Source organism: Kogia breviceps, chromosome 18 (genome assembly GCF_026419965.1).
Source record: "Kogia breviceps isolate mKogBre1 chromosome 18, mKogBre1 haplotype 1, whole genome shotgun sequence".
NCBI lineage: Eukaryota > Metazoa > Chordata > Mammalia > Artiodactyla > Physeteridae > Kogia > Kogia breviceps.
Window position 1 is genome coordinate 38195133 of NC_081327.1, and position 281832 is coordinate 38476964.

The window sequence follows — 281832 nt, forward strand, 5'->3', positions numbered from 1 at the left end:
CGTATTTGCTCCCTACCACTAATCATTCCATACAGAGTTGCCAAGGTGAGAACATTTGATTGCAAGTCAAGGCATATAGTCTTTTGGTTTAGAGCTTGTATTTGAAATCACGGTTTGTTTGCTGTTTTCATAGCACATAGTATGAAGGGATTTTCTCTTCCATTTGGCTGCCCTGGAGCATCTCGTATCTCAGTGTCCACAACTCAGGAATGCCACCCAGTAGGAATTTTTGCTTTGACAAATCGTTTATATTTTATTTTATACCTTACAAAATATACCCTTCCAATTGCCAGCATGCTGATAAGAGTATTTGTGAAATGTGGTAACAGTAAATCATAAATGCAATTTTATTTATATAGACGCTGTCTTAAACCTTGAGCATATGATCCCAAGCAAAGATGGTCCAGCAACTGCCCTCTTGCAGCTTAAAATCGACAAGGGAAGACAAAATGTTATGTGAGAAATCATAGGAAAGTGTGATGAGTGTTAAAATAGGGGAAGAATAGAGGAACATGCAAATATATAGCAGAGACCTAACTCCATTTAGGGGTCAGTGACATTTATATAAATATTTATGAGTGTGTCATTTTTAGCAGTTCAAAGGCAGATATGGGCTTATGCAAGGAAGCAGTGGGGACTGGGAAAAGAGTACTCTAGTTATAATAACAAGTTGGCATTTTAAATCTGGCTCCTAAGCGTAAAGGTTAATACCAGATGCCAAGGTTCAGATCATATCTCTATAACTTACTGTGTGACTCTGGGCAAGTTATGTAACCTTATGGTGCCTCAGTTTCCACATTTGTAAATGTTAAAATACAATGCCCGATCTTGTAGTATTATTTTGATACTCTGATAAGTTCACACATAACAAACTCTTAGAAGAGTGGATAGCTCATAGCAAAAGCTATGCAAATGACAGCAATTACGATCATGAGTATAGCCATGATCATTACTGTTATTATTGTTGGCTATGTAATTTCAAAAGAGGCAAATAAACACCCAGAGCCTCAAGTTCCTCATACATAAAACGGTAATACAAGTACCTTCACTGCAGGAGGATTATTAACTGAAATGATAAATGCAAAGCATGTGTATCTTCTAGGCATCCCATAGGTGTTCAGTTCATACCACCTGGTGTTCATAGCAATAGCCCAAACTTCATGGAATGCCTTGGCCTTGAGCTTGGCCCTGGCTGCTGTTTTATAGGCTATGTTCATGTGTACATACTGACAGGTCTTCCTCCTCTTGGTTTGCCTGAGGTAACAAAGCTCGTGTAGAGGTCAAGTCAGTTGTACCACCCTCACCCAGACATAAAGTTTGGCCACACTTCATAAGTCTTCCTTGCTTGTTAGTGACCCTAGCACTACCTGATGACTACATGTTTCCTTTATAAGTTTTTTAATGATGGTGCTTCCGACATCCCTGACCCCGGACAATTTTCCTTGTCTCTTGCCCTGCGTGTCGCATTCAGTGGGGGAAAGGACGGCAAGAAAGAGGAGGTAGATACAGCTAGGAAACTCTTGTGCCAACACCTGTCAAAGAGAGATGCAGTGATCTTTCAGTGGCTCCCCTTGGACTCTCCTCAATGCAAATATGGGAGGCAGAAGACTGGGCTGCTCTCTGCAAAAAGGATCCATCACCCAGCCATTTTCCCAGGTCCCATTAAAATGCTGACACCATTAATCTGCACTACTTTACTTCTCATTATGCAGAAATGTGCTCTTGATCAAAAGTCCCCTTGAGTAGCAGCCTGATTCATCACCAGTAGCTGTGGGCCACACACCAGAAATTCATAATCAACTGACATTATCCACCCAAATCATTCCCAGGATCTGAACAACTCAGAACATGTCCGTCATTGGGAAGAGGCTGCCACACAGGATGCAATATGCAAATAGGCCTGATAGTTAATCCATCAGATTTAACAGGTTTAAATTAAGGAATGAACTGCTGTCTCCCTTTTGTGTATAGTTGACCCTTGAACAACATGGGTTTGAACCGCATGGGTCCACTTATATGTGGATTTTTTTCAATAATTACATATATGTGGTATAAATGTATTTCTCTTCTTTATGATTTTCTTAATAACATTTTTCCCTAGCTTACTTCACTGTAAGAATATAGTATGTAACACATATAACTTACAAAATATGTGTTAATTGACTGCTTATATTATTATAAGTCTTCCAGTCAACAGCAGGCTATTAGTGGTTAAGGTTGGGGGGAGTCAAAAGTTATATGCAGATTTGAAAATCTGCATAAATCTGCATATAACCCCTAACATCCACATTGTTCAAGGGTCAACTGTATTCAGGTCACCTATTTTCAGAGAACTCATCTACATTTACCCCACATGGGAACTAACCAGCCTGGAATTCGGAGACAAAGGGGACCTAGGCTAGGGAGACACAGCATCAGTGACACAAAGCCACTTGTAAAGGACAGAGACATTTCTACCACTCCAAGCTTACGTGCTTCTGAGTTCCGTGCCCTTTCTCCAACACCCAGGTTTGCCAAGGGTGTGTGATCTTGGTCCGATCACTTGCATCCCATCCTCACTTCCTTTTTCTATCTCTGTCTCACCAAGGAGCGACCTGGGTTAAGTAAAACACTGCAAGTGGGTGACTGTGTTAAGACTCTGTGTCTGTTCTCTGGACAGTAACCCCTAGGTTGACTACCAAATGTGGGTTAAGAAATGGGGTCCTAATCAAGCTTGTTAATAAAACTAATAGCTGCCTGATTCCCTCTGAGATGATTAGGTACCAAATACCGCGTGTGTGCTTTGCAAGCATCATAGCAGTTATTTGTACAAACTGCCATAAACTCATAGGGTTGTTATGGAAATGTTAAAACATTAATACATATAAAATGCTTAAAATATAGAAAGCACTCAATAAATGATATCCATTAGCATTATGATCTTTGCTAAACATTACATATATAGGGTTGTTTGGCCTCTGTGTGAACATCTGACAAGAGAGTCACTTCCTCCTGGAGGCCTCTATCCCAGTTCTAAACACTTCTGGCCATTGGGTTGATCTGCCATAACTTGGGCTAGCATCTGAATCTTCTCATTTCCAAACCACCATTTCTACATTCGCCCCCTACATAGAACAAGTCCAATTCTTTCTATTAGGAGAAATCCCTGGAATAATTTAAAGAGATTAATCCCAATCTTGTCAAGTCTTCTATTTTCTAGGCTAAAAAAAGTCATTTCTTTTAGTTGGCTCTTGTATGACTTGACTTGAACTTCACTTCCTAACTTATTTAAAACTGAGAAATTTCCTCATCTCTGTACTCACACTGAGTAACAGTGGTGGACCAGCCAAACAACTTCTCCAATAAAGCAAGAGAGGGAATAGGCAATAATCAGACGCCCAGGTACTTTCCTCAAAGATTAAACAGATGCTATCATTTTGCCATATTTGCTTCCATTTTCTTTTAAATAATAAATAATACAGTACGGCTTCACCTCCCTTCCCCTCTCCAGAGGGGAAGTCAATATCTGGAAGTTGATATGTAACTTTTTCATGCATGTATTTATATGTGGATGTTTCCACATACTGTGCATATCATTTCATGTCTTAATGTCTGCATCCATATTATATTTGTGTTGATTTATCTATGTTGATATACACATTTAATTCATTTTAATTGTATAGCAATTCACTGAGTGAGTTAACTGTACTTTATTTACTCAATTCTACTATAAAGGCCACTTACCTGTAGGTTAATTCCAATGTTTTAAAAATTTCATTGCAGTATAGTTGATTTACAATGTTGTGTTAGCTTACAGCAAAGTGATTCAGTTATACATACATACATACAAATACACACACACACACACACACACACACACACACATTCTTTTTTCAGATTCTTTTCCCATTTCCCATTTAGGTTAATACAGAATGTTGAGTAGAGTTCCCTGTGCTATACAGTAGGTCCTTGTTGGTTATCTATTTTATAAATAGTAGGATGTGTCTGTTAATCCCAAGCTCCTAACTTACCCCTCACCCTGACATTTCCCCTTTGATAACCATAAGTTTGTTTTCAAAATCTGTGAGTCTATTTCTGTTTTGTAAATAAGTTCACTTATATCACTTTTTAAATTAGATTCCATGTATGAGTGATATCATGATATTTGTATTTCTGCGTCTGACTAACTGCACTTAGTATGATAATCTCTAGCTCCATCCATGTTGCTGCAAAGGGCATTATTTTATTCTTTTTTATGGCTGGGTGACATTCCATTGTATATATATACCACATCTTCTTATCCATTCCTCTGTTGATGGACACTTAGATTGCTTCCATGTCTGGGCTCTTGTAAATAGTGCTGCAATGAACATTGGGGTTCACATATCTTTTGGAAGTATGGTTTTGTCTGGATACATGCCCAGGAGTGGGATTGCTGGATCATATGTTAGTTCTATTTTTAGTTTTGTAGGAACCTCCATACTATTCTCCATAGTGGTTGTACCAATTTACATTCCCATGCAACAATGTAAGATGGTTCCCTTTTCTCCACATCTCCTCCAAACATTTATTGTTTGTAGACTTTTTGGTGATGGCCATTTTAACCGGTGTGAGGTGATACATCATTGTAGTTTTGTTTTGCATTTTTCTGATGATTAGTGATGTTGATCATCTTTTCATGTGCTTTTCAGCCATCTGTATGTCTCCTTTGGAGAAATGTCTATTTAGAGATTCTGCCCATATTTTTATTGGGTTGTTTGTTTTTTTGACATAGAGCTGCATGAGCTGTTTGTGTATTTTGGAGATTAAGCCCTTGTCAGTTGCTTCATTTGAAAATATTATTCCAATTTTTTTGAAATTAAGGTTTTATCTATATATGCATGCACATATATACATATATACATACAATCTCTTCTCCGTATATGTGTGTGCAAACATGTAGACACACATATACATAAGAAGACATTGTATATAAGTATGTTTCATATAAATCTGTAAGTGAAATGGTTGTGTCACAGAATACACACATCTACAGCATTATTGGACATTGACAAATTGTTCTCCCAAATCACTATGCTAATTTATTATCACCATCAATATATGAAATTACATACTTGATCTCAACGGAAATTAATAAAATTAAGAGATTATAAAAGAAACGAAATTGAGTTATTTGTAGTGAGGTGGCTGGACCTAGAGTCTGTTATACAGTGTGAAGTGAGTCAGAAAGAGAAAAACAAATATCATATGCTAACACATATATATGGAATCTAAAAAAAAAAAAAAAAAAAAAGGTTCTGATGAACCTAGGGGCAGGACAGGAATAAAGACGCAGATGTAGAGAGTGGACTTGAGGACACAGGGAGGGGAAAGGGTAAGCTGGGACCAACTGAGAGAGTGGCATGGACATCTATACACTTCCAACTGTAAAACTGATAGCTAGTGGGAAGCAGCCGCATAGCACAGGGAGATCAGCTTGGTGCCTTGAGACCACCTAGAGGGGTGGAATAGGGAGGGTGGGAGGGAGATGCAAGAGGGAGGAGATATGGGTATATATGTATATGTATGGCTGATTCACACTCTGTTATAAAGCAGAAACTAACACACCATTGTAGAGCAACTATACTCCAATAAAGATGTTAAAAAAAAGAAGAGATTATAAAATTCACATTCCTTAATCAAAATCTAATAAAATAAGAAAGCAAATAAATAAAGCAAAAATAATAAATAATTAATAAATAAATAATAAATAAATAAATAATAAATAAAATTAAAATAATAAATAAATTAATAAAAAATAAATAAATAAAGCAAATAAATAAATAAGCAAAATCAAAATTACTTGAAAATTAAGAAAAATACTCCCAAATAATTGAATTATAAACCTAGAAATCAGTGAAGAGGTAAATACTCACATACCAAAACCTACGGAAGTTAAAAAAAACTGTACTCAGTAACAACATATTTTTCAATAAGCTTTATTTTCACTCTATGAGAGAGTGTGCAGAAAATAGCTATTCAACTTCTTGGAACAATAGTACTGTAAAAATATATATAAATCAAAAATGCCCCAAATTTTCTCCTTATAATTGAACAATCATGTCCTACCTAACTTTCAGAGAATTAGGAGAGTTAACAGAATAATGCAAAATTGAGCACTAGTCACTAAGAATATAAGGTTCACAAGGGGAAAAGCTAGCCCAACTGTCTCAACAATATTATAGTCTCCCATCTTTGGAGGGTAGAAATGCTTTACATTTATTGTGTATATGTTGTTACTAGAAATGGTATTTATTTAACTATAATTTAATGATATAGCTAGCAAAACAGACTAGAGGCACAGCAAGATTATGACTAATTCAGATTCTTGCAAAGCAACAATTATATTAATAATAATTACTAATAGATAGCTTGAGTGTTAGGTAATTGCTACTGATGTCAGTAACTGATAAAAGACTTGATGTTCACATGAAAGTACACAACTCTATTTTACTTGGCTTGATGAAAGTGCTAAGCCAACAGTCTAGGCAAAGCAGAAAAGAGAAAAACTGAAAAAAAGATGTGTTTGCTAATTTCTTTAACATCATTTAGGGATAGAGTTAGATATTAAACTTGAAGATAGTGTTAGTAAAAAGACAGCAATACTTTTACTGAATGTTGTTCCATTCCCCAAATTTCCATAATTCTCAATTTTTTTTTACAAAAACTGTACTCGGGGGAAAAGGTATAGCTACAAATTAAATTTGTAAATTAAATGCATTCATTTCAGAATTTAAAAATAAGGAAAAACTGAGAAATGTAATAACCTTAATCAGACGAAAGAAACAAAAAAGAATTTTATAAATTCTGTCATTAATAAAAGTTTAAAAGTAGCAATGAAATCCAACAACTGTTTCCTTGGAAAGACCAATAAAATAGACAAATCAGGAGTTTTGTTACAGAGAGAGAGAGAGAAATATGCAAGATTATGAGAAAGAAGACATGATTGCAAATAGAAAGGAGATTAAAAGAATTAAGGGGAAATCATATCTACAACTTTATGGAATCAATTGGCAAACTTAGAAGAAATAGATAATTTCCTAGAAAGATTGACTCAAGAAGGGAAAAAATAGAATACTATATTACCCTAGATAATATTAGAAACATAATTTAAAATTTATCACTGACAAAGGCAATAAGACAGACTAGTTCAAAGTTGACTTTCATCCATCATTTATAATACACAATCAAATGTTGTATAAGTTCAGATCATAGGAAAAAAATAGAAAACTAGCCAATTTAATATGCAGCCAGCAAAATACCAAAACCGAATGAAGATAGTATAAAACTGCAGAGAACTTTCACTTATGAATGTGTAATCACAAGTATTAAATGTTAGCAAGTTGAACCAGTAATATACCAAAGACTAAGACCTATGAGAAGCAGCAAAGCTGGCAAAGATTCATTTCAATCCACTGGAAAAGAGTGGATTATTTCAAAATGGTTTTGGCACAACTGGCTATCCATCTGAAAAAAACCAATGTCCAAGACCATATACAAGAATATTTATAAATATTAAAGTCTTAAATGTAAAAATAAAATCCTACATAAAAATGAAGAAATATACATATGATATATAGGGATAGGGGACACTGTAGATCAAATCTGAGAACCCAGAAACTTTAAAAGAAAATTTGGATACATTAACTCAAGTCAAAATTGAAAAAAAATTTTATAACACAATATAGTACACACAAAGTTAATATGAAAATAGTACTTCTCAAATGTCTTTGCATTGCATATGACCCTGGTTTTATAATATTTAAAGTAACCTTACATACTGACAAAGAAAAGAAACTTCACAGGAAAAATGGCAAGGTTATGAATAAACACACACAGGAAAGCAAATCAAAATGGATCACAAGGGTTTAAATACGTCCAAATTCAGAGTTAGAGGCATGAAAGTTAAACTAACAGTCAAATAATAATTTACACCTGTGACTGGTAATTTTTTAATTTATTGAAGCATGGTTGATTTACAATGTGTTAATTTCTACTGTACAGCAAAGTGATTCAGTTATACATACATATACATTCTTTTTCATATTCTTTTCTATTATGGTTTATCACAGGATATTGAATATTGTTCCTTGTGCTATACAGTAGGACTTTTTCCTTTATCCATTCCATATATAATAGTTTGCATCTGGTAATCCCAAACTACCAATCCATCCCTCCTACACAACCCCTGTCTCTTGGCAACCACAAGTCTGTTCTCTATATCTGTGAGTCTGTTTCTGTTTCGTAGCTAAGTTCATTTGTGTCATATTTTAGATTCCACATGTAAGTGTTATCATATGGTTTTTGTCGTTCACTTTCTGATTTACTTCACTTTGTATGATAATCCCTAGGTCTATCCATGTTGCTGCAAATAGCATTATATCATTCTTCTTTATGGCTGAGTAGTATTCCATTGTGTGTGTGTGTGTGTGTATATGCATACACACACACACACACACACACACACACCACATTTTCTTTATCCATTCATCTGTTGATGGACATTTAGGTTGTTTACATGTCTTGGCTATTGTGAGTAGTGCTGCTATGAACATAGGGGTGCATGTATTTTTTTGAATTATAGTTTTGTCTGGATATATGGCCAGGAGTGGGATTGCTGGATCATATGGCAACTGTATTTTTAGTTTTTTGAGGAATCCCTATGCTGTTTTGCAAGGTTGCTGCACCAATTTACATTCCCACCAACAGTGTAGGAGGGTTCCTTTTTCTCCACACCCTCTCCAGCATTTGTTATTTGAAGATTTGTTAATGATGACCATTATGATCAGTGTGAGGTGGACCTCATTGTAATTTTGATCTGCATTTCTCTAATAATTAGTGATATTGAGCATCATTTCATGTGCCTGTTGGCCATCTGTATGTCATCTTTGGAGAAATGTCTATTTAGGTCTTCTGCCCATTTTTCGATTGGGTTGTTTTGTTTTGTTGTTGTTGAGTTGTATGAGCCATTTGTATATTTTGGACATTAAGCCCTTGTCAGTCGCATCATTTGCAAATATTTTCTCCCATTCTGTAGGTTGTCTTTTTGTTTTGTTTATGGCTTCCTTTGCTGTGCAAAAGCTTGTAAGTTTAATTAGGTCCCATTTGTTTATTTTTCCTTTTATTTCTATTGCTTTGGGAGACTGACCTAAGAAAATATTGGTATGATTTATGTCAGAGAATGTTTTGCCTATGTTCTCTTCTAGGAGTTTTATGGTGTCCTGTATTATATTTGTCTTTAAGCCATTTTGAGTTTATTTCTGTGTATGGTGTGAGGGTGTGTTCTAGCTTCATCGATTTGAAGGTGGTGGTCCAACTTTCCCAACAACACTCACTAAAGAGATTGTCTTTTTTCCATTGTATATTCTTGCTTCCTTTGTTGAAGATTAATTGACAGTAGGTATGTGGGTTTATTTCTGGGATTTCTCTTCTGTTCATTGATCCATATGTCTGTTTTTGTGCCAATATCACAGTGTTTTGATTACTATAGCTTTGTAGTATTGTCTGAAGACTGAGAGGGCTATGCCTCCTGTTTAGTTCTTTTTCCTCAGGATTGCTCTGGCAATTCTGGGTCATTTAAAAAAAAATTTATTGAAATATAGTTGATTTACAATGTTGTGTTAATTTCTGCTGTACAGCAAAGTCTGTATGTATATTACAGACTAACAACTCTTATGAATATAGATGGAAAAATCCTCAGCAAAATACTGGCACACCACACCTAGCAACATATATAAAGAATTATACACCAAGGCCGAGTGAGATTTATCCAAAAAAGACAAATTTGACATAACATCCAAAAATCAGTGAATGCAATACATTATATTAATAGAATAAAGGATAAAAACCATATGATCATCTCAGTAGATGCAGGAGGAGCATTTGACAAAATCAACACTCTTTCATGATTTTTTAAAAAAGTCAACAAACTAGGAATAGAAGATAATTTCCTTAACCTGTTAAAAAGGATGGCTATGAAAAACCCACAGCTAAAACTTAGTGGAGAAAAGCAGGATGCTTTCTCCCCTAAAATGAGAAAGAAGACAAGGATGACTGCCTTCATCACTTGTATTCAACATCATACCAGAGATTCTAGGAAGGCCATGTAGATAAGAAAAGGAAATAAAGAGCATTCAGATTGGATAGGAAAATAAAACTATATTTGAAGGTAACAGGATCTTCTTATACATAGAAGATCCTGAGGAATTCACTAATATTAAAACCTATTAGAAATGATAAATGAGTTTAACAAGGTTCCAGGATACAAGAGCAATATACTAAAGATTAATTGTATTTCTATACACTGGGAATGAAATATCTGAAAATGAAATTAAGAGCTTAATAATAAAACACCCAATTTTAAAAATTGGGCAAAGGGTATGAATATGTATTTCTCCAAAGAAGATATACACAAATGGTCAATAATCACATGAAAATTGTTCCTATCATTAGCCATTGAGGAAATACAAATCAAAACCACAGTAAGATACCACTTCATACCCAGTAGGATAGTTATAATGGAACGGATAATAGCAAGTGTTGGCAAAGATGTGAAGAAATGGGAACTTTTATACAATGCCAGTGGGAATGTAAAATGATGCAGCCACTTTAGAAAATAGTTTGGCAGTCCCTTAAACATTTAAACACAGAGTTGTCATGTGAGCCAGCGATTCCACTACTAGGTAGATACATAGATACATATATCCAGACAAAAGTTTGTACATGAATGTTCAGAGCAGCATTGTTCACAAAGCCAAAAAGTGGAAACAACTCAAATGTTCAACAGAAAATGAATGGATGAATAAAACATGCATTACTCATAAGATAAAAAGGAATGAAGTTCTGGTACATGCTATAATCTGGATAAACCTTGAAAACATTATGCCAGTGTAAAGTCAGAAAAGACCACATATTGTATGATTCCATTTATATGAAATGTCCAGAATAGGTGAATCCATAGGGACAAGAAGTAGATTAATGGTTGTCCTAGATTTGCGGAGATAACAGAGAGAGACTGCTAATGGGTATGGGGTTTCTTTTCTGGGGTGATAAATACGTTCTGTAATTAAGACTGTGGTGATGTTTGCACAATTTCATTCTAATAACTCTTGAATTGTGCACTTTAAATGGGTGAACTATATTATATGTAAATTATATCTAAATAAACCATTTTTTTAATTTAAAAAAAGGGATAATGGATTGAAAGTTCAAAGATGAATAAGACTGGCCCACATTTGGGGCCTGGTATTATGAAAATGTTTCTTTTCACCTGTGAGACTCCAGGCTCTTTTCCTATTCCAGTGTTCATTTTTAAATGAAATAAAGACAAACCTTTTATTCTTCCATGGAAATTTCTATTACATGTAAATCACCATTCTGCTCTAGAATATAGGGAACTATCTCATAAATGGTATGTCTGTTCCCAAACTCATAGCTCAAAACAGCCAAAAAGCATGTTTTGAAATTTTAGAAATAATTAAGTTAATGGAAAGACCTATTTATAACATCAACAACCTTTATGCCCAAATGAGAAAATTAATTGTAAAGTGATTTGCAGGGCTGGATCAATGAAATAATTTTAAAACTATATAGATATATATTGGATTGACCAAAAAGTCCATTTGGGATTTTCCATAACATCTTACAGAATATATATATTATATATATATATATATATATATATATATATAACATATATATTCACTATTAATTAGCTTCTTTATATAGAAAACTACAAACTGTTATCTTGAAATGTGCTAGTTACAAAAATGAATGTTAACTGAGTGACTTCCTTCATAGAGCTCAACTTTGAATGTGATTTTTTTCTTTAGTATTCATTTGGGAATGAATTGTTGACTCAGACTTAACGCATATAGACCTTTTCTAGAAGTGTTCTAGGAAATTAACTAATAATCAAGTATGACACACTGAAAAAGGAAAAAAGCATGTATCAGGGCTGATTCACAAGTAAGATCCTTCTGGAGCACCTGATGGTCGATGTGTAGTCACCTGGAGTCTTTGCAGCCACCACAAAACTTGTGGTTACCATCTTCTGACCTTTTTAAATGAGCCCCGCAGGCCAGCTCCAGATTACACTGGGATCTCATAAAAGGCCACTACAGTGTCTTGCTTTTGAAGTTTCTCCACACCATCTCCTATCAGCATGATACTCTTCCCCAGCTTTTCTAAGTTAAATGCCCCTATTCCAGTGCCATGCCTTAGCCTCTTGGCTTCATGTTGATTTGAGACTCCAGACCCCATCCATCCATTTCTACCATTATATGATATGCCTGGAAACTGTCAATGAATGATATCTACACCCCAGCACCTTCACCCTTCTCACTGGATGGACGTAATGAGTCAGTAGTATTAAGCACAAAATATAAATTGAGACTGACATAGGTGCTTTATATAGATTAACTTTCAATCTTCATGGCCATTCTCTCTCTTGGGATTTCAGTAGAAATGCTCTAAATGTTGTAGGACCTTGCATACAATTACTCAACTAATATGGGCAGAATTCGAGTACTTCACTCCTGCACCAGTGTTTCTCTCAGCCTGGACAAAGAACGCCTATAAGATCAGCTATAACGTCACACACAGATTCTCTGGCCCCAGCCCAGACCAACTGAATCAGATCAGGTGAATGGGAGGGTAGTATCCAGAATCTTAGTACTTCACAATATCCACTGGTGATTCGGATACACACCAATTTAAACAACACTGCATTATTCTTCCTTGAGCATTTAGTACAGCATTTCAGCAATTTCCTAAAAAGATTCAAATCCCTTAATGGCCAAAATGCACCTTGCCAGCATCATATTCACAATGGATGGGGGAAGATGTTCTTATACTTCTCTTTCCAATCCTTATTTGTTATTTGTTCATGATACATTATGTTCCAGAAAATCCAAAAGGAAAAAAAACAATCTAGCAACAAATTACTCAGTGTGTCTGCAGCACCACTTGACTAAGAGGATGAGCTCGAGAATCTGATTTTTACTAATCATTATTCACACATACATAGAGGACCCTCATCCCAACAACTCGAATGGTTAAGCTGCAGGCTTGTTCTAGATCCACTAAACCCTCTTGCTGATGAATTGCAGTTGGGTTTACAATCATGGTCATTGTGCTCCTATTTTAGACACAGAGATCCATAGGCATGGAGAGATGTTGATAGTCTTCATACTCTTGAGAACAAGACTCCTCAAAATGGGAAGGGGTTGTTGTGTTGTTGTTGAGTTGTACAAGTTCTTTATATGTTCAATAGTTTGGATATTAACTCCTTATGGGATATATGATTTGCAAATATCTCCTCTGATTCAGTAGGTTGTCTTTTCATTTTGTTGGTGGTTTCCTTTGCCGTGCAGAAGCATTTAGTTTGATGTAGACCCATTTGTTTATTTTTGCTTTTGTTGCCATTGCCTGAGGAGATATATCGAGAAAGATATTGCTAAGATCTATGTCAAAAAGCCTACAGCCTTGGGGCTTCCCTGGTGGCGCAGTGGTTGAGAGTCCGCCTGCCGATGCAGGGGACGTGGGTTCGTGCCCCGGTCTGGGAAGATCCCACATGCCGCGGAGCGGCTGGGCCCGTGAGCCATGGCCGCTGAGCCTGCGCGTCCGGAGCCTGCGCTCCGCAACGGGAGAGGACACAACAGCGAGAGGCCTGCGTACCACAAAAAAAAAAAAAAAAAAAAGCCTACAGCCTATGTTTTCTTCTAGTTGTATGGTTTCAAGTCTTACATTCAAGTCTTTAATCGATTTTGAGTTGATTTTTGTGTATGATGTGAGATAGTGGTATAGTTTCATTCTTTTCCCTGTGGTGGCAACAGTTGGAAACTAAATTTTTGGTGATGAACATGCTCTATACACAGAAGCTGAAATATGATGTTGTACACATAAAACATATAATGTTATAAACCACTGTCGCCTCAATTAAAAATTAATTTTAAAAAAGAAAATTAAAAGGAGACATGTGCACAAAAAATGGGAAGGGGGAAAAGTTTTATTGGGTGCTTGGTAGAAAGGGCATATTTAGGATTTAGCTCATTAGTTGTATGTACTGTCCCCAAATTTAATCTTCACCAACACCCAGCACAATGCCTTGCTAATGGTAAGTTTCTTCATAAATATTTGCCAGGTGAATGAGTCAAGATACTAATCGGTCTTGTGTGAATATAAGAAGTAGAAGAGACCTTTGAGAGACTTGATTCAAACATCTCCATCTCCTTTTACAGTTGAGGAAACATGATCACTGGTCAGAACTCAACTCCTTTCCCCAAAAGGATGAGGTCACTCCCATTTCTTTCTCCCCATTTCAGAGCACTTAGCTGAGGATGTTTCCCCACCTGAGTTAAGGTCTCTATGAGTCTCTGACTTTTTATAGATTTCTCAGTTGTAACATTGTTTCCACACATCACTGTGGCTTCCGGCAGTGCTGTTTCTCCTCTCACCCTTTCCTTGATACTGATAACTGCCATATTCCTGAGAAAGAAAAATTAAAAGCACACTTATTGAGAGAATGAAAGGAGACAGAGCTCACTGAAAGACAAGTGGAGAGAAGAGAAAGGTGCAGAAGATAATTTCAAGAAAACAAAACCACATTGAGCTAAAAGTGTGAAGCCTTAGAACACCCCCGCTCAGGGTAGAGTTTCATTCTCACTGATATGACAAAGATTTTTCCCAACAGAAGAAGTTTAGCACATTATATAAATACCCCAATATGCATATGCAGTGGTAGTAATAATTAGTTTTCGCCCCCTTTCATCTCCACTGTTCCTACCCACACATGTTTCCTACTTTGAGCTTTGGTGTAACAAATGCATCTTTCAAACGGGAAACCCACGCCTTGTTTGCACAAACACAGGTCTCTTTATCGCCCCGTGCAGTCCCTCCATCTCGCGGAACTGAACAATGAGGCATTTTCTTCTCTCCCCGGCCCCAGAGCTCTAACAAAATTCATTTAATTTCCATGGAAAATGTAATCTTCAGATAATAGTAGGTCACTCACGGCAATATCATTCCACTCTCCCAGATCACCCGTTGTTGTGCTAATTGTGGGATAATGTAATAGACAGCTAAGGCTTGCAGATGGAATTAGACGGGGCATTTTGTTTTTGCCATGCTATGAAGAAGGATATAAGAGAAAGTGTCAGCAAATGCCATGGACCTTGTCCCCCTTTTGTAAAATGACTCAAGCAACAAAGGGAAGTCTCCTCATATACAGGGCATCTTCGATATTCTTGGTGTCACCTGCAAAATCCACAGGATTCTGGTGTTTCACTGGGCATCTTTGGACCACTTCAATGCTCTACCTTACCTGATGAAGCAAGTTCTTCAGAAGCTGAGAGCAGCCAAATAATTGCTTTGGCAGGTAATAATCACCCACTAATCCATCATTCTTGCTTTGAAATATTTTAAAAATATCGATCACCTCTTAGAGTCTTCCTTCTAAGAGAAGCAGAGGCCCTTTCTATGTAGAATGACTTTCCTCAGTGTAGAAACCTACACTTGCCCACGCCTGCTTACGTTCTTTGTCTCTCTTTTTTTTTTTTTTTTTTGCGGTACGCGGGCCTCTCACTGTTATGGTCTCTCCCGTTGCGGAGCACAGGCTCCGGACACACAGGCTCAGCCGCCATGGCTCACGGGCCCAGCCGCTCCGCGGCATGTGGGATCCTCCCGGACCGGGGCACAAACCCGTGTCCCCTGCATCGGCAGGCGGACTCGCAACCACTGCGCCACCAGGGAAGCCCCTGTGTCTCTTTTTTTTTATTGATTATAATTGACATGTAACATTCTTTTGTTTTTGAGTTGGCAAAGTCAGGAACTATCATGGAATCATGAAAAGTGGGCCCAAAGATGACTAAGCTCAACACTCTAATTTATTTCATGACTCTTTTCTTCTAACAAAGATCATTCATGGTCATTGTACATTGTTTGAAAGGGTGAAGAAAGCAGAAACAAGCCTATCCTCCAACGAATTCCTAAGTGCAGACAATAAAGGTGAAGGAAATTATTCTTCTCAAAGGGACAGAGAAGGGGTGGGAGGGTGTGTTTACAATGAGATTTGGGAAGCAGATACTTGAAAAGTGTGTGTGTGTGTGTATGTGTGTGTGTGTGTGTGTGTGTGTGTCCCCCTCAGCCATCTGCATCACTGATGCGCTGTGTCTGACCCACATGTGCTGCCCACTGCACGATGCAGAGGCAGGACAGCTCAGGCGCAGCCCCCCAACTCCTCTCCTGCCAAAAAAACAGAGAGGCCTGCTGGGTCAGCTCGAAGCTTGGCCAGCTCCAGGGCTTGAGGCCAGATTGTCAGGCTCTGATGAGGAAAAGAGCTGGCCCATTCCCTGCTCTCATTCTCCAGCCTGGTTTTGGTATGTGAGCATGGAAAATATCCCCACAACCTGGGGATAGAGAGAGAAAGATGGAGAAGTTCAGAGATCCTAGGAGACAGGACAAGAGAGAGTGAGCCCCAGGAAGAAAGAGAAGCAACTGGAGAGAGCAGACAGAGCTAAGAAAAAGGCAGAGAAGGAGAAAAACAGAGTGATGGGAGGGAGAGGGGGATGGGGAGAGAGGAGCAAGACAGGGACAGAGAACGAGGGGCGCAGAGGGAGGGGGTGAAAAGAAAAGAAACACAGCAAGGAGGGTTGAAAGAGACAGAGAGACCCAGAGTGAGACAGAAAGTAGAAACCAACAGGAGTGCTGTGAGGCTCTGAGGAGAGAGGAGCCTGTAAAACAGACCGAGCCTGAGGCTGGAGGTCAGTGTGTGCATGAGGCTGTATGTGTCTGTGATGGATGGAGGTGTAGGAGAGTATGCATGTGCATGTAATGGATGCAGTGTGGATGTGTGGAAGGGGCCTTGGACAGGCACAGGATTTGAACGCTTTCTCTAACTTACGCTATGCCCTCTGCCACATCTACCCCTAAATACCTCAAGCACCTCTGTAAGTTTCAAAAAGATCTTTTATCTTCATTCTTCCTCTCTTCCTTAAAAACCATTAGTTTTTCCCCCCATTTCAGTCATTTTCTCAGCAGCTCAGTGACTCTCTGGTTTATAACTCTGCACACTGAGACGTAGCAGGGGGTCATTCTGAAGAGGAGTCCTGCAGGACTGAAAGTGGTGTGAGGGGAGGGAGCTCAGGTCCATCGCAGGGGTCAGACTCAGCTTCCACAGGGCACTGAGGGCTAAGTTGGATCTCTAGCTCTAAGGTCACTGATAGAAGAAGGGTCAGTCCTGAACAGTCAGATGGGTTAGGGTTAGTTATATCCACACACACATATGGACTCAGAATATGTTCCCCATCATGGAGGACAGCCTCTGGTCCATGAGCAGAGTATAGCAGCACTAGGATGGAGGGACACTGGATCCTGGGCACAAAGACCAGGAGAAAATTCTAGGAGTCGATTTGGGGTGGGGAAGGGTGGTGAATAGATAGTTATGTGTATGGGCAAGGCAGCCTAGGGACATAGGACTCTGAGAATGAAGGCAAGTGTGGGAGATCCAAGATGGAAAAATGGGGCTCCCCAGCAGACGTAGCTGGGCTTCTCCACCCCAGCTCACTGTGAGTGACTTCATTCAAAGTCTCACAAGACAGAGCTGGAGCCTCCTGCCTGTGAAAGTTGTCTCAAGCCCTGGACGATGGTGGACCCAATTGTAAGGAATGGAGAGAATATAGTCCAGTGTGGTCCCTGGCCTGTACATAGAAGACAAAGGCAAACGCGCACATACATGCATATACACACATTCACATGCATAAAGGCACATGCACTCTTGCTCGCTCACGCTCTCCACACACACACACACACACACACACACACACACACACACCCCTCTAAGGAATGATTAACTTTACATCTTTGATGCTCAAAGTGTGGTCCATGCACTCTCTTGCTCCTTGCTCGCTCACGCTCTACACACACACACACACACACACACACACACACACACACACACACACACACACACACACACACACACACACACACACACACACACACACACACACACACACACACACACCTCTAAGGAATGATTAACTTTACATCTTTGATGCTCAAAGTGTGGTCCGTGGCCCAGCAGCATCACCTGTATGCTTGTTACAAATTCAGACTCTCAGACCTCATCACAGACATACAGATCAGGATCGGTGCTTTAGCAAGAGCACTTTAAAGTCTGAGAAGCAGTACTCCACATGGCGGGAGACCAGGTAAGGCTTCTCAGAGGTGTAGTAATTTCATGAGTTGGGCATTACTTTCTTTGTCTTGTACATCAGGGCGATGAAGTTTGAAAGATTCTGTATTAGTAGCCCAAGGTGGCATAACTATTAAGTGACAAAGGCTGGTCTCAAACTCAGGTGTAAGGACTCAAAATTAAACTTGGTAAGCCAAGACTACCACTTACTCACAGCTACTATGTGCTAAGCCCAGAGCTGAGCACTTGATTATATCTATTAACTATCTGGATTCGCACAGCAACCAGATATGATATATTTTCACCAGTCCACAGAGAAAGAAACAATAGTCTCAGGGAGGTCAATATTTGTTCCCAATGCCACACAGCTGGCAGGAAGCAGAGCTGGGATTCAAATCCACAACTGTCTCACCCCTGACCCTAGGCTTTATTTTTGATTCTGCTCTATATTGCCCAGCGGTTGGCCACTATACCTTTCTGCTTCATTTTCTAAAGATGTAAAATCTGTTCTAGTCTCAACTGCCATCCTGTCCTGCTTTTGGTCACAGTCAGCCTATAGGAGCCAGGCCTGTACCAGCAAGGCAAGATCGCTGAAGCCACATGTCAAGGGCAGGTGGCAGACAGATCTGGGCACGTTTGATCAATAGCACTGGAAATAAGGACTCCTGATCAGCCCAGCATTTGGAACCCAACGGTGGGGTCAGAACTAGAAATTTGTGTTCTTTATGCCTGAGACACACGGATAATGCCTTCCCATGGCCACAGGCTGGATCCCCTGGAGCTGCCAGCCTGGGAAAAGTTCAAGGAAATCAGGTTCCCAGAATGTCTCCAGGTTTCCTGGTAGCAAAATGTCTAGAGGACAGTCTGCTCGACTGTTTCTCTCATTATAACAAGATGTTTTTCAAGTCCCCGCCCCCTCCCTGCTCAGTGTTTACCCGCCCAGCCCCCACCGCCAAACCGTGTGCAAATTCCAGGTAGCATTTCCCGTCCTTACAAGCTCTTGCCTCAGATGCAGGCAGCCAAGAGTCCCTGCCCTTCTTGGCTGACCTGCAAAGAGCTGACAAAAAGAATGCAGGTGACTTCTCAAGACTTTGTTATCTGAGTTCCAAACTCCCCTAGCCTGTGTGAGTGCACCTGCCTGCAGGAAGGAGTGCCCCCAAATGCAAACCACATGTGCCTAGATCCAGAAAGCTTATTGGATTATGCCATTAAATAAAGACTAGCAAAGCCCCCAAGTCAAATCAAATTTCAGAGGTGACTCTGAAAATATCCATGGATCGTAACATCTCCCTCAGGGACACAACCATTCAGAAGTCTCTGAGTCTCAGTTCTGATTTTCTGAACTGACTGAGTCATTCCTCTCCTGGGTTCAGCTTGCCCTCAGGCAGGCTGGAGGCCCAGGGCTCTGCACAGGTGGCGCTGCTGAGTGGAGCAGGTTCCTGATAAGGCAGGTGTCAGCCCAGGGAGAAGACATCATTAATGATTGTTTGTGAAGGAGGAGAGGCTGCGCGCAGGGTGAGCTGGGAAGGGAGATGGCCGTCCGCCGGAGGGCTTGGTGGTGGGGATGCAAGGTCCTTGTGCCCCAGCGCGGCTGATAGGGATTCAGCGAGCAGGAGCACGCCGCTTCTGTCCCTGTGTTGGAGAGCAACAACTCAGGACAACAAGCCACCCTGCTACGAGGTTCGGGATCACCTACAGGTACAGAAATATTTAAGGAAAGCGGGGCCTGTTTGGCTGCAATCACTGTAAAAGTACAACGAGGCAGGCTTGATGATTGCGGGAAAGTTACCCCGGGAATGAAAACACGGCTTTCAGCTCTACAAATGCTTTTGAGATTAGAGGAGCCTCTTGGTGGCTGTGACTTTAAGTGGAGCTTGTTCTCTTGAGACAAATCAGCCTCAAATTTTCGAGAGCTCAGGGGCATAAGGAAGGAAATTGTTCCAGCAGGGAGGCTTTCATCAAAGAGCCTGGGGTAGAGTCAGAAGTGGAGAAAGGCACTGAATAGTCAGTGGGGTGGGCCGCTGGAAGCCCTACGGCAGAGAGAGGGCCGAGGGTTCTCTGGCGCCAAGCCAAAGGTCACCCCTTCCCAAGGTGAGGGCTTCTCAGGGGACTGTAGGCATAAAAGGACAGGCATGGGGCTTCCCTGGTGGCGCAGTGGTTGAGAATCCGCCTGCCGATGCAGGGGATACAGGTTCGTGCCCCGGTCCGGGAAGATCCCACATGCCGCGGAGCGGCTGGGCCCGTGAGCCATGGCCGCCGAGCCTGCGCGTCCGGAGCCTGTGCTCCGCAACGGGAGAGGCCACAACAGTGAGAGGCCCGCGTACCACAAAAAAAAAAAAAAAAAAAAAAAAAAAAAAAAAAAAAAAAAGGACAGGCACGGAACTTCAAATGGAGACTCCTGGCCTGGAGAACCAGGATTGTCCCAGCTTCTGCCTTAACCAGTCTTGTCCCAGAAGGAGAAACATTGTTTTGGTTTTTAGTTTTTCTAACTGAATTATTTTCATACAAGAGATTTTTGAGAAGGTGCAGCTGATTGCATTTTGCAAATGCATCACTTCTGTAGCCACCATCCCGATTAAAATACAGAATATTTCCAGCACCCCAAATGGTTACCCTGCCCCTTTCAGCCAATACTCGCCCCACCTCCCTTGCAGGGGCAAACACCATCGTGATTTCTGTCACCACAAGGTGAGTTTTGCTTGCCCTAGAGCTTCCTATAAATGGAATCATACAATATTATTTTAGGTCTGGCTTCTTTCACCCAAAAGAATGTTTTCAAGATTTGTCTCTGCTGTTGTGTGCAGTAAAAATTGGTTCCATTTTATTGCTGAATAGTATTCCATTATAAGAATATATCGGGCTTCCCTGGTGGCGCAGTGGTTGAGAATCCGCCTGCCGATGCAGGAGACACGGGTTCGTGCCCTGGTCCGGGAAGATCCCACATGCCGCGGAGCGGGTGGGCCCGTGAGCCATGGCCGCTGAGCCTGCGCGTCCGGAGCCTGTGCTTCGCAACGGGAGAGGCCACAACAGTGAGAGGCCCGCGTACCACAAAAAAAAAAAAAAAAAAAAAAAAAAAAGAATATATCACAGTTTATCCATTTACCTGTAGATGGATATGGGGGTTGATAACAGTTTTGGCTATTACAAGTAAAGCTATGAACATTCTTGTACAGCTGTTTGTGGAAATATGCATTCATTTCACTTAGATAAATAAGACAGAGATTTCTGAATCATAGGGTGGCTGGATTTTTATTTTTATAAGCATCTACCAAGTTATTTCTCAACATAGTTGAACCATTTTACATTCCCATCAAGTTCCAGGATATTCTGCATCCTTACCAGCCCTTGGTATTGTCAGTCTTTCTAATTTTAGCCATTCTGATGTCTGTCAGAATGATATCTGTCAGAGTGATATCATGGTGGTTTTGATTTGCACTTCCCTAATGACTGATTGTGTGGTACATCTTCTCATATGCTTATTGGCTAGATGCATATCTTATTTTGCAAGTCATCTGTCCATTTTCTTATTGGGTTATTGTTTTATTATTGAACTGCATGAATTCTTTGTATATTCTGGATAAAATTTCTATGCAAATATATTTCCCAGTCTGATTTTTTTTTCAAGAGCAGATTTTAATTTTTCTAAAGTTTATTATGTTTTTCTTTTTGTGATTAGTATTGAATCCTATCTAAGAAATTTTCATCTACGTTAAGGCATGAAGATATTCTTTTATGTTTCTCCTAGAAGTTATCTAGTTTTAGCTTTATGCTTAGGTATACGAGCTATCTCATATTAACTTCTGTGAAAGGTATGAGGTAAGGATTGAAATTCCCCGTTTTTTTCCATACAAGCATCTAGTTGATCCAACACTGTTTCTCTTTTTGTTTTTTTGTAAGTGTTGTTAGAAACATCTTCCAATACTATCTCTTGAAGACCTTCCTTTCCCCATTGAGTTGCCTTGACATCTATAGATATGAGTTTATTTATAGACTCTCCATTTTGTTCCAATCGATTGATTTGTCTATCCTTACAATACAACCACACAATCTTCATTATTGAAATTTTTTGTTAAGTGTTAAAAAGTCCTCCATCTTCTTTATCAAGATATTTTGGCTATTGTAGAGCCTTTGCCTTTACATAAAAATTTTAGACTCCCCTTATCAATTAGTACAAATAGCCTTGCTAGAATTTTAATTAGAAAGACATTAATTTTTTTTAACATCTTTATTGGAGTATAATTGTTTTACACTGGTGTGTTAGTTTCTGCTGTATAACAAAGTGAATCAGCTATACATATACGTATATCCCCATATCTCCTCCCTCTTGCATCTCCCTCCCACCCTCCCTATCCCATCCCTCTAGGTAGACAAAAAGCACCAAGCTGATCTCCCTGTGCTATGTATCTGCTTCCCACTAGCTATCTGTTTTACATTTGGTAGTGTAGATATGTCCATGCCACTCTCTCACTTGGTCCCAGCTTACCCTTCCCCCTCCCCATGTCCTCAAGTGCATTCTCTACATCTGCATCATTATTCCTGTCCTGCCCCTAGGTTCTTCAGAACCATTTTTTTTTAGATGCCATATATATGTGTTAGCATACGGTATTTGTTTCTCTCTTTCTGACTTACTTCAGTCTGTATGACAGTCTCTAGGTCCATCCACCTCACTACAAATAACTCAATTCGTTTCTTTTTCTGGCTGAGTAATATTCCATTGTATATATGTGCCACATCTTCTTTATCCATTCATCTGTCGATGGACACATAGGTTGCTTCCATGTCCTGGCTATTGTAAATAGAGCTGCAATGAACATTGTGGCACATGACTCTTTTTTTTTTTTTTTTTTTTCCGTACGTGGGCCTCTCATGGTTGTGGCCTCTCCTGTTGCAGAACACAGGCTCTGGACGCACAGGTTCAGCAGCCATGGCTCACAGGCCTAGCCGCTCTGCGGCATGTGAGATCTTCCCAGACCGGGGCACAAACCCGTGTCCCCTGCATCAGCAGGCAGACTCTCAACCACTGCGCCACCAGGGAAGCCCCCCGTGACTCTTTTTGAATTATGGTTTTCTCAGGGTATATGCCCAGTAGTGGGATTGCTGGCTCATATGGTAGTTCTATTTTTAGTTTTTAAAGGAAACTCCATACTGTTCTCCATAGTGGCTGTATCAATTTATATTCCCACCAACAGTGCAAGAGGGTTTCCTTTTCTCCACACCCTCTCCAGCATTTATTGTTTGTAGATTTTTAGATGATAGCCATTCTGACTGGTGTGAGGTGATACCTCATTGCAGTTTTGATTTGCATTTCTCTAATGATTAGTGATATTGAGCATTTTTTCATGTGTTTGTTGGCAATCTGTATATCTTCTTTGGAGAAATGTCTGTTTAGGTCTTCTGCCCATTTTTGGATTTGGTTGTTTTGGTTGTTTGTTTTTTTGATATTGAGCTGCATGAGCTGCTTGTATATTTTGGAGAGTAATCCTTTTGTCAGTTGCTTCATTTGCAAATATTTTCCCCCATTCTGAGGGTTGTCCTTTCGTCTTGTTTATGGTTTTCTTAGCTGTGTGAAGGCTTTTAAGTTTCATTTGGTCCCATTTGTTAATTTTTGTTTTTATTTCCATTTCTCTAGGAGGCGGGTCAAAAAGTATCTTGCTGTGATTTATGTCATAGAGTGTTCTGCCTATGTTTTCCTCTAAGAGTTTTATAGTGTCTGGCCTTACATTTAGGTCTTTAATCCATTTTGAGGTTATTTTTGTGTGTAGTATTAGGGAGTGTTCTAAATTCATTCTTTCACATGTAGCTGTCCAGTTTTCCCAGCACCACTTATTGAAGAGTCTGAGAAAGACATTAATATTTATAGAACAATTTTTGGGAAAAAAGACATCTTAACAGTATTGAATCTTCCAATCCATGAACATGGTGGATCTTTTATTTAGTTCTTTTAAATTTTTTCTCAACTGTGTTTTGTAGTTTTCAGCATAAAGTCCTGGCGTACATTATTTTAAAAAGTGTATCCTCAAATATTTTCTTCATGTTTGTTAATGTTGTAGATGGTATTACTTTATATTTCATTTTCAAACCAGTATATTAGTTATCAATTGCTGTATAGTAAACCACTCAACAAGGCTCAAAATAACAGCAATCATTTATTAGCCCTCATAGTCTGTATTGTTTAGAAATTTGGAGTCAGTTAGATGGGGAGTTTCAACTCAGGGTCTCTCCTAATTTACAGTAAAAAGTAAAATAGGGCTGCGGTGATCTCAAGGCTTGACCAGAACTAGATGATCCCATCACAAATAAGCTCACTCATATGGTTGGCGATTTGATGCTGATCACTTTCCATATGTGAGACTCCCATCGGGTTGCTTGACTATCTTCACATCAGGGTAGCTGGCTTCCTCTACAGTAAGTGATCCAAAAGACCAAGACAAAAGGTGCAATGCCTTTGGTGACCTAGCCTCAGAAATCACACATTGTTACTTGATTCAATGTCTGTGGAGACTAGACAGGGAATAAAATAGTGGGAGGCAAGGGTCACTGAGGACCATTTTAGAGAATAGATACCAATCCAGTCTATAGAAATAGAATGATTTCTATATGTTGATTTGTATTCTGTGACCTTGCTAAGTTGACATTAATTTTAGTAAGTTTTTTAGATGCCTTAGGATCTTCTATGTAAACAATTATGTCATCTGTGAATAAAGATATCCTTTCTTTTTAATGCATGCCTTCTATTTTCCTTGCTTTAGTGCACCGGCTAAAATATGGAGCACAATGTTGAACAGAAGTGTTATGAATAGAAATACCTGTCTTTTCCCCAGTCTTAGGTAGAACACATCCAGTATTTCACCTAAAGTACAATGTTGGCTATAGGTTTATCATGGATGTTCTTTATTAGCTTGAAAAAGTTTCTTTCTATTCCTAGATTGCTGAGAGGTCTTTTTCCACCGTCATGGGGATTGAATTTTGTTCAATGCTTCTTCTGCATCTATTAAGGCAATCATATAGTTTTTCTTCTTTATTTTGCTAATGTGGTAAATTATATTGATTTAGTATGCCCAGATCAGTCAATCTTGCATACCTGGAATAAATCCCAGTGATGCATTACCCCTTTTATATATTTCTGGATTAATTTTTCTAGCATACTTTTAAGGAGTTTTGCATTTATAATCATGAGGGATATTGGACTATAATTTTATTTATTAATAATATGTTTGTCAAGTTTTGGTATCAGAGTAATGTTGACCTTATGAAACAGGTCAGATGTGTTCCCTAATCCTCTGTTTTCCTAAAGAGTCTGTGTGAGATTTGTGATATTTCTTCCTAAAATATTTTGCAGAATTTATGAGTGACTATATGGGTCTGGAATTTTTTTTGTCAGTACATTGTTTTCCTAATTTGATTTCTTTAAAAGATATATTACTATTCAAAATTTTTCTTGCATTTGCTTTGGTATGTTGTCACTACCAAGAAATTTGCCATTTTGTTTCAGTTGACAAATAAATTGACACAAAGTTGTTAGTTTTGTAATATTTATGTGATCTGTTGTTATTTCTCCTCTCATTCTATTAGCATGAAATTGTCAATTCTGTAATATTTGTAGGGTATCTAATCATGCAGAGAAGAGTTAACACAGCAGGTCTGACTGCTATTATTTGAAAGAAATGATTTCAAGATTGGCCCTTGGGTGGCATCTAGAAACTTAGATTTGGGGAGGGTCCTCACTGTCCTTATCTGATAAGAGGAGTACACTGTACCTAAACTATACAAACAATATGGTGTGTGCTAAATATGTGCTTTCCTTCTGGAATTTTGTTATATGCTGAACAGAGGCTGCATACATGACCAGCCCCCCCTCCATCCATGGACACCAAGTCTCTAATAAGCTCATTAGACATTTCACATATGTTGTCTTAAGTCATTTTGGGGAACGTAAGCATATCTTATGTGACTTCACTGACAGCAGACTCTTGAAAGCTTGCACCTGGTTTCCTCTAAACTTCACTCCGTGATCCTTTTCCCTTTGTTGATTCTGTTTTGTATCCCTTTGCTGTTAAAAAAAAAAAAAATTCTCAGCCATGAGTATGTCTATATGCTGAGTCTTTGAATCCTCCTAGCAAACCTGGGTAGCCTGGGGACCACCAATACAGTAGTTACTTCTCCTCTATAATGCCAATATTAGTCATTTATATTTTCTCCTTTTGTACTTAGTTGGTCTGGGAATCCTTTTAGAGAACAAACTTGGGCCTTGTGGACTTGATGGCTCAACGTTGGTCACGGCTGGTCATGATTTCTAACCTCATCTTCATTATTTCCTGATTTTTACTTTGCGATTAATTTGTACTTTTATTTGCTTCATACAGTGGAAGCTTAGATCACTGATTTTTAAGTCTATCTCCTTTTCTCATGTAAGCACTTAAAACTTACACATTCATTTCTAAGTATTTCTTTACTTCTTGCCCACAAATTTTGATTTGTTGTGCTTTCATTACAATTTATTTCAAAATATTTTTAACCCCACCTTGTGATTTCTACTAATTTCCAAATATTTTAGAATTTTCCAGATATCATACTGTTATTGATTTCAAATGATATTCTACTCTTGGCAAAGAATATACTCTGTATGATTCCAACCAGTGGATGGTTATTGAGACTTCTTTAAGGGCCAGCATATGGTCTATCTTTATGAATGCACCATATGCACTATCTTTTTGCTTTCAACTCATCCATGTGTTTATACTTAAAGTATATCTCCTAAAAACAACATGTACTTGGTTCTTCCTTTATGTCTGGTATGACAATCTCTTCCTTTATTTTTTTAAAAATAAATAAATTTTTTTTTTTTATTTTTGGCTGCATTGGGTCTTCGTTGCTGTGCCTGGGCTTTCCCTAATTGCAGTGATGGGGGGCTACTCTTCATTGTGGTGTGAGGGCTTCTCATTGTGGTGGCTTTCTTGTTGCAGAGCATGGGCTCTAGGTGCACGGGCTTCAGTAGTAGTGGCATGCGGGCTGTAGAGTGCAGGCTCAGTAGTTGTGGTACATAGGCTTAGTTGCTCTGCGGCATGTGGGATCTTCCCGGACCAGGGCTCGAACCTGTGTCCCCTGCATTGGCAGGCGGATTCTTAACCACTCTGCCACCAGGGAAGCCCTCTTCCTTTAAATTGGTATGTGTAGTTCATTTGCATTTGATGTAAATATCAATGTAGTTTGGATTAGTTATGCCAGCATGCTATTTATTGTTTATTTGTACTCTCAGTTTTTGTTCTTTTGTTCCTCCTTTGCTATCTTCTTTTGGGCTATTCAAGCTTTTCAAATTTTTTAACCTGTCTCCTTTATTGGCATTTTCATTCTTATTTAGTTTTTAAAATTGTTATTCTGATAACAATAAGCATCCTTAGCTTATCTGAACCTAATTTGAATTAACTTTATATCATTTCACATATAATGTAAGAGTCTAAAATAGTATGTTCCCACCCTGTCTTAGTGGTGTCATCACATATTTTACCACTACTTTATCAGCCTCAACTTTGTTATTAATTTTGCTCTAAACAGTTCATTACATAGTAGAAAATTTGAGAAAAGAAAATATAGCTTTTCATATTTACTATTTGTAGTGCTCTTCCTTCCTTCCTTCCTTCCTTCCTTCAGATTTATGATTCATTTGGTATTATTCACATTCAACCTGAATAACTTCCTATAGCATTTCTTGTAGCGTGAGTCAGTATATTTTCTCAGGTTTCATTTACCTAAAAAATTTCTTTATTTTTTCCTTCATTTTTAAAAAGATATTTTCACACTTGTTGGAGCAATCTATGTAATAGTCCCTCGCTACACATCACCCCCTGACACTTTAAGATGTCATTCCTTTATCTTCTGGTCTCCATGCTTTTTCTGTCTGTCTTTTTAAATAATAAATCTGCTGTCATTCTTCTCTGGGTTCTCCTGTATTCATCTCCCCACCTTCCATTCCCCCAAGCTTGTAAGGTTTTTCCGCTTACCATGTTTGACAGCAGTTTAACTGTAATGGGCCCAGGTGTGATTTCCTTTGTATTTGTTCTGCCTGAGGTTTTCTGGCTTTACTGGATCTGCGGGTTGATGATTTTGCTCAAACTTTGAAAAAGTTTGGACAACATTTCTTCCAATATACACTTTTTCCCCCTAATTCTCACTTTCCTCTCTTCTTGGACACAGTTACAGATTGGGTTTTTTTGTTTGTTTTTTGGAGTTTTTTCCAATTTTTCTTCTTCTTTCCTCTGTTCTTAGTCTGGGTAATTACTATTAATGTATCTTTAAATTTATAAATACTTTCTTTTGTTGGATCCAATCTTCTGTTGATCCCATCCAATGATTCATCTTTTAAATTTTAGCTATTGTATTTGTCTATTTAAGATCTCTATTTGATTCCTTTCTTTTTTAAGTTTTTATATCTCTTTTGAAATTATCCATTTCTTTATTATCATTATCTCTAACATTTTCTTTTTTTTTTAACATTTTCATATTGGTTATTTTTTAATGAAGTGCAAATGCTTCCCCCCCCCCCAGTTTTATTGAGATATAATTGACAAGGTAAGCTTGTGTCAGTTTAAGGTGTATAATACCTTGATTTGATACATTTACTAATTGTAATATGATTACAACCATAGTATTAGCTACCCACCTCTATCAGTCACATAGTTACTGTTTCTTTTTTATACTGAGAAAATTTAAGATCTACTTTCTTGGCAAAATTCAAGTATATGACACAGTATTATTAGCTATACTCACCATGCTCTACATTAGATCCCCAAACTTGTTAATCTTAGAACTTCAAGTTTGTATCCTTTGAGCAGTATCTGCCCATTATACCCAACCCCCAACTTCTGAGAACCACCACTCTACTCTCTGTTTCTCTGAGTTTGTCCTTTTTAGATAACACATATAAGTGATATCATTCAGTATTTTTGTCTTTCTCTCTCTGACTTATCCACTTAGCAGAATGCTATCAAGGTCACCCAAGTGGTTGCAAACTCCAAGATTTATTTCTTTCTCGTGGCTGAATAATATTCCTCTCTGCATATGTTTAAATAATCACATAATTTTTTATCCATCCATCAGTTGTGGACACAGGTTGTTTCCATGTCTTGGCTATTGTGAGTAATGCTGCAGTGAAAATGGAAGTGCAGATATCTATAGAAGATGCTGATTTAATTTCTTTGGGCATACACTCAGAAATGGGATACCTGGATTATATGGTAGTAATGTTAATTTTTTTTTTTTTTTTTTTGAGGAACTTCCATGCTGTTTTCCACACTGGCTGTACCAATTGCATTCCTAGCAACAGTGCACAAGAGTTCCCTTTTCCCCACACCTTCACCAACAGTTACCTTTTACCTGTTTGTTTGTTTGTTTATTGCTGTGTTGTGTCTTTGTTGCTGAGCACAGGCTTTCTCTAGTTGCAATGAGCAGGGGCTACTCTTTGTTGCAGTACGTGGGCTTCTCATTTTGGTGGCTTCTCTTGTTGCGGAGCGTGGGCTCTAGGTGCCCGGGTTTCAGTAGTTGTGGCTCACGGGCTCTAGAGCGCAGGCTCAATAGTTGTGGCACACGGGCTTAGTTGCTCCATGGCTTGTGGGATCTTCCCTGACCAGGGCTCAAACCTGTGTCCCCTGCATTGGCAGGCAGATTCTTTTTTTTTTTTTTTTTTTGGCTGTGTTGGGTCTTTGTTGTTGCGCACAGGCTTTCTCTAGTTGTGGCGAGCGGGGACTGCTTTTCGTTCTGGTGTGCGGACTTCTCACTGAGGTGGTATCTCTTGTGGAGCATGGGCTCTAGGCCTGCGGGCTTCAGTAGTTGTAGCTCGTGGGCTCTAAAGCGCAGGCTCCGTAGTTGTGGCACATGGGCTTAGTTGCTCTGTGGCATGTGGGATCTTCCCGGACCAGGGCTCAAATCCATGTCCCCTGCATTAACCACTGTGCCACCAGGGAAGTCTCCCTCTTGTCTTTTTGATGGTAGCCATTCTAACTGGTGTGAGGTGATATCTCATTGTGGTTTTGATTTGCATTTCCCTGATGATTTATGATGTTGAGCATCATTTTGTGTTCCTGTGGGCCATATGTATGACTTCTTTTGAAGACTTTCTATTAAGTTCCTCCCATTTCTTAATCATCTATTAGGTTTTTTTTGCTATTGAGTTGTATTGAGATATTTATATATTTTTGATATTAACCCCTTATCAGATACATGATTTGCAGATATTTTCTCTCATTCCTTAGGTTCCATTTACATTTTGTTGTTTTTCTTTTGCTGTGCAGAAGCTTTTTAGTTTGATGTAGTCCCACTTATTTATTTTTGCTTTTGTTGCTTGTGCTTTTGTTATTACATCCAGAAAATCACTGCTGAGACCAATGTCAAGGAGCTTGTTTCCTATTTTATTTATAATTGTTTTATGGATTCAGGTCTTAAATTTAAGTCTTTAATTCATTTCAATTTCAGTTTTGTCAGTGTGTAAGATAGAGGTCCAGTTTCATTATTCTGCATGTTACACACTTTTCCAGTCACCATTTATTGAAGATATCCTTTCCTCATTGAGTATTCTTGGCACTCTTGTTGAATATTAGTTGCCCATATATGTGGAAGTTTATTTCTAGGCTCTAAATTCTGTTTCATGGGTCTATTTTTCTATTTTTATGTCAGTACCATACTCTTTTGAATACTATATCTTTATAGTATAGCTTGAAATAAGGAAATGTGATGCTTCTAGCTTTGTTCTTTCTCAAGATTTCTTTGGCTATTTGAGGTCCTTTGTTGCTCCATAAGAATTTCAGCATGGATTTTTTTCTATTTCTGTGACAAATGCCATTGGAATTTTGATAGGAATTACACTGAATCTATAAATGACTTTGGGTAATATGGACATTTTTAACAATATCCTTCCAATCCATGAACATGCGGTATCTTTCCATTTGTTTGTCTTCAATTTCTTTTATCAAAGTCTTATAGTTTTTAGTGAATAGATCTTTCACCTCCTTGGTTAAGTTTATTTCAAAGTATTTTATTGCTTTTAATGCTATTGTGAACAAGATTGTTTTCATATATTTTGCCGTTAGCATACAAAACTGAAAGTTTTCTGTATGTAGATTTTGTATCCTGCATTCTTACTGAATTCATTGATTAGTTGTTTTTTGGTCGAAAATATATGTATATATATATATATATGTATATATAATCATATCATCTGCAAACAAAGACAATTCTACCTCTTCCTTTCCTATGCTGATGCCTTTTATTTCTTTTTCTTGCCTAATTGCTCTGGCTAGAATTTCCTGTACTATGTTGAATAGGAATGGTGAAAGTGGGCACCCTTGTCTTGTTCCTGCTCTTAGAAAAAATTTTTCAAACTTTCACCATTGAGAATGATGTTGGCTTTGGGTTGTCATATATGGCCTTTATTGTGTTGAGGTATGTTCCTTCTATACCCAATATGTTGAGCATTTTTATCATGAAAGGATGTTGTACCTTGTCAAATGCTTTTTCTGCATCTATCGAGATGATCATGATTTTTGTTTTTCATTCTATTAATGTGCTGTATCACATTTACTAATTTGCATAAATTGAACCATCCTTGCATCCTAGAGATAAATCCCACTTGATCATAGTGAATGATGCTTTTCAACCTGTTGTTGAATTCAGTTTGCTAATATCTTGTTGAGACTTTTTTGCATCAATATTCATCAGGAATACTTGTCTGTAGTTTTCTTTTCTTGTATCCTTATCTGGCTTTGGTGTCAGAGTGAGGCTAGCCTCATAAAATGAGTTTAGGAGTGTTCTCTCCTCTTGAATTTTTGTAGGGGTTAGTGGATGACATTAATTTTTCTTTAAATGTTTTATAGAATTCACCAGTGAATCAATCTGATCCTGGGCTTTTCTGTTTGGGGAGGTTTTTGATTGCTGATACTATCTTCTTCCTTAATATTTGCCTGTTCAGATTTCCTATTACTTTATGATTCATTCTTGGTAGGTTGTATGTTTCTAGGAATGTATCTATTCTAGGTTGTCCAGTTTATTGGCATATAATTGTTCATAGTAGTCTCTCATGATCTTTTGTATTTCTATAGTAACAGTTGTAATGTCTCCTTTCTCATTTTATTTTTTCAGTCCTCTCTCTTTTTTTCCTAAGTTAGTCTAGCTAAAAGTTTGTCAATTTTGTTTATCTTTTTCAAAAACCATCAATCACACAGCTGCAAAGGCCTGGGCTGGCTGTGAGCATAGCTCCTGGGCTCTGGTGGAGAGGGAGGACCCAAGTGGCTGATGTTTTACATTTGCACTACCACAAACACCTTGGATGGCTACCAGTGTGGGTGCAAGCCCTAGCAAGGTGTGGGGGTATGAAGGGAGAAGGGAAGGACTGAGGCATAATTGATATTAGTGAACATAAAAACCTGTAGGGCAGCTGGCAAGATCTGCATACCCAGCCCATGACTTGGTCTATGGTGGGAGCTGCCAAATTTGTCTGCAGGGAAGGTCTCCCTGAACCACAATCACTCCCACTGTGTGTTTGCTAATAATAGCCTCTGCTTTTCTTTCTTTTTCCCTATCCAGCTCTCTTTGCTTATCTAGGCAGGATAAAACTTAGCTAGACCTTCACACTGTGCTGGGAAAGGCTAAAGAAGCTAGTCACTCACCCCTGTCTTCCTTTCCTGGTGAGAGGAACTTTCACTAGCTGGGAAGTTCTTTCTTGGAGCTGAACGATGCCAGCTTGGGTCATGGGATGAGGCAGGCAAAATGAAGCTGCCTTCTTTTTCTTTTTGTGCATTTATCCTCATATTTTGTCCCACGGTATTCCTAAAATGTCCTAAGTGGAATCTAAAGGTCTCCTGGAGCTGTGTTTGTTTGTGGGTAGCTGTCTTGTCATTGAATTTTGTGGGAGGACAGGGAAGCTGGGATCTCTTACATTGCCATTTCCCTGAATGCCTTGGTTATTTTAAAGTGATTGCCTGCTAATTCCAGCTTCTGAACATTTCAGACCTACTTTTATTGACTGTTTTCTCCATGACTAAGAGTTACATTGTCCTGTTTTTTCACACATCTAGTAATTTTTTAAATTGTTGGGCATCATTATTGTACTGTACAGACTCTAAATTGTGCTAGCTCATTTGGAGCAATGTTGCTTTTCTGTTCTCGCAGTTGAGTAGTTATTCACAGATCACCTTGATCCTACAGCAGCTTAGTTTTAGACTTTGTCAGGGTGGTGCTATGTTGGCTTTGCCCTTAGTCCTAAAGTCTCTTAGTTCTCAGAGTCTTTACTTCTAAGTTACAGCCTCTCTTCAACTTCTATGCAAAGCAAAAGATATTTACCAAGCCCCTCTCATGTAGAGGGATTCTAACTAACTCCATGCTCTTATACCTCTTTGGTGGGCAGTAGATTAAATCTCTGCTTAGCTATCTTATCCTTCAGCTGTTAATATTGCCTCTGGGCTCCACAGAGCCTCATTCCAGCATTCATAGTTAAGTATTTAGGCTAAGATTAGAGAAGGATTCATATGTGGGTTTTTGGAGCTTCTCTTCTGTGATTTTATTCTCAGAATTTTCCTCCTCAATGTCCCAGGATCTCTGGAAAGAAATCCTAGGGTCTCTTTTTATTCAAGGATCAAATCTTTACTGGCTTATGTCTACTTTGGGGCACTCTTTGATTCCTCTAATTTTTTTTTCCTTTTCTTATGTTGTATCCATATTTTGGGGTTTTTTTCTGGAATGATTAGTTCAGTGCAAGCTTCACTGATATCTACATTGGAATGTCTTCAGTAGTCTTTATTCATTTATTTGACAAGCGTTTATTGAACCCCTCCATGTGCCTTGTACTGGGTTAGACATTGGAGATAAAATGGTAAAATTAAAAACATAAAGGGAGTGAAAGAATATAAAAAGGTTATAATTTCCATCTTTGTGAAACCTACAGTCTACTAAAAGAGACACAAGGAAATAACGAAGTAAATGTAAAATGAGAGCATGTGGTTATGAGAGCCTATAATAGAGCAATTTGAACTGATCAAGGAGAATCCAGGAATATGTCCCTGGGGAAGTAATAATGGAGCTGCCATCTAAATCTGCTGGCACCTGGGAAGTAGTCATGCGGTTATAGAAGCAGAGTCCCCTTTACTTGCTGAGACCATGGCCACCACCTTGAAATCAGTTGAGCAGTAAACCATGCACTGCTGTGTCAGACCCAGCAAAGGAATCCAGTGATGTTGGATACCATGGTGCAAGGCTGTATCCTGGATATAAGCCATTTGGGAAAGCATCCTCTATGATAGAGCCCTGGACCAGGGGAGCTATGATTGGAGTTGGGAGGGAGAAAGGGGGTACCACCAAACACACCACTCCATGCAGGGACATGTGTGAAAGTAAATGGCCACTTCTAGCACTTTTAAATAATTGTGAACTGATTTAAATGATATAGATGGGATAGACTCTGAGAACTGCTTTTTCTGCTGAATTATAAAAAGAAACAGGAGAAGAAGAAAAAAATTTTCCTAAATAGATTAAAAATTCTGTTGGCAACAGCAGAACTGTGAGACATGCAGGATTTTGTTTCCGCAGTGGAACCCTCTGAGTCCACCAGCAGGGGTTCATGTTGAGATCACCTGGGGAGTGGGAGACAGGAGGCCATGGAGTGAGGCTTGGGGAGCAGGAAGTGAGCACTGCCCCCCGCAAACCTTGGAAAGGTGAGGGCACTTGTTCACTCCTTCAGTCTTGTCATGGCAACTGCTTAATGCTCTTTTATGAGGATTTATTCTGAGTCCTGTCAGCCTTATGGTAACGTTTTCTCAACTTACTTTATAATTATTGCATAATTATACATGGGTGACACAGATACTTAGTCCCTATTTTTCTTTCCATGCAGTGGTAGATATTCTGCTTGAAATTCCTGGTCTGATTAGCCAACCCTGGAATTAACTTGCCTTTGCTAAATCTTCCTAGTCTAGTGGGAACATGAAAAATGTCTCTAAGAAGGCATTCATTCTTTTAGTATCAATTATATTTTAGTTAACAGAGGTTCTTACTCCATGAAGAATATTTAAGAAAACAGAATAGTAGGGGGGAAAACATAAAGTATGCATAGCCTATTACCTAAAGCTCACTGCTGCTAACATCCAAGGTCAAGTGCTTAGTACCTGTTAACAGAAGCGTCTGGACAGAAATCAGGACTGACTGTGGGTCCCAGCATGGCTGGGTAGATAAGGCAAGAAAAGAGAGGTGGAGAGGTTTGTTGTGGTCAAATCACATATAGCCTTTTACGGCACATGAAAGATTTTAGAACTTGTTCTTAAATGAAAAGCCATTGAAGATTTTTAAACAAGGAATATTCTATAATCATATTCACATCTTAAAAATTGCTCTGACTGCACTGTAGAGAATGCATCTGAATGTGGTAAGGGTGCATGGGGAGAGGCTGTCAGGAGGCTATTGATGTCATCCTGATGATATTTAACAATGGCTAGGAGGAAGATGGTAGTTACGGACAAGGAGAGAAGTTCACAGGCTCAGGAGATATTTAGGAAGAGCAACTGAATGTGCGTGGTGATTGACTGGACACGGGATTTGTTCCAGGCTTTTCTTTCTTACGTATAGGTTTCTTCTTATCTTAGTAGTATTATCTTCTTTACACAAATACTATATCCTGATTATTTTTACTTAACTTTATTATTATATGCTGTTACTGAATGCCATGTGATAATTCATTGAGCTTATGCACCATCACTTAATCCCCTGCTCCCCATTGTGAATGCTGAGGTTGTTCTCTGGGTTTTGCTAATGCATGTAATTTTGTGATTGATATCTTTGGGCATAAAGGACTTTCTTTATTTCTGTGATTGATATCTTTGGGCATAAAGGACTTTCTTTATATCTGATTATTTATTAAGAATAAATTCCGGGCTTCCCTGGTGGCATAGTGGTTAAGAATCTGCCTGCCAATGCAGGGGACACTGGCTCGAGCCCTGGTCTGGGAAGATCCCACATGCCGCGGAGCAAGTAAGCCCGTGAGCCACAACTACTGAGACTACGTGTCTGGAGCCTGTGCTCTGCAACGGGAGAGGCGCGACAGTGAGAGGCCCGTGCACCGCCATGAAGAGTGGCCCCCACTCGCCGCAACTGGAGAAAGCCCTTGTGTAGAAACGAAGACCCAACACAGCCAAAAATAAATATAAATAAATAAATAAAATTTTTAAAAAAGAAAAATTTCCACCAAAGGATTCATCAGGCTAAGATATATGATCATATTACAATTCGTATGGCCATAATTACATCATTTCTTTGGGGAAACCCTCTCATGTTAGGTTGATTACACTGAAGATCCTTTCATCATGGAATGGATAGTGGTTTGTCTTCCCTGCAGTAGATACAATTTCTGGATATAGATTTGTCTTTCTTGCCCACAGTGTACTGTCAGAACCACCATCCATGGACTAACAGAACATTTTATTTGCTGTCATGGAAGAGTACACAACATTGCTTATGAACACAGAACTCATTTTATAGCAAAAGAGCTTACACTCATGGAATTCAGTGTTCTTATGTGTCCCATTCTCCCCAAAGCATCCAGTATTCTAGAATGGTGGAATGGTGTACTGAAGAGTCAGTTATAGTTGCCTAATAGGAAACAACACCCTGAAAGCTTGGGGTTATATCTTAAAATATGTGGTATATGCTTTCAATAAGCAACTGATATACAATTATTTCTCCCACAGCCAGAATGTATGTGTCTGAGAATCAAAAGTGGGAACAACTCCTCTCATTATTATACCCATTCACAGAATATTTGCTCCCTGTCCCCTTTGAGCTCTTCTGATTTGAACGTTTTAGTCCCCAATGGAGAAATACTTATGCAAGGGGACACGGCGTTCCACTGAATCAGCAGTCTCGATGGCCATCTGCCCATTTCAGTCTTGTTCCACCACTAAACCAACAGGGAAAAGTTACTGTGCTGTCCTAAGTACATGTTAGTTCCTGATCATCAAGAGGAAATGTGAGTTGCTGCTACATAATGGGTCAGAAAGCACTATGTCTAGAACCTTGAGGATTCTCTTGGGCAAGTTTTAGTATCCCCGTGTGCAGTACTAGAAGCTAATAGAAAACTGCAGCAACCAAAAAAGGTGAAACAACTGAAGATTTAGACCATACAGGAATGAAGATTGGGTTATCCACCTGCTAAAGAATGATGATTAGTGTAGATAACCGATAAGGGGAAAGTTGTCAACAGCAACCATGGCCTTATGACCAGCTACAGAAATAAAGATGAGCATGCATACACACACACACACACACACACACACACACACACACACACACACACACACACAGAGCTTTTTAATTGAAGTATAGTTGATTTACAATGTTATGTTAATTTCTAATGTATAGCAAAGTGATTCAGTTATACATGTATATACATTATTTTTCATATTCTTTTCCATTATCGTTTATCACAGGATATTGAATATAGTTCCCTGTGCTATACAGTAGGACTCTGTTCTTTATCCATTCCATATATAAAAGTTCGCATCTGCTAATCTCAAACTCCCATTCCATCATGCCCCACCCCCTCCCCAGGCGACCACAAGTCTATTCTCTGTGTCCATGATTCTGTTTCTGTTTTGTGGATAGGTTTATTTGTGTCATATTTTAGATTCCACGTATAAGTGGTATCATATGGTATTTGTCTTTCTCTTTCTGACTTCACTTAGTATGATAATCTCTATATCCACTCAAATGGCATTATTTCATTTTTTATGAATCAGTACTATTCCACTGTATATGTGTACCACATCTTCTTTATCCATTCATCTGCCAGTGGACATTTAGGTTGTTTCCATGTCTTGGCTATTGTCAGTAGTGCTGCTATGAACATAGAGGTACATGTATCTTTTTGAATTATAGTTTTGTCCAGATATATACCCAGGAATGGGATTGCAGGATCATATCGCAACTCTATTTGTAGTTTTTTAGGAACCTCCATACTGTTCTCCATAGTGGCTGTACCAATTTACATTCCCACCAACAGTGTAGGAGGGTTCCCTTTTCTCCAAACCATCTCCAGCATTTGTTATTTGTAGATTTTTTAATGATGGCCATTCTGACTGGACATACTCCCTTTTATTCTTTTTCATTTATCCTCCTCCTTTCTGCTTATTTTATATAAGTCAAATTGGCCATGGTCAAGAGCATAAGTGGTATCCAGTATGGTTGTTATGTTTTAAAAAAAATGTTCTTAAATGGTTTCATCATGTGTACCAGGGCAAAATGAACGAAATGGAAAATTTTAGGTAGTATGTGGGCAGAACCTAAGGAGATACACTGCATCCTTGAAGGACTGGCACAGACAGAAGGAGATGCTTGTCCTTAATGACCTATGGATTTCAGATTAACATAAGAAAGAAGTTTTTAATAGCACTACATGGGAAGGAAATGGCCCCATTGTCAATGTAATAAGTTCCCTGTCACTGGGAGCCTCAATGATACTTGACAGTGCATTAAATGCAAGATTGTGAAACCAAATAGGGTATTGTTGTTGTTTTACATTTAAGAAAAATAATTGTGGGAGAGTTGATGCACCTTGCCTATCATCACACAGCTAACAGTCCATCTAATACCATTTTGCTGGTAACACAACAGGATCATGGAGAAAGTTATTAGATTTTTTTTCTCCTTCTCTCTGAGAGTTTTGGCTCTTCTTGGGAGCCAAAGAGATCTTTCTGGATATCAGGCAGCTTATGTGGGCCTTACTTTAATATGTATTCAAAAGGCATTATTAACTGAATAGTTAAACCAATTATTTACCCCCTTAATCTCTAAAAATTTATAGCAAACTGGCACATCATTAACACAACCCAAAGTCAATTACTGTCAGTATATTTGTGATGCTCCCCTTAACTTACCACTCTCAGCCCCACACAGCATCTCACACTCGCTCGCTCACACTCCAGTTATTTTTCATAAGTATGTGTGTTTGATCTGTAGAAGTGTCTCATTGTGCCTACTGATATAATTTTTAAAGTGGGAGCTGGCTACATTGTTTAGATACTTAGGTGTTTTTGTACAAACCAATGTTTTTTTCTTCCACTTTTATTGAGATATAATTGATGTACAGTACTGTGTAAGTTCAAGATGTATAGCATAATGACCTGATTTATATATAATGCATAATGATTAAAACAATAAGTTTAGTTAATATCCTCATCTCATACAGACATAAAAAAAAGCAATTTTACCCTTGTGATAAGGACTTTAAGGATCTACCCTCTTAGCAACCTTCAACTATACCACCAGCAGTATAAACCAAAGTCACAAAGTAGCACACTGTATCTCCAGTACTTATTATTCATAAAAATAATGAATTTTGTTGAAGTTTGTGCCTTTTGAGTAACTTCATCCAATTCCCCTACCCCTACCCCTTTGCCTCTAGTAACAACAAGGCTGATCTCTTTTTCAGTGAGTTTGTTGTTGGGTGGGCTTTTTGTTTGCTTGTGTTTAAATTCCACATATAAGTGAGATTAGTATTTTTCTTTCTCTGACTTAATTAACTTAGCATGATGCCCTCAGTGTAATCTGTGTTGTTGCAGATGACAGAATTTCCTTTTTTTATTGCCAAATAGTATTTTATTTTATTTTTTCAAATAGTATTTTATTGTGGGCGTATATATGTGTACGTGAGTGTGTGTATACATACGTATACACAAACATATATGTGTATAGTATATGTATGTATACACACTACATTTTCTTTATCCATTTGTCCATCAGTGAACACTCAGGTTGTTCCCATGTCTTGGCTGTTGTAAAAATGCTGCAGTGAAGATGGGGGTGCAGATGACTCTTCCACATAGTGATTTCATTGCTAGATCATATGGTAGTTTGCTTTTTAATTGTGGAGAAACCTCCATATTAGTTTCCACAGTGACCGTAGCAATTTATGTTCCCACCAGTAGTGCACAAGGATTTTCTTTTCTTCACATCCTTGCCAGCATGTTAGCTCTTGTTTTTTTGATGATAGCCATTCTAACAGGTATGAGGTGATGTCTCATTGTAGTTTTTATAAGCATTTCCCTAATAATTAGTGATGCAGAGCACCTTTTCAGGTGCCTCTTACCCATTTGAATATCTTCTTTGGAAAAACGTCTATTCAAGTCGGTTGCCTATTTTTAATTGGATTATTTAATTTTTGCTATGAGTTCTGTGACTTAATATATTTGGGATATTAAACCTTTATCACATGTGTGATTTGCAGATATTTTTTCCCATTCCACAGGTTGTCTTTTTATTTTGTTGATCATTTATTTTGCTGTATAGAAGCTATTTAGTTTGATGTAGTCCCACTTGTTTATTTTTTATTTTGCTGCTTATGCTTTAGCTATCATATACAAAAATTCATTGCCAAGATCCATCCCAAAGATCTTTTTTCTATGTTTCTTCTAGGAGTTTTATGGTTTCAGGTCTTACATTTAAGTTTTTAATCCATTTCAAGTTGATTTTTGTGAGTAGTGTAAGATGGGTCTAGTTTCATTCTTTCACATGTCAATGTCCCTTTCCCAGCACCATTTATTGAAGAGACTGTCTTTTGTCCATTGAGTGTTCTTGGCTCCCTGGTCAATATTAGTTGACCATACATATATGTGGAGTTTTTTCTGGTCTCTCAATTCTGTTCTGTTGGTCTGTATGTCTGTTTTTATGCCAGTATCATAAAATACTATCTTATGGTTTTAGATATAATACTGTTATATTTTATTAAATTACTGTTTAGATTACTGTTTAGAATACTATAGCGTTATAACATAGCTTGAAATCAGGAAATGTGATTCCTCCAGCTTTGTTCATCTTTCTCGAAATTGCTCTGGCTATTCAGGGTCTTTTGTGATTCCATATGCATTTTAGAATCCTTTTCTACTTTGGTTAAAAAAAAAAAAGTGCCATTGGAAACTTGATAGGGATTGCATTGAATCCATAGATATCTTTGGGTAAAATGAGTATTTTAACAATATATTATTTAAATCCTGAATACAGGATTTCTTTCCTTTTTTGTGTGTCATCTTCAGTTGCTTTCATCAGAGTCTTGTAGTTTTCAGTACGGAAATCTTTCACCTCCTTGCTAAAAATTTATTCCTAAGTATAATATTGCTTTTGATACTACTGTAAATGGGATCATTTTCTTTATTCATCTTTCAGAAAATTAGTTGTTTGTGTAGAGAAAAGCTACTTTTTATCCTGAAAAAGTAATGAATTTGATCTAACAGATTAGATATAACAGATTTTTATGATGAAATCTTGAGGATTTTCTTTATATAAAATTAAGTCATCTGCAAACAGAGACACTCTTCTTTCCAATTCTGTTGCCTTTTATTTCTCTTTTTGCATGATTGCTCTGACTGTGTATGTTAAGTAGGATTGGTGAGAGTGGGCACCCTTTTCTTTGTCATGATCTTATTAGAAAATTTTCAGTCTTTCACCACTGAGTACATTATCTGTGGGCTTGTTGTACATTGCCTTTGTTACATTGAGGTATGTTCCTTCTATACTTAATTTAAGAGTTTTGTTTTGTTTTGTTTTGTTTTGTTTTTTGTGGTATGCGGGCCTCTCACTGTTGTGGCCTCTCCCATTGCGGAGCACAGGCTCCGGATGCACAGGCTCAGCGGCCATGGCTCACGGGCCCAGCCGCTCCGCGGCATGTGGGATCTTCCTGGACCACGGCATGAACCCGTGTCCCCTGCATCAGCAGGCAGACTCTCAACCACTGCACCACCAGGGAAGCCCCTCTTTTTACCATTTTTAACTTAAATTCTATTTTGTCTTATATAGTTATAACTACCCCTGCTTTTTATTGGTTACTATATTTACTTGAAATATTTTGTTTTACCTTATCACTCTCAGTCTATGTGTGTCTTTACAGCTAACGTGAATCTTGCAGATGTATTGTTGAATCTGGATTTTTTAATCCATTCAGCCATTCTGTATCTTTTGATTGAAGAATTCAGTCCATTTACATTTCAAGTAATTATTTATCAGTAAGGACTTACTATTGCATTTTGTTAACTGTTTTCTGTTTTGTAGATCCACTGTTTATTCTGATCCTTCTGTCTTCTTTGTGTGATTTAATGTCTTATGGTATCAGTATGATTTGACATCTTTATCATGTTCTTTATCATGTTCTTGTGCATAGTTACTACTGAGTGATCTCTTGTGGTTACTATGAGGCTTATATAAAATATCTTAAAATTAGAACATCCTATTTTAACACCCTTTTAAAAACTGATAACAATTTGATATCATTTCTAAACTTTATACTTTTAGTTTTTCTCCCCCTCACATATTAGGTTATTGATATTACAGTTTACATATTTTTATCTTATGTATCCAGTAACAGATTATTATATTAATGCTTTTTTAACTTGTTTTTTTAACTTTTTAACTAGAGCTATAATTTAATTACACAGCAACATTACCATATTACAGAATCTAACTTTGATTACATCTTTCTCATTATCAGTGAGTTTGATGTAACCATCATATGTTTTTATGATGTTAATTAGCATCCTGAAAATTAGCTTTCCTCCATTGAAAGAAGGGAGGCCTAGTGGTAATGAGCTCCCTTAGTTTTGTTTGTTCAGGAAAGTCATTACCTGGCCTTCATTTCAGAAGTACAGCTTTGCTGGGTATAGAATACTTGGTTGACAGTTTTTCCACTTTCAATGTTTTGAATATATCATCCTATTCTCTCCTGGCATGCCTAGTTTCTGTTGAGAACTGTGCCTAATGTCTTATCAGGTTTTCTTGTATGTAATCTATCCCTTTTTGCCTGGTGCCTTCAAAAAACATTTTTTTGTCTTTGACTTTTAAATTTTTAATTAAAATGAGTCTCAGTGTAGTTCTATTCAGGTTTAACCTATGTAGAATCCTTTGGGCCTCATGGATGTGGATGTCCATTTCTCTCTCTGGGTTTGGGAAGTTTTTAGCCATTATTGCTTTAAATATACTTTCTGTCTCTTTTTCTTTCTCTTCCCCTTTTGGGATTTCTGTAATATAGATATTTTTTCTGTTGAGGTTGTCACATATGTTCAGTAGGCTTTTTAAAAATTCTTTTAAAAATTATTTTTGCTTTTTGTTACTCTGGATAACTTCAAATGTCCTGTCTTCTAGTTGAATGATAGGGTCAAGACTCCTGTTCAGAAGTGACAGAGTGGCATGGACATATATACGCTACCAAATGTAAAATAGATAGCTAGTGGGAAGCAGATACATAGCACAGGGAGATCAGCTCAGTGCTTTGTGTACACCTAGATGGGTGGGATAGGGAGGGTGGGAGGGAGACACAAGAGGGAGGAGATATGGGGATATATGTATATGTATAGCTGATTCACTTTGTTATACATCAGAGACTAACACACCATTATAAAGCAATTATACTCCAATAAAGATGTTTAAAGAAAAAAAAAGACTCCTGTTCAAACTGTATTGAATATTCAGTTCAACCATTTGTATTCTTCAGCTCTAGGATTTGCATTTTGGGGGAGGGTGGGTTCTATTTCTTTAAACTACTCATTTTTCTTCATGCATTGTTTTCCTAGTTTTGTTGAGTTGTCTTTGTGTTCTTGAAGTTAACTAAATTTCTTTATGAGGATTATTCTGAAGTCTTTGACAGTTCATAAATCTCTGTTTCTTTAGGGTTAGTTATTGCAGCTATTAGTTTCCTCTGGTGGTGTCATGTTAACCTGATTTTTTATGATCCTTGATTCCTTACATTGGCTTCTCTGCATTTGAGTAAGTGGTCTTGACTTCCAGACTTTACAGATTCACTTTATTTATTTATTTATTTATTTATTTATTTATTTCCCTAGGTGTTTTTTTTTTTTTTTAACATCTTTATTGGAGTATAATTGCTTTACAATGGTGTGTTAGTTTCTGCTTTACAACAAAGTGAATCACTTATACATATACATATATTCCCATATCTCTTCCCTCTTGCATCTTCCTCCCTCCCACCCTCCCTATCCCAACCCTCTAGGTGGTCACAAACCACCTAGCTGATCTCCCTGTGCCATGCAGCTGCTTCCCACTAGCTATCCACCCTGCATTTGGTAGTGTATATATGTCCATGCCACTCTCTCACTTCATCACAGCTTACCCTTCCCCCTCCCCTTATCCTCAAGTCCAAGCTCTAGTAGGTCTTTTTAAAATTCCCATCCTACCCTAGTCTTTTCATGACACTTTTTTTTTCTTAGATTCCATATATATTTGTTAGTATACGGTATTTGTTTTTCTCCTTCTGACTTATTTCACTCTGTATGACAGACTCCAGGTCTATCTACCTCACTACAAATAACTCAGTTTCATTTCTTTTTTTTTTTCTTTTTTAACATATTTATTGGAGTATAACTGTTTTACAATGGTGTGTTAGTTTCTGCTTTACAACAAAGTGAATCAGTTATACATATACATATGTTCCCATATCTCTTCCCTCTTGCGTCTCCCTCCTTAGGTGATCACAAACCACTGAGCTGATCTCCCTGTGCTATGCAGCTGCTTCCCACTAGCTATCTGTTTTACATTTGGTAGTGTATATATATCCATGCCACTCTCTCACTTCGTCACAGCTTACCCTTCCCCCTCCCCATATCCTCAAGTCCATGTGCTAGTAGGTCTGTGTTTTATTCCCATCCTGCCCCTAGGCTCTTCATGACATTTTTTTTCTTAGATTCCATATATATGTGTTAGCATATGGTATTTGTTTTTCTCCTTGACTTACTTCACTCTGTATGACAGACTCCAGGTCTATCCACTTCATTACAAATAACTCAGTTTCATTTCTTTTTATGGCTGAGTAATAGTCCATTGTATATATGTGCCACATCTTCTTTATCCATTCATCTGTTGATGGACACTTAGGTTGCTTCCATATCCTGGCTATCGTAAATAGAGCTGCAATAAACATTTTGGTACATGACTCTTTTTGAATTATGGTTTTCTCAGGGTATATGCCCATTAGTGGATTGCTGGGTCATATGGTAGTTCTATTTGTAGTTTTTTAAGGAACCTCCATACTGTTCTCCATAGTGGCTGTATCAATTTACATTCCCACCAGCAGTGCAAGAGGGTTCCCTTTTCTCCACACCCTCTCCAGCATTTATTGTTTCTAGAGTTTTTGATGATGGCCAATCTGACCGGTGTGAGATGATATCTCATTGTAGTTTTGATTTGCATTTCTCTAATGATTAATGAGGTTGAGCATTCTTTCATGTGTTTGTTGGCAATCTGTATATCTTCTTTGGAGAAATGTCTATTTAGTTCTTCTGCCCATTTTTGGATTGGGTTGTTTGTTTTTTTGTTATTGAGCTGCCTGAGTTGCTTATAAATTTTGGATATTAATCCTTTGTCAGTTGCTTCATTTGCAAATATTTTCTCCCATTCTGAGGGTTGTCTTTTGGTCTTGTTTATGGTATCCTTTGCTGTGCAAAAGCTCTTAAGTTTCATTAGATCCCATTTGTTTATTTTTGTTTTTATTTCCATTTCTCTAGGAGATGGGTCAAAAAGGATCTTGCTGTGATTTATGTCATAGAGTGTTCTGCCTATGTTTTCCTCTAAGAGTTTGATAGTGTCTGGCCTTACATTTAGGTCTTTAACCCATTTTGAGTTTATTTTTGTGTGTGTTGTTAGGGAGTGTTCTAATTTCATACTTTTACAGGTAGCTGTCCAGTTTTCCCAGCACCATTTATTGAAGAGGCTGTCTTTTCTCCACTGTATATCCTTCCCTCCTTTATCAAAGATAAGGTGACCATATGTGTGTGGGTTTATCTCTGGGCTTTCTATCCTGTTCCATTGATCTATATTTCTGTTTTTGTGCCAGTACCATACTGTCTTGATTACTGTGGCCTTGTAGTATAGTCTGAAGTCAGGGAGCCTGATTCCTCCAGCTCCATTTTTTGTTCTCAAGATTGCTTTGGCTATTTGGGGTCTTTTGTGTTTCCATACAAATTGTGAAATTTTTTGTTTTAGTTCTGTAAAAAATGCCAGTGGTAATTTGATAGGGATTGCATTGAATGTGTAGATTGCTTTGGGTAGTAGAGTCATTTTCACAATGTTGATTCTTCCAATCCAAGAACATGGTATGTTTCTCCACCTATTTGTATCATCTTTAACTTCTTTCATCAGTGTCTTATAGTTTTCTGCATACAAGTCTTTTGTCTCCTTAGGTAGGTTTATTCCTAGATATTTTATTCTTTTTGTTGCAGTGGTAAATGGGAGTGTTTTCTTCATTTCACTCTCAGATTTTTCATCATTAGTGTATAAGAATGCCAGAGATTTCTGTGCGTTAATTTTGTATCCTGCTACTTTACCAAATTCATTGATTAGTTCTAGTAGTTTTCTGGTAGCATCCTTAGTATTCTCTATGTATAGTATCATGTCATCTGCAAACAGTGACAGCTTTACTTCTTCTTTTCCTATTTGGATTCCTTTTATTTCTTTTTTTTCTCTGATTGCTGTGACTAGAACTTCCAAAACTAGGTTGAAAAAGAGTGGTGAGAGTGGGCAACCTTGTCTTGTTCCTGATCTTAGTGGAAATGGTTTCAGTTTTTCACCATTGAGAACAATGCTGGCTGTGGGTTTGTCATATATGGCCTTCATTATGTTGAGGAAAGTTCCCTCTATGCTTACTTTCTGCAGGGTTTTTATCATAAATGGGTATTGAATTTTGTCAAAAGCTTTCTCTGCATCTATTGAGATGATCATATGGTATTTCTCCTTCAGTTTGTTGATATGATATATCACGTTGATTGATTGGTGTATATTGAAGAATCCTTGCATTCCTGGAATAAACCCCACTTGATCATGGTGTGTGATCCTACAGATTCACTTTAGCAGAGACAGTCCTTCACCAGTAAACTCGCTTGGATTTCTAGACATGTTGGGTGATAACATCCTTGGGCAGGTGGGTCTTGCTATCAGGGTCTGTTTCAGTGCAAGGCCACTACCCAAGTTCTGAGGTGGTAGGGTATTGTCACTGGCTGAGAACGGTTGGATCAGTTGGATAGGACTGCTGGCTTTGTTCCCTGCAAAAGCAAGGCTGTAGTGTGGACTCCATGGTTGCCTGGGTTCTCTGGTCAGGCTTTGAGATGGTCTGGATTGGGTACTATACTCAGCAGTAGGTGGGGCTATGAATTAGCTTCCATGCCCTGTTGGGACAGCAGAAAGGTCCCAAGCCCTACAGAGCTCATAGGTTTGGGGACCCAAAACCAAGCCAGACTGTGCACTGAATAACCTGGTCAGATGGGCCCACTGGTTTTGCTGTGCAGGTGGAGAAAGCCATTGACTGTGCTCTCTGTTCAAGCACACTGCAAGCAACGCTATATGATGGGCCCTAAAGCTTCCCATGTGTTCTAGTTATGTTCCCTGTTTGGGTGGGCCAAAGGCTGTATTCAGCCATAAGTAGGGCTATGAATCAGTGTCCCTGCCCAGGCCAGGCTCCAAGGCTGACAAAGCTTCTATTTGGGTGTCAAATTAGGTAGAACTATGTACCAGTTCCCTAGCCTGATTGGCCACCATCTTAGCTCTGCAGATAGATAGGGCCACCCACCTGGCTCTACTCTAGTGCCATTGTAATCTGAGTTTCAGGATGAGCTGTACAGATCCTCAGGGGCTCTGGTTAGATTCCTCTTTTGGCCAGGTTGAAAGCTATATTAAATAGTGAGAGTAGCTATAAATTAGCTTCTGTGCCTGGCTAGGGCTGCTGAACAGGCCCCCAAGGCTGACAGGCTCTTTGTTTGGGGGATCAAATCAGACAGAAACGTGTGCTAAGCCCTCTGGACAGATGAGGCCACTGTCTTGGTTTTGCAGACACTGAGTCACTGGCCAGGCTCTCTATTCAAGTGCTGCTGTAGTTGAGGCTGCAGGGTAGGCTACCAAGATCCCTAGGATCTCTGATGAGGTTTCCTGGTTGGTAGAGTTGGAGGCTGTGTTCAGCAGTGGGTGGGGATATGGATTACCTACACTGTTGCAGGTCGGGAGCTGCAGAGCTGACCCCAAGGTTGGTAAGACTCTAGTTTGGGGAGTGAATCAGGCAGAACTACATACCAAGATCTCAGGCCAGATTGGGTTACTAGCTGGTTCTGCACGTGGGCAGACCTGCTGGCTGAGCTCACAGCTGAAGTGTTGCTGAGCCTAACAGTTCCCCAGATCAGACTTCCTGGTCAGGTGGGCTCAGGAGCTACACTCAGCAGTGGGCAAGACTAGGAATTAACTCCCCAGTCTGTGTAGAGCAGCGGAACCTGCTCCAAGGCTGGCAATGCTTTGTGTTTGGGGTCTTGACTCAAGCCAAACTGCACCCCAAGTTCCCTGGCCAAATAAGGCCACTGGCTTTGATCTACAGATGGTCAGTGCTGCTGGCCAGGCTCTTACCTCCAGTGTTGCTGGGCTAAGTAGCTTCTTGGTTGCTCCAGCCAGGTTTCCTGGTTGGGACCAGCCAGCAGCTATACTCAGCAGTGGGCAAGGCTATGACTTAGCTCCCCTGCCCAGGCAGAGAGGCAGACCAGGCTCCAGAGATGGCAAGACTCTTTTTCTGAAGTGCCAAATCAGGAGACGTGTGCCCCCACCAAATTCCCTGATCAGACTGTGCCACCATCTTGGCTCTGCAGATGAGCAAAGCCACTGATTGGGACTTCTACTTGGGTACTGGAAATAGGAACTTAGTCTGCCAAGATCCAAATGCTGGTTCCTGCAAGACTCTCCCCTCTTCTCCATCACAATCCAGTGGTTAAGTCCTGCAGATTCCCCCACCATCCCCATGGGGCAGGACCCTAGTGGGCCTCCCCAGAAGCAACTCACAATGTTGGGGGAGCAGGATGTCTACCAGGGCCCTCATTTTCCCCCTGGGGAAACTATTGGATCAGGGAAGTTCTCTTATCCTTCTAATGCAATCTATCTCGGTGTCTGTGGTGCAGGGGGTATACTTCTGCCTCACCCCTACGTTCTAGGGTTTTCACAGTGGTGTCTTTTTCATAAATAGTTGTTAGTTGTTCTTCTTGTGAGGGGGAGCAAAGTCAGGAAGGACCTGTGTCACCACCTTGGTTACATCACTCCTCCCACACCAATGTTTCTAGTTCTTTTATCTATCCAAGGACATGGAAGGATTATACTGCCCTGTACCTTTGAAGTTCACCATAGCCATGTGACTCACTTTATCTAATGAAATGTGACTATGAGTTATCTGAGTCACCCTGAAGCCCGGTATACTGAGATGTTGATGTCATAAGATGGTAGCATCTCCATAAGATTGGATCCTTGTGGGACTGCAGAGAGCAGAGCCCCCCTCTCAAACTCAACTGGACATGCAGCTTGCACAGGAAACAGTCCTTTGTTGTTTTAAGCCACTGAGAAGCAGGATTTGAATGTTAATGCAGCAGAACCTAATCTATCCTTATGGATACACATGCCTGCCAAGCCCTATATTAGAGATTGAATCTGCAAAAATCTCTGTGAGATAGACCTGATTATTTCCATTTCATAAGTGAGAAAACTGAGGTTCAGTCACTAACATGCCCTAAATCACACAGTGACTTAGGGTTAAAGGGGTTGAAAGAGGCAGTGATCCATGTTTCTGAGGAAGATAAAGCTTTGGGTTTGACACTGGACAGAGTCATGGTTTCTCCAAAGGAAAACCTTTTCATAGGCTTTGGTCCCTTTCCTTAGCAGCCTTAATCTCTAGAAAAGACATCTCCAAGATTGAGTTCTCAGCTGAGGTCAAATGAGAATGAGGACGGTGGAGGCAGAGGGCTGTGAAGGAAATTGTCTTTTAAAATAAGAAACTCTACATACAAAAGAAAGGTTTTCTCTGGAAAGCGAGGCCCACAGAAGGCTGCAAATATATCCCAGTGGACTGCAGCTGCCTGAAACAATAGCTGTTTGAATTGCAGGTGATAAAACAGCATCATAGTAGTGGATGAGGTCATGTGGATAAGTGTGCAACAGGAGAAAATAAAAGACAAAGGAAAAGGAAGGAATTCAAGGTATCAATTCAATTCTGGTGAATAAGGTGTGGAAAAGCCACATCATACTATTGTAGGTTACAACCAAGGTGTTACTGCACATCATCTAAATTGTCCAATGCAAAATCCATGGAGGAATGACAAATTTTTTATTTTTTTTTTGCTGTACACGGGCCTCTCACTGTTGTGGCCTCCCCCGTTCCGGAGCACAGGCTCCGGATGCGCAGGCTCAGCAGACGTGGCTCACAGGCCCAGCCGCTCTGCGGCATGTGGGATCTTCCCGGATCGGGGCACGAACCCGTGTCCCCTGCATCGGCAGGCGGACTCTCAACCACTGCGCCAACAGGGAAGCCCGACAAATTTTTTATTGTAGTAAGTTTATAAGCTTTCAAAATGACTGGCCTGTTAAAACCGTTTCCTTACTTGACCTGCTGTGGTTGACACAAGATGATGGAAGTGCTTGCTTCTATACATAGAAAGCGAGAAAGGGAAGATGTCCAAGTGCATCATCTAAAAATGCTGTCCCATCTCTAAAAGCAAACCAACAAACCAATTATCACTTTACCTGGAATGTTCAACAGATGATGGAGACGTATGGTCCCTAAACACGATCACTGTCTAAAAGTGAACTATATAAACCTGTTGTTTTATGCATTAGAAAGACATTAACATTTTAAAGGAGGCAAAATGATGCGCTTGGGGTCAAAGCTTGAGGTGGGGCAGAACAAGGAAGCCCTCCGCTCCCCCTTGACCTGCAGATACTCACTGCAATGGTCTTGTCTGATGTGCAACATTCAAGTACTCAGATGCCCTCTTTTTCTCTTTCCTTAACTTCCTAGATCTGCATGCTGACCATTGTTTTTTACTTCACTGCAACAGCCCCCAAACTGGTCTCCAATAGATGACTGAATGACTTTTCAAAATAATAATTAGATCACATCAGTAGTGCCCTGCTTTTAAGGTCTTCCATGGTTCCCTATAACCCTCAAGTGAAATCAAAACACCTCTTAGCTGAGAAGGCCCTTCCCAATCAGGCATCTCTCTACCTATTTTTGTCTTATTCCCTAGAATGTGCTCCTAAACACCCTTCCCTTCCACTCTGTGGAGCCAGGTGGAGTTTCCTTGTTCTGTATTCTCACTCACCCTTTGTTTCCTTCCAAACTCCCATTTATGCTTCAAAATCCAAACTAGGCATTTCTTTCTCCAAGAAGCCTCCCTAGATATGAGCCCCCCTTAGCTTTTTTGAGGTGCATTTGATACTTTGTTTCAATTCTCTCTTGATTTTGACCTTCACCACCAATAAATTTCGAAGTCACTGAGATCAGGAAATCAGTCTCATTCATTTTTTATCATGAGACATAGTATATGCCAATCATGTCACTATAGGAAGGGAGGGAGGGAGGAAAAAAAGGGAGGGAGGAAGGAAGGAACAAAAAAGGGAAGAAAAAAGAAAAAAATGCACCAACTCCCATGTTCCCTTTTCTCTTGGTCCAGTCTTTTCTCCCATTTTATGGCTGTTTTGGCAATATCTATAAATAAAATGTGACCATGTAGATATTTTGATAATAAAAATTATATTCCTATATCATTTTCTTCCAGTTCAAGAAGAATAGTTAATATAGAAGTAATAGAATTTCTACAGTGAGGAGTTCTTGCAGAAGTATTGCAGTTTCAAAACCTGGTGTTTGAGGTTGGGCACTGAAACAAGATAACCATAAAAAGATGACCATAAGGTAGTTTGTTATAGAGTTATACAATCTTTAAATAGCACCGATGGGTACTATCTTACCTGGTATTCAGAAATACTCAGAATGCTTGCTAGGCAGATATTACTGTTTCCATCCTACAGAAGAGGAAGTGGGAGAGACAATATGATTCTTCAAGGTCACCTTGCAAGTCATCGGCAGAGCAGGAGACTGTATGCAAACCTCTGAACTTCACATCATTAAACTTCACTTTCCACACAGCCTGCTGAGTCACTTTGCTTTAAATAAAAAGGCAAGGATATTTCCTTGCCTTAACTGCTGCCCTGGGTTTGACTGCCTTTTGTTTGGGGTTTTATATTCAGCTTTCTATGCCAAGTTGTTACAACTCAGCACTTACCCACTAATTTTCTCCAAGGGAAAGAATAACAATCGTTTCCTTGGGCTTATACTCTTTTTCCTAAGATCTCAAAATTACTATTTCCCAAAGATTTTCCCTGAAGTTTAGAGGGTATAAAACAAGAATGTATAAAAGAGAAAAAAAAAAGCCATTGGTCCTAAGAAGCCAAGGACTCTTTATAACCCAAAACCAACTTCAAATGAAGATTTGATCCCTAACTTAAATTTATGGAGGAATTTTTGCATTAGTATGGGGAATTTATGCTAAAATATTTATTTCTCTAAGTGTCCCCTGGGCCTTTTTTCTTTCATTTGTTCAGTCAGTCATTTAACGAACATTAAGCTCCCCCCACTGTACCAGGCATTTTTTGTACATAAGGACTTGTTTGTTATTTCTAAGCTTAAAATCCCAGATCTGGGGAGCACCTTAAATCTAGTCGAATCTCTCTTCCCTCTTCTTTGTGAATTTCATTCTCGAATTTTCTCTACATTTCCATGCCAAGAGACTTCTGCCCAGGTTAGAATTGCTCTGCTGATGAGAATCTCATTACTTGTAGAGCTTCCTGAAGTTCAATAGGTTGCTACTTCCACTTGGTCAATTTTCCAAGTAGACAATTCTCTCACCGTCAGGAACGGACAGAAACACAGAGAAGCCATCTCATTTGGAGACTTTGTACAGCTTCCCTACGGTATTGCACTGGACTAGCAGACTCCAGCCTGTTTTAAGACAAAAGAGACCCAACTGTAATTAAATAGTCACAGAAATTCCTTGTGGGTTTCTGCCTTTGCACATTCAGAAGGACACTAATTAGGTGGGGAACCCTTTTGTATGCAAGCTCCTCAGGCACAGAGGGGGGCTGCTTGGGGAGGATTCTTCTCTGACCAGCAGTAGTGTTTGGACCCCTCATTGACTCTCTGAATTGTGTTTGCCCCATTAATAAAGCTCTAATGGTGGGGGCCGGCAGACCGCCTGCCCTTCTCCATCCAGGGGACTCTGCTGTCCCCCAGTGTGGTCTGCTGAGCATGAATGATCCCTTTGTCTTCATCTCAAATGTTTTGGCAGTGCTTCTGAAAACAGTGGTGAATGATAAACCACATGGTTCTAATGATTTTCTCTGGGGTCAGGGATCAACACTGTCCTTAGGCTTCCAGCTAATACCCCGAATTGTGAATTTTTTTTTTGAGAAGTGCCGACATATACACAATTTTTTTTCAGGGAGAATACCTTCTCTACCCAAGTTTAGTTATCAGCCAGGTGAAAACAACAGGGTGTGACTTCCTTTCCAATTAAAAGGTACACTGTGGTTGAGTAGCTAAGATCCCATGTGCCTCTCAGCCGAAAAACAAAAGATAAAACAGAAGCAGTGTTGTAACAAATTCAATAAAGACTTAAAAAATAAAATAAATAAGTAAATAAAGGTACACTGAGCCAAGACAAGCCACCTGTTTATATCAAGGAAGCTACAGAAACCTTCGGAAGAGGGTTGCCATTTCTTGAATGAAGGAACAAATGAGTGACAACAACTGAATGTAGAAGAAAGGAAGGGGAGAGGGTGGAGGAAAGTGTTCATGACGAGACTGTGCTGATATGACTGGATGTTTATTCGGCCCCTGTAACTGGGTCAGGGTATCTCAGCTACTGACATTTGAGGCTGGATAATTCTCTGTGCTACGTGCTGTTCTGTGCATCTCTGCCTCTACCTACGAGATGCCAGTAGGAGCCCCACACCCCCAGTTGTGACAATCCAATATGTCTCAGATCTTGTCAAATGTCCACTGGGTGGGCGGGCTAAGAAGCACAAAACTCATCCCCGGTTGAAAAATCACTGAATTAGATGAATCAAAAGGATAAGAGTTGCAGAAACGTCAAATGAGAGTGGGCTCTAGAGTTTGGCAGCTGGATAAGAATCCCAGCTTTGTCTGTTCTTAACTCTTGTGCGTCCTTCCTGAACCTGCCTTATAAAGTCATGAGGATTAAATGAGAAACTACACATAAGGTGCTCAGCACAATGTCAGGTACACAGTGAACGCGCGATAAATATTGACTGGTGTCAATATCCTCACGATTATTTCCGCCATTCACAGGATGACAGTCCTCTTTGCCTGAGAGTAAGACGCTCTATTTCTGTATCTGCTGGGCTCATTTACAGCTCTTCATGTCAACCGTCAATTCTGGAGTTTCCTGCCTTCCTATTTCAGACTTAGGAACAGCAGGGAGTGAGGACTCTGGTATCACCCATGACCCCTTGGCCCCCTCCTGGGGTCTGCACAAGCCAGGGGCTGAGAAAGAAAGATATTTCCCACGGAAGAGACGGCTGCTGACATTTTAACAAGCACACTTGGCAGGCCTTAGGACCAGCCAGGGTCATAGGTCAGATTCCCGGTTCTCACAGTTTCCTTCCTCCAAAAGGAAAAGCCCCATGGCGCTAATGGGATGCCGTCAGCCTCTGGTTACAGCCTGAGAAGGATGAGGTGTCCCAGCAGCCTGGTTGCCACAAAGATCCCCACACATCACACAGATGCTCCCACCAACAATCCCAGCCTCAGCATGGCCCAAACTCTGCTCCCCAGACCTGCCTCCTCTCCAGCCCTCAGCTGCTCTGTCTCCTTTCTCTGGGCTTCTCACCGTCCTCACCTTGTGTTCTAGAAAGTCTCTCTGCTGCTTCCGAGACTGGAGATCTGCAGCAGCCTCCTCAGCATCCCCCACCTCCAGGGCATCCTGCAAACCACCAACCAGTATGCAACTATGATCGTCACCCCATCCTTAAAAATCTCCCATGGCTCTGCATTTATTTTGGACTGAAGTCCTCAGCTTGAAATATAAGCTCCTGAATGTCCTTGCCCTTGCCCACCTCCCCTCATCTTTCAAGAAGTATCCACCCTCGCCACCCCCACTCACCGTCTGCTCCCTGGGCAAACAATGCCATGCGAGTCCCTGAAAATGTCCCACTCCTTTTCAGAACTGGTTCATCCTCTTAGGCCTATATACAGGGTGCTTAGGGCCAGTGATATCAAGAGCCTGCAAAAGGGTTTGAGGTCTGGAAAATATAGATGCATTAGATTATATATATGAAAAAGAAAACAAATCAAAATGAATAAACATTTAATTAAACGTCCACAAAACAATACATTGTAACTAGTCAAATATAACTCAACTTACACAATTCTGTATAAATATAACAGATGAAATTACATAAATAATCTTCTTTCACCAAAAGTGAAAATTGAAAGCACAATGTGAGCTGTGTGGGTGTATTTATGTTTGATAAAAATTAGGTGGGGCTCCCATCATCAGGAGAGACATGAATGTGAAAAGGTGTAAAAATGTCTCTTTGAACCCTAGATCTTTGCATGTATTTTCTTTTTTCCCCCCAGGATTATTGAGATATAACTGACATGCAAGGGGGTGTAAGTTTAAGGTGTACAGCAAAATGACTTGACATGTACATATTGTGAAATGATTACCAGAGTAAGTTTAGTTAACGTTCATCACTTTATATAGTTACAAATTTCTCTCCTTGTGATGAGAACTTTTAGGATTTACTCTTAATAACTTTCAAATATACCATACAGCACTGTCAACTATATTCATCGTATTGTATATTACATCACCAGCATTTATAAATGGAAGTTTGTATGTTTTGAATACCTTCACCCAATTCCCCCTGCCTCTGGAAACTACAAATCTGATCTCATTCTATTAATTTGAGATTGTTTTTAGATTCTACACATGAGTGAGATAATACAGTATTTGTCTTTCTCTGACTTATGTCACTCAGCATAATGCCCTGAAGGTCCAACCATGTTGTCACAAATGGCAAGATTTCCTTCTTTTTATGGAAATAAATAGTATTTTGTTGTACGTACGTACATATGTGTGTATGTATGTGTATATACATATGCATACACATCTCATATACTTTATCCACTCATCTGTGGGTTGACACTTAGGATGTTTCCAAGCTTTGGCTATTGTAAATGATGCTGCAATGAACATAGAGGTGCAGATATCTTTGACATAGTTATTTCATTTTCTTTGGACATATCCCAGAAGTGGGATTGCTAGGTCATACAGCATTTCTATTTTTAATTTTTTGAAGAACCTCATACAGTTTTCCATAGAGGCATTGCCAATTCACATCCCCACTTACAGTGCACAAGGGTTCCCTTTTCTCCACAACCTTACCAGCATTTGTTATCTCTTGTATTTTTGCTTGTTTGTTTGTTTGTTTGTTTTGTTTTCTGTATGCGAGCCTCTCACTGTTGTGGCGTCTCCCGTTGCGGAGCACAGGTTCCGGACGCGCAGGCTCGGCGGCCATGGCTCACGGGCCCAGCCGCTCCGCGGCATGTGGGATCTTCCCGGACTGGGGCACGAACCCACGTCCCCTGCATCGGCAGGCGGACTCTCAACCACTGCGCCACCAGGGAAGCCCTATCTCTTGTATTTTTGATGGAAGCCATTCTAACAGGCATGAAGTGATGTCTCATTGTGGTTCTGATTCACATTTCCCTGATGATTGTGATGTTGATCCCCTTTTTATGTATCTGTTAGCCATTTGAATATTTTCCTTGGAAAAATGTTTCCATTTTTAAATTGGATTGTTTGGGTATATATATATATATTTTTTTGCTGTTGAGTTATTTTGAGTTTCATATCTATTTTGAACACTAAGCTGTTATCAGATATATTATTTCCAAATATTTTCTCCTTTTCTTTAGGTTGCCTTTTCATCTTGTTGATCATTTCTTTCGCTGTGCGGGAGCTTTTTAGTTCCATATAAAATCAACTCGTTTTTTATGTTGCTGCTTGCACTTGAGGTATCATATGCTAAAATCATTGCCAGGATCCATGTCAATAAGTTTTTCCCCTATGTTTTCTTCTAGCAGTATTATGGTTTTATGTCTTACATTTAAGTCTTTAATCCATTCTGAGTTAATTTTTGTGAGTGGTGGAAGATAGGGTTCTAGTTTCATTCTTTTACATGTGAATATCCAATTTTTTCCCAGTACTATTTATTGAAGAGACTGCCTTTTCTCCATTGAGTAAAGTAATTAGTAGTCAATAGTAATTAACTGTATGTGCATGTGTTTATTTCTAGGTTCTTGATTCTGTTCCATTGGTCTAAGTGTCTATTTTTTATGCCAGTACCATTCCATTTTGATAGTGTTATAAGGTAGCATGAAATCAGAAAGTGTGATGCCTCTAGCATTGACTTCTAATGATTGATGTGGCTATGTGGGGTCTTTTATGGATCCGTATTTTTTCTACTTCTGTAAAAATTGCCATCAGAACATTAATAGGATTTGCATTGAATCAATAGAGGGCTTTGAATAGTATGGATATTTTAACAATATTAATTTTTCCAGCCCATAAACACACAATATCACTTATTTGTGTTAACTTCAATTTCTTTCATCAGTGTCTTGTAGTTTTCATTGTAGAGATATTTCATCTTCTTAAATGTATCCCTAAGTATTTTATTGTTTTAGATGCTATTGTGAATGGGATTGTTTTCTTTATTTCTCTTTTGGGTAATTCATTGTTAATGTATAGAAATGCTACTGATTTCTGTAAGTTGATAGTGTGTCCTGCAACTTTACTGATTTTGTTGATTAGATCTAATGGTGTTTTGGTAGTCTTTAGGATTTTCTGCATGTAGGATTTTCTATATATAAAATCAAGGATCTGCAACTAGAGACAATTTTACTTCTTCCTTCTCAATTCTATGCCTTCCTTCCTTCCTTCCCTCCTTCTTTTCCTTCCTTCCTTTGCCTGATTGCTCTGGCTAGGACTTCCACTACTATGGTGAATAGGAGGGGTGATAGTAGGCACCTTTGTCTTGTTTCTGATCTTAGAGGAAAAGTTTTCAGCCTTTCACCATTGAGTATGATGTTACCTGTGGGCTTGTCATATATGACCTTTACTACATTGAAGAACATTCCTTCTATACCTAATTTGTTGAAAGTTTTCATCATAAAAGTTGTTGTATTTTGTCAAATGCTTTTTATGAGTCTATTTAGGTGATCAGGTGATTTTTATCTTTCATTCTATCAGTGTGATGTATCACATATTCATTTGTGTATGTTGAACCACCCTCGTATCTCAGGTTTGAATCCCACTTGATCATGGTATATGATCCTTTTAAATGTGCTGCTGAATTTGGTTTGCTAGTATTTGGTTGAATTTTTGCATCTATGTTCATCAGAGATATTGCTCTTAGTTTTTTTGTAGTGTCCTCCTCTAGCTTTAGTATCAGGGTAACACTGGCCTTGTAAACTGAGTTTGGGAGTGTTCCTTTCTCTTTAACTTTTTGGAAGATTTTGAGAAGGATTGGTATTAATTCTTCTTTAAATGTTTAGTAAAATTCATCAGTGAAGCCACCTAGCCCTGGGCTTTTATTTATTGACAGTAGTTTTTGTTTGTTTGCTTTGTTTTGTTTTGTTTTTGTTACTGATCCAATCTCCTCACTAGTAATTGATCTGTTTAGACTTGCTGTTTTTCCTGATTCAGTCTTGGTAGACTCTAATTTCTAGAAATGTATCTAGCTTTTCTAGGTTGTCTAGTAGGTTGGCATACATATGTTCATAGTAGCCTCTTATGATCCTTTCTATTTCTGAGGTATCAGTTGTAATGTCTCCTCTTTCATTTATAATTCTGTAAATTTTGGTTCTCTCTCCTTTTTCCTCATAAGTCTTATCTAAAGATTTGCCAATTTTGTGTATCTTCTCAAGGAACCAACTCTTAGTTTTTAAAATCTTTTCTATTCCTTTCCAGTTCTCTAGTTTATTTCTGTTCTAATCTTTATTATTCCCTTCCTTCTGCTAACTTTGGGCTCACTTTGTTCTTTTTCTAGTTCTTTGAGGTATAAAGTTAGGTTCTTTATTTGATATCTTTCTATTTAGTTCATATATGCATTTATAGGTATAAATGTCTCTTAGAACTATTATTTATGCATCCCATGGGTTTTGATTTTTTTCCATTTTTGTTTCTCTTAAGATACTTTTAAATTTCCCTTTTATTTTAATGTTTGATCCATAGGTTGTTCAGGAAGAGTGCTGTTTAATTTGCATGTATTTGTAAATTCTCCAGTTTTCCTCCTGTTACTGATTTCTAGTTTCATATGGTTATGGTCAGAGAAGACACTCAGTATGATTTCTGTATTATTCAATTTGCTAAGGCTTGTCTTGTTGTCTAACATATGATCTATCCTAGAAAATGTTTTCTGTAGGTTTGAGAAAACTGTGTATTCTTCTGATGTTAGATAGAATGTTTTTTATGTGTCTGTTAGAACCATTTTGTCTATAGTATTGTTCAAATCTGTTTCCTTATTGATTCTGTCTGGATGATGTATCCATTGTTGAGAGTTGAGTATTAATATCCATAACTGTTATTGTTGTTTGTTCTTTAAGTTTTGTTAGTATAGCTTGATATATTTTGGTGCTCCAATGTTGGGTCCATAAATATTTACAATTACTATATCTTCTTGATGGTTTGACCCCTTTATCATTATGTAATGACCTGCTTTGCATTTTTTTAACATTATTAGCTTAAAGTCTATTTTGTCTGATATAAGCATAGCTACTCCTGCTTTTTTGGTTGTTGTTACCATTTGCTTGACATACCTTTTTTGACTCCTTCACTTTCAGTCTAGGTATGTGTTTGAAGCTAGAGAAAGTCTCTTGTGGACAACATATTTTTGCATCTTGGTTTTAATTCATTCAGTCATTCTATGTCTTTTGATTGGAGAATTTAATCAATTTATATTTAAAGTAATTATTCATACATAAGGACTTACTACTGCCATTTTGTTAAACATTTTCTGTTTTTAGTTCCTTTATTCCCTTTTACCCTGCTGTTGTCTTTTGTAAGTTGATGACTTTTTTTTCTTTTTTTTGCTATGCTTTGATTTCTTTATCATGATCTTTTGTGCAACTACTACAGGCTTTTACTTTGTGGTTACCATGAGGCTTACATATAATATCTTAAATTTTAACACCTTATTTTAAACTGATAAAAACTTAACTTCAATAGCACTTCTAAACTTTACATTTTTACTTCCCCCTCCCATTTTAGTTGATTGATATTACAATTTACATACTTTATATTGTATATCCAATAACAGATTATTGTAGTCCTGGCTATATTTAATACATTTGTATTTTCACTTTTAAAGTAGAGTTGTAAGTGAATTACATACCACTATTTCCATATTAGAGAATCTGATTTGACTATATACTTACCATTACCAGTGAGTTTGACACTACCTTCATATATATATTTTTTATAATGTTAATGAGCATCTTTTTACTTGCACTCAAAGAACTCCCTTTAGCATGTCTTTTATGGCCAGTATGATTGTGATGAACTCCTTCAGGTTTTGTTTGTTAGAGAAAATTGTTATCTGTCTTTTATTTCTGAAGAACAGCTTTGATGGGTATATAATTCTTGGTTGACAACTTTTTTTCTTTCAATATTTTGATTATATCATCCCATTCTCTCCTAGCCTGAAAAGTTCCTGTTGAGAAATATGCTGATAATTTTACAGGGTTTCCTTATATGTAACTTGTTTCATTTCACTTGCTGCTTTCAAAATTATTTTTTTTACTTTGACTTTTGACAGTTTAATCTAATGTGTAGTGCTACCCTATTCATTTTTAACCTATTCGGGGTCCTTTGGGCCTCATGGATCTGGATATCTGTTCTTCTCCACATGTGTGGGAAATTTTCAGATCTTGCTTTAAGTATACTATGTCTCTTTCTCTTTCTCTTCTCCTTCTGGGAGTCCCATGATGCATTTATTGTTTCTTTTGATGTTTTCCCATAAGTCTTATAGGCGTTCTTCAGTCTTTTTTATCCTTTTTCCTTTATGCTTCTCTGACTGGATAATTCCAAACGTTCTGAGTTCTAGATCACTGATTATTTCTTCTCCATGATTAAGTCTACTGTTGAAGCTCTCTTGCGAATTCTTCAGTTCATCCTTTGTATTCTTCATCTCTAGGATTTATGTTTGGTTTTTTTTTTTTTTTTAATGTTTTATATCTCTTTGTTGAACTTCTTGTTTTGTTCATGCATTTTTTCCCCAATTTCTTTTTGTTGTCTGTCTGGTGTTCTTGTAGTCCTTAAACATCTTTAAGAGGATTATTCTGAAATTTGTGTCTAAGAGTTCATAGATATTCATTTCTTTAGGGTCAATTATTGGAGCTTTATTGGTTTCCTTTGGTGGTGTCTTGTTAACCTACCTGATTTTTTGTGATCCTTGATTCTTTACATTGGTATCTGTGCATTCAAGTAAGTTGTCCCTTCTTCCAGACTTTGCATTTTCACTTTGGCAGAGACAGTTCTTTATAGTCAGCTTAGCTTGGCGTTCTGGACATGTCAGCTGGTAGCATCCATAGGCAGTGGGGCTTGCTGTCTGGGTCTACTTGGGGGCAAGGCCACTGCCCAAGCTCTAAAGTTGGGTGGGGGTGTGCTACTGGCCAAGAACATTTGGATAAGACTGTTGGCTTGGTTCCCTGAACTAGTGCAGCTGTAGGATAGGCTCTGTAGTGGCCTAGATTCTCTGGTCAGGCTTTCTAGATGGTCAGAACTGGATACTATACTCAGCAGCAGGTAGGGCTATGAATTAGCTTCTCTGCCCAAGTGGAGTAACAGAACAGGCACCGAGATCGGCACAGCTGGTTGTTAAATAACCCAGTGTAAGGCAGGACTGCACACTGAATTCTCCAGTCAGAAGGTGCCACTGGCTTTACTCTGCAGACAGAGAGAGGCACTGGCTGTGCTGTCTGTTCAAGTGCTGCTGTATGGAGAGCCATAGGATGGGCTACACAGCTTCCTATGTGCTCTGGTTAGGTTCCCTGGTCAAGTGGGCTGAAGGCTATTTTCAGCAGTGTCAGGCTTTCAATTAGTTTTCCTACCTGTGCAGGACCACCATACAGCCCCAAGGCTGTAGGGTCTTTGTTTGGGAACCAAATTAGGCAGAACTATGCACCATGTTCCCTGGCCTGACTGGCTACTGCCCTGACTATGCAGATAGGCAAAACCACTAGCTGGATTCCACTGTAATCAGGGTTACAGGATGAGCTACAGATTCCCAGTAACTCTGGTTAAGCTTCCTGGTTATTCAGGCTGGAGGATGTATTCAACAGTGGGTAAGGCTGTAAATTAGATTCCCTGCCCAGATGGGGCCATAGAATAGACCCAAGGGCTGGCAAGTCTCTTTGTTTGGGGAGCAAATCAGGCAGAACTGTGTACCAAGACCAGATGGGGCCACTGCCCTGGCTCTATAGATGGACAGAGCCACTGGCCATACTCTCCACTAAAGTGCTGCTGGGCTAAGCAGCTTTCCATGTGCTCCACTCAGGCTTCCTGGTCAGGTTGGAATGGGAGCTACACTTAGCAGTAGGAGAGGCTATGAATCAGCTTCCCTGCTCAAGGGGAGTGGCTGAACTGGCTTCAAGGCCAACATAGCTTCTTATTTGGGTTCTTGAATCAGGCAGACCAACTCCCAGATGAATTCCCTGCTGAAACTGGGCCACCATTGGCTCTGCAGATGAGCAGTGCCTCTGGGATATACACGGCTACTGTCTCAGTAGGCACTTGGTCTGTCAAGATCAAGCACTGGTTGCTGTAAGCCTCATTCTCCTCCATCACTACCTGATCGCCAGTGTTCAAGTTTCACAGATTCCCTCACAATCCATATGAAGTGAGACACGAGTGGGCCTCCTGAGAAGCATCCCACAATGCTGGGGGAGCTGGATGTCCACCTTGGGCTCTTTCACCACTAGAGGAACTGTAGGCTTGGGGTAGGGTGCCCTCTCTTTTTTTTTTGTGGTACACAGGCCTCTCACTGTTGTGGCCTCTCCCATCGCGGAGCACAGGCTCCAGATGCACAGGCTCAGCGGCCATGGCTCACGGGCCCAGCCGCTCCGCGGCATGTGGGATCTTCCCGGACCAGGGCACGAACCCGTGTCCCCTGCATCGGCAGGCGGATTCTCAACCGCTGCACCACCGGGGAAGCCCTGGGGTGCCCTCTTGGTGTGGTGCTACACCAGTCTGGAGGAAGGGCAAGGCCCTCAAAGTGTAGCTGCACTTCTTACTCTTCTAACGTGGCCCATCTTATTCTCTGTTGTACAGGGCATACTTCAGCCTCACCTCCATGTTCTAGGATTTTTACAGTACTCTCTTGTCCATAGATAGTCGTCAGTTGGTCTTCTCATAGATTTTCCAAAGTTCAGAACAACCTACATCACCATCTTAATTATGTCACTCTGCATCTGTTCTTCAGAACATGCTCTCTAGTCTCTCTATTTGGAACATTGTTTCTTTTTCTTCAAGGCTCAACTTAGATGGTGTCTCATCTAGGAAGCTACCCTGAGGTCTCTCACAGCCAGCTTTCCCTCGGGGCTCCCTGTGTTCTCTCTCAGAACTTCTCATACTCTCTGTGAGTCTGTGTCTCTCACCAGACTGTAGGGTGGAGCGGGGTTAATGAGCAAGAGGGGGGATTAATGTATTTTGTTCATGTTTAAGCAGTCCCCTAGTACCTGTGCCTGGAACTTACTATACCATGACAGTAATGACAACAATGATAGTTATCCAGGTGCACTCAACTGGTAGACACAGAACCCTGAGTTCTGCTCTTTCTTCTGTCTCTGTGGACACATCAGGACACACTATGCTCTGAGTATGGGTCACGTCACAACCGGTAGCCATTAGCTGGACAGGTTGGTCACCCTCATCAGTATGACAGGGTTTCTCTCTCCAGACGATGTGGTAATAAATGAAACAGGCCTGTCTCAAATACTGTTCCTCTAGATCACTAGTACCTCCAGGACCTGGCATGTCCCCTTTGCTTCAAGTAAGATCCTGAGGGGATTTCTCAGGCTTCGAACAAGGGACCAGCTATGCTGGGGCAGTGGTGGCAATGAATGGCTTTTGTGGCTGAGGAAATGTGGAAGGTGAGATTCTGAGCAATCCAGGCATTGTGGCTGCAGTCCCTAAGGATATGGTAGAAATTGCACAAGACACTGTTTCTTTTTCCCCTTTCAGGGGTTGGGATGGGAGGGAAGGGAGCAGGAAGAGCCATGTTCTTGGTTCATGAAACAGATGCTTTGTGTTTTTTTTTGTGGGGTTTTTTTGTTGTTGTTTTTTAATCATTGCTGAGAAAAACTGGGAAAAACAAGAAGTACCCTTGGGTGGTAGAAAAGAAGTGGCTTTTGGTGTGAGTTGGGCTTGGGTTTGAATCCCAGCTCTGCCACTTACAGTCTATGTGATTGGGGGAAGATCACATAACTCCAACAAGCCTTGATTTCTTCCTTTGTGAACTGGGCATAACACATACTTTGAGTATTTGGTGTGAGTTCTGGAGTTTATGCTTTCATGGTTCGTGTTCAGTGATGGTGCTGTTGTAGAGTTTACATGCTGGGTGAGACTGATCCCAGCTCCACCACCATACCCCTCATTCCTTCACTTAAAATGGATTTTCCATATTTAGGAACAAAATCATAAAAGAGAAAAAGGCTTTCCTGAGGAATCCTGCTTTCAAGGACTCTACTTTAAAGCAAGCCTTGGCAATGAACCATGCTGCCAATGTTGGGATTTGATTTCATTCTGAGTCTTCCTCCAGTTGACTGAAGACAACAATGACTCATGTGAGAGAGTCTCCCAGAGACATCAGAGAAAGCTCTGAAGTGGGAGTTTGGACATCTAAGCTAATGCCTTGGGGAAAAAGTAGCCACAATGAGTCTGTACAGTTTCTGAGAATAACACTGACAAAGTGCTTTGCAAACACACAAAGTTAGTTTCACAGATGTGGCACTTCTTTTATGCACTGGGAGGTATACCAGTTGTACTGGCCTATGCTATTTCACTTTATCTTTTCAGTGTTTCTAAAAGGAGTATCTTCACCTATAATTATCGTGATTAATACAAGGGTTTTCACTTCAGTGAGGTGAAGTGAAAAGTTACAGCCAATAAGTGACTGAATGAGGATTTGAACCCCCAGATCTGTCTGATTCCAAAACTACCACTGGGTAGAGTTCCCTGGACCTTAGGAATGGAGTTATCAGATATAACAAACAAAAATATATGATACCCAGTTAAATTTGCATTCCATATAAACAACCCATTTTTTTTAGTATAAGCATATCCAAAGTATTTTAGTATAAGTGTATCCCAGTATTACTTATACTTAAAAATATTTGTTATTTATGTTAAATGCAAGTTTAGCTGCATATCTTGTATTTTATTTGGCAACCCTCCTTAAGAGGCTCATGTCATATGAGCAGGTGAGAAGTGGTGTATCAGAGCCTTTCCTAGGCATGTAAGGTTGTTCTGAAGGGCACAAAAATGTGCCCTTCAGAAATAGAAAACACTGTCTCCCATGACAGAAGTTCTAAGAATTTTATAAAAATATAGGGGAAGAAAATCTCCAGAGGTGATTTAGGATGTGTTTTCTAGACAAGCTTGATAGGGGTCTAGATACTCCAAAGGTGTGCAGAGCAAGAATTCCAAATCACAATTGACATATACAATGGGCAGATCACTTGGCTGGGTAAGCTCAGGTTCACCCAGCAGCTCTCACTCTGAACTTGTGTAGCTCTCACTTGGAAGCCATGGCAAGGACCTGACCTGGAAGCCAATACTTACTGAAACCCACCATTGGCCCTTTATCTACAGCATCTCATTTAGAATCATGGCAGTGCTTTGAGGTGTGATAACCCCATTTGCTAACTGATATACTGAGATAGAAGAGTCAAAGTCACAGCTCATGAGTGGTAGAGCTGAATTTGATGTAGATCTGTCTGAACCCTACACCAGCATCATGCTGTATAGTTCTTGGGAAGTCAGGTGGGATACAACCCAAAGACTGAGGTTTTACAGATATCTTTTGAGTAGTCCCATGTAACAGAGTTTAAACTGTTCTTTTTATAGTCATGCTACCTGAATGTTCTCCTATCTGTTCATCTGTACCTATCTTGACTCATCCTTCAAGGCCTATCTCAAATCCTGTGTCTTTCATGAATGCTGATGTTTTCAATGGGATGTGGCCCCTCCTTTGCACCCCAAAGTTTTCCCTGGCTTGGTTTCCAATGGCCTACAGATTTGGCCTCTAACTGTAGGAACTGGACACTTCCTTGTACTCTACAAGTGGTCTTCCACAACTACTAGAGAAGGCACATAGCATAGTGGTTAAGAATACAGACTATGGAGTCCCACTACTGGGTACCACTTATCAGCTGTCAGGCCTTGGACAAACTGCATAACATCTCCATGCCTCAGTTACCTCAAGTTTACAATAGAAGATGATAATAAAAATACCTACCTCAAGGGGCTGTCATGAGGACCAAATGAGTTGATGTGCATAAATCACTTAGAACAATGCCTGGCACATAGTAAGTGTTCAATACATATTATGTTATTACTACTACTACTGTGATATCTATCATGATTGGAACTTTTAGTAGGTGCCAGGCCCAGAGCTGAGCAGCACACATGCATCATGTCATCTTATTCTCACAACCACCTTACAGGCAGGTACCATTCTCATTCAGCTAGTAAATCAAGGAGTGAGGAGCCAAACCCTGGCTGACTGTGGAGCCTATACTTTCATTTCCAATCCTTTTACTCTCATATGTTTTCTCTTTCTTATAGCTTCTTGGAGGTACTTCAACATGCTAGTTGACTTAAACTACATTATTCTCTCTATTAACTAACCCATGAAGAGATATAAACATTGTCCGCCTTCACAGAATTGAATGCTACCAAATGAAAACCATCTTTGTGTATATGCGCAAGTAGAAGAATGTGTATGGCAGGGGTTAGATGAGGTCATTTAAGTGTGGGTGTAAGAGTTAGGCTGATCTAGCTTTCTGTCTGTGAGCTGCCTTTCATGTACAATGACATGACTGCTCCAGGCCTCAGATTTCTCCTTGGGTCATGAGGGTATCAGTATAAATTAATTAGTTTGGGGAGCATCATATATATTCAAATACCTTATCTGCCCTTATTCCTTGTTACAGTCATTTTTAAGTTAGCACCTTGCTAACCTCAAGCTGGGATGGAATAGGGGGCAAAATCAAAGAAAGTCTTCACGGTATGGATCATGCAAAACAATACCCATTAATACCCAAATCTCTCAGAACACACTGTACCAAGCAAATCATTATCTTGAGCAAACCATTCCTCACCTGATTGTGTAATCATCAGAGCCGTCTACCTCCATCCCTAGCCTACAAAAGACCCTAGACAGTCAACTTTGCCAATAGAAAGGAGTCTTTTTTAAAAGCCCCGAGCAAGATTTGTCTCAGTCGTAGGTGAACAAATGAAATGAAACACTCCAGTCTGAGACCTACATTGGTAGCTTCAGAAAGACACCTAATCTTCACAGACCAGCAAAGAGATCAAAATTTATGAAAAATTTCATGTGGCATTAAAAGACACCACATGAGAGATAGCATTCCATCTTGGGAAATATCCAGGGATACCATGTCTTCACTCTTTGGCCATGGGCAAGTTTCTCAAATTCTCTGAGCCCCACCTTCTACATCTATGAATTAGTGAAAATCATCCTGCTCAGAATTGAGATAGGTACAAAATGAACTCACAGATATCAAAGTGCCAGATATGACTGCTTTCTACCGATCATGTTATTTTGTTAGGAAACCTGTTTTCCCAAGTATCAATCTTACCCCTTCATAGCACACATCTTTCTGATTTGGGGAAGTAAGGATTCTTTTATCAATCTGGTAATTCCTGTGGCCATTGAAATTCAAAGACTCTCATCTTTCGCTATTTAATGGCATTGATTGGCTGGATTTTCCCTTCTCACCCACTCATAGTTCAGTTATCTGAGCGAAAAGACGAAGATAAGCTATAAAAATATGATTGCATTGCTGTTGCAACTTCTCAGACTCAGATGGTTATAACCTGATGCAGGACATTCCAATTTTAACTATCTACTGCTGTTTTTATTTCATAAAGCCACTTAAAACATCCTGTACTGCTTTTATATACATCACTACTTTTATGGCTTTTGTGTCATAATGAAAGGCAGTTTGTTGGAAGCTGAGGGGTTTTTTTTTCCCAGCAGAAGAATAGCCAACTTGGAATAAGACATTTCTGTCTTGTTTCTCTGCCTTCTAACTCTGTTCCATGTAATAAGTCCACGTTCCTCCAGGCTGCCAGATTATTCTCCCCAAAAAGCTATTTATAAGGCATTACCCTGCTCAGCCTTTAAAGGCTCCCCATTACATTGATTGGAAGGCCCTATGTCCTTAGCCTGGCTTTTAAAGATATCTATTGTCTGGCCTCATAACTCACCCATATAAAACAAAACACCTAGATTACTCTTCACCTTTTTCAGTACTCATGATTTCATACATAATGTGCCTTCTCCACCATTTCTGGGAAGCCCTTCTGCCTTGCTTCTTTTTTTTTTCCCTCTATTTTTTAAAAACTGAAGTATAGTTGATTTACAATGTTGTGTTTAATTTCTGCTGTACGGCAAAGTGAATTAGTTATACACATATATATGAATTATTTTTTAATATTCTTTTCCATTATGGTTTATCCCAGTAGATTGGACATAGTTCCCTGTGCTATACAGTAGGACCTTGTTGTTTATCCATTCTAAATGTAATAGTTTGCATCTACTAACCCCAAACTCCCACCCTATCACTCTCCCACCCCCAACCTTGGCAACCATAAGTCTGTCCTCTATGTCTGTGAGTCTGTTTGTTTTGTAGATAGGTTCATTTGTGCCATATTTTAGATTCCACATATAAGTGACCTCATATGGTATCTGTCATTCTCTTTCTGACTTACTTCACTTAGTATGATAATCTGTAGTTGCATCTGTGTTGCTGCAAATGGCATTATTTCATTATTTTTATGGCTGAGTAATAGTCCATTGTATATATGTACCACATCTTCTTTATCCATTCATCTGTTGATGGACATTTAGGTTGTTTCCATGTCTTGCTTATTGTCAATATGAATATAGGAGTGTATATCTTTTTGAATTATACTTTTGTCCAAGTATCTGCCCAAGAGTGGGATTGCTGGATCATATGGCAGTTCTGTTTTTAGTTTTCTGAGGAACCTCCATACTGTTCTCCATAGTGGCTGTATCAATTTACATTCCCACCAACAGTGTAGGAGGGTTCCCTTTTCTCCACACCCTCTCCAGAATCTGTTATTTGTAGACTTTTTAATGATGGCCATTTTGCCTGGTGTGAGGTGGTACCTCATTGTGGTTTTGATTTGCATTTCTCTAATAATCAGTGATGATGAGCATCTTTTCATGTGTGTATTGCCCATGTGTATGTCTTTTTGGAGAAATGTCTATTAAGGTCTTCTGCCCAGTTTTTGATTGGGTTGTTTATTTGTTGTTAAGTTGTATGAGCTGTTTGTATATTTTGTAGATTAAGCCCTTGTCGGTCACATTATTTGCAAATATTTTCTCCCATTCTGTAGGTTGTCTTTTCACTTTGTTTATGGTTTCCTTTGCTGTGCAAAGCTTGTAAGTTTGACTAGGTCCCATTTGTTTATTTTTATTTCTATTGCCTTGGGAGACTGACCAAAGAAAACACTGGTACAATTTATGTCAGAATGTTATGCCTGTGCTCTCTTCTAGGAGTCTTATGGTGTCGTGTCTTATGTTTAAGTCGCCTGTGAAGCCATCTGGTCTTTGACTTTTGTTTGTAGGGAGTTTTAAAATTACAGATTCTATTTCACTTCTAGTGATCAGTCCGTTCAAATTATCTATTTCTTCTTGATTCAGTTTGGTGGGCTGTATGTTTCTAGAAAGTTGTCCATTTCTTCTAGGTTGTCAAATTTGTTGGCATATAATTATTCATAGTATTCTCTTATGATTTTTTTGTATTCTGTGGTATTGGTTGAAATTTCTCCTTTTTCATTTCTTATTTTGTTTATTTGGGTTCTCTCTCTTTTCTTCTTGGTGATCCTGGCCAGAGGTTTATCAATTTTGTTTACCCCTTCAAAGAACCAGCTATTGGTTTTATTGATTTTTACTATTGTTTTTAAAATCTCTACTTATTTCCTCCCTGACCTTTATTATCTCCTTCCTTCTGCTGACTTTAGGGTTTTTTTGTTCTTATTTTTATAATTCTAGGTGGTATGTTAGGTTATTTATTTGAGATTTTTCTTGGTTTTTGTGCAAGTCCTGTATCACTATGAACTTTCCTCTAAGAACTGCTTTTGCTGCATCCCATAGATTTTGTATGGTTGTGTTTTCATTGTCATTTGTCTCAAGGTATTTATTTAATTCCTTTTTGATTTCCTTGTTGACCCATTGGTTTTTTACTAGCAGGTTGTTTAGTCTCTGTGTGATTGTTTTTTTCTCATTTCTTTTCCTGTGGTTGATTTCTAGTTTCATGCTGTTGTGGTCAGAGAAGATGCTTGAAATAATTTCTGTACTCTTAAATTTGTTGCAGTTAGTTTTGTGCCCTAGTATGTGGTCAATCCTAGAGAATGTTCCATGTGCACTGGAAAAGAATGTGTATTCTGTTTTGGGGGTGGTGGTGGTTGCATGTAATGTCCTGAAAATATCAATTTAGTCTAACTGTTCTATTGTATCATTTAGGATCTCTGTTGCCTTACTGATTTTCTGTCTAGAAGATCTGTCCATTGATGGGAGTGGGGTGTTAAAGTCTACTATTATTGCATTCCCATCAATTTGTCCCTTTATGTCTGTTAGTATTTGTTTTATGTATGCAGGTGCTCCTATATTAGATGCATATGTATTGATGAGTGTAAAATCCTCTTCTTGCATTGATCCTTTACGATTATATAGTGTCCTTCTTTATCTTTCTTTATGGTCTTTGTTTTAAAGTCTATTTTGTCTGATATGAGTATTGCAACTCCTGCTTTCTTGTCATTTCCATTTGCATGAAATATCATTTTCCATCCCCTCACTTTCAATCTATGTGTGTCCTTTGCCTTAAGGTCAGTCGCTTGTAGGCAACATACTGTAGGCTCTTGTTTTTTCTCCAGTCTGCCACTCTGTCTTGATGGGAGCACTCGATCCATTGATATTTAAGGTAATTATTGATACATTGTATTTATTGTCATTTTAAACCTTGTTTTCCAGTTGATTCTATGTTTCTTCTTTGTTCCTTTCTTTTTCCTTTTGTGGCTTGATGATTTTATTGTATGCTTGTGTTCTCTTCTTTCTGGTTTTTGTGAATCTATTGTATGTTTTTGATTTGTGGTTGCCCTGTTTTTCAAGTATGTTAACCCTTTCCTGTATCTGCTTGCTTTAGACTGATAGGCATATAGGCTCAAATACATTCTAAAAAAAAAGAATCTACATTTTTTTACCCTCCTTCCCCATATTTTATGATTTTGATGTCCTTTTTACATCTTCATGTTTATCCTTTTGCTATTCCTTGTGTACATCATTGCTTTCACAAATAGTTTTTTTTTTTTTCTTTTTGATCTGTATACTGGCTAATTTAAGTGATTTACTTTCCAATTGTGATTTCCTCCTTCCTATATCTTCTTCTTTTCTATTTAGAGAAGACCTTTCAGTGTTTCTTTTAGGGTGGGTTTAGTATTGCTGTAATCCTTTAGTTTTTGCTTGTCTGAAATTCTTTATCATTTAGAATAGGAGGAGAAAGAATTTTGCTGGGTAGAGCATTCTATGTCGCAGATCTTTCCCTTTCAAGATTTTGAATATATTTTTGCCACTCCCTCTGGCCTGCAGCATTTCTGTAGAGAAATCAGCTAATAGCCTTATGGCAGTTCCCTTAAGGGAAAGTTAAAAGAGTAATTAACTCTTTTTTTTTTCCTCTCTTGCTGCCCTTAGAATCCTCTTTAACTTCTGCTATTTTTATTATAATATGTCTTGGTGTAGGGCTGTTTGGGTTCATCTCGTTTGGGACCCTCTGTGCTTCCTGTATCTGGATATCTGTTTCCTTCTTTAGGTTTGGGAAGTTTACAGCCATAATTTCTTCAAAAACATTTTCAATCCCCTTTTCTTTCTCTCCTTCTGGAATCCCTGTAGATTGGCATGCTTTATATTATCCCATAGGTCTGTTATATTGCTTTCATGTTTTTTTATTTGGTTTTCTGTCCACTGTTTTGATTGGGTAATTTCCATTATTCTATCTTCCAGATCACTTATTCTGTCTTCTGCTATTATTATTATTCCTTCCGCTATTCATTGCCTTTAGCTCAGCTTTCATCTAGGCAAATGAATTGTCTAATTTTTCTTGGCTCATCCTTATAGTTTCTAGTTCCTTTTCACACTAATCTGCATTTCTGGCAATAGCCTTTATTAACTCCTTCAGTATTTTCATTACCTCCTTTTTGAACTTGGTGTCTATTAGACTGAAGAGGTCTGTTTCATTGTTTGTTCCTTCAGGGGAATTCTCTTGGTCTTTCAACTGGAAGTGGTTCCTCTGCCTCTTCATTTTGCTTATATTTCTCTTACTCTGTGAATTTAGGAGAAGCAATTATCTATTGTAGTCTTGGAGGGCTATTTATATGTGGGAGCATCCCTGCATAACTTATGTGGATTTAATATTTTTTTGGCATGGGGGCTCTTTTTGATTTGGATGCTTGCCTTGTCTTTACTCAGTGTGTGCTTGCCATTATCCCCTAGATAGGGGGTGTGCAGGTATGCAGCCCAGGTGCATTCCCGGGAAGGTGGGGGCAGTGGTTGGTGCCCAGACATGGGACCCTTGGAGGTGGTGGGCTGCACACGCTCCCGAGGAGATGGGGACTGTGGTTGATGCCCAGTTGTGGGACCCTTGGAGGCAGCAGGAGTCTGCGCCTGCCTCTGGAGTCTTGGATGGCAGCAGTGGCTCACACCTGCCCTTGGAGTGCAAGTAGGTGGTACCCTGCCACCTGAGACCACATGCCCGGATAAAGAAGCTCCTATGGTGGTCCTGCCCCTATCCTCACATATCCCCAAACAATGGCACCTTGCCTCTCTGGCGGGCCCGGGCTTCTTCCTAGACTCCCTTGGTTGTGGTGCACCACACCCTAGCCCCCTCAAGCTGTCTCCATGCAGCCAACCCCAGTCCTCTCCCTGGGTCTGACCTCTGAAGCCCAAGCCTCAGCACCCAGTCCCTGCCTGCCCCAGCAGGGGAGCATCTCAGGCTGGGGAGTGCCAGGCAGCGGCACGGACTGTCTGTGCAGGTCTCTCTCCGCTTTGCCCTCTGCAAACTGTTTGCTGCCCTCTCCTCCAAGTCTGTGAAGCTCCTCCTCTGTCCTGGCTGATCTCCCCACCAGTGAGGGGGCTTTCCAGGGTGTGGAAGCCTTTCCTCTTTCACAGCTCCCTCCCAGGGGCGCAGGGGCGCAGGGCCTGTGGATTCCTTTCTTTCTTTTTTTTTTTTTCACCTTTTTTCTTTTGTCCTACCCAACTATGTGGAGACATTCAGTAGATGTTCTGTGAGAATCTCATTTCACATGTAGATGTATTCTTGATGTATTTTTGGGAGAAGGTAAGCTCCACGTCCTACTCTTCTGCCATCTTGATCCGATTCCTCCTTGCTTCTCTCCATCAGCTGAATTCTTATCAATAAAAACCCAGCTCTCTATCCAGCTTTTCCATGAATTCCTCCCTGGGATTTCTCCCTCTCCTAACCCTTAGCAGAACTTACTGCTCCCTCTTTTCTTTCAACACAACCATATTCTGCCCAGTCATGTGGCTTTGGTTGTTGCCTTATGTTATCACTTGTGTGACTCTCCAAATCGAAATCCAAAATTCCCTTAGATTAGGAAACAGGTGTTACATCTTTAGCCTGCACTATGCCTGTACTGCACATTGTGTAATGATATATTAGAAAAGGGAAAGACTCTAGGAGGAAACTCAGCAGATGCCTCCTTTTACAGAGATTAAGTGACTTGGCCCTGGTCACATGAAAGTTTATAGCAGATCACTTGAAGCCCACTATAGTCACTTTCCAGGAATGGGGAAGAGAGGGATGTATAGATAGATAGATGCATGTATGCATTGTAAGTAGGTATCTGTCAAACTCTTGATTCAAGGGTGTGGGGAAAACCTGATAATAGAGAAATGACAACTAATCTGTCTAGTTGATAGAGATGGAAGTTCCGCTCTAGTTCCACCAGACTCACAAAAGGTAACCCCCCAAGACCTTGGCAGAGCAGCCAACAGGTCCTGGGGGGGAAGACATTAATTAGGTTTCTGGGCAACATTATAACTGATTGTTCTAATGGTACATTTTTAATCAAAGACCTGGCCTCCCCTACTATGTCCTCCTCCCCATTCAGAGCTCTCTGTCGCACTTCAGGGTCTTTGCCATTCAAATCCCAAGCCCACTTCACTAAGGCAACTGACTCCAAGGACTGATATATGATTAGTGATTTATATTATAATGTGTCCACCATAGTGGACTATGTTTATACCACTGTGGCATCTTAGAAAATTGCGTATCAGGGCATCTCTCACATGGACAGATCCCCTGACAGGTGACTATCCAGACTCTGATAATAAGCATCTAGTGACAGAATTGATAACCAGCCCAGGAAGTCCTTATACTTTTCAGACAGTTCTGACTCCTATAAAGTCCCTTGTTGAATAAGTTTAATCACTTTGTTCAGCTTGTCAACAAACAGTTGTTAATATTGGATGGTGTGGTTGACACAATGTGACACATGGAGATTATGGCATAGACATGGCCCCTTGTCTTAAGGCACATTCGGTCTAGGTAAAATCTCTTTCTCCGTAATTCCCCCCTCCCATTAATTCTTGGATCAAATAGAACATTTTGATTATCATTGAATAACCAGCCTAGAGGAATATGAAAAACAAATCTTTCCTTCCTTACGAGCATCTCTCCTCCTAATTAACCATCTCAGTGCCCTTCAATTCTTGATAATATGCCATTACCTGATTTTCTCTACATTCTTGGTCACACCGTCTTTGACTGTCTATCACTGTTGGGAGCATTAGAGTTACAAACAAAAGAGCCATGTATGTGATTTCAGCCCTTGATACTGATAGAAACTCTCTAGTCCAACAGTCCCTTATTATAAACCATAAAGTAGGTTAGGTGAATTCAGACCAAAGACAGATCAGTAATCCCCAGCACTGGAACATCAAAGTCATCACTAACCTAGAAACCATGAAATCTCACTTTCATAGTAGGTGGCTATCCATCTCCAAGATAGCCTGTAGTGAGAGGGCTAACTTCAGGTGTTAATGACCTAAATATCTAAGGTCCCCCAAACGCATCCTCAGCATGGGTTTCACGGATGCTCACCTGGCCTGGCCTCTTCAGAAAATTCCCACTGTGCCCCATGATGTCCCTGATATAGTAGAACCTTCTGGAGGGGATCTCATTTTGGTCCAAATACAGGTTCTTCCTTAACCACATACCTCAAGTGATGGTGTTCCTGTAATAGGTGACTATAACTTTTAATGAGAAAATATAATACGTGTTAACCTCACATTCATTTTCTTGCCTTCTGTACATGTAATACATAAATGGTGCTTTACAGGAGATTAAAATAAGACAAAGGCTGGAGCACAGTGTGTGTGAGCTTACCTATTATCAGTATTAGGAGTCAGAATGATTCATATATCCAACAGATTCTACTGTATCTGGCTCTGAGCTTGGTTATGTAGTACCAAGATGAATAAGGTGCATTCTGTCAGATATGATCTAGTAAGAGTGTTAAGGTAGCTTTCTGCTTCATCCCCCACCCCCATGTTTAAGAAAATCCATGGTATTTTATTTTGATGTTGGCACCAGTGAGGAAATATCTAGGAAAGTCTGACCTCACCTTGGGGTTTCTTATGCCAATGCTTCTGTCACCATCATATTGACCCCTAGAAGTCCTATGATATCACCAGTGTGGATACTGGCTTCTTTTCATGTGGTACCAATAAAACACAGATGAATCATTAAGGTGAAATTTTATTAAAGGTTCGTAATTAACAAGAAGGAAATCGTCACATTAGAACTTGAGCTCTGCAGTCAGATCTGAGATGTGAATTTTGGCTTGGTCAGCTTTTATTTCTTTGATCTTAGACACATCATTTAGCTTTCTTGTATCAAACCACCTTCATATTAAAATTAAGGATTGTAGTATTGACCACATTGGGCTGTTGTAAGGGTTTACTGAGAACAATAGAAGATGCCAGGTACCAAAAGAATTGGCTACAATTAAACACAGGATAACAGTTATCTGGCTTACATGGAAGGTCTGCTCTCCAGATTTCCCCATAATTGTTAGTCTACTTTTATACTGTAGGTAACAACCAAGCACCAAACTTTCAAGAACATACCTCAAAATCCAGACCCAAAAAAGAATGACACCCTTGCCCTTCTCATCTCTTAAAATGCAAACTTTATTTGCTTCACATTTTCTCTCCAAAGTATTAAACATATGGTATTTCATCTGTCTCCATAAAATTTTAAAGCAGATACAGATGTTCTTCTCTACTAAGTGTTGAATTTAGAGTCAAAAGACCCGGTTGTGAATTCTGCCTCATCCATTTATTAACAGTGGGCTCTGAATCAGCTGGCTTCCTCTCTCTGAGCCTTGGTGTCCCCATCTGCAAAGGAGAAACAATGATGTGATGATGGTGGCACTGATGATAAGACAACGATGCCTCACAAACTTGTTAGAGTTAGATAAACTATTGAGTGATAATGGTTGCAATGCTTAAATTGTAAATTCCCCATTTGTCTTATTTATGAACAGGGGAACCAAAGCTCATGGCATAGAGAAGAGGCTCAAGGTCAGACTGTGCCCATGAATGTCAAATTGGGACACTCCCAATGGAATGACTGCCTGTACAACCTCTGGAGTTTGTTAACCTTCGGCCCGAATCTGGTTCACCTTCAAGATGAAGTTTCCATTTGCCTCCTGGACCCAATCCGAGATGCCATCAACTACAGTGTGATTCCACACTGGCTCTGTGAGGATACAACAGTGAGTAAGACAGTGGCAGGGCCCTCATGGCTTATAGCATATTACAGTCTAATAGAAGTAGAATGACCTTAAGAGAAGTAGAATGACCTTAATGATAGTCTAGTTTTAAGGCTTCCTTAAAATCATGAGGCTGCTGAGACTTGTAGTGACTACATAGCTTGTCACACCTCATCCAGGGAAAGGGGAAAGGTAGAATGTGAGCTCAAATTTTCCAGACCCCCAGGCTAATGCTGAGTCTCATGTAACTCTGACATAAATAAGTCACACCACTAATTCTTTTCTATTTCAAATAGGATTGCCCTGTGACTTCGTAAGATAGTTTGCTTAGGGTATTAGGCATTAAAGAATTAATCCACCTTCTTCATTCCCCCTTTGGTAGAATACCCATGGGCAAGAGGAGGTCCAGCATCTTCACATCTGGATGGTTTTAATGTGCTGGACAGACATCCCTCTGCAAAAGGACGGTATGTAAGCTTTTAACTTAATTAACACCCTATCTTAAATAAGGCACCTTTGGCTAGCTGAAGTAAATTGGGGGATTTACTGAAAAGGTCCTAGGGTATCTTGTGAAACTGATACAACAGCTGAACTTGGCAAAGGATATAACCAAAGAGGCTCTGGGGATTCCTTAGTAGAAGCTGAAGGCCATAAAAGTGGCCTCTAGAGGTGTGCTGTCCAATACAATAGACACTAGCTATTAAATTTAAATGTAAATTTAAGTAAAATTTAAAAGTCAGTTCCTCAGTAACAGTAGCCACATTTCAGTTGCTTGATATCCACATGTGGCTACTGTATTGGACAGTGCAAGCTATAGAACATTTCCATCACTGAGAAAGTTCTACAGCAGAGCATTGCTCTAGACTGATGCATTCAAGCGGTGCATTCCTAAGACTCCCAGACTCGGTATCACCTTATTCCAATTTTCTGATTTTCTGGAGAGAGAACTTAGCCAGGTTTACACTGTGTCTACCAACCAGCTACAACCGGGGAGGACAGGGTCATTTAATACAGACCTTGCTTGGCTCTGGCTGGCTGCCTCCACTGGGATGGGGCCTGTAAGAGATCCTTCCCCAAAAATGGTATGGTCACGTCACCTCCTACACTCTCCAAACCTGGTCTTTTTTTTTTTAAAGGAAGTATAGTTGATTTACAATGTTGTGTTACTTATTGCTGTACTGAAAAGTGATTCAATTATACATATATATGTTCTTTTTTCATATTCTTTTCCATAATGGCTTAAGATATCGAATATAGTTCCCTGTGCTATATACAGTAGGACCTTGTTGTTTATCCATCCTATATATAATAGCTTACATCTGCTAACCCCGGCATCCCACTCCATCCCTCTGCCAACCCCCTTCCCCTTGGCAACCACTAGTCTGTTTTCTATGTCTGTGATTCTGTTTCCTAGATAGGTTCATTTGTGTCATATTTTAGATTCCACATGTAAGTGATATCATATGGTATTTGTCTTTCTCTTTCTGACTTCACTTAGTATGATAATCTCTAGGTCCATCCATGTTGTTGCAAATGGCATTATTTCATTCTTTTTTATGGCTGAGAAGTATTTCATTGTATATACACCATATCTTTTTTCTTTATGACTTTTCATCATTTAAAAAAACTGCAGTATAGTTGATTTACAATGTTGTGTTAGTTTCAGGTGTTCAACAAAGTGATTCAGTTTATATATACACACACACACACACACTCACATATATTTCAGATTATTTTCCCTTACAGATTATTACAAAATATTGAGCATAGTTCCCTGTGCTATACAGTAGGTCCCTGTTGGTTATCTATTTTATATATAGTAGTGAGGGTTTTTTTAAAATAGATCTTTATTGGAGTATTACTGCTTCACAATACTATCTTAGTTTCTGTTGTACAACAAAGTGAATAAGCTATATGTATACATATATCCCCACATCCCCTCCCTCTTGAGCTGCCCTCCCACCCTTCCTATCCGACCCCTCTAGGTCGTCTCAAAACACTGAGCTGATCTCCCTGTTCTATGCTGCTGCTTCCCACTAGCTACCTATTTTACATTTGGGAGTGTATGTCGATGCTAGTCTCATTTTGCCCCAGCTTCCCCCTCCCTGCTACTGTGTCCTCAAGTCCATTCTCTATGTCTAGGTCTTTATCCTGCCCTGCCACTAGGTTAATCAGTACCAGTTTTTTAAACTCCATATATATGCATTAGCAAACGTTATTTGTTTTTCCTGCTGACTTACTTCACTCTGTCTGACAGACTCTAGGTCCATCCACCTCACTACAAATAATTTCGTTTCTTTTTATGGCTGAGTAATATTCCATTGTATATATGTGCCACATCTTCTTTATCTATTCATCTGTCAATGGACATTTAGGTTGCTTGCATGTCCTGGCTATTGTAAATAGTGCTGCAGTGAACATTTTGGTACATGTCTCTTTTTGAATTATGGTTTTCTCAGGGTATATGCCCAGTAGTGGGATTGCTGGGTTGTATGGTAGTTCTATTTGTAGTTTTTTAAGGAACCTCCATACTGTTCTCCATAGTGGCTGTATCAATTTACATTCCCACCAACAGTGCAGGAGGGTTCCCTTTTCACCACACCCTTTCCAGCATTTATTGTTTGTAGATTTTTTGATGATGGCCATTCTGACCGGTTTGAGGTGATACAGCATTGTTGTTTTGATTTGTATTTCTCTAATAATTAGTGATGTTGAGCATCTTTTCATGTGCCTCTTGGCCATCTGTATGTCTTCATTGGTGAAATGTTTATTTAGGTCTTCTGCCCATTTTTTAATTGGATTTGATTTTTTGCTATTGAGCTTCATGAGCTGTCTGTATATTTTGGAGATTAATCCTTTTGTCCATTGTTTCATGTGCAATATTTTCTCCCATTCTGAGGGTTATCCTTTTGTCTTGTTTATGGTTTCCTTTGCTGTGCAAAAGCTTTTAAGTTTAACTGGGTCCCATTTGATTAATTTTTTTTATTTTCATTACTTTAGGAGGTGGGTCAAAAAAGATCTTGTTGTGGTTTATGTCAAAGAGTGTTTTTCCTATGGTTTCCTCTAAGAGTTTTATAGTGTTTGGCCTTCGATTTAGGTCTTTAATCTATCTGGAGTTTATTTTTGTGTATGGTGTTAGGGAGTGTTCTAATTTCATTCCTTTACATGTAGCTGTCCAGTTTTCCCAGCACCACTTACTGAAGAGGCTATCTTTTCCCCATTGTATATTCTTGCCTCCTTTGTCATAAATTAGGTGACCATATGTGCGTGGGTTTATCTCTGGGCATTCTGTCCTGTTGCGTTGATCTATATTTCTGTTTTTGTGCCAGTACCATACTGTCTTGATTACTGTAATTTTGTGGTATAATTTGAGGCTGGGGAGCCTGATTCCTCCAGCTCCATCTTTCGTTCTCAAGATTGCTTTGGCTATTCGGGGCCTTTTGTGTTTCCGTACAAATTGTAAAATTCTTTTGTTCTAATTCTGTGAAGAATGCCAGTGGTAATTTGATAGGGATTGCATTGAATCTGTACACTGCTTTGGGTAGTGTAGTCATTTTCACAATATTGATTCTTCCAAGAACATGGTTTTTTTGTTTTTTGGTTTTTTTTTTTTGGCGGTACGTGGGCCTCTCACTGTTGTGGGCCTCTCACTGTTGTGGCCTCTCCTGTGGTGGAGCACAGGCTCCGGACGTGCAGGCTCAGCGGCCATGGCTCACAGGCCCAGCCGCTCCGCGGCATGTGGGATCCTCCCGGACCGGGGCACAAACCCGTGTCCCCTGCATCAGCAGGCAGACTCTCAACCACTGCGCCACCAGGGAAGCCCGAACATGGTATTTTTATCCATCTGTTTATGTCATCTTTTATTTCTTTCGTCATTGTTTTATAGTTTTCTGAGTACAAGTCTTTTGCCTCCTTAGTGGAGGTTTATTCCTAGGTATTTTATTCTTTCTGTTACAATGGTAAATGGGATTGTTTCTTTAATTTCTCTTTCTGATTTTTCGTTGTTACTATATAGGAATGCCAGAGATTTCTGTGCATTAGTTTTATATCCTGCAGCCTTACCAAATTCATTGATTAGTTCTCGTAGTTTTCTGGTGGCATTTTTAGGATTCTCTCTGTATATTATCATGTCATATGCAAACAGTGACAGTGTTACTTCTTTTCCAATTTGTATTCCTTTTATTCCTTCTCTGATTGTCATGGCTAGGACTTCCAAAACTATGTTGAATAAGGGTGGCAAGAGTGGACATCCTTATCTTTTTCCTGATCTTAGTGGAAATGCTATCAGTTTTTCACCATTGAGTATGATGCTTGCTGTGGGTTTGTCATATATGGCCTTTATTATGTTGAGGTAGGTTCCCTCTATGCCCATTTTCTGGACAGTTTTTTATCATAAATGGGTGTTGAATTTTATCAGAAGCTTTTTCTGCATCTATTGAGATGATCATATGATTTTTATTCCTTACTTTGTTAATATGGTGTATCACATTGATTGATTTGTGTATACTGAAGAATCCTTGCATCCCTGAGATAAATCCCACTTGATCATGGTGTATGATCCTTTTAATATGTTGTTGGATTCTGTTTGCTAGTATTTTGTTCAGGATTTTTGCATCTATATTCATCAGTGATATTGGCCTATAATTTTCTTTTTTTGTGATATCTTTTTCTGGTTTGGGTATTAGGTTGATGGTGGCTTCATAGAATGGATTTGGGAGTGTTTCTCCCTCTGCAATTTTTGGAAGAGTTTGAGATCGGTGTTAGCTTTTCTCAAAATGTTTGATAGAATTCGCCTGTGAAGCCATCTGGTCCTGGACTTCTGTTTGTTGGAAGATTTTAAATTACAGTTTCAATTTCATTACTTATGATGGGTCTGTTTATATTTTCTATAACTTCCTGGTTCAGTCTTGGAAAATTGTACCTTTCCAAGATTTGTCCATTTCTTTGTGGTTGTCCATTTTATTGGCATAGAGTTGTTTGTAGTAGTCTCTTATAACTTTGTATTTCTGCAGTGTCAGTTGTGATTTCTCCTTTTTCACTTCTAATTCTATTGATTTGAGTCTTCTCTGTTTTTTTCTTGATGAGTCTGGCTGATGGTTTATCTATTTTGTTTATCTTCTCGAAGAACCAGCTTTTAGTTTTATTGATCTTTGCTATTGTTTTCTTTGTTTCTATTTCATTTATTTCTGCTCTGGTCTTTATGATTTCTTTCCTTCTGCTGACTTTGGGTTTTCTTTGTTCTTCTTTCTCTAGTTGCTTTTAAGTGTAGGGATAGATTGTCTGAGATTTTTCTTGTTTCTTGAGGTGAGATTGTATTGTTATGAGCTTCCCTCTTAGAACTGCTTTTGCTGTGTCCCATAGGTTTTGGGCCATTGTGTTTTCATTGTCATTTGTTTTTATGTATTTTTTATTTCTTCTTTGATTTCTTCAGTGATCTCTTGGTTATTTAGTAGTGCACTGTTTAGCCTCCATGTATTTGTGCTTTTTACAGTTTTTTTTTTTTCCTGTAATTGATTTCCAGTGCCATAGTGTTGTGGTCAGAAAAGATGCTTGATACAATTTCAATTTTTGTAAATTTTCCTTGGCTTGATTTGTGACCCAAGATGTGATCTATCCTGGAAAATGGTTCTGTGTGCACTTGAGAAGAAAGTGTATTCTGCCACTTTCAGGTGGAATGGTCAGTAAATATCAATGAAATCTATCTGGTCTATTGTGTCATTAAAAGCTTGTGTTTCCTTATTTATTTTCTCTTTGGATGATCTGTCCATTGCTGTGAGTAGGGTGTTAAAGTCTCCTACTATTATTGTGTTACTGTTGATTTCTCCTTTCATGGTTGTTAGCATTTGCCTCATGTATTGAGGTGGTCCTATGTTGGGTGCATAAACATTTATAATTGTTACATCTTCTTCTTGGATTGATCCTTTGATCATCATGTAGTGTCCCTCCTTATCTCTTGTAACAGTCTTTACTTTAAAGTCTATTTTATCTGATATGAGTATTGCTACTCCAGCTTTCTTTTGATTTCCACTTGCATGGAATATCTTTTTCCATTGCTTCACCTTCAGTCTGTATGTGTCCCTAGGTCTGAAGTGGGTCTCTTGTAGACAGCATATAGTGGGTCTTGTTTTTGTATCCATTCAGCCAGTCTGTGTCTTTTGGTTCTTTTGGTTGGGGCATTTAATCCATTTACATTCAAGGTTATTATTAATATGGACCTGTAGGAGACCTCACTCAGGTGAATATTCCCTGGGGTCTGAGGGTCTCTGTTGGTCCCTGTTAGTCCAGTGGTTTGGACTCAGAGCTCCCACTGCAGGAGCTTCTGCCTGACCCCTAGCTTGTGAACCAAGATCCTGCAAGCTGTGCAGGGGGATGTGGGTGTGTGGTGGGGAGAAAGTGGAAAAGGCCTTGGCTATGGAGGGCAGGGCCTATGCTTAGGACCCAGAGGGCTGGAAAAGGCCCTGGGGGTGTGGGGCTTATAGAACAGAAGGGACCCAGGCATGCCTCTGGTCTCGGAGGGTGGAGGGGGGGGGTCCCCACCTGGTAGCCCAGCAGGCTTCCTGGGTCTGAGTGGGCGGGACCAATGCCCTTGCTCCTCTCCTGCTCTTCAGGTCCTGGAGTGCCCCTCCCAGCTCCCTCTTCTGTACTCCCCCAGCCTCCATCCTATGCCCCCAGGACCCACGTGGCCCAGAGAGGGCTTTGTAGGGCAGGGGACTGGGCTGAGACCTCAGTAGGTTTCCCAGGCTCGAGTAGGTGGGGCCAACACCCTCACCACATCATCTTTATCCATTCATCTGTTGATGGACATTTAGGTTGTCTCCATGTCTTGGCTATTGTCAGTAGTGCTGCTGTGAACATAGAGGAACATGTATCTTTTTGAATTAGCATTTTGTCTGGATATATGCCCAGGAGTGGAATTGCTAGATCATATGGTAATTCTGTTTTTAGTCAAACGTGGTATCTTAACACTATTCTGCATAATGCCTCCCAGAACTTCCTGTTCATCCCTATAGCATCCTGAGATGATGAAATGGAGAATCTGGGAGGTAGATTCAGGGTAACAACCCACTTCCTGCATCTTGTTACATTCATAATGCCTTCTTTCACATTCCTCTTTTAAAAATCTAATTTATTAGGAATGGTATTTATATTCATGTTCTTGTTCATTTTAGAGAGCATTCTTGAAAACATCCTAATAAACATCAACCCTCTTTTAAGAAGTCTCACTGGGCGTGTTAATAGGAACAAAAAACAAAACAAGACACCACCTGTTTATGTCTCTTCATCTCAAGGTATATAACCCAATGTATACAGAGCTGTGTACACCAAAGGGATGATTTATTTTAAATCTAGTGAACCCTCTGAATGCATTTTTTTAGAACACAAGTTCAGAGCAATGACATAAAAGCCAGAGAGTTTTCATTTGTCCCTTCTATGAAAAGCATCTGCACTAATAACAAACTGAAAGCACAAAGCAAATTATTGGAGTCACTTTTAATTAACCTGGCCAGCTAATGTAATCCCTGGAACATTTGTTTATCCATAGGAGTTTTATCTTCAGGACGAAATCATCATTGGTTTTTGTACTCATTGGATCTGTATGGATTGAACATCATCAAATCCTTGTATTGAGCGGATGTGTTTGCAGATCTAGGTCGGTAAGTGGCCTGAGGGATTTAGTTTCCCCCACTGCTTACGGTTTCTCCTTGAGTTTGTCTCCCCATAGACTTCCTTTTTTAGGTCTCCCACAGAACCCTCAGGTCTTGTGTCTTATGGTGTCTCAACTCTGCATACCCTGGCTCAGAGCTGCCCTGAGCTGCAGTGTATCACCTGTCCCCACACCTGAAAACCTTCCAGGCTGGCAGTTCTCAGCCTTGACTGCACATTAGAATTGCCTGAGGAGCTTTCAAAAAGACCCAGTATAGCTGTACTCCAGACCAATTAAATCAGAACATCGAAGGGAGGGACCAGCATCAGTGATTTTTACAGCTTCCCGGGTTACTGCAAAGATGCTGCTAACCACTTACTTGAGTGGCAAGTAAGTGGTCAGCAGCGTGAGTGCCACCTGGGTTTGTTAGAAATGCAGGTTCTCTGACACCTCCCCTGACCTACTGAACAAGAATCTGCATTCTAAGGTATCCTAGGTCTGTTCGGATGCATATTCAAGATCAATAAAGAAGCACTGCCCCACTAGTAGCTCTCAAGCTGGAGCATGCATCAGAAGCCCCTGGAGGGCCTGTTACAATGTAGAGTGCTGGGTCCCCACTCTGATTCTAGGTCTAGGGTGAGGCTGTGCATTTCTGACAATGATGTAATACAAGTGATGCTCCTACCATGCAGGGACCATCTAAGGCATACTTTACCCCCAGTTCATTTATTCTCCCAATATTTGGGAGGAGCACAACAATAAGATTCTGAGGCACCGGGGCTACTGTAGTGAATAAGGAGTTAAATTCTAGAGGAAGTCCAGACAATAAATAAGCAGACAAACAACTAAATTACTGAAAAATTGCAGATCATGTTAAGTCTTTACGAAAAAAAATAAAGTGGTCAGGTAAGGCCTCTCTGAAGGACTGCCATTTGAGCAAAGACCTGATGGATGAAGGTCTGAAAAGCACAACCAAGAAAAGAACAGGAGAAACTGGGTCCTAGGCAGAAGGAAATGTAAACGCCCTGACCGAAGGTAGGCTTCATAAACTCCAAGTAGGATGGGAGGGCCCAGGGAAGAGCCACAACCTACTGGCTGAATGATTAGGGGAATCCTACCTTTCCTTTTGTGGCCCGTTTACTCATCAAGCTTCCCTCGTAGCATTCTTTGGAAGATTAAAATTTTATCAAGAATTTAATTCACGCTCACTTGCCTGCTGGCATGAGGTCTCCAAGGGGGAAAGAGAACTTTCCAACAGCAGTGGGTGAGCCATCCATCTCTACTGTACCTTGTAATAGAGACACATGAAGGATGCAGTGATTTCACTGCCATCAGGAAACCCTGAGAGGCAGGAGGAAATAGAGAAGGCTGCACAGGTATGAATTACAGGGTGGGAGTGATGCCATCAAGATGGCGCCATGGGGAGTTACTGATTTCATTCCCCCTCACAGAACAACAACTATTCCTGGACAAGACACCACACAAGAAGGTGCAGCACCACCCCGGGGAGGGCTCCTAGAGAAGGCTGCACAGGTATGAATTACAGGGTGGGAGTGATGCCATCAAGATGGCGCCATGGGGAGTTACTGATTTCATTCCCCCTCACAGAACAACAACTATTCCTGGACAAGACACCACACAAGAAGGTGCAGCACCACCCCGGGGAGGGCTCCTCCAGTGAGAAAATAAGACCCAGGGTGGACATCCAGCTGCCCCAGCAATGTGAGTAACTTCTTGGGAGTCCCCATTCAGAATCAGATTGTGATGGAGAAGAGGGGAGGGGTTTGAACAACCAACAAACATTGGATCTTGGCCAACTGAGTTCCTACCTGCAGTACCCAAGTAGAAGTCTTAACCACTAGCTTCACTCATCTGCTGAGCTGAGGTGGTGGGAACTCAAAGGGGTACAGGTCTGCCTGATTTGGGGCCTCAGATGAAAATCAGCCTGGCCCCTATACCCCTAAGCATGGGAGCTAACTCATGGCCCTGCTCAACCGGGAAGCCACAGCACCTGAGCAGGGAGGCTGGCCAGTGGCTCTGCCCATCTGGTGTCACTGGCTGGTCTCTGCAAAGAGTTTGACAGACAGGACTGCCTCCTTAGTTCCCAAATGAGTCTTATCAGCCTTGAGGCCTTTTCTCTGGCTCCCCTGCCCCCCTGTGCAGAGAAACAAAGCTGTAGCCCTGCCCACTGCTGCATACAGCCTCTAACCAAAACTCTAACCAGCATTCCTGGGAATCTTGGTAGCATACCCTGCAGCCCTGATTACAGTGGTATTTGACTAGCGGCTTTGTGTCTACAGAGTCAAGATGGTGACCCATCTTCGCCAGGGAACTTAGCATACAGGTCTGTCTTATTTGATTCCCAAACAAAGCCCTTGCTGGGCCTGGGGCCTATTCTGCAGCTTGACTGGGCAGGGAAGCTAACGTACAGCCCCACCCAACATGGAACCCTAACCAGAGTTCCCAGGAATCTGTGTAGCCCATCTTGCACCTCCAGTTACACTGCCACCAAGAACCTGGTCGGTGGTCCTACCCATCTGCAGAACTGGGACAGTGGCTACTGAGGCCAGGGAACTTGGTCCCAAGTTCTGCCTAAATTGACCTCCAAATAAGAGCCTTGCCAGCCTTAGAGCCTACAAAGGGCCCTGTCTGGGCAGAAAAACTAATTTGCAGGAACTCACTTCTGACTACATCCTGCCAACCAGGGGACCCAAACAGAGCACAGAGGAAGCTATGGAGCCCATTTTACAGCCTTGCTTACAGTGACAGTGAACAGAAAGCAAATCCTAGGGTTATCCCCATCTGCAGCACAAAATGGTGGCCCTGTCAGGCAAGGAAATTCAGTGCATAGTCAGTCTTGCCTAGTTCAGTTCCCCAATGAGTCATCCAGACCTTGATGCCTTTTTCTGCTGCCCCATCAGGACGGGGATGCTAATTCATAGCCCTCTCTACTGCTGAGTATAATTTATACCCAGTCCCAATTAGAAAGCCTGACCAGAGAACCCGGGAAATAGCTGAGCCCATCGTACAGCCTCATTTGGGCAGGGAGCAAAATCAAGAGTGGCAACATCTCAGAGCTTGGGCAAAACCTTGCCTAAATAGACCCTGACAGCAAGCCCCACCTGCCAAGGATGTCACAGACTGACACATGCAGAAAACCAATTAAGTGGTCTGGTAAAGTCTGGAAGAGGAGACTACTTACTCGAGCATGTAGATACCAACATAAGAAATCAAGGATCACAAAAAATGGTAAATATGACACCACCAAAGGAAACTAATAAAGCTCTTATAACTCACTGTACTATGAACTGTCAGACAAAGAATTTGGAATAAACCTCTTTTAAAAAGTTTAGTGAACTACAAGCACACAAAGACAACTAAATGAAATTAGGAAAACAATTGATGATCAAAAGTGGAACCAACAAATCCCAAAGGAAAAATACATTGGGTAAACTACAGTAGAATTCAATAGAGAGCTTGAACAGTAGATTCATCCATGCAGAAGAACCAGTTATCTAGAAGTCAGGGCATTTGGAATTACCCAGTCAGAGGAGCAAGAAAAAAGAATGAAAAAGAGTGAAGAAAAGTGGGAAAAATTAAAAGAAAAAACATCCATGTTATGGGAATCCCAGAAGGAAAAGAAAAAAGGAAAGTATATTTAAAGCAATAATGGTTGGAAATTTCCCAAACCTGGAGAGAGAAATGGACATCCAGATCCATGAGGCCTAAAGGATCCAAAATAGGTTGAGCCCCAAAAGGATTACACTGGGACACATAATTAAATTGTCAAAGACAAAGAATTTTGAAAGCAGCAAGGGAAGAGAGGGAAGTTACATAAACAGGAACCTCCATAAGACAATAGGTGCACTTTTCAATAGCAGCATTCAGGCCAGGAGAGGGTGGGATGATACATTAAAAACACTGAAAGGAAAACACTGTTAACCAAGAATTATTCAAAAATGAAAGATAATAACTTTCCTGAACAAACAAAAGATGAGCACGTTCATCACCTCTAGACCTGCCTTACAAGAAGTGCTAAGGGGAGTTCTAGTGGAAGTAAAAGAACACTAATTGACATCATATAAACATAAGGTATGTCATAAAACTTACTGGTAATGGTAAATTTATAATCACAGCTTTTCCAATATGGTAATGGGGGGATGTTTCATGTACAACTCTAGTTTAAAAACTATAAACAAATGTAGTAAAAATAACCATACCTATAACCTGTTATGGCTGTGATATTAAAAATGTGTAAATTGTAACATCAAAATAGGATGTTCTAATTTTAAGATACTTTATGTAAGCCTCATGGTAACCACAAGGATAAAAACTGTAGTAATTACCCAAAAGAACATAATAATCAGGTTAAAGCATACTAATACCAAAAGGCTTCAAAACACACATGCAAAAGAACAGGTTAAGCAGCAATGAACAGTGTATCTACAAGCCAGTCAGAAAACAATTATGGCAATAGTAAGTCCTTACCTATCAATAATTACTTTAAAAGTAAATGAATTAAATTGTCTAATCAAAAGATACAGCATGGCTGAATACATTTTAAAAAAATCAAGATCCAACAATATGCTGCCTACAAGACTCACTTTAGCTCTAAAGATATGCATAGAGAGTAAAGGAATGAAAAAAAAGATATTTCAAGCAAACAGTCATAAAAAGCAAGGAGTATCTATACTTATAATAGGTAAAATAAACTTTAAAAATATTAAAAGAGACAAAGACATTATATAATGATAGAGGCATCAATCCTTCAAGAAGATCTAACAATTATAATATTCACAATTACCCTATATCAGAGCACCTCAATATATAAACCAAAAACAGAACTAAAAGGAGAAATAAACAGCAATACAATAATAGTTGGGGACTTTAATATCCCACTCTCAATAATGGATAGATTATCCAGAGCATCAATAAGGAAACAGTGGATTTGTACAACATTAAAGACTAGATGGACTTATACAGAACATTTTATTCAACAGCAGAATACACATTCAAGTGCACATGGAGTGTTTTCTAGGATAGATGGTATATTAGGCAACAAAAGTCTTAGAAACTTTAAGAAGATAGAAATCATGCTGAGTATCTCTGACCAAAATGGCATGAACCTAAAAATCAATAACAGTAGAGAACTGGATAACTCTTGAACACAGAAATCAAACAACTCTCTCCTGAACCACCCATGGATCAAAGAAGAAATTAAATAGAAAAGTACCTTGAGACAAATGAAACCGGACACACAACATACCAAAACTTATGGGATACAGCAAATCCAGTTCTAAGAGGGAATTTCATAATAATAAAGGCCTACATTAAGAAACAGAACGATATCAAATAAGCAAGCTAACTATGCTTCAAAGGACTAGAAAAAGTAAAATAAGCCCAAAGTTAGCAGAAAGAAGGAAATAATATTAAAGCAGAAATAGAGGACAGGAAAACAATACAAAAGATTAAAAAACTAAGAGGTGGTTCTTTGAAAAGATAAATAGACAAGCCTTTAACTAGACTAATAAAGAAAAAGAGACATTACATCTGGTACTACAGAAACACAAAGCATCCTAAGAGGCTACTATGAACAACTATATACCAACAAACTGGACATCCTAGAAGAAATGGAAAAATTCTTAGAAATATATTACCTACCAACACCAAATTAGGAGGAAACAGAATATCTGAACAGATCAATTACTAGTAAGGATATTGAATCCCATGCTCTTGGATTGGAAGAATTAATGTTATTAAAATGGCCATACTACCCCAAAGCAATCTACAGATTTAATGTAATCCCCATCAAATTACCCATGACATTTTTCACAGAACTAGAATAATCCTAAAATTTATATGGAACCATAAAAGACCCAGAATTGCCAAAGCAATCCTGACGAAAAAGAATAAAGCAGAACGCATAACCTCCCAGACTTCAGACAATACTACAAAGCTACAGTAATCAAAAACAGCATGGTACTGGCACAAAAACAGACATATGGATCAATGGAATAGAAGAGAGTGAGCCCAGAAATAAATCCACACACCTATGGACAACTAATCTTGGACAAAGGAGGCAAGAATATAAAATGAGAAAAAGACAGTCTCTTCAGCAGGTGGTGCTGGAAAAGTTGGACAGTTGTATGTAAATCAGTGATGTTAGAACACACCCTCCCACCATACACAAAAACAAACTCAAAATGACTTAAAAACTTAAATATAAGACACGATACCATAAAACTCCTAGAAGAGAACACAGGCAAAACATTCTTTGACACAAATCGTACTGACGTTTTCTTAGGTCAATCTAACCAGGAAATAGAAATAAATACAAAAATAAACAAATGGGACCTAATCAAACTTATAAGCTTGTGCACAGAAAACACAACCATAAACAAAATGAAAAGACAACCTATGGACTGGGAGAAATTATTTGCAAATGATGCAACCAACAAGAATTTAATTTCCAAAATATACAAACAGCTCATACAATAACAAAAAAACCCCAAAGCAACCCAATCAAAAAATGGGCACAAGACCTGAATAGACATTTCTCCGAAGAAGACATACAGTTGGCCAAAAGGCACATGAAAAGATGCTCAACATTGTTAATTATTAGAAAAATTCAAATCAAAACTACAATGAGGTACCACCTCACACCAGTCAGAATGGCCTTCATTAAAAAGTCTACAAGTAAGAAACGCTGGAGAGGGTGTGGAGAAAAGGGTGTCACACACATGACGAGGAGAAAGCAGTTTGAGCAGTGTGAGATGGGATGGTGGCCGGGATGTATACCCTCAAACTGAACTAACCTTTGGCCAAATACATGGATCTGACTGCTTAGTACAGACTTGTGTCTACTGAGATGATAGTTTGGGCCTGACACCACAGTGCTTTAATAATGCTGTTAGATTGTGTGAAATGCACAATTACAAGGTTGGGACAGTAGCCTGTGCCCTGTGAGTACTTAGTATATGAATTGGTGAATTATGAAAAATATTAAAATTGCTCTATAATATTAAGAACAGTTAAACAGTGTAGGTTCCTCCTACACTGTTGGTGGAAATGTAAATTGGTGCAGCCACTGTAGAGAACAGTATGGAAGTTCCTCAAAAAACTAAAAAGAGTTGCCATATGATCCAGCAATCCCTCTCCTGGGACAAAACTATAATTTGAAAAGATACATGCACCTCTGTGATCACAGCAGCCCTATTTACAGTAGCCAAGACATGGAAACAACCTAAATGTCCATCAGCAGATGAATGGATAAAGAAGATGTGGTATATACATACATACAGTGGAATACTACTCAGTCATAAAAGTGGATGGACCGAGAGATTATCATACTAAGTGAAGTAAGTCTGAAAGAGAGAGAAAGACAAATACCATATGATATCACTTATATGTGGAATCTAAAATATGGCATAAATGAACATATCTACGAAATAGAAACAGACTCACAGACATAGAGAACAGACTTGTGGGTTCCAAGGTAGAGTGGGGGTAGAGGAGGGCTGGATTGGGAGTTTGGGACTAGCAGCTGCAAACTATTGTATATACAGTGGATAAACAACAAGGTCCTACTGTATAGCACTGGGAACTATATTCAATATCCTGTAATAAACCATAATGGAAAAGAATACGAAGAATATATATACACACACATACATATGTATGTATAACTGAAAAAAATAAACGAGTAAGGATATTGAATTAGTAATTTTAAAAAATCTTCTAACAAAGAAAAGTCCAGGACCAGATGGCTTCACTGATGAATTTTACCAAACACTTGAAAAAGAATTAATGCCAAACCTTCTACTCTTCAAAAGAATCAAATAAGAGGGAATAGTCCCAATCTCATTTTACAAGGCCAACATTACCTTGATACTAAAGCCAGAAAAGATACAAGAAAACTGTAGGTTGATATCCTTCATGAATATAGATATAAAAATGCTCAATAAAATACTAGCAAACCAAATTCAACAGCACATTTAAAGGATCACTCACCATCATCAAGTGAGATTTACCCCTAGAATGCAAGGCTGATTCAGCATATGTAAATTAGTTACATCACACAAATAGAATGAAAGCAAAAAAATTATGTGATCATCTCAATAGATATAGAAAAATTTGCATTTGACAAAATTCAACATCCATTCATGATGAAACTCTTAATAAATTGGGCATAGAAGGAATATACCTCAACATTATAAAAGCCATATATGACAGGTCCACAGTTAACATCATACTCCATGGTGAAAGGTTGAAAATTTTTCCTCTAACATCAGGAACAAGACAAGTGTGCCCACTCTCACCACTCCTATTCACCATAGTACTGGAAGTCCTAGCCAGAGCAATCAAGAAGGCAAAACAAAAAAAAAGTAAAGGCATCAGAATTGGAAAGAAAGAAGTAAAATTGTCTCTGTTTGCAGATGACATGACTTTATATATAGAAAATCCTAAATATTCCACCAAAAAATTACTAGATCTAATCAACATCAGTAAAGTTGCAGGGTACAAAGTTAATATGCAAAAATTAGTTACTGTTTCTATTCATTAACAACAAATTATCTGAAAAATTAATTTTTCTCATTTACAATTCCATCTAAAACAATAAAATACTTGGAAATACATTTAACCAAGGAGGTGAAAGATCTCTACACTGAAAAGTACAAAACACGGATGAAAGAAATTGAAGAAAACACAAATAAATGGAAAGTTGTCCTGTGTTCATGCATTAGAAGAATTAATATTGTTAAAATGTTCAAACTACCCACAGGCATCTGTAGAAGCAACACAATCCCTATCAAGATTCCAATGGCCTTTTTTACAGAAGTAGAAAAAACAATCCTAAAATATATGGAACCACCAAAGACCCCAAATAGCCAAAGCAATTCTGAGAAAGAAGAAAGTCAGAGGCATCACACTTTGATTTTAAACTGCATTATAAAGCCAGACTAATTGAAACAGTACACTACAGGCATTAAAACAAACACATAGAACAATGGAACAGAATTGAGAACACAGAAATAAACCCAAGCATATATGGTCAACTAAAATTGACCAGGGACCCAAGAACGCTCAATGGAGAAATTGAAGAATGCTTGAATAAACGGTGCTAGGAAAAAAAAACACCTATAAAAAAAAATGAAGCTATACTCCTATCTTCTACCCTTCACAAAAAAATCAACTCAAAATGAATTGAAGACTTCAATGAAAGACCTGAAACCATAAAACTAGAAGAAAAGATAGGAAAAAAGCTCGAGATGGGTCTTAGCAATGATTTTTTTTAGATATTTAAAAATAACCAAAAAAATAAATAAATAAAAATAAAAATAAAAAAATAAAAATAAATTAAAATAACCAAGTGGGATTACATCAAACTACAAAGCTTCTACACAACAAAACAATCAACAAAATGCAAAACAACTATAGCATGGGAAGAAATATTTGCAAATCATATATCTGATAAGAAGTTAATATCCAAAGTATATTTAAAAACTCATACAACTCTGTAGCAAGAAATAATTCAGTTAAAAAATGGGCAGGTAGTTCCCTGGTGGCGCAGTGGTTAAGAATCTGCCTACCAATGCAGGGGACACGTGTTCAAGCCCTGCTCTGGGGAGATCCCACATGCCGTGGATCAACTATGCCCGTGCACCACAACTACTGAGCCTGCGCTCTACAGCCCACAAGCCACAACCACTGAAGCCCACGTGCCTAGAGTCCCATGCTCCACAAGAGAAGCCACCAAAATGAGAAGCCCACACACCACAATGAAGAGTAGCCTCCACTCGCCGCAACTAGAGAAAGCCCGTGTGCAGCAATGAAGATCCAATGCAGCCAAAAGTAATAAATTAATTTTTTCTTAATGGGCAAAGGACCTGAATAGACATTTTTCCAAAGAAGATATTTGATTCAAATGCCTAACAGGTACATGAAATGGTGCTTAGCATCACTAGTCACTTGGGAAATGCAAATCAAAGCCACATGAGATATCTTCTCTCATCTGTTAGAATGGCTCTTATGAAAAAGACAAGAGAACAAATGCTGGCAAGGATATGGAGACAAGGGAATCCTAGTACACTGGTGGTGGGAATGTAAACTGGTAAAGCCACTATGGAAAACAGTATGGAGGTTCCACCAAAATTTAAAAACAAAACTACCAAAAGACCCAGCAATCTCAGTTTTGGTATATTTTCAAAGGAAATGAAAACACATGTTGAAGAGATATCTACCCCCCCCCCCGGTTTACTATAGCATTATTTATAAGCACCAAGACATGGAAACAACCTAAGTGTTCATCGATGGATGAATGGATAAAGAAATTGTGATATAATTTTTTTAGATATTATAAGTACTATATATACATATAAAATATAGATATACAATGAAATATTATTCAACCATTAAAAAAGGAAATCCTGCCATTTGCGACAATGTGAATGGACCTTGAGAGCATCATGATAAGGAGAATTAGGAAGACAATACTGTATGATCTCACTTACATTTGGAATCTTAAAGAAAAATTCATAGATATCTACAAAACAGAAATAAAGATGTAGAAAACAAACTTATGGTTACCGGGGGTAAGGGGTGGGGGATAAATTGGGATTGACATATACACTCTACTATATGGAAAATAGATAACTAATAAGGACCTACTGTATAGCACAGGGAACTCTACTCAGTACTCTGTAGTGGCCTATATGGGAAAAGCATCTAAAAAAGAGTGGATATACGTATATGTGTAAAACTGATTCACTTTGCTGTACACCTGAAACTAATACAACATTATAAATCAACTATATTCCAATAAAAATTTTAAAAGAAAAGAAAAATTCATAGAAAAAGAGATCAGATTTGTGGTTGCCAGAGATGGGGTGGGCGGTGGGGGGCATTGGATGAAGGTGGTCAAAGGTACAAACTTCCAGTTATAAGTACGGGGGACGTAACGTACAACGTGTTTGCTCTAATGAACACTGCTGGATGGAAGTTGCTAAGAGAGTACATCCTAAGAGTTCTCATCACAAGGGAAAAAACATTCTTTTTGTGTGTATGCATGTCTATATGAGATGATGGATGTTAACTTATTGTGGTAATCGCTTCACAGTATATCTAAGTCAGGTCCATATGCTGCACACCTTCAACTTACACAGTGCTGTATGTCAATTATATCTGAATAACTGGAAAAATTGCGGAATGCACAACTGGGAGCTACCACAAAGACTAAAGCAGTCCAGGAAGGATACCCATTAGAGGTGGGGTTTCAAGGAGGCATTATAGGGGGAGTAGGGCTGGAATAAGAGGCCCTATATAAATATATATGAATGAACCTTATAATTTTATCTATTTGTTTTATTGAAGAGCTACATGCGTAAAGTCTGAAGATGATAGTACCAAACAAACTTTAAACACCTGGTCTTCAGAGTTTACAGGCCTCATCAGTTCTGCAAAATACCTTCATTCCTTATTTCCCTCCCCCACTTCCCTTCTGGGAAGCACAGAGCCAAAATTAATACCCACTTAGAGAAAACATATTTGCATACGTTGTATATGCAATGATTTGCCTCTTTCATCCACAGCCTTAATATTATATAATAATAACATTTTAAAAATTACCCAAAGTGGGAATTTCTTGACCTTGGGTTCAAGCAGATCTAGATTGGAAAGTTCCAGCAATTTTTAGCTTTGAAGGAATAAGTCTTAAGTTCACTGAACATCTATTTCTTCACATAAAATGGAAAATTTTTAAGTCGCTGTTTACTGAGTTTGTTGTATCATTCTAGAAAAAGCAATATGTAGAAGCAAAAGGGTTAGTTCCTGGTATATGGTAGGTGCTCTGTAAGTGCCGTTTCCCTTTACTCCTGTATTATGTGAGTTGCAATCTCTCTTTTCTGCCCTGGTCTGAACAACACAGAGTTGTCCTATGTTTGATCAGAAAATATTCCCATATGCTTAGGCCTAACTGATGTTCCACCTCCAGCTCCCTTCCATCCCAACCCTAGTTAAATGCTTCATAAATGATCCCCAGCTCACACACATTTTCTCCCCTGACTTCTCCCTAGGTAAATAACAGATGCCATTGTCTTCTGTTACGCTCATTAGAGATGTTTAGTCATCTGAGCCCCTATGGTTGCACAGCCATAAAGGAGATAGCCTTACCAGGGTGTGGGGAATGACAGAGCTTCACTTTTGTGAGTCCTAAAATTGATGAGGGACTTGGCAGTGCCTCTGAGTCCCACAGCCTCATGTCACGGGAATCCCCCTTCCTGATTTGGATGTTCTGTTACTTATTATATTTGAAATGTCAAAGAATATTTCACAACTGTACTTCTCCTCCTTTAACCCTCTCCGATGCCAAAAGAGACCTCTCTGGTCAACAGCTGTTCAAAAGGGACGAATGAAAAGAGATGCATTTAGAATGTTCCTTTAACAGCCTAAGCGAAAAGCAAGGTAGTCTTGAAGCTGGGATTGTTTGGAACCCTGGCCAGTTAGCCCAGTGCATAGGAATGGGGGTTATTTCAGTCCCATTCTATGAGGATTTCTGAGTATGTGGAATCCACCACCACCCATGCCCGAGCTCCGTCTCCAGCTCCCAAGCTGACCAATTTGACCTCACAGGTAGAAGCCAGTGCACATTCAGGTGACTCCATGACAACAAGGGCACAGACACCAAACTGACACCCAGGTGCTGCTCTTCATTAAGTCTGAAGACTTGGAAGCATCTGTATCTGGCTTTCGTGGTGTCTATTTCTGAGCATCTGTTCATGGGTCTACTTCAGGGACATGTCTACGGACTCCTGGTGCGCCCGGTAGTTAACATTCATGTCCGGCTGCTCTGGGTGCCAGACATAATCTTCTCCTCACTCTCCTCTGTGTCCTAATACAGCAGATGCTTTTGGCGCCCAGAGTAACATCCCTTTGACCCGCATCTGATTTCAGCCACAGCTGTGGGTGACAGCTCAACTCACCCTGAGAGCTCCCCAGCTTAGTTAATGCACAGGGCAAGGGGTCCCGGCTGATGGGTAAGAATAGCCCATCACAGCCCCCGCATCTTAGAACAACTGGGTTCATTCTCTCCCTCCTTCACTCTTTTCCCTCTCCCCATATAGATATAGATAAGGAGATATGTCGTAGATACAGAGATCTGAAAGTGGGGTTCATGGAGGAGCAGCATCATAAGCTTTACCGGAGAGACTGACAGAAATGCAGTCAAACTACTGTATCCTACTCTGCATTTAAAAAAGATCTTCAGATTATTCTGATGAACACTAAAATTTGAGAAGTGCTAGTCTGGATTGTTTTATGCATAGGAAAAATAAAATGTCTGACCCAAAGAAGCTCATCAGCTCTGTGTCTGCTTACAGATAATGATGGCGGCTGGAATATGAAATGGAGTACACAAGACCCTTTTTTTTAAATTAAAGGGGAAAACTGCCTCATGCTGTTCCCATGTTATATTTCATTGTCAAACTTCAAGAATCATTCACTTAATTACCTTGGAAAACAGTTACTTTAGATTACTGAATGCAGGTTAATTCCGGTGCTTAAACACCAGCAGTGCCAGAAAGAATAATTTCCTGAAAGTCTCCTATTGCCACACAAAGGAAGTCATTCTTGAAAGAAATAACAGCCCTAATATAATCGCTTTTCATTTGCACTCATGCAGGAAGTTGCCAAATGTTTGCACTCACCCATTCTATCAAAAAGTTGCTTTCTTGCCATAATTAAAATAGACGATGGCTGCTCCACTAGCCATGTCATGACACTGGCCCAGGTATTGAGAATTTCTCAGCTAAACCTCCCTGCTATGAGTAGAGCTTAGGCTGTTGAAGCTGGGATAGGCTTTACGCATGAATCTGGACCAACTTCTTTATTTTATAGGACACACCATGTGCACAAGTAGGCGTGAGCTCACACATGGGGGCTTCAAGGAACTGTCATAGCTGGAATTCTATTATAGACCCCTCAACTCTGAACACAAGGCTCTCCCTATGTCTTTTCAATATATGAGCATTTCTTCCATCAAAAGAAAGATTGGAAGTTGAGAAAAAATAGTTCATTCTAGCTGTATCTATATTTACCTACCCGTCCCCTATTCCCTCCCTCCCTCCCTTCCTTTTCTTTCATCTCCCTACCTACCGACCTTATCAGCAACCGTTTAAAACTAAATAACATTAATTTGAGCAAACTCAGAGACCCCCCAGCATGGAACATATCTGTCCCTATAATTTTTCATGTAAATTCTCTCAGTGGTAGCTGATGTTTGGCTCTGCACATCATGACAGTAAGAAGCATTCATTCCTTTGAGTTTGGGCTAGTTTTGCTCCTTTGGGTCACCTATAATCATATTCTAAAGACAGCTGGCTAGGCATAATTTAGTAGCTTTACTCTGTAAATGGCCACTATTTCTGAATCCTGAGTGACTTCTGGTTCCTGCCCATATTTCCTTTGGGTTCAGCAAGGGGAGACTTTCTAGTTCAGTCTTCAGAGGCCCCAGGAAACACCCTGTCACCTTCTGGAGTTGGCATATACTCCAGCTCTTGTAAATAATCGGGTTTTTTGTTGTTTTTTTTCTGAGACAAAAACCTACCTCTTGCTGTTCACTAAGCTACAAGGGGAAAAGGAATGCCTAGAATCACATGCAGGCAGACCCCACAAATTAAAGGAATGAAGTCACATCTTTTCATACAAGTGACACTTCCTTCTATCAGCCCAAATGCTCATTTTTTTTAACATCCCATGCATCACCCAATTTGACCATCATCACAACCCCATAAGATGGGCAGGCCCTACACCTTGAGTTCCATTTTACAGAAAAACAAAAGCTTGAGGCTCAGAGAGAAAGACTTGTTGCTCATGAGGTCACCTCCTCGGTTCTAAGAAGCCCTGGTCTGAATGTTCCCATGGCTGGGAAAATGCCTGGCCTCAAAAGGCACATCAAACCTCTCTCACCCCTCATTACAGATTATTCTGGGCCAGCTTTGCTAAAGAAATTGAATGGTGCACAAATGCAAAGGGGCCTGGAAGGCATGCCTTCAGGAAACGGTGTTTCTTGGGATGCAGACACCATGTACGGCTCACGCTTACTTATAGTGCTAAACTTTATCTTCTTGGCCGTGGGTTTCCTCTCTCACCTTTTTTTTTTTTTAAAACATTTTTATTGGAGTATAATTGCTTTACAATGGTGTGTTAGTTTCTGCTTTATAATAAAGTGAAACAGCTATACATACACATATGAAAAAAAAAAAAAAAAAAAAAAAAAAAACCCAATCCAAAAATGGGCAGAAGACCTAAATAGACATTTCTCCAAAGAAGATATACAGATTGCCAACAAACACATGAAAGAATGCTGAACATCATTAATGATTAGAGAAATGCAAATCAAAACTACAATGAGGTATCACCTCACACCGGTCAACAAATGGGCATCATCAGAAAATCTACAAACAAGAAATGCTGGAGAGGGTGTGGAGAAAAGGGAACCCGCTTGCACTGTTGGTGGGAATGTAAATTGATCCAGCTACTATGGAGAACAGTAGGGAGGTTCCTTAAAAAACTAAAAATAGAACTACCATATGACCCAGCAATCCCTCTCTCACCTTTTAAACTCTCACACATGAAGCCTACTTGACCACTAATACATTGTGATGGCTTCAAAGTAAGTCCCCACAAATGGAAGCAGCTCTTTAATTATTCAGAAATATGACAACACGTATCATCAGTCCCCAGGTCTGAGTCCCCCTGGGACCCCAGCAGCAGTTCAGGCATTCTGAACTGCCTGTCCACAGCCACTTGGACAAGAAGAACAGCAGATGCTCAGGCTTCCTCAGCAACTGACCCAGGGATAAACCCACCCCTTGGGGATCTGTCCCCTGGCTGTTGCCTCCCAGGATGACAAGGGTTTTCAATCGGTGCTATGAGGCCAGGAAACCACCCTCCCCCAATACATACAGAATCACATTCACACACTCATGCTCATAATGTAAATCAATCTAAGAAGCAGACTAAGAATGAAAGATCCGTAAGCTACCATTCATACCACTAATATTTTTGTCTTTTTAGGTAAACCTGTTTGCCCCACTGCTTTCAACCAATTACTGTAATTTTCATAGTGATGGTTAGATACCCTATGCATCTCCTTACTATATCCTTCTTTATCCATTCCCTTTGTTCTGAGCACTTAGTTTCTGCTAAGCCCTGTACTGGGCACTGGAGTGTTAGGGACAAGCATCACCAGTCCCTTCACTGAAAGACAAACGACACCAACACTATATGCGACACCACAAAGAGTAGCTGGGGGTGGTCCAGCTTACTGTAGGCTGGGCACCATGCTAAACCCATCCATCATTCATGTGCATCATCTAATCAAGGCCATGCCCTAACCTATGACAGAGGACCTGCTGTCATGCTGTTTGTTTCACAGATGAGGAAACTGAGGCCTGGTGACGCTTATGGACTTTGCTCAAGCATAGCTAGAGTGGCTGCTATGGTCTGAATGTTTGTGTCCCTGTAAAATTCCTGTGTTGAAATCCTAATGGCCAACGTGATGGTATGAGAAGGTGAGGCCTTTGGGAGGTGCTTAGGTCATGAGGGTGGAGCCCACATGAATGGGATTAGTGCCCTTATAAAAGAAGCTCCAGAGAGAACCCTAGCCCCATCTACCGTATGAATACACAGCGGAAGGCATGAATTATGAACCAGGAAGAGGGCCCTCACCAGAAGACAACCATGCTGGCACCCTGATCTTGGACTTCTCAGCCTCCAGAACTGTGAGCAAGAAATTTCTGTTGTTTATAAGCCACCCAGTCAGTGGTATTTTGTTACAGTAGTCAGGACAGAGTACGACAGTGACCCATGCTCTGGCCATCCCAACATCCCACTATAGAGATATACAGATTTTTAGATGGAGTATTATAGGACACAGAAGAGGGCCCCAAACTGAGATGGACAGCGGTGAAGCAGAGCCTGGGTAGGCTCTCCCCCAAAGGTGACCCCTGAGGTCAGTGCTGAAAACAAGCAGGAATTATTCAAGGAACAGACGGTGGAAACAGCATCCCAGCAGGGAGGGTAGCACAGCATGGGCACAGACATGGCACCATAGAGCAGCGATTAAGTCTTCAGGATGCTCACTGTGGCTGGAGGAGGGTGGCTGCAGAGGGAAGGGGAGCGAGAAAAGGCAGAACAGTCTCGGGACAGGATGTGCTCAGCCATAGACGGCAGTGCTGTGCTGGGGGTGGGGGTAGAGTCCCACAGGAGAGAATCATGGGGCCACTTCCGGTATTCTGATGTAATGTGACCCTACCTCCCTGCCATGCTCACAGCACACACCCTGAGCAGGCAGTCCTGGAGGGCTGGAGACCCAAGCAGAGCCACACAGGCCCAGGAAAGACAACCAGATGGCATGGCTGGGGTGCAGGGCATAGTTTCAAGGGGAACTGCCCAGGGTGGGAGGCTATCTTTTGTTCCAATTTTAAAGGAGCTCTAAGGGCTCAGAAAGAACAATCGTGGGGGCATGTGGACCAAGAGATAGAGACTTCTCTGCAGCATCAGACTGCCCTGTGGCCGGGTGGGCATGGATGACCCTACCACCTGCCCCTGCAGTCATGGGAGGGGCCTGCACCTCTTGGGCCTCAGCCCCCAGCCCACTCTCAGGCTGGGGGAGATGCGCAGCCCTCCTTTTCTGCTCAGCAAAAGACAGGAGTGCGCTTGTCCTTCACAGCCCCCAAACTGCACACTGATGCTTCTGTAAATGGAAGCTCTTTGCACAATATGTCTGTAATGCGCTCTAAGTGAGCGTGAAGGAGTGAGCTGACAGTTTTGGGTCACAGTCGCCATCCCCGGGGGAAGGTGCAGGCAGTGTGACATGGGAAGGCTGAAGAGGAGGTGGGAGAATGGGGCTTGGTGTGCGTGTGTGTGCGTGTGTGTGTGTGTGTGTGTGTGTTTCATGCCACCAGCATGAAGGCCAGATCGTTCCCTTGCGGATGCGGGGAAGATGGCGACAGGACAGTGGGACAACCACGGGGCAGAAGGGAACCCAGCCTCCTCCTCTCCACCGGGAAGGCTTTGGGAAAGTGAGAGAGGATGCTGATGTACAGCTGAGGGTGGACCTGTGGGGTTCCGAAGGAAATGAGATAAAATTACAAATTGAGACACAGAAGAGAGGAGAAGAATGAGGACTGGGATCAGAGGCATAGCGGCAGCTGAGTCACCCCGAGCCTTTCTGATGGAAATACAGATGGTCCAGGAAGTGGGGATGTGGAGCCTACAGAGTCCACCTGCCATGAGTCACTTAGTGGGTCATTTCCTCAAGGCCAGAGCCCAGAGCACCTGCAGTGAGCTTCCTCCTACTACTGGGCCCCCCCCCCCGACACTCATGCCTTCTCTGTTGAACCCTCCAGCTCCACTGGGCCACCTGGAGCCCAGAAGTAGGCTCTGACAACACAGAACTTTGCCAACCCCAGCTCCCCCAGGAGGGCAGGATGATACCCTGGCACCTCGATCCTCTAGGCTCTGTGCTGGTCCAGGCTCAGAGGGTAAACGGACCACGATGGGGCAATCATGCCAATGTGTGCCTGAAGCCGTGCTGATGCCGACCCAACCCCCCTGATGCTGAGCCTACCCTGTGTGTGGATGCTGGTTTAGAGGTAGCCAATCTCCCCCTGGGACAGCAGGATTTATTCCTACCTGGGACCCCAACCTGACACCCAGTGGTACCACTAGATGGGCTCCCAGGTCCTGCTCCCAACTCAGCCTCCCTCACCTGCCAGGCTCTGTGGAGGCTCCCGCGGGCCCCCGAGTGATGCACAGGGGTGGGTCCAAATCGGCTCCAGCTCCCTGCTTTGGCTCCCACTTCTATCACGTGGCATGTCATCCTCCCTTCCGGGTGTGTCACTCATAGCCCTTCTGGGTCCTCATCCTCATCACTGTTAGAACTATTGATCTGACAGTGCTAAGAGAGGTCAGATTCACTTTATGTGAGCAATTTTCGAGATCACCTCCACCTTGTACATTGGGAATTCTCTCCATAGGAGTTCAGTTCATGAGACACAGGGACCGTGGCTGTGCAGCTGCCAAGCTCGGTGAGGAGAGAGGGAGCTAACAGGAGGGAGGCCGAATAGGAGAGTGGTAAGTACCCCCACTTCAGAGGGAGGCATGTTTGCTGGAATTCTGCCTCTAACATGGACAGCTGTTAAGACTCTTGAACAGCTCTCTTAGGGATGAGAACAACTTCTTGAGAGCTACTTAAGTAAGTTCTTATCAGGATACAGGGTGCCCTACCGTGCACACAGCCTGACTGAGCACTGTGTAGAGTTGACTCCCCCTTGGTCCTTGTGTCAACCCTGGGAACTAGGGATTATTCCCATTTTACAGATGGGGGGACTTGGGCTCAGGGAAAGGAGATGTGAACAAGATCCCATGATGACTCAATACCGAAGCCAGTATTCGGACCTTGGTCTGGACATCTCCAAAGCCCACGTTTCTTTCCCCACCACACACAGCCTTCCTCTTTGTCTCTCGTGACCATATTAGGAGGAAACGTCAAGTATAATTCCTGAATCTTGAGCTTGAGAAAGCTTGAGAAAGTGAGGCCAAGAAGTGCAGCAAATATAGTACACATGACAGATCTGGTGGGAAGATAAAAAATGTCAAGTTTTGAAACCATGAATTATTTTCCTTCTGTTTCCTCAAATCAGAACAAGCCCATCTGCGTGTGGTTTTCCTAAGGCAATATGCTGAGAACAAGGTTCGTCCAGGTCTGTCCCACTTCCTTAAGCCTCCCATGACACTATCTGAATATGCATAGAAAGCACCAGGGTTAGAGAAACGGTGACTGTCTTGTAGTAGATTTCATAAGCCCAGGCAAGACCTTGAACCCTATTCCTAAACACCCAGCCTGGCTGCAGATACCTCTCCTTAAATTTCTTTTCTTATTAATTGTTAAATGATAAGAAAACACGCCTTCATTCCTCAATCAGAAAAATGGAGCTTGTTAAGAAATTCCCCAGGACAATATGTTCTAAATTTCTTACTAAGGTGTGCATGACTGATATTAGGGAGAGGAAGAAGATGCAGGTTCAGCACTTTATATACATTTTCCCATTCATCTTTATACTAACCATGAAGGGTCTGTGCTGTTATCATTGCTCCCATCTTACAGACGAGGCTCAACCTGATGGAATACGTTTTTGTAATCAGTGACTACTAAAATCCAAAGAACATTCGTCTCGGCAAAACAGACACATTCGTGGAAGAGCTAGAGTTTGAACTAAGGCAGTTGAACTCCAGAGCCTCCAAATATTGGAGCAATGATAGACTCCTTAGAGAAAATGTGACCCACTGTTCCCATTCCATAGATACAGAACGTGAGTCCCAGACAAAAAGATGTGCCTTGAAAGTGTTTACATAATACGTTAGAGTCTTTGTTCTTGTCGACTTAGGCTCTTATTTCTCACATTTCCAATGACACATCTTTTCTTAAGTGCTCTGAGAACTAACTACCTGAAGTGAACACCTTTAGCTATTCTGCCTAGATCCTCTTTTCCAAGTGGGGGCACCCATCTCCCAAGTGCTGTGAATGCTGGTTGCTAATGGCTCACAGCTGCAACCCTCTCAGGTGAATTGCCCTTGACTGATGGGTGCCACACGACCACAGTGGACTGAGAGGTGATTCCCAGGCTGTGCCCCCCACAGGGGCATTGCATAGCCAATGAATGACTGATGTGAGAGTATATAAGCCCAGGCCCCTTACTTTATGATGGGACCATAACTCTCCAGAGCTCCTCGTGAGATCAGGCTGAAAACAGGTCTCCAGCTAAAAACAAAACATCGTTTCTTAGCTTATTTTCCTTTGCCCTATTTTTACTTCTCCCAGTTTCCTTTTCCTTAATACACTCCTTCAATAAGTCACTTGCACAAGAAGCATCCCTGCCTCAGGCTCTGCTGCTAGGGAACCCATCCTAAGACACTGTATAAGGAAGAAGAGGGGACATCGCACAGGCAAGTCATTGAGAGTGGACACTGAAGTCTTTGCCTCGAAATTGTGCTCTGGATATTGTACTACAATGTGTTATAGGGTCTCAAAATAAGACCTCCATGTTGTTTAAACTCAGAGGGGCCTTAAAGACATCTGGTCAAGCCTTTCATTTCAGAGATGGGATGGCCAACACCCAGTGAGGAGAAGCAACTTACCCAGCTCACACAGACTTGGAACTCAGATCAATTCCCACAAATAATAGTACAGTCAGACCAAAGGCAAGCCACATTCCTATTCTACTATGGAATGTATATCACCAGCTCCAGTGGAGCTGGGAGAACTTCTCTGTGGTGGAAGAAGGTGGGGTTGGTGCTCAGAGGTTTGACGAGATCTGATCTGGCTATTCTCTCTCTTTTTTTTTTTTTTTTTTTTTTAAATAAAATTTATATAATTATTTATTTGGCTGCAATAGGTCTCCGTTGCTGCATGCGGGCTTTCTCTAGTTGTGGCGAGTGGGGGCTACTCTTCATTGTGTTGCCCGGGCTTCTCACTGTGGTGGCTTCTCATGTTGAGGAGCACGGGCTCTAGGTATGTGAGCTTAGTAGTCATGGCATGGGCTCTAGGGAGCATGGGCTTTAGTAGTTGTGGTGCACAGGCTCAGTAGTTGTGGCCCACGGGCTTAGCCGCTCCACAGCATGTGGGATCTTCCTGGACCAGGGCTCGAACCCTTGTCCCCTGCATCGGCAGGCGGATTCTTAACCACTGCACCACCAGGGAAATCCCTGGCTATTCTCTTGTCTATAAACCATGGCTCATAGAATTAAAGCCATGCTCCTTGGCCCAACATTTAGGTACAGTAAGTCCCCTAAATACGAACAAGTTCTGTTCCAAGAGTGCAACTGTAAGTCCAATTTGTTCCTAAGTCCAACAAAGTTAGCCTAGGTACCCAACTAACACAATCATGTATATAGTACTGTACTGTAATAGGTTTATAATACTTTTCACACAAATACATAAAAAGTAAATGCAAAAAAATGAAGAAAACATTTTTAATCTTACAGTACAGTACCTTGAAAAGTACAGTAGTACCACCTACATCACCGCTGCTTTTACGCTTGCTTCTGGACATCCTGGGCTTGAAATAAAGATACTGTACTACTGTGCTCTATGCAGTTCTGCACAGTAAAGAACACAAAAGCACAACCACTTGTAGAGGATGCACACACGTGACAATGTACACCAGACGCATGATCTAACTTACATGATTGGACATGCAAACGCACATCTGCATCTTTGAAAGTTTGCAACTTGAAGGTTTGTATGTAGGTGACTTACTGTACTTTCACACAGCAATGCCCTGAGACTTTGTGCTTGACATCCCATGCTCCCCAAGACACTCTGAGTTTCATGTGCCCCTCATCTTTCCCTAAGCCCAAGCATGTTGTGCTATTGCTGGTCCATACTAAAATATGTGTAGAATTACAAGATAAAATACAAATGCCCAGTAAAATATGAATTTCAGTTAAACAACAAATGTGTTCTGGGATAAGTATATCCCAGATATTGCATGGGGCATACTTATACAAAAAAAAGTATCTATCTAATCTAGCATATTGTTTACTCCTTTTGCCTGAAATCCTCTGCCCTACAGTCTTGGGAGGGGGGTAACCTCCTCACCCTCCAAAACCAGATCAAAATGAACTTTTTATGGACAGCTTTCTCTAATTTCAGAAATAGTCACTCTCTCCTCAGGGGCACAGTGCCCTGGGTTCTGCTCAGTTAGAGTAGCACTGTTAGTGGTATAATAATGTTATCAGGAATGGCTTCAATGCTGGGATCACCAGGAACCACATGGAAAGGAGGGGCCTGTACTTTCCTTCACACATTTATTCATGCACACGTTCATTCATTCCATAACATGAACTCAAAACCTTCTCCATGTCCAGCACATGTTGGGTGCAGGGTTCACACATCAGTAAATAAGACAGTTATATTGTCTGGCATGGTAGGGCTTACAGCCCCATGGATCAGAAAGGTATTGGACAATAAATGAATAATTGATTTTAAGTTATAGTCAGTCCTACAGAGGAACAAACTAGGCACTTCAATAAGGACATGGGCATTCATCCCAGGGTCACAAGGATGGTTCAACATACACAAATCAATCAATGCGATATACCACATCAACAAAAGAAGAGGTAAACATGACATGATCATCTCAATAGATGTAGAAAAAGCATTTGATAAAATTCAACATCCATTTATGATAAAAACACAAAAGTGGGGGGCTTCCCTGATGGCGCAGTGGTTGAGAGTCCTCCTGCCAATGCAGGGGACATGGGTTCGTGCCCTGATCCGGGAAGATCCCACATGCCGCGGAGCGGCTGGGCCCGTGAGCCATGGCCGCTGAACCTGCACGTCCGGAGCCTGTGCTCCACAACGGGAGAGGCCACAACAGTGAGAGGCCCACGTACCACAAAAAACAAACAAACAACAACAACAACAAAAAAACACAAAAGTGGGTAGAGGGAACATATCTCAACATAATAAAAGCTGTTTATGACAAACCCACAGTCAATGTAATACTCAACAGTGTAAAGATGAAAGCCTTCCCACTAAAATCTGGAACAAGACAAGGATGCCCACTGTCACCACTTCTCCTCAACATAGTATTGGAAGTCCTAGCCACAGCAATCAGACAAAAAAAGAAAAGGTACCCAAATTGGAAAGGAAGAGGTAAAATTGTTACTATATGCAGATTATATAGAAAACCCTAAGGACTCCACACAAAAACTACTAGAACTGATATATGAATTCAGCAAGGTAGCAGGATACAAGGTTAACATACAGAAATCAGTTGCATTTCTTTACACTAACAAAGACATATCAGAAAGGGAATGTAAACAAACAATCCTTTTTTTTTTTTTAATACATCATTACTGGAGTATAATTGCTTCACAATACTGTTAGTTTCTGTTGTACACCAAAGTGAATCAGCCATAGGCATACATATGTCCCCTTATCCCCTCCCTCTTGAGCCTCCCTCCCATCATCCCTATCCCACCCCTCTAGGTCATCGCAAAGCACCGAGCTGATCTCCCTGTGCTATGCTGCTGCATCCCACTAGCTAACTATTTTACATTTGGTAGTGTATATATGTGGATGCTACTCTCACTTCACCCCAGCTTCCCCCTCCCACCCTGTGTCCTCAAGTCCATTGTCTATGTCTACAGCTTTATTCCTGCCTTGCAAGTAGGTTCATCAGTACTTTTTTGTTTTTTAGATTCCATACATATGTGTTAGCATATGGTATTTGTTTTTCTCTTTCTGACTTACTTCACTCTGTATGACAGGCTCTAGGTCCATCCACCTCACTGCGAATAACTCAATTTCATTTCTTCTTAAGGCTGAGTAATATTCCATTGCATATATGTGCCACATCTTCTTTATCCATTCATCTGTTGATGGACATTTAAGTTGGTTCCATATCCTGGCTATTGTAAATAGTGCTGCAATGAACATTGTGGTACATGTCTCTTTTTGAATTATGGTTTTCTCAAGGTATATGCCCAGTAGTGGGACTGCTGGGTCATATGTTAGTTCTATTTTTAGTTTTTTGAGGAACCTCTGTACTGTTTTCCATTGTGGTTGTATCAATTTACATTCCCACCAACAGTGCAGGAGGGTTCCCTTTTCACCACCCCCTTTCCAGCATTTATTGTTTCTAGATTTTTTGATCATGGCCATTCTGACTGGCGTGAGGTGATACCTCATTGTAGTTTTGATCTGCATTTCTCTGTTGAGCATCTTTTCATGTGCCTCTTGGCCATCAGTTTGTCTTCTTTGGTGAAAAGTCTATTTAGGTCTTCTGCCCATTTTTTAATTGGATTGTTTGTTTTTTGATATTGAACTCCATGAGCTGTCTGTATATTTTGGAGATTAATCCTTTGTTGTTTCAGTTGCAAATATTTTCTCCCATTCTGAGGGTTGTCTTTTTGTTTCGTTTATGGATTCCTTTGCTGTGCCAAAGCTTTTAAGTTTAATTAAGCCCCATTTATTTATTTTTGTTTTTACTTCCATTACTTTAGGAGGTGGGTCAAAAAAGGTCTTGCTGTGGTTTATGTCAACGAGTGTTTTTCCTATATTTTCCTCTAAGAGTTTTATAGTGTCTGGTCTTACATTTAGGTCTTTAATCCATTTGAAGTTTATTTTTGTATATGGTGTTAGGTAGTGTTCTAATTTCATTCTTTTACATGTAGCTGTCCAGTTTTCCCAGCACCACTTACTAAAGAGGCTGTCTTTTCTCCATTGTATGTTCTTGCCTCCTTTTCATAAGTGAGGTGACCATATGTGTGTAGGTTTATCTCTGGGCATTCTATCCTGTACCATTGATCTATATTTCTGTTTTTGTGCCAGTACCATACTGTCTTGATTACTGTAGCTTTGTGGTATAGTTTGAAGTCAGGGAGCCTGATTCCACCAACTCTGTTGTTCTTTCTCAGGATTGCTTGGCTATTCGGGGTCTTCTGTGTTTCCATACAAATTGTAAAATTTTTTGTTCTAATTCTGTGAAGAATGCCATTGGTAGTTTGATAGGGATTGCACTGAATCTGTAAATTGCTTTGGGTAGTATAGTCATTTTCACAATATTGATTTTTCCAATCCAAGAATACAGTATATTTCTCCATCTATCTATGTCATCTTTGATTTTCTTCATCAGTGTTTTATGGTTTTTTGAGTACAACTCTTCTGCCTCCTTAGGAAGGTTTATTCCTAGGTATTTTATTCTTTTTGTTGCAATGATTATGGGAGTGTTGCCTTAATTTGTCTTTCTGATTTTTCGTTGTTGCTGTATAGGAATGCCAGAGACTTCTGTGCATTAATTTTGTATCCTGCAACCTTACCAAATTCATTGATTAGTTCTAGTAGTTTTCTGGTGGCACCTTTAAGATTTTCTATGTATAGTATCATGTCACCTGCAAACGGTGACAGTTTTACTTCTTCTTTTCCAATTTGTATTCCTTTTATTTCTTTTTCTTCTGTGATTGTTGTGGCTAGGACTTCCAAAACTATGTTGAATAAGAGTGGCAAGAGTGGACATCCTTGTCTTTTTCCTGATCTTACTGGACATGCTTTCAGTTTTTCACCATTGAGTATGATGCTTGCTGTGGGTTTGTCATATATGGCCTTTATTATGTTGAGGTAGCTTCCCTCTATGCCCATTTTCTGGAGAGGGATGGGTGTTCTCATCAAAAAAATTTAGTAATAAACCTCACCATGGTGGTGAAAGACTTACATGCAGAGAACTACAAAACATTAATAAGGGAAACTGAAGATGATTCAAAGAAATGAAAAGATATCCCATGCTCTTGTACTGGAAGAATTGAATAGTGTTGAAATAGCCATACTACCCAAAGCAATCTACAGATTTAATGCAATCCCTATCAAATTACCCATGACATTTTTTATAGAACTAGAACAAATAATCCTAAAATTTATATGGAACTATAAAAGACCATTCTGTACAATTCTTGTACAGAATTGCCAAAGCAATCCTGAGGGGAAAAAACAACAACAACAAAGCAGGGCACATAAACCTCCCAGACTTCAGACAATACTACAAATCTACAGTAATCAAAACAGCATGGTATTGGCACAAAACCAGACAAAGGGATCAATGGAACAGAATACAGTGCCCAGAAATAAACCTACACACCTTCGAACCATTAGTCTTCAACAAAAGGGGCAAGAATATACAATGGGGAAAACACAATCTCTTAAGCAAATGGTAGTGGACAACTGCATGTACATCAATGCAGTTAGAACACACACTCACACCATACCAAAAATAAAGTCAAAATGGCTTAAAGACTTAAATGTAAGACAGGACACCATAAAACTCCTAGAAGAGAACATAGGCAAAACATTCTCTGACATAAATCATACCAATGTTTTCTTAGGTCTGACTCCAAAGGCAATAGAAATAAAAGCAAAAATAAACAAATGGGACTAAATCAAGTTTACAAACGTTTACACAGCAAAGGAAACCATAAACAGAATGAAAAGACAACCCACAAACTGGGAGAAAATATTTGCAAATGATGTGACCGATAAGGGCTTAATTTCCAAAATAAACAAACAGCTCATACAATTCAATAACAAACAAAACAAACAACCCAATAGAAAAATAGGCAGAAGACCTAAACAGACATTTCTCCAAACCAGACATACAGATGGGCAACAGGAACATGAAAAGATGCTCATCGTTGCTAATAATTAAAGAAATGCAAGTCAAAACTACAATGAGGTACCACCTCACACCAGTCAGAATGCCCATCATTAAAAAGTCATCATTAAAATGTCTACAAATAATAAATGCTAGAGAGGGTGTGGAGAAAAGGGAACCCTCTTTCACTGTTGGTGGAAATGTAAATTAATACAGCCACTATGGAGAACAGTATGGAGCTTCCTCAAAAAACTAAAAATAGAGCTGCCATGTGATCCAGCAATTCCACTCCTGGACATATAACCAGACAAAATTATAATTCAAACAGATACATGCACCCCTATGTTCATAGCAGCACTATTTACAATAGCCAAGACATGAAACAACCTAAACGTCCATTGATTGATGAATGGATAAAGAAGATGTGGTATATATATATATATATATATATACACACACACACACACACACAATGGAATATTACTCAGACATAAAAAAGAATGAAATAATGCCATTTGCAGCAACATGGATAGACCAAGAGGTTATCATACTAAGCGAAGTAAGTCAGAAAGAGAAAGACAAATACCATATGATATCATTTATATGTGGAATCTAAAATACAACACAAATGAACATATCTATGAAACAGACTCACAGACAGACAGAACAGACTTGTTGCCATGGGGGGTGGGGGTGGGGGAGGGAAAGATTGGGAGTTTGGGAGTGGCAGATGCAAACTATTATATACAGAATGGATTAAAAAAACAAGGTCCTACTGTGTAGCAGAGGGAACTATATTCAATATCCTGTGATAAACCATAATGGAAAAGAATATGAAAAAGAATACACACACACACAATACACGTATGTATAACTGAGTCACTTTGCTGTACAGCGGAAATTAACACTGTAAATCAACTATATGTCAATAAAATTTAAGAAAAAATAAAGACATGGATAGCAGCTAGACTGGTCATGGAAAGCCTTTTAAGGAGGTAACACTGTTAACTAGGACCTGAGAAATAAGAAGTAGCCAGTTGTAGAAAGAGTGAGGAAAGGGGGTCTCAATAAGAAAGAACTGCCTGTGAGGAGGGCCTGAGGCCAGGAAAAGCTTGTCATGTGTGAACCTGTTAGAAGAACTGAGTAGACAAGAGGAGCAAGAAGCATAAGTACAGAGCCGTAAGCTGGGGACAGATCATACAGGACCTTACCAACCATGGTAAGGAGGTTATTTGAAGTAAAGTAGGAGGCTGTTAATGGGTCTTAAGCAGAGCAGTGACACAATCTGATTCAGGTATTTCAAAGATCACACGACTGTGAGCCTCTTTCGTCTCCAAACCCCCATCGTTCACACTGAATGCACTTAATACATATTTGATGAATAAATAAGTCTGTTCCCTTATTTGACCCTTGATTTGCCTATCTGTAACAGGACCTTTGGACTTCCATCTGACACTTTTCCATCCAGGAAGCATGGTGTCCCACTGTTTACATCCCCCTACTGTAAAGAAAGTTATCAGAGAGGTATTTTAAGTTCTCAGAACCCCCCATCCTCACTGGAAGGGGCTTTGGTCTAAAGAAGAGCTGAAATATAACTTAGCAGACTTAACCAAGTAGTATTTCGGCTTTTAAATTAAATATCAGCACTGGATTTCCACTGGGAATCTGGCCCAGGCTTCTGGAAAGCAAGATCTGATCAACAACACAGGTCAGACCCCCAGGATGAGGCACAAGAGAAACTACGTTCAGGACCTGGGGGGGATGGCTTTGCATCATCATAAAGGAGAAAGTGATGGAGGAAAGAATGATGCTGTCCACACTCCCTTCCCCACAGTCTACCCTCTTTATCCAGGGAAGACCCAGCACTGAGGATCTTACAGGCATCTTCTGTTGAGGACCTAACCCACAGGCACCAAGATGTTAACTCCCAAAGCTGGGGGAGGAAAAGAAGGAAGGGGTTGGGGGAATCTCCTTTCCTGCTTTTTTCTTCTTGGCTGGGATTTTTTTGAACCTCAAATAAAGTCCATACGCCTTATCTCAGGACGCTAGGGTCTCCAAAATTTCCCCTAACATATTTAAAGTTTGAAAGCCTATTGCTTCCCTTCTCTTTCCCAGCCCACCTCACCCCCAACATGCCTTACACTGCAAGCAAACCTAAATACACTTTGCTCAAAAACTCTCTCCCCATTTTTATTTTCAGCTCTCAAATGTCAAAATTCTTAACACCCATCCTAGGCCTCAAGGTCTTCTGGCCCACCCTACTCTTCCTCTGCACTAGTGGGAAGGTCCATACCCTGCCCTGAGCACCCACTGCCCTGCATCTAGACCCTTCTCACATCCTGGCTGTTGTCCATCACATGCTAAGGTCAATTACATCCCACCATAGCGATCAGCTCCTTTAAGAGCCAGGAATACCAGTTCTCCCTCTTTGAATGCCCCGCAGGGTCAACCTCCCATTATTGGAAGAAGGAGAGAAAAGAGGCAGAGAGCAATACTAACTAGCATCTCATCTCAGTTTTATATTTGTTTATATAAATTTATTTATTTATTTATTGGCTGCGTTGGTTCTTCATTGCTGCACACAGGCCCTTCTCTAGTTATGATGAGTGGGGGCTACCCTTCGTTGCGGTGTGCGGGCTTCTCATTGAGGTGGCTTCTCTTGTTCAGGAGCATAGGCTCTAGGTGCACGGGCTTCAGTAGTTGCGGCACGTGGGCTTCAGTAGTTGTGGCACGTGAGCTCAGTAGTTGTGGCTCACGGACTCTAGAGCGCAGGCTCAGTAGTTGTGGCGCACAGGCTTAGTTGCTCCGCGGCATGTGGGATCTTCCTGGACCAGGGCTTGAACCCGTGTCCCCTGCATTGGCCCATGGATTCTTAACCACCGCGCCACCAGGCAAGTCCCTCATCTCATTTTTACAACAACCCTGCATGATAATTCTACTATCCACAGTTTTCTGATGAGAAAACCAAGGCTCGCAGAGGTTAAGCAAAAACCCCAATCCCCTAGGTCTTAAGCGTCCAAGCCCATCTAATTCTAATACTGGTGTCTCCCCAAGCCCCATTCAAGGCCACCCAAACAAAGCTTCTTCGCTTTTTAAGACTATCTGCCTCCCTTTCCCATCTGTAACACACTCTTCTCCTGCACTTACTGCAAAGATCATTTGTACCACATCTCACAGCTCTCCCCCAGCCCTTCCCTGAAATCTGGCGTTTCATGGCAGTGAGCTAGCTAAGCCTCCTGCAAACACTACAGGACTGGAGGGACTGTTTGGTTTCCAAGGGACCAGCTTGGACCAGAAGCACCAGAGTGCCGTACATCTGCCACAAGAGGGATGAGACATTTTGGTCTTCACTTGTTTGCAGATCTCATCTGGATCATTTCTCAGAGAAAGCAAATGTTATAGTCACCAGCAAAAAAGAGAAAAAAAACACAAAAAACTCGTTTTACCCCACTCTGCTGGTCCGAAGTGGTTACCGAGAGCAAGAAGTCTCCTTCTAGTTGACTACTGCCAAAAAATAAAGTCTCCTTTGCAAACGCTGAGAGACTTTTTGTGATCAGGCCCCTGGTCTCTTCTCCCTGCTGTTCCAGTCCACCCACAGCTGGGCTCTGACCACACAGAGGGCTGACATTGCCCCCATCCCAGGACCTTAACATGAAATTAAGGCTACACTCCTGGTGTTGTTTTCCTCTACCTAGAATCTATTCCCGTCTATGTTTCCTTGTGAGCTTCTCTCAACCTTTAAAATGTATCTCACCAACAACCCTCTCCTGAACCTTTTCTGAATCCCTGTGACTTTATTAGCAGAATGAATCACTTTCAAAAGTGATGAGAACACAGCACCTTGTACAAGACTCTAACCGTCATTCATACAACAGCTATATATGCATCACCTGCTTTGTACCAGGCGCTGTGTCTGGCCCTGGAGATATAGCAATGGATCAAAGAAATTAAACCCCTTTCTTCATGGGATTTACGATTGCCTCATCATATGAGGCTCCTCCAGTGCACTGTCTGTGTCTCCAGCAAAGAACACTTAATTCCCATCTTTATTTCTCGAGGACAAAGCATGGCACCCAGCACTTGGTAAGCATTCAACCATTGTCTTTATGTTCAGCTGGGGAAGACACATGTCATGACTAACGCTCACCAGGAAGTCAGGATGCCTGGCTCTGCCCCCAAACAACCGGCCTGATCTGAGACCAAAACCAATTCCCATTCTCAGAAATAATTCCCTTGCTGAAATTGAGAACCAGGGAGGAGATGCCCTCAGGGGTTACTCAGGGCAATACGCTTCCAATGAACTACATAATCCACAGTGTGTTTTTCATAGGAGAGAAAAATAAAATAAAAAGCTCTGGGCAGATCCTAACTGGATTTGGAGTCAGAATTACCAGGAAGTCTCAAGATCTTAGTCAGTTCCTTCTGATCCTAAGCCCAGGGCCTGGTGGCAACCTGATAGCCCATCTTCAAATCAACCCCGTTGATGTTGCTCTGAAACGAAGCCACTTCCCAACAGACCACAGCTCGGAGGTGCTTATTGGGGTTTCCTGCCATCCTGTGTGGCAGATACAGACACAGGTCTGTATCTCTATGCGGGGACAGAGGGTGCATGAGGCATGTCCAGAAGGTTTGACCCTTTCTGTGTTAAGAGTGTGACAGCGACCTTTCTTCCTGACACAAAATAGTTCTACACGTGCACGTGGTGTGAAGGAGAACTTGAAACCTCACCAATCCATCCTCCAGATAAAGACAGTTTCTCTCACAAAATAGGGGAGACAAAGGCATTTTGGTGGATTTTATGAAGAGAATAGGGAAAACCCCTTAGGTTCTTTTTTCATCACCTAGAAATGTCAGTCATTGTGACCTAAAGGTGGTCAATGACCGGAGGAACAGAACCATTTCATCACTATGTCTTAGGTCTTTGTATGGAAAGCCTCCTTTCAAGGTTGAAAAGAGGAAGAATGTCCAAGTGGGGAGTGATTGGACCTCCCGGCGTGAAACCCATGCCCTGATAATCACCCTCGAGAGACTTCTCACCACCTCCTGCTGCCAAGTCTACACTGGCCTCTGGGGGCGCTGTTTCCCCTGTAAACTTGCTAGCCCCAGTATGGGCACAGGACCCTGCCCGTAATTCTTTGTGCCACAACTGAAACAAGAGCTGGAACCTGCAACTCAGATTGATTAAAGACCTAGGAAAAACAAAAGGGAAATCAACTCAGAGGATCGTGTACAAGTTGAAAATCAGATCACTTGACTTAGCAGATTTGACTTGATCTCCCGACTCTGGGGCATCTCCATTCTAGCAGTGGGTTGGCCTCCATGAAATCTCGGCATTCCAGGCACAAGAGAATGAGCCTCAGAGAAAAAGGCAAGAAAGCGTTCCCCTGTGCTGTCAAAGTCTTGCTTAGCAAGACCCAGTTTTCTAAGGAACAGAAGCTCCTGCTGGAGGCCTGCCTCCTGTAGGAGGGACCTTAGTCCTACTTTACGGCCTCAGGGTTGATCAGGTGAAAATTCAGCCCAATAAGGCCAACATCCTCCTTCCTGACAAGTGACAGATTCACGTGGTTTCAGAAGAGTTGTAGTTTGCTGTTTGTACATCCAACTGCTTGTTGGACGTTTCTTCCAGCTCCTCAAAGCCAACTCATGGTCACCTTCCTCCTGGACCCCCAGACTGACCCTCCTCTCACATCCCCCATTTAACACCAGCACCAGACACCCACAGGCAAACATATAAGCTCTCTGCCTTCTTTCCCTCAACCTTTCCATGCCCCCTCTTCACCAAGCCGTGGTGACATTATCCTGACAAGTCCCAGCTGTCCTTACTGTCCACCTCCACAGTTTTGTCCTCTTTCAGACCACTGTCTCCTCTTCCCCGAATTGCTGGAACATCCTCCTAACTGGTCCTCTTTACCCTGGATCCCTCCTTTACCAAGCACATGGCTCTTGGGATACAGTTCCCTGAAAACAGCTCAAGTCTTATTATTCCTCTGCCTCAAAACCTCCAGAAGCTTCCCATTGCCATAAAAACAAGGATTTTATTCTCAAGGGTTTTACCGAGTGTTCCACAAAGTATAATACAAAAAGAGCTTTTCTGAAAAATACACCTGGGAAACTAGATTAACACACTTGAAAAATGTGTTTAAATGCAGGACTTCTCAGTGCTTTTGATAAGATATTGATAGGTAAATTGATAAGTGTATTGAAGTTCCATGGGTGTAATATATTGGGCAACATTCCAAAAATTATTTTATCAACAAGTATTTTAGCAGTACTCTGTGGTAACTGTATTTAAAAATTCTTGTGTGTAATATGAAACACAAAGCCTATATTCTGGCATTTAATGTACGGTGTAATTTAACTCCATTTTTGTTTCTTCAATTTCATCCATGAACAATGCTTAGCTTATTGGGTTATTTTGTTTTGTCTTTTTTTTTTTTTAACATCTTTATTGGAGTATAATTGCTTTACAATGATGTGTTAGTTTCTGCTCTATAACAAAGTGAATCAGTTATACATATACATATATCCCCATATCTCCTCCCTCTTGCTTCTCCCTCCCTATCCCACCCCTCTAGGTGGTCACAAACCACCTAGCTGATCTCCCTGTGCTATGCAGCTGCTTCCCACTAGCTAGCTATTTTACATTTGGTAGTGTATATACGTCCACGCCACTCTCTTTGTCCCAGCTTACCCTTCCCCCTCCCCACATCCTCAAGTCCATTCTCTAGTAGGTCTGTGTCTTTATTCCCGTCTTACCCCTAGGTTCTTCATGACCTTTTTAGGGGGGTGGTTAATTATAAAATAAATGCATGGTTTTTTTATGAAGTTAAACAAGAAACTTTGTAAAGAATTTAACATTTATTTTTCTTCAAACTAGTGCCTTAAGATAGCAACACGATACCATTTTTATCATTCTGTTTCTTTTGCTTATAGACACAGAGACAAAGATATACAGGCTTCCTGATGCTTTTTCTTCTTCCTTTTTTCTTTTCACTAAAATAATCGTAGTATTTCATACATTATTCTGCAGCTTCTTTTTATTTCATTGACAGTGTTTTCCTGGACATCTTTCCAGATTAATGCACATTGATCTTTATCATTCACTGAAGTAGCTTTGCTACAGTACAAATGCACCAAAACACCCCAGTTTCTTCAATCATTCCCCTATTCATGGATTGCTAGCATTCTAGTTGTTTGCAGGGTATTTATTTTTTGTCTGTTTAACACATGCAATGCTACAATAAACATCCATAATTAAATACTTTCATTTTATTTCTGAAGGATTAGTGTCCCCAAAGTTGACCAAACTCATTATTTTTTAACCAAAAACTCATATTATTCACTTTTAGTAGCTCTTGGGTGTGATGAAAACCTACTGAAATGGTCAAGGGTAGATTCTAAACCCCTGGCTGGTGCCCATTATTCTAAATGCCAGATAAAATGACCTTCTGCCCTCTTGAAGTCAACTCTTAGGATGCCTTTCTGGACCCAGTGGGCAGATGGTCAGCCTCCTGGTTCATCACAGGACACTGGTCCCCAACCACCTCGTTCCTGCCTTTACTTACGCTCCACAATGATCCCTCCTCAGCTGGGTCTCAGTGACGCCTTCATTTAGAGAAGAACCGAAAGACATCGACCATGTGACCACAGCAGGAGATGATGCACAGGAGCACATGACTCAGAGACCGCTGTGCCCACAAAGTCCACGAGAAGGACTCAGGACGGAGCAGAGCTGACGTGGGGACGGGGGTTGCTCCCAACCTCTGCAGAGGCTGTGCATTGCACACGTGGACTCTGCCTGCAAACTGAATTCCAGTGGACCCCGTTCAGGGGAGTCAGTTCTGGGAGACATCAACCTTCCTTCCTCTCCTCCTCACCGTCTCTCCCCTTTGAAACCCATCCTGCTGACCAAGCTGCAAGTGATCCTACAAGTTACTCACACATTTTGTTCTCTTGGCCTCAGTTTCATCAACCATAAAATGGGAATCACAGTAACATCTCATAGGGATGTGAAGATTTAATAAGTATAATTTACTTCCCTTCAAATCAGTGCCCAGATGTAGCCAGATATAGATATAAATATAGATATAGATATTATACATATAAAGTGCTTAAAACAGTGGCCCATAGCCGTCTCCCAGGAAGCCTTAGCTCTTACTATTGGCTACACGCTCATCACCAGGCCAGGTCTCCCTGGAATGCTCCAGCCCGAGACACCATGGACCACTCTTTGCTCCCTACACATGGCGTGATGCCAAACCCCTGCACCTTTGCCCACGTCCCTGCCTCCCCTCAGACTGACCCTCTCCCAGTCCAATGCCTGCTTGCTCAAGTCCTTCTCCTCTTCAAAAGCTCACTTCAAATGGTACTCCCATTATAGAGCCTTTCGGGATTCTCATCTATTCTCCAACACCCCCAAAGCTTTCACTCTCCCATCTTGTTTTATAACCGCTCTCCTCCTTAGTCCAGTCATTTCCTGCCTTGCATTACAGTCATGTATGCCTTTGGCTTTCTCTCACTTGGAGGGCAAGTTCCTTGACAGCGTGGTTGAAATCCTTCCATTCCCTTTGCCGTCTGCCACAGTGACGGACGCACAGTGATAGTAAACACATACTGGCCAAGTGAATGTTTTCATCTTAGAAACTCTTTGCAGTGACAATGTCTCTGCCCATCTTTGAATTCCATCCCATTGCTGCATAAAAACTGAGGTGTCCTCTCAATGGGTAGAAGGGTGGGTAGGCCCACTGCACACTGGGGTCCACTGCAGTGCCTTGGGGAAGGCAGGATCGCCACAGCGTCATGAGAAGTGCGGGGCTCTGGCTGGATAACAGCGTGGATGCAGGGACAGATCACGCTGGCTCAGGGGGCATCTGAAGCTACAGCCCTCCGATGGGCACATGTCCACACACCTCACCAATTCGTCGTCACCTGTGCCAGAGCCCAAATTTTAATTTGAAGTGCAGTGTCTGACCCAACTGAAATGGAATACAGGGAAGGTCGAATCCTATTAAGTCATCAGACCATAAAGCAGAAAGGTATAAAGTTGACAAATTGCTTCTCCCAGAGGCAGCAGCTGTGAGACACTCAGCAAGGCTGGGCTCTGACCCCGGAAAGGGCCAACAGATGGCCACTCCTTTTTCCCAGAGCCTGGTCTCAAGGTGCAACATCCTTTCCCAGTCGAGGGGGCTTAAGTGTCTGATGAGTAAGGGTTTAGCACGGTTCCTTGTATTTTATTCAAATAGAACCTAGGTGTACCAGGTCAGGTCAGCCTACAGGATAGTTAAGTCCACAGTAACTCCTTAAAAAAGGATTTCTGCTGGTTGTGCACCAAGTTACAATTGCACAAGTCCCACCATCCTGCCCTTTCCCTCCCAGATAGTCCTGGGAGGAGCTGAGGGTGTCAATCATATGTTCCTGAGTTCTCGTGGCTCCAACGGAGTATGCACTCTACTCCTTTTTTATGCTCTGTCAGCCACCAAGGTGACTGTGTCCAGGAGGGGGGAGGTTAAGGAGGGAGGAAAATAGTGCGTACATTTTATCTGCATTATCCCACAGAATTCTCCCTACAACCATGTAATGTCGGTATTATGGCCCCCATCATAAAAATGAACAAAGAGAGGTCCAGCGAGGATAGTTACTTATCCAAGGTCAAGCAGGTCAAGCAGCTAGTAAAAAGTTAAGTTAGATACAAGGTTGAATCTTCCTGATTAAAGCTAACTTTTAGTCCATCACACAGCACACTTTTCTTGCTTCCTCCAAAGCCCCTACTCTAGTCCACAATTGCCTTCCTGAAATATAAAAAGCAGCAACCTCCCTCTAAGAAGTGTGCTTTACTTAAGTTTCCGTTCCGTTCTAGGACCTTTCAATGGACTTTACAACTTTCTAGAAACACCCTGCTAAGAGTTTTGTAAACAAAGCTATGCTGCTGGTCTCTGGCCTCAGTATTTCTCCAGGGCACCTGCCCATTTGACCCAGAGAGTTCCTGCTCTTAGACTCTGCTATGCTGGTGCCCACCCCCTACCCACCTCAGCTCTTAAATGTGGCTCCCAGTTCTCAACAGACCCCTTGGTCTGATGGGCTATTAGGAAAAGCTTTATCCTCTGAACTGCAACTGTTCTTGCTCAAATAGAATTTTGAAATGGGACTCATAGACCATAGGTAAGGGACACTTTTTCCTTCTACTTAAGCACGCTAGTGAACCTCTGTAAGTCTCAGTTTCCTCACCTGTCAAAGGGATAGTAATTGTTCCTCTTTCCTTGGACATAAAATGTCAGTGCTGTCCTATGCATATAAAGTGCTCAGAGTAGTAACCAGCACAGGATGCAAGCTCAGCGGACGTTAGCCCCATCCTCCTCCTCATCAGCCACTCTGCCACTGGGCTTCAGGTCTTTCTAGGGAGCCCATATTCCTCATGCAAAGGCTCTCATGGCAACCCATCCCGCTAGCTCTCCAAACGCTGGAATCCAATGGGTTGGGAAAACATTTTTTTTTTTTTCCTCAAATAACGTAGAGACAGAATTAGGGCCACCACTCTACTGACTGGGTCTTCCTCCCTTCCTGCTTCCTCAGCTACAGTTAGTTATAACCATTGGCAACTGCATCCATCCTTAACATCCATACTCATTAACTGGTTTTTTGATTAGATTGTTTACCTCTACCCAGGAGATTCCAAATCCTGACTTCTTTCAGGAGCATATCTTAATTTTCAAAGCATAAACTTAATAATAAAGAATAGTATTATAGGGCTTCCCTGGTGGCGCAGTGGTTGAGAGTCCGCCTGCCGATGCAGGGGACATGGGTTCGTGCCCTGGTCCAGGAGGATCCCACGTGCTGCAGAGCGGCTGGGCCCGTGAGCCATGGCCGCTAAGCCTGCGCGTCCAGAGCCTGTGCTCCGCAACGGGAGAGGCCACAACAGTGAGAAGCCCGCGTACCACAAATAATAATAATAATAATAAATTAATTTTAAAAAGAATAGTATTATAAGCATGACAAAGAAATCCAAAGCAGATCCCAGGATTACAATGGAAGTATTTGCATAATGCTGTGGAAGCACAGGGGAGGGTTAGCGCCGTTCTCTCTGAAAGAAGACTAACCTGATGCCATTCTACTCTTGGAACATGCCTCCCTCCTTCAAGTTGTGGCTCAAACTTCAGCTCCTTCGGGAAGCCATTCCAATGAACGATTTAAAATTTCAGGAAAATACAGCAAATTCCAAGGACTGAAAACAGGGTTACTGGGTTCCATCTAAACTTCCTCCTGACAGGTTGGGGAATACAGTGTGATCTGGGAAGTAACTAGATTTGGAATCTGCTGAGCCACACAAAAACAGGTGTTTCCCAGGAGTTCTCTTGAGCATGAAGAAGAGGAGGAATCTCGGAAACTCTTCAACCTTTTTGGCTGAAGCTTCTCAACATTTGGGAGGTCCTTACCCCAATCAATGGTCTTGGGAATTTCCAAGCAGACCACACTGTGATGCACCCCTCCTTCCACTGTAGGTCTTTTCATTTTGTATGTGGAGGGTGGAGAGTGGGGAGTGGGTTTTTATTTCTGGGGAAAGCTCAAAAAAAGGCTTGTCATTGGTAATCTGTTAAGTCAATTATCACATTCAACTAATGATTAGATACAAGAATAATTAGCCACCATTTCACCCAAGGGGCTGCTTTTCTTCAGAGACCAACAAGGGGCTTCTTAATTTTCCTAAATATTTTGCTATTAGTGCTTCATTTAATGCCAGAAGGCATCAAGAACAATGCCATTCCCCTTCTCACCTACACCACTCCCATGACTGCACGGGCACGAGAATTGTGACAGAGACGGAGGAAGGCACTGATCTTTGCTTAGTCAAACCTTCAACTTTCCTAACTGGATTTAGGAAGACGTGATTATCTTCATTCACTGTTCTCTCTACCGAATGTAAAAGGAGAGAGTCAGGACTCATGTCAGAGTTCCAGCTTTTCACACCATGGATCTAAACAATATTGCCTCTTATGAGCAAGTCTGGTTCTGTAGTACAAGCTCTGGTTATGAATGAATGATGACTCCTTCCCGCAGTAAGACAGTGACTCCAAGATTTGCATATCCAGCCAAAATCTGTATCCTGAGAATCAGTTATCACTGAACACCCCAGTGCACCAAGGTGTAAGTTTATCATCTCCCTCCCCATATCTTCTTCCCTCTGTGTCCCCATACTGGTGAAGAGGCCACCCAGCCTTGCACTTCAGAAACCTGTGCACCATCTTGCAATCCTCCTCCGCCTCATCTCCAAGTCTTACTGAGTCTATCTTCTTATAATCAATAATACGATCTTTTCTCCACCCCGACCTCTGTGACAGGGTTCAGCTCCTTATCACTTCATGCATGAATTCCTTGAATATCTCCTGCATGTGCCCCACCCCCAAGCTTGACCTGCCTCCTAAACTTTCCCTACTGCCCTAGTAATCTTTCTCCAATGTAAATCTCATTAAGTCACTACATTCTTTACCTTATTGCTCATTTCCCTTCAGGATCAATTTCAAGTTTCTTATACTTCCTGAAGAGCCTCCACAATCTGTATCTGGTCCTCCTCCTGGCCCCTGCCCTAAATGCACTCTATAATCTGTGGAAATATTTACATCCCTTCGTCATGAACATTCTTTTATTACTGTGATTTAGTGTCCCTGTGGCAAATGGCACAGAGAATGATTGGGTTTTATCTCTCAATCTGAGAATCACTGTCTTTTAGCTAGTGACATTAACTCATTCATAGAATTGGACATAAGTGTCCAAGTATATATAAGTAATTACAATACTGTGAATGAGTTAATTCATTCTCTGTTTGCTGCTCTTTCTGATTATTTCCTTATTCTTTGTTTCTTCTCTGACTTCTCTTGAATTGATTGAGGTTCTTCTGCCCTGCTTCCCCTGACCTGAATATTTAGTGGCTTAGGGATTGTACTCTAGGTCTATTTTTATAGTTGTTACTTTACACTTTTGATAAACATACTTGAACATGGATTATTCAGGACAATTTTAGGGACAATCAGCATGTATATTCTCCCTATAACAAGAGTCTCAGCATACTTTAAATTCCATCTGCCCCTTTATGCAGCACAAGCATGTTGCACTTGGAATCAGCTGAAGTATTTCAGTTAGAAAATTAATTTTTTTAAACATCAAAATAAGGTTTTTTCCTGGTTTATTTGTTCACAATTGTTTCTTTTATCCTACTTCCTTCTTCTTGGATTCCCCCCCCCCCCCCCCCGGCTCATAATTCTTTTCAAGGGATCTGCACATGGCAAATTGGCTAAATCTTTGCATATCAGTAAATCTGTGGATTTTACCCTTAAGCTTGAATAAACTTGATTGGATATAGCAATCCAGATTCAAAGTTAATTGTCTCCCTGACGTTTGAAAATATTGCTCCATTATCTGCTGTATCAATAGCTGCTGCTGAGAAGTCTGGTGTCAACCTGATTCACATCCCTTTATAGGTAATCAGCCCACCCAGCCCACTGTACCTCACTCCAGAAGCTTCTGGAATTTCCTTTAATGACCTAAAATTTCACCATATAGTGTCTTATATGGATTTAATTTTTCATTTATTTGTTCTGCTGACATCTAAGATTTGCCTTTCTGTCTACGAACTTATTAGATTCTTAAATCCTATGAAATCACCTTCTATTATGTGTTTGACATATTGCTGGGTACATTCTGCTCTTCAACTCATGTGCTGCTGTTTCTTCTTTCAACAATGTACTTTTTAATATCTTGCATCTCTAGTTATTCTGTCTGGGATTATTAAGAGCTGCCAAATTGAGTTCTAAAAAGTGTTCTTATTAAGTGGAAAAATGATGCTAAAATGAGTTGTTATCTGGATCGAATAGCTTTGAAACAAATGTGTCCAATTTCATAAATCTAGTTTTCACTCTAGAAGTTTGTGACAGACCTGAGAAATTCAGGATTTTAAATCCTCAGATGGAGCAAGAGAAGGCAAGGAAAGCATAGCTCTGGACAAATAACTGGCCACATAGTTCTGTGGTGGTCTTCCAAAGACCAATCACACCCTTGAAATCAAGGTACCTCTTGTGGTAGTGAAACTGCAGGACCCTGTGGGGCTCCTGGGCACAAAAGCCTTTCTATGCCCCCCATTTCTTATTTGTAGGGAATAGGCTCCAGCCTCCATGACCTTCCCTGAGTTCCAAAGGGCAGGTTCAAACAGTTGCTAATCAGGGAAGGAAGGGACTCCAAGACAAGGGAGGAGCAGTCAAAAAACTACAGTGCAGCCTTGGGACAGGATCCTGGTTCCACCTCAAGGGATACACATAACAATATCTTTGTGCTCTTCTGCAGAACTAAAACCCACAAGAAATGGAAGACTAACTACTTGATGAAGCATTCTTCATTCCAGAGAAAAAGTCACAATTTGATAACCTTGAGAACCTCAGAAGCTCATCAGGAGACCACCTGAGGCCAGATTAAAGGAATGCAGGCCCTGCACACACCCCAATCCTTATTAGCAACTCCACCCTTGAATCACTGCTATAAAACCCCTCACCAAATCTCCCCAGGGTGGGACACACAGTTTTGAGGGGCACAAGCCCTCTGTGTCCCCCTTTGCCTGGCAAAGCAATAAAACTATTCTTTCCTACTTCACCCAGAACTCTGTCTCCAAGATTTGATTTGGTACTGGTGCACAGAGGCAGTTTGAGCATCAGGAGGTGTACAAAAGTAAATGACTTAAACACACCCTAACAAAACAAAAACGACAGTGTCCCCATGGCATCTTTAATGCATCTACACCGCATCCATTTAAGTTGAATCAGTGCTTCCCAGTGTCACGTGATGCATGTGAGCCAGGGAGAGCACAAATCTGTCTTCGCTTTTGCTATTCTGTGACCCTGGGGTATTTATATTCTCAACTAAACTGTTTTATTGGCCTAGGGTATGCATTTAATACCTAGTTTCATACTGAAAACACGTAGATGGTGAATGACTTTGAGCTCCTTGAAAAAGCCATGAGCTCCAAATAACAAAGGCAGTGTGTTAGAAGATGTTGTTATTAACTCCCTAGACATCCTTCAGAGTGTCAAAAGCACCTTCCCAAGGAGCAGCGAGTTTTATATGGGTACAGATTCCCCAGATCTTGACATTCAATTTCAGGGTTTTAATTTACTCCAGACTCACACATCCTGTGCCCCATGAAAGACAATAGTCAACTGCAAGATCTCATCACCACCCTCCCCCCAAACTGTCTGAAACTCTGGAAACTCCAAGGGAAAGATGGAGAGATTTTGTCAGACCATTAGCACCCTATTTTCAGAGGTCCTCTGCAAGGCGGAAGTGGAAATACTTACCCGAGTCTGTGATCAAGTCCCTCAGCTATCAAAGACATGCATCTGGAAAGTTTATTACATATTAAAAAAAAATCCACCTGTTATAGTCCTGGCCTTCATAACCCTTTCTGGTCAAGGCATTACCCTTACCCTGATGAAACAGAAAAAGGTATAAACAAAGCCCCATGCTAGTTTTCTAACATAAAAGAAAGAGAAGGGAACTGATTAATTTAGTAAATCTAATGTTTACCACTTGGCTTCACTCACACACACACACACACACACAATTATAGATATAGAGAAAGTCACAGACACAGATATGGATGTTCATTTTCCCCTCAATATAATCCTTTGAGGTAGATGGATTATCTCATTATTGGATGTGCAAACCGAGGCACAGAGCAATAAAACCCTCAGGTAAGTGATAATGTATTCTCAGTTGTTATTTTTCCCCGTTGCTACTCAGGAACTAAATCTGTTTCATTCATCCCAGGATCCTCCTGCCTAGCAGAGAGTTTGGAACACAGTGGGTGGTCAGTGAAATTTGAACCCCTGTCTCTAAAGCCTGTCATTCTTCATTATAACTTGTATTACTGCCACATCAACACCAGCTCATTTACTCAGTGAAATTTCACTGACTACCTCCTATGTGCCAGACCCTTTGTTAGGCAGAGTGATACAGGAATGAATGAAACAGAAATAGTCTCTGACCATATCTAATGGGATAAATAACAAGAATTCATTATTAGTTGAGTGCTAAAAACAAACAAAAAAAAATTGGGAAAGGTTGCTGCAAAGGAGATGACCTTCAGAAGTGGGAGAGGAGTGGGTGGGTGATATCCCACCTTACATTAGAGATCAGGACTAGGGAAATCCTATCTCTCAGGAGGTCATCATGACCTTCTGTCATATCCACACACCTCATACCACATGGTCAAGCTTTGTTACCTTTGGAGCACACACACACCAAATACTGCATTTCCTAGAATCTGGCATTGCCAGATTTAGCAAATTAAAACACGGGATTCCCAGTTCAGTTTGATTTTCAGATAAGCAATGACTTTGTACTATAAGTATATCTCAAATATTACATGGGATATACTTACACTAAAATATTTTTGTTTATCTGAAATTCAGAATTAACTAGGTGTCTTATACTTTCTCTCTCAAACTCACTAGAGAATCATTCAATCATTTTAAACGTAAATGGAATAAAATGTAGACATAGAGTTATTTGATTGGGTATTAATTACTGAGAAGAGTAAACTTTCAAAGAAGAAAGCAATGTCTGCATAACCTCTTTATCTGTCATGATTAATGCAGCTGATGAAGACAGCAGGACAGCAAGCCTTGTACAAACACTCCATATCCACTATGGCTGTTTATTTTCATTACTGCTGGGGGTGTGCTCATTAATCCATTATGCCAAAATCAAATGAACCTTATTATTTTCCAGGTACTGTATGTACACGATCTCTCTCAATCCTTCCAGCACGCTTATGAGAAAAATATTATCATCCTGAGGTTACAAATGAGGAAACTGAGGCTGAGCGGTGAGAGAATCTGTGTTTTAACCTAATTCACCCCTCATTCCAAGTCCTGTGGCTTCTCCATCATAATAAGTGCAAGCACAGGGTGTCTGGGTTCTAATTTAAATCCTTACCATAAAGGAAGGAAAATGAATTCAAGATAGATAATTCTAATTAAGCAGTGCTAAATATATCTAGCGTATTTTTGCAGTAAGATTCTCTTTGCTGTATGTGGTTACTTGTGACAGGTCACCCACCTATCTTCTTTGCAGGCATAAATAACTCAAGCATTTGCAAGGAGGTGTGGAAAACTGTGGAAAGAACAAAGGAAGTTTGGTATAGAAATGCCACATTTGCCAGAATAAACGGGAGCCAAAAACAGCAATGGATTGCAGGCTTTAGACTCTGCCCTATTGACCCAAGACAAAGAGACGCAAGAGGGAAGAGATATGAGAACATATGTATATGTATAACTGATTCACTTTGTTGTAAAGCAGAAACTAACACACCATTGTAAAGCAATTATACTCCAATAAAGATGTTAAAAAAAAAAAAAAAAAAGAGGGGATGGGACTGGGACGGAGGGAATGAACCCAATACCGCTGCCCTTAGGTGTAGTGAGTAGGTACCACTGCGAGGTGGAAAGGGACTCAAGTTGTCTGGGACACTCCTTAAGCTCCTTGCCCTCCAGTATAATGTTGGTCCATCAGCTAAACATTAAGGGTGACAACGCCTGTGAAGTCCTGGGTTGTTCATCCAGTAACCGGAAGTCCCCAGACAGGGAGAAGGTGTCACACAGAGTGAAGGACAGTCGCAACAGCCTGCAAAGCTCTTCTTCTGGGTAAATGTGAGTAATAAAAATAACAACAAAACTGACATCCCCAGTGTATAATTTCCAGAGCTCCCTGTAGTGTATGATAGTCATAATTAATGCTCATTTTGCAGCTGAGGTCCCAGAAGACCTGAGAGGTTGGTTAAGCTATTCTCCCAGTTTCAGAGCACACCGCAGGAGAGCTGGAAACAGAAGGCGGGTCCACAGCGCGCACCAGAGGTGCTGGATCTCATGCTATGAAAGGCCTCTCATCCATCTGACTGTCCATGTTTTCTACCTTCTCTGTCATTGCTAGAGATGAACCTATCTGAGGCCAATTTCCCCACTTGCACAAAAGCCTATGCTCCTTTTCCCACCCAAAGACATCATTCCAAATATTAAGTCCTCCAGTCGTGCCTTTGCTCCTTGATCATCCTCACCCACATGCTGCCTATGTACAACCATTCATGCACATACACACGTGGATACATACACATAAACAGAGAGGGCTTCTCTCTCCCCATCTCACTCCAGTGCTGCCCCATTTCTCTATTCCTTTAACATAAAAAAAGGATGGATCGCTAAGTGGATATACAATTGGATGAACAGACATGAGAAGGCAAATCTATTAAAAGGTTAAGTATCGAATCTAGGTGGGGGAGCATATGGGTATTTACTGTACTCTTCTTTCAACCTTTCTGAACATTTGAAAATTTTCAAAGTAAAATATGGGGGAGGGGGAAACTGTCTCTATTTTCTTTCAACTCCTTTCCTCCTATTATCTTCTGAAACCACCCCAGTAAGACTTTCACCACCACTATCCACCAGTTCCTATCACAGTCACCCATGACCTTCACATTGCTGAATGCAGTGGTCTGTCCCCAACCCTCTTACTTGACCTGTTGGCAGTGTTGGACTCTCTCCTTCTTCTACCACTTTCTCCCCACCCCCACTCAGTTTCCGGGATGTCACTATTTTCCCTATAGGTCATTGGCTTCTCCTTCTTAGTCTCTTTACCTGTGTTTTTCCTCACCTTCCCAACAGCTCAACAGTAGTGAGCCTCAGGACTTATTCCTTAGACTTCTATTCATACTCCTATGCTGAGTTCGCCCAGTCTCGTGGCTCTAAGTGATATCTGTGTAGATGACTTCCAAATATATGTCTTTAACCCAGACCTTGCTCCTGAACTCTGGACTCCTATGTCCAGCTGCCTATTCTATATCTGTATCATCCCAATCTTAAAACGTCCAAAGTCAAACTCCTGGTTTTATACCAGCACCCCCAGTCTCACCCAAATCTGCTTATCACCCTGTGAACAAGCCCAACTTAGCCACCTGGAGGACGAGAGGCCATGTAGAGCCAAGGCATTCTGTCAACTGCCAGACATCCGAGTGAGGCCATCCCAGATCAGCAAGTCACCAGCCGAGAGACCAGCCATGGTGGATGTATGTGCGGTCTCAGGAGAGATGAGCTGAGTCAGCCAAGCCAACTCACAGAATTATGAGACCAATAAAAGGCTGTTTCTTTAAGCCATTAAGACTTGGGATGGTTTGTTCTTGATGAAAAATTCCAGAATACCTAAATTATTCTAGAAAGTATGTGTAATTTTAAGTAGAAAGAATCACTCTTGAAGAAAATTACCTAATTCTTTAAATGCATGAATTGGGAGCTGGTCTTGTCTTCTGCCCTTACTTTCTTGAATAGGGTCCCTTAAACTGCCCCAATTTTCTCACCTTGGAAAGTTTTCATGGTAGGACAGCTTCTTTCAACTATCTTTGAGATTCTTGGGTGGAGCCTTATGCATGCTTCCTCTAGGATGTGAAGACACCTGAGTTGATACACACTACCTTCTCAGTGAAACTGCAGGCAGGTCTATACAAAAATGTCCTCTGTTTCTTAGTTTAATGCCATGTAATAGTCCCTGGATTTTAAAGCTGATCAGTATGGTCTACATGGCAAACACTCCTCCATTTTGTATTGAGTAACTTTTGAGATCGAATCAAAACATGCTGAATTATTAAAAACTTAATTTTTGACTCTGGCCTGAATGCCAATCTGTTTTCAAAATTTATTATATTTCTAAAATTTTTCCTTAAATTTTATTAGGAAGCCATGGAGATGTACCAATTTTGCCCTCGATCCTTTAGAGTGGTCCAAGGACTTCGCAACCACATAGGCCCCAAATCTGACCCAGGACAGTTACATCTGACTTAACAAAATATTGCTAATGAATCAGCAGCCTGAGTGGATTGCTGGAGGAAAATAAAGATACTGAAGGGCCTACTAAACCCTAAAGATAACTACTTCCACACCTTTTCTTCTTCTCATTCGCTTGGCTCCCTTCTATATTCGATCACATGTAGGTATCTAGGCCCACAGACCCCCTGCCTGAACCCCTCCCACCTAGCCTCATTTACATGATTCCCGTCTGTGCCCTCACACCTCACTCTCTGACATCCGGTCAGCTCGTAATGTATGGCGTCGCCCTTGTGAGTATATCAGCCTTCTGCCCTACTAGACTGATATTCCTTGAGGTCAAGCACTAAGTCTTATTTATATCTGCATGTCTTATACCCAGCACAGGATTTGACATAATGCTGGTGCTCCAAATAGGGCTGTTGATCGAATGAAATAAATAGCCTCATGTCTCCTTATCAAGTATAAATCTCCCCCGAGAAGCTTCAGGACTGATGACAATTGTACAAGTGTTTGTTACCATCATCATCATCATCATGATCACTCGCTTCATTTCGATAGCTGTGCTTCCTGGATTTCATTTGTTTCCCAATCTTTATTATCTCGGAAGCGGTGGAAGGCTGGGCAGAAATCCAGGCCTCCTGGCTCAGAGTCAGTTAATCCTTCTTCACAACATGATTACCGTTAGCCTGATGGAAACCCAGAGAGGTCATCAAAGCCAAAGTGGCAGAGAGAAGTCTAGAATAGCACGTCAGAGCCACTGCCCCCACGAATGAGCGGGAAGAACGTTACCATTCAGAAAACAATAACTCTGTCCTGCCCTTGTACTCGTCAATCTGTTCCACCTCTTTAAAAAAAAAAACAAGGGCTTCCCTGGTGGCGCAGTGGTTGAGAATCCGCCTGCCGATGCAGGGGACACGGGTTTGTGCCCTGGTCCGGGAGGATCTCACATGCCGCAGAGCAGCTGGGCCCGTGAGCCATGGCCGCTGAGCCTGCGCGTCCGGAGCCTGTGCTCCGCAACGGGAGAGGCCACAACAGTGAGAGGCCCGCGTACTGCAAAAAAAATAAAAAAATAAAAAACAAAACAAAACAAAACCCCAGACTTTAGTTTTCCAAGCAGTTTTAAGTTCATGGCAAAATTAAGAGGAAGGTACAAGAGATTTCCGCATATCCCCTGGCCCCATACACACCTAGCCTCCGCCCATTATCAACAGCCCCACCAGAGCGGTACATTTGTTACAACTGATGAACCTACACTGACACGTCATTATCACCCAAAGTCCATAATTCACATCAGGGTTTACTCTTGGTGTTGTACATTCTATGGGTCTAAACTATGTTGAATGACATGTATTCATCATTGTAGAATCAGAGAGAGTAGTTTCGCTGCCCTAAAACTGCTCTGCACTTTGCCTATTCATCTCCCTCCCCAGCCCCTGGCAACCGCTAATCTTCCTGTCTCCATAGTTTTGCCTTTTCCAGAATGTCAGATAGTTGAAATCATACAGTATGTAGCCTTTTCAGATTTGCTTCTATCATTTAATAACATGCATTTAAGTTGCCTCCATTCCTATTCATGGCTTAATAGCTCATTTCTTTTTAGCGCTGGATAATATGCCATCGACTGGATCTACCACGGATTAGTTATCTATACGTACTGAAGGACATCTTGGTTGCTTCCAAGTGTTGGCAATTATGAATAAAGCTGCTATAAACATCCGCGTGCAGGGCTCTGTGTAGATAAAATTTCTTTACTCCTTTGGATAAATATCAAGGAGTGTAACTGCTGGATCATATAAGAGTATGTGTAGTTTTGTAGGAAACAGCCAAACTGTCTTCCAAAGTGGCTGTACCGATTTGCATGTTTCACTTCTTTTTAATTCTTACAACAACACTATGAGATCAGGAATAGTTTTACAGATGAGAAGACGGAGCTGCAGTGAATTTTCTAGGCAAGGCAGTGAAGATGAGACTCACCACTCACCACCCTTCAAACTAACCTGCCATCCCAGATGTTCTACAGCTCTTCCTACATAGCTTTAAAAAGCTGCCCACAGCCCTATCTCCAGGTAGAAGAGAAAATCTATGACCTCCATTAACATGGTCAACTGTATTGGAGGCGGGGTAAAGAGGAGAACGCTGTCAGGAAAAACAAACAAACAGAAAACGACGCCTCTTGAGGACCGAACGGCCCTTTAAGTCGGAAGGAGGACTTAAGCGACATGCTTTGTGAATATGAATCTGTCCTTATCCAAAGTGTCTGAGCCCTGGAAAGTTTAAATATGTGTGTGTGACTCTCCCAGCCCATGGGTTTCGTAGGCAGTCTGAGAGCTTGGAGGATTTTGGAGGCGGATACCTCAGAGGTGTTGCATGGGACACCCAAATGGCGCACGGAACACACTTAGACTAAAAAATGTCCTTTATCTGAAATTCAAATTTAACTGGGTGTCTGGTTTTTTGTTTGTTTGTTTTACTATATCTGGCAGCCTTACAAAGGTCTCACATTTTGGCAGTGAGGAAGACTGGTCCTCCAGTGTCATGGACCGGAACTGTGACCCACGTTCATGCCTGTATCCCCCTTAGCGAGGAGGGTAGAACGTCCATGCATGACTTCAATCACTGTGGATAATCGGAGCCTCCCGAAGCACAGGGTCATGGGTATAAAGTAGGGCTTGTGAGCCACAGGGACGGAAGATGGGATCTAGGAAGGCAACCAGCAGTGTCAGCCCCAGGACCAGCATCGTTCCATGGTTCCATGGCTCGCACCCTCTTTTCCAGTCCCAGCCAAGCACACAAGTTCTTAGGATTTAGGCTGAAGCACCTACAGAAGGACTTGGATACATGAAGCGAGGAAACGTCTAGTCTGCTTTATTCTTTACTTATTTTCGGCACGTCCTTCAGCAACCACTTCCTGTCCCTCACTTCCTTCAAGACAACGCCTCAGAGGTCATGCTGTAGAAAGTGAGCTGCCCCGCCTTGCTGAGCGATGGCTCCAGCTCTGCATCACGTGTACCTTTGGGCAAGAAGCCTCCTCTCCCCAGGCCTCCGTCTACTCCCTCGTGAAAGGGGAGTGTTACTATAAAGGAGGAAAGTCCCTTCTCCCTCTGTCTGTTAGCGAAGTCGCCTTCTGGCTCCTCCCACCTACACTGGCTTCGGCATCTCTTAACAGTCACTCTTTCTTTCATTCTTTTCTTTCTTCTCCATCTTCTTCAGAGTTCTAAGAAGTGTCAGCTATATCCTGGGCACTATTTGGCAGGTGCTGCTGATAAAAGATAAATAGAATGTGTTTCCCGCAGCCATCCCTGAGCTCACAATGCAAGAGAAGAGACAGACATGCACACAGCTAAGTGCCACTCAAGGTGGGAATGGCCCTGCAGTTATAAAGAAAGTATTAGAGGACGGAGGGAGCGAGCACCCCTGTGTAAGGGAATCTGGGAAGAGTTTAGAGATGAACTGGGTCTGGAAAGGTAAGTAGGGCTTTACCATTCAGGTGAGGCGCCTGGTGTGTTCAGGGAGCAGTTAGAGCTTCATTTGGATGAGGGAAGTTTCCATGATAATGACTGATGGTGAAAAGAGGGGGAGAGACTGCTTCCATAGCAATGGGGATAAAAGAGCAGGGTGAATCCATCAGCTGAGGTGAGCATCTAGAAGACAATTATTCCTAATGCATCAATTCTTACAATGCCTTTCCTGGCAACATTAATTCACTGTAGGTGATATTGAAGCCTCTGAGAAAAATAGGGCTGCCAGCCAGGCATCTCCTAGCGATGTGATGCAAGATCCTGGAGCAGGGCTTAAATGCAATGAGAACGTGGCGCACTTCGAGGCATTTGCCTCATTTGTAACATGGGTCCCAGCAGAGCGGACATGTTCCACAAGCAGTTCCTGTCTTTCCATCTCATGGTGTTTTATCACGTCCTCAACATAAATGAGGCGCCTAGAAGGATGAGTGGTGGCTTTCCGGTTGAAAATCAGTGTCTATTCCTTTTAGATGGAAGCTGATATCTCAGTTTTTAAGGGTGACATGCCATTACAGAGATGCATTGAAAGGTTAAAATTCGAGCACACTCTTAAACATTCTAAGTGGCACACGAGCTAGAAAGGAGCTCTCATTAGTTGTAATGGCTCTTCTACCTTGAAATGCGGGAGAAGGACACACACTGAGAGAAAATATAACAACACGTGTTGGGTAAATAAACACACTCGCAAAGAAATCGAACAGACTGGGTTTCATTCAGTTTCAAAATGGCGCAGCCCTGTGCGTCTCTGGAAAAAGGGAGCCGAGCCAAAATGTAGAGCCATGATGTAGACGGAGCTCAGATTTGTTACACGTCTCCTTTCAAAAATGGCCATGGCCAAAATGCTGGTGTATAAGCTAAAATAGCAATTACTGATGAACACTTCAACAGCGCAGGATTAAGAGATTTCGTCTGGTGACTTTTATATACCTCAGATGATATACTATTACAATGATTCTCTTATTAACAAGAAGAAGTCGATGACTAAGTAGGTTGCTATGAAACGGGTCCAGGAATTTACACAGTTTGGTGAATGAATAGTTTTGTAGGGGGAAAAAATGAAGAAACTGGTAAGAAGAAAAATTAAAACAGTAGAAGATAATAATTTTTAGTAAGTCAATAACTCTAAAATAATGTCTGGGTGTGTAACATACATTTTTTGTTGTGTTGATATTTGAGAGGGAGCAAGTATTTGATCCTCAGCTTTTGCTATTCTGAGTATAATTGGATCTATGTACTCTTTGGAAAGTAAAGAAAGGAGATATGAAAAAAAAAAAAATGGCCATAGCACTGTGCAAGAGCATTGGGAGGGCAGTCAGATTTTCAGCAAGGGCCATTTAGTTATCTTTATCATCATCCTATAATCATGGGCAGTATCTGGGAATGACATTCACCGAGCTTGAGAGATCTAAGAGTCTTCCTTGCAAAAGCCTCCCCAAATGAATGGACATTATAATCTCCACTTTGAGTTAAGGACACAGAGAGATGGCTAAACATCATCTAGAGAGTGAGAGTACCACAGTAAATCCAGGTTTTCATGAAACCAAATGGAACATCTTTCTGCTGAAGCCCAGAGAAAGTAAATGACTTACTCAAGTTCACTAGACCCTGAAAGGGGTTGGAATTTGAACCAAGAACCTCATTTTTCTCGCTAAATTCAGATTGTGCCCTTTCAGTATGCTGAGAATAGTTTCCTCTCTCCAACCTCTTGACCCACTTTAAACTTTGTCAACTTTCCTTCAACAGGCATCGTCTCTGGTATTGCTGCTCTCTGTCTGAAAGGGAGTAACTTGATAACCTTTAAAAGCTTTCTTTAGAGGGAAAAAAAAAAAAACAACCCAGCTATACTCCTGCGGCAATCCTCAAGGCTCGGCATGCCTCTGAGCTGGCTTCCGTGGCCTCCCTTGTACCTTGGGCTTTGGTAACAAACTCTCTTTGAGGGCAGGGTGAGAAATGGTAATTCAGCCACTCACAGGGGCGACAGAAGGCAAGCCTGTAAGGTTTCCAGACAGCCAGCAGGCACAGGCCACGTTTTCAATGGATATGAACAAAAGAGTTAAGAGTCATTTTCCCCATGTGGCCCTTATGTGAGCCTGCCTGAGACAGAAAGGGAGGAGGACAGGGAGAGAGAAGGGGAGAGAGAAGGAGAGATTTTACCAGGAGCAGGGAATCATCAGTTCAGGCTTTTCCAAAAATAAATTTAACTTTTGGGCAGAATCTTGGTTTCCAAGTAGGCTTACAGAATCTCCATTTTTCTCATTTCAGAGCTGCCTATTGCATCCAGCATTTCTACAAATATTTCTTTGTAGAAAAGTAGCAGTGTAAGAACAAAGAGGCACCATAAAATAGAAATTGGGACACAACACATTCTCTTCCAAAAAGCAGTATATCAAAGGCGTGGTTCTGACCCACGGAGGGGAAGAATTCCCTAGGTGAGGTGTGGTTTGAGTTTTTCCTGCCCACCTGCATGCCACAAGCTGAGAAAATATAAAAACACAGTACAATCTTCAACACTCTGTATGTACAAGGAAGAACTGGCCAAAACTATAAGAGTCATCCCCATGGATGGGTGGGATGTCAGGACCCAATGGCCCAAAGCTCTGACCCCATTTTGCCATTTCCCTGCGGGTAACTCAGTTTGCTACCCACTGACCTCATTACAGCACACTCTGGGGCATGGTGTCCTGCTTCCCACCTAAGACCTGAGTCTGGGCTTCCATATTTTCCTTTGTTTCCTTTAGCATAATTAAAGGAGAAGATTTTACTGAACTCTAAGGGAGAAAGGATTGAAAATAAATTCAGTGAACATAAAGGCCATAAAGATGGGTGTAGTTGGGGGGAGGGGGAATCTACCCTTCAATCTTCATGTTTCTTTCCTGTAAAACTCCTTTAAGCTATAAGACTCATATTTAGACACAAAAGAAGACCTCCAACCAACTTCCAACTTGAAGCTCATCAGTTAAAACCTGGATGCAGAGGACATGGGGACGGGGAAGGTTAAGCGGGGACAAAGTGAGAGAGTGGCATGGACATATATACACTAACAAATGTAAAACTGATAGCTAGTGGGAAGCAGCCGCATAGCACAGGGAGATCAGCTCTGCGCTTTGTGTCCACCTAGAGGGGTGGGATAGGGAGGATGGGAGAGAGACGCAAGATGGAGGAGATATGGGGATATATGTATAAGTATAGCTGATTCACTTTGTTATACAGTAGAAACTAACACATCATTGTAAAGCAATTATACTCCAACAAAGATGTTAAAAAAAAAAACCAAGAAAACCTGGGTGCATGCTTATATATACCATGGAGTATTATTCAACCTTAAAAAAGAAGGAAATTCTGACACATGCTACAACACGGATGAAACTTGAGAACATTATGCTAAGTAAAATAAGCCATTCATAAAAAGACAAAACTGCATGATTCCACTTACAGGTGCTGCCTGGAGTAATCAAATTCACAGACACAGAAAGTACAATGGTGGTTACCACGGGCTGGGAAAAAGGGGAAAAGGGGTAGTTATTTAACAGGTAGAAAGTTTCAGTTTTGCAAGATGAAAAGACTTCTGGAGAAGAATGGTGGTGATGGTTGCACAGCAATGTGAATGTACTTATACCACTGAACTTTACACTCAAAAATGGTTAAGATGGTAAATTTTATGTTATATGTATTTTACCACAGTAAAATCTTTTTTTTAAACCTGGGTTACAGCTAACATCATACTCAAAGGTAAAAAGATGAAAGCTTTTCTTCTAAGGTCAAGAACAAGACAAGGATGCCCACTCTTGACACTTTTATTCAATATAATATTGGAAGTCCCAGCCAGTGAAATTGGACAAGAAAAAGAAATAAAAGTCACCCAAATTGGAAGAAAAGTAAAACTATCACTATTTGCAGATGACATGATATTATATACAGAAAACCCTAAATACTCCACGAAAAGGTGTTAGAACTAATAAACAAATTCAGTAAATTTGTAGGATATAAAACAAACATTAAAATCTGTGGCATTTCTATTCACTAACAACAAACTATCAGTAAGAGAAATGAAGAAAACAATCCCATTTACAATTGCATCAGAAAGAATATAATACCTAGGAATAAATTTAACCAAATAGGTGAAAGACCTGTATGTACAATGAAAACTATATAACATTGATGAAACAAATTGAAGACGACACAAATAAATGGAAAGATATTCCATGCCCCTGGATTGGAAAAATTAATATTGTTAAAATGTCCAGGACTTCCCTGGTGGCTCAGTGGTTAAGAATCTGCCTGCTAATGCAGGGAACACGGGTTTGAGCCCTGGTCTCAGAAGATCCCACGAGCCACAGAGCCACTCAGCCTGTACACCACAACTAACGAGCCTGCTCTCTAGAGCCCATGAGCCACAACTACTGAGCCCATGCACCACAACTACTGAAGCCCGTGTGCCTAGAGCCCGTGCTCCACAACAAGAGAAGCCACTGCGATGAGAAGCCCGCACACAACAATGAAGAGTAGCTCCTGCTCGCCGCAACTAGAGAAAGCTCACATGCAATAATGAAGACCCAATGCAGCCAAAAAATAATTAATTAAAAAGAAATGTCCATACGACCCAAAGCAATCTAGAGTCCCATTAAAATTCCAATGGCATTTTTCATAGAAATAAACAATCTTAAAATTTATATGGCATCACAAAAGACCCCAAATAAGCCAAAGCAATGTTGAGAAAAAAGTACAAAGCTGGAGGCATCCCTCTCTCTTATTTCAAATTATATTACAAAGCTATTAAAATCAGAACAGTATGGTATTGGCATAGAAAACTGACACTTAGATCAATGGAACAGAACAGAGAACCCAAAAATAAACCCATGCATGTATAGTCAACTAATTTATGACAAAGACTCAGGCTAGAAAGTGGGCAAATAAAACTATGTGGCTATGAGTTTCTAATTGAATTCTGCTTCCTATCTAAATGGAATTAAAAGGCTATTGTTTTGCCTACATTCTCAACAACTCATTTAATTCCCATATTAGTCTATCCTTCTGAAACACCCACCCTGGCAGTCCCCAATCCTGGCTCATCAGAAGCATCACTCCGGCTCCCCTACAGCCACACATCAATGTGAAGTTCTGAGTGGAGCTGAGGAGAAAGAGATTTTGGTGTCATAAGTGTGTAGGTAGATGGTGGAAGAAGCCCGTAGGCTTCCAGAGGTTGTTCCAGCAAAAGACAGTGCGACCAGAGGAATGATGATGAAAACTTGAAGACCATCAACACCCAAGGGAACGGGCAGAGAAGTAGAAGGACCAGAAGAGGGATGGGTCACCAGATTCACAGGAGAAAGGGGCTGGGAGAAGAATCTCATAGTCAACAGCATCTAATGTAGGATAAGAAGTGGTGAGTCATTAGGATGTGACACTTAGGGGGTCCCCTGGTATTTTTAGAAAACCGTTTCCATAGAGTTGGGTGGTAAAAGTGATAGTGACACAAGAATAGAATATGATGGGGCAAATAAATGCAGATAGTTCTTTTAAGATGATTGACTGGGAAGTGAATGAGGCAAGGAGAGAAGTCTCAAAGGGAGGTAGGTAGATGCAAGGCTGGGAGGTTGCGAAGGTGCTATCTGTTGTTGAACGTGAGTTGGAGTTGAGTACTTTTGTAGGCTGTGGTCAGAATGATTTGGAGAGAGGGGGAGAGAGAGAGATTGAGATTCAAGATGCAAGAAGCAGAAGAGTGGCCAGAGAAGGGAAGATCCTAGAGTTGTGATAGATGGGAGCCAGAACCAGACAAGAGGGCATGCCCTACATGGGAGGAAAAACCCTTTTACAAAGGAAACGCAGACCAGGCTCAATGCCTCCTCTTCCACAGAGCCCCCATGCAGACCCAGCCTACCTAATGCCAGGCCCCTTCCTCACCGTGGCAGGGCCTGGTGCAGAGCAATTACTTCTAGCCAACAGGATAGAGAGGCTATGTCTCACGAGACTCGGCAATGGTCTCTGTGTGGAACCCTGAGGGCGGAGCCAGCTCCGCGTGGGCATGGCCAGCAGGGGCTCTGCCCAGGGATGGCTGCTGCTCTCTGATTCTCCGTCTTTGCCTCCCTCCTCCCCACTTAACCCCCATCCTCTGATGTCTTGCGCATTTCTCTTCCAGAGGACAGAGACCCTGGGGCGTTCTGTAATGTGCTGGGAAAATCCAGAGCCCTTTGTGAAAAGGCAGCCCGAGCCTTTCTTCTTCACCACGGGAGACCTGAGCAGTGCTCAGCCAGGAGGTGGGAAGGGCTGGCTCATCTTCCTCCTTCCCTCCCCTCCCCTGTCCCCCAACCCCCCAACCGGCATTTTTCTGGAAGCACGAATGGTGCCTCAGTCCATGCGGTGCCCAACCATGAAGTGAGGCCCATTTCCCTGAAGAAGCCAGCAGTCACCTGCTTCGCAGGAGACGGGAGAAATGGAACACTTTGCAGAGAGCCGGAGGACGGAGGCATCCTGTCTGCCGGCTGCCGCCCTGCCCACCCCTCTCCACCGCCCCACTCAGGGGCTGACGGACCCAACTGAGAGGCTCAGCCCAGCCCACGGAAGAAGGGCAGGCCCCCCACCTGGGGCTGACTTCCCCACTTGTCCTCTCTCTTCAGGGGGGCTTCACTCCCTGCAGGGGGGTGCAGACCCCAGGCCTCCTCCTGAGAACTAGGCTTCTGCCTCATTCCAAAAGCAGCCCCACCCCGTGTCCCAGACTGACTGAGTCTTGGGATAACTGCGTCCCTAAGAGATAAAGCTGTCGCTACCCTCACCTTGACTGTCCCCCCTGCGGGACATGCACTCTGCTCCCAGGCGCCCGTCTCGTTCATGAGTCCCCGCTCCACTGCCTCAGTTCCAAAGCAGAGACAGCAGTCGCCTCCCTCATTTGCCCTGCCACCGCCAGGACACCTGGAGGAGACCTCCCAGGGCTGCTCCCTCACCTGGGCCCCGCCACCATTTGCCTCACTGACCAGCCTTTCTCATTCCACAGTGGCCTCAGTTTCCTCCACTGTCAAATAGGCACAATGACAGCACCCACTTTACAGGGTGGTGTGAGGCTTCGGCGAGATGGAGAGGTAGCGCGTGCCTCCGACACCCACACCTGACCACTGCCCATGTCTTGCTCTGGTCTTTGAAAGCACCTCTGGCAGCCTCTGCTCCCAGCCGGCGGCTCCTACCTCAGTCTCGGCGTGCACCAAGGAACCCGCAAGACGGTGTCCAGCTGGGAAACAGGCAGGCCAGCATAGATTCGAGTCCAGACAGACCCAAGTTTGAATCTAGACTCCAGTATAATCTGTGTGACTGACAGTGACATCACTGGTCCCCTAGAGCTTCAGCTTGTTCATCTATAAAGCCTCCCTAGTGGGTACTATGGGATAATGAAGTGAGGCGACGTAGGAACCCACCTGGCATCCGTAGGCATTGAAGTCCGCACTCCTGGCCGTCATCCTCTCTTCGGAAGAAGCAGACAGGCCACAGGGCTTTGAGCCAGACCACCTCAGGATTCCCCTGGAAAAGCTCTGGAGCCTCGCCCTGGAGGGAACTGTGATGCTGGTAGCACACGCGGTCGCCTCCTCCACGGGCCTGGGGATGCGTTTGATGTAATCAACAACTGCCCGTGTCTGCTGGCTGAATCCCGGCACGCAGGCTTGCATCCGATGAGCCTGCTTATGTTCCTCCAAATTAAAGGGGAGCCTGGGGAGAGAAGGACTTGTCAGGATATGGGGTCAAGAATGGCCCTCCTGTTCTCCTACGATGGTTATTTACAACTGTGTGCTTCTCCCCGGCCGGGTGTTAGCTGCTAACAGCATCCTTCTCAAGAAGGACAGGAAGGTGTATGAACGGGGCCCCGCCAGCTCCTCTGCACCAAGCCGGCTCGGGAGGGCCTGTGACGAGGTCTGGGGAGGTGTTGAGGAGCGAGGGCTCTGGGATCACACTGTCAGGGCCAGGGTCCCAGCTTACTAGCTTGGGACTCTAGGAAAGCAACTCTACCTTTTTGAGCCCCTGTTTCCAAATCTGCCAAGTGGGCATTACAACATCGCCACAGGGTGCAACGTGGCAAAGTGCATGGCAAGGTGCTGACGTTCTGTAAGTGCTGGCACCACGATTAGCTGGAGTTGAATGATCAGTGCACGAGCTCTAGGTATTCTGTTAATGGAAAGGAAGGGCAAGCAGCGGTGGCGTAAAGCATGTACTATGTGCTTTTGTATTTACTCCTCAAAACAAGCCAAGGAAGTGGGTGCATTATTCCCACTCTAAGGGAGAAGAAAGCCTCAGAGGTTAAGTGACAGACTGAAATCGGTATCAATAGCAAGAGATGTTCAGCCACATGTGCCTGCCTTCTGGGTTCCCTGTGATGTCAGGAGGCCTCGGGGGCTTCAGGGAGATTAGCGATTCACAGGATGGTTGGGCTGCTGCTTGGACAATGTTCAGAGGAGGAGAGACGACATGAGAAAACGGGGCTGACTCACTGAGGAGGACAACATCCCTCCAGGACACACCCTGAAGCCTCAGGAGCGGGCACGCGGGGCACTGCCCATGGCTGGTCCCCCACCCCGAGAGCAAAGGGGCTTCCTCTGGCCTTTCGGCACCAGACCAAGGGAAGGGAAGGCATCCAGAGGTGAAGTAGACACAGCTAGGTCTGCTGTAACCACCCAGATCAAAGCAGCCCACAGCCTCCAGCCCGGATACCCTCCAGAGTCACGCTGGGTCCCCAGCCCTTCTTGCACGTGCCCCCTCTGCTTGGAACCCTTCTGCATGCTTTTGGGCTGGAATTCCTGCCTCTGTATAAAAAGCCCTTCCCTGGGGATCCCTCCAGGAACTAGCAGTGTGAGTGAGAGACTCTGTCCTGAGCTCCCATAGCATCCTGCATCCTGCCTGTCTTGGAACTCTGCTACCCCCGTACCCTGTGCAATTGGCCGCCTCCACCCAGACTGTATGCTCCGAGAGGACGAGGTCTGCGTCTGTCTCACTGCCCTGCCGCATGTAGTTCAAACTCCATCACACAGAGTGGGGTACGCTAACATCGTTGCTAATGATATCATTGCTGAGTGGGACGCCGTAGGTGAAATTCCGTGACACGGCACGGTGATGTACACGTGCGCGAGGAGATGCTCCACGTGGGTTAGATACAGTCTTTACAGTGAAACAGGTTCTAGACTGTTGGTGGAGGTGCTTCTCCATCAAGTCACTCACGTGTCCATTCATTCAGCATGTGTCTTTTTGGTGTCAGGTGAAACTGTACGTGGAAGATCCAAACGTTGGTAAGACATAAAGGATGGCAGCACTGGGCATAAAAGGGCATGAATGCCACAGTGCCTGGCAGGTGCTGTGCTGGAGCCAAAGGCAGGGAGTGCATGATTCTACCTGGGACCAGCAGAAAAGGCTAATTTGGCAAACAAGGGGAAGGCAGGACCTGCTGGGCCGCGGGGAATCAGGACGGACGTGGGACAGAGGTGCAGCTAGTGGGATTCAAAGTATTTCAGTCCAGAATGAGGGAGCGTTGGGACATTTTATAAAATCCCCAAGAGCAGCCAGAGAGAGGGGGGGATGAGGACTCACGCCTTCAGCCCCGGGGTCCTATTTCCTTCTTGGGTGGGCGTCCAGGCTGGGCTGCATGGCAACCTCTGCCTGACAGTTAAGTCCTGAGTCCTGATGAGCGCCAGTGTCACTGACAAATGCTGAGACAGGCTGAGCTGCCGCTCTCAGTGTCCAGATGTGGCTGGAACACGACAAATTAGAGACCCTGGTTGGAAGAGGGTTGCTTTAGGGGACGTGACCGTCTTCATCAAACCACCTCCCCCTAAAAGGCTTTTCCTTCTCACTCAGGTATGATTAGAAAAATGACCAGGCTTTAAGCTAAAAATACAAATGCTTTATGTTCCTCCACAGGGGGAGAAAAATAAGACAAGAGAATCTATGAAAGTAACAAGGAATTTCATCCTTCAGTGGACTCCAGAATGGATATTTTAGACTCAGCCATCCATAAACATTGCGTAATAGCATACTCTTGTAGTGCAGAATGGATTCCACAGAACGAGCCACAAATCTGCATTTGGCCCAGCAAGGCGCAGGGGCGGGGGGCAGGGGTGTCTCCATGAGCATTTAACAAGCTAAGTGACGACTGGGAACCTCTGTGCCCAGGTAAAGAGATTGCACAGTCAAGGGCCAATCAACCAAACAGCATCGTCTGCTGGGATGTGCAGAGGGGAGAGCCCAGGCAGCTCGAGCCTCCTGGGGAGGGGGTTTTGAACCGAAGAAACCCCAATCTCATCCACCTCTTGCCTGTGACCTGTCTGGGATCCTAGCGGATGCAGGGCTTGTAAGGTGCTGAGTGATTTGGCCCCAACTTCTGCCCGTGCATTATCTCTACCACCCCCTTCCATTCTCACCCGCAACTCAGGGCTGAAGGGGACAAGGCTGTCTGTCGCTCTAGCTGTCCTCCCTCCATCCTCTGCAAGCCCTGGGATTCTGTGCTTACAAGTCTCCCCGCCTGGTTTAGCCATTCCCCAGGCCTTCAGCTTCCAGCTCAAGCATCACACCCTCTGGAAGGCCCCCTGATGGATTGGCTGCCTCTTCTGCAGTGACTTGTTGATTTGAGGCAGTAAATGCCAAGCCTGTCATACGCTCAGTGCCACCTCTCTCCCAGCCCCACCCGCACCCGGGCTTCCTCCTCGTCTTGCTGCATTAACCAAGCTAAACACACACACACACACACACACACACACACACACACACACACACACACACACACACACACACACACAGAGCCAAACCTATGAGTCCCCCATTCCCGGAGCCAAGGTCCTTCCCACGTCTAAGTCTCCATCTGTGCAGTAATTCAGGGAAATTCCCATCTTTGTCAAATTGAATTAAAAACTCAGAACCTCCTCCTCATCCTTCAATGATGAGCTCAAACGTCACCTCCTCCCTGAAGCCCCTCCTCACCAGAGTCCACAAAACTGCCCTCTCACATTTGTACCCCTCCGACCCCGGTGCCCCTACATCCCCTCCACCTCCCAGCAGCAGTCTGTCCACATGAGTGTCCCAGATGGAAAACAAGCATCTATCTCAGCTGAGTTCAGACCATAACACCTGGTTCTAAGCCACCTTTAACATCCCGGTTTCTGCACTGCTCCTGACACGCAGGAACCTATAATTAAAGGGGCTTCCTTCCCTCGTTTTATGAGCTTGTAATCTGGGGCCCACGAGGAAGGGGCTCGCAAAGACTGAGGGTCTCAGAGGTCCCACTCCTCCACTCAATTCAGGAGCACGTGTCTGAGATTCCCAAACAGGGAGGCAAATTCTGCCCCAGGAAGACGGTGCTCTGTCCATTCTGGGTTTGCGAAAAGAAGGGAACGGCATGTTTTTAAAAAGCCAGCATTACAGGTTGGGGTTATACAAAAAAAGCCAGCAATGTGGAGGATTCGCAGTGTATCTACCCAGCCCCATGCTGCACATTTTACATCCCTTCTCTCCTTTATCCTCAAAACAACCTGATGAGCTAAAAGTTCAACTACCCCGGCTTTACCGAACAGGAAATCAAGACAGCGAGTATCAGAGTATCCGCCTGGCCGGTCACACAGATATTAAGTGGTCAAGCTGCCTTTCAGGGTTCAAGCTCCAGTGACCTGGGTCCAGAACTGCAGCTCAGAACTGCCGTGAGAGCCCCACCTCTCTGCATTTGGATTTCTTCAGCACATATTTGGAGTCTGGCTGGCGCTCGGAGAGACAGAACAGCTTGCACACATTTAGATCAACTTGTCAACAGCAGGCTTGCTCACAACATATCTTCCCCATCCGTCCTCCCCTGACTCGGGAGGCTGACAGAGTGGTATATTAGATTTCCAAAGGTGCGTTTCATTAGAAAAATATATTCTTTTGATCACCCTCCGTCTTGCCAAAGTCACAAAGGCTGAGAATTAAGTTGCCCAGCGGAATTCCATTCATCACGGAGATAAACATCGGCCGTCTACTCCCCCTACCGCCACCTTCAAAGAGCACACGTCATCTGGAGGTGGGACAAGACGACCTGGCCAGGGACTGGGGAGGCCCAGGTTTGAATCCAAGCTCTGCTGCTACCCTTGGGCAAGTGTGACCTTGGGCAAGTCGCTTCTCCCCTCTTGGGTTTTGTTTCTCCATCGGTACAGCAAGTCTGGCCTTTCTAAACTATGAAATGACTGAATGAACAGATGAATTAATGAATGATGTGATATACCCACCATCTTCCTGCCCTGAGATACTATGACTCTGACGCATTGATCTAGCGAACAGCCCAGAACCCAGGCACGCAGATGTGGAACCAGCATTATACACGTAGTCTCTTTACTTGAGAAGCCGTACAGCAACAAGGCTTTAAGCTAGACCCCAAGCAGGAGGAGAGGTTTGTGAAGGTTTGGCCTCTCCTTTTCTGCTCACACTTGAACTCAGCTGCCACTCACAGGCTGCCAGCATGGGCCGAGGGGCTGTCCAGGGCTGGGGGCAGCTGAGTTGAACACAAGCTGACCCCTCAAGGTCGCTCCAAGCTCCAGCTTCTCTGATTCTGTATAGCCGCTGCGAATAATAGATCTGGTCTCTGACACTGGGCATGAAAAAGTGACCCGGTACAAAGTCCTATTAAGATAAATCACATTTAAGTTTAGGAAATTATATGTTTGAATCCTGTAATTTAATGTCACTGTGACACAGGAGAGGAAGGCGAGGGAACTCAATTAGAGGCTAATTAGACCACATGACTCAGCAGTGCTGCGGTACCTCCTGCCTCTGCTGAAGAGAGTTAAGCATGGTAACTCCAGCCCTCGTGGCTGTTTTCCCACCTGTAAAATGGGGACAGTCCTAGTGAAAGAGAGGAAGTGTGGCCTTGAACCAAAGAGAGAAGGAAGCAAGGGCTCCAAGGAAAGGCCTGAGGGTCCCCAGTTAGGCACCGCCACCCCGCAGCCCAGCACCTTCTTTCTTCCCTGACCCTGGCGGCTCCTCCTGGGGTCCCGGGTAGGCTTCAGAGAGTCTGTAATCTCTGAGCCACAGGATGTAAAAGCTGTGCGGGGGTCAAGTTTGCGGGGAAGGTGGCTCTCTCAGAGCTTCCATCAGCTCTCCAGGAGGTGGCGAAACACCACGAACCGCCACACCTCTCCATCCTTTGCTTCAGCATCGGCTACTCTAAAAATCTCTCCCTCTCTAACCAACAGCCAGCTTCCCGCTGCGACCCATCTTGGCTAGAGTCACCATCCTACCTTCCCTTCTCACTTATCCTGCCATCACTCCCATCTCCCCCTCCCACTCCAACCGACACCGCTTGTTTCAGCGTCACCGCTGGTCTCCTAGGAGCCTTCATCCATCTTGACATCTCCCCAGCATCGGCCACTCTTTGCCTCTTCACTGAATCCCCATCCCCTTTTGGCATCTGTGAACCTAGACACGGTCCTTCCAGAATCATCGCCAGACAAGCTTCTCTTGTACCTCTCCTGGGCTCCAGCCTCTTCCCTTCTCCACTCATGCAGCGTGGTCTCCCTGGCCAGCCCTTCCAGCACCTCCAGGTTGAGGGGGCCCAGGTTAATGCCCATGTAGACATCCTCTTGAGGGTTCAGACCCATCTATCCAACTACCTCCTGGATCCCACAGAGACCCCTGGCATTCAGCATTCAAGAACGAACTCCTTCATTTCACATCCATTTCATGTAGCTGAGATCACTACAAACTCAGCGGCTACAAGCAGAAGGTTTCCTCCTAAACTTCGTATCTCTTTTATCCCCAATATTCTGGACATCAAATTCTGAGACTTGAGAGGGACCCTGCCAAGTGGAGGTCTTTGAGGGGAAGAATATTCCATCAGGGGAATCATGAGGGTTAAGGATCCCATGAAGAGGTTAATGCATTGAGGGAGGCTCTGTAATGGTTGCAGCGGAGGTTCCAGAATGCGCGGGGTGGAAGTAAGTGGGTGGGAGAGGATGGGTGGAGGGTGAGCCGGGGTGTGGAGGCCATAAGGAAGGAGCTGAGAGTGCTCGGTCCAAGGAGACGTGTCCTTGACGTGGAGACGGTGCTGGGTAGGGTCAAGGGCAGAGTGGGATTTGGGGAAAGGATACGGATGAGATGAGCTGACATCTACGTTCAAAATGGAACATGGGTGCCAGTTTTCTGTAGTGCTGCCCCCCACCCCCTGCTTCCTGCCAGAGTCTGAGTCCACCTTGTCTTACGAAAGCTCAGTAGGTGAGCTCGTGAGGGGGTGAGAAGAAAGACCTTAGCAAGGGGGGCAGGCCTATAACAGCATGGCAACCAAGCTCTATAAGATGGAGGTGGAAGGAAGCAGCATGCGAGTCCCGGGGGCCCGAGACCAGCACCAAAGGAGCAGCAGGAACAGAACACGGGTGCCGGGTCTCCAGTAATTAATAGCAACGAAGGAGTTCCTTTACGACTGCTTGGACCCAACGATGGTGGTGACTGGGACGACTCTGATAGAAATAATAAAAGAAGAGCTTCTCTTTCTGCAGCACTTACTAAGTCTTAGCATAGTCTTAAGCTTTAATAGCTTCAGAGATAGAAATGCTATAAATATATAAAAAACTCATTTGAAAGTTGGTCTACATTTCTTTTGCATTTATTCACTTTGGTGAATTTTTTAAAATAAGTCTTTACACTTCCTTTTTTTCTTCCCAGCTCCTCTGGCTAAACACAGAGAATATTGACGGAAACAAAAATTTAAATTAAAAATGTATAAATTCACACAACTAAACGCTTCAAGAATGGAAAAGCTTCAACTTTCAAATAATTCATTGGGTAGGTTTATAGCACGTATGCTTCTGATGTTATTAAACCTTAAAATTGCACTAAAGCTTTTGGGACACTTTGTATTTAAAAGGCATCATCGTCCTATCCAGTTCTCACGACAGTCCCCCAAAGGTAGGTACTGTTATCACCCCCAATTGAGAGACAAAAAACTGAGGGTCAGTGAGGTTAAGAGATTTGTCTGAGGTTACTCAGAGAGAAAGTCTGCAACAGAGGCTACTGCCTCGTGCGACCACAATGAAATCCCAACTAAGGAGAGTTTGGGGAAGGAAGTCCCCCAGCTCACGCAATGGCCTCTCTCAGAGGATCTGCCAAGCAAGTTGCCTTGTAGAATAGCAAGGAGTCATTTCAGCAGATCACGGCATGGACAGAATGCAAACCAAGGAAAAGCAGAGAGTGGGCCTGAGAGATCCTCTCAGGAGGGGCGCTCTAGGGTATAACGGGAATCAGCCTTGGGCTGGGCTGGGTGGGGACAAGCTGAGAGTGTTTCAGGGCTGTTTACACTGGCTGCATGGAGCTCTTCAGTCCGTCCCGATTGGGGGTGTGTGGACCACATGGGGAAGGACTGAGGGAGAGTAAAAGGAAACCCAAAGGGAGAGGTGAGAGTTGCAGGAGCAGAAATGGATGAGAAACGTGGGGCCTGGTGACATGCACACCCTGCGTGGCTGCTCAAATATTAATCCACAATATATTTTAATGACACAGACACCAGTGAGACTGGGAAGGAACGTGAAGGGCTTCGGATACCCTGAATAATGGTGTTGTCACTCCAGATTTTCACAGTCTCATCTTCAGCAGCAGCTTCAGCAAAACCCTAAGCAAATAATCAAGGTGCCGGACGCCAGCTTCCGTATGTGAGCCAGCGGCTCCCTTACAATCGCATTGCATCTGCATCCCCTAAAGCAACAGACCCCATAGACCACATCTCAGATCCTACTGGGAAAGGGTCAGGCTTAGGGGCTGCTCAAAAATTAGCCCCTGGGTTTCCCTGGTGGCACAGTGGTTGAGAGTCCGCCTGCCGATGCAGGGGACGCGGGTTCATGCCCCGGTCTGGGAAGATCCCACATGCCACGGAGCGGCGGGGCCCGCGAGCCATGGCCGCTGAGCCTGTGCGTCCGGAGCCTGCGCTCCGCAACGGGAGAGGCCACAGCAGTGAGAGGCCCGCATAACGGGGAAAAAAAAAAACAAACAATTAGCCCCTGCGTGCCCTTGTGCACATGATGGAACATCTGAAATTCAGTTCTGACACCTGTGAAGTGGGAGGACGTTAGGTTTGGGGTGAACATTAGCGACACGGAGTGTGACAGCACCTGCGTGGGCCCAGGCACGCCGTACGTGCGGAGACCAGCTCTGGACCCTTATGTTCCCAGGGTTCCCCTGTTCCCAGCCCTTCCTCATTGGGGCTGCTTGGGGTTGGGGCTCCGAGGGCAGCAGCGAGTCACCCACCGTCACACAGCTTTGCTGCAGAAGGACGGCGCCCTCGGCTCCCCCCACCGCCGTGTGCTGACCTCTCCCAGAAGGGCCAGCCAGCCCTGGGAGAGCAGAGGAAACCTGGCTCACTCCTGTGGGATCTGGAGAGACCACCCCTCATCTTCTAAAGATGAGAATGGATGAAATGCCAGTTTTCTTAGACCCGTGGTAGAGAGAGACTCTGAACATGGGTGGGAGCAGAAACAGGACTTAGGGGCTGCCTCTGAAAGCCACGGGGCCCTGCTTGTTCCTGAGGGGGACACAAGACAGCCAGCACGTCCATGGTCAAGGGGAGGAAGAGAGACCTCGTCCACTGGACACAGGCAGCCTGCTTGAGAGCGTGCATCTACAACTCCTTCATCCTTCGAGGAGACAGAACGGGCTCAGAGAGCACAAGTGCATGGCCCAGGGTCTCTCAGCTCCTCAGCGGCCACAGTGAGATGAGTGAGCCCAGAATCCAGTGCTCCCGGCTCCAAAGGCCCCATCCGTGCCCCACGGGGCTACCTCTCCAAGGCTCAGGTCAGGTCAGGGAGAGGAAAAGACCCCAATCTGGGTCACCTGCAGGCCGTTCACGTTCCAACCTTCCTGCCAGGACAAAGTGCACACCTGGGAGGAAAGGGGTGCACACCTGGGAGGAAAGGGGTGGCACACCTGGGAGGAAAGGGGTGGCATCAGGCTCGAGGAGGACACCCTATGTGGGGACGTGATGCGGGAAAGGGCGGGCCTACGTGTGAGTCCTGGCTCCCCCCTCAGCTTCAATTTTCTCAAGCAGAAGATGGGAGTGACAGCAGTAATACCTGTCTACCTCACAGGATGTTGAGGATCAAAATGCAAAAATGTCTCCAACGTGGCAAACATTATATCAACGTTGTTTGCCTCTTCCCCTCCCTTATGCAACTACAGAATCATTCGTCCAAACGGACCTCCATACACCCCTCTTCTCACAAGCTGCTGGCCTCAGTTTATACATCAGAAAATCTGAGGCTGTGAAGCTGCCATCCAGGCAGGGCTGCTGCAGACAGCTGCACAGGCTGCGCACTGTACAAATCCAGGGGGCGCCACATGTAAGGAGCACCCCTGGAGCTCAGCAGAGCTGTGATCTTTCATTACAAAGGGGTACTGAGAGAATTTCATCTGTTAGATCGGTTTGGAAAATGCCAAAAACTGAGAAGATTAGCCATCATCACAATAGTTATCAAAAGAAGTCTCACAATTACCCTCTCTCCACTGATCCGTTATTGGCCGAGTCTAAACATTTGTAGTACTTACTCTCTACGTCACTGTACAATCAGCAATAACAATGACAAACACACACACAAACTATTTAAACTCAGGTGTTAATCACGACCCCGAAGATTGCGCTACCTCATAACGCGGTATTTTCCAAACTTGAACGTGTATGTGAATCATTTGGAAAATGTTGTGAAAATGCAGATTCTAACTGCGGGGAGGAGGTTTAGGAGGAGGAGAAAGAAGAGAAGGCAGGTGCTGAGACTCTGCCTTTCTGACAGTCTCCCCAGACCTTGTTACGGTGAGGTTGACGCTGCCGCTCTGCTTCGCGGAGTGAATTTGTTAACTCCCGCACCACCACGCCTTGGCATAGGGATGTGCTTTATTTTCCTCTTGATTTGTTGAGGACCAGCTAGAAATGATGGGTCAGGAAACTGAGGCCCACAGGCCAAATCTAGCCTGCTGCCTCTTTTTGTAAATGCAATTTTATCCACGCCCATGTATTTATGTATTACCTGGGGCTGTATTTACCTATTACCTGGGGCTGTATTTATTTATGTATTTATGTCTTGTCTATGGCTGTATTTATAAGATGGTGGTGCTTATGTATTCACATACTCTCCACAGCCCTCTCTGCACAATGGCAGCAGGGTTGAGTAGTTGTGACAGAGGCCGTATGGCCTGCAAAGCTGAAAATATGTACTCTCTGGTCCTTTAAGAAAAAGCTTTCTGACCCCTGAGTGAGATGACCAAGCCGTTAAAGTGAGTCAGACTTGCACTGGGTGGGTGCAGGGGCCAGAGTGAGAGAGACAGGAGGGAGGAATGCTGAATTTAAAATCAAACACACTCCATTACACTGGTTTTTTTTTTTTTTGCGGTATGCGGGCCTCACTGTTGTGGCCTCTCCCATTGCGGAGCACAGGCTCCGGACGCGCAGGCTCAGCGGCCATGGCTCACGGGCCCAGCCGCTCCGTGGCATGTGGGATCCTCCCGGACCGGGGCGCGAACCCGTGTCCCCTGCATCGGCAGGCGGATTCTCAACCACTGCGCCACCAGGGAAGCCCTACACTGTGTTTTTGAAGGAAGGGAACGCCCTGCCAGCTTGTGGCCCCAAACCTTAAGAGACTGGCAGCTGCCACCCCCTCTCTGTTGGACCTCCGTGTGGCCTGCAAGAAAGCTGCCTGCCTGCTAGAGAGGCCGGCCGCCAACTGCCCCCTCCGAGGCCCCGGGCGTGAGACGGAAGCCCTCTTGGGTCCACCAGACCAGACTAGCCTCCAGCTGAATACTGTCAGAGGACCTCCATTAACGCCACATGGAGAAGAATTCCGCAAATGAGCCCTATCCAAACTCCTGACTCACAGGCTCGTGAGACACAGCAAAATGGTGGCTGTCTTAACCACTAAGTTTTGGGGCAGCTGGTCACACAGTAACAGAGCACCCCACACTCTCTCTCCCTCCCCTCTGTTGACTAACAGGCATGCGGGCGTGCACCCGTTCCTGCCTTGGGAAGCCTTTTCTGATGACACAAGTCCATCTTAGGTGCCTCTGCTCCCTGTTCCCATAGAAACCCGCACCTCGCCCATCTGCATATGCCCCACCTCTCTCCCAGTGCCCTGAAGGTCGCACAGAGTGAAGTCAGTCAGAAGGAGAAAAACAAATACCATATGCTAACACGTATATATGGAATCTAAAGAAAATAAAAATGGTCATGAAGAACCTAGGAGCAAGACGGGAATAAAGACGCAGACCTACTAGAGAATGGACTTGAGGACACGGGGAGGGGGAAGGGGAAGCTGGGACCGAGTGAGAGAGTGGCATGGACATATCTACACTACCAAGTGCAAAACAGATAGCCAGTGGGAAGCAGCCGCATAGCACAGGGAGGTCAGCTCGGGGCTCTGTGTCCACCTAGAGGGGTGGGATAGGGAGGGCGGGAGGGAGACGCAAGAGGGAGGGGATATGGGAACATATGTATACGTATAGCTGATTCACTTTGTTGTAAAGCAGAAACCAACACACCACGGTAAAGCAATTCTACTCCAATAAAGATGTTTAAAGAAAACAAACAAACAACAGGTCTCCGGAGGCAAGGATCCCGTGTCTGTCTGCCTCAGCCCTGTGCCTCTACCAGGGAGCACAGTCATCATCCAGTGAATACTTTATGAATGAGGAATGCAACACCGGGATTTCTAAGGGGTTCCTGATTAGGGGTGGGTAGTGTGCTAAGGACACAGCCAAATTCTTAAAGCCAGCAAGCAGGGTTAAATGACTCTCCATAAGCCTAGGAAGGAACAGATGCATAAATTACGTCCAGCCGAGGAGGCTGGGCATACACATACTCCAACACGTGACTATTAAACATCTTTAAGCATTTCCATCTGCGATAAGCGATTCCTAACAATATTACTTGATAAGACAGGCGACAACTCCCCCCGTCACCAACACCCCTTCCAGACATTTGCACTCACCTCAACACTGGCCTGCTTTATTTGTCCATTCATTCCTCCATGCATTCATTTGTTCAAGAAGCATCTCTCAAGCATCTCCTGCGTACCGGACGCTTTTCCAGTTGCTGGAGATTTAAAGCTGAAAAACCACGAGGTCACCAGGGCCATGACGGCCAGACGTGGAGAACCTCAAACAGACTCGGTGCTGATCAGGGAAGTCTGCTCCCTTGCAGGGGACTTGAGATGAGTACTTGAGGAAGGAGCCTCAGGTAGAGAACTCCCTGAACCCCTCGCTCCTGAGTCATCAAGAAACCGATTCCTCGTGGCTGATAATCATGAAATTAAAAGCAGCTGAGGACTGGGGCTAAAAAAGGGCGGTATCCTCAGTGGTGGGGCAGGAACAGATGCTTCTCAGAAGAGAGAAATCAAACAGGCAATGCCCAAGGCTTTCAGTGATGGAGGAAGGCTGAGACCTGTTAAAGAGGAAAAAAAAGGAAAGCTTGAGGCAAAACCCAGAGTTAAAGCTTAATTAAGAAAGCAGGCATTTTAGGTTCACACAAATAAGCAAACAGAATCCCCTCAGCCCCGCCCGATCATCACCAAGTAATTGCTTTAAAGCTGTGGTTTGCTCTGCTTGGACGATCCTTAAATACGAGTTGATAAAAGTCATGGGCATATGAGAGAGTGGAGACGACACCCCTTGACACCTCACTTCCTAGCTTGACCTTGGCCGTGTGTGACCCGGGCAGGTCACCTCTCCCCGGTGGCGCCTCTGTTTCCCTCTCCACCCCAAACACCAGGGTGTGGGGGATGAAGTCAAATGGATCCTGTGTCTCCTCTTGTCCCGGAGTGTGCGTGACCTACTTTGATATTTGGCACAAACTCACTTTGAGATCCACTGGGGTTCATGCCTTACCTCCATCGCTTATGACCTGTATGGCCTTGGGCACAGCAGGTTAGCACTTGGGACTTTGTTTTCTCTCACCTTCGGATTGGAGTTTTTAATGCCAACCCCCTACTTGTGTGAGAATCAGGGAAACCAAGGCCCAAAGCATCAGGACGCAGGGAAGTTCATCTTATTTCGCCACAGGAGAGCTGCGGCTGTCTCTCACAGGGCACTGCCCAGACGGTCACCATCAACAACTCCAGAAGGCCGAGGGGTGCACTCACGCAAAGGACGCGGGCAGCGGCACCGCCAGGGCTCTGCTCTTGCTCTCCCGCTGCCGCGGCACAGTGCTCCTCCCCGGAGGACGAGCTCCTGCTTGACTAATAATCCCTCCTTACTCTCCAGGCCACGACTTGGGAGCCCCTTCCTCCTGGGTGCTACCCCAGAGCCCCAGGTTCAGGGCTGATTCTCTTGCTACCATCAGGCCCTTCAGGACGTATACAATTACCCGCCTCTTTGTCCCTCCCTCTACTCCCAGGACTGGAAGCTCTGTGAGGGCAGGGACCGAACCTGTTTCCTTCACTGCTGGGTCTCCCGGATGTTGTCTGGCACTTCGTAGCAACGCCATGACTGTATCTAAGTCAGTTTTTTCAGTCATTCCAACCCTGCTCCTGCATGGCCACGAGCTAACTGCCTCGTCTTCGGGAAAACAAAACACATCTTTCTAGTTTCACCTGTGAAATGCGCTCAGGAGTAACTAGTATAATCCTAGTTACTCACCAGAACACACCATCAACTGCAGGACACCTGTTTTCTTATATACCACTAAGAAAGAAAGAAGACTTCCAAAAACCTTTGACCCGATGTTTTTTATCTCTTGGAATTTTCATTTCATAATCAGTTTAAAATCTCTTTGAGATTTAATTGGCGTACATTTTACCCCATGTCACTCTTGGGCACACATAAAAAGGAAAACTGATAAATGCATCAAATTGGTTGAAGTATTCCTAAATGTTCTTCATATTCAGTCACTCTGCCATCCAAAATCATCAGACAGGTAACTTTCCCCGGGCCTCTGTGTCATCAAGATTATTGGTGACGCAGCATTTCTTACAAGAATCCTTAAAAGAGCCAAAAGTCGTGTTTGCTGAGTGTTTAATCTGGCTTTGCAGCAATGTAGCACCGGTCTACTATTGATGCCTGCCCCCCAGATACTGCTAAATAGCTCTGATTGGCCAATTCTGCATCCCTTTTTCCACAACTGTTTGATTCCTGGGGTCTAAAAGAATGCTCCTAGAATGCTTCTAGGATTTTCATCCAAGCTGCCGACACCCATTCTGTGGGTTTTGATGCTTGTACAAACACAGCCAATGACAAGTACATCACGATGCTACAGGACCAACAGCAATTATAAGATGACATCAGTGATAAGACACAGCCCAATTTCCAGACATTAATGAATGAAAAAATATGCCTCTTGATATTGATGAATTACAGTACCTCGTGGGGGCTGCCCTTAGAATGAAAGCATGACTTTTTTGAAAAGCCTCTCGCACAGGGCCTTGCCCACGGCGGGAACTAACATCATGTTTCTTTCTTTCTCTCGTTCTTTCTTTTTTGCCAGCCTGGAGATGTTACCTCTGATTGTAAGTCTCCTGACTATGGTGAGTGGTTGATGGAAGGGAAGGGAGGTTTCAACACACAGAATGAGCATCTGGTGGGAAATAGGGAAAACATAGAGGCAATATAGCACACTGGGTTTCTAAATCTACATCTACAGTGACCATGTCATTTATCATCCAAGCCAGGACACTTTTGAGAGAGAAAAAAAGTGGCCCTCAATAATATCACTGGGCCCGTAATAAAAAACTGAGGCTGGCCCAGAAGATCCTGGGTGTATGACAGCCTACCTACCATATCCCATCTTCCATCCAGAAAGTCAGGCTGAAATCAGACGCAAAATTCACTCTGCTTGGAGTGACTTTTTTTCCAAAACGAGAAAGGCCATGAGATAACCGATGGGCGTGCAGGTGCTTTTGGTGCCCAACCCAAGAGGGCTTAACAATAAATTCCAAAACTGGTTAAAATACGAAGCCGCCGTATTGTGGGAGATGCTCCCCTTCCCCAGCTGTTATTTATGGTGCAGAGAAAAAGGAACTGCAATGATGATGGATCTGCTTTTATCGGATAAAAATGGGAGGGACAGTGAAAGATCATGGTGAGATATCGTGCAGAATTTCAGGAGGACACTTTACAAACGTGTGTTAGAGGAAATGAATTTTTCACTGGCTAAAATATATCCATTTACAGTCGGAACATCCATATATTTATGAGTGTTTTTAGCTCTCAAAATAGTAAATCAGGACAGAATAACAAACGGTCTCTTAATAACCCTAATTTATCAGACTCAGCAGTTTAAGAAGAATAAATAAAAAGAAATAGGAATGCGAGAGAGAGAGAGAAAGTAGGAATCCAAAATACTGGAGACAGTACCGCCCAAAAGTTTACTCCATGTGTGTCTTCTTAAGAAAATGAATCTTAGAGAGATCTTAGCTCAAAGAAAGCCAAGAGTGGCTTTAAAAGCACCCACGGTTGGGTGCTGATGGGGGTGAGGCAAGGTGGGAGTGAGGAAAGGAGCTTGGCCATGTTACTCCATCTCCCTTTTACGAATGAAGACCTTTGCCTTCACATCTTTGAACGTATTTCTTTGAGGACTCCAATTCTCCATCCCCTAATTGTTTTCTTCACTCTCCTGTCTCTTTTTCCTTGTCTGGTCTTTTCTGTGGGCTGCAACCAATTTATATCGGCAACATCACTTGATCACCACCTCCCTCTGGGATGCCAAGATGCCACACAGTGGAAAGTACACAGAAGTTGGAGACAGACAGACCTGGGTTCAAATAACATTTCTGATGCTTTGTGCTGTGTGACCTGTGGCAAGTTACTGGACCTCTCTGAGTCTCAGTTTACCTCTCCATGAAATGAGATTAACACAGAACCACCAATCCCTTCTTTGCATAACTTTCCTTTGTCACTAGAATTGTCTTCTTCATCCATTCACGGCTCACTGTGCACAGCAGAGATTGGCACAACGTGGTAAATCATCTACGCTTCAATTAAAAAAGGATAAAAACCCAACATGGCTCATAGTGTTCAACTCACTACGATTTCAACCTAAGGAAAAACATTGTTTGCCACATAAATATTAGTTCCCTTAATATATAAAGATTCCTAAGATAGTAATAAGAAAAGCATAGCCAAAGCAAAATAATCATAATTGTAATGAGAATCATACGAAAGGACATGAGCAGGAAATTGGCAAAAGAAGAAATAAAAATGACCAACCAAAAATGACTATTTAAAAAGAGAAAATCATCCAAACTAGTAATTAAAGAAATAGAAATTAAAACAATGCCTGTGAACTTTTAAAAGTTCAAAAAGAATAATAGTAAGTTCAGAAAACTGCTGCTCATGGAGCTCTAAAATTGGTACAGGATGGCAATTTCGAATATCTATCCAAAGTCTTAAATATCCAGCAACACTTTGGCTTTAAAATTTCATTCAAGAAATTTATCTCAAGGACAGTGTTTTCTTTTAAAGTTCACAAAGACTTATGCATAATGATGTTTATCATGTTATTTAAATTATAGAAAATGTGAAAACATTCTAAATGTCCGACGACAAAAGATGGGTAATGTTAAGTAAAATAAAATGAAATTCACTGCAGACATTTAAAATTATGCTTTTGAGAAATTTTAATAGCAGGCAAATGTGCATAAAACAATTACTAGACGCAAATAGCCAGTAGTTATCTCTAGATGGTGGGATTATGAATGACTGTTCTCTTTGCATATTTCTGGATTTTGACATTTTCATTTTAAAGGAAGGAAGGAGGAAAGAACAAACCTGGTAAATGTTGACCTGAAACAAAACCAAGCCAAGGGCCCCGGCTGGGTTCTAACCTTGTTTCTCCAATGCATTGCTCTCCTGAGCCCTTTTATCCTGAACCAAAGATGTAGCACCTAGTATTCTTCAAGGAAATATCACCCTTACCCATTTAGGCATGTTAGTGTCAACATGTCTTATCCACTCATCCACCACCTTCCTATTAATTACTGGTTTTTAATTAATCCATCTATCAATCTGTCCATCCATATGTTTATTCCTATTTAACAGACTGAAAAGCCAAGGATCAAGAAGATCAAGTAATTTGCTTCAGGGTAAGCAGAGCTTAGGTTCAAATCTAGGTACGTCTGATTCCAGGGTCTGCTGTCTTTTCATTGGATCACAGTGCCCTTCCTCCCCACCGCCCCTGCCAGGCCCCAGACACCAGAGAGTCAGGAAGTCAAACACAGAACTAGGAGAGGAGAAGGAAGCCACAGCCAGACTGACATGCAGGAGCAGCAGTGAGCCCTGGAGTGGTAGGGATCTAGCGAGGGCCGGACTGGAGAGAGACTGGAGCTCCCTCCATCCTGTGGGTGTGAGCTGGGCCTGAGAAATAGACTCATCCGGCTGCTGTACTGGGGCCCTCACTGAGCTCACTTTTCTTCTCAGTCAGTTGTGGTGATAATACCTGTTGGTCAGAAGGCTCTGAGAATTCAGTGAGCTCATGTGCATAAAGGCCTTGGTGAAGCTCTTGTCCAAGGGCTCGGTAACTGGTACCATGCCCCATTTCATCCCAAGTCCATATGGCCCGGTCACATACCAGTTTCCACTGGTGGAGTCACCACTTACTGGATACCCACAATACGTCAAGGGCATTGTATGGACAAAAACCAAGTTCCTCCCCCGGAAGAAACCACAACCTATTTGGCCTCATTCACATCTCATTTTTCTTGGCAGGGAGGATTTGAGGTATCAAGAGACTTCTTTACAAGCTCTGGAAAATCAGCTGAAACATCTAAGGCTTGTCTGTATATGATGAAAAGATCGTCAGAGAGCAAATTCATGAACTCTGAGAACACCAAGTTCTAAGAGATTATACTACTACTATTATTAATAATAGTAATAACGGCAGCAGCAACCTTAACCAAAGTCACGTTATACATTTCCCTAATGTTATCTTTCCTCAACGGTGATTTTTGTTAACCGAAACCGAATAAGTAGCCTTTCAGATCCTTGAAAGACCCTGTATTTTCCTTTTCTCTTTTTGTTCATTAAAAGCAAAAGAAGAAGAAAGCATTTCTTGTTAAAGATTGTCCCGTGCTGCAAAGGGCACTGGATACAAGGATTGTATTTTAGTCGAGAACACAGAGAGCAGAAAAGCCTGACTAATTATGTTGCTAATTACTTGAAGCATCTTCCATTTGACAAAATAATTATGCCAGAGTGAGACGTCTCAGTTACTGAGGGGAGGGAAAGAAGCCCCCTCCCCACCACCCCTCCCCTTGCTGTTATTTAGGCTGGATTTTAAAAACTTTTTGTTGGACTTCCCTGGTGGCACGGTGGTTAAGAATCCACCTGCCAATGTAGGGGACATGCGTTCGAGCCCTGGTCTGGGAAGATCCCACATGCTGCAGAGCAACTAACCCCGTGCACCACAACTACTGAGCTTGAGCTCTAGAGCCCACAAGTCACAACTACTGAAGCCCACATGCCTAGAGCCCGTGCTCCACAACAAGAGAAGCCATCACAGTGAGAAGCCCATGCACTGCAACAAAGAGTAGCCCCTGCTCGCCGCAACTAGAGAAAGCACGCGTGCAGCAACAAAGACCCAACACAGCCAAAAAATAAATTAATTTTTAAAATAAATAAAAAACTTTTTTCCAACTCAGAGGTTATTTACCAAAAAATGAAGCCCCACTCCTCTCTCTTAAGCCATGACAGGCCATGTAGAGTCTGGTTAGTTTTTCCTCCAACAGCAGGATTTCCATAAATAAATGAGGTTTGCTCAAAGGAAATAGACCTTTCAGGGACTATCCACCTACTCTATTGTCCTCTGTTAAGGTTCAGTTCTCAGCAGGGTGTGACCTCCAGCAGAATCTTTAAGAATATTCCAGAAGGATCAAAAATGAGAAGGCAAATAATAGTTCTTTCTTGTGGTCAGGTTCTAAACACACCAGAATTGAAGTGGACATCAGTTCTGAGATGCCTCCAGTTAAAAATGTTGGTAGATGCAAGCCAGGCGCAGGGGCAAAGAGATTGGCTTAAGGGAGCAGAATGAGACACAAGAAAGAGCAATTGTTAATGAAATCCTCGCACCGAGTGACTTGTCAAGTTGACGGTGAAGCAGCCCTGACTTCTTCCCTCATCCTCTTGGAACCACAGTTTCCTAAATGGTAAAGTAGCTGGTTGGGTGAGCTTGTGTGTCCTACAGAGCAGCTGCATCAGCATCACCTGGGGGTTTGTTAGAACTGCAGAATCTCAGGCCTCTCCCCAGACTTACTGCATTTTAGAAAGATCACCCAGGTAATTCATGTCTACATTAAAGTTTAAGAAGCTCTGGAATAGCGTACATTTCTGACATACTTCCTTTCACCCTTTCCGGAAAGACCATCTCAAATTAACACATTCCCCCAGGCCCTTCCTTTCATACATCTCTAGAAAGCCTCTTGACAGACCAAATCACGGCAGGTATGGAAAATACTTTTCATATCTGATTGATTAGTACTATCTACCTGGAGTGCTGTTTGGGTAAAGGATAATTAGGCAGCATCAAAACCCAGCAGGTGGCTTCCCTGGTGGCGCAGTGGTTGAGAATCCGCCTGCCGATGCAGGAGACACGGGTTCGTGCCCTGGTCCGGGAAGATCCCACATGCCGCGGAGCAACTAAGCCCGTGAGCCATGGCCGCTAGGCCTGCGCATTCGGGGCCTGTGCTCCGCAACGGGAGAGGCCACAACAGTGAGAGGCCCGCATACCACAAAAAAAAAAAAAAAAAAAAAAAAAAAAAAAAAAAAAAACCCAGCAGGAAAGAACTCTGTGATCAGTTAGTGATGTCTGCCATGGGCACAGGCTAGGAATTACAGGTGTGCTCAATTAGATCTCAAAGGGTTTACTTCTTAAAAGAGGACTTGGAGGCAAGGGGTGGGTTATGGGTGAAGGCCCTGGGCACTAACCAACCTGGATTCCTGGGACTCCATTCTTGGTTTCAGACCTCAGATGAAGCTTTTGGACTCAGATCACAAAGGACCTTACTAACCTGATGTTCTTCAATCCCACCACCTTTGATCACATGCATATACAGTCATCATACCCACTCGTGTTCTCACGAAAGCAGGTTTTATTCCTATGTCACAACAACCCCAGCTTCCCTTAAACCAGAGCCCTCGTCTTAAATAATAGTCTGGCAGTGGAAAGGGGAAGCCGCCAAGCACACTGGCCTGAAGCAGAGCCCAGCCCTCTACCTCTGCTAGGCATCTGTTTCCAATGAAGCTAAGGAAATTCCTGACCCCACTCCTGCATCCTCTGATTGCTGCCCTGCCCTCGCCTCCACAGCACCCTCTCCCCTCTGTGGGCTCTAAGCTAAGCCAAAACTCCCCACGGGCTTTCAGGGGCCAGGAAGCAGAACAAGGCCTGGTGCTCTGACTCCTCTGGCTGTAGTGAGCTGCCAGCTTTGATTCCCAGAGGCTGCCTAAAGGTGCCTATGAGGAAAATCCACCTTCATAAGGTGTTTGAAGTTTGCCTTCGACATGGCTATGTGTTAGGAGAGTTCCAAACCGAACCTTCAGTGATGTGCCTTTTCTAGAGATACCTGCCCACGTGTATCCAGAAATTACCTGCTACTACCCGGACACTGCAAAACAAAAGTGAAAGTGCACCTAGGAAGTCATAAGTGAAAGGCAGTGGTTCTCAACTGTGGGTGATTTTACCCCTCTGGGCACATTTGGCAATGTCGGGTGACATTTGGGGTTGTCACAAATGGAGGGGACAGTGTTACTGGCCAGGGATGCTGCTAAACATCCTACCATGCACGGGAAACCCTGCCCAACAAAGAATTATCCAGACCAAGATGTCAATAGGTTGACCCAGCCCCCGGGTTTATAGGTTGGAAAACTGCTGTCCACACAGTAATCCAGACCTGCTCCAGTGAGCTGGCAGTAAGGCTTAAGCTACATGCTCCAGCCCCATATCTACCCAGCTGCACAGTCAGGGAAGATGGAAGAAGAAGACTGGTCCTGAGGATGGCCCCGCCCAGGCTTGTAGTGAAAAGCTGAAGAGAAGGAATGGAACATGGGAATGAGGAGCTTTAAGGTACGGTCACCAGGCCCAACAGCTAGACACAACCCAGTGGCTCTCCTGGATCATTCAGGTTAACAACACCTTCCTGCTTACTGGTAATTAGAAAGGGGAGTGGAAAGAGAGGAAACACACGGAGGGAGGGAGCTGAGGAGACTACATTCCCCATATACATACTCTGAGCCACAAAGAAACCCAAACAGCAGGTAATTTGTTTTTGTTGTTGTTACTGTTCTTTGCAGTTTTTCCTCTAGAAAGTGGTTCTTTGGACACTGTTTTGAAATTCATCCAAGTATATCACTGGCTAGGCTCAGGGAGTAAGTACCACCATCATTCAGTGCCTCTGATTTACAACCTCCATCATGAATCCGACAAGTGGAGAGCTGGCCCACACCCATGATCCAGATTTAGGTCTGAAGTCTGAAGTTCTGGGTCAGAGCAACTTCTTTGCCATCTTGTTTCCAAGTTATTCTAATTACCCTGCTGTTGTGACATCGGTGCCTTGAGAAGCAGATGAAGCAGATGGAAACACTGACATGAGCCTCTGTTCCCTGATCTCCATCTGGTTGAGACCATCCATAGTCACTGTGTCCAACCCAACCAATGACCCCATGTCATCCAAGGAGATCCTTTTACTACAACTACCCCACCATCTTACATACATACACAGACGTGTTTGAAATGCCCATTTCCAAATGGCCCAAAGTGATGTTAAAGGTGGGGCTCATTCTGGAGGGTCTTTACAAAGCCTGTAGCCTCACAATCTCTCTGATGGCTCTGCCAACTGGCCCTCACCATTGTCATTCCTGCAGCATATCCACAAGCCAGTCCCACTTTAAAAAATCAACATATTTTCTGATTTTAAAAGCAATCCACATACATTACAGAATACATATGCAAAAGAAAATAAATGTCACCTGAAATAGCCCCAGCAAGAAATGACCACTGTTAAGTAGTAGTACATATCCTTCTACATTTTTTCAATATGTGTGTGTACCTGCATCTATATCTACCCCTACAGAGCATACACAAATACACATAAATATTTGAATTTAGTCTCGTTGCCTAAAAACTTTCACCACCTACTGTTTCATCAAACTATATGTCGTGTTTCTTTCCCTGCCATTATGTCCTTTTCTGTATCATCACTGCATGGCATTCCATCATCTCAATCTACCCTAATTCAATGAATTCATACCTTACAATTAGATGATATTTTTCTTCTTTTACTACTGCAAATAACACTGTAATGAACATACTTATAATACACCTTTGAGTGCTTCTGTAGCTTCCTAGGGTGAATTCCTTACCGAGAAACTGCTGGGACAAAGTCTATGTACCATTTTTATGACTTTTGAGGCACACCTTCAAACTGAGAGATCAAACTTTTGAAAATATTAGGAACCCCCTTCAAACATGCAGGTGTATAAATCCCCACATTGGAAAAATTAGTGGAATGACTCTTTTGTCCAATATTTGGGAAGTTAAGATCTAATTCTAGTCCTAAAAACATTACAGCTCACTCCTCATTGGTTCTATACTTGCAATTCAGTAATTGACCACTAGTGGCCACTCCTTGGCTTTGAAGGATGAGGGCAAGACTTACAGGAGTCACAGGGGTATCCAATACTGTAAACCCACCAATATTATAGCAAATACTATTCACAACTCTGTTTCTCCCATCAGAAACAGAGATCCTAAAGGGAAGGTGCCACATATATTTAATCTCAGAAAACCTAAAGATAAGCAAAGTGTCTGCCACAGAGTACACATTTATTTTATGGTTCGTAAGTTACCTTCAACATCTAAACGTAAGCCTTAATAAAACTTTACGTAGTAAAGGTGCCACTAAGGCCCCAGTGAATTTTGCTTAATCAAAAAGGTGATGTCATCTCCAGTGTGAATCTTAGTGCCAGTCCAGGAATAAGTGCATTTTTTTACATTCTCCCAGAGAGAGGAATATGTTTAAATAAAGATATTTCTTAGAAGAGAATGATAATTTTAAATACGGGAAAAATAAGAAAATAAAAAGAAGGTGGTTTATGGTATTTTAGGGTAACCAGCCAAAGGATGACATTTCTTTCCTGGTTTTCAGTGCACATTTCTGGGAACAGATTAGCCTATAAATGGAAATAAGAGTGTGCATCATTCCAGGTCCTAGAAAACAGACGGTGAGAGGCAAGTTGGTTCCTTTCAAAAACAGAGGGTCTGACTTTGAATGGCTTGATGGTGAATGAACCAACCTTCCCTGCAATGTCTGGCTAAGGCTTCTGTCTACACTGTGTGCCAAGGACATTTAAATGTGTGATATTTGATTTGCTGGGTGCAAAGCTCAGATGGGGCCTGGAAAATCCATCTGTACTCTCATAGTTTTTCAAAGGGAAACGAGGTTATTAACATTTATGTAGGCTTTAATATCATGGATCAGGCACTAGGAGTATAAGAACTCACCCAATGGTATGGATCCCATGATAAGCTCTCAAAACAGTAGAGAGGATGTTGAATTTTGGCCAGGCCTGGAAGACATATTAGGATCATACTCTTTAAGATGGAGAAAGTAAGCCCCACAGAAGGAAAATAACTCACCCAAGATCACCCAGCTAGCTAGAACCCTACCTAAATCAAGCAAATAAACAAAAATTCCTGGTCTGTTAACTTGCAGATTAATTACTCTGTCCCTCTTCTCAATTCTGTTTTGGTCTTCTGTCTCGTGTTTCATTTCATGGAAACATAAAAACTGGTGATAAATAAAAGCATTCATGCCTGACTAAGCATTGTTCTCTACAGGCTGAGTGACACGACAAGGGGTCTGAAAAGACCACTGATATTTGAGATCTGGTGGACAGTATTCCAAATGGTGGAATGTCATAATAGCAAGGGATACCTTTTGGGTCAAGGAATTTCAACTCTAGGTAGGATTTTGATTAAGGAAATCTCCAAACCTTCTCCTCCTCTCCAGCCCTGGGGCAATACCCTTACTTAGACCTTCACATATTTTACATGTATGACTCTAGTAGACAGCTGTCTCAGTCAAACAGAAAAACAGAAACCACCTTAAGTATTTAAACAGGAGGAGCTCAATACAGGAATGTGATTATACCAGTGTTAGAAGAGCTGAGAACCCAAATAGGTGAGGTAAAGTAGAGAATCTAAGAAGCTGCTGTCTTCTTAGATTTCAGGGGCAGAGGGGTGAGGGGACATTACTGGAATCCAGGGTCTGGAATCATGTGGGGAAAGTTGGAACCATGGCAGTCCTGTTTAGCAAAGAGATAGGGTGAGGGAGAGAGAAAGAAAAGAAGATATAGTATCCTGGCTTCCTCCTGAAGCTAGAAAGAAGAGACAAGGAGAAAGGTAAGGGATGAGTCTAAGTGTCAACAGCTCCAAACCTAAATTTTGATCCAACTCCTAATTTATTTCATTGCCTCTCATCTCTCCCTTGCAGAATCCGTCCTGAGTGATCTAACACACAAGTCTGACACTGTCATCTCCTGCTTTACATTCTTCTTGGGCTTCTCCTGCATTTGGGGGAAATGACCCTCACCTCTAGCCTAACATACAAGGTTCCTCTCCATCTGGATGAATGCAAGGCAGACCAAAGCTACTAGAGTTTTTACTCTGGAGTGGCAAATCCATTGGGCTTCAGGAAGGAGATGGCCTGTTGTGAGCTGCATCAGGCTGGCAAGTCAGGATGAAGGGCGTGAACGGAGGCCCTTCCAAGTGGCGGAGGATGATCCTGGGTGGAGAGGGAGAGCACACAAGGTGGGGGCCCAGGGAAGGCTAGTGCTGGGCTTCAAACCACAGTCTCCCTGGTTCCAAAGCCCACCAATGAGAAAAGGGTCATGAGGTGGGTCTTTGTAAGAGAAAATTCCTTCTTCACCCCATGTGAATCTCCCATGTGAATGGGTCAAGAATGTGGGAGACATTCCAGGCGTGTGAAAGATAATAGTCTGAGGATAAAGATGAAAGTACAACTTAGGCCAAAGAACTAGGCCCTTGAATGCCCTCCCAATGAGCACAGACTTCACTCAGCGGGCAGGTGATGTAAGCCCAGCTGGGGGAGAGAAAGCCCCCTCTCACCCCACTGTGTAGCATGGCCTGGCCGGGGAGGAAGCTGGAAGGAGGAGCCGCCTGTGGTGCTGGCTGCTGCCCGATGCCCAGCGGATGGAGTGGGGAGCCTCTGCAGCCCCGACTCAGGCCCACACCCCCTGCACCAAGAGCTGTACCTCGTGTTCTTCCAAGGCAGAGAAGTCAATAAACTCATTTTCTCACAGAAAGACGATGTCTTTGGGAAGGCCCTGGGGAGTTTGTCTGCAGAGTTTAATTTCTGTTGAAGGCTCCTGAGTAGGCAAAAATAGGGAAGGAGGGGGGAGCATGAAGAGGAACTGAAAGAGCTGCCATCTGTTTGCTGAGAACTTGACTTCACCAGGACTTTTAGGTGCATGATCTCATGCGATGCTTGCAACAGCCTTGTGAGGGGGGAGACCGTGAGGGCAGGAGTAGAACCTGGAAGGGGTCACAGAGGTTGTCTGATCTCTAATACGACAGAGAATTATCAAGTGACTCTGGGTGCCGGGCATCCAGCCAGGTGCTGGGGACCCAGCAAGGGACATGATATCATCCCTTTCCCCAAAGATCTTTCAGTCTTGTGTTGGAAAATGACACGTTGAGAGGCCTTTAGAGCCCGTTTCCGGTGCATTAACCTCCATTCACGTTTCTGCCTGATCACCTCTGGGAACCAAGAATGGTCACCTCTCAAGAAATTTACCAAACATCTGTAAGTATATGACAGACATTTCTTTTCCATCTGCATTAGCTTTCAAAAACCTGGATGCATCTTAAAATTGATAGAAGAATTGAATGTAGTTGATTTTTCCCTTAAATAAAATATATATACATATGTATGTATGTAGTGTTATTGAACCAATGGTGTGGATCGATAGCATCTTCCATCTGAGTAAGCATGGAAAATATTTATAATCGAGACGTTATTACCTCTCACTTGGGAGGCACAATGTAGAGTGGGGCGGGGGGAGGTAATAGGGGATACAATTTACATCCCTCCTCTCTGGTGATTCATGTCCATTTCATAAACATGATTTTAACTAATGTCCCATGTGAGTCAATCAATGTCACCATGAAAAACAAGCAAAAAAGGAACTCTGCTCCTTAATGTTACTTCACATGAAAATGCAGCTCTTGGAGGAGGACGAGTGTGGATCAGTTCAAACTCCAGTCCTCTGACCAATGGCTCAGTCAAGATGGGAATTTGGATACACGTGAGGAACTGTGTTGATGGCATTCCTGACAAGGGAACAACACGGACCATCTCAAAACATCCTGTCTTTCCATTTGTTAAGCCACAATCACACATGAAAACATTTCAACTTATCTGTGGACCCCAAACTCAATTCCATGTGACTTACAAATTCCCCAAACTTCCTAGAGTCTGAAGACTGAGAATAATATATAGGTTTAAAAAGGATGCAGAATGCATTCCAGTTTCCCTCTGGAGTGGTCCTAACTTCAGTGCAGTGGAAGGAAATGTAGGTGAGACATCTTGGGTGCATTTGCAGAAGGTTACACACAGGGCTGGATGTGTGTTTGGAAATGAGGTGGCTTCAGAAACACACTGGGTCCATCAGAAAGTGGGGTCCCCCAGGCCAGGGGAGCAGGAGACACCTGAGCTGAGCAGGGTCATTACAGGCTCCCTTCTCTCCTCTTCTAAATGGGATACGAGATAATGTGATTAAAAAATAAATCTCCTCAGCTCTGGGGATCTCCAGGGAACATTGGTTTTGATGAGATTTCAGGCCTGATTTTCAAGAAAAAGGAGGTGGCAACTATTTGTACAAGCTCCTCAAACAGCATGCTCTCTGGCCCTTAGGAGATTTACCTTTTATTTATACAGAGTATTTTTAAAAGCCCGTTACTGTAACAAAGAAATAACCGAGAGGCTTCATGTGAAAGGCAATACAAACATGTTTTTAGAGGCAGCATTTAAAGAAAATATGTGCATAATATTATAAAACAACTAAGTTGAAGGATAGGTAGAAGATTTCGGTCATTCACTTAAACCCACTTTTAATTTGGCACTGGTAGGCACAGGGGAGGTGAATCTGAACACAAGCCATTGTCCCTGAGGAATGAACGATCTGGAGGAGGAAACTGATTTGTAAAAATACTAATTTCAGCTTTGAGAGACACAAGGTAGAATAAAGAAGCCACAGCACAGAGGAAAAAAAGAGTAACTACTTCCCTGATGGCATCAGTTAAGGTTTTCCTGAGGAGGTGGCTTGTGTTTTGTCTAGAAAAAGTACATCCTCTTAACCTAGCATCTATGCTAATGTACTAGTTATCTGTAGCTATATGACAAATGACCGTAAAATTTAGTGGCATCTAATAAAAATAAACATTTATTATTTCACATAGTTTCTGTATGGCAGGGATTTGGGTGCTTCTTTGCTCATTAATTCTGTTTCAGGAACTCTGATGATGTTACATTCAAGATTGGTTCAGGGCTACAGTTCTCTGAAGGCTGAGTGAGACTGGAGGATTTGCTTCCAAGGCAGCTCATTCGCATGGCTGGCTAGTTGGTGCTGGTGGGAGCCTCACTTCCCTACTATGGGGGCCGCTCCACAAGGCTGCTTGAGCGTCCTCACAACATGGCAGCTGGCTTCCCCAGAGCTAGTGATCCCAGGAAGAGCTAAGCACAAACTGCTATGTCTTTTGGGATTCGGCCTCCTCAAAAGGCATTCTTTATCCCATCCATAATATCCCAATGACTACACAAATTAGCTCTATTCAGTGTGGGAGGGAATTACATGAGGGTCTGACTACCAAGCGGTAAGAAGCATCAGGAGCCACCTTGGAAGCTGGCTACCACAACTAATGATGCTGCCTGAGGTGGTGGTAGTTTGTTATTATATTTGGTCTGTAGTGACTGGGGTGAGAGTAACGGGGGACATTTATTCATTGCATAGCAACATCAGACTTGTGAACCACATAAGCCTCGGTTCAAATCTGGGCCCATCTGGCTTCTCTGCTGGTGGGGAGATGATAAAAGCTGGAAAAGCCACATTAGATGCAGGATGGAAGCCATATGTCGAAACAAGCCAGCCACACCCAGCGGTCCTGGGTCACCCTCCTGTGGACTATTATGGGAGAAAAAATGTAAACCTCGACCGTATTTAAGACATTGTGTTTTAGGGTCTCTTTGTTATAAGAGCTTCCCCTGTACCCTGATATATTTAGTTGGTACAAAAACGTTTAACCTCTGAATCTAATGTTCCTCATCTGTAAAGCAGGGATAGAAAAACAAACCTCACATTTTTCTTGTGAAGAAAAATGAAATAAGGAACGAAAGTATTTGTCCAGCGTCTGGCCCAAGAATTCACACACTCATCTTTGTCACTTCTGCCCTGTTTGAATTTATGATCAGTGTCAACATACTGGAGGCAAGAGGAACGTTCAGTGAATTCAGCAAACGTGTGTATCCATCCACCAATAGTGTCACTCCCAGGGAATTTAAAACAATCTGCTTTGGGAACTTGTGGGATTTAAATAAACACAGCAGTGGTTTCACAAAAAGATCTTTCAGTGACTGGTTTGGGGCCAAGATCTGCCATAAACATCTTGTCCTCTCAAGTCCTCAGTTTCCAACTCTGGAAAATGAAAGAGAGAGAAAAAAGAGAAGGAATGAAGGAGGGGGGGAAGAGAGAAAGGGACAAGATCAATGTTTCTCAAATCCCCAAAGTTCCAGAAAAGCAACCACAGCACATAGTTCTGCTGTTTCCCGAGTTACAGCATTGGCTCTGAATAGCATTTTGCTGTGGAAAGTGTTCTGTTCTGTACGCAGGCTTGCAAACCACAAGACGGACAAGATGATCCACAAGGCACCGTCTGGTTCTGTGAATGTTTCCTAAGACACTTCATTTCCAGTGATGACTCCTGCTTCAAATCAAAGAGACCCCCTGCTTCTTCCATTCTTAGGGGTGCACCGTTTGTCCCAAAGGAGCTTGACAAAAGACAGACACAAGTCCACAGAGGACTTCCTTAGCTGTGGCTAATCTCTGCCGCTCAGCCAGTCTGAGCCATGCCATCTAGTGAACAAACTGGGCAGTGAAGCGTCCTCCGAAGATGGGCTAAGAATTCTCCTTCCGGTTGCGACGGCCACTTAAATACAGAACTGAAATGAGGAAATGAATGATCCTGCTGAACTCTCAGCTCTAGCCAATGCCCTGGGCCTGAAACGATCAAAACTGTCATTTTATTTTCTCCTCTCTTAAAATGACTACTTTTAATTTCCCTTCTGAAGTTTCTCTGGCCAACTCATCTAATTTTCCATCAAAATCACCCACAGGATTAATTTGTACGCATTGGCGCAAAAGAATGGGCTGATAGGCTGGGCCGCATCCAAGCGAAAAGTAAAAAAAAATAAAAACAAACAATGCCCCCCACCCACCAAAGGAATACAGTAGACGGAAGGGTGGGGTGACTGGTGTGAGGGCCAGAAAGTACCGCCCACTGAATTCTTGCCTTCCCTCCTGAGGCTTAGGGTCTCACATCCACAGCTGCAGAAGCTTTTCCTCACAGGACCAAAGTCTGATGCCAACAGTTCTGTGTCCCCTGGACCCTCCTCTGCAGGTAGAATCTGAGTTATGAATGAACACCTGGGATAGCTTTGGCTGAATCAGGAAGTCCCAGAGGGCATGTTGACAAGAAGAAGGGAGACATAAAAAACAAAGTCGAGCCTGATGATGTCAAGTCAGTAATGGCAATAAATGTATGGTCACACATCTCTTTGGTTCATTAAATATATTTATTTATTATCGGGCATTCTGCTTGAGGAGGGAGAGAAAAGGATGAAGACAGGATGGTCAGGGCCCAGTAGATTCAGGCTAGGCTTCAAGGCAGAGTCCCCGGTTGGTTCTAATGATTTCCAGATATACAGATAGTAGATGAATGACCTTGGGCCAATGACAACTTCTTTAAGCCTCAATTTCTTCATCCGTGAAACAGAACTGACACCACTCTCCTCAGTGTGCTTATGAGGATACATTATCATCAGCCTCTTTTAATCCTTTCTGGAACAGCGTGAGGTATTGAGAAACAAGAAGACTGAGGCCAGGGGCTTGGGTTGCATTAACTGCATAATAAGTGCTGGTCTCCTTGCCCCTGGGGCTGAGCTATCCACCCTGTGAAATCTTTCTCTCACTGCCTCTCTGGGCCTTATCAGGAGTCAGGAAACAGCTGAGAAAAGCATCAGGGAGCTGGTGAGTCCCGGTCACGGCAGCGTCAATCACCCTGTTACAGTGACACAAGATATCAGCCCACTCTGGGCGCTGATACCCAAAGGTGCCCCCACAAGGTCTAGACGCATAGACACTCAGATGCTCGTAGATTTCATCAGAAATTGCTGTTTTTTGTAAACTTGATCTTTGTTTAGTTTTGCATCTATTTAATAAGTGCTCGCATTCAGTCAGAAAGCAATTATTTTGCATTTACTCTGGCAGGCATTGGGCAAGGAGTGTGAGAAACAGAGAAGCACCAGTCATTTGCATCACACCCTCCAAAGGCTTGCAGCCTACTGGAGAAGACGCGACCATAAAAGTAAAGTCCTGGGACTTCCCTGGGGGCACAGTGGTAAAGAATCCGCCTTACAATGCAGGGGACTCGGGTTCAATCCCTGGACAGGGAACTGAGGTCCCACATGCCGCGGGGCAACCAAGCCCGCGCAGCACAACTACTGAGCCGGCGGAGCCTCAACAAGAGAGCCCGCACACTCTGGAGCCCACGTGCCACAACTAGAGAGAAGCCCCGTGCACTGCCACGAAGATCCCACATGCCTCAACGAAGATCCCGCATGCCACAACGCAGACCCGATGCAGCCAAATAAATAAATAAATAAATAAACTTTTTTAAAAAGCCAAGTCCTATGGGAACATAGGTATATGTATAACTGATTCACTTTGTTGTAAAGGAAAAACTAACACACTATTGTAAAACAGTTATAGTCCAATAAAGATGTTTAAAAAAAAAAAAGCCAAGTCCTCTTACAATGGCTTATAAGTGAGAACAGAGCAGAGGTGGGGATACTTCTACCTGCAACAACAGAGAAGGCTTTCCAGGGAGCGAGCCCTCCGATGAAATGGCAGGGGGAGCGGGGAGGGCAGATGGGAACATCTCCCAGCCGGAGGGCACAGAGTCTGCAAAGAAAGGGAGGGAGAGCTTGCCCAGCCCACTTGGGGAAGAGCGCCGATATCAGAGTGGCTGGAATCAACTTTGCGCGAAGAGAGTTTGTGGTGAACAAGGCCAGGAAGTTAGTAAGTCAGGGGTGAATGAAGGCCGTTGAGAGCCAGGATCAGGAGGAGAATCCAGGTGAGCTGGTACCTTTCACAGCTTCCAAGCAGGGAAGGCTATGTGCTCTGCTTGGAGGTTTAGTTTGAACAATGATCTGCATGCGCTGTCTGCAAATGACCGTTTGGCTGGGTGCACAGCGGACACTCAGTAAATGTCTCAGGCGGTCAGATGAAGAGTCCATGGAATCACAGGAAATCTTTGTCAACTAATTTGCACAAACTTACACGAATATGTTTATGTGCTTTAGCTGAGTGACACACAAAACAAAAAAGGGAGTTCCTGGGACATTTTCTCATGCTGTACAAAAAAATTACCTGAAAGCTTATTTTCAGAGAAACCAAATATGGGACCCAGAGGTCTGCATTTCTGGGTCTTAGAGAATGACGGAAACTTGAGGATCTGTAGCCCTCTCCCTGACTCCTGCGGGCCACAGGCGCCCGGACCCCAGCCCCAGTGATGGATGGAGGGTTACCCTTCGCAGCCAGCTGCAGACGTCCGTCCCAGGCAAGAGGCCGAGCTGTTGCCTAGATTCTGTCCATTTTCTACCATGTTAGGAAATTTATCTTGAGAAAGCACATTCCTTCTGAGTTCACCCCGTAATTAGCATTTTGTACAAAAAAAAAAAAAAAAAAAAAAAAAAACAACCCTCGGAGCTGAAATTTCTTCTCCTGCCTCCGCCTAACTCCAGTCCAGTTGGTTTTCATTTATTTCAATGTGTACTTTGGAATCGGAGCCCTGCACTTTCCCACTTAACTCCCACCACCTGGGGGATGTTATTTTGTGGGGGGCAGGGACTCTGGCTTGTCCCCTGCACCTACCTCTTTTTCCACGTGGCCTCCTCTACCCAGAGGGAGAGAGAGAGGGAGAGGGAAGTGGAGAGGGAGCGGGCCTGGACCCTTCCTGCACTCAGCAACTGCAGACGCGGAGCCAGCAGGGGCATGGTTCCCTGAAGCGACCCCCTGTGCTTGGATCACATACTGGGGGGAGGCTAATCAAGATGGGATGTGTGACTTCAAAACAGCTGGGAAGCATTACAGGTCAAAAGTTGAAATCAAGTTAAGAGCCATCGGAATGCACAAGCCCCGTTGTTTGCAATCTGTCTCCCCCTCTAGTCTGCACCGTGCCCCTTGTGGACAAAACGTCTCAGGCAGGGCTAGTGTTGACACAGGGGCCCAGGAAGGTACATTCGTGAAGGCAGGGCTGCAGAGGCTGTCTGAGGCGGCAGAGGCTGTCTGAGCGTATTTCTTGGCAAAATAAAGAAGGGGTCAACCCCAGGAGAAAATATAAACGAGGGACACGTAGAGTCAGAATACGAAAGCTGAAAAGATGAATCATTCAAACCCCTTCATTGCAAGTGTGAAAACAGGCCCAGAGAGGCGAACATATTTAAATCATGCCACATGCCTGTCCAAAACCCAGTGGCTTACGCTTGCCATTAAAATGAAGTGACATTTCTCTGGCCTATGAGGCCTTGGGTGATCTGGTTCCCCCCACTGCTCTGTTTGCTGGGGTTACACCCCACCTTTTCCACCGTCCTCCTGGCATCTTAGCATTTTCTCCACTCTAGAGATTCATAAAGCCCTTTCCCACTTCTGAGTTTGAGGACTTGTTATTTCTCCTTTCTAGAAGCTGTATTTTCCCCTCAGTTCCTCTCTCAGCCAGTAGGTAAAACACTGCTTCCTCAGCCTGGCCTCTGATGAAACTGTCCGGAGTCCCTCGCCAGGAGCCCTCTCTCTTGTAAATTAGCTCAGGTCCTTCCTGGCACCCACTCCATCATCTTCTCCATTTGTTCCTTGGTTACAGCTGCCCCTCCCATTCCAGCAGTAGAAGCTTCTGAGGATGGACACTGTTTGTATTCTGTTTCGCTGTTATAGCCTGGGGTCCAACACGTGACAATTGTTCAATAAGTATCTGATTTAACAGGTTAATCCATCAACCAGTTAGACAATCAATGAATTCAATGATAGCCTCTTATTGTCTCAGGGATTAAGCACTGGGATGTGTGGAGATTAAAGAGGGCCAAAAATTACTTGGGGAGGGGGCCTATGTCCCTCCCTCTGGAGTCTAGGTGGATCCTGCGATGTTTTAGTTAATAGAAAAATGTCAGAAGCGGCCTGTGCCACTTTCTAAGCTTTAAGAGACTGATAGCTTCCACCTGCAACTGTCTCTGGGAGCCCTGAGGGGCTACCCTGAGATGACCGCCAACCTAGACAGACCACATCAAGTTGCTTCAGTCACTAGCCCCAGCAAAGCCCCCTGCCCAGCCATCCCTGACAAGTTACCAAGTAAGTGGAAGAAGTCACTTTGGACCCCCATCTCCCAAACACCTCAGCCACCAACTGAATCCCACCAAGTGACCTCAGCCAATACCACAAGGAGCAGAAGAAACATCCAGCAGAGCCCTGCCCGAATTCTGTGACTGTAATTGATGGGATGGGTTTCAGCTGCTAAATTTCAGCTTGTTATGCAACAATAGATGACCACCACAGGGCTCTATAGCCAGATGGTTGGGATTCAAATCCTAGTCCCATCATTTCTTTAGTATCTGGGTGACCTCCTACACGTCAGTCTTCCTTAAGCATCAATAGCTGGATCATCTGCAAAAGGGGCCCAGCGGGATTCCCCACCCGAAGAGTTGTTTAGGAGATTAAATGAAATCCATGTCAAGCGCTTAGCAAGGTGCCTAGCTAGTGATGCCAAATGATCAGTAGGCTTTTAGCTAACATTATCCGTATGCTCTTGACATATCCTTCCAGCTAAGTAGAGCTCTTCTTTCATATATGAGTCAGGAGAGAAGAGATTCCATGCCCTCAGATCACACCATTTCACTTGCCATTAAGTCATCTATAGGTCCCATCACCAAAGGGAAAAGTCCAAAACTCATTATAATTTGCAAAGCTCTTGCCCTGCCTATACTCTGAGCACCGTCCCGGCCCCTCCGCCTCTCAGAACCTGTTAGCCCTACCTGCCCACCCACACACTCCCAACAGCAACGGGAAGGAAATGGATAAATATTTCCACAGTGAATTCTTCTGAGTAGAAGGATTATAGGCTTATTAGCTTCCTTCCTTGTGATTCATTTTTGTATTTTCTAAACCTTCTACAGCAGACACTTTATTTTCATAAAATATAATAAAGCTTACAAACAACAGGAAGTGACGATTTCTTCAAGACAAAGACACTATTTTACTTCTCTGTCTTCCTCATAGGATCCACGTGTATGTCTCTTGTATTGTTGAATAAATGAATGGATGAGCTAAGAGGGGTGCACGGTTCATTGTGTATACATGGGCAGAGTAGCCTCAGTTTATACACTAAATATATTTGTAAAAATATAAACTTTAAAAGTTCTTTTTTTTTTTGATTATCAGTTTTTGCTGTTTTGCTTTTTGTGTGTGTGTGTTTTTAAAGATACTTATGGTGAAGCCTTTTTTTTTTAAATGAAAAAACCCTTCGGTGAAGTGACTAATCATTCTGCAATTCATTTTTCTGAAACCAGAAAGCCAGTTTCTTAACATGAGTTTCTCCTTCTGCATCTATGTTTATAAACTAATGACAGGCTCTTAAACATTCACTTAGCAGTAAGAAAGTTCCAAGACAGTGCACTATATTCTGCTTAGGAGAATTCAGTTTAACCAAATATATATAAATGGCGCATACCCCAACAGAGATGAGGTCTCCGGGAACAGTAAACTCCAGAGTACAGATCTGTAGCCACAAACAAGTCTTCTCTAGGGGCAGCACGTGAGCTGATTGGATGTGGCACAGCCTTGGCGGCCCTGCCCAGGTACAGTGGATAAGCTTCTACAAGTCCTTTTCTTCCCCTGTGTTTCTTTCTGCTGCCTAGCTTGATGGATTCAAAGACCTTGCATCTCCAATTCTTTCACAAATTTTCTGAATAGGTTACTAGTTCATGTGCTGGAGTTCTGTGCTCTTGTCAACTCACCAGCTCAATGTAACCCAAATCGGTCCAGCCTGTGTGAGATGAATCCAACGAACATGGAAAGTGCCTCCAAGATCTTCACGCCTCCAACGCAGACACAGGCTCTCCCTGAGCTCCCGTTTTGGATTCCTTTTGCATTAGCAGTAAAGCCAACCGCTTCGAACATGCTAGCACTCCCGCCTTCCCCCTTCTCGTCTGTATTATCTCAGGAGAGTTTTGACTCTAAGTCAGCCCAACAGTTTTCTTTTTTTGGTCATTTCTCATCACTTAGATCTATAAATATTAATTACAAGCCTCATATTTTAAAACCCCTTTGAGCATACTAACTATGTAGCCACATAAATCAATCTTAAACTAATCTTAGTGGTTCATGATACTTTTGCAAGTTCCAGAACTTTCTATTTTAGCTCCCACACTTCACTGTTTTTGCTACCAAAGTTATTTAATACCTTTTCAATGTACTAGGCCTTCTTTAGATAAAAGGAACAGAAAGGGAAGGGTGGAGCAAGGGAGGGAGAGAGAGAAAGAAGTGGGGAGAAGAAAAGGAGGGAAGAGGAGGAGGTGGTTACGAGAAAGGAGAAATGAAGGAAACACAGCCGAGAGGGATAAACACGGTGAGGACCTGAAGATCAGGGACCTACTTCTGATTCTCTAACTGGCCCTGGGAGTCCTGAGCAAGTCACTTAGCCTCTCTGGGGTTGGCTTGGCTTAGAAGCTGGCTCTAGCATTTTCTTACCGGCAAATTATCCTCCTACCGTAAGATCTAGAGTTTTCTCTCTTTGTTCCCAGATCACCCTTCTAAAAGGATCTCAAGGTAGCACAGAGGTACCTCTTTTCTAAGTATTCACCTGAGCAGGTCAAGGAATCCAAGATTACTGACCAAGAGGGGTCCCCAACCCCTGCTTCAAGATTCACTGGAGGACACAGGCTTGGTGGGTATTTCTACACAGCCTGTATTCAGGTCAATTAGCTTTCAGGGTGCATATGAAAACCTAGTTATATGAAAACCACTCAGCTACCCTAGGAATACCTGGGGAAATCCTAATAGCATTGATTGCTTTGCAGCAGTTATCTTAAGAAGGATCAGGGCAGGGGGTTGGGAAAGTGGGGAGTCAGAGTAACAGAGAGCAGAGTCAGATTGGCCAGGGCTCGAGTACCAGCCCCCACAACGTGTTCAACAGTACACCAGGTGCCTCATCTCCCAGGGGTGCATTTCCCCCACCTATAAAGCAGAGAAGCTTCTACATGCTTCATCTGGTTGTTATCCAGAACAAAAGAGACACTGCTCCAACGCACACCACCCGACACCTGACTCACAGTTAGCGTTCAATAAATGTGAGCTTTTATTATTACCATATTTCCTCTATGCCAAAACACCATCGATCGGAAGTCAAAGCATCAATTTAATAACTTCTCGGGGTGGGGGAAGAACAATATATTAAACACATGTTCCCATTTTAAGACATCACAATTTCAACACTATTAAAAGGTGAAAAGAAATGTGTCTTAAAAATCAATGAACTATGGTCTTATTACTGTCACATTTTGGAACCATTTTAAGTCGTTTGCTTGTTTACTTGCCTTTTTCCTGTTTTGTCTGGCTTACCCCAGGAAGACACGTTAAGTTCCCTGAGAATAAACAGATAGTTGTTCATCACTGTGCTCCCAGTGCCCAGGGCAGGTGGCAAATAAATATTTGTTTGATAAGATGGTTCTGTGTCATCTTTTCTTTTTAATAAATTTATTTATTTATCTGTTTGTTTGTTGGCTGCGTTGGTTCTTCGTTGCTGCGCACGGGCTTTCTCTAGTTGCAGTGAACGGGGGTTGCTCTTCATTGCGGTGCACAGGCTTCTCATTGTGGTGGCTTCTCTTGTTGTGGAGCATGGCCTCTAGGCGCACAGGCTCCTAAAGCTCGGGCTCAGTAGTTGTGGCGCACAGGCTTAGATGCTCCACGGCATGTGGGATCTTCCCAGACCAGGGCTCGAACCCGTGTCCCCTGCATTGGCAGGCGGATTCTTAACCACTGCACCACCTGGGAAGCCCCTCTGTGTCATCTTAATATGAGGGAATCACTGATTAAAATCCCACTAATGTTGCCATTGGTTCGTATAATGAAATTTTACCACGTCTTTCTCAATCCATTCAACTTAGTTCCTTACCAGCCTTGGAAGAGAGGTTTGTTTGTTTGAATGTGTATTTGTTGAGAATTGGTATTTCCCTTGAAGTATACACAGAAGAAATGGGGATGAAAGCAGATAATAACTGCAGAGCATCTACCATAACCCCTGACACAGAGGTAACAGTCATAAATCACACTTGAAATTGAATGCAAAGCAAGGGTGGGGTACGGGTCCTAGTCAGCTTAAAAAATATGCTGTCAATTTGCATGTCCTTAGGATCTATAGATATGCATCAGACATTAATAAATATCTATTATGGAATCAACTAAAATTTCTCCTTTCAACTTACAAACCAAAAAAATAAACATTAACATAATCTCCCCAGTGCAAATGACTTTTACTTGCCCATTTATAAACCAAACATTCATTCATTCAATCAGCAAGTATTTACTGAGGGCCTACTATGTGCTGGGCATGCGCCAGGTGCTGGGGGTAAGAAGAAGGCTAGGATGGCCTGGAGGACAGGGAAGATGAAAGAGGAAAACTCCTGTATATACAGATCTTTGCTCCATCTCAGGCACCGGCTCATGGCGGTGGAGCCCCAAGGTAGGGAGTCGGAATGATGTCAAAGAAGAGAGAGTGTTATCCCCAACAAAATGACTGGTGGGGGGAATCTCTGATTTTCCATCACTCCAGCCCTTTCAGAAGATTTCCTATAGCATTAACCAAATCCCAGGCCAGGGGACCTGTCAGACTCCAAGTGATGATCTAGGGTCTTATTGAAAATGAAATGGCTTCTTATGAGAGGAATGCAAATTTTACTTATTCACTTGCCTTGCAGGGGAGGGGGTAGGTAATCACACAAATAAAAGTGACTTTTAACTTATCATGAAATAGTAATTTTCAAGTAATTAACATAAACAAGCAATTGGGTCCCCTTACCGTAATCATGAGGAATGTGTGTGACACGAGCCTGTGCCAGGGTGCCCTCTTCCTTAATGAGGATGAGGAAGATTCATTAGAGGGGTAAGGAAGCAGCCTCTTTATGTGAACAAGGACTCAAGAGGAACTGAGCAGTAGAGAAAGCTGTGAGCCTAGCTCTCAGGCCCAGCACTCAATAGGTCATAGCTGGACTGACCGGATGGACAACAGGAGGAGTCCCAGGATGTCAGACTCAGCTTCACAGAGATGGGGGCAGAACGTGTTGTTGGAACAGGATGGCCCTGGGCTGCTCTTCAACCATAAGAAGAAATTCAATATTAGCAAGAAGGGAGGAATGTCACAACAGGCTGAGAGAGCACTGGAGCAGCCAAGGGGCTAATCCAATATGGCGCCAGTATACAGAGAGGAAGCTGGTGATGAAGAGGGAAGTGTGGGCAGCAGCTCATTCAAGATGGAGCCCCATTATACAAGGAACTCAGAGTTGTGTTGTTTCATTTTGCTTCAGTTGGCATTGAGGATACAAGTTTTGAGCAGGAAAGTGATACTATCGGATATATAATTTATATATATATAAATATATTTAATATATATTATATATATAATATATAATATATTATATTATATATTATAAATATTATATATTATATTATATTATATATTATAAAATATTGTATATATTATATATTATAATATATTATACTATATATATTATATATTATAATATATTATATATTATATTATATATTATAATATATTATATTATATATTATAATATATTATATATTATAATATATATTATATATTATATTATATATATTATAATATATTATATATATTATATTATATATAATAAATATATATATAATATATATAGGAAGGTAATTCTGGTGGTGCTGAAGTTCAGCTGGGAGAGATGAGAAATACAGGAATGGAAAACAGTTACTGCAATAGTTCAGGTAACGGATGGTAGGTCAGAGCTCATACACTGAGGAGGTGGATGGATGAGGCTTGGAGATCAATTAGCTGAAGAGGAAGAGGGTGAGGAAAAACACCCTGCCTGCTGCATTATTAAAATGAAGATGGTTAACCCCTTATGTTCTCCTGAAGGAATATACTAGAACACTTACAGCAGCACTCTCCCTAATGGCCACATGGAAGTTACCCAACGTCCATACGGGTATGAGAGAAAAGCTCTCCAACAGAATGGTCCACATGGGTGAAATGCACAAACCAGACCCTCCATACACCCACCAAAAAACTCAACCAACCAACCACTAAACACCACCACCAACAAAACAGAGTGTATACTGTATGATCCCATTTATGATAAGCTCAAAACCAGGCAAAATGAACTTACGGTGTCAGAAATTATGAGTTAACACTTTGGTCGCGGTTCATACCAGGTCATGATCCTGGGAACATGGGCACCTGTAGGGTGAGTTCTGGGGTTCCAGTTCCAAGTTCTGGTTACTTAGGTGTGTTCACCGTGTGAAAAATCCATCTAGCTCTATACACATGATCTGTGTGTACTTTCACGCAAACATATTATACTCAGAAATTACAAAAAATAAAAGTATCCTTATTTGCAGTGCCTGCTGTACAACATTAAAGCAATGTCGAAGGTGGATGGACCTGGAGTCTGTCATACAGAGTGAAGTAAGTGAGAAGGAGAAAAACAAATACCGTATGCTAACACATATATATGGACTCTAAGGGAAAAAAATGTCATGAAGAGATTAGTGGTAGGACAGGAATAAAACACAGACTTACTAGAGCATGGACTTGAGGATATGGGGAGGGGGAAGGGTGGGCTGTGATGAAGTGGGAGAGTGGCAGGGACATATATACGCTACCAAATGTAAATTAGATAGCTAGTGGGAAGCTGCCACGTAGCACAGGGAGATCACCTCTGTGTTTTGTGACCACCTAGAGGGGTGGGATAGGAAGGGTGGGAGAGAGGGTGATGCAAGAGGGAAGAGATATGGGAACATATGTATATGTATAACTGATTCACTTTTTTGTAAAGGAGAAACTAACACACTATTGTAAAACAGTTATACTCCAATAAAGATGTTTAAAAAAAATAAATAAATAAAGCAATGTCGATAATCACAACAACAACGATGCCTTCCACTCGGGGCAGCCTAATCGTATGTGCTAGAAACTGGCAGGTGCTGCCTGACAGCCCTTTGTGAGATCAATTTTAACTCCCACTTTACAGATAAGAACGCGGAGGCTCTGAGATGTTAAGTAACACCTAAAGCCAGCACATTCTTTAGAAACAGAGGGGGAACTGGAACCCAAGAAGCCCTATACTGGGTTGCCTCATGATTCCACAAGAGTGTTGCAAGAAATCTGGCTGTGATTTTTCTACTTTAGGCATTGACTCCGCCATGTCTGTACGACCCTACTTGTCCACTATAAGCTGGATCTGTCACCCACGTGTTTCCAAACATCTGGGTTATCGATGTACTATTTTAGCACTCCACAATGTGCTTATTCCATCCACAATCCGAGACCTCTCCCACACACATCTTCCTTAGGAAATTTTCAATCAAACAAATGAATTCACCCCAGAAAAGCAAACACATTTTGGATAGAACACTTGTCGTTTTTAACCAGTTTTTGTGTTTCCTATATAAACCTGCAGCCCAGAGGTACTATTTCTGAAAGCATTTTGTGATGGAAGATTTTACCTAACTGCTGTTTAGTATTGTCGTTACTATCCTTGTTATTAATAATAATGATTTATAGAAGAGGGTGAGGAGACACCGCTATTTAGAGAGTCGGAACACCAAACCTGGTTTGATACTTAAGTCAGCAGAGGTAAGAAAGAGTAGAGGCCAGGGGAGAAATTAAAACAGACGGCTCTGTCTTGGGTTGACATTATCTTCAGGGACCAAGACGCAGGTAACAGGAAGAACAGGTTCAGCAAAAATGGAACTCAAGGACAAACATTCCCTCCACGAGGACTCAGCAAGAGATGCGGGCTGGTGAAATTCACAGAGCCTCGCCAAAGGCTGGGACACCTTGACAAATTAACTTCCGACATGGAGACACACCAGGAGAGTTTCCAAAGCGGTTCAATAAACAAGATGGCACGTGACCTTTGCAGGACTGCTGAGAGCTAGGCAGGGGTGGCATAGCTTCACACCTCCACGCCTGTCATACTGGAGAAGCAAAACATCACATGACCACATCACAGAACATCACCCTCACCCCTCTACCCTGTAAGTGGGCTAGAGCCAGCCGGCAAGGGATCTCGGGAGCTATCTTGTCAGCAGTTCACAGACATCACTGACTAAAAAAGCCACTTGGGAATCTTGTTAAGGATCCAAATTCCCGGATCCTTAACAAGGATCCTAGCCCCATCTTAGACCTGGGGAGAAACCAGGAACTTCTATTTAACAAACAAAACTTCCTAAGGAAATAATTATAGAAATAAAAGGAGAATTCAGGTCTTCAGAATGATAGACTCACTGACAGAGCTGCAGAAGATGAATAAACAGAAAATCCTTCCCTAGCATCCTAGTGAGGGCCCAGACTAGCAAAGCTGAAGAGAAAGTCCTGAGAGCTTAAACAGAAGAAAGGTGTTATCTTCAATGGGACGGTAATCAGATTCGCGTTAGTCCTCGCCTTTTGAGGGAAAATGCATTTCAATTATACACTCAGACCACATACATATAAGGACACTGACGTTTCTGCAGAGAATGGTTTCTGCAAAACATCAATAAAATTGAGAATACACTTCAGCGAAATGAAAAAGAAATCCATGGAAAGTAGAAAAGGGGTCCAGGAAATCCAGGGAAGAATGGGAACTAAACCTAGAGACGAATAAAATGAAATCGCAGGATGACAAGTGTGCAGCAAAAAGCAATCAGTCCAGATGGGAACAGGAAGTCGACAGGTGCCAGAAATAACATCTTCAGGAGGGGAGTTGACTCTGTCATCTCATTTGTATGATGAAGAAGCTGCAACCCCTTAATGGGAAAACGAGGGCCTAGATTTTTCTCTGTCGCGAAAAACTAAAGGAACCCCCCCGAAAAACAAAAGCGTATATATGAAAGGCACGGGCCAACAATGAAAAACTAAAATGCAGCCTATTTCTGAGGAACTCATTGGGCGTAAGAAAGAAAGTTGTTATGTTTTCCCCGTACTCCTTCAAGTCATGTGAGTTTAGGGCACAGCCTTGCATTCCCTTCTCTGAGTCCAGCCAGCCCACGTGACTGTGGTCAGTGACGTGGACACTGAGAGCTCACAGAACATACTGGCTCTGAGCAAGGGCTCTGAGGTCATGGACGGAGCTCATACTGCCATCTGCTGCTTGCTCTGTGTCCTGGGAAAATTTACTTAACCTCTCTAGGCCTCAGCTCCTTTCTAAAATGTCACCGACCTCAGAGGACTGTTACAGAGATTACATGAGCTAATATATAATGTATTTGGAATGGTTATTGACATAATAAGCATGCCAACAGGAGAGGTCATCACTGTTATTGTTACAATATTAAAATATAGATAGTTGATGTTTGATGTAAAGGCTGTTATTAAAATCAGCCTCTTACCAAAACATAGAAGCCTAAGCCAGAATTAAATACCACAATCTAAATGTAAAAATCAAGAAGGGAAAATAAAGATGCAGCTGACAAAGGAGGGAGGAAGGAAGGAGATGCTGCAGAAAGAGGAAGGGGGGTGTTAATTCCTTCAATGAAGATGGAAGTAACCAGAGACTGTACAAGATAAATAGATTAAGCAATAAAGAGTTTTGAGCATAAATATATAACTTAAAATATGTAAATAATTTTTCATTTAAATTGTTTAATTTCTCAGTTATACTTACATAACTATATTTTACCTACAAATTATCTATAATATTTATAATACATAAACATACAGAGGAATAATATTGAATGTATCTATACATTATATGTAATTATAATAAATAATCAACCCATTCATTTAAATGTAATTTAAAATAAGAAAACAAACAGTAAACATGATATTTCTAAATACCAAAAAGCAGGTGGTGGAGAGGGAAGGAGAAGTGAGAGGTAACAACTGCTGACCTTGGCATAGTGCTTATTCCATGCCAGGCACTGTTCTAAGGGCTCTGCATTATATTATCTCATTTAATCCTCTAACAACCCTAAAAGTTAAATATTATTATGCTTCTGCTGGTGACCATTTTACAGATGAGGAACTTGAGGCAGAGAGAGACCGAGTATCTCCCCAGGCCACTCGACTAGTGAAAGACCAGTGACTCTTAGCCACTGCCTTCTTCAACCTCTAACAGTGCTCAGCTTTCACAGTGGGAAGTGGTCATAGTGGTTTACAGGTAGGAAGTAGTGTTAGGGTGGCAAACGCCAAAGGAAAAAATTAACAACTGTAGCGGGATGAATGGTGCCCCACAAAAATTTGATGTCTACCCAGAACCTCAGAATGGGACCTTATTTGGAAATAGGGTCTTTGCAGATGTAATTAGTTAAGATGAGGTCACACTGGATTAAAGCAGGTCCTAAATCCAAGGACTGGTGCCCTCCTAAGAAGAGGAAAAGAAAACAAACAGGGAAGAAGCCCAGGTGACAACAGAGGCAGAGACTAGAATGATACTGCTACAAATCAAGGAACAGGGATTGCTGGGAGCCACCAGAAGCTAGGAAAGGGCAAGGAAGAACTCTTCCCTAGAGTCTTAGTAGGAGTGTGGCCCTGCCAACACCTTGATTTCATACTCCTAGCCTCCAGAACTATGAAAGAATAAATTTCTGTTGTTTCATGCCACCCGCTACGTGATAAGTTGTTATGTCAGCCTTAGGAGATTGATGCAACAACTAACCAAAAACTTACAAGAGAAACGGTTAAAATGAGTGGAGAAAAGGAGAATTTGACCTTATACTTTACAGCTTTCTGTACCTTTTGCTCTAAAAAAGAAAACGAAACAAAACTATCAGGTGTTACTCTTTGCAGTAGGCAGGCTCTAAGGTGGACCCCCTTATCCCGCCTCCTGGCATTCACACCATTCTGTAACCCCCTCTTTCCTCTTCTTGAGCGTGAGTGGGACCTATGATGTGTTTCTAACCAATAGAACACAGCACATCCAGGTGACAGGACGCCTCCTCCATGATTATATTATAGAAGACAGTAATATGGTCTTGTTAGACTTGCTCCCTTGTTGGCTTTGATGAAGCAGGTGGTCACGCTGGGGAAGCCCACATGGCAAGGAACAGAGACACATCTATGGCCAACAACTATCTGGGACCTGAGGGTAGTCTCAACCCACGGCCAGCACGAAATTGGGGCTCCTAGCCCAACAGGCTAAAAGGAACTGAATTCTGCTGACCATGTGGGCTTGGAAACATATCCCTCCCCAGTCCAACCTCAGATGAGACCACTGCCCCATCCAACACCTTGACTGTTGCCTTGTGAGACCCTGAAGCAGAGGACTCAGCCAAGTTGAGCACAACCCCTGACCCACAGAAATTGATAATAATAAACGTAATAAAGACATGGGATTTTCAGCCACTAGATTTGTGATAATATTGTTATGCATCGATAGGTAACTAACATTCTCCTATAATTAATAATAGTAATCATAATGATACTTGGAGGTTTTCTTTTCAATTAGCAATAGTTTGCTACAATTAAAAATAAATTTAAGACAACAAATAATTCTGATGACCTGTCAGGTTTGGGGAAAACTCCCTTATTAAACACATAAGGAAACCAAAGCACAGAGAAGTGGAGTGGCAGGGACAGGTCCAGAGAGGAGAAACAATGTGCACACACGTTCACGCAGATCATCTGTAAACTGAAATGTCCCTCAAGACACACATCCCCAAGATGGGGACGGCTCTCCAGCTTCCTTCTCCTTGCTGCCTACACAATGACAACTGGAATTTTTTTTAAAAAGTAGTAAAGAGCAAGATAATTGCTCAAATCAAGGACAAAGATTCAGTTTTGTCTTAGGTTATATTCATGGCAAGTGCTATTCCTGACATTACCCCAGCTCCTGGGAGGGTAGATGAGTTAAACAGGCACTTATTAGACAATTTTTTTTGACAGCTGCTGCCTTTGCAATTACTGTAGTATATTTTTTTTCTTCTGAATAGCTCCAGATTTGTTTTTGTCTGAGCTGAGGTGGAAAACTGAGAAATAACAGATCTGACGATAATTGACTTTATTAGGAATATGAATGTATTACACACACCGTATATTAAAAGATCATTGCTTTTATATTGGCCTCGCACACTGTATACTACTTTTATGGGTCTCGAGTCTCCAATGCTCCCCTTCTGTACTGTTCCCATCCACTTTATGTTCCTTACTCCCTGTCATGCGGAGGAAATAAATGTTGAAAAATCTAAGTGCTCATCAGACACAAGCCAGAGTTCATAAAGGAAAGTGTGCAGGCTTTCATAATTTAAGATATTGCTATGAGCTGGTGTTGCCAAAAACGATGCACTTATTGATCCATAAACACAAGCAATTAAGGTGAGATGTTGATTACTGTGAAGAGAAGCCCCCAATAGTATAGAGAAGCAAAGGCCGCAGAGGGAGTCTAACTTGCATAAATATCTCTGGAATCCTGGGAGATCCAAGGAGAGCTGCAGGAGACCCTTTTGCAGAAGGATCCTGATGTCTCTTGGGAGGAATCCTGAGAAAGCCGCTGCACAGGGAATCACAACCACCAGGCACAGAGCAGAGACAAAGGCTGTTTCTCTACAGCACAGTCAGAAAGGAAAGCAGTCCCTCTGAGATAGAAGGAAGGCCTAAGGCACGTGGCAAACCACAGCCGGCATGAAATGCTGTTGAATTTTACCTAGCACAGCACCGCTCCAGGCCAACATTGAAGAACTCATTGGAGAAAGCTGGGAACTCAGAGAAAGAGGAGGAGACCCCCTGCTGTTACCTTGAAGGGCTGGACCCTCCCAGGTTAGCCAAAACACTGCTCTGATTTGAAGGGCTGAGCAGAAAAAGCCTGCATCAACAGCTGGCAGAGTGCTGGCTGGTGCCTGTCTGCAGAAGGGGCTAGAACCACAGAAGCGACAATGTATCTTAGTTGCCCCAGAGGAGGGAACGATGTAGGGACGGTTGGAAACAGAACTAGGTGACAGTTGTGGATAAATACTTAGCAAGAGCTGATCCCCTACTCCACCCGGCCCTAAGCCCTCAACCACCCCTGCAGCTAGAGGTGCAGAAACAAGTAATGACACAATAGAAATCTCTGAACACTGATTGTGTTATCACCTCTTTCTGGAGTAGAAAGGCAACCCTGATTATGGAGAACTGTACCTGAAAATTCCCAAAAGCATGGCACACAACTGTTCATGGGAGAAAGAAAGAGGAAACAAGGGCTGGATAGATGAACGGGTGGAGCGAATGGAACGAGTGAAGGTGTCACTGAGACACCACGTTAAGGCCAGGACTGATGGTCTGAGCTTCCTTGAGGAGGCAGAGTAGTGGACGAGCACGCCAGGCAGAGCGTCCTGAGACGCATGGTCAGCCCGGAGCAGGCGGAAGGCAGGCGAGGAAAGAGAAATGAGCGGCCAGCCGGCCGCAAGACGTTGGCTCAACTAGGTCCTTCCCCTTCATTCTGGAGAAACTCCGCAGGCACGCATTACGGCCTGCCGATCAGCCTCTGCGAGCAGTGATTGGCACCTGTGAACCCAGCACCTTCAAGAAGACTGACATTTGGGCAGACAGGTCCACATGCCACCAGCCAAAGGCCAGAGTGCTTTGCAGCCTGGCCGGGGCCACTCAGACAGGTGAGGTGACCCTCAGACCAATACAATCACGCGGAGTAGTGGTCTGAAATTCACTGCCTGCAGCCAGTTCATTGAAGCAGGAGGCATCTCTGCGTTGGAATAGATGCCTCTGTACCAGGGTGTGGGAAGCCAGGGAAAGGAAACCAATGTGCAGAGATCACCTATTTTGGGCCAGGCTCTGTACTAAGGGCATAACACCAGCCTGTCGAATAGTCAGCGAAACGCTAAGTCAGGGTTATTAGCGCTCTTTTGAAAAAACTCGGGCTCAGATAAATAAGTAGTCTTTTAAACTTCACATGGATGATAGGAGATAGAACCAGGATCAAATCTGGATTTCCTGAGCCACGGAAGTCTTGTTCTTCCTACTGGTCTACACTTTGACATTGACTCCAAGAGATGCAGAGCTATGCAAGGCGAGATATTTTCCAAGGCAGAGAGGCAGAGGGGGAAGGATTTTTAAAGTGTTTCTTCGAACACTGCTGTCGCTATTCTGCAACTGGAGGAGAAATAATTCCGGAGGCAGACGGAGAATAAGGTGCTCCACAGGGGTAGCAAGCAGAGAAGGAAGTGTCCTTTGTGCACTGGCCTTTGTATTCGTCCAGAATTCCACGGTACATAAGATGCAGGCTGGGAGCAGAGTGGAGTCATTGTTGCTGGCAGGATTAGGGTCGGGGCAGACGCTAAAGCAGGGGGGCCCCAACCCAGCTGCACAGCAGGAGGTGAGCGACGAGGGGAGCGAGTGGAGCTTCATCTGCGGCTCCTCATGGCTTCCCATTGGTCGCATGACTGCAAAGGACCACCAGGAAAGTAAAGTAAGTGAAGTCCAGGAGCCTGGAAAACTGCGATACATTGTGCCAAGTGAGGCAAAAAAGGCAAGGGACGCAGAGGTCCAGGATTCATTCAACAAACATTGCTGAGTGTTGTATCTGCTGCCCTCAACCCCATGGCTAAAAAAGCTCATGGGAGGACGTCTTGTCTACATAGCAGTTGGAATCAAGGTGGAGGACAGACACGAGGGAGAGCATGGGCAAGGTCACAAGTTGATGCTCTCTCTAGGGAAATGTAGCTTCCAAGACCAAGTCTGTAGGATTGTGTGATTCAATTCATTTATTCAATAACTATTTATTGAGTGGCTCCCATGAGACAGACGATTATAGGCGTAGATCAGTGAACAAAATAGATAATAAAGTCTCTGATCCCCTTATGCTTGTGTTCTTGGGTAGTGTATCGTGTCTATGCCCGGTCTCAGCACATTTATTTTCCACATGTCTATCAAAATAGTCCTGTGGTCTCCCTCCTCAGGGAAGTGGATGGCAGGGACTGAGGGTGAGGTTTTTATACACAGGCAGCCATAGATTTGAATCCTGGATTTGTCACATCCTAACTAAGAGATCAACTAAATCTAACACATTGCAAGGGTATTTTCTCGCTTATAATATGGAGGACAATAATCTTTTCCTTGAAGGGGTTTGAGACAAGTTCATCTGAGTATGTGAAAGTATCTAGCCTGACATATAGACACTGAAAATACAACACTCTCTCTTCCTTAGTTGAGCCCTCTAACTCCCCCAAGCCTAAATTACTGTATCAGATTGTAAACCACATACCCCTGCTTCCAATTCCAACTCTGTCCTCACAGAAGCTTCTGCAGACTGCGGACATCTGCATCAATTGGAAACACTAATTATGTTATCCCACCATAGCACATAGAAAACTCAAATCATCAACTGTGGAAGTGGGGGAGGGAAGAAGGGGGGGAGTAGAGGCAAGGAGACCAAAATAAGGCATTTCTCTGGTCAAAAACAACAAATGAGACCCTTTACCGGGACTGTGATCATGTAGACCAGGAAGAAATGCTTTTGAGAGATTTCCGGGAAGTTCTTATCTCAAGATCATGCCTGCTGACGAGACATTAGGGCCGAGACAAAGGGAAACAAGCAGCGTGGCCCAGTTTCTGATCTGGGCTACTGGATACAGCAGAGTGTTACCTATAAAGACTCAACAGGGGCAGAGCAGAGTTACAAGCTGCAGCAGGTATGTTACATGGGATGCGTCTGGTGTGCAGGCAGGTGGTGAGAGCAACAGGAGTTAATGTAAGACTGCATGCTTTATTGGAGAAGCCTGGGCAGATCAAGATGCGGGAGGTATTGGGATGTAGGTGGTATCTCTTACCATGAGAGGAAATGAGGTGGTTGGAAGAGAGGTAAGAGAGTGAGAGGAGAGAACTGGGGGTAAAGGACCAGGGACACTGCCGTTTAAAAGTGGATGAGGAGGGGTCCCTGGTGGTGCAGTGGTTAAGAATCCACCTGCCAATGCAGAGGACATGGGTTTGAGCCCTGGTCTGGGAAGAGCCCCCATGCCAGGCAGCAACTAAGCCGGTGCACCACAACTACTGAGACTGCGCTCTAGAGACCGCAAGCCACAACTACAGACCCCGCGAGCCACAACTACTGAGACTGCACTCTAGAGCCCGCGAGCCACAGCTACTGAAGCCCATGTGCCTAGAGCCCGTGCTCCTCAACAAGAGAAGCCCGCGCAATGCAACAGAGTAGCCCCCGCTCGCCACAACTAGGGAAAGCCCACACACAGCAACGAAGACCCAACACAGCCAAAAAACAAAAAAGTGGACGAGGAGGTAAAGTCAACGAAGTGAATACAGAAGAGGCAGGCAGAGCCAGAGGCTAAGAAACTCTGCAACTGAACTGTGAGCAAGCGTTGGCATCAGGACCAAGGATGGAGAAACCCGGCCAAGTCCTCTCCCTCAACTCGTAACAGGCAGGATGGGCGCACCAAGAGCTCCCTGGGATGTACCCTTCTCCAAGGACTGCAGAGAGCTGCCTTTGCAAATTACAAGAGCAGCCATAATACTTGCCTGAAAAATGTAATACTGGAGGAGCCCCAGACCCAGAAAAGCAGAGCATCAGGGCAGCAGTGACCAAGAGTGTACCTCAGATGGGCTGCCCTAAAGATGAAGAGTGTTCATTTGGTTTCCTGGGACTTTCTGGATGATTCCTCCTTCCCTTTGTCTGGGAGGTGGAAATGCTTTAGAAAGGAAATCTTCCACGGTTATAAATTCTCTCAATTCCTTCTTTTTTTTTTTTCCTAAATTTTTTAAAAATTTATTTATTTTTAGCTGCATTGGGTCTTCATTGCGGTGCGTGGGCTTCTCATTGCGGTGGCTTCTCTTGTTGTGCAGAACGGGCTCTAGGCATGCAGGCTTCCGAAATTGTGGCACGCGGGTTCAGTAGTTGTGGCACACAGGCTTAGTCGCTCCACAGCATGTGGGATCTTCCCCGGACCAGGCTCAAACCCATGTCCCCTTCACTGGCAGGCGGATTCTTAACCACCGCATCACCAGGGAAGCTCTCTCGGTTCCTTCTTAACCAGTCAGGCAAGATCGATGGTTGACACAGGAGGCTGACACAGAAGCAACTGGGAATATCATTATTTGCCTTGTATTTATCTGCATTTATGTTAATGGCTTTGTTCTTGGTCAGAGCAGCTACTAAACTAGGGGAAATATTTATTGCACTCAAAGTTTTCCTGTGATGAAATATGTGGGAGTCACAGAATAGCCAATGCACAGAATATGTAGAAAACATTTCCCCTTGTTTTTTCTTGTCTGCTTCTGATCCCAATAGCACAGGCCTCCTGCATACTTGAGACTAAACCAGCTCAATATTTCACATTCTGCTTTATCATCTGATTGATTTAATGCTTCTTGTGGTCAGACTTTGCAGAGAAAAAGAACACACAAACAATTTCTCTCTCTGGCATGCTGTCTGTTTCTTGATCTTTTTTTTTTTTTTTTTTTTTTTATGGGCAATTTCATAAAATCACGGGGCTGGAAGGACCTTTGTGTGCATTCCCTCCCAGCTCCGTACTGTACAGGAGCACTTGGGAGAAACAAGAGATGGAAAGAAGTAACTTTTTGGAGATCTTTCACAGGTCAGGCTGTGGGCTCAGATGCCTCATTTGCATTATCCTATTTAATATTCATAAAACTCTACTGCCCCCATGGTGAAGACGAATACACTGAAGCTTGGAGATTCAGGCCACAGGTTGACCAACTACTGCCTGTGGCCCAAATTGAGCCCACTTTCTGTTTATGTAAATACTGTTTTCTTGGACGGCAACCATACTCATTTATCACCTTATGTATCATCTATAGCTGCTCTCAAGCCACAACGGCAGAGCAGAGGGGTTGCAACGAAGACCATCCAGCCCACAAAGCCTAAAATATTTACTATCTGGCCCTTTACAGAAAAAGATTGCTAACTACTGGTTTACTAGTTAAACTGCCCTCGTCACAGGTAGTCTGTGACAATGCATGTAGTACAGACCCCATTCTCAGTCCAAACCCTCTTTCTTCCATGTTACTGCCATGCCTGTTCACAATAGCTACCACACGGAGGACAAACCAATTCAGGTGGCCTCTCTGTGTGAGCTGATCCAAAACAATACCCACCCACCTACTTACACACCAGCAAGGTTTCCTGCACAAGTTACAGGAAGCAGCAAGGAGACATCTGCATGGAAGTATTTGCAAAATAGGAAGTTAGGCTCTTCCTCACCCTTCACCCCACAGCGGGTTTCCTTTTCCGTTTTGCAGAAAGGAAATCAGAATGGATTTTAGCTTAATATCATTTCATAAAGATTTAAATATTCTTAATAACTCCCTTTAGTAGAAAAGTCTCCCTGGCAAAGGTAGAATTTGATGTGTTTTTCATGTCACTGGTTACATAATGGAAAGGAACATGGTGTTGTGAGATGAGGAGATTTACCCAAGATTTCTGTTCGCAAGTGGTAGAGACAGGACTTGCACTCAGGTCTGCACACTAAGTCCCCCGTCGTTCCCATGTAGCACTTCTTGAATGAGGCCAGCAGATACAGAAGGAACTTTCAGAACTGGTCCCCAAAGCAGTGTCCGAGTTTTCTCAGGGTTAGCTTTTCTTAGAGGTGAAGTAAACTTGAGTGAACAGATACCAATCAAAGGCAGATATTCCTGATCCCGATGGGAGTTAAGAATCTGAAGAGGAGAGAAAAAGAAGGTGGGGCAGATAGAGGGTGTGAAGAGAGAGGGCTTGAGGGATCTGAAATGGACAGAAAAAAAACCTCTGAGTGCAGGCTCCCTGCACTGGCACACCATGGCGACCAGTGAGAGCTAAGAGACCCAAGAGAGACCAAATGTCACCCGTCCGTGGAGCTCAAGTCCACAAGGCATCAGAAGGGTGACACATCTGACCCTGGAGATTTGACCTGAAGTGTGATTTCCACAGAAGCAGAGGGTCTGACCAATCAGAGAATTTTAGGACATCAGGCAAAGAATGGGAGTTACGGGTCATCTGGTCTGATCTTTCCTCTGATCCTGACACCTCTCTACAATGCGCACCACCGGGGATGCCCAGACCCTACTTGATCACGTCCAGTGACAGAAAACCTAGCTCCTACAGCACCAGGCAGCTCAAGCAAGACAGGTGATTTCCCTGTGACTGGCACCAGTTTATCCCAATTCTCCCTGCAGGAGACAATCAGGACAAACACAACGACTCTTTCACAATAAAAAGTTCTTAAACGACACAAAGACAGCTTTGTGTCTTTTGCGACGTTTAGGACCTTTACAACCGTCCTCTCCAAGTTAAACATAAAAATCACTATTTGTAGACGCCTTCTGTGTAGGACCAGATCACCGGGAACTTTCGTTCTTATATCCCTAAGAGGTTTTCATTCTTACCCCCACTTCAAAGGAGAGAAAACTGAGGCTCAGAGAATATAAGTTCCCCATGGTAACATCAACATGCAGGGGTGGCGAGGGGCACTGGAGAACAAGAGCCAGATTTCCAACATGAGTCATTCTTCGAATCCCATGCAGTTCCTGACACCAGGATTTGAAATTCCCTCAGCAATACGGTAACTTTATTCTGGACTTTAAAAAGTAGGAAAGAATAAGTGGGCATGTTTTTATTTGTTTTTTCGTTATATCGACATGGAAGAGAAAAAGTAAGTCAGGTTGAGTCAGAGCTATATAAGAAAGACAACTGACCAGTTGAAGAGTATCTTCTTATAAAAGTCCTTAGGTTGTTTCTGATGTTTAAAATAAAAACCCGTGGTGCATGTCTCTGTAAATTTAGGAGAGAAATTCACCAGTTTCCCAGGAACAGTCAATAAAATCATATTTCCTTATACTCATCAAATAGCGGTAATATATATTTGGTAATGGAATAAACTTCCTCTCCTTGTTATTTTAAAATCAATAACATCTTTAAAATGTTGTTTTTTTTTTTTTTTTTTTTTTTTTTTTTGCGGTATGCGGGCCTCTCACTGTTGTGGCCTCTCCCGTTGCGGAGCACAGGCTCCGGACGCGCAGGCTCAGCGGCCATGGCTCACGGGCTTAGTTGCTCCGCGGCACGTGGGATCTTCCCGGACCGGGGCACGAACCCGTATCTCCTGCATCGGCAGGCGGATTCTCAACCACTGCGCCACCAGGGAAGCCCCTAAAATGTATTTTCATGATAATTCCCTCTAAGAAAAAGTGTCAGAAGAGACAGTTCCATGGACTCTAACTTTAAAGACAATGAGGTTAATCAAGCTGGATACATTTTCAAAAACGGCCAGGAGTTCTCAATCCTCCTACATCACAAAACAGAAATCAACTATAAAATTTTTGTTTGAAGTGGTACCATAAAGGCCAATGCCAGTTACCATTTCCAGCTCTTCTCCCTTCAATTCTCACGCCCAACACTATTTCAGATTAGGAACTGGACTTCTGTGGGCATCTTAATGAACCTGTAACTCCGGTGAGTCCTTCATCTGGGACATCTCCCCTGTGTTACAGATGAAACATCCACGGCCTCATGAGCTGCAAGTCTGACTTCCAAATGCCCAGGGCACCCACTGTCTGACATACGCTTACTTTTTGAATATTTTAAAGACAAGGGGATTAGACACTTAAAAATAACAGATTCTGCTTTGCATGAAAATATGTTTCCATCTTAATAATGTAAAAGAATAGCTTGTTATCGTGGTGCATCTGAAGAAAAAACAAATTACACATGCAAATGTTTTCTGTGGCTAATCAATTCAACTCTGAAGATAAAATTGGGACAGTACAGAATTTCAAGCAGATTCCTAATAAGTTCTGGAATCTAACAATTTTTTAACTAAGATACCAGACCATCTATTTCCAGGAGATGAGGCTTCTTGCAGACCCTTATGTTGGTTCCTTATTTATTCCAGGTTTGCAAAGAGCCTTAATAGGCTGATTCGTTTATTTGTCCCATCACTTGTACAATGTAAAAAGTTCAGGGTCAAAATTTAGACTGAATAGGTGAAAGTTCTAGTTAACTTGCACAAATTAAAATACCTCCCAGGGAAACAGACTTCATCTACCGCGGTGATATAAAGGTGACATTATAAAACCTATGCCAGTTACACGATTAAACCGATCTTTGAATCTGAAGGCACAACTCCATTTAAATTAGTGGAAAGTACTTGGACTTGGAGTCACACAGATCTGGATTTGAATAATGAACCTGCCAGCTATTTGCTATGTAAGAGGAAAAAATAGTTAAAAGCCCTAATACATACTCAATTTTTTCAGTTGTAAAGTGAGATTTAAAATGTCCATCTTTAAGGGGTTTTGTTGTTGTTGTTTGTTTTCCTTTTGAGGAGAATTAGAACCAAAAATGTATTTGTGTTGGAGGAAAAACACAAACTTTACAACCCCAGCTGCCTTTTATGTATGTTGGTTCCTAATAAAAGAATCCTTTTGTTCTGCCACGAGAGAAAGAGTCCTTGAAAATCATAAAAATCTTGAGGCAGGCTTTGGACTTCCACAAGGCATGGATAGAAAAAGGTGATTAAGCTTGTCTCATCTGGAATTCAGGAATCAAGAAAGACTCTAGATTACACAGTAAAGAAGCTATCTCAGAGCTTGTACACTCAAGAATGTATTTCTTTCCCATCTAAAGGCATCGTTTCTGTGCTATAATGCCCCAGTTTTCTAGAAGGAGTATCAAGAAATTCGTATCTTGTTACAGGAGCATCTAATTCCTTCAGCTCAGAAGCAGAAAGACAGAATTTTTATTACACACCTGATGGTGGCTCCAGACAAGTGGCTTGAGGTCTAGAAAAAAAGAGTATACACAAGGCACATAAAGTGCGTGCACACAGAATCACCACACCCTAACCTCTGGCCGGGAAAGACGTCACTGGTCTATGACAGAACTGTCTGGGACTCCAGACCTCCACATGGCTAAGGAACTGAAGTTGGCCTGAAGGATTAAACACATTTCCCATTATTCATGTATTCCAATAAAAGGGGGCTTTTTGGTGTCTCTGCCCAGGGTCACCTCTCTGAATGTCCCTGTCAGTCAAGACAGAAAAATACTGAGGGTCACTGGCTGCAAGGCTTGGCATCAGATGGACTTGTTCAGATCACAAAAATCGGGGTTTTAGTTTGTAGTCAGGGGAGACAAAGACCACCTGAACTGGTGTCCCAGAAAAGAGCTGAGAGCAAGGCGAAGGGGCAACAGAACCAAATAATGGTCGGGTCAAAGGACAACCAGTGGGGCATGGACAGAGAGCTGAGACAGGGCACTGAGCCTAGAGAGTGCCAGGCAGGGGCACCAGGCCAGGCCATTGGATTCCCAGCATTTCCCATGTCTTGAGGGACTTAGACCAGGAAGCAGGGTTGAGAGGAAGATACCCAGAGGAGAAGTAAGGGGAAGATGTGAGTCTAGAAAACTGCTAAGGGGCCACAGGCATGGCAGCCAGGACTGGAAGCTTGACCCAAGGATGGGGACTCATGGGACTCTTGCAATGCTGCCACCCCAAATAGTTTTCATCTCCAAGGAATGCCTTAAACCTTGTAACAATATCTGGGAAAAGCCCAAGGGCAGGCAAAAGCCATTCTTCCAAGTCAAGGTAGCAGAGGTCATTTTGATCTTCCTGATGGTGTGAATGAACCCCCAAATCCCTTCAAACCATGCTGAATGGATCCGACATGATCACAAAGTCTACACTGTCTCTTCTCTAAAATACCACACCAACTTCTCTTCCCTTAAATGCTTCTGAATTACTGCCACTGACATTGATTTCTCTGAGCATCAGTCTTCTCATCTATCAGCTGGTGAGAATAATATTTAGATGGTGGCAAGTCTTACAACAGAATTTCAGTAGGAACTAGGGAACTATCCTAGCTCTCTGGCTAAGCAACTCTGAATTCCAGAGTTATGTCTATCTCATTATTTTGGCTCCTATTTCATGATCTCTGAAATTCAACTCTGAAACAGCCCTATCTAGAAAACAAGGGACTTCCCTGGTGGGGCAGTGGTTAAGAATCCACCTGCCAATGCAGGGGACATGGATTCGAGCCCTGGTCCGGGAAGACCTCACATGCCGCCGAGCAACTAAGCCCGTGCGCCACAACTACTGAGCCTGCACTCTAGAGCCCACGAGCCACAACTATTGAGCCTGCGTGCCACAACTACCGAGGCCTGTGCGCCTAGAGCCCATGCTCTGTAACAAGAGAAGCCATGACAATGAGAAGCCCATGCACTGCAATGAAGAGTAGTCCTCGCTCGCCGCAACTAGAGAAAGAAAGCCCGCAAGCAGCAACAAAGACCCAACGCAGCCAAAAACAAATAAATAAACTAAATAAATAAATAGAAAACAAGGCCACCTGTGGATGATCTGAATCCCCTCTTGGTTAGAGCCCTTTGCCTCCATCTTTAACTAGTGAAGGAGTAGGGTTTATGCAATCATGTTTTATTTTGGCAGCACACTGTTTAACTTGGGCAAAGACCCAAATGGCATCAGGACTGTTAGGAGTTCAGAGAAACCCAGATTCATGTGGAAATTGTTCAGGATTCATAAGTACAAGGAAAAAAAACCAATTTCTTTTGCTTTACTAACAGCACATCTGACACCACATGTGTGGGGATTTTCCCACACCAACCAATTCTCCAGTTCTCCAGACTCTGGCTGGGTGTCCTATAGTTCATATGACCCTAACTACCTAGAGTCAGTACAGACCCCAAAAGTTAGGGGCTCAGTCACATAAGACTCCCCCCCAACTTCAGATGCCAATAGCTGTAGTGGGTCCCAGGTCACCACACTTCTGTCCCACTTGGCTACTCAGCAGTTCCTATAACCCCCTCCTCGGATTCAGGAATTTGCTATAACAGCTCACAGAACTCAGGGAAACACTTACTTATGTTTACCAGTTTATTATAACAGATATGATAAAGGATTCAGGTGAATAGTCAGAATGAAAGATACATAGGGTGAAGTCTGGAAGGGTCAAGGGTGCAGGAGCTTCTGTTCCTGTGGAGCTGGGGTGCACTACCTTCCAAGCACGTAAATGTCATCACCAACCTAGAAGCTCTCCAAATCCCCTATTTCAGGGATTTTTATGGAAGCTTTATTAAACTGGTGTGATTCATCATTAACTCAATCTCCAGCTTCTCTCTCCTTCCCAGAGGATGATGGGGGATGGGCCTGCAAGTTTCAAGCTTCTAATCATGGCTTGGTCTTTCTGGTGATCAACTCCCATCCTGAAGCCCACCAAAAGTCGCCTCATTAGAACAAAATATGCTCCTATCACCCAGGAAATTCCAAGAAACCAGGGTCAAAGACCAAATATTAGAATAAAAGATGCTCCTAACAATCCTATCACTCAGGAACTTACAGGGGTTTCGAGAGCTCTGTGTCAGAAACCTGGGACAGAGATCAAATATATATATTTATTACTTTGCCACAAGAGGTGACCACTATGCAATCCCTATGAAATTACCAATGGCATTTTCCACAAAACTAGAACAAAAAATTTTTAAATGTGTATGGAAACACAAAAGACCCCGAATAGCCAAAGCAATTCTGAGAAAGAAAAACGAAGCTGGAGGAATCAGACTCCCTGGTTTCAGACTACACTACAAAGCTACAGTCATCAAAACAGTATGGTACTGGCACAAAAATAGAAATATAGACCAATGGAACAGGATAGAAAGTCCAGAAATAAACCCACACACCTATGGTCAATTAATCTATAACAAAGGAGGCAAGAATATACAATGTAGAAAAAATCAGTCTCTTCAATAACCTGTGCTGTGAAAACTGGACTGCTGCTTGTAAAAGAATGAAATTAGAACATTCTCTAACACCATACACAAAAATAAACCCAAAATGGATCAAAGACCTAAATGTAATGCTGGACACTATAAAACTCTTAGAGGAAAACATAGGCAGAACACTCTTGACATAAATCACAGCAATATGTTTTTTTATCCACCTCCTAGAGTAATGAAAATAAAAACAAAAATAAACCAATGGGATCCAATTAAACTTAAAAGCTTCTGCACAGCAAAGGAAACCATAAAAAAGACGAAAAGACAACCCTCAGAATGGGAGAAAATATTTGCAAACGAAGCAAAAGACAAGGAATTAATCTCCAAAATATACAAACAGCTCATGCAGCTCAACATCAACAAAAACACAAACAATCCAATCAAAAATGGGTATAAGATCTAAATATACATTTCTCCAAAGAATACATACAGGTGGCCAAAAAGCACATGAAAAGATGCTCAACATCACTATCAGAGAAATGCAAATCAAAACTACAATGAGGTATCACCTCACACCAGTCAGAATGGCCATCATCAAAAGATCTACAAACAATAAATGCAGGAGAGGGTGTGGAGAAAAGGGAACCCTCCTATACTGTTGGTGAGAATATAAATTGGTAAAACCACTGTGGGGAACAGTATGGAAGTTCCTTAAAAAAACTAAAAATAGAACTACCATATGATCCAGCAATCCCACTCCTGGGCATACATCTGGAGAAAACCATAATTCAAAAAAATACATGCACCCCAATGTTTATTGCAGTACTATTTACAATAGCCAAGACATGGAAGCAACCTAAATGTCCATCAACAGAGGAATGGATAAAGAAGATGTGGTATATATATATATATATATATATATATATATATATATATATATATATATACAATGAGATATTACTCAGCCATAAAAAAGAACAAAATAATGCCCTTTGCAGCAACATGGATGGACCTAGAGATTATCACACTAAGTGAATTAAGTCAGAGAGACAAATATCATATGATATCACTCACATGTAGAATCTAATTTAAAATGATATAAATGAACTTATTTACAAAAGAAAAACAGACTCACAGATTTCAAGAACAAACTTATGGTTACCAAAGGGGAAACGTGGAGGGGGAAGGGATAAATCAGGAGCTTGGGAGGAACATACACACACTACTATATATAAGATATATAACCAGCTACTGTAGAGCATAGGACCTACTGTATAGCACAGGGAACTCTACTCAATATTCTGGGATAACGTATATGAGAAAAGAATCTGAAAAAGAATGAGTATATGTTTATGTATATCTGAATCACTTTGCTGTACACCTGAAACTAACACAACACTGTAAATCAACTATAATCCAATAAAATTTAAAAAACAAAGAAATCACACACACACGGTGACTGTTGTAAGGTACAGTTATTGTGGAAGGACTCTGAAGAAACTTTTTGAATCCTCATCCTCCTCACTCTTCACCTGTCGAGACAGATGGGTCTTTATGGTAATATTAATAATAGCTAACATTTATTGAGTGCTTACTATATGGCAGGTATGGTTAAATGTATTAAGTGAATTGTCTCCTTCTCCTTGTAAGAACCCTAGGAGATGAATACTACTGCTTATCCTCATTTTAGTGATTAGGCAACGGAGTGATGTGGGTAAAGTAACTTGCCCAAGTTCGCCCCACTATAAAGTGGTAAAGCTGGTATTTGAATTCAGGTGGTGATTCCAGAGCCCTAGCTTTAAGTCTCTGTGTATACTGAATTCAGAGTTAGGGGAGGTGAATGATTGGGGAAGAGGTTTTCATTGGAGGAGGAGAGGGTTGATTTCTATAAACATTGATCACAATGTTCTCCTTGAGGCTGAGACTTAGGTACCGTAATGCCAGGGGCATCATAAATTAATAGAATTGCTTATACTATACGAGAGCCAGGCCTGTCATCTTCTCTGTAATGACTCCAGCTCCTAAAGGGAAGTTTAGAGGAGAGGGGAAAACAAAAGACCAGAACATTGACCATCTTCCTGAACCTTTCTGGGGCAGAGCCAGGTCCTGCCCCATCTAATCCTCTAATTGCATTGATCTTCAAATTCCCAAAGCCTCACCCATGCAGGAATGTGGTGAGGCAGATAAGTACACCATCCTTGCTTTTTAATTCCTTTTTTCATATTCTTATCACAAGTTCTTTGGTAATTTTCCGATTTCAAAGGAAATATTTGGAAGGATATCTGAGAACTGGATGCGTTGTTTTACACCAAATGCTTTCAACGTGAGAATCCGCCCAATTGTACCTAATAAAAATACCCTTCCTGAGCTGGTACCAGGAGGTTTCATTAAAATAGCAGTTGATAGCAGAGCTGATTTGGCATCAAGGAAAGAAAAAATCATAGGCATATCAGGCCTTTGGAATTCAAGAGCGCAGCTGAATCTAAGCCCTTGTTAGTGGTCTTAGGACCTTATTCTGAGTCTTGCCTCATCAGACAGTGAGGAATGTATTATGCCAAACAGTGCTGAACTGTCAACTTGAGAGTAGTATTAGAGGTCTTTTCTCTCTCCATCCGGAAGCCATCGTTGCCACAAGGGAATTGGAAGGAGGAAGGAATTATTCGCAGCTGGTAGAAGCATGGAAGGCTTCCTGGAGGAAATGGCATCTAAAGTGGGCTTTGATTGTGGGTGAGACCTGGGCATCAAGGATGGGAGAGGGCATACTTGGAGGGGTAATTAGCACTAGTTAAGAAGATGCAAGACCAGGGCTGTGGGTGAGCAAGGGACATACAGGGAATACTTACAAGTTCAGGCTGCCCGGGGTCAAAGGGCTGTGGAGAGCACAAGGGCAAAAATGGTCAAACCATCGTCATTGGCTTCTGCTATTTGGATATAAGTTTACTCATTAACCCAATGCATATGCTGAGATCCCTTCCAGCTCTGATCATTCCTAATTCTAACTCCATCATTTTGATACAGCTGAAACCTTGGGTATTCTGTAAGGATGAGTGGGGTACTGAAAGCCATGAGCTGAAACCCTGGCAAGCAAAAGCCTCCTTAAATCACTCTAATTTGTGTTTCTCTAGTCTAATTCCAATCCTTTGCGCACGGTGTTTCCCCGAAATGATGTCCTCTCGGCTTTCTCTACTCAACGTGGGTGGAGACAAAGAGACTCAGCTCAGATACCGCCTCATCTGTGTCTAAAGGTTGTCCTCTTCCTGGCCACCTGGCAGCTCTGAGCTCCAGGCTTCCTCTTCTGCTTACCCATGACACTCTGTCCACCCCTTCAGCCCTGGCCACACTGTGCTGAATTTATGTGTGTCAGTAACAACAGCAATGGTAACTGTGGATGCCATTTTCAGAGCTCTCAGGGCCAGCTGGGTTTTCCCTGCAACACTCCATCACTTCCTCAGATAGCCTGGAATTCATTACCAATAGGACCTTATCCTCGAGTGAAGAGCGTGCGTCCTGAAGCCAGGCTGCTGGGGTTTGCATCCTGGTTCCGCCACTTATCCAGCTGGGTGAATGTGGGGACGTTACCAGCCGCCCTGTGCCACAGTTTTTCTCATCTGAAATATGGGGACAACAATAACACCCATCTCACAAGTGTTATTAAAACTGCCATAAACTATCTGAGAAAACGGAGGCCCCCGAGGCTGTGGTGGAGGTTCAGTGAGTTGACGATATATATAACACACTTAGTGCTTGGCACAGAGGTGGTGTTCTACGCAGCCATGTTTATTTTATTATGTTTACGTTTGAACTCAGAGTTTCCTATGTCTCACGACTGTGTTGAATACAGGAGCAGATTTTCCCAAGGTTCCTCCCAGCTCTAGCATTTTCCAGTCCCAGCTGTCACTCAACGGCCTGAGGGGAGGGCAGGACAGAACCTTTGGGAAGGCCCTGTTATCCCAGCACATCAGGGCAGCCCCCAGCCCAGGGGCAGAGCCTCCACGTCTGTGCTGGATACCCAGCACACAGATGTTTCAGGTTAAAGCCTGTGTGACTTAGAGAGCTATGGAAAAAGCATCCTTCAAAAGATTTTACTTTTTTTTAATTTCCAGGACATGAATTAGGTCTTAAAAAAAAAAAAAACACAGAAGAAAAAAGAAAAGTAACTGATCTGTTTTGTGCTAGAGCTGTCCCGTACCTCCAAACATTTAATCCAGCCGCTCTCATTGTCTGGGATCAAAGCGCCTTCCGCACGCGCCAGCTTTGTTCTACTTGGAGCAGAGGAACAGGCTGAAAGGAGAGCTCCTCCAGGCTTCCTGCCCCTCCCTCCCCCTGAACTGTGAGAGAACAAAGAGATTTACAAGGCGAGGATCCCAACTACAAGGTGCTAATAATCAGAATCACATGCGCTCAGGTCTGTACGAATGTTCCCAAGTCAGAAAGCTTCCGGGAGGGGGAGGCACTGCTGGGAGGGACCCGGCGGAGCCAGGAACCCAGAGCACGCGGGATTTGCCCCTTGGAACGCAGCGAACTCCCAGGCAAAAGTGCGTCTCATCCAGGAAGAACGCCCGCCCCCCGGGGTTGCTCACAGGGCTCTCAGGCCTCTAGGAATCAGGAGGCTCCACCCAGCCCGGGTCCCCTCTTGCACAGCACCGAGAAGTTACTGTTTAGTCTGTGCAGTGGGCAAAGGGTTTGCTCTGAATGACAGAGCACGGGCTCTGGAAGGAGACCTGTTTAGCATGAATCAGAACCACCTCCAGGGTCTGTTGAAATCGAGATCGCTGGGCCCCAGGCTCAGAGTTTCCGATTCAGTAAGTCTGGGCAGAGCTCGAGAATTTGCATTTTAACAAGGTCCCAGATGCTGCTGGTTCAGGGACCATCCTTGGAGAGCCTCTGCCCTGTACAACTTACTCTTACAAAAATCACGCAGGGCCTGTTAGGGTCTCTCATCTCAGCTTCTGGTTGTCTTTCCGCAAGGAGCGGGGGACCCCACGAGCAATGGAGCTGAGTGAGCAGTTGCTGCCCACGTTGCGCCTCTGTTCTCCCTTCTCCCTGGTGCATATGCCATACGGTCGGGTCAGCGTGGAAACCTCGCATCCTGCTCTGAAACCCTTGGTGTAAATCACCGAGATACACGGGATAATGTTGTGAAAAGCAGAGTGGCAGCACTGTGTCAGGGCACAGGGAGAGGACGTTGCTCAAGCAGATTCTCTGGGTCCTGGAAACCCACGTAGTAGCTGCGTGACTGTGGCCAAGTTACTGCAACGCCACGAGGCTCTGTCTCCTTCCTGGAGAATGAGGAATGTGATCGACTGCTCCTTGTTGAGTTGTTAGAGATTCTAGAACCCAAGCATCACCTCAGATCGGGCTCTGTGATAATGTGAGTTTAAAAGCCAACCTAACCTATGTAACCTGCCTCTCTCTACCTTAAACTCTGTCCTTTCTGTGAGCTTAGCTCTTGCCTGCAACCCGTGGTGGTGGGAGGGATGCTTTGAACCCCAGAGAGCAAAATAGATGCCTTCCTGCCTGAAGTCCCAACAGAAACATGGACACCAGTACCTGTGTATTCCATTACCTGCCCCGCCCCCAGTGGCAGGGGCACATGGCATCTCTGTTTAACTTGGTCGCGCCCGGGATTCTGACATTCCGGGTCCAGCCTGCACTGCCAGGGAAGCTCCTGTTTCCGGGGAAAGGGTCTCATCACTTGGGCAGGTAAGAACTGAAGCTGATGGTATTTCAGAGGGATTCTTGCACGACAGCCTCAGGAAGGAGATGTTAGCTCACACTGGCAGAACAAATGGATTCCCAAATATTTTCCATTTGAAACAGAAGAACTAAAAGTAAAATGTGGTGACTTTCCCCATCTAGTGAACATCCATGAAAAAGAGGCATCAGGCCTGACTCCCCCAGGACTCTGCTCAGGGGAAGCCTCGAAAAGGAAGACCGTCAGCTTGTGTTTTGCTGCAAGCACTTTTTGTCCACAGGCTAAGTGTCTGAACCTCTTGGTGAGCAAGTTAAGACCTTCTGTGTGGTCTCTAAAGAATCAAATCAATGACCAGATACCTCCAATGTCACAGAGCTGAAGCCTCTGTGAGGGGCAAGGTGGCTCCTGGGCTGCCAGCTGGGCTCAAGTCCCCATAACCTCGAGTCAGGAACCCACAGCAGACCGGGGCCCCGCTGCTCAGAGATCGAAGGAGAGGCTGCACGTCAAAGCTGAAATCGGGGAGCCCAACAGTGCACCAGCCTCATGAGTGAGAACTGTATAAAAATGTACAAAGAGGCATGACCTGCTCAAGTCACTTTTTCAAATATCAGTAGAATAAATGGTATTTCCACGAAAATACGTGGTCAGGGCAAGGTGTCTCCAGCCAGCCTAGGTGGTCCTTCCTTTGGTGAATCCAACCAAGTGCTGTTTCAGGTCCTCGGCCTTCGGGTTTTGACAGCATCTTGAAGGGCAGGCCCATCTCACTGGGTCAAACTCCCACCTTTTAGGCTCAGAGAAGCCGACAGACAAAGAGCCAATCCATTCATAACCCTCCGGAAGCACAAGTGCCGCATAAGCCGATGCTTTCCTCTGCAAGACCCGTCTGTTCCGTCCCTATCCTCCCCACGTTACCCTGCGCCAGGGTAAAAGGTCCCCTGCTGAGCCTCAAATCAGAGCACAGTAGGTGAAGGTCAACTCAGAGGACCAAGTACACTCGTGGGTCAGAGCTCCTCAGACTCCAGCTCAGGCTGCTTGGCTGATGTGATAAACTGAAGAGCAGCCCCAAAGGCACCCAGGTCCTTATCCCTGGAACCTTGTGTTACCTTAAATGCCAGAGGCGGGGGAGGGGGAGGGGTGCAGGTGCGATTAAATTAAAGCCCTCCATATAGGGAGACTGTCTTGGATTATCCAGGTGGGCCCTAAATGTAATCACAATGTCCTTATAAGAGGAAGTCAGAGGAGATTTGATGGCAGAGCAGAAGAGAAAGGTGATGTAAGGACCGAAGCAAGATGCTTCACTGCCGGCTTGAAGATGCTGGCAGAAGGGGCCAGGAGCCAAGGAATGCAAGGAACAGAGCTCTAGAAGCTGCAAAAATGTAGGACTCCCCTGAAGCCTCCAAAGGGAGTATGGCCCTGCTGACACGTTGATTTCAGCTCAGTGAAACGGATTTCGGACCTGTGACTTTCCGAATTCTGAGAGAATACAGGCGTGTTGTTTCAGCCACTAAACGTGTAGTGATTCGTTACAGTAGCCACGGGAAACAAATACAACTGGGCACCGCCTCACTGAACTGTACTCTGCCCTGCTCCCTATGGAACTACCTGTATCCTGCTGCGGGCACCGTCTTTCCCAGCGACGCCTCCACAACGCAATGGTCTTCATGTACCTCAGTCCCGCCCACAGGTGATAACCCCCAGGTCACTTCAAAGGAGGTTGAGGTTTTCCCAAACTCTGTAATTGTGCCTTCATGGACACTCTTGGTTCATTTCTTCGAGAACTAAAACGTTCTAGCCAATCAGGGACAGTCACAAAGAACCACTGGAGATCAGAACACAGGACGAGTTTTGTCACTGGCACAGGTGGGAATGCAGAAGGTGGTGGGTTTCCCACCTCCCACCCAGATATCAGCTCTTCCCCCCGTCACATCTGGAGAAGCAGGAGAACGGGAGGAGCCCCCCTAGAAATGGATGGAGCCCCTCATCATCTCAGCAACCTGAGATGGTTAGCCCCTCTTTCCCTGGGAAAGGGATGAGGAGAAAGGCAGAAGCGCTTGTTTCGGTGCTGGCCCTTCTGTGGAAGGAGAAGCAGAAGTTCCTTCACGGACACGTGAAGAACAGCTGTGCCAACTACTCTCAGGCAGCCAGCTTCACCGATTCTGTGCAGCGTTTACTAATTTGCTTTTTTCCAGAGGCGACCTATTCTTCCCTCTTTTCCAAAATTCATGGAGGCCTGCTTGCAAATCACTCCCATGTACCACCTATAAAAACAGTCATTCTTTTTGTGTTTGTTTGTTTGTACCCGGGCCTCTCACTGTCGTGGCCTCTCCCGTTGTGGAGCACAGGCTCCAGAAGCGCAGGCTCAGCGGCCACGGCTCACGGGCCCAGCGGCTCTGTGGCATGTGGGATCTTCCCGGACCGGGGCATGAACCCGCGTCCCCTGCATCGGCAGGCGGATTCTCAACCACTGCGCCACCAGGGAAGCCCCAAAACAGTCATTCTTAATCAACATGTCTAGTCAAAGAATCTCAACATCTTTGAACATCATCTGAGCTGCATGGGACATTTCACAGACAGTAAAAGAAGCCCAAGAAACCCCTACAGAACGCTGGCAGAAGACCTCAGGCTTCCTAAAAGGCAAGCAAATACCCATGTACCTGGGTAAGGCAAACGAAAAAATAGAGACAGAAGAATAAGGACGGGACCTGCATCTCTGGGAGGGAGCTGTGAAGGAGGAAAGGTTTCCACACACTGGGAAGCCCCTTCACTGGTGGAGACAGGGGGATGGAGGGGGAAGCTTTGGAGCCAGGAGGAGAGCGCAGCAACAGGGGTGCGGAGGGCAAAGCGGAGAGATTCCTGCGCAGAGGACCGGTGCCGACCAACACTCACCAGCCCGAGGCTTGTCTGCTCACCCGCCGGGACGGGCGGGGGCTGGGAGCGGAGGCTCGGGCTTTGAAGGACAGATCCCAGGGAGAAGACTGGAGTTGGCTGCGTGAACACAGCCTGAAGGGGCTAGCGCGCCACAGCTAGACGGGAGGGAGTCCAGGAAAAAGCCTGGACCTGACGAAGAGGCAAGAGGCCACTGTTTCGGGGTGCGCGAGGAGACGGGATTCAGAGCACCGCCTAAATGAGCTGCAGAGACCGGCGCAAGCAGCAGTTATCAGCTCAGACACCAGAGACGGGCGTGAAACACTAACGCTGCTGCTGCAGCCACCAAGAAGCCTGTGTGCAAGCAAAGATCACTACTCACACATCCCCTGCCCCAGGAGCCTGTGCAGCCCGCCACTGCCAGGGTCCCGGGATCCAGGGACAACTTCCCCGGGAGAACGCATGGCGCGCCTCAGGCTGGTGCAACGTCACGCCGGCCTCTGCAGCACAGGCTCACCCCGCATTCCAATTGTCACTACCGTACCCCTCCCTCCCCACCAGCCTGAGAGAGCAGGAGAGCCCTAATCAGCTGCTGCTTTAACCCCCTCCTGTCTGGGTGGGAACAGATGCCTGAGGGTGACCTACACACAGAGGCCAGGCAAAAACCAGAGCTGAACCCCAGGAGCTGTGCGAACAAAGAAGAGAAAGGGAAATCTCTCCGTGCAGCCTCAGAAGCAGCACATCAAATCCCCACAATCAATTTGATGTACCCTGCACGTGTGGAACAGACAACGAATGTTCCCAAAATTGAGGCAGTGGACTTTGGGAGCAACTGTAGACTTGGGGTTTGCTGTCGACAAGTGATATGTTTCTGATTTTTATGTTGATCTTAGTTTAGTTTTTAGTGCTTGTTATCATTGGTGGATTTATTGGCTTGGTTGCTTTCTTCTTTGTATTTGTCTATTCTATTATTCTATTCTATTCTATTCTATTCTATTCTATTCTATTCTATTCTATTCTATTCCATTCCATTCCATTCCATTCCATTCCATTCCATTCCATTCCTTTTCTTCTGAGCCGTGTGGCTGACAGGGTCTTGGTGCTCTGGCCCGGTGTCAGGCCTGAACCTCTGATGTGGGAGCACTGAGGCCAAGACAGTGGACCACCAGAGACCCCCCGTTCCCACTTAATATCAATCGGCGAGCACTCTCCCAGAGATCTCCGTCTCAACACTAAGACCCGGCTCTACCCAACGGCCAGCAAGCTCCAGTGCTGGATGCCCCATGTCAAACAACTAGCAAGACAGGAACACAAGACCACCCATTAGCAGAGAGGCTGCCTAAAATCATATTAATTTCACAGACACCCCAAAACACACCACCGGATGTGGCCCTGCCCACCAGAAAGACAAGATCCAGTTCCACCCACTAGAACACAGGCCCCAGTCCCCTCTACCAGGAAGCCTACACAAGCCACTGAACCAACCTCACCCATCGGGGGCAGACGCCGAAAACAACAGGAACTACGAACCTGCAGCCTGAGAAAAGGAGACCCCAAACACAGTAAGTTAAGCAAAATGAGAAGACAGAGAAATATGCAGCAGATGAAGGAGCAAGGTAAAAACACACCAGACCAAACAAATAAAGAGGAAGTAGGCAGTCTACTTGAAAAGAAATTCAGAGTAATGATAGTAAAGATGATCCAAAATGTTGGAAATAGAATGGAGAAAATACAAGAAACTTTTAACAGGGAACTAGAAGAACTAAAGAGCAAACAGAGAATGATGAACAACACAATAAATGAAATTAAAAATTCTCTAGAAGAAATCAATAGCAGAATAACTAAGGCAGAAGAAGGGATAAGTGACCTGGAAGATGAAATAGTGGAAATAACTGCTGCAGAGCAGAATAAAGAAAAAAGAATGAAAAGAATTGAGGACAGTCTCACAGACCTCTGGGACAACACTAAATGTACCAACATTCGAATTATAGGGGTCCCAGAAAAAGAAGAGGAAAAGAAAGGGTCTGAGAAAATAATTGAAGAGATTACAGTTGAAAACTTCCCTAACATGGGAAAGGAAATAGTCAATCAAGTCCAGGAAGAGCAGAGAATCCCATACAGGATAAATCCAAGGAGAAACATGCCAAGACACATATTAATCAAACTATCAAAACTTAAATACAAAGAAAAAATATTAAAAGCAGCAAGAGAAAAGCAACAAATAACACACAAGGGAATCCCCATAAGGTTAAGAGCTCATCTTTCAGCAGAAACTCTGCAAGCCAGAGTGAGTGGCAGGACATATTTAAAGTGATGAAAGGGGAAAACCTACAACCAAGATTACTCTACCCAGTAAGGATCTCATTCAGATTCTAGAGAGAAATTAAAACCTTTTCAGAGAAGCAAAAGTTAAGAGAATTCAACAGCATAAAACCAGCTTTACAACAAAAGCTAAAGGAAATTCTCCAAGCAGGAAATACAAGAGAAGGCAAAGACCTACAAAAACAAACCCAAAACAATTAAGAAAATGGTAATAGGAACATACATATCAATAATTACCTTAAATGTAAACAGATTAAATGCTCCAACCAAAAGACATAGACTGGCTGAATGGATACAAAACAAGACCTGTGTATATGCTATCTAGAAGAGACCAACTTCAGACCTAGAGACACATACAGACTGAAAGTGAGAGGATGGAAAAAGTTATTCCATGCGAATGGAAATCTAAAGGAAGCTGGAGTAGCAATTCTCATATCAGACAAAATAGACTTCAAAATAAAGACTATTATGAGACAAAGAAGGACACTACATAATGATCAAGGGATCAATCCAGAAGAAGGTATAACAACTGTAAATATTTATGCACCCAACACAGGAGCACCTCAATACATAAGGCAAATGTTAACAGCCATAAAATGGAAAATCGACAGTAACTCAACAATAGTAGGGGACTTTAACACTCCACTTTCACCAATGGACAGATCATCCTAAATGAAAATAAATAAGGAAACACAATCTTTAAATGACGTATTAGACAAGATGGACTTAACTGATATTTATAGGACATTCCATCGAAAAACAACTGATATTTATAGGACATTCCATCCAAAAACAACAGAATACACTTTCTTCTCAAGTGCTCATGGAACATTCTCCAGTATAGATCATACCTTGGGTCACAAATCAAGCCTTGGTAAATTTAAGAAAATTGATATCATATCAAGTAACTTTTCCAACCACAGCACTATGAGACTAGATAACAATTACAGGAGAAAAACTGTAAAAAATACAAACCCATGGAAGCTAAACAATACACTACTAAACAACCAAGAGATCACTGAAGAAATCAAAGAGGAACTCAAAAAATACCTAGAAACAAATGACAATGAACACACGATGACCCAAAACCTATGGGATACAGCAAAAGCAGTTCTAAAGGGTAAGTTTAGAGCAATACAATCCTACCTCAAGAAACAAGATACATCTCAAATAAACAACCTAACCTTACACCTAAAGGAATTAGAGAAAGAAGAACAATCCCTGCCCGCCAAAACTTAGCAGAAGGAAAGAAATCATAAAGATCAGATCAGAAATAAATGATAAAGAAATGAAGGAAATGATAGTTAAGATCAATAAAACTAAAAGCTGATTCTTTGAGGAGATAAACAAAACTGATAAACCATTAGCCAGACTCATCAAGAAAAAAAAGGAGAAGACTCAAATCAACAGAATTAGAAATGAAAAAGCAGAAATAACAACTGACACTGCAGAAATACAAAGGATCATGAGAGATTACAACAAGCATCTATATGCCAATAAAATGGACAACCTGGAAAAAATGCACAAATTCTTAGAAAAGCACAGCCAAGACTGAACCAGGAAGAAATAGAAAATATGAACAGACCAATCACAAGCACTAAAGTTGAAACTGTGATTAAAAATCTTCCAACAAACAAAATCCCAGGACCAGATAGCTTCACAGGTGAATTCTATCAAATATTTAGAGAAGAGCTAACATCTATCCTTTGCAAAGTTCCAAAACATAGCAGAGGAAGGAAAATTCCCAAACTCATTCTGCAAGGCCACCATCACACTGATACCAATACCAGACAAAGATGTCACAAAGAAAGAAAACTACAGGCCAATATCACTGATGAACACAGATGCAAAAATCCTCAACAAAATATTAGCAAACAGAATCTAACAGCACATTAAAAGGATCATACACGATGATCAAGTGGGGTTTATCCCAAGAATGCAAAGATTCTTCAATATACGCAAATCAATCAATGTGATACACCATATTAACAAACTGAAAGATAAACACCATATGATCATCTCAATAGATGCAGAAAAAGCTTTTGACAAAATTCAACACCCACTTATGATAAAAACTCTAGAGAAAGCAAGCATAGAGGGAACCTTCCTCAACATAATAATGTCCACATACGACAAACCCACAGCCAACATCGTTCTCAATGCTGAAAAACTGAAACCATTTCCTCTAAGATCAGGAACAAGACAAGGTTGCCCACTCTCACTACTATTATTCAACATAGTTTTGGAAGTTTTAGCCACGACAATCAGGGTAGAAAAAGCAATAAAAGGAATCCAAATAGGAAAAGAAGAAGTAAAACTGTCACTGTTTGCAGATGACATGGTACTATACATAGAGAATCCTCAAGATGCTACCAGAAAACTACTAGAGCTAATCAATGAATTTGGTAAAGTAGCAGGATACAAAATTAATGCACAGAAATCTCTTGCACTCCTATACACTAATGATGAAAAATCTGAAAGAGGAATTAGGAAACATTCCCATTTCCCATTGCAACAAAAAGAATAAACTACCTAGGAATAAACCCAGCTAAGGAGACAAAAGACCTGTATGCAGAAAACTTAATACACTGATGAAAGAAATTGAAGATGATACAAACAGATGGAGAAATACACCATGTTCTTGGATTGGAAGAATCAACATTGTGAAAATGAATATACTACCCAAAGCAACTCACAGATTCAATGCAATCCCTATCAAACTACCAATGGCATTTTTCACAAAATTAGAACAAAAAATTTCACAATGTGTACGGAAACACAAAAGACCCCATATAACCAAAGCAATCTTGAGAAAGAAAAACGGAGCTGGAGGAATCAGGCTCCCAGACTTCAGACTATACTAGAAAGCTACAGTAATCAAGACAGTATGGTACTGGCACAAAAACAGAAATATAGATCAATGGAACAGGATAGAAAGCCCAGAGATATACCCCCACACATATGGTCACCTTATCTTTGATAAAGGAGGCAAGAATATATAATGGAGAAAAGACAGCCTCTTCAATAAGTGCTGCTGGGAAACTGGACAGCTACATGTAAAAGAATGAAATTAGAACATTCCCTAACACCATACACAAAAATAAACTCAAAATGGATTAAAGACTTAAATGTAAGGCCAGACACTATAGAACTCTTAGAGGAAAATGCAGGCAGAACCCTCTATGACATAAATCACAGCAAGATGCTTTTTGACCCATGTCCTAGAGAAATCAAAATAAAAACAAAAATAAACAAATGGGACCTAATGAAACTTAAAAGTTTTTGCATAGCAAAAGAAAGCATAAACAAGACGAAAAGACAACCTTCAGAATGGGAGAAAAATATTTGCAAACGAAGCAACAAAGGGATAATCTCCAAAATATACAAGCAGCTCATGCAGTTCAATATCAAAAAAACAAATAACCTAATCGAAAAATGGGCAGAAAACCTAAACAGACATTTCTCCAAAGAAGATATACAGATTGCCAACAAACACATGAAAGGTTGCTCAACATCACTAATCATTAGGGAAATTCAAATCAAAACCACAATGAGGTATCACCTCACACTGGTCAGAATAGCCATCATCAAAAAATCTACAAACAATGAATTCCAGAGAGGGTGTGGAGAAAAGGAGACCCTCTTTCACTGTTGGAGGGAATGTAAATTGATACAGCCACTATGGAGAACAGTATGGAGGTTCCTTAAAAAACTAAAAACAGAATTACCACATGACCCAGCAATCCCACTACTGGGCATATACCCTGAGAAAACCATAATTCAAAAAGAGTCATGTACCACAATGTTCACTGCATCACTATTTACAATAGCCAGGACATGGAAGCAACCTAAGTGTCCAATGACAGATGAATGGATAAAGAAGATTTGGCACATATATACAATGGAATATTACTCAGCCATAAAAAGAAACGAAATTGAGTTATTTGTAGTGAGGTGGATGGACCCAGAGTCTGTCATACAGAGTGAAGTAAGTCAGAAAGAGAAAAACAAATACCGTATGCTAACACATATATATGCAATCTAAGAAAAAAAAACAACGGTTCTGATGAACCTAGGGGCAGGACAAGAATAAAGATGCAGATGCAGAGAATGGACTTGAGGACATGAGGAGGGAGAAGGGTAAGTTGTGACAAAGTGAGAGAGTGGCATGGACATATATACACTACCAAATGTAAAATAGCTAGCTAGTGGGAAGCAGCCGCATAGCACAGGGAGATCAGCTCGGTGCTCTGTGACCACCTAGAGGGGTGGGATAGGGAGGGTGGGAGGGAGGCACAAGAGGGAGGGGATATGGGGATATATGTATACGTATAGCTGATTCACTTTGTCATATAGCAGAAACTAACACACCATTGTAAAGCAATTATACTCCAGTAAAGATGTTATAAAGAAGAAGAAAAAGAATCCCAAGCTACATCCTAGAGCATTTGAATCAGAATTTCTAAGGATTAAAATATCCAGGCTGCAGGATTTTTTTAACTCTTCAGGTTGTACCAATGTAGAGTCGAGAGTGAGAACCACTGGCTTAGCCCAACCCAGGGAGAGGGGAAAGGGCAGAGATGGCTTCCCAGAAGCCAATCTGAGCTTGTTCCAGATGGCAATGCATGTTCTAGCAATGAAACACAAGTGTGTGGCTAGGTAGAGAATTTGCTCTCAAACATGGTCACACCATGAAATCACCTGAAAATGTGTAGTGAATGCAGCCTCCTGGTACCACCCTCAGAGATGGCCTGAGTGCTAGGATAATAAAAAGTTCGCCAAGTATGCAACCAAAGTGGGAAGCAACTGCCATGGGAAGAAGGGCATGAACTCATCAGGGTGATTGTTTGAATAAGAAAGAAGTCAACTTCGGTAATGTCAACAAAGAAGGAATTTACTGCAAGATGTGAATCAGCTCACAGTTGTTGGGAAGGCTGGAGAGAGGGCTGAAACAGTGGGCAGGGATGAGGCAGGCTGGTCCACAGAAGCCACAGACCAACCACGTCCCAGAGTCTAGTGGGAAGGTCTCTGGTCTACCACAAACACTACTGACCCACCAACACTGGATGCTGGCACACTGGCCACCAGGCACCAAGGACCCTGCAATTGGTCCTACACTGTCACCTTGTCCTTTGTCACTCATCCCAGATGCAACATCCCACACTGGAGCCTCTGGGGGTCCCTGCTCAGGACACTTCCTAATAGTCAAGATACCGACTGACTGTCAAGTGGAGAGAACCACCTGCCTCCTTGGGGTTCCCGAAGTAGAAGGCAAAGCTCTGCCTACCACCCACCTGTCTCAGGGCCCCTCTACATTAGAATGGGTATTCTGATGCTGGGAAGCCAAAAATGACCTATGTCTATTGGGAGTGTAAATGATCAGATCAGATCATGGGCAAGGAACTCCAAACCTTCAGTGTAACGGTGAGTAGCTGGAAAGGGACAGGACGGGGAAGGTCCAAGTACAGAAGATGGAACCGGCACATGAAGCAGTCTGGGTCCTTCTGCATCATGCAGCAGCAGGAGAGAAAGGCAGGGGCTACACATTCCAGAAGAGGTCAGAGGAGCTTTCGCTGGCTGCTTTCCTCTTCTCGTCGCCCTTAATCATCATGGCTGCCATTTACTGAGCACCTACTATGGGTGGGCCCAGGGCCAGTGCAGAGCACCATCTCTCCCCTTAGTGGGCTTTTAAACATTTTCCTTGTAATGTTTATCACTTCTACCATACTACTTAATTCATCACCTATCTTGTGTACTATCCCTTTCCTTTCACCACTAAAATGTAAACTGCAAGAGCGTAGGGACTTTTGTTCGTTTTTGCTCAAGCTCTCTTCCCAGGCAGATGAGAGCACCTGGCACATAGTAGGTGTTTGCTAAGTCCCTGTAGAGTGAACAGATTTCTCATCTGGGCAGATGGAGATGCTGTCTGTTGTATATATGACTAGTGGGGACATCAGGAAAGGGAAGATCCAGAATTCAAAGTCAGGCCTGTGGGGATTCAGAGCCCATGACTTTTGCCTTCCAAAAAGGCTGTGGGTTGGAAGAGAGAGAGTTTCCTTACGGAAGATGCATAAGGCATAAGACAAAGAGTCAGAGGTGAGAGAACAAATCATTAAGTCTAGGAAAAGCCACAGTTCGGACAAAAAGTCCCTAGGGCTGGAAACAGGTTCAGGGTTGAGGGAGCTAGGGCAGGCCTAGAATCAGTGGGGTGAGGGATGAGAATAGGGGTGCAGATGGCAGAAAGGGGGCAGGGCCTTGGGCAACTGCCTGCAACCCACCCTCATGGAGCAGGTGGAGGGGGCTGCCTGGAAGTATTCAAGACATGACAGACAAGAGCCCTATGGCCTTGGCCATGACACTGAATCACAGATTATAAGATCTGACGAGCTTTTACTTTACTTTCCTATTTTAAACTACAGGGATTTTTACATTTTCTGAATAAGGGTAACAATAACTTCACAGGCCTTTGGTGAGAATCAAATGGAATTTTGTGTGTGAATTATTTATAGTGACATTATATTAATTACATATTTCATATACAATTTTTATATATTAAACTAATTATGTAAAATTATATTGATTCTATGGAGTCGAGTTTTCTGTCTGTCATAGACTCCATGACACATACAAAGGGCATTCTATTATGCGGGAGCACATAACAGCCCTCTGCCATAGCTCTTATTGTGCCCATTTTACAGATGAGAAAACTGACTTTTAGAAAGGTAGAGGAACTTGTGTAAGGTCACACAGCTGATAGACGGTTGAGCCGGGACAGAACCTATGCAGTCTGACTTGAGAGTCTGTCCCCCAACCGCCTCTTGCCACTGCAGTGAACGTGTGTGTAGGGTCACTACAAGGTCATGATAGGTTCCTTGGAAGCTGACGGTGTGGATCACTGTCCCCGCCTGGTGTGCCTTCAGCCAGTGCCATGTCATCCCCAGGCTTCAGCTACTGAGACCCGTGTCGTCCCCATTCAGGAGACATTATTGGGAGCCACAGCTCAGCATTGAGGCTAATTGCCTCCAAATCGGTAGGTTCCGTTACGAGATCAGCCAACAAGCCGCCGGCAGCCAGGTGGCTGTGAGGACATGCTCAGCCCATTTCCAATGCCTGTGATGTGAGGGGGACACAGTTCAGATGGAACCCCAGGGCCTAGTCTGAGCCCAAGTCTTGTCCACTGAAGCTGATGTTTTCTGGTGAAGCATTACTGGCAGCCTGTTACTGACACTTAGGAACAGTTCAAATACCGTGGGTTCTTTGGAGAGAGAAACTCAGAACGTGTCCAACCACGTCTTAGTCCAGTTTTCTACATTCATCCATGTAGTAAACACTTATCGAGCATCTACTACTCTATACTGTACTGATTCCTGGGGTTGGAAGAATGAAGACGGTGGCTCCCCTCCACGCCTTCTGAAACTTCAGAGTCCAGCATGAAAGAGACGTGCCACAAGGGACACAGCCCATTCTGGACATGAGGATCTGGGGCTGGGCCTGGAGAAGAAGTGGTTAAATTGGCCTGGAGGGACTGAGAAGGGTTCTCGGAAACATTGATGGTTCTATGGAATCGCTAAGATCTGCCAAGCAGAGAGGGGCCCTATCAAGTAGAGGGAGCAGGTTACGTATACAAAGACTTAACGGTACTAATGAACAAGCACATCCACGGGGCTAGAACGCTGGGGATATGGAGAGGATGGGTGGGATGCTGGACTTGCCATCCTAAAGGCAAGAGACAGAACTGCGGTTCCAGGCACAGCCCTACTGGGATGGAGATTCTATGTCAAGCGACTCCAGCAAAATTTCAGATGGGCTGAGTCTCTAACCTTCCTTCCCTGGCTTGCCTCAAACTCTTTAACCTGAACTCTAAAATGTGTCACGGCAATGCTCCCATGTTAATGATCCAACGTCAAGTCATCTCATTCATATGCAAACGCTCTGACACAGACGCTATATGAAATGAATTCAGATGAAATATGCCAACATCCTTTTTTTTTTTTTAATCCTTCCAGAGAGTTATGATGTTGCTACATAAGTTAATGAGAGGAATGGAAGAGCAAACGCCGCTCCCGAAACCTGTCAGCAGTATAACTATTTAGATGGGTATTAAAGCCAGACACTGTCATATAATTTGAGGGTATGGTTGAAGACATCTTAAGAATATTTTGTTTCTGACAATTGAATCACAATTTTAATAGACATCTCCAAAAAGAGAAGCAGTGGTAGCAGCCATGTAACGTTTATTTAGGAACTGGTGAAGATCTTTGATTCAAAGTGCTGGCTGAAATGACAGTAGCCGGCTCGTAGAATGTCAGCCCTGACAAAGGGCTTGCATTTATTATAACAGTAAGTGCCAAAAAAAAAATATCAACTTGGTGCCCGGCACTATGCAAAGTGCTATACATTAATTTTCTATTTAATCCTCGCTGTAGCTTTGTGAGGTAACAACTTTTATCACCCCCATTTTATGGATGAGTAAACAGAACCACAGAGAAGGCAAGTAACTTGCCCAAGGTCACACAGCTCACGAGGAGTCAAGATTCCAATCTGGTTTGAGTCTCACTTACTGGCCTATTCTCCCTGTGGGCAATAAATTCTACTGCTTTATTCTTTTTTTAAAAAAACCTTTTTTTATTGGAGTATAGTTGCTTTACCAATGCTGTGTTAGTTTCTACTGTACAGCAGAATGAATCAGCTATACATATACATATACATATATCCTTATCCCCTCATTTTTGGATTTCCTTCCCATTTAGGGCACCACAGAGCACTGAGTAGAGTTGCCTGATCTATACAGTAGTTTCTCATTAGTTATCTATTTTTTTAATTTAATTTTATTTATTTATTATTTTTGGTTGTGTTGGGTCTTTGCTGCTGTGTGCAGGCCCTCTCTAGATGGCAGTGAGAGGGGGCTACTGTTCGTTGCAGTGTGCGGGCCTCTCATTGCAGTGGCTTCTCTTGTTGCGGAGCACGGGCTCTAGGCGCACGGGCTTCAGTAGTTGTGGCACGTGGGCTCAGTAGTTGTGGCTCACAGGCTCTAGAGCACAGGCTCAGCAGTTGTGGCTCACGGGCTTAACTGCTCCGCGGCATGTGGGACCTTCCCACACCAGGGTTCGAACCTGTGTCCCCTGCATTGGCAGGCGGATTTTCAACCACTGCGCCACCAGGGAAGCCCTACTGCTTTATTCTTAAAAGTGAGGAGAGGATGGCCAGCGCAGGGAAGCAGTGACCCGGCCAAATTTCTTGTAGACGCCTTGGAATCAAACTATTTTCCTTTAACTGCTCCCCACCCACCCCCACCACCCCCCGCCCAGTTAAGATGAGCTTTTCATCAAATCTGGCAAAGAGGTGGTATGATTTGTGAAAGGAGTAGAATTTTTAGAGGAACTAAAAACTGTATTAGAATCCTGGTTTTAGCATTTGTCAGATGTCTTGCCTCAGGCAAATGTCTAAACTTCCCAGCCACGGTTTGATCTTGTGGACAATCGGGAGACTCTTACCTACCTTCCACAGTTGTCGCTGGAGCGACTTGAGGTCCTAAATTAAAGTTCACGTAAAAAGTCTCACTTCTGCCATTGCCCTGAAGTCCTACCCAATGGCTGCCCTGAGCTTCTGGGCAGACGAGGCAGCCGGTGTTTAGAGCAAAGGCTCCATGACCGTCTCAAAAAGTGGATGCCACTGGACTGTAAAGGAAATAACCCAAATGCCCATCCCCAGTGGAATGGACAGGTAATTGGTGGTATATTCACCTGATGGAATGTTACACAGCAAGGAGAATAAACAATCTACAACTACACACGACAACACTGATGGTTCTCATACATGTAGGGTCCAGGGAAAAAAGCCAGACAGAAGAGTACATATATATGATTTCACTTATATAAAGTACATAAGCAGCCTATGGAGGTCCCCCTGGGGAGTCGGTGACTAAAAGGGACAACGAGGAGGGGGGCTTCTAGGGACCTGCCAATGACTTGCTTATCTGGGTGCTAATGACATAGATTTGTTAATTTTGCAAAACTGTGATAGGCTATATGCTGACAATACATGTACTTTTGTATACACTTCAACCTTAACTTTTTTAAGGACTCCAGGGGTTTAGTTCTCCTCTCATGAAAACAGTCTTTGGTCCCACAAAGCCAAAAGAGGCGGGAGATACACCCCCACCTGGGAAAAGGGAGCCCACACTGTCCAGCCCATGAGGAAGGACGAGAGACTCATCCACGTTGCTTCTGAGAGAGTTCTGATGGCAGACATGCAAGAAGGCTGTCTTGGGAAGGTGGGAGGGCGGGTGGGGAGAGCCTGGGAGAGAAGGAAAGAACGAAAAGACAGGCCGGTGCCCTGAGACCACCACCCCGATAGCATCTGTTGCTGCTGAGGGAGCTACCGTCTTGCGTGCAACCACTATGCACTGATTGCTACAAAGCATAATCTAGGCATCATTTCGTTTGGTCTCCCAAGAGTCTTCTAAGATAGGTTTTATTGTTCCTCCTTACAGATGGTGGAAACGAGGCTGTGAGCAAATAAGTTGCTTGCCTAAATGTAGCCAGGAAACAGCCAATCTGGAATTTGAATCAGTCTATCCGATTGTAAGAACTGCTCTTTGACCAGGGCCCTGTTCCTCGTCTTCATGCAAAGATAATTCTACCTCCTTCTTAATTCTGGCCCAGAGTTGGACAGTTATGGTGGCATGTGGGTGAAAGCGAACCAAAGAGCTTTAACCTCAGCCTGGCTGGGTTTTAATTATTAGACCTCTTGTTAGGTCCTAACAAGGTAGAGAAACCAAAAGACTGATTCAAAGGACAGTAGCCATCCAAAGCATCCTCTGACAGCAGTGTTTCTCAGTGAATTAATGAACGGAAGAACCAACAGGCACTTTGCAGTGGCTGTGGAGTTGACTCATTGCATCACATCCTTACAATAGACGGGGAAACAGATTTTTTTACCCGCACTGTGCATACAGATGAGAAAGTGAAGCCGAGAGCGGGTGGAATGACTGGCTGAAGAATGCCCAGCCAGGCACTGGCAGCGCCAGAAACAGCCAGGCCTATTAATACACACTTGAGAAACTTCTGCCAGGATGTCAACACCCCAGCCCACTGTTTAGACAGCAAATCCTCAAAACCATGTTAAAGAGAAGCTGCTCTTTACTTAATGAAGCCCAATGATCCTTTAAAAATAGTGCTGCTATTTATTTATTTCTGGAGCACAGAGCAGCTGAGCAGAATGTTTTAATGCCATGTTCTGAGAAAGATGCAGGCTCAAACCAGTGATGCAATTGGCAGAACTTGAGGATACAGTTCCCTGTGCTGTCCGGACAAATTCTCCCTCTGCTGGCTTCTCTGAGGTCTCTCAGTGGCATGTCATCCCTGTCTGAGACCGAGGATGTGCTCACAGGGTCTGTTACTTGATTTGGAGTCTGAGAATCATGGTTAAAAGGAGATAGCAATTGCTCAGACCCACGCAAATCTCAATCATCCTCGGCCACTCAATCAGTTAATTCTGACACTAAGCCGAGGCAGCGTATCTCTGATGGATGCTTCCACCTCTAAAGTTCTAAATGGTACCCCATGACCAGCACTCGATTAGGGGCCATAGAGAGAAAGAAGAAAAGCAAGAATATGCCCCCTCTTATTCCTCATTCTTCGGGGAGAGATTACTTCACAGGCCTAAAGCAGAAATAACAAGGGGACGTATATAAGACAAAGGGAATCTCTGTAGGATCCAGTGGAGACTATCTGAAACGCCCCTTCTTTCCTCATGACCCTGACCCTCCCCAAGTGTGAAACAATTCCTCCTGTTGCCAGAAGGTAATGAGCCAGGAATCTGAATACCACATAGATGACAACTTTATTTTGTACTATTTTCCATTCTCATTACACTGCTGATTCATTTGTCCCATTTTTTGCCCTCTTCTTATGCTCTTTGTGAATTAAAAAAAAAAATGTTGGGCTTCCCTGGTGGTGCAGTGGTTGAGAGTCCGCCTGCTGATGCAGGGGACGCGGGTTCGTGCCCCGGTCCGGGAAGATCCCACGTGCCGCGGAGCGGCTGGGCCCGTGAGCCATGGCCGCTGAGCCTGCGCGTCCGGAGCCTGTGCTCCGCAACGGGAGAGGCCACAACAGTGAGAGGCCCGCGTACCGCAAAAAAAAAAAAGTTGTCACTGACTTTGAATTTGCACCGTAAGCCCAAATCCTCCCTCCGTCACTGCTGGAGACGGTCTCCACCGCCAGGGTCGACTCTCTTCAGATGACAACAGCTCTTTCTCTTCACCCTTATGCTTTCTTTCTTTCTCTGGGGTCTGCTGTGCTTTCCCAAAGCTGCCTTGTCAGTGTCCCTATCAGCCCCCATGTTCAGACACAAGCTGAAATCATTGAAAATACTAGCTTCCCTTCTCCAAAGAGTCCAGGCCCTGTTTCTCTCCCAATGGACACAAACTGCAAGGCTCAGGGCTCCCCCGTTGTTAGTTAGGATCAAACCTCACTCTCTGCTAACCCAAAGAAAGGAAAAGGCAGCCAGTCATGCTAAGAGGCTGTAAAAAAGCTTCCTCTAATCCTCCCAAAGGACTCGAGAGAAGGCTTTCAGCCAAGTCAGGGTCATTTAATGTATTCTGCTGTGGAAAAGATATTAAAAATGATTAAGTTCATTAGAAAAGAAAGAAAAGAAACCTTGTCTAAAGCAATGACCTCTACCCGGCAGCTGTGTTAAAACAGTACCTTTTCTTGGGATCTGATAGGTGTTGGAAAACTCGATAAAGGTATGTGGAAAGGCAAGACCCACCCACACCAGGGAGTGGGTCTTTCTGCCCAGCAAACCAGCAGAAGTGCCTCAGAGATCAGAAGCAAACAGCACTGTAGTCTCGGTGCTGAAGAGGAACCAAAGAGGATGACACAGTCTCTGTCCTCAAATATCTTCCAGTCTGGACAGAGAGATGAGAAAATACAGAGAAAAGAATAGTACCTGATGGGCACACAGTGGACACAATAAAAGGATCCCCGGAGGGAGGACTTCTGTGCTAAACCTTGGAGGAGGAGTTGAATTTGGAGGGGCAGGGAGGATATTCCAGGTAGAGAAGAATATTTGGAGCAAATGCAGGAAGTTTACAGAAAGGGAAATGCAAGTTTGGCCCCACGGGAGAGTGAGTAAAACACACTGAGTCCTTAAGAGCTTAGACATGAACCAATGAGCTGTGAGGTTGTTCCAGCATCAGTTGAGTGTACTTTTACCTGAAAGAGGGTGAGCAGATCACCTCTTAACTGGCTCGGAATTCCCAGAGCTCAGAATCCTCAAGTTTCTATCACCCCTCTCCCTGCCATTATCTTTCTTCCCTGAATTACCCCAAGGACTTTTCAGCTGGGGACAGTGCCCAACAAAGAGGGTATTTGGAAATGCATGTAGAGCACTTGGGCACCATCACTAGGGTTGGGAGACACAAGCGGCCTTATGGGTGGAGGGTAAGAATACGATACGTCCTCCACCGCTCAATGAAGGGCTGTCTCAACTAATTGGCAATAGATGGCCTGTAAGTTGTGCCAAACGTGCTGATGGTGACAATGATGACAATAATAAAACAACAATAATAAAATCACAGATCTAATCAACTGTTTGATTGAGAGCTGACCTCAGGTGTGTATGAGTCAAAACCTATCTCTTGACACCATGATGACAGCCTATGTGGATCTTGATGGAATACATGTCAGCCTGGCATTCATGGCTACAGGGACAGCAACCATACCCAACTTATTTCCTCTTCGTCCTGCAACTTTCAACTTGAGAGTTAATATCTTAATGGATGAACCATCAATGTAAGGGGCCTCTCTAAAAATTGGAAATAGGGGGTGTCATCTTGTCCTCTCCCAATAGTTCTGAAACCAAATAGAGATGCAGGGACCCTGTGTTACAAAGAAGGCATCATGGTTTGCTGCTGAGGCTCAGCGAAGAATGAACGTGACCCTTACAAGTAGGAGAAATAGGGTGGGAGGGAGAGGGTGGGTACCTACATACTGGAATGTCTCAAATAATAAAGATGCATGGGGACAACTGTAGAAAATATTTAAAACATGATATTTGTACACTGACCACTGTTCCTCTCACAACTTGAAATGCGCTCTGACTCAAGGTTTGCTGAACTTGCAAGGGGAAGAGGAAATTTCTCATTACTTAAAGGGGGAGGACCAGATGCACCAACGTGGCGAACTGAACATCCTGGAAAAGTTTTAAGGAAGCAGCAAAGATTAGCAAGAGGGTTATGCGGTCCTGAATGGTCCATTCAGATTGGAGCAGGACCTGGGCAGTGTGACTTGATTTTGTGAAGGTGAAACTAGTTCAATTTAAGCAGTACTTCAGGTCGCTAAGCAAGCAACTTGGAGATCTAGGCAATATCTCCATTCACCCACCCAACCTATACTACTGAGCAGCTTACTATGTGCCAGGATTTTTCGACAAGCTGTTGATACAGTGAACTAGACAACGTCCTTACATTCTCAGCAAGAACCCAAGTGTGAAGCTGAAGTTAAAGCTGATGCCCTTTCAGATGCCCCCAGAGGCTGTGGTGTTCATGAGTGCCCAGTGAGGGGACAGGAAGAATCACCCCACAGCCCTGGATGGGATTGGCCTGGTCTTCATGGGCCGGAGAATGCATGTGGGAGGAGGGTGACCAACCATCCTAGTTTTCCAGGAACCAAGGCATTTCCAGACCCAATGGACTTTCTGTTTGTCCAAGAAAGTCCTGGATAAACTGGGATGAGTTTGTCACCCTATGTGGGAGATACCATCTTTTGCAGTTGAGCACGGCTGGGTAGAGGAAAGTTGAGAGCCTGAGCCCAGCCTGGGTTTTTTGTTTCACTCCAACTCCAGTCCCCTTCCCGTGTGTTCCCACTTTCACCATACGCTCCTCCCCCTTGGCTCTGTTCATCCAGTTCAGGCCTTGAGACTTCACCATGAGCTGTGAACTTGGTTTGCCCAGATGAAACCTCTGAGTCATATTGGCCACTACTAGCAGTCTACTAGTGCCAGCACTACCACTACCACTTACACCAAGATAGCTACCTAATACCTTGCGGATAGGGGCTTTGCATAGCTTATAGTTAAGATCCTCATAACTGCTCTAGAGATAAGAAGGACTCCCATGGTAGAGTCTTGGAAATTGACTTCCCAAGAGACTCATGTCCAGACCTGTGCACAAGTAGGATGCCCCCCGCCATGCCAGGCCTTGGGGCCCAGTAGCACCCACTCAACTAGGCCATCCTTCCACTCCAATCAAAAACAAAGACTTTTCACAGCATCGCCCACATCTGTACTCTTCTCTGATGACTCAGAATGCCCTTGGAAGCCAAACCAGGGAAAGTCACCATGTGGTGAAATACTCCCAACTCTATTGGCAATATTCACTCGCTCATAACCTTCACTGTGAAAAACTCCTTGAGGCCTTTACAAGTAACATATCCCCTTATAGCAGACTTTGAAAAATGCAACTCTTTCCCAACACCTAAGACCCTTAGAAGCACATAGAGAATTCCCATCATCAACTACACTTCGTAGAAGGCATAAAATGTAACGCGGCACACCCAATGTCTGAGATTTTCCTTCTTGAGAAGACCTCGTAATGCAACTCTTAGTTTGTACCTTTATGTTTCCTTTAAATAAAGGGAATTAAGGTTGCATCAGAAACTCCATGCCCTTCAGCTCAGGCTTTCTAATGACCATTTACAGATGAAGAAACAGAAGTTAAGAGAGGAAATAAATGTTCCTTGAGTGAGGCCAGAAGGCTAGTAAGGAAAGAAGCTGGGATTTGAACCCAGGTCTACCTCTTTTAGATATATTTCTCTATTAGCTATACAGCTGACCCTTGAACAATGTGGGAGTTAGGGGTGCCAACCCTCTGCACAGTCAAAAATCTGCCTATAAGTTTATAGCCAGCCCTTCGTATCCGTGGTTCCACATCCACGGATTCAATCAACAGCAGGTCGTGTAGTACTATATTAGATATATCCTAGCAATGGGTCTATAACCCATTGCTCTCTCCTCTTGCGCTATTCACTCCTGCTCATGATGGGGTGAGGTGTGAGGGGGCAAGAGAATCACTGGGGTGTTTCTCAAAACACCCATGTCTTAGCCCCACCTCGGTTCTGCCTTCTTGAAAAGTTGCAGTGATCCACTATCAGACCACATGGGATAAATGTATATTATGAAAAGTTTCAAGGATGATTCTGATAATGTGATTCCTCACATTGGCAGTTGAAAACCTGTGCACTAGACCACATGGTCTCCTAGGAGTAGGAATTCCTGACTGGAATGCACAGATGGACATTTAAGAATTCCATGAGCTCCCTGAGAAACACGAAGTGCTCTGTGCATGTAGCACATGCATTATTCTATCATTTTCACCAGATTCTTAAACTAGTCCCTGACTCAAACTTAGAAAGTACTCCTTTGGAGAAAATGTGGAATTTTTCCATGTCCCTAAAGCAGGAATGTTAATTCTATCCTTTCCAGCTTCAACAGGCCCTGGACACATGTTATTTTAAGGCATCATTCAGAGAACTCACTCGGCTTGCATGTAAGCGAATGGTTTCCCCAGTTTAATGTGATATTGCTATTGGCAAATAGATCAGTCTTAGGTCATCGAACCTGCAAACTTTCATATCCACCAAGGTAAAAAACGTTCATCAGATTTTGTCTTTTCATTCTCTCAATGGGGTTTAATAGATTTCTGCCTGGGATCAAAAGGCTGGCTGAATACAGGCCATGCATAAAGTTTTGTGGGTTAATTAAGATGATCACTAACTGCTTGAGCTCACTCTTAGCCTCATGATTTGTAGGTAGAGAGTTTGCTTCTGTCAGACACAGTTGCCCCACTGAGATCACCCTGTGTGCGTGGAATGGTCAAGCAAACACAAGACCCTCGCAGGAAACCTGGCTGGGTTTTGAGCACTGGTTTTGGCCTTTGTCACCATGATAAGGTGCTTTTCTATTGGTTTGGCCTGGTTAAACCACTGTGGTAGGAAGTTTTGTTTAAATATTTGTGGGCAATCCTATTGCTGTTTTAATTGCTTCCTTATATTCTCTGCTGGTATGTTTCTTTTTCACCAGTGGTTACAGCTATACCTTGACTGTATCTCTTTCCTTCTCTGCAGTGTCCATCACCACGTCCATTGATCCAAACACTTACTGAACACCTGTGATGTGCCCGGAAGACTGCTAGGCACTGAAGAATGAAAGTGAGATGGGACATACGGTCTCTGTGTTCACGGAGCGACTCGCAGCCCAGTGCGGGAGACAGAGGCCTGGATCAACACAGCGTAGTAAGAGCTTCCGGAGAGTTAGGTTGCCCGAAGGAAGCAACACTGTCTTGGAGGTCCAGTAGACGTTAGGAGGGTGAATGGGGAGAGGGTGGAGGAGAGGCTAGCCAGGCAGAGGAGGTGGTACACAGGGAGATGGGCAACAACAGGTGTGTCACTGGTCATGCCCAGCCCATCTCACAGTGGCCAGAATAGAGATGGTTTGCAGATCTTGCCAGCATCACCATCCCTCTTTAAGACACGTAAACAGTCTCCAAGAGGTTAGTTGGCTTGACAAGAAGCAAAGCTGCTATTATGGGCTCAATGTTTTGTGCCCTTCCAGATTCGTGTGTTGAAACCTTTACTCTCCCTTCCCCCATGCCGTGCGATGGTTCTTTTTAGTGGGGCCTTTGGGAAGCAATTAGGCTTATGTAAGGCCATGAGGGTGGGACCCTCATGATGGAATTAGTGTCCTTTTAAGAAGAGAAAGACAGCTTAAGGCAAGCTCAGGTCAAGCCATGGAAAGTATGGACTTTGAATCCTGACTCTTGATTGTCTAGAGACTGATAATTGAGGTGAAATAACCATTTCTTGCTTAACATATTAAATTTTCAACAAAATAAGGCAGCTCCTTCTGGAAAATCCAGGATGACCAACAATAGAGAATGATATGTGATAGGAGCTTTCAACTCCATATTTTATACCCAGGGTGAATTCCTTACAACTCTCCAGGCATTTCTCCTAGGAGGGCTAAGAACCTCCACCCCTTAAAAAGCTTGGGGTAGGGCTGCGGGGGATGGGAAGGAGAGGAGGGATTCCATAAGGAACCTACATGGGAGATACCCCCACCCCAAATGCCTCCTAGAATGCCCATCAGAGTTTAACTCCTCCAGCTGAAAACCTATTCAACTTTTAAATTTTGGTTACCACAGCATTTTCCAAAGATTTTGATCTCAGATCTGCCTCTAAAATATATCTTCTGTGTTACCGCTGTATCTTCTGTGTTACCGCTGTATCTTCTGTGTTACCGCTGTTGTGTCTGGTTTTACTGTTTTTGTTACTTTGATCATAACACTATTTAACATCCCAAGGATCCCAGTTTAGGGAAACTGCACGAGACCAGTAGAAAGACCTACAGACACATATTCACTGGCCAAAAATTAAAAGAATGTAGCATGTCAACAGCTGCTATCCTTCTGTGACGCATTTCCATTCATTTTCATTTTTATGCTCCTCTGAATTTCTAAGGCTTTGAATTTGAATATTTTCCTTTCATAATTCAGGGGAAATTATTTCTTGGTCTGGAACCAAATAAATAACTATTTATGTTACTTGAGGACACTTCCTACTGCTGTGCCAGTTGTAGAAACTGAAATTATTTATTTTTACAAAGATTTGGGAGCAGTTTTGAGTAGTCTGAAGATGCTGAGAAATGGAAATGCAGGATATGTAGATATTCTTTTTTTTTTTTTTTTTTTTTCCTGTATTATCAGTGGTGCTCAAAGTGTGGCTCCTGGACCAGCAGTGTCACCTGGGAATTTTTTTTTTTTTTTTTTTTTTTTTTTTGCGGTATGCGAGCCTCTCACTGTTGTGGCCTCTCCCGTTGCGGAGCACAGGCTCCGGACACGCAGGCCTAGCGGCCAAGGCTCACGGGCTTAGTTGCTCCGCGGCATGTGGGATCTTCCCGGACCAGGGCACGAACCCGTGTCTCCTGCATCGGCAGGCGGATTCTCAACCACTGCGCCACCAGGGAAGCCCTCACCTGGGAATTTTGAGACACAACACTTCCCCCACCACATCCACACACATCTCTACTGAATCAGAAACTCCAGATGGGGAGTGTTTTCACAACAACAGCAACAACAAAAGTGCCCAGCAGTTTGAGCGTCGCTTATACTAGGCGTAGAGCATCACGGGTGGGCTCTCAGTTTGGGAGGCAGCATGATGATCCTGACGTCCCCCTTCCAGCCACCTCCCGTATCAGTGTATTCCCCGGGTCGGCAGAGGAGGGGAAGCAGCCATCTCCTACGCTGATTCTGCCAGGTGTCTGTGAGGGGTAATGCCGCCTCATTGTCTCAATCAGCCTTCAGCTGTCCCTGCTTTCATTAGTCAAACTGCACCAATCAGCAAGCGGATCCAACAGCTGTAGAGCAGCAGGTGCAGTAATGAGGAACTTCCCTAACTGGGGTCAATCCCGCCCCCCTCTCCAGCCCACCCACCAACCCTCATGGCGGAGCCCAGCCCTGCAGATGCATCTATACAGCATGAGGTGGGCCCTTCTGCCCCCTGATTTCATTGAGGCCTCTGCACGGTGCCCGTACTCACACACTAGCAGGTGGGAGATCTCAGCTGGGATGCAACCCAGAGACCATCCCTCCTGAGCCTCGCTGTTTACAGGAGAGAATCTGAGGTCCACAGAAGGGAAGAATAGGGCATACCAACAGTGGAATTCAGAATTCCTGTCCCTCAGTTCAAAGCCATTTGTAGCAACCCCTAATGGGAGCTGAATATTCTTATGAGATAAATACATGTAGCAATGAATCAATCACCACCTTGTTATTGTGACAGATATAATGTAATGAGTAGATATCTATCATGCATCATTCACCATTTCAAATAAGGCTACCATAGAGGACAGATTGCAAATGACACAAAACAGCCCTGAATTATGCTCTTTGCCAGGCCTGTTGCAAGGATCCCTGTCTGCCCTTTGCTTAAATCATAGCAATCAGTAACCATTTTACCCCTGGTCCTTTCAGTTGCTGCCAATTCATGATTGAAGCAGTGGGAGGTTCTGGGAAAAGACAACTGGCTTCCAGCAGTCCCAGACCTACTTACTGCTCACTAACCAGTGTGACCTTGAACATGTTACTTAAAATGCCTGGCCTCGGTCTCCCCTTCCTTGAACCGCAGGAGTTAGTTAATAATCTTCAAGGGACTTCCCACTGACAGTAACGCACGCTTAATACCTACTTCCAGTTTGTCTACTTGGGGCAAGGAGAGATGCTTCCTGCAAGCCCACTGAGACAGGCCAGCCTCTGTGTGCTCAGACCTCCTTGTCCCCTCCACCCAGCAGCAACCCCCATCACAGGGCTTGATCCCGTGGAGGCTCTTGGGAGTCAGAAGTCCTGACTAATTTGCCTGACTGCCCGGCCAGCCTTGGTGGGCTCGTTTGGTATTACGGCAACATTTGCCTCTGGCTCGGGGAGGAATTGTCCCTGCCCCTCTGGATGGCCATGCTGTATACTCGGAAATTAAAGATGAGACTACCGAACACTGAAGACCCCTCTCCGTCCAGAGAACGTTGGAGACACCTGCCATTTATGGCCCTAAGAAGAGCTGGTCCCCACTCGGGCAGCCAGAGTCAGACTTAAATTACCTAAAGAGCCTGAGTGTGGGGTCTGGGCTCCATTTGTTTACAAAATAGGCACTTTCAAAAGCCCTTTACTAGGACCTGGTAATTCCCAGGTCCCCTGCTATAGGCTGATGCATAATGCATAAGATGCTGGGAAATGTGTATTCATGAGGGCGGCTTGGCTTTTGTCAAAAAGAACTGTGAAATATTATGATGGAACAATTTTCATTTCTGCCACATTGTTTTTATAGTGCATTCATGACTGGGGATTGAGGGCTTTTCGAGTTTTGCCTGGTGCAGATGTTGCAGTGCCGAGAGCTGCTTCAGACGCCTTATTTTCCAACTTTGTTGCTGACAATTACATGAGGTGGGGGGTGGGGAGGGAGGCTCTCACAGGGAGACAAAGGATATATGTCCTCAAGTGATCTTGCCCTGAATGCATTCAGGAGGGTGGGAGGGAGGAGGGAGGGAGGGAGAGAGGGAGGGAGAAAGGAAGGGAGGGAGGGAGGAGGGAGGGAGACAGGGAGGAGGGATGAGGGAAGGGAGGGAGGGAGGGAGGAAGGAAGGGAGAGAGGGAGGAGGGAGGAAAGGAAAAGGGATACTGAAAGGAAAAGGGATACTGATGTATGGAGATGACTCTTGACAGGGCTCAGGCTTGGGCTGCCCTCCTTGAGGGAGCCGTTATCTGCATTTTACATCTGAGGAAATGAAGGCCCAATAAGATTGAGGTACTTGTCTGAAATCACATAACCAATGGATGGTGAGGCCTGGGTTTGAATCCACATCAAATGCCCAAGCTTACGGTCTCCTCCAGCTCCAGGCTACCCGGAAAACTGAAGCCGAGGAGGAGCATCCTCCATCTGCAATGCATCTGAGAGACCTGGGGGTGAGAGGCACACATGCGGCCAGCGGGTGAGGAAAACACTGAGGCCCCCACTCCGGGGAAGAAGGGCCGGGAGTTCGACCCTGAGCTGGCTGCCAGGCACCCAGGCACCCGTGTGTCAGGAGGTGGAGGAACTTTCTGAGACTCCACCGCTCCTCCCTCCCGGTGCCTGTATTCTAGCTCGAGTCTATGGACTGCACATCTCAGCCTGTCTCATCTGCCACTGGGCTGCCTCCTAGTCCAGAAAACGCTGAGCCCCTTCAAGCCCCTCAGCCAGGAGGCAGTGCGTTCCCAGAGGCAGGCATGGGGGTATAATCTTCCCTTGGCTTGCAAAGCTCAGGGAAAATCCCCAGGGCTTGCAAAGCTCCAGGCAAGGTCAGGGCACAGGCTCCCACACCTGCTTCAAATGCACCCAGCGTGACAGAAAGGCCAGGCTGCAGGCAAACTCTGAGACACAAGGCCGGAGAAGAATCCATCGCGGGACAATCAGGGGAGCAAAGCAAGAAAGAGAGAACAGGAGTGACCAGGGCCTCGTGGCTGGAGAAAGACGTGAGTAGGCACAACACAGGGGGCTCCTAAGGCCAGCAAGTATTCAGAGCCCTGAGCGGCTGGACGCAGAGCAGGGCAAAGCAAAGAGCACGACAGGGAATGGAGGGGCGGCACAGGCACAGGGGGTTCCCCCCCCCTACAGGCCGGCACAGAGGCAGAGCCTCGAAGTGCAAACTGCAGGGAGAAAGGCAGGGCTTTCGGCTTCAGGGAGCCCGGCAACAGGCAGTCCCCGAGGCCCCACCGCCCCTCCTACGGAGACGACCCAAGTGGATCTGGGTAGGGCAGCAGAACTCGCCTCCCCGAAATGTCGCTTTGGCATGTGGATTATTTTGAGCTGAAAACAATCAGGGCCCAAAAGACTTAGGAAGAAACTTTGTCCATCCCCCTAACTGACTAAAAGAATTTAGCTAGAGGGCCTGTTCCCAGAATGGCGCTATCAGCAGAGACATCTGCTGAGAATATGGGCTTCCGGTTGTGGGGGGAACTCAGCAGGGGGCCTGGAGATCAGAGTCCTCTCTGTGTCCCAGTGTCTCTGCAGGGTCCAGCAAACATTTATTTACCAAACATTTGCTTTTCCGTCTCCATGTGAGTTACTTTCCTCCCCTTTGAAGTCCCAAACCACCGCCCCCAACATCCTCTTTTGTCTTTAACTGGAAGTGGTATTTAAGGTGAGGGCTTCAGCCATTTTGGCGACTTAATTTCCCTGGCTCTCTCCCACGTGTACATGTTATCAAGCTTTTGTTTGATGTTCTCCTGTTAATGTGTCTCACATCAACTTAATTCTTAGATCAGTCAGAAGAACCCAGACGGGTAGAGGACAATGTTTTCCTCCCCAGATTTTGAAAGTCTGGGGAAGAAACATGTGTAGACAATGACGTGTCTCCTGAGAAGTTATCAGGCTGGGAGTACATGAGGATCTCCAGACACATTCAGATCCACTATTCTTTTCCATGCTGAAGTCATCATTATTCCAGACATCTTGTCCACAGGGCGATTAGCTGGGAATTTCCGGTGCTCAACCACGAGTGTTAGGGTGGTGATCTCCTGGCAAATCCAGCCCCGCACACCTCTCTGCCCATTTCTAAAACACAGCGAACTCTTTCTCACTTGAGGGTCTTTGCACTGACTGTTCCCTCTGTCTCCAATACCCTCCACCTACCTCCAGAGCCGGTACCTCCTCAGCCTTCAGATCTCGGGCTATCTAGCCGGTTCTCTCATCCTGGTGTCTCCCATCAGAGCGTGCTGTTCGGGTTCGCTGCTGCTGTGGTGATTGTTACTGTCTTGTTGTCTGTCTCCAGCTGTGATGTAAAGTCGTGAGAGCAGGGATCAGGCTGTGATCTGTTCACCCTTCTTTCCCCGGGACCCAGCGTCATGCCTAGGACGTGGTCAGAGCTCAGCAAATGCTGAGAATGAATGAGTCAGTTCACAGAGTGTTATGCAAGAACATTAATAAGCCGTACCAAAAGGGCTGAAAATCCAACAATTTGCTCTCGTGCCGGACAGGGCGCTTCTGCCTATTCGGATAAGCAAACCAGGCCAGGGGCAAGTTCCAAAGCACGAGAAAACAGATCAAAGCTCACCACCACCACCAAGTCCAAGAGGTGGCCCTGACCCTTCTCCCCCTTGGCAGTCAGGCACAGTCTTGTCAAGGATCGGAACAAATGTGGTTTCAAACCCCCACGCTCCCAGGTACGAGTTTTGTAACCATTAGCCTCTGTTTTCCTATGTCAGCACAAAGGAGAGTGAAGTCATCTGCTGAGATTGCCACAAGGATGGAATCAGAGCGGTGCCCTCACCCCCACTGCCCCAAGAAACGTTTGGCAAAAGTCTGAAGACATTTCTGGTCGTCACGACTGGGGTGCAGTCCAGGGATGCTGTCAAACATCCTAAAGTTCACAAGACATCCTCCACAACAAAGAATTACTCAGCCCGAAATGTCAACGGTGTTGAGGGCCAGAAACACTGCATCAGAGATATTGCAGTTGCACAGGAAGTCTTCGGATCCGTCCCTCTCTGTGACCTGATGCACCTGCAGGCAACTAACTGCAAAGCTCTAATCAGCCTCGTCTGACTATTCCCTGACCGCGCCTCCAACCGGCCTCTGCCCACACCAGTGAGTGTCTCGCCAGGAATCCCTGTTGTCTTAGTCTGTTTGGGCTGCTGTCACAGAACACCACAGACTGGGTGCCTGAAGCCACAAACACTTACTTCTCACAGCTCTGGAGGCTGGGATGTCCAAGATCAAGGTGCCAGCAGATTCAGTGCCTGGTGAGAGCCCACTCCCTGGTACACAGAGGACCATCTTCTCACTATGTTCTCATACACTGGAAACGGCAAGGGAGCTCTCTGGGGTCTCCTTTACAAGGACACTAATCCCATTCATGAGGGCCCCACCCTCATGGCCTCATCACCTCCCAAAGGTCTCCCCTCCAAATCCTGCCATACTGGGGACTAGGTTTCACTATATGAATTTGGGGAGTATACAAACATTTGGTCTGTAGCACCCATCCTCTGATTGTTATTCAGATCCTTCTTTCACACCTGAATTCAAATCTCACTACAGAGAAGCCTCCACCTGTTTTCTGCTCTGTTAGCCTTGTCTGTCCTACTGCACCGAATGTACGCAGCGGCACAAATTACAGTCTGCCCGCCGCTGAGGCTTTCTCATCCCTCTAGCCATCCTTAGGCCTTAGCACCAGGTGTTGCCTCCTAAGGAGAGAACTTGACTCATGAAAAAGAAGAGGGCTTCTTAGGCTAGCAAATCCAAACTCCTAACTGTACGGCTTCTTCCTGACTGTCTGACTTCTCTCATCTGCAAAATGGGCACCACTGAATCCATGTGTCAGGCTCTCCCCAAACAATGAGACGCTGTTTGTGACATGTGCTTAGAGCAGGCAATAAAATGCCACTATTTCACAGGAAGAGCTTAGTAGAGCCTGATCAGCTGAATGTTAAATCCAACCCTCTCTCTTGAGCAGAGTAAGGTTTCTGTTTTCTAATTCCTTGAGAGCCAAGCATGTTGTCAGGTAGGGGAAGACAGTATCAGGCTTCAAGGTGTGTATCTGGAAGAGGTCATTTTCTTCCTGAGATATCTTACTCGTTCATCTCTCTCCCTATACGAAGTCAAAGGGCTTCTCCTTTCAAAACCTGGCAGAGGTTTTGTGGCGTGAATTCCCCACCTTTCCTGGTCTGATCACACCTCCTGAGTGGGAGCCTGCCCCCTGGGAGAAACCCCAGGCCACCTGGGGAAACTGCCATTGCCAGCTCTGCACTCCACTTACAGCCTGTTTATGAGAGCGAGGAGGGTCTACAATAGTCATCTCCTAAAGAAACAAAGGAATTCACAGCTCTGGACTCCCAGTTGTAATTTCCAGGGCATCCAGAGATTTCAGAAGGAGAATCTCAAAGGGGTTGACGGCTCAGAGCGTGGGGAGGAAACATTCACCTCCAGCCACTGTGGCAAGTCCATCAGGGTCAGGGGCATATATCCCAGCCCCCCGGGGACCCCCCAGGACCTCCTTCATCTAATTCACAGGCCACTGTTTTATGAAGTTCATGCGGAAACATCGAGCGAGGGGAAAATGTGCTGGCGGATGAGGAGTAGAGGGTGTACCCACTGTATTTGCTGGGAGGACCACTCGGAATGTCTCAGACAGGTCCTACTTCTTTAGAGTTCTAGTCTTGATGGGGAGTAAGGAAGGATGGCAGTCTATCCCTGAACAAACCCAGCACAAACGCGTTTCAGAGCAGGCTTCATGTGCCCCATTCTATCACACTGTTGGGTTCCAGAAGGTCCCCAATCCTTTACCTCCACTTCTGCTAAAGTCTTTCCATTAATTCTTGCACCAGAAGCCATGTGACCAAGCAGAAGACACCGTGAGAACTTTAGCAGCTTACCCTAAAGATATTGCTAATATGTGCAGCCGTCCCAAGATAGGGGACCACGTCAGGAGGCAGCCAGGGTCCCATCCCTGGAAACATCAAGCAGAGGAGAGCTGAGAATCTAGGAGGAGACAGCGGAGGGCTATAGCAGAGACTAATCCACAGACACGGCAACGGCTATCTGAGGAGGCCAGCTGACAGCAGCAGCTGAAGAATATTTTATTTCAGTGACTCAGAGTTTCACCCCTGCCGAGAGGCTGGTCACAGCTAAGGCTCATCAGGCTTAATATGTGAAACATCATCCAGAAAGCGGCAGACAAAAAACAGACACAAGGCTGATATATATCAAGGATGGCACGAAACCCCAGAGACTGGGCTCTACCCGGCAGTCTGCTCTCGCCCACTCCTGCCCCACTGTCTGTGACATGGGGAGAACAGTCTCTGCCTTGCTTTTCTATTGTGAAGATCAGAGTAGATGAGCATTCCGAAAAGGTGAGCTAAACCCTTAAACATTGAAGGAACTAAGGAATTATGCTTGGAGGATGAACATTTTAGTACTGCTTCTTCTGGAAGCTTCCCTGATCCTCCCTGACCTGGTCAATTGCTGCCATTAGCTCTCAGAGTACCAGGTCACCCTCCTTCCACTTACCGCGGTTTCATCCCATATTTCTCCATCTGATTCTTTAGTTTGTGTTTGTCTCGCACGTTTGATTGTGAACACAGAGCAGGCAGGAGCCGGTCTCTTTGTGTCTGCTGTTGTTGTTAGTTCTTACCATGGCCTCCTGGCGCAGGTCCTGACAGACGTCAAACGCCTGAACAAATGAATAACCACAAGCTCCGTGGTATTGGAAATAAACTTCAGCAAAGTGCCCCCAATCATTCCCGATCTGTCATTACAGAGGTGTCCGCAGGCTTCATAACCAACAGTACGCCTCTCTCAGAGACCATTCTCTCTCCTGAAATTTAGCAGGTTAATGAAGGTGGCTGGTATTTATCCTATTTCTTGGGGCTACGGAATCTTCCCTTACCTGCAAATGACTTAAAAATATTGTGCAGGCATCCTGAAACATTAAGTGACTTTACTAGGTTTGCTCTTCAAGAGAGAAAGGGGAAAAAAAAAAAAAAAAAAAAGGCTGGTTTTGCATGTAGTTTCCAGCAACCACATTTATAAAAGCAAAGCCTGAAGCTGGAACTTTGGGGTGAATTTTAAAAGAAATGTGAGTACTGTAAGTTAAATACTACTTTGTGCCGGTGCACAATGCATGGTGATTATCAATCCTTAATTATGTGGAAATCTAAAGATCTGTGGCCCTTTAATTAAGAGTCCAGTGGTTTCCAGCAAGTATGTGCACTACTGCTATTACATCATGGGGTAAATTGTGCTTTGCGCTCTCCTGCCATTTCTTATGAACAATTCCATTTTCTCCAAACTTTTTGAGCAAAAAAAAGGTCACAGAACAGTACTTTTTTTTTTTTTTTCCTGTGTTCCTCGTCCCAGGTGAAATTCCCCCTCTTTCCGCAGTGAGCTTTGGATAATGGCCTCATTAACTGGGTTACATTCCAATTTGGCAGGGGAACAGGTGGGCAGCACAGAGGTAATGGCACTCGGATGAGAGAGTCACAAAAAGTGAATTATTTAAAGGCCCCAGATGATTAAACAATGACTCTCTCTGTAGTTCATATTTTAGAGTAAACAGCATTTACCCCAGACTGCATTTTTCTTCGTCTCGGAAAATCATCTGCCTCTGCTGGCTGTGTGTCGGTCCCCTTTCTCCCCGATGAAATTTCATCCGTCCAGGAACTGTTTGCTAGCAGAAGCTGCTGATCTCTGGCCAAATGAAAAACGTCTGCATTTTCTGCTTCTCATCGTGCATCAAACCCTCATTTCCAAACACGATACCCTTTTCCTGATAGCCTGCTGCACTCCACTGCCTCTCCACACTAATTCAGAGGTTATAGCTCCTTCGCTTTATAACATTTACCAAGGGTGCGGACGAGATGGCCTCCCACTCTAAATGGATCTCCAATTTTCAGAGGCCATTATTCAGTTCCCCGCTCCGATGTCCTCGTCCTTGTCGCTTTTGAGTGTCGGTTATAGTGGAGTAACAGAGCACCTGTACGAGACCAAGCCTCCCAAAACTGGATGTTGGGGAACTGCTGAAATCCCAGCATCTCAACTGGGAGTTCTGGCATTTGGGGACTGACTGTGTTGCTGAAATGTGGCCCGATCTGAAAACTGTAACCAGAAACAACGAAGAATATGTGTGTTTGTGTGTGTGTCTGTCTGCAATGACACAGGCACCTGTGACCTGAAAAAAAAAGTGTTTTTATTGAGACAAAAGGAGCAAATTGTGTTTTGAGGGCTCCTCCGAAAAATACAAGGTGGTGTGTCATAAATCTGGACCAAGTTCAAGTTCCATACAATTAGGGGCAGCCCCTGAAATCCAGCCCAAGTGGAACATGGAACTGCAATAAGGTGTATTCCTGCAATCTGTTCTACTCGAGGCAAGAGTCTTGACCCTTACACTCAGGCGATGGTGCTTCCACCAGGTCTCTACCTACACTGAGAGGGGATCCCTATCTCTAGCCCCTTCCTCAAGATGATGAATGGATTTATTGAATATGCTGAAGTTCACATGCTGGAAGGAAAACTGGATTCATGGGACTCCACAGACTGAAATGAACAGACCACGTGACGCCACAGACTGAAATGAACAGACCACAGAGAAAGCACGCTGGGCTGGGAGCCTGGACTGCGCTCCTAACGGTGAGGTCAGGCACAGCAGCGCCAGCAGTTACCTGGAACTTGACAGAAATGCAGAACCTCGGGCCCCAGCCCAGACTTAGTGAATCAGAATCTGTGTTTTAATAAGTACCCCATTTGAAAAGCGCTGCCCTAAAGCATGTCTGTTAATCTACAACCCATGTAGGGGAGGTTGCAGTTTTTCTTTTTTAAAATCGAAGTTGTGTTACTTTCAACTGTACTGCAAAGTGATTCAGTTATACATTTATACGTATATATTCTTTTTCAGATTCTTTTCCATTATAGGTAACTACAAGATATTGAGTACAGTTCCCTGTGCTATATATAATATATATTATATATATAGTATTTTGTATACGTTAATCCCAAACTCCTAATTTCTCCCCCCTTCCCAACCCACTGCTATTCCCTTTGGTAACCATAAGTTTGTTTTCCATGTCTATGAGTCTATTTGTTTTGTAAATAAATTCATTTGTACCATTTTTTCAGATGTCACATATAAGTGATATCATATGATATTTGTCTTTGTCTGCCTTACTTCACTTAGTAGGATAATCTCTAGGTCCATCCATGTTGTTGCAAATGACATTTCATTCTTTTTTATGGCTGAGTAATAGTCCATTGTATATAGGTACCACATCTTCTTTATCCATTCCTCTGTTGAGGGACACTTAGGTTTCTTTCACATCTTGGCTATTGTAAATAGTGCAATGATCATTTGGCCCAGATCACCAGCTTTTAGAATGTGGGCTCCAAGAGGGAAATGCGTCTTCAGCCCTTCTCTAGTAGACCCTCAATAAATATGCTTTGAAAGAGTAAATGGGTGCCCCCGCGATGCTTGTTCCCCATGGTCTGTATGCACCAGACTGTCTACTTCTGGCTACAGGAATCATGTTCCTAACTCTTCAAGTTTGCTTATTAGTTGAGAACTTGTTCTAAGCCCAACCTGTGAGGTCCCGATATTTACAGTCTAACCTCGGGATCGTGCAGCAACTATGGCTACAACATGAGCCCTGAGGCAAACTTCCATTTTCACCTCAGCATTGTTAAACCCCATTCACTAACACCAGTCACTTCGTGTTTGTTATGAAAAGCCCAGAGCAGAGGTAGGGTAAGTAACACTAAACTTCCCTTCATAGAGCCACGACCCAGCCTGTGTAACACTATTAAACTTCCCCTTTCCATCATTAGCTACAAACTTGGCTGTGGTCACTTTGTCCAAATATCAGTCATAAAAGAACATAAAATAGACTCTCCTGCTTTCTCAGTCACGCTTTTTCATGTGGAATGAAAATGTCTCTTTCTAACCACAGTTGGCTTTATTGCAGGCTATCAGGCTATCGAGAAACAAAACAAGATAGAAACACACACACCCCGGCCCCGCCCACACCTGTCTCAAGATATTGGAAGGGAGAATAACGGTTTGAAGTGAGGAGAATATTTAAGGCAAATATAATGTTGGTTTCATCTTTGTTAATTTCATGCAAGGGGGACATATAAATCTCAAAGAAAGGACACCCATTATTTTTAGCTCAATCTGTTTGAATGCACCACACGGAGGGTGAGAGGGCCTCTTCAACCCTCTCTCCACATCTGAAGTTTGCCCCCTGCCCCTACACTGGGCAACTACAAGCGTTTGCTCAGCACAGACTTGCACAGCCAAGGCCAGCTCCGCCCACCCTGCAGGCGCACATCCTGCGCCCCGACCGCTCTCACACAGGATGGCGTCCCCCACACGCTGTCCCCTCCCAAATACAACTGCTCGTTTCCCATCACCCTCATTCACACTCCCTCAGAATGTTTCTGTACTTTCCCACTTGCCCCTGACTCGGACACATGGTGACCTAATGGAAAAAGTATGGATTTTGGAGTTAGAAGCCAATGGTTTAAAATCCCTGCCCTGTCTTCTGGTTGTCAAATGACGTTGGGTAACTCATTTATCATCGTTATGTCTCCATTTCATCCTCCGTAGAATGCAAGGAATAGTCTATACCACATTGGGCTGCTCTGCCCGTTACAAACATGAGCCCATATAAGGTCCATAGGATAATGGTTAGTGCATAGTGACGGCACCCATCCTCCCCACCAGGCCCTGGTATTCAGGCTCCTGAGGAGTCTTTATACACCAGGCCTGCCTAGCCAGGGGGATGAGAGGCTTACGGAAGCCCACCTCACCTCATAGGTCAGATGAGACCCAACTCTTTCTCAGTCCTTTATCTTTCCAACTGCCATAGAAAAGGTACAACACGCCATCTTGAAAGCCAGTGAGTGGAATTCTAAAGTCTAGGAGGGAAAACGCATTACAGAGAATCGAGACACCAATTTTCCAACCAGATAAAGCAAGCTAGACCTCTGACAAGCTGTGTGACCTCAGGCAACTCACTTGAGCTTTCTAAGCTTCCGGTTCCTCATCTCTAGAATGGGGATGATCATGGCTCCTTGCAGAGATTGCAGTGGGATTAAGTAAATGTGTTAAAATATTAAAAACAGCAGATCCATAACTGGGGATAAATAACTGAGCGTCTGTCCTGTCTCTTGCCTTTTCATTAAAGGTCAAGGAGCATCGACCCAGAGGAGGCTGCCTTCACAACCTGCTCCTCAGGCAGTGACAGCTACTCCTGAGCCATCAGCCCAGGAGTGATCACTTGAGCGATTCATTAGCATAAGTATTTCACAATAATGTCATTTTAATGCTCCCCAAAGAGCACCTGTTATCGACCCCACAGATTGGACCCTCCCCGGCATAAATCATCAGGAAGCACCTCCCATGCGTCTGAAATGAAGGAGAGCCATTCCCACCAATAAGGCAAATATTAAACAAACCCAAACAAAAAAACAGGCAAAGCTCAGAAAAACCCCACACTGTGACTTGAAGAGTTGATCAACTGCAGATCAAAACCTTTAATTTCTCCTCGGCTCTGGGTTGATGACAGGAGCTGAGCGCCCACTCCTTTAGAGGTGATTACTTTGGTGAAAAACAAAGGCTCTCTTCATCAGACCTTGGCCAATAAACACCCGCAAACCTGAGACTCTCTCCCAGAGAAATATCCAGATCCTGAACAATGCCACCACACCACCAGATGACCCCATATAACAGGGCTATACAGTGACCATTGCCCCACCCCATGGCCAGGTTGCGGTGAGCAGAACATGATTCTGTTTCCCTGAGTAGGTCATGAGTTAGTCAAGGGTACAAGACACGCTTTGTCCATGCCAGGATCCAGGCCCAGCCTAGGTACTTGATATAAGTTGGTTGAATTAATTTCCTCAGGCAAACAAGGGGTGATCAGGGCCCACGCTGCCTCTCCCACAGGCCTGGCATCCACTTTGCAGGTTCCCCTGATGACCATCATGTGAAGGTCACAAACCTGTAATTCGACCAGACCCAGCTAATGACCACCTTCTCACTGAGTCCTCCTCTGGCGTTTTGCAGAAAAACAAGACAATTTATAACAATAATAACCCACACTTCCTCCAGTCCCACCTAGAACTTCTCCTGCATCACACGCGGGGCCCATTTTATATGACAGCATCTGTGCTCTCAATTGATGGCAATGGAAACACTGTCATCGTGCAAGACAGGGAGAGGATGAGGGACGTGGAGACACCATGTCGTCTGGAGTCAGACAGACCAGATTTGAATCATGGTGCTGCCAGGTAATAGCTGAATGGCCTTTAGCAAGTGACTTAACGTCTCCATAAAATGCTACAATACTATCTATCTCACAGGTTCTTCATTCATTTTGTCTGTGAATATTATGGAGTGCCTTATTTGCCAGTCACTGAGGTAGGCACTGTTTTGTTCAACTGAGCAGTGAACAAAACAGACACATCCCCTGATCCGATTCGAGTGGGGTGTAGAGAGGTAACCTCTTTGAAAATTGCTAGTCAACGGAAGCAATTCGACCAGCATGCATTTGTTTCATCTGTAATGCCCAGGACCCTGCCTCAGCATAGCCCTTGCTTCATACATAATGAGACTAAATTAAGTCATTACTTCTAAAGTCGCCAGAGCCGCATCCAGCAGACTGTAAGCAACATGGTTTCTCTTCCTAGTTAAGCGTAATTCAGTTCAGCAGTCATGTCATCTCACGTCATGATGCCTTCCCAGGGCCACACTTAGCTCTAGGTTTGGGAAAATACCAAGGAGAACGGGTCATATTCTGCTAGGGTGGAGAGAGTGATGGGTAAACAAAGAAATATAATTACTATGTAATATGCACATAAAAGTTAGACAGATGTGCAAGGCTCTACAGAGGAAGGAGTGAACTGTGGAGTTGGGGGCGGTGGGCCCTCCGAAGCAGTCACACCTGAGCAGGCGTAGGAGGGGCAGGAGCCTCGTTAGTTGTCGTCCATCGTCACCCTGCTCATTTGGTACATTACTTGCTGAGTAACTGTGTGCGCATAGCTCCATGCTGGATTCTGAAGGTCAGGCGCAAGGACAGAGGCTCTGCCCCGAAGACTCTCTGCACAGGGTTGCTGAGGAGCTCGTGGTGCTCAGAGATGGGTGTGCCTGGAATTGGGGGGCAGGGGGTGGGGTGTTTCAGAAGAGGGGCGTGTGGACCTTAAAGGGGCAGTGACACTGGAGCGCAGTGAGAAGGGAGCCATGCTGTCGTGGGGGTCACATTTCCTGCTTGTCCTCGCCTGGACTTTTCCTCTGGGGCACGACTTCTTCAAGCACGAACCATCACCTCTATGGAAGAACAGAACCATATGGAAGGGGAGACTGCCACTGAGAACAGCTATTTTGGGTCTCGAAATATAAAGCGTGACATGCTGCATGGCCTTCAGAAGAAGGGCGTGGCTGCCTTCTGGACAGATCGCAGGTGCTAGACAGGCTGCTCCGGGGTCGCGAGCTCCGTGGCAGGGTGGCAGCCCCCAAGCCTTCCCCAGCAGACAGAAGCTATGGAAGGCGCTGGCAAGGACCCAGCAAGCGTGGCGGATGAAGGTGGCGGTTTCTGGCCCACCCTTCTTGACCAGAGACCATAAATTACCAGCTGCCTGACAACAGCCAATGGGCAATGTTGAGCTAAGCAAAGCAAGTGACCTGGGCCCAGGCTGAAGCCCTGTTGTCTTTCTTTCTCTGCTTGTAGAAGCTGCATCTTTTAACAGAGGGGGCAGGAGACAGGCAGAAGGGGGTGATGGATTAAGGACCAAAATTGAAAAACAAAACACTGAAGAGGCCTAACCTTCCCCCAGAGTCTCTGTATCTTTTTACCTCCATCCCCTTATCTCTCTGTCATCACTAATAAAACCTTGACGACAATATCAACCAAAGAGTAAAATTCAGCATCAGAGGCTCTGCGAACCTCTGTCCAGCAGGGGAGAAGCAGATAAAGCCAGGCCTGTGAGATACCCTCTGATGCCAGGCCCTGGGGAGACTGCACCCACAGGAGAAGGGGTTGGGGGCTGGAGTGACCTGAAGAAGGCCTGAGGCTGAGGTAAAGAAAGAAGCACATCTCCATGCTTCTCCCCCAAAAGCACCTTTGCCCCACCAGCCTCTTTACATGTTTTCGGTTGATCTCCACACTTGAACAATTTGCCCTTGGTAATGTGAAGGGAAGTGACTTGATAATCATGACGAGCTGAAATGTGTCCCCCCAAATTCATGTATATTGAAGCCCTAATCCCCAGTACCTTGGCCTTGAAAGAGGTCATTAGATCAAAATTAAGTCTCTCCAGTGGGCCCTAATCCAATATGGCTGGTATCCTCATAAGAAGAGGACACAGAAGAGGCGTCAGGGATGTACAGCTACAGAGAAAAGGCCCTGTGAGGAGCAGGAAGAAGGTGGCCGTCTGCAAACCAAAGAGAGAGGCCTCAGAAGCCACCAAACCTGCCAACACCTTGATCACGTACTTCCAGTCTCCAGAACTGTGAGAAAATAAATGTCTGTTGTTGAAGCCACCCCATCTGTGACGGCAGCCCTAGCAGACTAACGCGATGGTCCATGGTTCTATCTGAGATAATGCACGTGACCCAGGGCACGCTCAGATTGACAAGGCGGGTACCGAGCTGGAAACCGCCAAGCCCGTGGCAGCACACCAACACACAAAGAAAGACATACGACATGTCACCCACCCACATCTATGGTTGACATAATGGAATACTCAGCCCTTCCAAAGGTCCAGTCCTCCCTTTTAAAGGAAGCAAACCATTTTCAATTGCTTTGGGGTGGGGAAAGTGAGGAGCTTGTCTTTATAAAGTGTCACAATTTGTCATTTGAATGGTTTGGTTTAGAAAAAAATGTTTAACTCATAAAATATCTGCTCAATTTGACCTAAGTAGTCACAGTGGCAGGTTTGAAAGCCCTGTTTCCATTTGGGGCAATGCAGTTATACGTGTAAGCCAGAAAGTTTGCCCTTCAGGGCACAGGGGAGCCCCATAAAAATGACACAGACGCATTGCCACGTTTCCTATCATTGAGCTCAGCTGTCTCTGAGAGCTTGGGACATGTATGGCATCTGTGGTACTACTAGGACAATTCCCCACATCCCTCTGTAACCTGATGCCTTTGTCATACTGAAGAGTTCCAGCCAGGAGGAAAGGCACTAATTGAAGGTACGTGGTTTCCACTCCTTCAGGGAGGAAACACATTTGATGGCTTCCTACATCTCTGTCAATCAACAGGCACGTATCGGCAGCCAGCTGAGTGTGGGGCGTTGTCGAAAAATGTAGAAATTCGAAGAAACAAATATCCCACTGGCAACATTATTATGAATCAGACAAAGGAAGGATCTGGGGCAAGAACAACCATTCCTTGGAAGCAATCCTACGATATAGTGTGCCCTGCACAACTATAACCCTTTACTCCATAATGATGAGTTTATGGCTTCTCAATTTAGCCTACAATACTTTGGCCTTTATTTCCTGCCTACTTGTTGCTAGGGAGTTAATTCTGATGGGCAATACTGGGCATTAAATACAGGCACACACACCAACCCAAGCTAATTTCCCCTGCAGTGGCTGTGGTCTCAGTTATTTTCACCAACCCTCCTTCCAGTCTTCTCTTCAATTGCCACAAAGCACAGAGTTGAGTACTTGACATTTCCTTTGAAATAAGACTGCAAGTTAAGTGGACATTTTCCCTTAGATGGTTATTCCACGCCTCCCTACAGCTATTCATGCCAGAGAATGTGGATTTCACCTGTTCCTTTCATACACACAAGTCTGCTTGAAATTTGCCAGCAGGTCTTCAATAAAGAAATAGCCCCGATTGCTCATTAAAAGCGAGAGAAAGCAATTAAAATACAAAAGGCAGAGCAAAGCTTAACACTTGGAAGTTGAAAGTTGAGCAGGCATTGCTGAAGGTGGGGAAGCAGTTCTGGAGGGTGTGGGAAGAGAATCAAGTGCCCTAGTCAGCGATTTGCGGATGCAAACAGATGCATAGAGGAGAGGAAAGGGAGAGGGGGCAGCGGAGCCGTAGCGGGCCTGGTGCTCAGCATTCTTTTCTCGTTTAATTTTATTTATGTCCACCTAAACTCACTTAATCCATTGAAATGAGCTAGATGTGAAATATTACTTCTTTTTAAATTTCCCCCCCCCTTTCTTTCTTCTCTTCAAAGCTCATACACAACAGATGGGGCAAACTTCAAAAGCATGTCAGCTGTGCAGTAAAACAAAAGCCCCCTCGACTTAGAAGGACCACTGTTGGTTTTATGTTCAACTACGGTCATCTTGAACTTCTTAATTTCTGAACAAGGGACCCTGCATCTCCATTTTGCACGGGACCCGGCAAATTATGTAGCCAGTCCCGCTCCTAGAGTAAATGCCTGTCCAACCCAGGCTGTCCTTTTCAAACCCTTTGCCAGAACCCTAGATGTAACCAACCAACTTCTCCTGCCCCCAGCCCCACCCCGGCCCCGCTCAGCTCTTCTCCGGTCTGCGGGACAGACCTTCTGTTGGTATTACTTGCCAACAGGATCAGGGGTAACTTGAAAGAGGGTCCGGGATGTATTGCAAGTTAACAGAAGAATTTCTGGATGACATTTCCTGGGAGCATTTTTGGTTGGCCTGAAGAATTTGTGGGGAAGTGATTCTCTCTTCAAATTGTTCCGTTCCTGGGTAAGTAGCAGAGAACTACTATCACCATACGACAATTGTCCCAGGCAACGAAAATTCATCCTAGGTGTTAATTAGCTCAATATTGATCTCATCTAATATGCAAATTAGGACACCGTGGTCTCATTAGCGTCATCTGTGTTTCCTTTAAGCAAAACTAAATCTCTTGCCAATGCAAGAAAAGGAGAAAAAAACAAACATCAGTATTTCTCTTTGAAGCTAATGAGGATGTGATATGTCTCTTTCTTTGTTAGGAGGTAGCAAGTTAGGGAAAACACATTTGAAATATGCCCAGTGTGGCTCGACCTCATCTATCAGAGGCAAGAACACGGCCCTGACTGGTTACTAGGCTTTCTGCAGCTCGCTTGTCCAGAGGACCCGGGCCCAAGGAGACGGTGGGTGTTTGCAACGAACCCCGGACGAGTAGATGAACAAAGTATGGAGATGCAGCCTTCAAGAGCCCAACTCAGCAGACAGCCGTGGCATCACCTCGATGATAAGAGAGGGAGGAAATAAATTTACTTAATGCCATACATCTTACAAATAAATTGGAAAAGAACAGAGATTTCAGCTCAAAATGTCTTCTCCTTCCAGCTTCCCATTTTAAGATTTTAGAATTTATGGAAACAATAATCAAACCATCAACAAAGACCCACATTGTGCCCCAGAAGTCAGGCTTTATGTGCTGGTGACACAACGGTGCTACAGAGCAAGGACTTTAGGAATAACTCGACTGTGAATTCTGCACCCGTGAGCTCTAATCTTCACAATAACTCTGCAAGGCATCCTTTCTCCCCTTTTACAGATGATGCCACTGTGGTTCAGGGTGGTGAGGTCACTTGTCCAAGGTCTTGCAGCTAAAACCTGGCCCAGGTGGAATGAAAAAATAAAAGGAACATGACAGCCCGTGGGGAACACAGCCTAATTAGCGAGGTGTCCTAGGCGTGGTGGTAGGAGGTTGAAAGGATGTGTGACCCTGTCATCCTGAACGCTAACGCCGTGTGGATCTCCGGAATTCTGAGGCCTCAAGCCCAGGGTAGCTCCTCCTTGCTGTTCTCCCTTTCCAATTGTGACTGGTTATTCCAAACCTGTTTTGTGAACACAGTCTGCTTTCTGGGACAGGAGAGAGACCTGCCTGCATTCCAGCACTTTCTGGGAACTGAAAACTGGAAACCGCTCCCCAGGCAGACGGAGGCTGATTTCCATAGGTAGCAAACCGTGTCCAGAGTCACAGCCGTGGTGCAAGGGGAACTCCCGGCTGAAGCCCACCAGGGGCAGGCAGGGGAAGTCAAGAGGAGCTGCCCTCCGCTCCCAGGGGAAACCGGAGAAAGAGACCTTGGCCTCCCTGGGACCCACAGAAGACAGGTCCCATGCTGTGAACTGGGCGTTCGCCCTGAAGCCTGGCAGCTGGGCAGAAGGGAAGGCACGTGAACGTGGCAAGGCCACGAGGGAGCACTTGAAAGCACTGCTGTCGCCACCAATGCCTCCATAACCAACAAGGGACACGGGGGCCATCTGACAGCTGCATGGACAGATCTCCAAGTCTCTGGAGACACGTCTACTCTCTCCTGGAACCTCCGGAGGATGCTTCTAACCTGTCCGAGAGCTTTCCCTTCCATCAGTCACTAGGAGCCCCCAAAACAGGCAGAAAAGGATGTCCCATTTGACAGATAGGAATATTCAGGCTCCCAAAGGCAAAGAGGTCTGCTCGATCAGACCGAGGCAGCCTGGGAGTAGCAGCTGCTTCCAGGCTGTCTCCTCTATCCCAGCTCCCGTGCGGGGGTGACCAGCTGGCTTTCTCCTAGGATTGTCATAGTGTCCACCTGAAGCAGGGACTGTTGTGGGGATGGAGAAACTGAGGGTGAGCAGATCACCGAAAGGGAGAAGGAAATGGGTACTTGCTGAGCACCTGATGCTGGGGATGACGGACAGGTAACAAGACCATTAAAATAGGTGCAGGTGATAGAGAGGGTGGGCCATGTGCAGAAAGACCCTGGGGGACAGGGTGTGTGGCTCCTCCTCCTTACAAGGAAGAAGAGAGAAGAAAGAAAAGCAGACAAGGAACTTCCTGTGAAAGTCACACCCTCCAGCTCCTGCCCCAGGGCAAGAGTCTCAGGGAGCAGACAACAGAGCGGAAAGCAGAATGGGAGCCTGCGCAGAGCGGTCAGAGGTGGACACAGAAGCTCCAGCCCAGGGCCTGGGTGCCTGGGAAGGGAAGGAGAGGAAGCAAGCCACACCAGAGAAGGGTGAACAGGATGGGCTCAGAAGCTTAACGTCCCGTGGAGTTTCACTGTCTTTATGCTGCTGTCCCTACACCTCATGACTGGTAACGTATTTTGGATTGGTTTTCTTTTTTCGGTCAATAAACCTTTCAACATAAACTTGCTTTCAGAGTGGTTATCTAGGGTTTCTTTAAATTATGTAATGGAATATACATTAGGTAAATGCAAGATATAAAAAAAGAAATCATAAAACCCATCCTCATGGTCCGACCACTGGGCCTGAGAAGTATTGTTACTAAAGTGCTGAGATCTTCTGAGCGTTCCTCTCTCCCTCCATCTCTGCCTTCTCCCTGACAGAAGTGAGTCCCATCCTGAATCGTGCACTCATAAACTGCCAGACTGCTTGTTGATATGCAAGATATACATACATCACAGATATACAAACATCAATAGACATACATATGTGTCCCTTGGAGGTATATAGTTTAGTTTTTATGGTTTATGTACTTTACAAAATTGACATCATACCATGCATGGCCTCACGCACCCCATTTTTTGGTACGATATGCTGTATTTTTCAGATAGTCTCAACAATGCCATAAAATAGGGAATCCAGCAATGGATTCTGTGCAACTAATTTTAATGAGAGTTCGTGGGGAAAGAAAATTGTATTGCAGCAGATGCTGTGGAACCTATTGGTTCATCTAATCCTGCCCCCATTTTACAGACAGACATCAAGCCTGGAGGGATTAAGGAATCTTGTCTCAGTTGCCATTGGGAGCCAAGATGTGTCCCCGGGGCTGCCTAGCACCCCCTGGAGGCGGTATACTGCGGAACCCAGGCAGAGAACGGGAACGGTGCCCTCCCTCCTGGTCTGCGGGATGTGGAGGCCCTGCCAAAGCTCCTGCTTTTACCTCTTTGTTTTGCACCCGGAATTGGGCTGATATTCAAACCTCTGCCAAGACTGCATGCCTGCTTTTTAAGAAATTTGACACTGCCGGTGTACTTCCTGAGCCTTGTTTTATTTCCTGTTATCCGATTTGTGACAGTGAGCCTACTAAAAATTCCTTTCAACTCACCTGTCCTCCGCGTGCAATATCATCCTGGAAAACTCACATTTTGCATTATTGAGAGAGCATCTCGCCTGCTTGACTGTCCCCAGCACCAGAAAGAAACGTAACCAATGAGCGATATGACAGTTTGGAAGAGGATGGTGACAAACTCTAAATGAGATTTCAGCTGTTAACCAGAGTTCCTTCGCTGCCATATTAGTCTGAACAGGAGTTAAAATGCTGCAAGAGTGAGGGAAGTGAGGAAGGGAACTGTGTTCATAGACACTGACAACACACCAGGTACTGACAGGTACGCTTTCCACATGTATTACCATGTTGAAGTGTCACGGCAGCCCTGAGAGGTAGCAATTTCTTCATCCCCATTTTACCGATGAGCAACCGAGGCTCTGAGAACTGAAGTGCTGTGCCACACAGCAGGCCAGTCTGTCAACCTGCAGTTCAAATGATTTTCTTCTGACCTGAGCTCCTCGCTCTCTCAGTATTACAACTTGAGGACTTATGCCTGCTTGAAGGCAAAACCCATTAAGCATCTTTGGAGTGTGCCATTTGCAGATGCTCAAAGAATTCTGAGCCTGAGGACTTCCCAACAGAGCAAATAACCCTATCTCCAAAACGTGGAAAGGGCTTCATTTCACAACGTTCTCCCATTATATGGATGAGAAAAATGAGAACCCAATCCCAAAGTGGTGAAGAGTCTTTCAGAAGCCGCACTCATCAAAGGCTCCACCTTCTGGGACACATTCACTGACTGCCCCAGAGGAGCTTGTGATCGCATCTCTATTGTTGCATCAACATAGCATGCTGATCAAAAAAAATAAAATAAAATGTTTAAGTAAACTTTCGTATCCTTGAATAACTCTAGATTTACTAAAAAGCTGCAACAGTAATAGGGGGGATTTCCAATATGCCCTTCATCCAGCTTCCCCTAATGTTGACATCTTCCATAATCGTCATCACCGTCAACGCTAAGAAGTTAACACTGGTACGATAGTATTAGCTAAATTACAGGCCTCATTTGGATATCAACAGTTTTTTCCAATGTCTTTCTATTCCAGGATCCAATCCAGGATTTCAGATGGTAATTTAATTATTTATAAATCTTTCAGCCTTGAAAACATGTCCAATGTCAGCCCACTCACGAGGACATGAGCGTTCTCAGAAGGTAAGGACCCCTGGAAACGTAGCTCTTCACGTCCAGCCACTAGATATGTACTTGCTAAATGTGCTAAGCAAAACAGACTTAGGAGAGATCTGTTATTTTGCTGTTACAGTGCAAAGACCTCAAAAATGGCACCAGAACCGAATTATGAACGCAAATATACAGACAGAGATCTAAGCATGGGTAATGCACACCCACACATATGTATACAAAAACACATTCGTATAGAAACATTCACCGTGACAAAGGAAGCATTTCAAATCAGTTGAGAAATGTTGGACAGTTCGACAAATGGTGTGAAAACAACTGCCTATTCATACGACATAAGGAACTAAGTAGATTCCTACCTAGCTCCTTACCTAACATCAGTCACAAAAATGGGTTCCAGAATTATTAAAGCATCACACATCGAACAAGTAAAAATGTCAAATAATTAGAAGAAAAACCACAGAGAAATAGATTTCTCATATTGAGGTTAAGTCAGGCTTTCTAAACACAAATGCTGTAAAGGCAACCAACAAAACACTGGATTACAAGAAATATTTTCAAAATTTATAACAGAGAAAATATTCAGGATGAGAAAAAAAGATTAAAGATGGGGACATAGTAAAATGTCTACAAATCAATAGGTAAAAGATTCAATAAACAAGCCAACAGAAAATGACCTCGGGATTTGAACCGGCAATTCCCAGAAACAGAAGTATAAACCGACAACACACATCAAAGAGTATTCGCCTTCACTGGTAATCAGGAAGCAAAAATGCGAGCAACGTAAGATGCCATTTTCACCCAAAGCGTTACCACCGGTTAAGTAAATGTGTATCAATCTGGACATGGGGTGACGGTAAGGGGAACCAGGCCTCACTTGAGCTGACCTGTTGGAAGGGATATCAGTGAGAGCAGACTTGCGCAAGGGTTTTGTCATCAGCCAGCAAACGCTCGTCCCACATCTGCGTATAACAATTGCCGCATTTGCAGTTCCAACCTGGACCTAGGTGGCATGGAGGCACACCTGAGAGCTGGGCGTGACCCAGCCCTGCAGTCGCAAGCCACTGCTCTAGGGCACAGAGTAGAGGTAGGAACTTGACCTTTCTCTGGGGCAGCCAGGTTGGTCCAGGAGGAACATACAAAATGTGATTCCTGGTGAATGCTGTCCCCCTATGTCCAGGTGCTGTGTCCCCGTGTCCCTGGCCTACCCTCACCCCACTACCATCCCCACCCCAAAATCAGAGCCCCCCAAGTCCGCTCATGAAAATGTAAGGCAGAGGGGCAGGAGATTCGCAGCTGTAAGAATAGCCGAGGATGCTGCTGGCAATTTACAATCAGGCCTTAGAGTCCCACCTGAGAAGAGCCTTGACCCCTGCCCTCCTCTGGGCCTGCTGCCAGGTTCTACCCTCTCAGGCAGTGACTCCAAAGATCCTTTCTGGAAGGATCACCTGAAGTTGCTCCCCCTGTCCCACTCCCTTCACTATGAGGCTTTATTTAGAGCCTTAATACCAAGAGGCCCTGACATGACACCCACCACGAGCAACATTTTGCATGTTCCTTGTGAATCACTGTTGCTGCCCCAGAGAAAGGCCAAACATTGCAGGCTCCCTCGGGGTGCGGGGGGTGGGGGGCATCTGCATGACTTAAGAGACCAAGAGTGCTTTCCCTGGGGAGGAGAAGGGCTGGGCCTCCTCCTGGCCAGAGACCCCACCTGAAGATCTGCTGACGAGAAGCTGTGAGAGTCTTCCCACTTGGCAAGGCAATTTGTTCTGGAGTCTGAAGATTGCGGAGGAGATGTATAAAGGGAGAGTGAGGCCCTTAAAAACATTCTTGAGGAAGAAGCTCCAAAGCCCTCCAATCCAGACTTAGTAGCCTGCCAAACAGACCCATTGCCAGGGCTCCCACTAGTAACAGTGCATGGCCCTCTGAATGACATTAGCTTAAATTAGCCAGTAAGGCTGGAAGCTGAAGGTTCAAAGCGAAAAGTTAAGGCCAGTCAGTGGTGGGAGAAATCTACCTGCCAGAAAGCTGTATTTTATTCCTGACACTGTTTAGAATTTCTGGCATAAGGTGATAAGAGAAAGTTGACTGATTTTTACCTAACTCTGCCAACAAAGAACTCCCTTATTATCTACACCTAGGATGGACCTTCCCCACTGCCTGGCCCTTGGTATGCCTAAAAAATGACTGATTAGTGATTTAATGTATGGGATTTAATGTATGGGAAAAGACTTTCAAAGGTCTAGCTATCACATTGTGTTTAGTTACGCATTTAATGGCTCACTCTCACGTAGAACTGAGACCATGGTCTGCGTTCTGCAACCACACTGATCAGAGACACGGAAGTTGACTTGGACCCTCCCTCCTCAGCCCCCCATCTGAGCAGACCCTCCCTCGCTTTCACCTCTCAGGTGCCTTCCCCACCTCCGATGACAGTCTCAGTGCCGGTCCACTGACCAGGCATCCCCTGGTCCAGGGCATTGTCTCCTGCCTGGTTCTCATCCATTCCCTGGGGGCCTTCTAATCTGTCCTCTGCACGGCAGAGGGGGCTCTTTTCTGAATGTGCATCTATTCATGCCATTCCCCAGATTTGGCCTTTGACCCCTGCCCACCACCGAGGCTGGATTCACTCCCTTCCCTCCAAATCCCCCCTGTTCCTGGGCTGCTCTACAGCTGGCCTCCAGATGTGCTATTTCACACCTCCACCCCTTTCAGCTAAGCTTTTCCATTGAAAAGAAAGCCATGCCTCTTGGCTCCTTCCTGTTAAGCCTGCCTCATCCTTCAAAATCCATCTCAGCTGTCCCTTCCATAGAAGGCCCTCCTAAGCTTGCCTGCACCTGGAAGTTAGCCTTAGCAGCACCACTACCTCGGTGAGCTCTTTACACAATTGTCCCCAACTAGGTGTCTTAATACCTTTGGATTCAATGTCTAGATGGTTCCTGGCCTCTAGTTCATGCTCAGGAAAAGATGAAAACGTAAATCAATGAATGTAAGGTGTGGGGATCTCTAATGCCTGCAGGCCACTCAGAGTATTGGGATTTCAAAGCTATTGGTCAGCAATGGTTTCATGGAAGGTGGGGAGTGGATTCTGGGGCCTGGGCTCTTGGCCGTGACAATGCAACCTGGTCCTCTCTAGAATGTGAAAGAGGTGGGATTGCCCCCCTCATGGGACCTTTGGGCAGACTGAGTAGGGGAGCCAGAGAAAGCACTGGGCACAGAGCCTGGCCCCCAGAAGGCTCCAGGACAAGTTCGGCTGAGGCCCAAACTTACGTGCCATGGAAAAGTGGGTGCTGCTAGGAAAAGTGGGCTGAAGCGGCATCACTCATCCTCAAAGTCCAGAAATAACCTCTCCTATGCAGCAAAAGCAAAAAACTAGCCAGGCAGCATGGTGTATTTCTGCTGCTAAACCTTCATGATCAGATTCTGCTGGAGACACTCGCCACTCCACAGCCAGACCAGGCAGGCCCCGCCTCGCATGAGCACCTGAGCTGAATTTCAGGCCTCTGTGGGGAGCCACATCTGCTAGGAGCCCAGGCCCTGCTCTTGAGGCTGGGGTTCAAGCCAAACTCCTGCCATTGACTTCCTCTGTCACACTGGGTGAGGCACTCTCATTTCCCCTTTGCAATTTCCTCATCCGTTGAAAAAAAAAAAAAAAATGTGGGGGCCAGTACGATTCCCGCCATTCCTCCCAGGAGTGAGGACTTTTAGAGGTCACTTTTCCCCTGCCTCCACTGTAGGGTCCCCACCTGCCCACACCAACTCCAGAGACACCAGTGGAAGGAGAGGGTTGGGTGGGCAGGGGCAGGAGGGAGCATGCATTTTCCAAAATGAGTGGAATGCAGTTTCATGGGAGGTTTACAGAACTTCTCGGAGCCTTTAATAAGCAAATACATACTGTAAGCACACTGACTGTGAATCATCAATTATAAGACGTGGAACCACCATATCCCACTCTTATCTGAGCATGGAGCCTGTTATTCCCTCTAGAGGAAGCTCTCCTAGGACCAAGGGTTATGTAGAAAACACTTTCAGAAACCCCAGGAGGGTAGAAACCATTGCCAAATCTGAGCCAAATCCTGGCTCATCTTTTATCTATATGAATTTGGGTGCATTGAGTCTTAGTTTAATTGGATGAAATGGAAGTATTAATCATATCTAACAGGTATCATATTCTTCTTGCCTTATTTTCTATGTTTTCCAAACTTTCTATAATAAGTATTTTAATAACTACTTCTTAAATTTATGAATAACATATTTAGGATGTTAAGTACAAATTCAAAGCCTTCTGCAACCCTCTAGCTCCAGTTCTCAAAAGTAATTCAATATTTGTTTTGCATAACCTTTTAGAACTTCCATGTAAACGTTTTAAAATGGAAAACAAAACATGATGCTTTGCTTTCAAACCAGGGCATCGATGATCTCCAGCTCTGGTGTTTGCTCTAAAGATCATGAGGCAGCTCTGCATGTGGATGAGCCCATCACATAGCTTGACATGATGGGCACCCCATAAACACCAGTTCAAAGCAAACTCCTGTTTTGGGGTTGGATTGCCTGCTCAGGGGGCCCTGTGCCGGTTTGCTTCCAGAGTTGATGACTTCCAGAAGCTGCTGCCCTGTGCAAATTCAGGAAGGAATGGATACCTTCCTAGCTCCAGCCCTTGGAGACTCTGAAAGCAAACAACTGTGGGAGAGATTGTGGGTCCGTCCGCTCCAAGGGGTCACAAGACTCCAGAGCAGTGTCTTTGTCTGCCTGGGGCCAAACCACTTTCCTGCCAGTGATGACAAGAGAAATATCTGGGCAGGAGCCTGGGGGTCAGAGCAGGAAGGAGAAGGAGGGATGGAAGGGGTCTCCACACCACCACAGGCCAAAGCTCCCCCTCTCCTCTCCATCGAGTTCTCTCCCAACCCTTCACCGGCCAAGCTCGGAAAAGCTCCTCATGGATTTTTACCATGGTCAAATTACTCATTTACAAAAAATGCTGCTGCAGATGGGCAAGTCCCCGCGAAATCATGCCAGGGACTCTTTAGGGCAGATCCTGCTGCTTGGCATAATAAGTCCTTATTACCGTAGCACTGAGGGGTGTCCACTTGCCAGATGCCTGCTTTTACTGAACTTTGCCATCCAAGACTGGCCAAGAGGACACAAGTCACATTTTGCCAGTCAATGGGAATTGATTACTTCTCAGAAGCCATGCCTCAGCTTGCAGGAAACACATACAAACACATCCAATATTTGGAGGTTAGTTTGACTTCTTGGAGAAAAAGGAGTTCTTGGCAGCCGGAGACAATGATGGATCAGCCTTTGCAAAATCCCCAGGATGCTGGAAAGAAATGGGGTTTCTGGAGGGAGCCTGGGTGGGTGAGGGAAGCTTTGGCAGCCTCGGAGTTTGGATCATGCCCAGAATGCCGCCATTTTTTCATTTTTTCTTTTTAAATTCCTCCACCCTTCCGTCCGCTCATAAATCAGAACTCAACGACACTCACTAAGAACTGACCATCCCACATTTGGTACCAGGCTCTGGGATGTCAGAGATGGCCCCTGTCCATTGAGGGACCAGGCTGTCAAGCAGTAACACAGGGCTCTCCTGACGGAACGGAGGAGGGAGCTACAGGAACTCAGAGGAGGGAGGGTCTGAATCTTGAAGGATGAAGGTGTGTCCTCCTGGGGAACAAGGGATGGGGAGAAACGTTCTCCTTGACCTGAAGCCTTCACGGCGGCTGTGCTTTCCACTGGGATAATTTCCAATCCCCGTCACCAGGAAAATAATTTCCAATCCCCTTTACCAGGAAAATTTAATACATCCTTCAGTCTCAGCTTGTGAGAGTATCTGTTCAGGGCAGGCTTCCCTAAACCTCACTGACCTGGTTGGGTGCCACCCCTCCCACCCCCAGGGCCCACAGAGTCTTGCAATTCCCCAGGCAGAGCCCTCACCACCTGGCACCGTCGGTTCTCCTTTGCTGTCTGATTTTGCGCATGGTGCATGAGCCCTGTGATGAGAGGGGCCACGCCTAGCTTGTTCCCCAAGGTATAGGCGTTAGGACAGCACCTAGCACAACACCGGTCACACAGGAGGTGCTCAATAAATGCTTATTTGACTGTGGAGTCTGTGAACGATCTTAGACCGGAGAGGTAAAGGGCTGCCCCTGGAATACAAAAGGGAGATGGCTGGGGACATGTGGGTGGCACCTACTGAGGACCCACTCTGCAGATGGCCCTCTCCCTGAGCCCTCAGGTCCACTTGGAGAGCGGTAGGCAAGGGCAGTGGAGTCTCTGGAGGGGGAGCCTGCAGACAGAGGGGAGCCGGGCCGGCCCAGGCGGAGGGCAGAGCCAGGGGTGAGCCCTCACGTCTTGGTTCGCTGCCCCCGAAGCCCTCTCTACTCTCCAGAGTGCCAGGGCCCCAACCGGGGTGAAGAGGGCACTTCATCAACATCTCCAGGCTGAGGGGACCTCATAGAGGGAGGAGCTGGGGGACAAGCCCAGAGGGGGAGGCTCTCCATCAGGGTCCAGGCCTGGGCCTTCAGGAAGAAGCCACCCAGGACCTAGAGATCCAGGGTGAGATGGGGCTGAGCTAGGGAGGGCGCTGGGCTGTGTATGGAGCCAGCCGAGCTCTGCAAAGGAAGAAACAGAGAGGGCAGGGGTCAGGGATGGCAGCAGAGAGAGGAAGACCGAGATCCAAGGCAGAGAAAGACACAGCGAGAGACGAGAAAAGAGGGTGGCGCAGGTGGAAAAGGAAATGAATAGAGAGGCGGAAAGCGAACAAAGAAACTCAAAAGCAAATGGAGTAATAAGGGACAAATGAACCAAAGGAAAAAATATCAGAGAGGGGCAGACATAGATGAGGAGAGAAACAAAAGCAGGGGAAAGTGACCAGCGGTCACCAAGGCTGGTCTGAGAAAGACAAGCAGTGCCCAGAGCTCCTGCAGCACGGGGCCCAGCCCTCCCCGGGGGCCTTGACCGCTGGGTCCTCTGGCTCCAATCTGGGCCACGAACAGCCGCCTGTCTATTGAACTGAGTACCACTCAAGTCCTTAGACGGCAGAGCCCTCCTCGGGCCCTTCGGAGTCCACGTCATGCGTGTTGGGAGGTAGGAGCAGGAAGAAGAAGGAGGGATGTGGGAAGGACAGGAAGGACCCCAGGGCTCTGGGCTTCAGACAACAGCCCCCCACGCCCCTCCAGATGGCTGCTGAGGGTGGGCTGCCGGGCCCCTTGGCTCCCTCTTGCCTGGCCTTGAACGTCGAGTAGCCTGATACTGGCTCTTCACATTAGGGTGGGCCCCCATCCCTGAGCCAAGGCCAGCATGTGGCATGTACCACTCAGACCTTTCCATGGGGCCTGAGGAACGCAGCCCAGGGGCTCTCTGACTCCAGTCCTGGCTGGGAGACCAAGGCCAAGTTCCTTCCCTTTTTGGAGCCTCTGTTTCCTCACCTATTCAATGCAAGGCTAAGTAATGACCCAACAAACTGTGTTTAATCCTGAGAATGGTAACAATGAAGTGCTCTCCCTGTGCTGTCCTTGTCCTTATAGCTACCCAGCTCGTCTCTCCTGACAGACAACCTGACCCTCCCATGGTCAGCTGGCAGAACGCCCGTGTCTGTGGTCTTCCCTAAAGAGAGCTCAGCACTGTCCCAAATGCGACGGCTAGTCTTACTTATTTTTCATCTTCTAAATTACACTTCCCCTGAGTCAGGGAAAGCCTGCCATTACCCTATTTAACCTATAGATATCTATATGGTTTTCTCCAGAGCCTGCCGAAAGAGCCCTGTTCCAATTAACCTACGATTCTTTCTTAAAGAGCAGCAGCATAAGATAATAGACACACAAAGTTGGAAGGGGCCTGGAGATCTTCTAATCCAACCAGAAAATCCTGTAGCCCATGACACCAGCCCCAGAGGGTCAAGGTCTCAACACACCAAGTCACCCGAGTCAACAGAGGCATTGGGACTTGAACTTAATTTACCCTATTCCCAAGCCAGGGCTCTTTGCTCAAAACCCTGCTGTCATGCATTTGTTTGTTGATTAATTTATTAAGCAGGGTTTGGCCTTGCAATGCACATCAATTTGTTTTGACTTCCCAGGGATCCTTCCCTTTCCCGGTGCCAGCAGTCTGTTCCTATTGAATAACGATTCCTGCCCCTGTGGTCCTGGGGGAACAGGCATCCATACCGCCCAGCCCCATTCCAGAACACTAGGACAGAAGGTAGAAGGAGTCGATACTTAGGCATGTACTATCCCATCTCCCACATGGGATCTGTCGGTGGAAATGTGACCCAAGAGTGCCAACCAGCCTTCCTTGAGATTAACGTGTGGATCGCAGCGGGGGAAAGATTCCTCCATTCCACCGCAGCCTGACCCTGCAGAATGGTAAGCTGTGAGGACGTGATTCTACTTGAGGGTTGCCATTTTTCATCTTCCTAACCACAGGGAGAAAGCCTGCCTGCAGAAAGAAGCCAGCACACAGAGATCAATGGAGCCAAGAGATCAGAAGAGAGGCTGAGTCCCAGCAGCATCCACAGAGCTGTGGATCTAGCGGATCCCCCAAGGAGCCCCATCTTCTAAAGAAGAGAGTCACCCCAAATCACAGGTGGTAAAAGACATAAAAATACAAATAAACCCCACTTTTCATGCTGATGCTCATATGATCTCATTTAACCCACGAAATAATTCCACTCAGTGAATATCATTAAGCCCATTTGATGGTGAATTGATTAAGGCTTTGAGAGGTAAGATGTCTTGCCCTATATCCTAAGTCATATGCCCCAAACAGAAGCTCACCTCAGCTTCAAAGCCAGAATGTTTCCCAATTGTCTACGCTGGCTTTTCTGTGATAGAGAGAAGCCCGGGAGGTAGTGGGACACCAAAGACTACATACAACCTTTGCCCGCCCAGGGCTGGAGGGAAGAAATGAAGAGGTGCCCTCATTAGGAATATGAATAGTGGATTGCGTCTTGAGGAAACTCCAAGTGGATGTGGCCTGAGAAGAGGGAGGAGGATTCCTTCAAACCACAGGCCTACAGGGGGTACCTGACAGACACACCCTGTTTCAGTGTTTCTGTTCCAAACCCCAAAGAGGCCCCTCCACGTTCAGAGAGTGGCCATGATTAAAAACTCTGCACAAGTTTCTTTTCAAAGAGACTCCTCTCTCTCTCTCTCTTCACCCCTACCCCTCACCTTCTCTTTCTCTCCGCTCAACTCCTGCCAAAGGTACTGGAAGTTTAGAGTCTGAGTTCCTGGGTGATCTGAGGTGACAGGAAAACTCCGGCAGCCATCCGATCTGTATTCTGGAGAGCTTAGCTGCAGCATTACTTAAAAGGCATTCCGCAACCTTTTGCTGCCGCTTTCTTTAAAGGCTTGAGCAATTTTGATATTTTGGTTCAGTGTCACTATAGAAAAGCTTTACAATTCTAGCTCAGGAATTAGAAGATATATTTGTAATAAGAATTGCTAACCACTGTCAGCTGGCAGGCCCGTGTCCGTGCATGAAAATGATGCCATTAGATTTCACAACGGTGGGCAAAACGTAAAGATCATGTATCATATAAGAGACGGTAGTGAAAAAAAAACCCACTCCACCCTTGGGGGATTTCAGGTGGTCAGGGTGGTGAGGCTCCATGTGCGCATTTAGCCCCTAGATAAGGCGGAAAGCTCAGTACTACTCGTCTTTGCAAATACTACTATTTCCCCCTTTATTTTATCGAACTGCTTTCTCCTGTAATGTTGATGAATCGTGCAATTGCATTTTGATGAGGTGATGGTGAGTCTGAGAGGTAGTGAGGGGGAAGATAAAGATCTAAGGGAGACAGGAGGGGTCCCCGAGCACACAGGTCCCCACAGGTCCAGAGCGTGGCAGGGACACCCAGCCTGTCCCTGCCCTGAAAGCTGGGCCACCCACATGACGGAGCATGACAGTGTCAGGGCCTCAGAAGCAGGCAGGCTGGGGTTGGGTTCCTGCTCTGTCATTTCCAGGCCATGCAGCTTTTGGCAGATTGCTGATATTTTCATTTCTGGTAGAATCCATTTGCTTCCAAAGGGAGAATGCATGACTGCACATCTGCCATGTCCTAGACGCTGGGGAGATCCTAGTGAAGGGAAGGGGCAGACATCCCTGTGCTCCTGACACTTGGCTCTAACAGGACGATGCCAGGGAAAACCCAATAGCACTGGCCTGCGAGGATCATACAGAGTAGCGTAGCCCAAGGGTCGGGCACACAGTAGGTGCTCAATTAACGCCTCTTTCTTCCACCCTTTATTCCCATTTACTTATCACGTCAATCAAGAGAGGCACTTATCTTTAGCAGCAGCTCCTAGGTAAGGAAAAGAGTAGGGATCCGAGGCTGCGAGGACGTATCAGAGACAGAAAGCTTACAGGGCACAGATTCGAGCTTAAGTCTGTCCGACTCAGAAACGTGCTGACTCTCCCCGTCATCAGCTCTAGTTAAATCAAAGACAGCTGCCAGGGTCTGAGTTCCAGAAACGTGGCCTTTTCTCATCATAATTAGAAACATGGAGGGGACAACAAGAAATGTGTTGGATGCTCCCTGACCCCACCCTGTAGAGTGCAGGAAAGGAGGAGAGAGGTGTGTCCACGGAGACTGGAGCTCGGGGAGTGAGCGGTGTGGACCAGACTGGAGCCTTCAGCAGGGGCGGGAGGAGGGGCGCTGGGCAGCGGCACAAGGCCAGACCTCAACTCGTCCCACCTGCTCCTTCCTCAGGCCCTGCGCCTGTCACCTCAGGCTGGTCACTGATACTTGTGTCTCCTTTCAACACTGCCTCTGTGTCTCACGAGTGGTCCCCTGGGCTACCTTAATTCCAATTCACCTTATAAACGATTCTCTATTTGAAAAGAAGTCGTTTCTGGTTTAGGATTAAGGGTATGGATTTAGGGGCTCATCATTAAAAAGAAAATAAACCCATAAAATGAAAAGCATAACGCTTGAAAGACCTTGTATAGTTTGCGGAGTGTTTTTCTCATAGTTTCTCATGTGACACTCTTGAGAGGATCCCTTCAAATCTGTATGTACATATGAGGTAAAAAGAGACACCCCGAAAAGTAATTTATCTAATCTCTCGCAGCTGTCTTTTGGCAGGTGTGACATTTAAGCCCAAATGCAATCCGGAAGGTGCCCCACCACAAAGGATCTCTCGATCAATGAAGCGGGAGGGTGTTCAAACTGACTGGACACCAGCCAGGAGTATCTCACCTGCGGCCACATTAAGGTCTCACAATGAACTTGCAATGCAGTGTTTCTCAGAGTGTGGTCCTCAGGGCACCCACATGGTACCACCCCCCTCCTCCCTGGAAGCTTGTTGGAATATAAGCATCAGGGCCCATCCCAGACTTACTGACTCAGCATCTCTAGGGACAAGCCTGGGAATATGCATCTTATTTAACAAGCTTCCCAGGAATCCTCATTCGGGAGCCACTTCAGTAGGATAGATATTTATTGTCCTTGGTTACAGATGAGAAACATGAGGACCATGGAGAATCAGTATCTTATCCAGCGTATGTAGTGTTAGATGGTGGATTCAGTCTCAGTCCTTATGATCTCAAAGCCCAGGGCTTACCAATAGACTCATTCATTCAATGAGCATCTAAGAAGCACCTGCTAAGGGCCAGGCACTGTTCTAGATTACCTTGGCACACAAAGATATAGCCTATCCACTTCTTTGTTTTAATGGGTACCTGATGAGAGAAATAAGCTTAAAAGTTGGAGTTGGGGCAGAAAGAAGGGTTTCAGGGCTCAAAACTGTTGTGTCTGGAACTGTTTATAGAAGCCATGATAGATATTGGGCACGCTGGGACTTCCCTGGTGGTCCAGTGGTTAGGACTCCGTGCTCCCAATGCAGGGGGCCTGGGTTCGATACCTGGTCAGGGAACTAGATCCCTCATGCCACAACGAAAAGCCCACATGCCACAACTAAAAAAAAAAATATATCCCACGTGCCACAACTGGGACCCAGCGCAACCTAATAAATAAATAAATTAATTAATTAATATTTTTTAAAAGGATATTGGGTGCCCTAAGATAATATGTTAAGCTCTATTATCTTATTTAATCTGTCAACAATCTATGAGGAGGTATTATTATTATTATCATCATCATCATCATCATCATCATCATCATCGTCATCCCCAGTTCAGAGTTGGGGACACTGAGAGCAAGAAAGCTAAGTGAATTGTCTAAGTAATGAGAAGGCAGAGCCAAGCTGTCTGATTTCAGAGCACACATTGTTGAGGCCGTCACTGGAAAAGTCCTTGGTCTCCATTTGAGCTCATGAAATCACTGGCTCCAAATACCACGCTCATGGGCTTAGTCTCTATGGGAAGTGTATGTGGCTCATTAATGGTTTCCCATAAAAGAGACCACGTTAATACCCATAACCTAATACAAGCATGTAATAATCATTGTAACAGCAATCAACATCACCAGAACAGGTTAATGAATGACTGATGACTCTCCATCACCTTAAAGAAAAACACATTTGAGCAGCCAATCCCACGAGAAAACAAGAGCCACATCATGATTAACCAGCTGATCTATGGTAAATGTGTTAATGTGCTTGAGGGAAGCATCATGCACTGAGTGTTCAGATTTCTATCAAGGAGGGTGCAAGTCAGCCAGTCAAGGACTTGGCTGGCAGCTGAGAATTCCAGGGATAAGCACAAGACATGGATTTTGAGGACTAGCGATGTCCACTCTTCCTTCTAACCCATCCCTTCCTTCTTTACTTCTGTTCATCCTTTTTCTTTCATCAGTGAGGGTCCACTCTAAAGACAGAACCCAACCCAGTTATTTGAACAGAGAGAACTTAGTATAAAGAACTGTTCAGTAGGAATAAAGTTGATAACTAGGTACTTGAAGGGGTAAAAAGAGAACCATAGGGCATCATAGTTCAACCAACTGTAGGAGTCGCTACCACTTGCTAGGGCTGAGAACACCAAGAGAGGAGGTTGGTATTAGGAAGCTCTGGGGGAGGGGTTTCACAGAGTCAGGACTCAGATCTCTGAGGAAGTGATGCCCGCTGGTGGGGGCAGGTATCTCAAGGGGTTGTGATGGGCTGACCTGCAAATGATGAAAAAACTTCCAAGTGTGATAAGCTGCTGCTCCAGAAGGGTGAAGAAAAACCAGGAAACTGATGGGACGCCCCTAGGAAGAACATGAGAAAGGATGAGAGCCTCTATGTTTTCTTCCCCCCCGAATTATTTCCACAATTAAGTGCTACCTATCTCCCTGAAAAATGAATGGATTGGGGGCATCAGAGAACACTCGAGATTCTGGGTTTCCCCGACACTGCACACTGCGCCAAGACTCAAACCACAAACACGTTATTGTTTGAACACATCTGAGCGTCTGCTTTAGGCTGGTGCATCCTTTACCTCATTCAATTTGCCTAAAAGCACCTGACAACCAGATGTTATTATTCCCACTGTACAGCAGGCAAACTCCCACCCATGGGGGCTAAGGAGACGCTCCAAAGGCATACAGCTCATCAAACCCAGGCCTGAAAACTTGCAAACAGCACCATCCTGAGAGCTCCACCCCAACGTCCCACATTTATCCTGCTGGTACCCATCATCCGGCTGCTATCATGGAACTAGTACTGCATGCCATGCCCTGTGTGGGGGACATACCCACAGAACACAAAGGAAACAGGGCATAGCATGGTGCACACACACACACACACACACAAACCAATTCCAGGAAGAGCCTGTGACAGCTTTCAAGCCACATCCTTGTTGCATGCACCACGACAAAATGCCCTGAAGCATCCTCCATGGTGAGGTGGGCTTAAGAGAAGCTCTAGGAAAGAAGTCCTGTCTCGTCAAAGGCATTTGGGAAATGCTGCTAACTCATCCCCTCTTGGAGGAACACCATGCAGGGTGTCACAGCAAAGGCACTGAGAGGAAAATCTGGCCTGCGGTGAGAAAAGGTAATGAATGTGGTTCAACCAAGTGTTTTGCAAATGTATGTCATGAGTCTTGTTTGCCCACAACAGTTATCAGTATTCCACGGATGGTGTTTTGTGTCGCACACCTGGGAATGCAGCTCTGAGGAAAGGAAGGTTGCAGGGAACACTGTTGTACTTGCCTGGAGCAGGCACGGGCCACAGTCTCCGACCTCAGAGGCACGGAGGTGGGGGACTGCCCAGGATGCAAGAGATCGAGAAGGTTCAGGGAGGTACCTGCAGCTGAGGAAAGCCAACATCAGGGGTGTAACTAGGAAAGCAGGGACAAGGAGATGGGGACACATTGCAGCTGGGAAAGCTCACTAATTACCCCAGACAGCAGCTTTTTAACCCGATGCCCTTTGAAATGCTTACTGTGCAGTGTCTTAAAATCTCTTCTTGTGCAATGTGTATAACAAAGAATGAATATGCAGAACATAAAAAAAAAAAAATCATTCAGGGACTTCCCTCATGGTGCAGCGGTTAATAATCCACCTGCCAATGCAGGGGACATGGGTTCCAGCCCTGGTCCAGGGAGATCCCACATGCTGCAGAGCAACTAAGCCTGTGCGTCACAACTACTGAGCCTGCGCTCTACAGCCCTTGAGCCACAACTACTGAGCCCACGTGCCTAGAGCCCGTGCTCCGCAACGAGAAGCCACTGCAATGAGAAGCCCGTGCACTGCAACAAAGAGTAGCCCCCGTTCGCCGCAAGAAAAAGGTGACAATCCAATACAGAAGCAGGCACAAGAAAGGAAGAAGCAAATCTCAAAAGGAAAAAAAAAAAAGCCAACAAACATAAGAAAATATACTCCTCTGGACAGTAATCTGTGGAATGCAAATTAAAACAATATATGTTTGTTTGTTTCCATCTGATTGGCAGAGAAAAAAGATTTGACGCTACTGAATGCTGGTAATGTAAAATGCTCCAGCCACTTTGGAGGGCAACCTGGCTTTTTCTGTTAAAATATGCATGCCATCTCTGTCTCGACAATGATTATGGTAACTATTATACATAAATGCCCAGTGAGACCTAATCTGTTCACAGCAGGATTGTTTGTGATCGCCCCAAATGTGAAACAACTGAAGGCCCTAGACTGTGGACTGCCCAGATAGCAATTAAAATGAATAAGCCAAACACTAAACAGTATATGCGGTAAAAAGGTAACAGGTTACTATGTATAAGATTAAAACATGTGTTTATACACGCAAACTGATAATGATATAAAAACTTGAGGGCTTCCCTGGTGGCGCAGTGGTTGAGAATCCGCCTGCCGATGCAGGGGTCACGGGTTTGTGCCCGGGTCCGGGAAGATCCCACATGCCGCGGAGCAACTAAGCCCGTGAGCCATGGCCGCTAGGCCTGCGCGTCCGGAGCCTGTGCTCCGCAACGGGAGAGGCCACAGCAGTGAGAGGCCTGCATACCACAAAAAAAAAAAAAAAAAAAAAAACTTGAGAAGGACACACCTTCATCTGATGCTCACGGTTGCCTCTGGGGATGGGGGTGACCTTGGGGTAAAAGGTCAAGGGAGACTCGAGCTTTATCTGTGGTGTTTGAAGTTTTGCAAGGAGAACGTGTTTGAATGTTGCTTACACACTTACTTTCTAAAGAAAAGCAATTTCATGTGAAGTGATACACATGAAACAGAGACAGACATCTCGTCCAGCTGACACAGAGCAAAGAGAGTAGGAATATCTGTCAGTGGAGGGAATGACTTTTCTCTTTCCACTGCAGCTATCGGTCTATTTAGCACTAACAGCTTCTGCATGTGGGCAGGAAATAGCTTTCCTGGATCCCCTACTGCATCCTGGGCTCAGTAACAAGCACTTTGCAAGCTCATATATTTTCCACCAAAACCTATGGGGTCAACATTGCTAGACTCCAGAGATGAGGAAGTATCCCAGAGCTCGCTTTTGACAAAGACTGGACCGAAATTCACATGTGCCTGAACACACACCACAAGGCGTGACGGGTCATGGTTATGTATCAACCTGTCAGGGCCAAGGGACTCCCAGGGAGCTGGTAGAACATTCTTTCTGGGTGTGTCTGTGAGGGTGTTTCCAAAGGAGATTAACATTCGAACCTGTAGATGATCTTCACAGATGTGGGTGAGCATCGTCCAGTCCCCCGAGAGCCTGAATAGAACAAAAAGGTGGCAGAAGGGAGAATTTGCTCTCTTTGGTGAGCTGGGACATCCATCTTGTCCTGTCCTTGGACATTGGTGCCCTGGGTTCTCAGGCCTTTGGACTCAACTTGAATTATACCACCAGCTTCCCTGTTTGTCCAGCTTGCAGACGGCAGATTGTGGAACTTCTCAGCCTCCATAATCAAAGAGGCCAATTCCTACAATAAATCTCTTCTTACATATCTATATCCATATCTACATCTATCTATATCCTATCAGTTCTGTTTCTTGAACCTAATACACAGTCTTTCCAAAAGCCACGGCCCTCATATTATTGGGCTATAAATACATATGCTCATGTATATTTATCTACAGTCTATATATCATCCATCTCTATAAATAGTTGGGCTTATACCAGTGGTTCTCAATTAGGGATGATTTTGCCCCCCCCCCACCCCAGGGGACATGTAGCAAGGCCTGGGGACAGTTTTGATCATCACAGCTGAGGGGAGAGGGTTGCTACTGGCATCTAGTGGGTAGAGGCTGCGGACGCTGCAAAACACGCTCCAATGCACAAAGAATCCGCCAGCCCAAAACATTAAAAGTGCGGAGGCTGAGAAACCTTGGTTTCTACCTATGAGAATGGGTTGAAAGCACACAGCCTCAGGAAGGTCTGGCCAGGTCAGCATGGAATGCCCAACTCACATCTCTCAACCCAGATGTGGCTACTTCCCACAGCCAGAGGATACTTGGCAATGAAAAATTATTGCTCACTGCTCTTTGGACAAAAGCCAGTCAAGTTCCCTGTAGCTTTTTGAGAAACCACATGGGAGGGCAGCAGGGTCCAACCCAGTGAAAGATAATGCAGCTGAACCTGAGTTAAAAGGCTAAGGAATAGGTGAGAATAGTCTCTTTGATTTTTCTCACCCAGAAAAAAATCTTACAGAAAAACTAACCCATTAGATAGACCAGGAAAGTGCAAAGAATATTAATCAGTAAACAGAAATACCCCACATTGTGTTTGGATTCTATTCTTTCATATCAGATAGCATTGTCACTTAAGATGTGTTTGGATAAATAGTCTTTCTGAGTATTTATCAACTCTCCTTTCAGTATGAATTCTTCCCATTCTCTGCCTTCTTAAGTCTATTTCCAATAGTGGAAAGGTGCCAGCGATAATTAAAACCTAATTCTATCCCTGCATTCATTAAAAAACAAACAAACAGAAAATGATCTCCTGTAAAGCCCTCAGAAATAACCAAGTCTCCACATCTGCCCAGAATAACAGTGATTTCAAAAGGATAAGGTTTGGAGAAGAAATACCCAGAAACGCAGTGAAATAAATTGCTGTTTTTCAAGAAGCAGCTCTAAAATGCACTAATTAATTGACCTCCTATTAGAGACAGTTTCTCCACAGTTAATAACCACTCTTCCCAGACATGAGAAAGACAGATTACTTTCATTTGAAAACAGTTTCTACTAAAATCGAATGATGGAAGACATCACCGCATTTTCTGGTATGTGCCCCATAACCAGATGGGGTTTCATGAGCTGCTGTTACGCTTTTAGTCCAGAGAGGGGAACGTGCTATCAGTGGTCCTGCAGAATGTGCTTCTGTGCTTTCCTGAGTCTGAGACATCTGTACGCCCATGGATTGGTGTGTTATCGGGAGAGAGCTTTCTGTGAGGAATGGCTGCCTTGTCCCACACGAGGCAGCACAGTGTCGGACTCATCTGTCTAACGGGCAGAGCAGGAGAGAGGACTCGGCTGCCACTCCTTCCTTCCCACACTGATGTTCTCGTGACGGACGCATGCCATGATGCAGGGAGACAGCAGTTGGGTCAAAGCTGTAGGACTTCTCCAGACTTCCATGCACCCCCTCCAAGTCCACTCCTCTCTCCTGCCCTTGTCCTTGAGGGCTCACCTGTTAGGACTGCATCAGGCGATTCACTTGCCTTCTGGCATGTCTATGGATGTGGCCGGTGGGGCGCCCTCACAAAAAACTCAGGAGCGGGAGAATAAGATTGGGGTACTTCTGCGTTAGACACCCTCCCTGCAGAGCTTCCTCAAGCTGCTCACGTCCTGCTCCTGGCGTAGCACCCCTCTCCCCTCTCCTCCAAGGGTGCAATTTGAGTGTGCCATCCATTTCCTGCTCGGGCCAGACTGCTATGCTCATGGCTCTCTCAACCTCATCTTCCCCGGGGCATTCGCTTTGTCTTAGCCTTCTAGTGCCTTGCAAGCAATTTCACTTCATGAGTCTTTCTTTCCACACTCAAACTGCACTCAGGACCGAGACTCTATCTAAAGTCTGCCCCAGCCCCCAAGACTGAGAAGGAGAACTGGAAACTGGAAGAAAATGAAGCTGGAACGTAGCCACTATTGCTGATTTGAGGGGTGACGGTATGGAGAAGACCAAAGTGGATATGAAGCAGACCAAGAAAAATGTGCATAAAGAGTGAGAGTTATTTGCTGAAGGGTTTCCATGTCTTTCTCCAGCATGGGGAGTTGAACACATAGTTTTCCCAAATCCCTCCTCATCTAAAGTCCTAACTCCATGTGTCCTACTCCTTGAGTCAGGATTCATGGCTCGGGAGTTAGGCTGACTTTCCATTCCTCACAATCTCCAGAGAGAAAAACTAACTAGTTCTGTTTGTCTGTCGGTTTTGTTTTATTTTCTCTTTAGTCTTTGGCTTGTGCATGACAGTAAAAGTTCCTTCTCTCTTACTTAGGGGGGATGCTGACTCATGGTGGATGCTTATACCCAAACTTCTCTCTCTCGAGAAAAGTGATCCTCATATTTTGGCTCACCTCTCTTCTTTTTCTCCTCTTCCTCCTCCTCTTTTTTCCTCCTTCCTCTCCTTCTCCTTCTCCTTTATTTTGCAAATAAAGTCAATGATACCAGCCCAGTGATAGCACCTAGTAAGCCACTAAACAACAGAGCTAAAATACACGGTTCCCAGAACAACTTTGGCCCTTCCTGCTACCTAGTAGTTCAGGCTGTTTTATTTAAAATTTAGAATCCCCATTTATCTCAATGCGAACTACCAAAAATGCCCACAGAGGGATCTTCTCGTCCTTGGGTTGTCGGAGAGCAAGTGATTAATTGCTTGTCCCACAAGCAGATTCCCAGCCCACCCACGTGCAGCTTTAGAGAGCAAGACGGCAGAAACATGAGTTGGGGAGTCCTCATGTAAAAAGAGTCAACTCTACTCAATGCTCTGTGGTGACCTAAATGGGAAGGGAATCTAAAAGAGAGTGGATAAGAGGATATATGTATATGTTTAACTGATTCACTTTGCTATACTGTAGAAACTAACACAGCATTGTAAAGCAACTATATTCCAATAATAATTAATTTAAAAAAATAAATAAAAAGAGTCAAGCAACCTGGCTGGAGGGAGTGGTCCCACTGCAGTAACTGACACTTCGTACGCAGAGGCTATCCTACTTCTCCTTCCACTGGGACCACATAAACTCAATTTCAAGGCTGAAGAGATGCATGGTCCCTCAGCAGCTCTGAAGCTGCATTCAGCTCTAGGAAAGGAAGCTTGGAAGAGAGTACAAACCCAGGCTTTCCCTGAATTTGAGAAGAGCTGGGACTGGGAATGGAGGGCTCATCCCAGCTCCCAGGAATCTTAAAGAAATGTCCTCTGTTAATCCTCATCTCTAATCCTTCCAACTGTTTCTACCATTGAGAAAATAGTTCCTAGGTCTGTTAAAACAACAGACACTGCATCTTTGTGAACTATTCAAGAAGAAACCCAATGGCCTTATTCTACAGATACCTCCAAGGCAGTTGTACAAACGTGTGCTTCAATCAATACTCATTAAGAGGATTTTATATACAAAACACCTAAATAACTAAATCAATCTGCTATGTAGAATGAAAGTGAATAAGGACAGAAGAACCAGGATAAAAAAAAACCCCACTGAGGAGTTAAAATAATGATCATAAGGCCTCTTAACTGACTTTCAAAGAAGAATTCTTCATGGCCTCAGGCAGCACCATTTTAAAAATTTGTCTATTCGCAATTATTTTTTTCACATACTTCTAATAAAATTGGTTAGTTGCTTTTCTACTGCATAGTTGATTAGAAGACGTATACACCTAAAGGGTACAGCTTGGAGGGGATAGAAGAGAGGGAGATCTCATTCAGAATGAAATTATGGGCATTGGGGGTCTAGTGAGAGGGTGATGAAGAAGAGAAATTTTAAGAGTGACTCAAGAACTGTGCAGCAGGCTGGGGTACTTTTGCATAGAAGCAGAAGTCTATGTAGTCTACGTAGGCCCAGTAGCTTCTAAAAGAATCCTTTGATTAGAGCAGAGTGAAAAATTGGAAATTAAAAGGAGAATCCTAAATTACCAAAAAGTAAAATTAAAATATGTTCCAAATCTCCTAGTGGGACCATATGGCAGATTACAACGTGTCTGTCTTCTCTTATTTTCAGTCCACGTCATTGATTCCACTGTGACGTCAGTTCTGTTTTCTGTTGCCTCCAGTGCAAATTTAAAATTCTACCATGACGTTCTGAGATTTCTTACGCTCTGTTCTTCTCCCAAGGGACTCTCTTTGCCCCTCTGCGTTCATCTTAATCTCTTGCCTCTCATGTACCACTTCGATGCTATTTCACAGAGGCTGTTTCTAGGACTTGCCTTGGACTTCTTATATTTTAAACTTATCTTAGCAAATATAACTTTTAGAGATACACTTTTTCTTTGAGTCTCCAGAGCAAAGCTTCCTTTCTCTTAAAGCAAAGCCCCCCAGGTTAGTGATTTTTAAAAAAATTATTTATTTGTTTATTTTGCTCATCCCAAATTGGGAGGAATAAAACTAAACCTATGCTTTTTAGGAGCCAGAGTCAATAGCGTCATAGTCACCACCCAGGTTCCCTGGAATACTGGCCACAGCCCTTCATTCATTGGGGTCAGGTTTCATTTTGCCCTGCTCCAACAAGTGGGTTCCCTGCCATTAGCTATGCCACTTTTTCTCATGCAAAGAAATAATCCAGAATGAAATATTTCTCCTGCCACCACTTTTATTTCTGCATCTCCCTGGGTTATTATTTCCATGTCTTTAAAAGCAAGTAGTAGTACAGAAGTTAATGGAAGCCCGAGCATTGAGCAGGGTTCTAGAACTTCCACGTTTATAATAAATTTTCCACAGTGTTTGTGGATGGTCACCTACCATTCTCATCAGTGAAACTACTGGGACTTCAAGTGAAGGTTAGATAGTGAGGGTGAGTCTCAAAGCTCTGTATTTGTTTATTTGTGTGTGTGTGTGTGTGTGTGTGTGTGTGTGTGTGTGTGTGTATGCATGTAAGAGAGAGTACATGCATATGTATGTGCACTGAAATACGTATATTAGAGAGAGAACTTGATAGGTTCAGACTTTTCTCTAGATTATTTGAACTGTAGGGCCTGTTTGGTTTTGAGACTGTGCTTAGAAGTCTACTAAATCTATTATATAAACTCAGAGCATATGGTCCTACAGTCCTCTCTTAAATTTATGTTGTTTTGCTAGTTTGTCTTTTTGCATTGTCAAAGGTATTTTAGTAGAAAGGTATATCAAATCTATATAGTCTGTGGCATTGCTTAGAAATACATATTCATATTTTGTCTATGCTGTGGAAGAATTTATAAGTCACAGAAATTATCTGATCTTCAATAGTTTGAGAGAACCCATCAGTGAAATTGCCTGCCACATTAAAACAGTATGCTTTCATTTTCTTCTGTGGTTACTCGTCTATGCAATTAATTAGTGGGACTTTTTTTTTTTTCTGGAGCCAATTTCAGTTATTTCTATTTCTTTCCTAAATAATTGATTTTATCAATAATTTTATCATTGTGTTTACCTCAAGTTGTGCACTATAATTGTATTCTCTTATTTTTAAATGTTCTCTGTATTTACAATTATCCAGTATCTCTTTAATTTTCCTTAAGGGTGAATGGTGATTCTTTTTTTTTTTCTTTAATAAGATTACCAGAAGTTGATCTGGTTGATCTATTTTATTTACTCTCAATATTCTATGACACAGGGGGCACAGGTTGGGGGAGAAGGGTTGGATACCATTTCCTGCAATGATTTATTTCTTCTATTTATAATTATTTTCTATTTCAATTTATTTTTGTTCTTATTTCCATCATTTGCATTTACCTAGTCTCCCTAGGTTAGTGTTGGGTTCTCAGTCTAACATTTTAAAGAGACTGATTAGCTTACTTTTCTTACTTCCTATGAAATAAGGAATTGATTTACTATATGAATTTGCCTTGGAGTAAAGCTTTAGCAGTATAACATGTGTTTATGATGGCATATTCTTACCTTTATTTTCTTTCTAAGTAATTAGCAATTGACTTCCTATTATTCATCAACCCAAAATTACTTAGAGAGAAATTTTAATGTTAGTTAATATTTGTTTCTTTTTCTTTTTGATTTGTATTTATCCGGCATTAAATTTGGAGAGTTGATCTTACAAAACATCTGCTTTAAGGAATTTATCGTGCTTACTGTTGTGGCTCAGAATAAGATATAGTTTTTTTTTTTTTGTTTTTTTTTTTTGTTTTTTTTTGTGGTATGCGGGCCTCTCACTGCTGTGGCCTCTCCCGTTGCGGAGCACAGGCTCCGGACGCGCAGGCCTAGCGGCCATGGCTCACGGGCTTAGTTGCTCCGCGGCATGTGGGATCTTCCCGGACCAGGGCACGAACCCGTGACCCCTGCATCGGCAGGCGGATTCTCAACCACTGCGCCACCAGGGAAGCCCAAGATATAGTTTTATAAATCTTCTGGTGAAACAAACATTTTAATATATGAACAGTCTTATTATTTTAATTTGTCTATGTTCTTAGTTATTTTAATCTGTTTTATCTGCCTTGAGTAAGAGAGGTGTGTTACTGTCTCCCAAAAGCAACATGTTTCCGTAGACTTCCCATTTTATTTCTAATGTTTTTAGTTTTATATATCTTGATGCTATGTCATCCGGCAAATACATTTTCATGACTATTTTATCTTTACTGTGGATTGTAAAATGACACTCTTTGTCTCCTTTAATATTATTTGGGCTGGAATAAAGTTTGTTGGAAACTAAGATTGTCAGTGCTGCTTTCTTTGTTTTCGCATTTCCTCGGTAGTATATTTTGCAACCAATATTTTTCAACTTCTTTGGCTTTTAGTTTAATGTAGCCTTGAATGGGATTTTACTGTTGAACATAATAGGAGAAATCTTGCCTTCTCAATTGTTGGAAAATATTGTGAATCATACGGAATCTTTTAAAATGATCTAAAAATGCTGACAGACACCTTTCATCGGCAGCCCGCGCACCCCTCTCCGTGTGGTTTCCTCTGGGAAGCAAAGCTGTGAACTGTCAGCTCTTCATTTCACTCCTGGCTACTGGGTGGAATGTCTTGGTTAAGCAAGCATGCCTCTAGGCTATAGAGTCGGCTCAGAACTCTGAGAACAGAGGTAAAATGAGAGGTAAATAAGATGCTACTACTAGGTAAAATCTCAGAGTTTACAATAATACTATTATCTGTTGGGGACCTCTCCACGTATTTTTCTTTCCTCTGCCCATCTTCTCCTGTACTCTCAACAGGACAGTGGAGCCATAATAGCATTGTGTTGGTACGGGGATAAAATATGAGAAACTCATATTACAGATTTTAGATAGCATCTTCTGTCCAAGGCAGGTTAAGACAAGGGCTTTGCCCATCTACAAGGCCATGGGAGATATCAAGAGTCAAGTCACTATATGACTCCTACATGTCAAGTTACTATTATGTCCCAGTTTATGTCCCAGTTACTATCTACCAAGAGATCTGCTCCAAGCACTTTGTATGTACTTAAAAGGACTGTGTCTCAGTTTTCTTATCTGTTAAGAGAGGATTAAATGAGGTAATGAGATGCATATGAAGACTTTGCTCCCTTATTATTGACTGATTTGGCCATCATGTTTTATATCAACTTTCATACTGTTACCATTACCTCTCTTAACTTTATTTATTTCTGGCTACATTTTGCTTATTTTTTCCCCAGTAGCTTGGAAGGAACTCACCCTTTTAAAATTTTTGCTTTGGTTGACTTTTATAGATTTGGATCATAATTTTCTCTGACCCATAAGATTTAATGTCAACCCTCACCTTCTTATAAGATGAGCAATTGAAACAGCTTATTTTTCATGTCCCCTTTATAAATTCATTTTCCATTATATTAGTACTGTATAACTGAGAATTATACTTTTGAGAATTATACTGGTATTTACATTCAAGTTGGAAGGATATTTCCAGCTTTTGACTTTATATTGTTTTCTTTTCTCACAGTCACATTTAAGGCCATGTTTTTCCCATTCTTGAGTCACAAATTTCAGGTCAGTTTCTCTGTTGTGTACAGATTGTTTTCAAGCTCTTTTTCCCTCAAATAAGATTTTATTGGTAACATATTTTGGAAGTTTTTCAATTTCAATATGCTTTTTGTTTTGTTTTGTGTTGGTGTAGGGTTTCTTTGAAGTTTGGGGTTTTGTTTTTGTTTTTTTGTTGTTGCTGTTGTTTTTGCCTTTACCCATAAACAGCCATTTAGTTGGTTAGAACACTCTTGGGTCACATGCTTTTCTCTGAAAACACTGTACAAGTTGTTCCATTTTCTGGCATTTACTCTGCCCTTCTAGGTATAGATCTTTTTTTCATTATCTCTTTTTACAATACAGTGGGGATTTTTGATCTCCATATTTAGACCCTTTTGGCTTCAGAAAATTGTATCTAATTATATCCTTGATGATTGTTTTCTTTCAATTGCTCGCTTTTAATCTTTAGAAATATCTAAAACGCATGTGTGTTATATCCATTCTCTGTCTCTCCAACCTTTTCTCATCTTTTGCTTTGTATTCCTCTGACATGTACTGGTTGTTCAATAAACAGTCCTGAAGGAAAGAAAACGAAGGAGGGGAGGGAGGGAGGGAAGGAAGGATCCAGTCTGGGGACATGTTTTCAAGTTTATCCTACTCAGCTTGGATTTGACTTTCTCATCATTTCTGTCTTCACTGTGGGTAGTTACTGGTTCACCTCCCTACAGCTGAGTGGTAGCTTCTTTGGAATTTATTCTTATATCACTCACTCCATTGTTCTGGTATCAGTCTGTGTTGTAGTTGTTTCCAAAAAGGCTTCCAAATAGTGTTTTGGAGTCCCAACTTCCTGTATGTCAACAAACATTCCATATGTTTTGCTCCACACCCAACTTATATACATAGCAGCTTATTTTCAAGGTGATGTTATGTCTTTCTTTGTTCTGCACTATTTCCCAACCACCTCCTTTGACTTATATTTTTTTATAAAAGTTCTTGAGTGATGCCACATGGAATTTCTAGTCTGTAACAGGTGTTCTTCCATTCAGGTATGGAGGGACCAAGGTGAGATCATCCCCTAGTCCACCTGTTTGGTTCTCTGACACTTTAAACCAATGACTCAATAAAACACAGGAATCACCTTTATTGTATGCATTGCTGCCAGGGCTTTCCTGTCTTTGCCCCAGTACAGCCCTTTCCCTGTAGGGGTGATGGGCCCTCAGATATAAGGGAACTCTGTCTGTCCTCACTGATTGCTTTCATTTATTTATTATTTATTATGTCTGTAAGTAGATATCAGTAGGACTAAACAAGATGTAGGAGAGTCAACTGTCCCTGTCAAGAACAAGTGCTTTAGGGCTTCCCTGGTGGCGCAGTGGTTGAGAGTCCGCCTGCCAATGCAGGGGACACGGGTTCGTGCCCCGGTCCGGGAAGATCCCACATGCCGCGGAGCGGTTGGGCCCGTGAGCCATGGCCTCTGAGCCTGTGCGTCCCGAGCCTGTGCCCCGTAACCAGAGAGGCCACAACAGTGAGAGGCCCGCGTACCGCAAATAAATAAATAAATAAATAAATAAATAAATAAATAAAACAAGTGCTTTAAATAAATGACTATCTACTTTCACGATTGGTATAAATCCTGGGTCTCCGAGCCAGGTAGAGACAGCATGACACTGTGAGTGTGTGTGCACATATGTGTGTCTATGTGTCTGTGTGTATTGAATGAAATGGAAAATAAATTTTACCCTACATACTTCCATGCATGCAAAATATAGTACTGTAATCTATTGTTTTTCTTTTTCTCCACTTTTAATTTAGCATCTGTTAATCCTAGAATATATTTAATCTGATAGAAAATTAACCTAGACTGTAAGCTCCCTGAGGACAGCAACTATGTACTTGGTTCACCAGTGAATCCGATGGCCAAGCCCAGATAAGATGTTGACTGAATAAACAAGTCGTTAAATAAAGGTTGGGATGAACCAGACCCACATATTTTTTAATATCATGGACAAAAATCTCCATTTCTTTCTACTTATTCTATTTATTTTAGTTTACAAACATGTTGCTCACATTTTTAAGTTAGAAATTTATTCCTACCAACATCCAGCATATGGTAATGATTTTAATGGAAATTTTTGGTTATTCCTGTTTATAAATTGCAATATTTCCATTTCGCATGTGTGATGATAAAAGTGTTAAAATTTACAGAATTATCTCACATGATATCAAGAAGTTTGGTACGTACATTAAAAAAGTAGCAAGACTGGGACTTTGCTGGCGGTCCAATGAAGACTCCGTGCTTCCAATTCAGGGGGCATGGGTTTAATCCCTGGTCAGGGGAAATAGGATCCCACATTCCATGTGGTGCGGCCCCCCCAAAAAAAGTAGCAAGACTATTATGGTTAAAAAAAAAATTTTTTTTTCTTTTTCATCAGAGTCATTAAAGGACATTTGGAAAACAAGGGAAGAAAATATTCCCATAATCCCAAGACGGAAGTGGTGTCACTAGTAATATCTCTATATGTTTCCTTCATATCCAGGCGTTGTTCAATGTGGCGCCTCATGCCTGTGGGTGTGAAGCGACCCACCAGCCTAAGTCTAGTGTGAGGGCCGAACTGTGGTATTTAAGAAGAGGCATGGAATCTATAGCCCTGCAGCTGAGACGCTCCCTTTATCATTCTTTCCCATTTTGAAAAATAATTGCTGCAACCCAAAACCCTCCATGGCTCTACATCTCATGGCAATCAAAGAGAAATCAGATGAGGGGGCAGAAATCAGAGGAAGCTGCACAGGACAAATCGGAGATGTGGTCGCACGTGGCAGGGCACAGAGGAAAGCAGAATGCCCTTCAAACATGGTTTTATAACAACTTCGTTATTCACATTCTACCAATTTAACAGTTTCTAGTAACAGAAACTTGACCATTCTGTAGCTCACAATTATGGGCCTGACCCATGGAAATGTTACCTTGGGGCAAAACTATTATGTGTCCAGAAGGGTGTGAGGAGAGAACTTGGCTGGCAAAAATGAGCCATCTGAGCAAAAAGATAATTCTCCCAGTAAATACAGGCTAGACCTTTTATTGTGTGTTACTAATAAGAAGTTGCAGCTTTTTATTAAGGCGCTGCTTTGAAATATTCAAAGGTTATCTGAATTATGGGCATGCCAGCCATCTAGAAATCTCTATAAAGTTTTCATTTCAGATTGGGTTCAACCATGCTAACCCATCTGTTGAGTGCCATTGTTAAATCCTAAATTAGATCTCACCCTTCACCCTCAGATTCCATACAACCTGTACTACTAATTATAGAAATCCAAGTCAGGCTCAAACCTATGGGATATAGGTTTAAGATTCTGACACCCAATGTAGACAGAGCAGATTCAACACTTGCCACTTGCTTCACAGAAAAGGGCTCTTTCCAAGGCCTTCCTGTGTGAGTGTGTGCCAAGTTCTATTCTACATATTTTTAGACATAATTAGTGGTGTTTATTTTTTGTTGTTAAACCTTTCAATATGTATTATATGGCATTTTGCTTCTTTCTGTTCACTTAACATATGATCAAACAGCTCCATTTATTAAATGGGCTTCAAAGCCATCGTTTCAATTACTGCAAGATTCCCCATGCAATGTACACACCATCATCTATTTCCTCCACCTTTGGAGATCTAGACGGAAGAAGTTGTTTTGTATAATTCCCATGTGAAATACTCTCTGGA

At 43.4% G+C, this 281832-nt stretch overlaps 1 long non-coding RNA gene across 3 annotated transcripts; it reads right to left on the minus strand.

Moving 5' to 3' along the window:
- Positions 1 to 76642: 76642 nt before the first annotated feature.
- LOC136793102 (uncharacterized) lies at positions 76643 to 239188 on the minus strand. 3 transcript variants are annotated; one of them, XR_010837914.1, is made up of 7 exons: positions 239101 to 239185; positions 238467 to 238540; positions 235729 to 235867; positions 195349 to 195593; positions 155401 to 155852; positions 142861 to 143149; positions 76643 to 76858 (listed from the first exon to the last, which is right to left on the minus strand). It is a non-coding gene; the product is annotated as an uncharacterized lncRNA (long non-coding RNA). The 3 variants fall into 3 exon arrangements; XR_010837912.1 differs by lacking the exon at positions 238467 to 238540 and having other exon boundaries at positions 239101 to 239188; XR_010837913.1 differs by lacking the exon at positions 239101 to 239185 and having other exon boundaries at positions 238467 to 238603.
- Positions 239189 to 281832: the final 42644 nt, after the last annotated feature.